Source organism: Chanodichthys erythropterus, chromosome 11 (genome assembly GCF_024489055.1).
Source record: "Chanodichthys erythropterus isolate Z2021 chromosome 11, ASM2448905v1, whole genome shotgun sequence".
NCBI lineage: Eukaryota > Metazoa > Chordata > Actinopteri > Cypriniformes > Xenocyprididae > Chanodichthys > Chanodichthys erythropterus.
The window spans coordinates 27,112,788-27,401,145 of NC_090231.1; the positions used below are offsets into that span (position 1 = coordinate 27,112,788).

The 288,358-nt window shown below is 37.5% G+C and overlaps 16 protein-coding genes across 34 annotated transcripts in view; 9 read left to right on the forward strand and 7 right to left on the reverse strand.

The window, feature by feature from the left end:
* Positions 1-3,548: 3,548 nt before the first annotated feature.
* On the reverse strand, positions 3,549-22,823 carry kiaa0232 (KIAA0232 ortholog). 3 transcript variants are annotated; one of them, XM_067402184.1, is made up of 8 exons: positions 22,538-22,823; positions 15,816-16,362; positions 12,087-12,227; positions 11,511-11,580; positions 11,308-11,395; positions 7,633-10,930; positions 7,246-7,354; positions 3,549-7,093 (listed from the first exon to the last, which is right to left on the reverse strand). In XM_067402184.1, exons 2-8 carry the CDS (start codon positions 16,047-16,049, stop codon positions 7,077-7,079), a joined length of 3,957 nt encoding a protein of 1,318 aa, XP_067258285.1. In that variant the 5' UTR covers positions 16,050-16,362; positions 22,538-22,823; the 3' UTR covers positions 3,549-7,076. The 3 variants fall into 3 exon arrangements, with proteins under 3 accessions (XP_067258285.1, XP_067258286.1, XP_067258287.1); XM_067402185.1 differs by having other exon boundaries at positions 16,301-16,362; positions 22,538-22,822; XM_067402186.1 differs by lacking the exons at positions 15,816-16,362; positions 22,538-22,823 and adding an exon at positions 12,975-13,017.
* An 8,027-nt stretch (positions 22,824-30,850) lies between these two features.
* ptpn5 (protein tyrosine phosphatase non-receptor type 5) lies at positions 30,851-43,112 on the reverse strand. The gene is made up of 13 exons (XM_067401156.1): positions 43,087-43,112; positions 41,202-41,400; positions 38,151-38,261; positions 37,980-38,057; positions 37,563-37,801; positions 36,895-37,081; positions 36,726-36,810; positions 36,540-36,619; positions 35,951-36,088; positions 35,244-35,354; positions 32,914-33,074; positions 31,877-31,990; positions 30,851-31,644 (listed from the first exon to the last, which is right to left on the reverse strand). The coding sequence occupies exons 1-13, from the start codon at positions 43,110-43,112 to the stop codon at positions 31,551-31,553; spliced, it is 1,623 nt and encodes a 540-aa protein (XP_067257257.1). The 3' UTR covers positions 30,851-31,550.
* Positions 43,113-60,877: 17,765 nt separating this feature from the next.
* Positions 60,878-78,424, forward strand: LOC137030720 (receptor-type tyrosine-protein phosphatase eta-like). The gene is made up of 17 exons (XM_067401157.1): positions 60,878-61,220; positions 62,671-62,988; positions 63,290-63,402; positions 63,768-64,017; positions 66,794-66,832; positions 69,636-69,836; positions 70,412-70,660; positions 71,346-71,606; positions 72,126-72,377; positions 72,572-72,829; positions 73,293-73,559; positions 74,873-75,133; positions 75,249-75,515; positions 76,299-76,553; positions 76,822-77,094; positions 77,175-77,318; positions 78,222-78,424. The coding sequence occupies exons 1-17, from the start codon at positions 60,878-60,880 to the stop codon at positions 78,422-78,424; spliced, it is 3,954 nt and encodes a 1,317-aa protein (XP_067257258.1).
* A 4,151-nt stretch (positions 78,425-82,575) lies between these two features.
* On the forward strand, positions 82,576-112,763 carry LOC137031299 (receptor-type tyrosine-protein phosphatase eta-like). Of its 3 annotated transcripts, XM_067402187.1 has the most exons (30): positions 82,576-82,818; positions 90,031-90,052; positions 90,938-91,138; positions 91,722-91,970; positions 97,450-97,707; positions 97,826-98,101; positions 98,219-98,479; positions 98,998-99,249; positions 99,442-99,699; positions 100,685-100,951; positions 101,806-102,072; positions 102,174-102,437; positions 102,563-102,823; positions 102,939-103,205; positions 103,989-104,243; positions 104,513-104,785; positions 104,866-105,009; positions 106,022-106,217; positions 106,429-106,541; positions 106,930-107,011; positions 108,323-108,370; positions 108,481-108,489; positions 108,798-108,885; positions 109,189-109,279; positions 109,362-109,435; positions 109,505-109,639; positions 109,823-109,939; positions 110,247-110,407; positions 110,529-110,664; positions 111,588-112,763. In XM_067402187.1, exons 1-30 carry the CDS (start codon positions 82,750-82,752, stop codon positions 111,741-111,743), a joined length of 5,250 nt encoding a protein of 1,749 aa, XP_067258288.1. In that variant the 5' UTR covers positions 82,576-82,749; the 3' UTR covers positions 111,744-112,763. The 3 variants fall into 3 exon arrangements, with proteins under 3 accessions (XP_067258288.1, XP_067258289.1, XP_067258290.1); XM_067402188.1 differs by lacking the exon at positions 108,481-108,489; XM_067402189.1 differs by lacking the exon at positions 91,722-91,970.
* Positions 112,764-114,449: 1,686 nt separating this feature from the next.
* LOC137031302 (serine/threonine-protein kinase pim-3) lies at positions 114,450-117,434 on the forward strand. Of its 5 annotated transcripts, none has more exons than XR_010896517.1 (6): positions 114,450-114,536; positions 114,723-114,773; positions 114,954-115,332; positions 115,463-115,639; positions 115,742-116,375; positions 116,911-117,434. XR_010896517.1 is itself a non-coding variant. In XM_067402192.1 (6 exons), exons 2-5 carry the CDS (start codon positions 114,756-114,758, stop codon positions 115,843-115,845), a joined length of 678 nt encoding a protein of 225 aa, XP_067258293.1. In that variant the 5' UTR covers positions 114,450-114,536; positions 114,723-114,755; the 3' UTR covers positions 115,846-115,868; positions 116,911-117,434. The 5 variants fall into 5 exon arrangements, 4 of the variants coding, with proteins under 4 accessions (XP_067258293.1, XP_067258294.1, XP_067258296.1 ...); XM_067402192.1 differs by having other exon boundaries at positions 115,742-115,868; XM_067402193.1 differs by having other exon boundaries at positions 115,742-115,830; positions 115,919-117,434.
* A 1,071-nt stretch (positions 117,435-118,505) lies between these two features.
* slc22a18 (solute carrier family 22 member 18) lies at positions 118,506-127,017 on the forward strand. The gene is made up of 11 exons (XM_067402190.1): positions 118,506-119,154; positions 119,353-119,594; positions 120,317-120,414; positions 120,636-120,781; positions 120,869-121,001; positions 121,715-121,824; positions 121,927-122,037; positions 122,349-122,449; positions 122,571-122,672; positions 122,809-122,929; positions 126,344-127,017. Exons 2-11 carry the CDS (start codon positions 119,499-119,501, stop codon positions 126,520-126,522), a joined length of 1,197 nt encoding a protein of 398 aa, XP_067258291.1. The 5' UTR covers positions 118,506-119,154; positions 119,353-119,498; the 3' UTR covers positions 126,523-127,017.
* Positions 127,018-128,567: 1,550 nt separating this feature from the next.
* otog (otogelin) lies at positions 128,568-167,985 on the forward strand. 3 transcript variants are annotated; one of them, XM_067402196.1, is made up of 55 exons: positions 128,568-128,803; positions 129,207-129,264; positions 131,036-131,108; positions 131,604-131,702; positions 131,811-131,968; positions 132,967-133,088; positions 133,236-133,444; positions 134,516-134,646; positions 134,771-134,877; positions 135,033-135,142; positions 135,812-135,937; positions 136,028-136,136; positions 136,259-136,305; positions 137,308-137,453; positions 138,423-138,555; positions 139,223-139,400; positions 139,516-139,640; positions 139,720-139,932; positions 140,884-141,049; positions 142,219-142,293; positions 142,449-142,492; positions 142,632-142,797; positions 149,790-149,897; positions 150,192-150,330; positions 150,448-150,582; positions 150,930-151,073; positions 151,208-151,327; positions 152,129-152,245; positions 152,362-152,518; positions 152,713-152,739; positions 152,865-153,032; positions 153,261-153,539; positions 153,644-153,761; positions 153,896-153,975; positions 154,339-156,731; positions 156,845-157,022; positions 157,118-157,266; positions 157,375-157,464; positions 157,577-157,763; positions 157,854-158,074; positions 158,166-158,304; positions 158,432-158,620; positions 158,712-158,921; positions 159,298-159,402; positions 159,491-159,595; positions 159,806-159,907; positions 160,900-160,998; positions 161,140-161,180; positions 161,313-161,388; positions 161,484-161,662; positions 161,739-161,843; positions 162,823-162,942; positions 163,176-163,221; positions 166,223-166,302; positions 166,388-167,985. In XM_067402196.1, exons 1-55 carry the CDS (start codon positions 128,724-128,726, stop codon positions 166,586-166,588), a joined length of 9,282 nt encoding a protein of 3,093 aa, XP_067258297.1. In that variant the 5' UTR covers positions 128,568-128,723; the 3' UTR covers positions 166,589-167,985. The 3 variants fall into 3 exon arrangements, 2 of the variants coding, with proteins under 2 accessions (XP_067258297.1, XP_067258298.1); XM_067402197.1 differs by having other exon boundaries at positions 159,325-159,402; XR_010896518.1 differs by lacking the exon at positions 166,388-167,985 and having other exon boundaries at positions 163,176-163,676; positions 166,223-166,303.
* A 128-nt stretch (positions 167,986-168,113) lies between these two features.
* Positions 168,114-179,229, reverse strand: tnnt3b (troponin T type 3b (skeletal, fast)). Its single transcript, XM_067401158.1, has 13 exons — positions 179,191-179,229; positions 178,946-178,958; positions 177,474-177,647; positions 175,724-175,741; positions 175,438-175,452; positions 174,738-174,756; positions 174,534-174,579; positions 174,321-174,437; positions 173,120-173,311; positions 172,890-173,002; positions 172,690-172,780; positions 170,292-170,332; positions 168,114-168,453 (listed from the first exon to the last, which is right to left on the reverse strand). Exons 1-13 carry the CDS (start codon positions 179,227-179,229, stop codon positions 168,417-168,419), a joined length of 915 nt encoding a protein of 304 aa, XP_067257259.1. The 3' UTR covers positions 168,114-168,416.
* Positions 179,230-189,087: 9,858 nt separating this feature from the next.
* On the forward strand, positions 189,088-199,297 carry LOC137031304 (mucin-2). The gene is made up of 3 exons (XM_067402198.1): positions 189,088-189,122; positions 189,421-189,451; positions 191,989-199,297. Exon 3 carries the CDS (start codon positions 191,997-191,999, stop codon positions 196,344-196,346), a length of 4,350 nt encoding a protein of 1,449 aa, XP_067258299.1. The 5' UTR covers positions 189,088-189,122; positions 189,421-189,451; positions 191,989-191,996; the 3' UTR covers positions 196,347-199,297.
* Positions 190,229-211,640, reverse strand: lsp1b (lymphocyte specific protein 1 b). 4 transcript variants are annotated; one of them, XM_067402199.1, is made up of 14 exons: positions 211,449-211,640; positions 209,418-209,564; positions 208,623-209,058; positions 208,397-208,506; positions 206,711-206,764; positions 206,328-206,622; positions 205,322-205,360; positions 203,501-203,544; positions 202,926-203,007; positions 202,359-202,493; positions 201,123-201,221; positions 200,464-200,556; positions 199,306-199,393; positions 190,229-190,797 (listed from the first exon to the last, which is right to left on the reverse strand). In XM_067402199.1, the coding sequence occupies exons 1-13, from the start codon at positions 211,505-211,507 to the stop codon at positions 199,313-199,315; spliced, it is 1,674 nt and encodes a 557-aa protein (XP_067258300.1). In that variant the 5' UTR covers positions 211,508-211,640; the 3' UTR covers positions 190,229-190,797; positions 199,306-199,312. The 4 variants fall into 4 exon arrangements, with proteins under 4 accessions (XP_067258300.1, XP_067258302.1, XP_067258301.1 ...); XM_067402201.1 differs by lacking the exon at positions 206,711-206,764; XM_067402200.1 differs by lacking the exon at positions 205,322-205,360 and having other exon boundaries at positions 211,449-211,635.
* A 2,683-nt stretch (positions 211,641-214,323) lies between these two features.
* On the reverse strand, positions 214,324-218,171 carry tnni2b.1 (troponin I type 2b (skeletal, fast), tandem duplicate 1). Of its 2 annotated transcripts, none has more exons than XM_067400656.1 (7): positions 218,088-218,171; positions 216,334-216,420; positions 216,013-216,049; positions 215,784-215,912; positions 215,193-215,282; positions 214,931-215,107; positions 214,324-214,712 (listed from the first exon to the last, which is right to left on the reverse strand). In XM_067400656.1, exons 2-7 carry the CDS (start codon positions 216,339-216,341, stop codon positions 214,623-214,625), a joined length of 531 nt encoding a protein of 176 aa, XP_067256757.1. In that variant the 5' UTR covers positions 216,342-216,420; positions 218,088-218,171; the 3' UTR covers positions 214,324-214,622. The 2 variants fall into 2 exon arrangements, with proteins under 2 accessions (XP_067256757.1, XP_067256758.1); XM_067400657.1 differs by having other exon boundaries at positions 216,334-216,483; positions 218,088-218,119.
* Positions 218,172-243,279: 25,108 nt separating this feature from the next.
* LOC137030376 (troponin I, fast skeletal muscle-like) lies at positions 243,280-246,465 on the reverse strand. 2 transcript variants are annotated; one of them, XM_067400658.1, is made up of 7 exons: positions 246,406-246,465; positions 244,500-244,535; positions 244,342-244,378; positions 244,134-244,262; positions 243,919-244,008; positions 243,663-243,839; positions 243,280-243,564 (listed from the first exon to the last, which is right to left on the reverse strand). In XM_067400658.1, the coding sequence occupies exons 2-7, from the start codon at positions 244,505-244,507 to the stop codon at positions 243,475-243,477; spliced, it is 531 nt and encodes a 176-aa protein (XP_067256759.1). In that variant the 5' UTR covers positions 244,508-244,535; positions 246,406-246,465; the 3' UTR covers positions 243,280-243,474. The 2 variants fall into 2 exon arrangements, with proteins under 2 accessions (XP_067256759.1, XP_067256760.1); XM_067400659.1 differs by having other exon boundaries at positions 244,500-244,530; positions 246,406-246,429.
* A 3,323-nt stretch (positions 246,466-249,788) lies between these two features.
* Positions 249,789-258,019, forward strand: slc8b1 (solute carrier family 8 member B1). The gene is made up of 15 exons (XM_067400660.1): positions 249,789-250,186; positions 250,395-250,547; positions 250,754-250,806; positions 251,523-251,580; positions 252,092-252,197; positions 252,803-252,970; positions 253,149-253,262; positions 253,633-253,692; positions 254,032-254,165; positions 254,660-254,801; positions 255,084-255,205; positions 256,124-256,277; positions 256,429-256,509; positions 256,684-256,748; positions 257,631-258,019. The coding sequence occupies exons 1-15, from the start codon at positions 250,034-250,036 to the stop codon at positions 257,817-257,819; spliced, it is 1,752 nt and encodes a 583-aa protein (XP_067256761.1). The 5' UTR covers positions 249,789-250,033; the 3' UTR covers positions 257,820-258,019.
* Positions 258,020-258,881: 862 nt separating this feature from the next.
* snx1b (sorting nexin 1b) lies at positions 258,882-268,375 on the forward strand. The gene is made up of 15 exons (XM_067402204.1): positions 258,882-259,205; positions 259,419-259,551; positions 260,564-260,706; positions 260,802-260,868; positions 261,667-261,710; positions 261,808-261,949; positions 262,139-262,217; positions 262,966-263,041; positions 263,128-263,241; positions 263,334-263,427; positions 263,511-263,716; positions 263,811-263,954; positions 264,118-264,198; positions 265,268-265,339; positions 265,411-268,375. The coding sequence occupies exons 1-15, from the start codon at positions 259,074-259,076 to the stop codon at positions 265,459-265,461; spliced, it is 1,578 nt and encodes a 525-aa protein (XP_067258305.1). The 5' UTR covers positions 258,882-259,073; the 3' UTR covers positions 265,462-268,375.
* Positions 266,989-279,439, reverse strand: acp2 (acid phosphatase 2, lysosomal). The gene is made up of 11 exons (XM_067402205.1): positions 279,272-279,439; positions 277,353-277,448; positions 275,927-276,013; positions 275,672-275,824; positions 275,370-275,468; positions 274,518-274,607; positions 271,806-271,938; positions 271,422-271,510; positions 271,154-271,260; positions 270,887-271,065; positions 266,989-268,752 (listed from the first exon to the last, which is right to left on the reverse strand). Exons 1-11 carry the CDS (start codon positions 279,353-279,355, stop codon positions 268,622-268,624), a joined length of 1,248 nt encoding a protein of 415 aa, XP_067258306.1. The 5' UTR covers positions 279,356-279,439; the 3' UTR covers positions 266,989-268,621.
* Positions 279,440-279,867: 428 nt separating this feature from the next.
* ambra1a (autophagy/beclin-1 regulator 1a) overlaps positions 279,868-288,358 on the forward strand; it is a 98,168-nt gene continuing 89,677 nt past the window's right edge. For all 4 annotated transcript variants that reach the window (XR_010896519.1, XM_067402206.1, XM_067402207.1 and 1 more), the window contains exons 1-7: positions 279,868-280,177; positions 282,586-282,818; positions 283,354-283,412; positions 283,592-283,775; positions 283,902-284,074; positions 285,027-285,093; positions 285,188-286,611. Coding sequence is in view for 3 of the 4 variants with exons in the window: in XM_067402206.1 (XP_067258307.1) it covers positions 282,687-282,818; positions 283,354-283,412; positions 283,592-283,775; positions 283,902-284,074; positions 285,027-285,093; positions 285,188-286,611 (2,039 nt within the window). In the remaining variant the exon portion in view is untranslated. The remainder of the gene's footprint in view (positions 280,178-282,585; positions 282,819-283,353; positions 283,413-283,591; positions 283,776-283,901; positions 284,075-285,026; positions 285,094-285,187; positions 286,612-288,358) is intronic.

Consider the following 288,358-nt stretch of genomic DNA (forward strand, 5'->3'; position numbering starts at 1 on the left):
TGTCTACATACTGTATCTAAAATACAGTTACCTCAGAAAGAATTAACAGTATATTAGGAGCCCCTAATGTGTGAAAATGCCATATATGTGTAGTGTGTGCTGGGTGTAAATGTTATGTTACTGACAGACCTTACATTTTTTTCATTTCACCACTACCAGGTGACAAAGTATTAATGCATTTGGACACACAAATATTTGTAGCTGGATTTTATTGTGGCTGGTACAGTGTGACACTAAAACCAGGGCTGTACATAATGCGACAGTGGGGAGGCCAGACATTTTAAAGTGAGTGGACCATTACAGACCAAAGACCATTTACAGCCAAAACAGGCGATTTACTAATGAAATATATGTTTTAAAGCTTTTTAACAGTTATCAAGGTTGAGCAAAAAAAACCTAGGACTAGTTCGCAAAAGTTTTTTTTTTTCTTCTTTATTCTAAAAATCCAAAAATACCCGAAAATTCCAAAGATATAAGACACATGAGCCTGTGACTAACAGTTTAGGCATTATGAGTCATTGAGCCAAGTACATGGGGTGGGTACTGCCATCCCTCAAAGTTTCAAGTCTCTATTACGGTTTGGCCTGCATGATCTCTTTTAGGGGAGAATGCTGATCTTTGGAAGTTTTAACAATTACAATAGGGGTTCAGCGCTATACGCTTGAACCCCTGATAAAAAGGCCTAAACTATAGGGTCTCAGGCTCAGCACTTGATGCTTGAGCTACTGATTAGGAAAATAAATGAAGATAAATCATAAGGGAACTTGACACTAGCATCGTGAAATTGTCCCAGTCAAACCACTGCCTGCTGCTGCTTCTGATTGCTTTTAGAATCAATAGCTACAATAGCGGGTTAGTAGGAGTTCAATCTTCAGCTGGCTGGCAGGAGCTGCCACTGACAAGTCATGTGACCTGTCAGTGGCTGGTGGCAGTTGGCAGTCTGATTCTGGCAGGTGACGTGACCGCCAGTCCGCCTTGGCAAGTTTCAGCAAATATTGATTTTTGGCAGATTTTGGGTTTGTTTTTCCTGCCTATGATTATGTTCTTTTACATTTTTTTTTTTGTTTTAGAGAATTTTATCGTAATTAAAACAGTCAGATAGGCATGATCCCGATGCTTACTGATGCTTCGCTAGCTGCTCAATCCAGCCAGCAGCTGTTGAGCTGCGAATGTTCCTGTGGCTCAATTTACCCCAGGTTAGGAGTAAGTTGATCCGAGTCAGTGGGTAAGTTGCACCATCTGGGTGTAAACTGACCATCTAACTCAGGGGTAGGCAAGTTCGGTCCTAGAGAGCTGCTGTCCTGCTGAGTTTACCTCCAACCTTAATCAAACACACCCGAACAAGCTAATCAAGCTCTTCAGGATTACTAAGGCTATAGGCTGCTGAAGGTTTTTTTTCAGGGTTGGAGCTAAACTCTGCAGGACAGCGGCTCTCTAGGACCGAACTTGCCTACTCCTGATCTAACTGAATCTGAATCAAATGTGAAATTGTAAACATAACTTACCTCTTTTAAAAGCTAATTTAATTTAATTTAATAATCAAATTTCATTTTACAAATATATTTCTTTTCTTAAAGATAACAAACAACATAAAAAAAACGAATTAAGTTGAAATTTCAGTATCTCATTTCAGTATTTCAGTAACCTTCCCAAAAACAGACTAAACAGAGAGTTTGTTGAGTAAAATTAAATACAAAACTAAATTAGAATGAATGATTAAATGTCGATGAAACTAATAAACATTTTATTCAAAAGGATCTTGGCATTGTAGTTTTTTTTCTCCAGTGTCGACCATGTTAGGTCGTTACTTGACCGTTGGGCACCACAGGTGGATATGATTAAGAGTCTTCTGGTTTGTATCATAGAAGCATTTGGTGTACACTGTTCCCATCAAATAAACTCAAACAACAACAAAAAAGGTACATTCAACCATTTGTGTAATATTTCATTGAAATTATACCAGTTAAAGAGATTTAACTTGACTTCAGTGGCTTATGGGTGGGTAAGTTAAAATGCTGGCTCACTTTGCCCCATAGCTGCCGTTTTAGGGGGGAAAAAATAGCTAGCTTACCAAATCAGGCTAATATTTAGCTTAAAGATTTGCATGGTTTTATATGTTGCTAAATCACCAATATGCATCATAAATAAATTTAAAAAATTTCATAAATAAATTTGCTTTGATCTAACAGCCATTACATCGGTTATGCTAAAATTTTACTTTGACAAGCCCAAAACAAGTTTTTAAAGTAAATGGGTACCTTCCATTCATCCATCCATCCCATGTGCTTCTTTTCAGTCTGGCAGAAATGATGGGTGGTTACAAAATATATGGTCACATGTAGACATGTGCCGATATTTGGAAATGCGATATATCACGATAATGAATATGCACGATATTGTTATCGTGGGCACTTCAAAATACCATAAATAAAAAAATAATAATAAACATTTCATAATACATTAAGAATACTTTCCCCATCATCCGTAGGCTATAAAATGCACAACACCACTGCATGCTGCGTCAAAGGGACACGCGCACTCACGTAAACAAGCCCAATGCATGAGAAGCACATGCGGAACGAGTGAAGGAGACACGCTGAAATGCACGTTCACAGCAGAGGGCGCTGATGGAACAGCAGAATGCAGCGGTTACTCCTGAAACCCTGTAAACAAAGTAACTGCGCTAGTGAAGTTTCTAAAATGCTTCAAACAGCCATTCATTTTTTTGTAATCTCAAATGTTGTTCATCACAGCACCAAATACTTAATACTTAAAGACTTAATAGGCTATTTATTTTCAAACTTAAAACTTATTCTTATACTTTCAAACTTATTTTTATATTTTAATCTGGACTACAACATGCCCTAATGATTAGAAATGTTCTGATTATTTGTTATTGTTCAGTAAAACTTTGAGACATATGGCTTCATTAGTTAACATACATAATTCATTAATCATTTTTTTTTATAATAAATCTTTAGACCTTTCTAACGATTTATAGGAAAAAGCAATACCTCAACCAAACAGGATGGATTGTTTAGATTGTGTTTAGTGATATTGGGCTATATAAAAACAAAACTGACTTAATGTTAAACAAGAGTATTATGTTCCTGCAGCCTACCAGTCAGTCAATGTTTGCCTGCAGATGTTTAATACTTGTGCTATAATTGTGTGGCCTGTGTTATAAAACTTTCAACCTCTGTAGCACCAGTGCTATGTGAAAGAAAAGTTAATGTATAGCTCTGGCTATAACATTTTATTAGGCCTACTCAAACACAGAGAAAATAGTAAGAAAACAATTGAAAAGGCAAATTACAGTATTTGTAAGGTCATTTTCTGTAAAAAGTTGTTGGAAAGTCTTTAAGGTCAGGGATCCACTAACAGATTAAGCACTTGGCCTGATTTTGTCAAACAGGTTGGCTCAGGGTCAAAGCTTAATGTGTACCTAGAAAACCAGGCCAATTCAACATTTAGCTACCTAGTTACTGAGTTTCAGAATATTTAAGAAAGGCTCTCTCCTGCTGTCACTAAGAAACAAAACAACTACAAACTTTTTTGATGTTTATTAAAGGTTTAGAAACTTCACAATGGAAACAAAATGATGTACTCAGATGTACATGGCATTAGAACAATGCAACCAACTTTGTCTGTGTTAAGGTTTGGTGACTTTCATCAGGTATTCAGAGGAAAAATACAGGGTTGAGCTCCAATTAAGAAGCATCACAAAGATGAAATGGAGAGAGTTTTGCTTTAAGTTATAAAACATTGCAAATAAAACTTAAAACTGTAAGTACGGACTTGAAAGTTATCCTCTCCAAATGTATTGACCAAACCAAAACATAAGAAAAGAAAGCAAATAATGCATTTTCTCCCACAGACATGAGTACTCCAGTCTTTTTCTAGCAACCATACCACCTCACACAGAGCTAGACTTGAAAGATAACAAAAAAAAAAAAGTGTCTTTTTTTTTTTTTCATTTTAAAATGAGTCTGATCAAACTAAAAGAGGAACTGATTCAAATTTCTGTAACTGTAAATAATCTGTCTATGCTGTTCTGTTATATTTGACTGTCACACACATTCACTATAATATTTATGCATTTTCTCAAAATGCTTAAATTTGAAAAATGCTTTTGTCCTCTGTCACCCACTAATGAACATAAGTCCAAATAAAACCAGTAACTTTGGAGGACGGCAACATTTCACTCAAAGTGCTCAACAGAACAAGAATTAGAGAAAGTGATGCCAAAAATGTGTAATTGCATTTTGGAATCTCTGACAGTATTTTAAATTGGAAAAATTAAAGTGAATTGTAACATGTTAACTGTCAACTAAATAATCCAATAAAGGCATCCAGGTGCTGCTCTACCCAGTTATACCACACAGTTTGTGCCATCACACATTTTTTTTTTTTTTTTTTTTACTACTACACATTTCTATGAACTGTATATTTATGATCTTTGTAAAACAATAATCACACTCCCATAACCACAATGAGGAAATAATGTGGGGAAACACAAACACACAAGCTGTTAGAAACTCTGGGTCATACAAAATCATCTTTCCAAGGTTATGTTCTACAGCCATTTCCATACAGTCTAGGATCACACACTTCAAGCCTTAGACCCATTTCTGTTAAAACAAGCACAAATCTTTTAGAAGAACTAAGTGTGCAGACATTTTTCTTATACACATCTGAAGATTACAACTTAGACATGGTGTATGAATGTTAGCACCAATATAGTAAAATCTATAGAGTATTTTATATCAAGACTATTTTTTGCAATTTAACCCAAAGTGCATCTCAGAACAGGTCAAAAAAACAAAAAACAAAAAAACTCACTTGCAAAGGGCTTTTTTTTCTTCTTTTTTTTTTTTTTTTTTTTTTTTTTAAGAAATTTGATGCCAAAGCAAGTTTAAAAACTTAAATCCTTGCGCCAAATTAAGGAATCGTTTTTCAAAGGATTTTTTGGTCAATGCTGAATGGGGCATTATTATTTTCCATTTCACTGTCACATTCAAATTCCCCCTGAAAATATTTAACAGGTAATGCTTTAAAAAGTTTCCCACATAAGTACAGAGAAAAAAAAAAAAAAGAACAACATTTGACACAAAAAAAAAGGGTGCTTTTAAAAATTTCAAAATGTAATTAAATTCACACTTCTTAACACTTTGCTGATGTAGCGTACATGTAGTAATTTCTCACTCATAACATTTGTAACAAAACTGAATGGGGAAAAAAACATCCAGGCTATATTAAAGCTAGTAGATGGCTAGACATGTTCAATCTGTCAAGAAGCAGATGAAAGGGAATGGGTAACACACAGGTGTAAACTATGATATTAGATAATGCAAAAACCAGTCCATCTTAAATTTAATTTATTATGAACATAAAAGGGTAACACCGTACCCCCTACCACCTTTCATTCCACAGCCATGAAAAATTATTTAGGCAAGCGACCTTTCAAACTTTGAAGGAAAAGTAATTTGGGCCTTATTCATAGGAAATGGAGGGGGAATGAGACTAAATTAAAGCAACATATGTCACAAATAAACCCTATGAATGTTCCTCTTAGACTTTACAACCTTATTATATTGATCCATATTTGTGTAGAGTTACTGTGTGCCAAAATACTATATTGCTTTTATAAACCCCTCTTCATTTTATATCTTAATATAGGCACTGCCCATCAGTACACACTGAAGCAGCCACAGATTTCTGAAACAAGTAGGAGGAAAAGTAAATGAAATTAAACAATTTTTAAGCAATCAAATGCTGTTACTTGTTAAAAACAAAATAAATCAAGCCATATTATGAAAAATCAGTAGTCACAATTTTGTTGATTAAAGAAATGGGAAGAAATTTCACTGAAAAACCTCAAACTTTACACTAAGCTTAAAGAAACAATACATAAAGTTATGGCTACAATACCAAACTGCAACTGATATACACTATCAACTTAAGGTGTAATTGTTTTTTAAAGACTTATATGAAATTGTATATATGGGTCAACATATTATGTTAACTATTTTCCCCCAAATGTTTAATTTTTCCTTCATCTGCAGCACTTATATTTGACGTTTTCCAGGTAGCTTACCATACTTGTATTCAGGAAAATGTAAACTATTCTTTGACACCACAACTCTCTCCAAAATTAACTTTTATGAAAGGTAATTTCACAAATCAAACCACCTGACAAATAAGAAAAAAAGAAAAAAGAAAAAAATATTTTTTTTTTTATCAAAATGGCTAAATTAAAAGGGGAAACTCTAGCAAAGAAAGCAACTTTTAATTTCAAGGGCAAAGCTCTGTTTCTTCAATAACCTTGTTTTAATTATCTCAGTTTTTTAGTTTGCTTATTGTATTATTACACTTTCAATATTACCCTGCTTTATTTCTTTAAGATGCTTTCAAAGCAGCATGGTAGGGGACAAAAGCACTTTTTCTTTCAACACACCAAACCTCACACAACTATCTTCTAGAAGTCATTTAGAAGATAAAAAAAAATAAGACAAAAAGCTAAATTATCTGGCAGGGGAAGGGGGTGTTGCAATCGTAGTGCTTTCAACCTGACTTCTGAGTATTCATAGTTCGGTCACAGAAACTTAGACTATTAGAAGGACTGAGACTAGGTTCACAAGCACATGCACAATCAGTAGGACCACAGTTATAGTGTATCCTTGATCAAACGTAAAAGTGAAGCTAAAATCTATAAGGGGTAAATAAAGAACAATCTTAATGCTTAACTATGCCTTTTTATTCTTTTCAAAATTGATCAACCTTGGAATTAACAGACTGAAAACAGATCTATAATAAATGCTGTTGACCAGAATCATCTAATTGTACGTTCAACCTATTGCCATGTTTTCCTCGCTCTCTCTGTTTTCAGCTTGCTGATACGCCATTTTAGATGAACTGAGGAATAACAGGGTTTAGGACAGGGTGGTTAATTAAGAGCCCACTGTGGGCCCAGGGCTCACTGTTCTTGTAAGGGTCCTCCTATCCCTCCTCTGGGTTATGGTTGAAAGTAATAGGAGGAAAATAGCATTGGTATGTCTCCACATTAAGCAGAAGATTCATACATTACTGCTTCCTAGAAGCAAAGAAGAGTAAAACATTTAGCATTATGCAAACTCCATCCAATGTAGTAACTACAATTTGACATTCAAATTCATTACGTTTGTCAAAGCAGTGTACAACTCACTTTCTAGTATCTAAAACTGTTAAATTGTGTACTCTTCTTACCTCCGCACTGAGAACCTGGAAATAAAGGAGAGCATAGAGTACTCTGCCACCAGCACTCTTCTTGCTGCATATTAGTTAAGCACTGTTCTCCAAAATTCAACAGAGGAAACTGTTGAAGTAAGGAGACAAAGAAAGGCATTCAATTGGAGAAAATGAATGTATCAGGGAATGCACAGACTGCTATACTATTTTTTTTTTTAAATCTTTATAATCACTAAAGAATATCAAGTACAGTCATGGCATATGTGAATTCAGTACATTGTGAAGTGCAGGTGACACCGATGTCTATATTAACTGCAAAAGACATGCTAATCTATTGTACAATTGTCCATATGCTTGTATCTGAAATTAACAGTTTGGTCATAGACTGTCTCTGTAGTCACTTACCTCGTGCATATCTTGAGCAACATCAAGCGACTTCCCAGTTTTAGGAATCTGATCAGTTGCATCACATTCGCAAGACTCGGTCTCTCTGCTGCATTCTTCTTGTTGAAGAACAGAGGTCTGCACATGAGAACATGGCGTCGAAACCACTGCCGTCTCACAATGTACGCAAACCTCTTGTTCAGTAATCGGCAGAAGGGTGCTCCCACCCTCCTGTGAATCGAGTGACGTCTGGGCACTCTTCTCCATGCCAGACTTCTTTAATCTGGGTAGGAACTTCCCAGACTCCAACTCAGATTTCCCATAGTAAGGGCCCTCACACTCTGCATCCTCCTCGAGAGGCTTGAGGTCAGCCTGTGGGTCATCAAAGAGGTCTGCTTGACCAACTGGAAGACTCGCTTCCTCTTTCTCAGACTCTACATCTGACTCACTGCACCCCCCTGGAGACAGTTCCGAGGCAGATATTGGCCGGAAATGAGTCCTTGGGGAAATTCGAATGGCCCGATACTGAGTCCGGTTGATGCCATATAACCATGGGCAAAAGGGCTCATTGTCTGAGCATAATATGGATTTTGGCTTGAATCCCGGGCTGAACGAGGCCATATCCTCTGGCTCAAAGGAGCACTCCACATGCAGGACCTGGGAAAAAGGGTTGTTTAAATCAAAGGATGAAAATGGGTAATCAAGTCCCGACTCTTCTCCACGGAAGCCTCCACATGATCCCAGTAAATCTTCATGGAAGACAACAGAAAATCCCTTATTCAAACCATCCCCTGGTCCCTTGGAAGCCTGCTCATTTTGACCAAGGGACACAAGAGGTCTCCACAATGGCTTGTGGCCAGGAGCAAAGCGACTGCTCGTGTTCATGAACACATCCGCTCCTGCAATGGTTACCATGTCAGAAGATGTGGCTGCTGCACACTGCAACAAACTGCCACAAGCATCACCAGGTGGAACCATAGCCCATTCTCTGTCACCACTTAGAGTCTTCAGTTCTCCATAAACCCCACCGAGGATAAATGAGGTGCTATCCTGTGAATTACAATTCCAGGGCTTGGCCGGTGTTGTGTAATCCCCATCATTCATTTTAGAGAGCTTGTTTTTAGGAAGTCCCTCATCCTCTTTCTGTCCGTCCCAAAGATGATATTCCGAACACTGCACAGCTTTCTTTTGAATTTCACCTTTTACATCCTTGTCAAGACAGCTGCATTGGTAGCCAGTAGCCTCCTCTGAAAACAAGTGCTCCCCTGTATTCTTTACCCCAAGTGTTAAGACACAGTCTCTGTCTCCAATAGCCATCCAAATGTCTTTTATTATCCCTGAGGTGTATTCATCACTTTGTTGATTTGAGACATCTGAAAACACAACAGCATTATAGAGTTTACTCTCATCCTGCTCTAATGCTATGCCACAAACAGACTCCAATTTCGATTTCTTATTGAAGGGCTGGTTGGACTCTGCGCATACACTTGTTTCTTCCTGCTGGTGACTTGAGTTCTCTTGAAAGAAATCTAAAAGCTCCTCCTCTAGGCATAAAGGTGGGATAAGGGAGATACAGCTAACCTCTTCATTGCCAAACTGAACAGATTCATCTGCCGGAGCATTGATCTGTTCACTATCTGACCGTGTCTCCTCTGAGTGGGACCATGGACTGCAGGTCCTCGTTGATAAGTTAGAGCAGTGTTCCGTTTCATCAAAGGCACTGTTTTTGGTCCAAATTAGCAAACGGGATTGTTTGTTTCTTTGTGGATCTAAACAGCTACTTGAATCTACATTGTCCTGACCCCCCGTGAGTGAGTCGCAGGGAAAAGAAAAGGAAGGGCTATCGTACTGCAACTCAAAAAGTGAAAAGCAGGAGTTTAGGTCAGAGATGCTACCACTGGCTTCTTGGAGATGATGCCCTACAAAAGCTCCAGATATTTTGCTAAATGGAACACTGTCCAACACTGGGGAGAGTCTGACTGGAGAGTCACCTGGACAACTTTCTCCCTCCAAATCCTCCAAGCTAGATGATGAACAGCACTCCCAGACTTGGGCAATATTTTGAGTGATGGAAACATCTGCTTCTGAGGCTCCCAGAGAATCAACCCTTATTGCACTTTCCCCTTGCAGCTCAAGGCCATCTAAAACTACACATCCTGCTTCAAAGTGTTTTCGCTCAATGCTCTTTTGTCGAATCATGTTCAGGATTCGACTTTCTTGTACCGCATCTGAGGCACTAGGATCCAATATGGATTGATAAAGATCAACTTCATAGAAGTGAGTGAATTCAGACAGATGCTCATCATCTAAATCTTGACCATCTTCAGGAGGATGGCAGCTTGGAATCCCATTCAGTTCAGGAGCCTCTTCATCACCTTCACCAGGCACTTCAATGAAGTGGCCATCCACAAAAGTGCCTGCAGCAAGGTATGCCCTTTGAAAACAAGAATTTGCAATGCAGATTCCTTGAATTCTCTCCGATAGACAGTCCACATCAATGGACATAGCTAAGTCATTGGAAGAGTCTTCTTTACTCCGATACTTTGTCTCCAATTTACTTCTACTGAGAGGGACAAAGTACTCAGAGATGGGCTCTGTGTACCAAAGAGGCTCCTCCATATATTCCTTTTTATTGGCCTCTCCTCCTGACTCCTGTGCCTCAACTAGATTAGCATCTTTGCGGATCTCCCTCAGAGGTCTCTTGCCTTTTTTCATGTAGTGGTGCTGCTTAGGTGGGCCTCCAGTGGTACTGATGTTTCCACGTGCATTTTTCCGCTCCTCTTTGTCAATGACTTTTAGGGCCAGTTTGACCTGTCCGCTGCCACTTCGGCCTCTTTTGTTTCTGCTGCTGACCTCTCGAGACTTGTGTCTTATGCGGGCTGCTTTGCAACTAAGGGTCTGGTCACCCTGATTACCACTAGAGCTTGAGCCAGCTTCACTCGAGCCAGAGGACCACGATCTGGGACGGAACCTTCCCTCAGATCGGTGTCTGGCCTGCCTCTTACTATGAGGAGCAACCTGATCATCAGGCACTCCTGTTGCGCTTCCATGGAATCGGTTTTCCTTCTCCCTCTTAGTGCGTCGCTGCTGGGCCCTCTCGCTGGTTGTGGTGGTGGAACTGGGTGCATCAACTGTTCGGTCTTTAAAGGCTTCACCTTCGCTGGTGCAGTCTTTTGGAGAGGATGTGTCGGTGCTTGTTTGAGGGACAGCAGATGATGATGAGCTGGAATATGTGCAGGCTTTAGCTTTGTTCCACACGGTCATAATTTCTTGGAGACAAACAGGTTTTTCTGACAGAGGTGGAAAGGCTTCATAGTACCTAAGGGGAAAAATAATAATATTATTTATTATTATTATTATTATTATTATTATTATTATTTTACTGTAAATCATAAGAAAATTAAACAAAAGAGGAATAAGATCAAATGCTGCATAAGGTCATCTTAATGTTACTATTTGAGACAACCGTTGTAATCATACAACAAATTTTTTCTCATCTCCGTTTATTATGTTATGCTAGTACACTCACTAGGCTCTCAAAACCCTGCCCATATATTTAATCACAGCCTTTTCTGGTTTAATAAAGGCTATACCGCTATAAAAGTCCTACTGCTAATTATTTACATATAGATCATAACACCAGTTGTGCAACAATCCACATTATTACATTATAGACTGTAAAGTTTAGTTACTTACATCTCAACCTGGTCCTTAGAAGAAAGTGATTCATCTGGTTCAGGAGACTGAGATATATCAGATTTTTTATTTCCTTGCTTATCTTTTTCTGCAAGACAATCATAGCAAAGCAATACAACTGAATCATTGCCATAAACTATTACAACTGTAGGTCAATGCAAATTTTACTTAACCTGTATGAGACAGAAAACATGCAAACCAACCTTTCTGTTTGTTTTGAATATCCTTGAGTTTAGAGCAAAGCTCCTCGACCAAGCTTTCAATTCCAGAATTCTGAGGGAGAACAAAATAATTTAAACTTTTTTGGAGGAAATTATACAATCACAGTTCTGAGTGAAAAACAGAAAAAGGAATAGTTTATCAAAAAACAGGAATTAGATATAAAATGTTTAAAATTTACTCCCTTTGATTTGAAAGCACCAAATATACACAAAATGAAAACATTAAGCAAAAAAATGCCCACTGTGTAATGTAATTTTTTGAACTATCTGGTAAATTTTACAGAAATAAGCAAAAGCGAAGGCAAAGGCAAATCCTTATTACTATAGCCCTAAGTGGCATTTTTTACAGTCTTAATGAGAAGTGCTATTCTTGTTTAACCAATCTTTGCTCCACTAATCCCACAACACAAACTCACAACAGTACTGTGACCAACCCTGGGAAATCAGGTCTGCAGATGATTAAATAATGTACACTAATCACAGTTTAGCTGTGAAAATGGTTGTGGGAATACAAAACAACACATTTGATAAAATTCCTTAAAAGTAAAAAGGTCCTACTTCATCAGATGCTGAACGCAAACATTGCACAGCAGCTTGTTTCTTCATCTCTTCAAGACTAAGGTCAGTCCCTCCCTTCTTCTTGCTCTTCCCCCATTTCTTCCCTGTTCCCTTCTCCCAGCCCAGGAAGATGTCATTTTCCTGTGCACAAGGAAAGTTGAATTGATTGCTTAGTATACAAGTTGTTCTGTGTTTTTTTTTTTTTTTAAATCTGATTAATTGCAGAAATAATTTAACAGATTTAATAACTTGACAGATAACTTAAAAAGTACCAAAATAATTTTCACTAAAGAATGATTTCACTAAGTGGTTTACATAAAAATTTTAATTAAAAAAAAAAAAAAAAAAACTACTGTAACACTTTATAAAACTTACAGCACACCTGTCGTACACTTAACAATTTTGGAGGAACTATTGCTTTAAGATGTTTTATTAGTTTTGTACAGTTACTTAGTCACTTAAAGGTAGATTAGGCCAGGGGTTCCCAAACACATTACTGGAGCCTTCCCAACACTGCACACTGCATGTTTTCTATGTCTCCTTAATCATACACACCTTATCCAGATCATCAGCTCATTGGTTGAGACTCCAAGACCTGAAATGGGTGTGTCAGACAAAGGAGACATGCAAAATGTGCAGTGCTGAGGAGGCTCTAGTAATGTGTTTGGGAACCTCTGGAATAGGAAGTTGCGGAGAGTCTAGTAATAGCAAGTTAGCTTTGAAAGCATGAGATCCCACCCTCCCTTTAGAGCACTCTCCAAAGCCACGCCTCCTTCAAAACACATAAACGCACAGCAGATTCTGCAAAGCGTCACGAGAGACAGCGTTAAATTACCTCATGTCTCAAACCACATAACATTACAATAATAATGAATGTAAACAACTTACAGAGCTCTTACTTGTACCACCTGACTGTTGCAGATTCATTTTGTCGCTGAAATGCAAAAAAAATCTGAGTCGGAGGACATGAACAGCTCTGGAGATAACATCACGAGTTGCCATCTCTTAATTACGGTTATGACATGGTGTGAACGCAGCATAAACTCGTTTTGGCTCAAGAGGAACTGTAATAGGCGGACACTGTTTGTTTTTGGTGCTCGGTGTATGGAAGTAAATTAATGACAAATGTTTTTGAAATAAAAGCTTGTTGAACTGCACTAATTTAAAAAAAATAAATGCATTGCATTAACCGTGCTTGCATTTTAATGGGCTGAAATTTTCAATTTCAATTAAAAACAATTCATGCACATTTTCATTAGTAAAAATTCATGTCTGTTTAAAAATACAACCTATAATATTCAACAGGCAATTTTCAGTCCATTTTGTTTCACTTCACAAATTCCCTTCTACAAATTAAGTTAGTTTAATTCAAAATAAAATTCAACATTGCACATTCCAAGTAGGGCTCGCTGCTGCCTGAGGTGGACACCTACTCCGACCACATCCAAGTGTGACATCAGAAGCCACGCTCATTACGTACGTCGCTTATTACATCCGAGATCAAATGACACATCCAAGATGATATCATCGTGCTAATCATGATCCAGCTAATTGGGTTCTTCAAACACACCTGTTGTGTATGATTAGTATCGCTGGATTAAGTTATCTGAGATAATTGCACGTTCATGTGTTGGCTTAAAAGGGGATATGTATCGATAGTAGAAACATTGATCAGCAATGCAGCGATTGGCTGGAGTCAAGACAGCAACGTAATGACATCATAGAATGAGAAAAGACACCTGACGAAAAACTTGACGAATTTCTAGACATTTATAAGGAAACAGCCAAGCGAATAAATGACAGAAGAATGACCTAAATGTTAGATAAATTAAATGTGCACTATTTTTTTTTTTAACATGATTACCCAATTATTTAGGCTATATTCACAATTTTTATTATTTGTGCATTCAATTTTTTATTTCAATGTTGTAATTAGCAACTAATTTACCTTTGAAGCATATCTGACAGCATTAATTAAAGTTTCTTAAGGGTCAAGATCAAGTTATCTGCATTTCATCAAGCCACTCCCATAATATATGTCGAGGTTCAAATGCACAAATGCATGTATGTTATAGACATCTGTACATCATGTGTGTAAAACTCCAATAAAAAATATTACGTAATTATTCCCTCACGAATGAATCTCTCACAGAGTAAAACTGTCGGTGTCTATATTATGACTACACTACACGGCATTATAGTGTTATTTGCAAATTTATTTTTAAATCATTATTATTGTCCCTGGTTTACATTAGGGTACTCTTGTGGGAAAGTAGCAGAGGCTGGGACAGACTTTAAACATCACCTCTGCTTAAAAATCTAATTGCAACTTGCAATCTAATCCTGTTTACATGAAATAAGCCTGCTCCCGAGCAGGTTTGAGCTTACGGACCTGTTGCTATGACAGCAAGTCTAGGATGAGCTTCGAAGAACCAAACGATCCAAGATCATGCCAAATCGTCAACAATCAAATCCAGCTAACTGAGTTAGCGACGTACGAAGAACGGGCCCCAGGATCAGCTAAACACTGGATTTTCAAAAGTATGTGAAGTTCGCGGCTCCATTGTTGCAGTAAACTTGCAACATTCTTGAATGAATAATTTATTAGATGAATGCCAGTCTGTTATTGCAGGGACTTTACATTTTCACGCCCCAAACATGGTTTTATGACTGGAGTCATTCTCTTCAAATGCTATTTAGAAAGTTAGAAATGTGTATACCAATGTCTTATGTAACTTGTGGGACATAACTTATGGGACTAGAGATGGTCTCTAAATAAGCAAATATGCTTTTTCACATAAAGAAAAAGCTTAACATGGTTTGTTGTGATGATAAAAGACCAAATTCGGTATAAGATACTATGTACAGTTAAGCAGATGAGCCCAGAATATTAACGCAAAGTGCGTTTTTCTCCATAGAAAACACATTATAAAGAAAATGCTTAGCGTGCAGTGAGTTGCATTCGTCTAGTCTAGGCTCATCTGCTTGCATCACCAATATAGCAAGGTCGGTCTTTTTATAGCCAATATGCATTAAGACAAATTAAAAGTTTTTGTTTTAATGGCAAAACACTCTCTGGGCTCATCTGCTCGTCATAAATAGTATAGTTGTGTATATTGTACATCAATAAGGTGTATACCGAGTTTGATCTTAATTACTGAATTAGTCTAATAGCCAAGTTAAGCATTTTCTTTATAACAGGTTTCTATACGAGGTTAACTTGAAACTTTGCACATTTAGTTCATATTCTGTGTTCATCTGGTTGCCTGGATATAGTATGCATCACCAAGACACTGAATTAAATGTAAACACAGCTTTTGTGTCATTTCAATGCAAGCATGGTTAATGCAACATTTTTTTCAATTAGTGCAATTCAGCAAGTTTTTTTATTTCAAATACATTATTTTGTCATTAAATTTCTTCCAAATTTCTTCAGGTGGCTGTCTGTCTACAACTCTGCATAGTCTTACGGAACGTGCTTATGATGTGTGATGCCTGCGCGAGCAGGGTGTGAATGCAATGAATAGACGGATGTTTTTTGGTCCCGAGACTTCCACAGAAGATTTATTATGTACATGTTTTAATATTTAGACCACTTCTGAAAAGAGTTTCAACCAATATAACAAAAATTGTTTATAAAACAAAACCTTTAAAATACAAAACAGAAACAAGCCACTTAAAACATAAAAAAAAAAAGAACAGAACTTTTCTGAAACATTTTCACTATACCTGGTCCTGCAGGTCATAGTCATAGCTGTCGTGCAGTAGCAGACTAAGGACATAGCGGGTGTAGATCATTGCATCTATGCCACATTTCTCCAACTCCTGACCCAGCCAGCTCTGCACTGGCCCTAGTGACTGCAGTGAGGACATCTCTGAGGAGGACACAGGGCCTGACAAAGGGAAGGCCTGTGAGACTCTTTCAGGAGCGGGGCCGTCTGACTCTCCACTCATTGGACGCATGAGACTAGGTTGGAGCTATTCTCAAATGCAGCTGCATGTTCCCAGGTGGACATGAAAGTGCAAGACAGAGTGGTATGAAAAGGACAGCGCTGATATTATAATAGGGGAGGAAGGACTCAATCCAGCAGGACAAACACAGGAAGGTCTACATGAAGAGTCATGTAGATTCTTCTGTATATTTGTTTTGCTGTAAGCAAGAGGAGAATCTAATCTTCAGGCATGGCTTTGACCACTGGAAGCTAACAGCTTACTGAATAGGCTCATGTTCACTCATACGGGTTCATCTTGGAGGACAGCTGGTTCCAGGCTTAACCTTAGAGAAAAAAAAAACAACAGCATTTAGTGTCATATTAAAATGTTTTTTTTTTTTTTTTTCGAGCAATTAATATAGCAAGTGGTTTATAATGCAAAACATTTCAAGGTGCTTTCACTGTATAGATTTTGGGGCAGACCAAAACTGTTTAGTCTGTTTGAAAGTACACTGAGAGCCCTTTCTGAAACCAAGTATCCCAGAGCATTCGAAAATACAAATAATTAAAAAAATAATAATGAATGTGGATATTTTGAGACTTTTAATGCATTTGATTAGGTCGATATTTAAAGTAAAGCCATTTCTCACCAAAAGGCACCAGTATGCCTTTGAAGGCTACATTCAAAACATGAAATCAGGAAAAAAATGGAGAGGTTTGCTTTCAGAATTGTAGTAATTGCAATTGCATTGTATTGTATTGTCAATACAACTCTGCTATGATTTAAAAAGTATAAAAACAGTGTGATTAAATTTACCTAGCAACAAATGTGTCCTTGATGTTCCCAGATGTTCAAATTCATTTGGGATCCAGGTCTGGCACATAATTTAATCTGTAGTATACAGTTCCCAAGATTTGGTTTTGGAAAAGGAAAACAAAAGTACAGTTTGTATCTGCACCTTTAGTCACTATTAAAAGTGCTACAGCAACAATTTTTTGAGATTAGTCAGCATTGTTTTTTTTTTAAGGTGAGACTTAATATAGTTTGGTATGAATAAAATGTGGAATATTGGAATTTAATGCAGTTGGAATCAAAACCGGTTACAATTAAGCAATAAGGTATGAGAGGCTGTTTTATGAATACATTCACTACTAAAGGGTACAAATCACAAGAGAGTAGGGGCTGCACAATACTGGGGAAAAAAAATGGACATATGATTGCAATATTTTTGTTTTTCTGATATTTGTTTTTCTGATATACAGTGATATGAAAACAATTGCAAGAATAGATAAATACAATAGAACAAAGACACAAATTAAATAAACAGTGCTTTATGATTTTCACGCAAATCTAACAGTATTCATGTACAGAAATTGAATAATCAAATGTAAAAACACTGCATAAATTAAATATAATTAATCTTTGTTAAAAGCTATAAAAGTGATTTTTTTTCTTTGTTTATTGTTGCTTGATTAACATAACTGAGAGAGAAGCGGGTATGTTAGGCTGCTTTCCTTTAAAAGCTAATGCACAGATCCAATATAATGATACACATCTGTTTTCTTTCTCAGTTGTACAAGTCAAAAGTGATTGTTTACGAGGATACTCACCGGGATGGACATTTTGACATAACTTTGCGTGCATGTATCTGTTCAAGCACAAATAGACAAGAAAGAACGGAATTTGGTGTTCTAGTACTGTCTGTGCAGCTCTGTGTGCACGAAGAAAACAGGCGTGCGAGTTACAAATTCAGTTCTCTTTCATCCCTTTGTTCGCTCAAATGGTTTAAAAACACTTGAATGTTTAAACTGACCTAAACATGTAAACACTCAAGTTTAAACGTTTTGGTCAATTTAAACATTTAAACAATTTTAAACCACCACCTAAAACATGTACAAATGATAAACTTTCACTCTACGATGGTTAAACTTTGTGATTCGCGATATGTTAAACTTGCCTTATACATGCGATTTGCAAATCAGGCGCCTTTTGAACCTTGTTGCTTGGTCTGTAAGGATTACGTATCAAATACAATCCCTATACTTGACATCACACATCATGCAATGTGTGCATCCGAGATGTCACATCACAATACCGATGCTAAAATTATGTATTGTGCAGCCCTACAAGAGGTCCATAAATAAATGCAATAGTTGTCTTCTGATTCAAAAGCACATTGAACCTGAGCTCACATGTAACTCCAACATTATAAACAATGCCTTTATGTACTGTGTGTGAAGATTCACCAATGACTTTAAATTAGACTAGAAAGGGGAAACTGTCAAACGGAAGTAACAAGCTCTCATGGCAGTACCCATTTATCTGCTTATTTATCATCACTTCAACTTTGAATTTTCATTTAATAAAAAAAAAAATAAATAAAGGAAATATGCGTTTTGTAATTACTAAGATGCGTTTTATGTTTTGTAAAACAAATGAATAGTTTCCTCATTTTACTCAAACTCACAAACAGCTTCCAATAGATTACAATTTAAATTCTAAAAATAAATGTAAAAAAAACATTATGATTAGGGCTGGAACGCTGCGTTGACAATTCCATCAATTATTTAAATTAGTCAATTTGTGACTAATAAAAATGGTGCTCTGCATACACTGTAAGGCTGTACTCACACTAGGCACAGTAGCCTTGTACCATCCCCTGGCGCATGGGCATGGTTCAGATCACCTAGAGCTCCGTGGGTGAAAACAAACAAAACTGGATAGCCGCTTATAGTACAAAATTAAGTTGTGCTTGTAAAAAAAAATGAGGCACTAACACTTTTTCATGTTTGATACTGTAAAGCTGCTTGATTTTAAGCAATGTATTGAATAAAGTGCTATATGAAGACGTGACGTGGAGTGCTAATTTGCAGAGCTCATGCTAACATACATGTTATGATCAGACACTTTTCTTATGCTTTCTATAATAAATGCTTGCCGTTTTGTCATTTTTGTTGTGTTTATTTTGTTACCGAGAAGAAAGTGTCCAGCACGTATTTACATATTCATCTAAACATCGCACTCAGCAGTGTGGGCAACGTCAGATGTTCGTTTACAGTATATCGCTGGTCACGCATTTCGAACTTCGTTTTACCCCTAAACGAAGAACGAAAAAGAACTTTGTTTGAAGTATACTGGGGCCTTAAAACTGAAATTGCATACCTACGCAATTCTCAAAACAGCCACAAGATGGCAGCATTTATCTTAAATCCGATATTTCAAAACCGATATCCAATTATGGTAATATGCTTAAATGTCGGGGAAAATATCGGTAAAAATCGATATATCGGTCAATCTCTACTTGTAAGCAACTGCTGCTGTAAATCCCAAAAAAGTGACAATGAATGCAGCCATAGAACACACTTAATTAGGCCTACTCTGCATAAGCATTTTGACATAAATGGCATCATTAGGTAGAAGTTTAATCATAGATTAGTTATGGTTTTTATTTATTGGTAAATTAACCAAAGGATTAATCAACTATTCAGAAAATAAACAACAGATTAACTGGGAAAAAATTATAAATAGCCTAGATTATTTGATTAATCGAGAGAGAGAGAGAGAGAGAGAGAGAGAGAGAGAGAGAGAGAGAGACAGAAAGAAAAAAAAACGATTAATCAATTGAAAAAAAATAAAATAAAAATAAAAATACCTAGTTCCAGCCCTAATTATATTTCGTCAAGATGCAAGGACAAGCAAAAATCACAATCTTCTGTCATTGTATGAAAAATTACAGCTCTTCAAAATCTCCCTTTTTTGTGTTCAACTAAAGAACTAAAAACATGAGCATGCAAAGATTACAATTTTCATTCCTGAGTGAACCATTTTGACAGTGCCCAAGGTATGAGCAGAAAGATCAGCATGTCTGGAATACCACTTTAATTATGATTTTTATGTTATGCAAGACAATACATGCGTTTCAAAAGACAGTTTCAAAGAAACAGGTCCTACATGTCATGACTCTGTGTGATGAGCATTGAGCAATTATGCCCACAACCTAACTTAAAGGCTTAAAGGCTTTCCTCCATTAATTACTCACCCTCATGTCGTCCCAAACCCGCAAGACCTTTGTTCATCGTCAGAGCACAAATTAAGATATTTTTGATGAAATCCAAGGGTTTCTGAACCACACATAGGCTGCAACGTCATTGCGCCTTTTGACGTCTAGAAAGGTATTAAAGACATAGCTAAAATTGGCAACGTGACTACAGTGGTTCTACCTTTATGTTATTAAGCATTAATACTTTCTGTGCTCAAAAACACAAAAATACGTAGGAACGTTCTTCTACATCAGAGCGCTGACTCATTATCGGTCAGCTCCTGTGTCAGCATCACAAGCATATGTTAACAGCATAGGAGAATGACAGGGGAGAGAAGAAATTGTTGAATAAAGTTGTTATTTCTGTTTTGTTTTTTTGCGCACAAAAAGTATTCTTGTCGCTTCATAACACTAAGGTTGAACCACTGTAGTCACGTTGACTATTTTAATGATGTTTTTAATACCTCTCTGGACCTCAAAAGGTGCAGTGACGTTGCTGCCTAAGTGTGGTTCAAAAACCCTCAGATGTCATTAAAAATATCTTAATTTGTGTTCCAAAGATGAACGAAGGTCTTACAGGTTTGGGACGACATGAGAGCGAGTTCAATTTTTTGGTGAACTAACCCTTTAAAACAAGGTTTATAGCTTCTACACACAGTTAGTACAGATGGACAGACAAGAATACTCTAGCTTTCTATTTAAGGCAAACTCTACATGCCTTGCCTTATACATGTTTTTCTTGCATGCCAAGAAAAATGCAAGCACTGTAATTATCAATGCACTTTCACCCAAGACGTAATCTGTTCCCAAAACATGATCCCAGCATTTAATTCTCACCATAATCAGAAAATCCATGCTTGCATATGCTACAACTGAATGTGGGCATTATAATAAGAAACAACAGGAAGTTTAAAAAAAAAAAAAAAATCTCCCCGTCTGACATAATAACTTTGTTGTGTTGGAGTAGACAAGACATTTGTTTCCTCTCAAAGTTGAAACTAAAAAATTGTTTAAAGGTCCACCACGCCCATTTTCTGTCGTCAGCCCTCGTCATTTACAGCGAGTGTCAGTGTATTGAAGAGCGCTTTCATTGACTGTCACTGACCAGAATTATACTTTAAGCTTAGCTTTCAGCTCTCACTAGTAACAGGGGTTTTGATCTTAACATTCATATTGCGACTATTTTAATAATCTGAAATGGTCACAGATGTCATAAAAATGTCTCTAAAAACCTTTAAAAGTCTGCCAAGATTGCACACCAACATATTCTGTAGAACAATTCAGATCATGCACTTTTTCTTTCTTTGGCATTACCGTAACGGATCAGTGTAAACTTGAGTGGGAAGTTAGCGTGAAATACTATGCCCTTGACGTTTGCCCCTTCATATGGCTTAAGTTAATCACGTTAGAATGCAAGCTTTACGAATAGTTACAGTCATGTATTAAACGACAACCTGAAGGCGACACCGCCCCTGATGTCTTTATAATGTCTGTTTAAAGAATGTTAACGACATCAAAATAATACTAATAGTTTGACAATGACAGGAGAACACAGCGGAATGACAGGACGCCAGCTGACTAGCTACGCGCTAACTATCACCTGACTCCAGCAAGTGACCAGAAAGCTGAATACTTGAGTCCTGAATAAGTCACGTTTATATCGTACTATCATTTCAGTAAGCCGAAAGACAAAATAAATGAATGAATAAGGAAAGTTTATTATTTCAATAAAGATCTCTCTCCACAGGCCACCGTCTATAAGTGCAACAGACGAACCACAAACCACTTTCCCTTACTCAGCATGATTCAGCTAACATTAATGTTGTTCGGCTTGATACGGAGAAAAGTGCCAGGCATAATCTTGCGCAAAGTAGGGCTGCCGCTCTGCTTCTTAACCAGCCCAAGTTATAAAATGATTCCTTACTACGATTTCCCCACAATACGCCTCCTTTTCATGTTGTGAAACGAGTGATTTGGCTTTATGTGGACAAAACTAATGATATTGCCGTCTAAAGTGTCATTCTGAAGCATTCGAGATGTAAACAGATGACCGCTCATATAGTGTCGTCGGCTGGCTAACTCGGACACCATTTTACGCAAGAGTGAAAGCGCTAGTCCCGGTTTATCACTTCCTCTAAACTACAGGCAACGTAAATAATCTTGCTTCACAACAACCGCCATAAACCGGTCCAAATGCGTGCTTCGTGAATTTGATTAAAAAATAATTTTGTCTAAAATGGGAAAATCGACGGCAGTAACCCAAATAATACGAGGTAGCGTCAAGCTAGGCTAGTGCACCGTTGTAGCTAAACCGGGGAGGAGGAGGCGCGGCTGATTTCCCTGACTACAAACGCTTGTAATACTTGACAAGACGGTCTAAAACATCAGCTTTCAATTCAAGTCGTAAATGTGGAGCATTACCAACGTGTGTAACACGTAACTTATCGAAACGCAGTTTAACATGGTGAAATAATCTTACCTGCTGTAACCCTACGCAGTGTGCTAAATAGCAGCAGGAGAAGCGATGACTTCTCTCCCGCTGCCGTTCCGAGCTCGAGCTCTATGGTCCGCCGCAATAGCGTCACAGATATCAGGCGCGGGGTAAAAGTGTGTTACGTCCTTAACTCGGGTTAGGACGCAGCTGACGACATTTTGGATCAAGGTGGACCTGCATTATATGTCTCCAAACATCATATGACAGTTCAAGTCGAGCCAAGATGGCTGACAGGGAAGGACTTTAAAGGCGATTTCCGACTCCATTTTACTTATCTCCAGGCAACAAGACAGATTACAAATGTGTCGCCATGGCTGATATCCCTCCGCGAGAGCTTGCCTTGCATCAGAGCGACAGTCGGTCTTCACAGATAAATAATTTTAACTGAGGTTAGCATGCTTTTAATAAAGTGTACAGCTGTTACATTCCACCGTTAAGTCCGTTTCCTATAAAAAAGCAGATTGCTGTACAATTAAATTAATTAAATTGTTAAAAATTACATACAATTCTATTGTGATCCTTTAGATTATAGTTAGATTGCAAGACCTTAGCTACAATCCTCATTTAGTGCGCTTACACTGAGTATAATTATATGTCGTGTGTAAATACAGTCACTTCTGCTGCACGTCATTGGTAACTGAAAATAGCAACGCATGTGCTATATGCTGGAAATATGGCTTTCCTAGAGCATTCAGAAAAAAATATGACAAATACAGCTAAAAAAAATTTTTTTTATCACTGTACTCCGTAATATTAAGATCCAACAAAAAAGGGTTTTTTTCTCTCGTCAAGCATCTCTTGCTGTACAGTGAGCCTCCGTTCATTGGGCTGCAGCCACCGCACGAGCTCCCTGTCATGACACGGATTCGGACGCTAAGGACGACTGGAGCCCCCTAGCGGCATCGTCAAGTTTATCTGAGAACTAAATGGATGTGCCTTCAACATTGTGCAACAATATATCAAATATTTATAATAATATAAATAATAGCAACTAATACTGTTGTAAGGCTTTCATGATTCTGTATATATAGAGGCACACTACTGTGTTATGATATTGCTATTATATGTTATTGCAATGGGTTAATATTTAGGTAAATAATAATTAGGTAAATATTTTGCTCTATATTTAGATTTTGATATATTTTCAGACCTTGATGTACTATCACTGAACATTTAGTTTTATATTTAACATTCAATATTTAGATATTTACTTGCATAAAATATAAAATATGAAAAGAACATTAGAATATTGTGTCAACATGTTTTCAGACACTTTTTCAACGTCACCCTGGTGAACACAGTCACATGTGCGAACCTAATCATGTTATGTGTGGACCTATGGTGTGGACATGAAGTCGGTGAGAGCTCTTATTGGCTGTGTGTTTTTGTGCAGACACATGGCTTTGTTTTGTTTGTGCCATGTGCTCCACTGTCTTGTCTTGTCTTATGCTACCTTCACAAGTTCTCGGAATTATAGTAAATGCAAGTTTCCTAGGAAAAATTGCACATGAACGCCCTCCCATTTTGAAATTTGAATGCGATGAGCTCGTAATCACGACTTCAGAAGTGGGAATTATCAAATTTCCGATAGCACGTGAAGGCAGCATTAACCAAAGTCCCTTTCAAGAAAAGGGAAATATACAGCTGTCGAAATCCGTTTGCCACTTATCTAGTATGGAAACGGGCAGTTTCACCTGACCCCTGGCTGAACACACTGACCCCGGAATAGTGGGGCTTTGGACACCTCTAGGGGTTCTTTTCAGCTGTCTGACCAGGTCCTGTGGTCGGGGCAGTCGTCAGCAGTGGTCAAGACCGTCAAGTGGTCATTCTGTCACTTTAGTAGGTAAGTGGACAAATAGTAGGTTTATGGGACAGGGGGTGGATTCCGTGTGCGGGGAAGTGGTCAGTTGTGGTCAAGGGGTCAATGTGTAAATTTAGAAGAGAAGTGAACAAATGCCTCGTTTCCACTGAGCGGTACGGTACGGTTCGGTTCGGTACGGTACGCATTTTTTTCCGTTTCCATTGTCAAAAGTTGTGAATGGTACCCTAATTCCGAACCGTACCGTACCACTTTTTGGGACCCTTTCGTTGTGGTACCAAACACAACAGTACCGTACCAAAAGGGTGGAGCTACACTCTGCAGAACGTTGATTGGTTGACAGAGAATTGTCACTTGCGCGTGCTGACAACACAAGAGGCGCCACACACAAATGTGGTTCAGACAATGCATGCATTAATTATCTTCACTTCATGTAGGCTATAACAAAACAAAATATAAAACACAACCCTGCCTCTTTTCTTTTTTATTTAAAAACTATGAAACCTATTAATGTGTGATTCAGGCAATATGTGCACATGTACTCTGATTATCTTCACTGTATGTAGCCTATATAAAATGACATGAAATAAGACAAAACAACCTTCTCTTTTTGTTAAACGTCAGTTTTAATTATCAATAATAACCATTATAAATAAAATATGAGAAGCTATAGGCTACAATAAGAAATAAAGACAAGCAAACAATTCAGTCAAACGTACAGCGCACTACAATGGTAAAGTTAAATAAATATATAAAGTTATAAAACTTCATTTTCCCCTCGGGCAAAACGATTTGCCCGGGAACAAATTATAAATTCATGAGACCAAAGATTGCCCGTTATACACAAGATGAATGATATCTTGTTTTTAACCATTACAGAGACATCAGAGCCAGCGGCGAATGTCAGAAGGACTAGCCGAGGTGCAGCTGCTCTCGGCTGTGTACATGAGCACCGAGCGCCCGGTGATCGCCTGGATCTCACAACTCCGACAATGTCAGATCAAATTTTCAAATAGGCGCTCACTTTATAAATTAACCACATATTTGAGATTTAAACAACTACATTCTCGCCTGAAAAACTTTCAAAACTACATTTCATGACACAGTAAAATAGTTTTTAAATTACGCGGGTTTTCTCCTCCGCTTGCAGGTAGGTGCTGCGGCATGGACGTCTGAACTTTGCAATCTTGGTATTCTGAAACGCCGAATGCAAAACTCGTCTTCTTTTTGTGACAGACAGCCTCAAGCCGAGAAGCAAGAACAACATCTGCTGTAGTAACGTTATGTCCTCCATTGTTGTTTACTATATCGTTTTCTTCTTCGCGCGAGAATGACGTCGATCACTATTTTCTGGCTACACCACGCCTATCAAGTAAGGGTACTGTTTGCGGTGGAAACGCAAGCCTGATCAAGGTGTACCACTCCGAACCGTACCGAACTGTACCGAACCGAACCGTACCGCTCAGTGGAAACGAGGCAAAATAGTAGGTTCAAGGGGCGGGGCCATGGAGTGGTCAGCATGCTGGGAAATGGACAAATGGGAGGTAAGCGGGACGGGGGTCTGCATGCCAGTTTGTATGGGAAATGGACAAATATCAGGTAAGCGGGACAGGGTCCCACTCGAAAAGCGTTCACTTCCAACTTATTTGAATGGGGGGACCCCCCCATGCAATAGGCCTGAAGTGGGATGTGGTGGCGCCCCGCTGTGGAGCATGGCTGAACTGCATTTAGGGGGCTTCCGTTCCATGAAGGAAATGCATATTTACACCTGTACAGTAGAGGGCGCAGCTCAAACAAACCTTTCAGCAGTGCTGCCATTCTGGAATCTGGATTAAAGTAGAATAGGATACAGGAGGAGGAAGTTCAACATTTAAATATTAGTATGGTTGAATTAGATCATTGAAGGTCATTGGTTAATAAACTGAGATTAAATACAAAAATACATATTTGTTTGCATACGATTCTGAGATTGCATTTTACTGTTTTTATTCATTTTGAGGAATGCTGAATGTTTTTGTGCAAGTGAGATGAGTAAATGTATGCTCAAATTTAGTCTAGAACTACAATAACTACTTTTACGTGTTTGTGTTGTCTTATTGTGTTGTGTATACAGTTTTTTTTCTCTTCTTTTCTTTCTTTTTATGTGTAACATCTACCTGCCAGGGGGTCTGCAGATGGAAATTAAATGTTAAATGTTTTTGTGCAAGTGAGATGAGTAAATGTATGCTCACATTTAGTCTAGAACTACAATAACTACTTTTACGTGTTTGTGTTGTCTTGTGTTGTGTATACAGTTTTTTTTTTCTTCTTTCCTTTTTTTGTAACATCTACCTGCCAGGGGGTCTGCAGATGAAAATTAGCATAAGGCTATAATCTGGCATATTTACATTTGTCTTAATGTTGATTAATATGCATTGTTCCCCCCTTTTCTTAAATAAATAAATAACCATCATGTTTACACATCACACACAACACCTGTTACTTTACTAGTTACTTGAAAAAGTAATCTGATTACATAACTCAAGTTAATTGTAAAGCATTACCCCAACACTGCAGATCATACTATCAGAAGCTCAGAGCTGTGATTGCACTAATGTGCTGTGATTATGCACATATGCTTTTATTCATAACCTAATGTCTATGAACTAAATGCAGTGCAGAGTACACTTGTATGCTGTACTTCTATAATTCTGATGAAGTCAACTTGTATTTACACAAGCAATTCCAAGCATACTGTAGTCACCCAAATCACAACTCACTCTTCCTTTCTTTTATGTACAGGTCAATATTAAATATTTGTTTGATCACTGGGAAAAACTTTAAAGTAGACTTTCAAAGATGGCACCTTGTTTCCATGTCAATCAAAGTCCAATCACCCCATAGTCCTGATTAACAGAAGAATATTTTTATTTAAAAATTAAAGCTTATACCAATAATACAAGCCATGATATTGTAAACTTAGTCATGTTACATTCTATTTGGATTTCAACAGCAGAGGAACAATACGAAAGCAATGAGGCAAATTGTATTTTTTTTTAAACAACATCTATTTCACTATAGAACAGGATAAAAATGAAACCAAAACAGTTCTTTTTTTTAGATTGAAGGGTCTGTGCCAAACATTTCAACCAAAAATCACAGGACAATAAATAATCATAAAATTTCAAAACACTGATCAACGCATGGTTTCTTGAAAAAAAAGAAAAAAAAAATCTTGAAAATATTTGAGTGAAATGAAGAAGCAAAAGGTCAAATACTCAGATGGCATTGAAATATTTGAGTAATTAAGACAGCCGAGGCTCAGGCCTCTGCATTCACATTCAAAAATCAGTATTTCAACTTTGTGCTTGTTTTAGCTTTGTACAGTAGTGCATAAAGACATACTATGCTGGTAGTGAATTGTTCATGATGATTAAATTAATATCTGTTTAAACATAAAACAGCACACTCTCTTTTAAATATATTAAAATCACTGTTACGTGGATATAATCCAAGCTAGTTTGGCCCAGGATCTAATTTGTGTGTATGATATAATGATATACTCATTTGCTGGTGCCTGTGTGTCTGTTACTCTTCTCTGGCAACACAGACCGGTCCGACAGATGGAGTGTTCTGTAGGAAGTGGGGTCCGACTGATAGTGAGTGGGCAGTGAGTTGGGGGAGGGGTAGGACTTCACTAAACTGCAATATTGGCCCTTCTCAGTCTGAACTATAACATTGACTGAAAAGATTATTCAGCTAACATGATATCATGTTATTTGACCCTGATCACTTTTGTTGCATGCATCAGAATAATAAATTGGTAAACCCAATGAAAACAAGATTTATTTGTGTGATCACTGATTAAGGCTACTAACGGCCTTCTTTACACTCATCCAACAACTTTTCTTTCCCTTTTTTTGAATAGAATTTCCTCAAAGTGGATAAACTCACTGAATAACAACTGTCCTAAAACAGTACAGTCCTGAAAATGACAAGTTTGATGACTTTGGAAACGCTCAGCAAAGTTGTCCTGCATGGCAAACAATGTACAAAACCAGTAAATGGCCATCAGGGTGACAAACAGCTTGTAACGGACACACAGAGATTTGGTTCAACATTTTATAAATGATTCCTCAAAAGGAATGTTTTTATTTGAATACATTTATGCGCTGTCCACAGCATTTGCACTATTATAGTGATCAACACAGAAAATTATTTTCTAGTTTTGTTTATGCCAAGAATGGAGTTTGCTCCATGCTTACATGTAACATTTGAAAGTCAATGAGTTTACAGGTTGTACCAGTCACTGAAAGATTGTCAGTAAAAGATTTTGTTACACTAGTCTATGATTTACAAAAAACTATGATTTTTCTTCCGTTTTTAGTGATTTTTGATAAATGACAAATGCTGTAGATAGAACCTGTATTTACATTCCATTATATTAATTTATTTATCATTGTGGATAAAAAACCTGTTTTCTCACTCACTTGTACCTTGCAAGATCAGATTTCTATAAAAAAAAATCATAATCTTGCTGTTCTAATCATCAAAGAATTATGTATCATGGTTTACACAAAAATATTAAACAGCACAACTGTTTTCAACATTGATAACAATAAGAAATGTTTTTGAGCACCAAATCATCATACTAGAATGATTTCTGAAGGATCACGTGACACTGAAGACTGGATGCCAAAAATTCAGCTTTGTCATCACATGAATAAATTACATTTTAAAATATATTAAAATAGAAAACTGTTCAATTGTAACATTATTTCACAATATTACTGTTTTTACTGTATTTCTGATAAAATAAATACATCCTCAGTGAGCATAAGAGACTTCTATCAAAAACATTAAATGTATGGTAATGTATAATATAATATAAAAAAACAAAAAACAATGATAAAATCTATAAACTACATCTAAATCTAGATTTAAATTTAAATCTAAAAATAATAAAGATTAAATCTTTTGCAAATCACAGTATTTCCAATTTACTTTAATTATTTTATAATCTTATGAAGATTTAGTGTCAACAGTACTCTGCAAAGGAAACAATGTCACAAAATACTATACCAGCATAAATGAATAATGTAAAAGAAGCTAAAATGTTTAAAGAAAGGCTTGGTAAGTGAGAGAACAGGTTTTACTGTGGAAATTTCGATTCTTCATTTTAAAACCAGTTAAAAATATATAAATATGCTGGTTTCATACATGTACACAATTCCACATGTTGGTGCTAAATCTGGTTAAGGTTTTCAAAGATTGTAAATATAGAATTAGCATTGTTCAGGTTTTGCGGTATGGACCAATCACTACAGTCTTTGGCAGTGTAATAACAGCACAAAAACATAGAGACAAAACTCTTTCAATAAATATGACGAATATGTCAGTTCATTAAAAATAAATAATAAAATTCAGTACCAACTAAAACACGAAAGCAGTTCTCTAATAATAAAAAGACTATAACAGCAGCAATTAAAGCACGTGAATGAAAGTCATTCTCATTTCTTGCAAACTATCGTGAGGCTTTGAACTAACAACACTTACAAAAAACAACAAAAAAGTACAATCTCTTGTGTAAGAAGGAGGTGTTTTCAAGCTTCTGTAAATATCCTAATTTCATCTCAAAGCTGCCTGGAAGGAAACATCATTTTGAGGACATAGGACTAGTTCGAGAACAACTGGAGACAATTAGGGTGGTAGCAGTACTGCCTAAAGAAATTCAGAGCATTGGTACTTCCAGCTGGATCACATGAGATCATTGATTGAAGATGCGTATTCCAACAGCAGAGAGAGACTCTGCCGTATCAGAAGCTTTTGCACATAATCACACACAGATGTCTGCTTGTAATTGAAACATTTCCTTGCTCATAATTAAAAAGAAGTTCAAAATGTACTTGCTCATGCAAACTGCAAGTCTCAGCAAAGCTGTACGAGCTGCCAACTTGGGCAAATACTGATTATACATCTTAACTAATCAGATACGCAGACCCACATATAAACTATGTTAAATGTAACCAGAGTAAAACAAGCTCATAAAATAAATAAATAGAAATTAGCAAAAAACATCACAACTATATATGTCCCATTGTCATGATTTCTTCTATCGATACAGGCTGTGATTTACAAATTTAACATTAGTTGGATACAGTGTTTCGGCATTTTGATACATAAAACCTTGAGGTGCAGCATCAATGCTTTTTAGAGTCCAACTAAACCATTTTGCATGATATAGCGTCCAACAACACGCAAACCGAGAAGGCAAAGGTATGCTGAGGGAAAATGTACATCATTCTGTACGGAGAGCAGCCTCTCTCAGTCTTACTGAATGAGACTATGACAGGCTTAACACCACGCTGCGTTTAGATCTGCCTGACAACATCTACATACAACCATACGGACCCCAGTACAAACAGAAAGACACATATTAAGGCCATTTTGTATTAAATGTAGTAGGCTAACCTCTTCTAGAGACCAACCACACATCCGGAATTAAAGTCTGATAATCAATGTAACACATAGTAAACATTATCTCTCTCTCTCTCTCCTTCTGGTTCTGCGACACTAACTCTCTCTCTCACACACACACACATGCACACATATATACTGACAGTTCAGATTGCCAAGAGGTTGATCTTTCAACATATGAGACCCATTTATGTACACACACACTTCTCATTGATACATCGAGTTATAAATCCTGTAAAAATGTCTTAGCAGTAAAAGGAAAATTGCTGTGTTTGTAGGCTCAGAAATTGAAGAGGTCCCTAAACCTAATGCTAAATATACATCATAAATGGAGGCCTTAAAAGGTGTCTGCTTGTTATTGTGTTCATCCCGCTAGATATGAAGTACACACGCATAGAAATATTGTCGTGTTTGAGCACTGATGGCCTGCTGAACGTTATTACGAGGGCAGAACTTGTGTTATGATATATCTGATCGCTTGAAATCTGTTACTGTTATGGTAAGGAATAAAGAAAAAAGTATATTTAATAACTGATTGGTGTCTTGATGTTGGAATTAGGTATTGGAGATTGGAGTCAACTAAAGGATGGTTCAACCTAAACGTCTGTTGTGTTTGAAGACATGAGACTTGAGGAACTGAGGGTCAGTCCCTGACCCATGTGTTTGGATGAAGGTCAACTCTTCGGTGAGGAGTGATGCGAAGGTTGTGCGCTCATGGAGGCTTTACTCTTCTGAGGTCTTTCGAAGCTGTCTTTCGTACAGGCTGAGTACATGATGAACAAATTGATACTGCTCCGCTGTCTGGATCATCCCACCTCTGAACACACAACAACGTTAACAACAGCATGAGACCAACTCTTAATATACTTCATCCACAGAATAGCATCCAGCAGTCCACCTTTATAGCACTTAACAAGAGATTAATATTACACCATAGGTCTTGCAAGTGTTTTTATCTATGACTTTAGGTTGGCCCGGCTACCACTGAGGCCAAACAGCTAATATTCTGACACTCATGATTAACAGAACATACAGTGAATATATTTTACCTGTCCAAGCGTAGCTGGCTAGTGGTCTTCAGGATGTCAACCACCCCTTCAATGCTTAGCTGCTGGCACAAGATGGAGGTAGCAATGAAACAGCCAGTGCGTCCAATCCCTGCACTAAAAGTCAAGAAAAAAATAAATAAATACATACATACATACATACATACAGTATATATATATATATATATATATATATATATATATATATATATATATATATATATATTTTACTGGCTAAAGCCAAAGTAAGAAAGGAGAAACAGTCCAATAGAAAGTTGCAGGATGATAGAATAGATTAAAAATATTTTTAGTTTTTTAGCTTTACGGGTTATAATATATAAGCTTTTTTCTTTGAGTAACTTTTTTGTCCTTAAAAAGTAATCCTTAATCCTTAAAGTTAGGGTAGGCAATTTTTTATAAACACTTTTTGTTATACATATTGAAATAATCAATCAGTAATAAAAGTGGTCTAAATATTAAAATATGTACATATATCTTTTGTGGAAGTCTCAATCTTTATGTGTCCTACCAGCCTGTCAACATATGTATTTCCATACCTCCACGCACCCTGCTTGCGCAGACATCAAACTTCATCAGTGTGTTCCATAAGGCTATGCAGAGTTGTAGACAGACACTCACTGAACATAGGCCAAAAACAAACAGCAGCTGCTTTTTACAATTCCTCCTGAGCCAAAACAATGCCATGTCGTAACTGTAATTACAAGATGGCAACGTTCTACCCAGGATGTTCCACCTGGAGCTGTTCACCTTCTTGGACTCTGATTTTTGTGTTTCTATGTCATGTCACCACTATCAACACTGAAATGAATCTGCAGCAGTCAGGTTGTACAAGTAAGAGCTCTGTAAGTTGTTTACGTTTATTGTAATGTTATGTGCTTTGAGACATGAGCTATTTTAACACCATCTCTCGTGACACTTTGCAGACTTTGCTCTGGCTGCGCGCATTCATGTGTTTTGGAGGAGGCGTGGCTTTGGAGACGCTCTGAAGGGAGGGTTGAAAGATGAAAAGTGTGTGTTACCTGCAGTGGACAATGACAGGGCCACTGTTGGGTGGGGCCTGTTTCCTCGCTTCCTCCACTTCCTGAACCAACTCCAGGAGAGGCGGGGCCTTGTCTGGAGTTTTTTGATCTGGCCAGGATGTGTACCAGTACTGTCTGAGAGTGCGCTCCTCACCCTCACTCTACACACACAAACATTCACCAACATGTTAATGCACATTTGTATTTTGTTGGCACACATGTATACACAAGAATGTTTCTAGCCATTGTAATTCCGATTCAGCATATTCAGTCAGCAAAAACAAGCTCCGACACACGCCAACAGACTCCGACAGGGGTAACACACTGATCCGACAAAACCAAACAAAGTGCCTGTTGCTGTCTGTTGGTATGTTGTGAATTGAAAAAAATAAAAATAAAATTGTTACTTTTTTAGATATATAGAAATTGCATTTCAGAGTGTGTTGCTCGTTCACAAACTGCACATGCAATAAAGAGCTGCTTCATGTGTTGCCCATACTAACACAAGCATACATTCTTTGATAAAGGGTACAACAGGGCTAAAGGTGCATCGGGGTAAAAGGTGCATTTGACTTTATTTTAACCACTAGATAAGAGGGCACAAAAATTCAGCTCAGCACTTTTATTACAAACCAATTTTGACAATGCACATGGAATTTTGCTGATCACTGACAGCAACATTGATTGACGTTGATTCTGAGCTAATTTGGTCTAATATTTGATGTTTTTTTAAAATGTTGTACATTCATGTAGCAATGAGAATCGATGAAATTATTGACTATATTTTGAGGGCAAAGGTCTTGTTAATGATTTTCAGTTATGTTTAAGGTAATTAAAGCAACAGCTTTTCAATAACGGAAGATTATGTAAAAAAGTATAGTATTAGGGGTAAAAGGCGCCCCTGCTGTTGGGGCTAAACGCACAATAATTAACATGATGATAAATAGCTGGCTGATAAATGATTTGTAAAAAAAAAAAAAAAATTGTTAAAAACATTTCCTTCAATTATGTGAAACACTGCATTGCTAAGAATATTTGTTGCCATGACAGCAATGCCTCTAGAGGAAACAGTAGAAAACACACTTTGAAGCAGAAAAATTGTGTGCACAACCTGGACTTCTCGCCTTTTGTCCGTATCATCTTTCCACGTCACTTTCACACAAACTTTTAGGAGATTAAAAGTTTTTGACACATCAATTAATCTGCATTTCTCAAGTTTTTGGGGAATTCTACTTGAGAAGAGGATGCAAAATATATTTTTGTCTCATTTTTCATGTGTTTCAAAGGTTCCCTAGAAATGTAATATAAGTCTAAGGTGTCCCCTGAATGTGTCTGTGAAGTTTCAGCTCAAAATACCCCAGAGATTTTTTTAATTCATTTTTTTAACTGCCTATTTTGGGGCATCATTAACTATGCACCGATATATAGGTTGCGGCCCCTTTAATTCTCGTGCTCCCCCGTTCCCGGAGCTCGCGCTTGCCTTGAACAGCATAAACACAGTTCACACAGCTAATATAACCCTCAAAATGGATTTTTACAAGATGTTCATCATGCATGCTGCATGCATACATCGGATCATGTGAGTATAGTATTTATTTGGATGCTAACATTACACACTGTTGGAGAGATTTATAAAGAATGAAGTTGTGTTTATGAATTATACAGACTGCAAGTGTTTAAAAATTAAAATAATGACGGCTCTTGTCTCCGTGAATACAGTAGGAAATGATTTTAACTTTTTAGGGCGTACACCCCGACTGTTACGTAACAGTCTGTGTTATGTTGAGATTCGCCTGTTCTTCAGAGGTCTTTTAAACAAATGAGATTTATATAAGAAGGAGGAAACAATGGTGTTTGAGACTCACTGTATGTCATTTCCATGTACTGAACTCTTGTTATTCAACTATGCCAAGGTAAATTCAATATTTAATTCTAGGGCACCTTTAAGCAAATTCAATGTTCAATGAAATGTTGATCAGTAGGTGGTGCTGTCACCAAATTGCTCAGGTACCCTCAGTCCATGGTGACAATGAAGTGCTACATTTTGTTTTTTGTTTTAAGATATACTTGATACTTCCTGTTTTGGATGGTCAATGTTAACTCACAAATTCTATCTCTTCAGTTGGTATCAGTGTGCCAAATGTCTTTAATAATCATAAGAAGAAAAAACTAATACAATAGACACCATGCTGCACAGAAACCAATAAAATATAAACATTTTTAACTGTTAGTCAAGTCAGTTAATACATTAAAAGTCCATCAATCATTAGTGCACTTATAAATTAATATCAATTATTTTATACCAAAACACACTAAAACACAAAACAGACCTTCACAGTGAAAATCCTTAGACTGTAGTCATCGGCCTGGATGACCATTTTGACAGTGATCTCGATACCCTCACAGATGACACTGTCCTCTGGCCAGTATTCTGTGCATTTCTGTGGGTCACACAGACAAATATGTTTTATTTAATTCATACTGAAATCCAGCACAGCTCATTTGAACCCATTCAGAAAAAATCCCCAAAACAATTAACTATTACTGATAACTAACTGAAATTCACCTAATGATGTTTTATTAACAAAGTTTGAGAGGAGCACGTTCAAATGATCTATCCAGTCAGCATAAGAGGAGGCCTGTAAACACGTTGCCGACTCACCTATCTTCCTCGACAGTTTTTTCTGCATCCCTCCACCACCCCGTCTCCTCACACTAGCCTGGTTACTATCCTAACCAAAGATACGGGGGAGTACTCTGGGTTCGGGCAACATTCCGAGCTCGGAGCCCTCCCCTGGACAGCATGCCAAATACACATACTCTTTTACTCTATCTAATCATTTGTAAGTGTGAACTCGTGAAAATATTTCTATAGAGTCAACATCACCTGAGACAGGTGTCTTTAGTGACTTTTTGATTACTGCAAAATGGCTTAAGTTACAAATTTACAAAGTGAACATTTGGGAATGTGGTTTCATCCTGAGTTAGTGCCTAGTATCAAATAGTATCAAAATATCAAACATGAATATAGCCAGACCTCATTTTTTTCTTCAATATTGGTGATCATGACGATAATGGGACAGCGCTCCTGCCAAACCATCCTCCAGAAATCCCCCACTGTGTTTACAGTCGGACCCTGTGTGGCGATGTATGCCTTTTCTTTCCCACCATAGCCCTAAAACAGCATTAGATAAAAACAAAGATGCAAATTTGAACAATTTTTAATGGCTGTTTAGAGATAAAGCCTTTACTCTTTAGCCTATAGCATTTCTATGTGATCTGAAATAGTGCATACACCTGCAAAATCTCATAAAATGGTTATTTTTTTACACACACACAACTTCTGGTAGTTTTTGATATATATATATATATATATATATATATATATATAATTAGGGTTTTATTTAGATATTTAGCTGAGTTAGCTTTTAATGACATCAGTATCGTGATATGTATCGAATCATGACATGAGGGTATTGTTATACCTCTATTAACAACCTTAAAAATTTGATTGTTACATTACAAACTTGTTCATTTTACTTGTTCATCAAATGTTATTAAAACAACTTAAATACTATATCAGCCAACAAAGTTACATTTACCATTTGATGCTAACACAGACTCACCTTCAAATAATTAGCATTGATGTAGGTGCTGAGAAAATCACCTTCCTCTTTTGCTTTTAAGCAAACTCTGCTATGTGTGTCTGCAATTTAGAGATAAGATCTTACAAATACAAAGATATGCCAATATCAAGAACAAACATCATGAGACGTTTCCACATAAAACTTTGTATAGAATGTTATACGCACTTGGTAGTATAGTTTTGTAGCGATTCTTCCTCACCACGCCGGGAATATTATATTCTTTTGGGTCCACGAAGTTCATGGGTGTCTCCTATTTCCACCAGAAATGTCAGTGATGTCATGTTACGATCACTCATTTGTTGTGTATATGCTTGTAACTGTGAACAATACTCACGTAGAACTCCGCCTGCAGTACAGCGTCATCCAGTGCGCGCTTGTGCAGCTGCTCGGGGGTGAGCAGGTTTGATGCGTTCTGCAGGTATTCCTGTGTACCCTGCTCTCTAGGGGACAGCAGAGCTCCGTAGGGCTCTGTAGTACCAGGGGTGCACATGTCCAACGTCAGCGACACGTTAGAACCTCTCCTGAAAAGCACAACAGAGTTTGTGCGATGCGATTATTCAGATCACAACTGATTTCAGATTGAATGAGTTTTTCAAGTGCTAAAGTTATTATTATTTGTAAGATCAGTATGAATGGGTCACAACTATTACTTTTCTTTTTATACAAGTTTCTGTTTTGTGCACATTTAGGATATAAAATTCTGCATGAATATGGGAAGTGGGAATTCATCTAGTGTTAAAATATTTATTTAAAGTTGCCTTTTAAATATTGAACAATTGCTTTTTAATGTTTAATTATGACACAAGTGGATAACCTTTCCATCCTCATCACTTCTGCATTTATTATTCTTTCCTCATTGAAATATTCAGCATACTGTCACATTAAGCACTAAACTAACAAAGCCATCATAGAATATTCTAAAAGCAAACAACAACAAATTATTTATGAGATGTAATATACATCAAACGTGAAGCATCCAGAAAAAATAGCCAGTTTTATTACCTTTCCTGCAAGCCCACAGATTTGACAGTGAGAGTGACAGGGTCAGCTTCGGTTTTCATGTCCATAAAGCAATCGAACACGGGCGTTTCCGGAACAGCATCCAGCTCGTAGAAATCCTCATGTTTAGCGTCTGTCCATTCTGAATATGTAAAGGAGGGCTGCCTGCTCATGGACTGACGACGGTCGTCAGGGAAGCAAGATGGGTTGCCAGGCACCAGGGTTTTAATGCAGAACAGCGTCTGTTGTGACAGCAAAAGGAAAGTTCAAGCTTTACACAATGGAATGAGTGCATGCTAAACAATGCAGGGTTCAAATCAGCTGCTGCAACTCTGTTTACACTGATCACATGCTGTAGTGCAGTTTGACGGGAATCAAACTCTGAGTGGCAAAAGGCAAAAACATACAAAACATACTCACTCCAGTACCAAGGATGACTACACCTAAGAAGAGTGTCGCTATGAGGGGCAACATGCTCTCCACCCTCCATATCTCCATCTGCAGACAAGAGCATTCATGTGTTTTTTTGTGTTATTTTGTCACTTCAAAAAATGAATGATATAGAAGTCATTTCAGTTCAAGCTCCGTCACCTGTTGATCATAGGCATCACTGGTGGAGAGAAGGTACTGAATGAGATCCAAAACTTTATGTGCTGCTGGAAAAGCCCTGTATCCATTCAGCATGTAAAGGACCCACAAACCCTGAACACATCATCAAAACATTTATTTTTACACATGCACACACACACAAACCCTTCAAAAGTTAAAAGTGACCTACATAACTAGAGATGGCAAAGAAAGATATGAGATGTTTTTATATGTATCACAAAATTTGGCTGAAACTGTTGTTTGCGTTTTGGAAAGCTTTATGTCAAATTAATAAATGAATATTGTTTTGTAAATACACCACCCTTCAAAAGTTTGGGGTCTGCAAGATGTTTAAAATGTTTTTGAAAGAAGTCTCTAATGCTCACCAAGGCTAAAGTAATATTGTCAATTATTATTATTCATTTTTTCCCCTATTTTTTTTTTTCATATATTTTAAAATGTAATTTATTCCTGTGATGCAAAGCTGAATTTTCAGCATCATTACTCCAGTCTTCAGTGTCACATGATCCTTCAGAAATCATTTTAATATGCTGATTGGCTGCTCAAGAAACATTTCTTTTTAGTACAGTGCTCAGCATAAATGAGTACACCCCCTTTGAAAAGTAACATTTTAAACAATATCTCAATGAACACAAAAACTATTTCCAAAATGTTGCACTACAAAAAATGCTGTTCTTACTTAGAGTTTTTGTCTTGTTTCTAGTCAAAATATCTTAAAGTTCTTAAATCAAGAAGCATTTTCTTGACAAGTAAAATTAAGTGAGTTTTTCCTTAAAACAAGCTAAAGTTTGGATTAAGATTATTTTGCTTACCCCACTGGCAGATTATTTTGCTTGTTTTAAGGAAAAACTCACTTAATTTTTCCTAAAAACAAGAAAATAATTTTTACTTGTCAAGAAAATGCTTCTTGATCTAAGAATTTTAAGATATTTGTACTGGAAACAAGACAAAAATTCTAAGTAAGAACAGCATTTTTTGCAGTGTGACAAGACTAACCCTGCATCTCAAACAGCTCCCTAGGTCGTGTATCAGTATACCGTGTAAATGAATGTGGCCAACTCCCTGATCAGTGCCCTGACTACTGAACTAGGGAGCTGATTGAGATGCACGCTAAGTTTTATATAACATCTGTTTATAACATGAAAGTAAGGTTAATAATTTTACTTAGAGACCAACATTTTCAGTTTTACTCAAATTAGGGTGATGCCAAAATGAGTACACCCCACTGAAAGTTTCTGGAGCAAAGCTAAATTTGCTTTGGTGAGTCTAATTATTTATTAAACAGGTGTCCAGCAGACAGTTGACTAAAAAAGGGTGTTAAAACCCCTTCCCATTTCATGCTGTCAGCAATGGCACCCCATGGAAGAGAAATGTCACAAGACCTGAGAATGAAAATAATTTCTTTACACCAGAAGGTGAAGGCTACAAGAAGATCAGCAAAGCTTTACTTACCAGTCAGAATACTGTAGCAAAAGTGGTACAAAAACTTAAAAAGGATGGAACTGAAATCATCTCACAGAGATGTCCAGGTCGTCCACGGAAGTTAACACCTCAACAGGAGCGTCTTCTGATGAGAAGGGTTGAAGGAAATCGGCATGCAAGTTCACTGCAGTTAACTAAAGAAGTAGAAAGCCAAACTGGGGTGACTATTTCCTGTGACACAATACGGCGTACACTGCAGAGGAATGCCATGCATGGGTGCCGTCCATGAAAGAAGCCTTTCCTAAAGCCCAGGAGTTTGCCAGGGCCCATGCTGACAAAGATGGAGACTACTGGGACTCTATACTCTGGAGTGATGAGAACAAGATAAATGTTTTTGGAACTGATGGGACACATCTAAGGCCACTGTTGGATTTCTGAAGAACAGGGTGAAAGTGATTCAGTGGCTCCTGATCTGAACCCAATCGAACACCTATGGGGGATTCTGAAGAGACAAGCTGAGCATCACTCTCCATCCAGCATCCAGTCTCTAAAAGAGGTCATTCTTGAAGAATGGAAAAAGATCAATGTTGCAAAATGTCGCCTACTTGTTCATTCCATGCCTAGAAGACTTGATGCTGTCATTAAAAATCATGGAGGCCAGACAAAGTACTAGATGTAGTAGTTTTTGTTGTGGGGGGGACTCATTTTTGCATCATCCTAATTTGAGTAAAACTGAAAAATGTGTAATCGAAGTTATATTATTAACATTGCTTTCATGTTATAAGTTAAACAGATGTTATATTAAACTTAGTCTTGTCAACATTTTGGAAATTGTTTTTGTGTTCATTGAGATATTGTTCAAAATGTTACTTTTCAAAGTGGGTGTACTCATTTACGCTGAGCACTGTATTAATATTGAAAACGCTTAATACGCTGCTTAATATTTTGTGGAAACCATGATACATTTTTTTTCAGGACTCTTTGATGAATAGAAAGTTCAAAAGAACAGCAATCTTTTGTAACATTGTACTATCACTTTTGATTAATTTAATGCATACTTACTGAATAAGTATTCATTTCTTTCAAAAAAAAAAAGAAAAAATAAGTGACCCCAAACTTTAGAATGGAAGTTTATATATATAAGTCTTACACAGCTGTTTGCTGGTTTTTCAGACAGGAAGGCATGTGGTGCAGTTATTGACTACAGGGTCGATCACAGCAGACCCTGGAACAGCCTGTCTTTCTATACTTTTGCACAAACACACTCAAACAGAAGGACATTTGAGCACACAAATATACAGACACACCACAACAACTGTTTTATTGTCTATTTACATGACAAAAGCCTTCATTATAAATTTAAAACACTCCTGGTTTCAAAAAGTCAAACTTATTCAGCTACACAACATCATTACTGACTGTTTAATTTTAGCTAAAAGCCAAATTTGCCATTTTTAGACAAAGCCAGAACATGGGAATAAACAAAATATTCTTATGCATACAGCGATAAAAATCAATAGACAGTCAGTGGTGTGCACACTGCATAAAGTGTGATATGTATGTATTAAGGATTTATTTCTTAATTATTTGAGAGAATGTATATGAACTCACTGTGAGTTGAGACAGTGTGTACAGCAGGAGGAAAGCTCCAGCTGTGACACTAGCTTTCAAAACTCTTTCCCACAGAGCACCACCAACCCCTAACAGGGGATCATGGGTAGGTGGGGTGGCACTCTCCTGCTCTTTGGGTGCGTCCTCTCCAACAGGGGCTTCTGCCATGCTGCTCTCGAAACTTCCTGTCTTTAAACAGCTGAAACAGACACAGAGAAAACCATATTTACTAAAGGCAGAATAAGATGTGTGTAAATATGTACAGCAAAAAACAAAAAGAACAGCTAATTAAGTGCAAAAAGGAGCAAGAATGCAGCTGAATGTAATCAGAGAGTAGTACACTACAGCTTCTGCAGTACAGTCGCATAATTCATGGCATTCCTGTGGGAGGAATGACACATTTAGAGGTGGACTATGCAAATGAGACAGTGCTGCGGACATAACGCTAACATGGGGTGTTATGCCATATACAGTGTGAACAGCACTGTAGGAATCTTGAAACAAGATCCATAATGATTAGCATTAAGAAAAGATTAGATGTTTGAGCAGCAGTGAGTAATTTTGTTTTTTCTAATTACATTAAGCATTTAATTTTGCATGATTACTGTTAGTCTACTGCTTTATTTTTTATTTATTAAATATACAATTGACCATATAAGGAATCCTATTTTCAAGTTTCAAAGCATGTTAATGCATGAGCTGAATTCAGCTCATTTAAACTGAAATATTCCCACATCATGTGAGAGTTAGGGTACTGCTGATCAAATTTTTATCACTTTTTTCAAAGCAGAAATGCTTACGACACACAGTGTTTAATATTTAAACACTTTGCTGTGTACTGATAGTGACTATCACTTTTAAAAAACATTAAAAGGTGTACAATATTGCTGCTTTGTTAAAGTTAAAGCAATATAAGCAAGAGTTAATATTTCGACTTCAACCATATATAAACCAGCCATATCATTTTGTTTAATCCATGATCCATAAATCAATAAAAATGAAGATGGAACCTAGCCATCAATTTATTCCAGTCACCACTCAAACTGCTTTGCAGGAATTTAAAAAATACTTTAATTTTAATTTTATATATAAAACTTTATTCTCTCCATTTTATCAACTTGTTTCAGAGTAACTGGTATCAGTTATAAACAAACCTGTTACTCAATTCAATATTAACTAAATTCTGAAGATTAAATGAATATTTCTTAACTTTCTGAATGTTATAAATTCACATAATTACAAACAATATTGAACATCACACTGGTTTCTTAGCATTTTCTTCACACAAAGCACAATTTCAGTGCATTTCCTGCCCTCTTGATTTACAGGATATATCGGCCCTGACTATCAGCTGTTTTTAAATCATGGGCCGATAGCCGATGGTGTGAAAATTTGCTTTTATCGGCCGATACCAATATATTGGTGCATCTCTAATATATATATATATATATATATATATATATATATATATATATATATATATATACACACACACACACATAAAAAAGTCAGACAGAGAAGGCTGTCTCACCTTTAGTGCAGAGTCAACACTCAGGGCTGGAGTGGATCACTCTGATCAATACTCCAGCTCCACACACACACACACACACACACACACACACACACACACACACACACACACACACACACACACACACACAGAGGCTGCATTTACAAGAAAAACAGTCACTTCAGCAACAAATACACCCACCCCCCTTTCTTTCACTCCTTTATCTCCCTCTGACCCTCATCTCATCCTTTCTCTTCTCTGCATTTCTCCCTTCCTCTCTTCTTTTGTCTATTTTCTATTCTTTTCCTCTTTCATCTTTCTTTAATGTTTACCCCTCTCTCTTCATACCCCTGACACTCGTCTGCGAAGAGTCACCTTCTATCCATTTCACCTTTATCCATCTTTGCCTCCACCCCATTTTTTTTTTTTTTTACCTCTCCTCTGTAATGAATATTATTAATTTATTTATCCCTGTACTCTATTCATGCTGCAGCTGGATGCTCTTGAATTATCAGAATGAGCTATAAAGAGAAGAGATTGCTGTGTTGAAGGATACACACACACACACACACGCATATACACTCAAGTACACACCCTTCTCAGATTGTCTTTCATCAAACCTAAGCATAATCATCTCAAGCCACTTGCTTAATCAGCATTCAATTCCCAGCCACAAAGTGTCTGACAGGGAGAGATGGAGAAAGAACAGCCTCTGCAGGCAGGTATCTGAATGAAACCAAGGATTAAATGGGACATAAACAAATTATTTAGTAAGGGAAGCTATATGTTTTTGTTCTTCAACGATTTGACAACATCTGTGTCTAAATACACAGCATTCATTACCGAACATTCAAAAGGTTGTAGTTGGTACAATTTTTTAAAATGTTGTTGAAAGAAGTCTCTTATGCTCACCAAGACCTTGTTTATTTGAACATTTAAAGGGTTTTTTCCCCCCAAAAATTAAAATACTGTCATTCCAAACTCGTCAGACTTTTGTTCATCTTTGAAATGCAAATGAAGTCCTCCTTTTTGATGAAATCTAAGAGCTTTCTGTCCATCCACTGACTGCCTTTGCAACTGACACATTTGACACTTCAAAAAAATTCATAAAGATATCGGAAAACTAATCCATATGAATCGAGCGGTTTAGTGCAAATATTCTGAAGAGACTTGATCGCTTTTTATTATGAACAGATTTAATTTAGGCTTTTACTCGCATATAAACGTTGATCAGCGAACATAAGCAGAAGCTCAACATAACCTGAATGACGCACAAGAACAAACCTCTTGCGGAAGCTCAAATGTGCGGGAGAGGTTTGTTCCTGTGCGTCATGTCAGAATGTTCGCTGATCAATGGACATCTCTTAGATTTCATCAAAAAGATCTTAATTTGTGTTCCGATGATGATTGTGTTCCGAAAGTCTTACAGGTTTAGAAAGACATGAGGGTGAGTAATTATTAATGACAGAACTTTAGTTTGGGGGTGAACTATCCCTTTCAATTGAATTTTTAAAAATACAATAAAACAGTAATACTGTGAAATATTATTACAATTTTCAATTGCAATATTTAAATTTTTATTATTTACAATTTTCAATTTTATAACAATTTTTACAACTGAATTCTACTTTAATATATATTATAAAATGCGATTTATTATTGTGATGGCAAAGCTGAATTTTCAGCGTCATTACTCCAGTCTTCTGTGGCACATGATCCTTCGGAAATCATTCTAATATGCTGATTTAGTGCTCAAGAAACAGTTGTGCTGCTTAATATTTTTGTGTAAATAGTATAGCTAAATAAAAGTATTAACTTACTGACCATAAACTTTTGACCGGTAATGTGCATACAAATAAATTTAACTTAATATTGAATTAAACTCAGCTTACTTTCTGACTAATAACTTCTGTTAAAACTTTATTTTTATAATTGTAAAACATCAAAATTTAAAATTACAAACTCAATTCATTTCTCACTGAACTACATAGAACTTATCAATAATGAACTTATTTAAGTTATATGTTATTATCATGTTGCCATTTCTATTTTAAAAAATATTATAAATTTATCTTAAATTTAATTTCTAAAAACATTTCTAAAAAATAATTTTTAAAAAAAACTTCTGAGCTAGTGTTGTGTGTATACAAAAAGACTCACAACACACATGGCTTTCATAAATCACAGCATAATCAAAAAAATAATTTACTCTGAGAGAAAGAACAGACATACTTCATAAAGAATCAAAAATAGAGCACTTACTGTATAAAAAAAGCAAAGTTAGGCTCACATGACAGTGACAAATGCCTCTCTCAGGACCTAAAACAAACTAGGAGTAGTGAGAAGGAAAATGAGGAAAATTAGAAATTTTGTACATGCATTGCATTAAGAATCTCAATTTTAATAGCAGTATTTACTGTATATAGCAGTAGATGATCATTCTTACTCATGCAGCTCTGTACAGGGCGCTACAGATGGCGATACAAGCATAAGACACTGCGTGCCAAGTCAACCAACAGTATGGAGTCACTGAGCGGTATCGAATAAATAGCCCTCCATGTGTGTCTATCACAGAAAAATGACAGGTGGTCAAAATATAGCAGGAGATATGATTAATCCAAGCAAGACATCCAGGAATCAAACACATTACAGGCGACAGGCTAGACAAAAGGACTAAAAAAACAATGAAGAACTTAAGGTCTGTGGAGGACGTATCTAAAACCCGAACACACACTCAGTCTTCTCTACGATCAGTAAACAATAGCCGCAGAGGTCTGGTCTGGTGATGACGTGATCTTCATTGGCATGGGGGTAACCATGGAAACAAATACACTCAGCAGCAAATGGTCTATATAGAACCACAATCAACACCCCCCTTCACACACACACACACACAAAGATACACACTCTCTGACACCCACACATACAGACACGCAAAGGGATCATGCAGCAGACACAATCCATAGTGGAATAAAAGGAGAAACACAGTTCCCATCTGGCATAGATGCTTCCTGCCTTTTGTGTTTGAAACAAATATGAAATCCATTTCTCTTCCCACAATTCTAATGAGATGCAAATTCATTATATAGGGCTTTTTAAAGCCAAAATCTATAACCAATCCTAACCTATACATACAGACATGTATTAACAGCATAAACTAAGCATAGACGTATTCACGGACTCCGCACTGTACAATGAGGCAAACTTTACATCCTACACGCTATTCTGAATTATAGTCTGACATTAAAACAAAGTTAATATGCTTTTAACAACAACAGTGGAGGGTAATAACTGTTGGCAATTCAGCATGGCCTTATTTATTTTCATTTTGGATACATTAAAAGTCTATATCCATAAATGAAACATTTTTAATTCTCCTCAGCAAAGAATTAGCTAATGGCTATACTGATTTTTTTTCTATGTTAATAGTTTTAATGAAAGAGAGAAAGAGATTACCTGCTTAATAGCAGCCCTACACTATAGGGCCGGTGTTTTATTGTGCTTGGTTGTATGAGAGGATTACGCTTTATGCTGGATGAGTTAAATCGGTGTGTTTTTGTTCTGCAGACTGGGCCCAATATTGCGCTGCACCTTTGGATTTCCATGAATGAAAGCTGTCATGGTTTCCAAAGAACCCACCTCTCCGTCTCACTCTTCTTTTCTGAAAAGCATAGCTGATGTGATTATCTGGTTGTATACATTTCAGAGACGAACGACAAAGACAGGGCCACAGATCATTTGTGAGAAAGAGCGAGAGAAAACCAAAGAGTGAAATCACGGGCAGGGGATTATTTAGACCACTCTCCCTCCCCATGCATTATAAGTCTCATTGGCTTAATGCATTGACTAAAAGCTAACATCCCTGTCTAAAAATAATTCCTGCACAAACAGTCATTATACTGATTCAAAGTCTGAATTATTCAAACAAATGCTCAAAAAAGCAGAAAATATAATAGTCTGACTGCATATAGCCCCCACATCCCCATGCACACTTCAGGTACACACACAGGATGTCAGCCTATCTGGAGAATATCAGGCACACAGCAGAAGGGATGAGATAGTCTACACTTGTTGAATGCCATTTAAGGATCACAAATGCATCCTCCCCACCTTCCAAAACCCACCCAATGTGCTTTGTAAAACGAACCACTGCATCTATAGCATACTGATAAAGTAAATCTGTTTTTCATCACCATAAGACCATTTACTTCAATTTCCCACCAGTCATTGTGTTCACCAGCCAAAGACAACCGAACGTTTAGCCTACGTATGATAGCATGAATGATACATCCCAACGGTAGCTAGTTTTTTAAGAACGAAACATCCAGTATAAATAGGAGTACAATCACCATACTGAAACGCCTCGCTCATTGACTCGCTTCGCCTCTTCATTGAGAACAGCACTGCGTCGACCGAGCGTCTCAGCATCCTTAAAAACACGACACGCGCTTCCACGGGATGAAATGGACACTGAATAATAATGTAAACCGCACCGTATACGGGAAAAATGCGGATGCGCTCTTACCTCTCAGTTCGGTGAAAGCGATGGAAATGAGCGCGGAGATTCGCGCAGCATCATTAATATTCACATCACAGCGCTCGCGGAGACGCGCGCGGAAGAAGGACAGGCAGCGGGAGAAGCTGCAGTCGCTGCAGAGCCGAAAAGCGGCCCTCCATATGAGCCCGCCTCTCTGTACTGACAATCAAAATGAGGAGGGTCTCTCTCTCTCTCTCTCTCTCTCTCTGTGTGCGCGCGCGAGCGTGCGTGCATGCGTCAGCGCGCGTGTCTCAATATACTCTCGTCTCTCTCTTCCCAGTATATTTTTGTTTCGTGAGATCCCTTTTGTATAGTTTTCAATAGGTGTTGACGTGTTAGGTAGCCTATTGTCTTTCGCGAGGCGGATGGTGCGATGCTTCTCTTTAGGTGGCAGCTGGAGGTGTAACCTAGGCAACGTATCTCTGGGTAGAATGGGGTGGAGGGTGGATGCGCTTTAGTGCCCTCTTCTCTCTCCGGTCTTTTTAAAATTGGTTTCAGATAATTACAATTACAGTCAGGGGCTACATTGAATAAACAAAAATAGTTTTATTTTGTATACAGCATTGACAAACTTAAATTATAGAAATATCCTCATCACTCACATTAGCAACAGCATCATTTGAAATGTGCTATGTGGGAAAAAAAAAAGAGTAATAATAGTCATGATTCGAATAGGTTAAATGGTAATGGAAAAAATAGTCACACTTGTAGGCTTACTGTTCACGGTCAAAAATGACAGCACTGGAAACGACTGGGAAGCGCACTAGTGGAAAAGTTTGGTACTGCACCCAAACAAAATCTAACTGAAAGCTAATTTTTTGAGAAATCAACCTCAAATTTGGAACACAACTTGTTTAGATTTTTGGCTTGGATTTTGTCACAGTTTTAGAGTAAAACATGTTTGGGAAACTATATATTTCATATAGAATTTAAAAATAGTATTTTTATGCATTTTTCATCGGTGCTTGAAGAGGGCCATATGCACCGGTACGGCACTTCTAAATGTTAAGCTGTAGCGTACCCTCACTTTTTCTTGTGTAGAGGTGTTGTGCCAAATTTTGACCCCATGCCATATTATTACCCCCTCGTTGAAATCGCTACCTGATTAATCTTAGCTAGCCTAATCTTAAAGGGATAGTTCACCCAAAAATGAAAATTTGATGTTTATCTGCTTACCCCCAGGGCATCCAAGATGTCGAACGCAAATAATGATTTTTAACTGCAACCGCTGCCGTCTGTCAGTCAAATAATAGCAGTGATTGGGAACTTGAACAATAAGAGTCGAAAAAACTTCCATAGACAAATCCTAATTAAACCCTGCGGCTCGTGACGGCACATTGATGTCCTAAGACACGAAACGATCGGTTTGTGCGAGAAGTTATAGTTGAAGTTCCCATCTACTGCTATTATTTGACTGACAGACGGCAGCGGTTGCAGTTAAAAATCATAATTTGCGTTCGACTGAAGAAAAAAAGTCACCTACATCTTGGATGCACTGGGGGTAAGCAGATAAACATCAAATTTTCATTTTTGGGTGAACTATCCCTTTAATCCTACCCCCCCCAAACGTCTTTTAGTCAGCGCTAAAAAAGCTATTCAGTGTGTTCTTCAGTCCGCATTCAGTCAATGCACTTATTTAAACTGCTTATCAGAGTTAGTAATATTAGTAACTGATGCAATAGGTTTACTTGATTATGCATATATCTTTAAAAAAAAAAAAAAACGTAAAAATGTATAAAACGTTTACTCTAAATTATTATTGTATTGCATTACATTATATGATTTGCCATGCATTTACAATAAAACCTACAGAGAGAGAGAGAAACAGAGAGAACAGACAGAGAGAAACATCATGTAGTTCTTTCATTCTACTAAATAATGACCCAGCAGCTGATCGTGACATAGCCTTAGAGTAAAGGGATTTGTGGTTTTTGATTTGTGGTTTTTGATAAATTTATCGTTCCGCCCTACCCAGTATACAAACAATTGCACTTTAGTAACTAATATTCACTTTAGCAATAATCCGCTAAGTCTTCTGTCTTTAAAAAGAAACCAAACTTAAGTCTGTGCTCCAAAGCATTCAAGATTTACAACAGTTTATATTGGAAATTTCATTTTCAGGTCTATGCTCAAAAAGTGATTAACAGGTAATAAATGGATCATAGCTATTCCATAAATATAATTTAGTACCATAAAATCCCCTAAAAATACAAAATATTAAAAAACATTGGTTAATTTTTGATTGCCATGTGATACTGGATGATTTGCACCTCCAAAATGAGGGTCTGTCTTCACATTTTGTGAATCATCATGAGATATTTTCATTACAATACCGTAATGAGGTATTGTAAACAGGCTTTCTTTCTTTCTTTCTTTCTTTCTTTCTTTCTTTCTTTCTTTCTTTCTTTCTTTCTTTCTTTCTTTCTTTCTTTCTTTCTTTCTTTCTTTCTTTCTTTCTTTCTTTCTTCAAATTTCATAAGTAATTGCTTCCATCTAGTGGTGCTGAATTAAGGCTGCATTGATGACCATGCCAGCAGCGCCACCCGTGGTCATCATACGCAAACGCAGCATGAGTTTTGGAGACTTTGGGTAACTCAATATACTTTTGGCACCTTGGTTATGAGACTCTGAATTCCCATGTGCATATAGCTGTACATAGAGCTAGTTGTCACACTCTATAAATATTTAGGAGGAATTTTAATCAGAGACCAATAATAACTTGTAAACGTTTTATACATTTTTTTAAAAAAAGATATATGCATAATCAAGTAAACCTACTGCTTCAGTTACTAATATTACTAAAAATATAAAAGTTATTCTTACATTTATAAAAATCAACAGAGATTTCACAGCAACAGGAAGAAACACTCAGAGAGATTATAACAAGACACGTGTTAGAATCTCATGATAACAAACACAACACTTAATAGCCTAATAAATCAATGGGAATTATGCAGTGTAATATGCTTAAAAGTGGCTAACCATTTCGCCCCGACCATAACACCCAGAGAAGAGAAAGAGTCAAGATGAGAAAAGTTCATTAGCATCACGCCTCAGGAGCGTTTTGTTTCTTTTAGACAATAAAGACTGAGAAATTAACCAAATTATGATTTGACATAATTTTTTTTTGCCAGTAGGTCAGCATTATTTACTCCAGGCCAGTGTCTTTCGTGCAGCTGTCTTGTTTGCCGTGGTCGTCGGGGTAAGTGCACAAGTGTTTGTGTTGATGTTTTAGATTCTCCTTTTTTTAACCCTTTGATGCACAACATAGGTAAAAAATGACCCGACTGAGATTTTATTTTCTATATCTTTGCAAGAAATTAATTTCATCATTCAGTATTCCAGGTATTCCTCAATTAACTTGTTTTTGATCATCACAAATCCTCATTTTAATTTTTTCTTTCTTACTTTTTGAATAAAAATAGTAATTTTTGTATCACTACCCTTCTACTGCACAACATAGTTAAAACAAGACCTGTATTCATTTCCTGTTATTTCAATCACGGCTGAGTGATTCTTTGCTGAATATTTGAAAGAAATGTATTTTATTATTTATTTTAGATATTCATTAAATATCTTGTTTTTGATTTTCTACAAATCATGTTTATTTTTTCTTTCTTACTTTATAAACAGACACAGTTTTTGTGTTTCTACATCTGTTTTACACACATGGGTCAAAAATGACTCATATAGAAATCTTTAATATTTGCAAATTTTTGCAAGTAGGAACATATTTACTGCAGAAAACTGTTCATCTGCCACACATTTCACATCTCAACATGGCTGCTTTTGTATATTTGATGGGTGTAAGTCTTATTATATTCAATATATTAGGCTATATATTTCATAATTTTTTATTTTTTGTCATAAATCAATGCTATTTGTCACCCTTTATGTCTGTCAGTGTTGCTGAAAAGTAACAGTTTTGGACATATACAACATGGGTCTAAAGTGACCTGAATGAGTTATTGCTTTTTATATCGCATATATATATCAAGTTAATTCAAATTAATTTCATCATTCATTATTCCAGGTATTCCTCAATAAACAAATCCTTATTTTAATTTTTCCTTTCTTTTTGAATGACATAATATATTTATTTTAAAGTTTCAGCAAAGAAACACTAAACCATGTAATATGTAAACCATGCACCAAATAAGCAAATGAATAAGCAAATGAATACGGGTCATTTTTGACCCATGTTGTGCATTAGAAGGGGTTTTCATAGCTTGTGCATCAAAGGGTTAAATGTGATGCTTAAGGGATAAAATGCACAGGACAAACCATATTATTTATATTTAAAAAGAGATCCGTGCTTGAATGTAGCTTTCAGAGCTCCTGCCGTCTATGTTGTCATAGTAACAATCAAACAACAGTAAAGATGAGAAATAAAAATCACTCACAGTTTTTGGAAAACATTCAGATAATCTTAAATACTGAAAGCACTCTTTGTTTATTGCTTGTAATGGGTTTCTTTGCTCCTCCTTATTTGCTACTTGCTTGTATGTTATATAAGTTTAAAATTTTTAACAAACAATTGTTTTATTTTAGTTTTTTTTTTCAACTTATTTTAAAAATTAGGCTACTTATAATTACTTATGTAAGGATATGTAAATGTAAGAATTCGGTAATTAATTAATTAATTAATAAGAAAAAAAAAGTAGAATCATTTTGGAATCGAATTGTGACTCCCAGAATCGGAATCGGATTGGATCGGATCGTGAGGTGACTAAAGATTCCCACTCCTAACAAACACACACACACACACACTTTATTTTTTTTTATTAATTTATTTTCATGTTGGTACTATGGTTACCCTTAACTTCTATTATAATAAATAAATTGAAAAACTGAAACAAATGCAAAATAAAAATTGTTTATTGCATATAGATCCATTTTATTACATACACCTGCATGCACTTAAAAAAAAAGCCTTAATATCAATACACATTCAAAAAATAGTGTAATTCTGTTGTGAGTCACCACTCGACATAGGATCCATTTGCAAGCTTTAATGAAGTATACAGGGTCGTACAGGCGATGGTCAGAAACAGCAAACAAGAGCAACGGAGAACAGACAATATCGTGGTCAGAGACAGGCAGGAAGTCAGGGTATCAGGCAAGTATCACAGTCCAGGTAAACAGGCGGGGGTCAATAGGCAGGCAGCGGAGAATCAGTAAACGATAAACAGACAAGAATGGCAACAGGAAGGCAAACTGGGAAATAACGCTTAGTAATGACAGCCGGAGCAATGATCAAGACTTCGCGTCAGTCTGTGTGAACAGGCAGCTTAAATGGTAGTCCTAACCAGCTGCAGCTGGCGGATGATCAGAGTCCAAGGTATGGGGCTGATGGGAAATGTAGTGCGCGTCAGTGTAAGTGAGTGAGTGGATGCATGAGTGTCAGTATTCCGGAGATGGAGCCCTCTGCTGGCCCGCGGGGGGGATCACGGGGTTCGTCTCCGTGACAGAGCCCCCTCCCTGCAAGCGACTCCTGGCGCGAGGTGGCACACGACGTCGAGGTCTACCACGTGGTCGAGGGGCCGGTCTTTCTGGGTGGTTGCGGTGGAATTCCTCGATGAGGTTGGGATCAAGTATGTCCTCGGCGTTGACCCACGACTGTTCCTCTGGACCGTACCCCTCCCAATCGACCAGATATTGGATGAGGCGACCCCGACGTCTGGAGTTGAGTAGTTCACGTACTTGGTACGTTTCCTCGCCCTCTACCAGGATGCGAGGGGGACTCTGCTCACGGGACCTCCCCTCCCCCTCCTCGCCGGGGTCAGCAGAGTGGGCTTGAGCAGAGAAACATGAAAGGTGGGAGAGATGCGATAAGTGTTAGGTAGGGCAAGACGAAATGAGACAGGTATAATTTGATGTGTAATTTTGAATGGACCCACATACCTTGGACTCAACTTTCTGCAGGGAAGACGGATGCGGAGGTCCCGGGTGGATAGCCAGACCCATTGACCAGGGTGATACTCGGGTCCGGGGCGGCGTCGACGATCCGCGTGCACTTTCTGGTGGCGGACAGCATGTTGCAGGTGGACGTGGGCCTGTTTCCAGGTCTCCTCACTCTTGGTGAGCCAGTCGGTGACAGCTGGGACGTCGGAGGGTTCTCCCGACCAGGGGAACATTGGTGGTTGGTACCCCAGGATGCACTTGAAGGGTGTGATGCCAGTGGCTGGTTTTACCAGGGAATTTTGGGCGTATTCAGCCCATAGAAGGTAGCGGGACCAATCCTCTTGGTTATGGCTGTAGTATGTTCTTAGGAAGCGAGTAAGTTCAACCTCTCAGTTTGTCCATTGGCCTGAGGATGGTAGCCCGAGGTGAGGCTTACGTTGATGTCCAGAGCTTGAAAGAAGGCTTTCCACAATCGGGAAGTGAACTGTGGACCACGATCCGAGACAATGTCCTCGGGTAACCCGTAGAGGCGAAAGACCCAGTGGCACAGTAGTTCAGCGGTCTGCATGGCTGTGGGAAGTTTGGGCAGCAGAATCAGACGACAGGCCTTGGAGAATCGATCTATGACAGTGAGTATGACAGTGTTACCCTGTGATACGGGAAGGTCCGTGATGAAATCGATCGCTATGTGTGACCAGGGACGCTGTGGTATGGGAAGAGGTTGTAGTAACCCAGCAAGGAATTGTCTTGGGCTTTTGTGTATGTTACACGTTTGACAGTTCTGGACGTAGATCGTGGCATCCCTGACTAAGGTCTCCCACCAGAAACGGTTCTGAAGCAGATGAATAGTAGCCGTGATACCAGGGTGACCTGAGGAGGGCAGACAGTGAATGAGACTCAGAACTTGGTCACGGAGATTGGGAGACACATATACCTTATCAGGTGGGCAGGCGGCCGGAATCTCCTGTTGAGCATTCTGCTGTTGTATCAGAGTCATAATGTCCCACTGAATGGGCGCTACCATGACTTGGAATGGGAGGATGGTTTCGAGTCCGTTGGAAGTCTCCTCCTCCTCAAACAGACGAGACAATGCATCGGCCTTCGTGTTCTTGGATCCCGGACGGTAGGTGACTGTGAAGTTGAATCGGGTGAAGAATAGGGACCATCGGGCCTGGCGGGATTGAGCCATTTGGCGCTGTAAAAAAAAGTATTCTCGTGACCTCATAACATTAAGGTTGAACCACTGTAGTCACATAACGTTTTAAATACGTCTTTAGTAACTTTCTGGGCATCTGAAAGTGTTGATTATCTTGCTGTCAATGCAGGTCTCACTGAGCCATCGGATTTCAACAAAAATATCCTAATATGTGTTCTGAAGATGAACGAAGGTCTTATGGGTGTAGAACGACATGAGGGTAATTAATGACAGAAATTAAATTTTTGGGTGAACTAACCCTTTAAGGTGCAGTAAAATTTGCTGCTGTTTGGAGAATGAATTCCAGTAATTTCAATAGAAATCCACACAATCATTAATTTCATGTGTGGTCAAAAATTTCACTATGGGTCCAAGTTGGTTACTCAAATTCGCCAGATTTGACCAACAGAAAGCTGATTGAAAGTGACTCTTATGTGAGCTGCATCATATAATATGTCGCTATATTGCTGATAATGATCAATGGACCTTTTTGCCTGCGTTATTTCAAAGAAATGTCACAAATGTGACTGCACCTTTACTCACGGCAACATAAAATCCAATCAATAATAAAATCTTCACAAGGTACATTTGAGGTAATTAATAAGTCAGAAAAGTAAAAAGATACAGCAGCTTTGTTTTCTGCCAGGCTTCTTTTCTCTGTTTTCTGGTGGATGATCCAGGCACTTCAATGATTTTCAGGTCTACAGAAGGATTTTTTATTCCTGTTTAAACCTGTGTTTCAGCATACTAGGCCAAGATCCCCGCAAAGTACAAAATTTACTGTTAATGATGTTTTATAAACGTAGTTCAGGAGGAACAAGTCAAATAAGATACCCAATCATTACATCATCTTAATCATTACGTCATCTCAACCAGCTGTCAAAAATCTGTAATCAACGTATCTACCCAATTGGAAATCAGGCCTGTATATAATCACAGTCAAACTCACCCAAGGATCCTCGACAGTTTCCAGAATTTGGTCCCGCCCTAAGTTCCTAACATGTCTGAAGTCGCGTCCGATGAAGAATCTTTCATCCTCGAGGAATCTTTGCCACAATCTTCTGGCCTTAAGAACAATTTTTCTCCAATCCAACGGCATTATTTCGGAGGGGCGTCAGCCCAAACAAACGGGTCCCTGCATGCCAAAACGCCGACGTCCGAATCATCTGCGATATCCTTCTGTGTATTTCCCTACTCTGGCCCATTCAATCATTACTGTCATAGAAAAATGACAATAAGGCAGCCGAGCACCAAGCTCGAGTCTCGGGCAATGCCACCTCTTCCTGCGACGGAACGGGCCTTCTTCCAGCGCCAGGCCGCCGCAGCAGGCCTTCAGTAAACCCGGAGCCGCGCCGCAGCGCAGATCCAGTTCCCAGCCGGCTCACACTCTCCACTCCATCGGCTCAATCCCGCAAGAAGCACAGTTTAAATCCTTCTCGTCTTCTTTCCTGAATTTTCAGTCATTCCATCTGGATCAATGTTGATCGGGGGATTGTTTCTGTGACTTGCCGTTATAAATTACTGTGCCGCTTCCTTGCGGTTAAACCTCTATGGGTTAAACACGCAAACAGTGGCTCATATATCACGTTCAGTTCGCACGCTGAATCACTATGAAACTCTGAACTTATTGTCATCGCTGTTCTGCGATTTATCAACAAATCGTTTGGAAACTTAAAGTAATAGTATGCATTTCTGTAACTTCAACCCACAGCTTCACTATTGAGACGAGGCACAGACTGGTAGGACAAATTCTTAAAATCGTTCTTTCGCTGATGCATTTAAATAAATTTTACCGTTCCTATTCATCTGTATGTTCATCTATAGTAACGTATCGAACCATAGACAAATAACCAATGAATAAACTGTTATGTTGTATGTTCCTACGCAATTTGATAAAGCATGGAATTTGATTTGAGTCATTTGAGTACCAGGTCTGGATAAGTATTGGGAAATAGAACTAAAAAGTAAACAAATAAATTTAATTAAATTAAAAAAAAAAAAAAAAAAAATCAAGCAGCGTGTTCATGGTAAATTTAGTGCTTGTTGAACACCATTGAATAAATCCAAGTTGCACATTTTTATTATGCAAAGCTCTCTTTTTACAAGCTAGTCTCTTATGATCTTTACTAAATGAAGGTGCACGTGACTCAAACCAGCAACAGTTAAAAGAACAAACGATCATCTAAATCAGTCTGTAGCCTACTTTGCTGTTTGATGATTGTTCAACATCAATCAATTACAGTACAAACTGTAAACGACAGTATGGTATCAAACAATCGTGCTAGAGGTGAATATATGCAGGTTATAAAGCATTTTAGGCTTATTAATAAAAATTAATTATCAATTTCTCCGTTTGCACAGTTTTGCTGAACTCAAACTGAATTTATGGGCTTTAACTTAAATACAGTTAATTTCTAGGCCTCACCACATAAGGAAAATAGGATATTTTTTTATTTGTTTCCATCTTCATAGATGGTCCAAACTGTTCTAAACAGGAACTGCTATCTTTGCTCAGCTATCTTCATGATGCACATAATCCCGCAGGTCGCTTTTTCATCTCCTCTCTCTTGCTTCGATTCATGCACTAGAAGTCAGGCGTCAGGCCGCAGTGAGCCTGGGCTGGGCCCCAGATTCCCCACTCTCCACCTTCCTCCGCCTAGCCACACACCGCAGTTTCCCAGGTGCCACACCACATACAGCTCTCTTCGCCCTCTTGGCGAATGCCTTCCCTCCTAGCGTGAGGATGCCTCCGCTAGCAGAGTAAGCTCCGCTGTTTCAGCCATTTCATCCCACCGTCTCTTACCCTATCCATTGTCTGTGGCCTGTAGATGTTAGCGTGAGGATGCCTCCGCTAATAGCGCAGGCCCGGTCATTAGTCTCAAATTCTTTTTGTCTTTGGTCTACAGCTCAACCACGGACCTTAGCGTGAGGCTGCCTCCGCTAGCGGCGCAGGCCCAGATGCCATATTTTACTCCCCAGTTTCCCTCTTTTCTACACTTCTTGTTCCTCCCCAGGCTCCAGGGACTGATCCAAGCGTGAGGTTGCCTCCGCTAGCGGCGCAGGCCCAGAGGCCTTCTTGGACTCCCAGCTTCCCTCTTTTCTACACTTCTTGTTCCTCCCTAGGTTCCAGGGGCCAGCCCGAGCATGAGGCTGCCTCTGCAAGCGGCCTCGGTCCCATTCCTCCAGCCTGCCTTTCCTGATTTTCTCTTCTCAGCATTACTTTATTTATATCATGTAAACAGCATTAAGAACCTCCAAGCTCCCAGCAGACCACTTTTCCAGTAATTTGTTCCCCATAGGAGCAACAACCACAGCTGGTCAATAAGGCCTTTCCCAGCATCAGATTCAAACACTTGGTCACTGGTCATAAGAAGCTTTTAAGAACTACATCAAACTGTTTCCACATTAAAGAAGCCTAACAAATGCTAATCAGCTAGGTTTTCAGCTCCAGCTCATATTCTCACACATACCCACAAGCCATATCAAACTCAACTTATACCATCATTCCAATAAAATGGGAATGATCTCATTGCCAGTGCAGCGATGTCGCTTGGGCTTCCGCAGGAGCTCAATTCTTCTGGCCCTTCTCTCCACTACCACAGCAGTGATGTCCCGTCAGCTCCCGCAGATCATTTCTTCTGGCTAATTTCTCCACTGCCGCAGCAGTGATGTCACCTCGGCTCCCACAGGGGCTCAGTTTCTCTGGCTTTTTCTCTCCACTGCCGCAGCAGTGATGTCACTTCGGCTCCCACAGATCAGTTCTTCTGGCTAATTTCTCCACTGCCGCAGCAGTGATGTTGCCTCGGCTCCCGCAGATCAGTTCTTCTGGCTAATTTCTCCACTGCCACAGCAGTGATGTTACCACCATTCCCGCAGGAGCCCAGCTCTGCCCAAACTCGCCCTCATCCAATGTTGCTAGAAATCTCCCAGTCTTCAAACTAACCCTCTAAACAGATGATTCAAACCACCCAGTCAAATCAGTCAAACTTTAATCTGACACCATGAGTATTGAGCTCCCATAAGAACCTCAGAAACAGTATACATTTTCTATTCTCGTTCAACTATGGCTGGGCTTATCCGTCCGATCGCTGCGAGTATTGAACTCCCGTCGGACTGCGTGAAAGCCCTCCCAGTCGAAAATAGCTAAACGTTTTTGCATTCATGCCATCAGGGGCTTACCCGTCCATTTGCAGCGAGTATTGAACTCCCGTCGGACGTCGCTAGAGCGCTTACCAATCTAAAATAATTAAACGTTTACCTCACTGCCAGCAGGGGCTTACCCGTCCGATTGCAGTGAGTATTGAACTCCCGTCGGACACCATGAGAGCCTCCCAATCCAAAATAACTAAACATTCACCCCATGCCAACCGTGGCTTACCCGTCCGATCGCAGTGAGTATTGAACTCCCGTCGGACACCATACGAGCCTCCAATCTAAAATTACTAAACGTCCACCCCACCATCAGCGGGGGGCTTACCCGTCCAATCGCAGCGAGTATTGAACTCCCGTTGGACACTGCTAGAACCCTCCCAATCTAAAATAACTAAACATTCACCCCATGCCAACAGGGGCTTACCCGTCCAATCGCAGTGAGTATTGAACTCCCGTCGGATGCCGCAAGAGCCCCCCAATTACTAAACGTCCTCCCCACAGTCAGCTGGGGCTTACCCGTCCGATCGCAGTGAGTATTGAACTCCAATCGGACACCTAAAGGGGTCCCCTCAGCTGAAGCTACCCTTCTAGTCGCCGCAAGTAACGAACTCCCGTCGGATGCCATTCCTTCCCAATGTTCTGGCTGGTGGGGTTTTACCCATCCGACCGCTGCGAGTATTGAACTCCCGTCAGATGCTGCAGATGCCCCCAGCCAAAACATCTAAACCTTATCTTAGTTTGCTGGTCGATGAGGTTTATATTCAGTGGTTCGCTGTGAGTATTGAACTCCCATCAGATAGAACCCTCCCGATCCGGCAGACAGCTTTCTCCTTGCAAACATCAGCCTTATTTCTATATTTTTGGGGGGTTACAGTTCCCGGCTGCTGTCCGTAGCCAACATTTAGCATTTTTGGGGGGGTACTCTGTGTTCAGGCCGATTACCGAGCTCGGAGCCCTCTCCCCGGACAGCACGCCAAATACGTTAACCAATTAATTTACCTGACTTATTTGTAAGTGTGAACTCGTGAAGTAACATTATTAAAGTGGTAGTTGTAGAATTAAAATACTTTCCTCAGCCTTGACATTCCAAACCTGTTTGACTTTCTGTCTGTGGAACCCACAAGCAGATCTTGGTTAGGGCTTCCCCGCCGAGCACCGCTCCTCGGGCCCCTGCTGCCTCATTAGCACTGCAACCCGTTGTGCTGCCATCTGTTTCCGCTGGGCCCTCTACGGACTGTCCAGCCGTTTCCTTTGGTCCACCTGCTGCGGATCAGATGTCGATCTCAGCATCGGAAGGTGAACAGGAGTCCTCGGGAGATGAGGACTCGGCTCTGCTGCCTCCCTCTGGGACTGTAGCGCCGCCCGAGTCTGATCCCGAGTTGACGGCTGTGCTTTCCCGGGCGGTCGAGAGTGTCGGGCTCGTGTGGAACCCTCCACCCTGTCCCGGCCCTTCTCGGCTTGATGATTGGTACCTCAGAGTGGGTCGCGCTGGTCAAACCAACTCTTCCCAGAGTTGCACGATGAGGTGACCAGATTTTGGTGCCAGGTCTGGACCCTCGTCCGCCTTCACCTCCCTGGAAGGCGGAGAGGCTAGGGGATACGATCGGATTCCCCCAGTCGAGTGGTCTGTTGCGATGCAGCTGTGTCCAACAGCCACCGGCTGGTGCGGTGAACCGCGTCTCCCGTCCCAGGCCTGTAAATTCTCGTCAGGACTGACAGAGAAAGCTTACAGAGCCTGTGGACAAGCTGCCTCCGCCCTGCATGCCATGGACCTTTTGCAGGTTTTCCAGGCAAAAGCGCTATCGGAAATGCCCCAGGGTGGGCTTGACCAACAGTTGCTTGGGGAGCTGCGCACTGCCACCGCCCTCGCCCTCTGTGCGATGAAGGTGACAGCGCGTTCTGTTGGTCATGCGATGTCTACGTTAGTAGTCCAGCAGCGCCACCTCTGGCTGACCTTGGCGGACATGAGGGAAACCTGGACTCCCCTGTGTCCCCGGTCGGCCTTTTCGGTGACGCGGTGGAGAACTTCGCCCAACAGTTCTCCGCCGCACAGAAGCAGGCTGAGGCCATTAAACATGTCATGCTCCGGCAGCCAACACCAGCCAAACAGCAGAGTGCCGGTCGCGGACGTGGTGCCCTGCCCGTCTCAACCAAGCCAGGTGGTAAGCGGTCGAGGAAGTCTCGATCCTGAGACGGGCAACCTGGAGGGGAAGGATCCTGCTCTTCGGGAGAGATGATTGGGTACAAGAGGGCGCGTCTGTCAGCGTGCGAGGCCCCGCCTTGCCGCTCGCAGCCCCCTCTCACTTCTCCAGCAGGTGGCAGTGTCTCCCATACGCACTGCTGCCTCACAGAGTCTGACCACACTCCGGGCCTCTCCCATGCCGTCCAAGTCGGGTCCCCGTACTCTGCCTCGCTGCCCTACCCCCGGGGCGTCTGTGGTGCCTTTGATCCTGCTGGCTTGGTGTCTGGAAGTGTGGACAACGCTTCCCAGCCCGTCCCGCTGGCTCATTCGCACCATCAGACTCGGCTATGCAATTCAGTTCGCCCGGCGTCCCCCGGTTTTCAGGGGTGTCCACTTCACTCAGGTGTCGCTGGACAATGCACCTGTTCTCTGGGCGGAGATTGCTGTCCTCCTGGCGAAGGATGCAATCAAGCCAGTCCCCCCAGCCGATATGAAGTCGGGGTTTTACAGCCCCTACTTCACTGTACCGAAAAAGGGCGGTGGGCTATGGCCGATCCTGGATCTGCGCGTCTTGAACCGGTACCTTCACAAGTTGCCGTTCAAGATGCTCACGCAGAAGCGCATTTTCATATGCATCCGTTCCCAGGATTGGTTTGCAGCGATCGACCTGAAGGATGAGTACTTTCATGTCTCGATTTTGCCTTGCCACAGACCCTTCCTAGGGTTTGCATTCGAGGGTCGAGCATATCAGTACAAAGTCCTACCCTTCGGGCTGGCCCTGTCACCCCGCGTCTTCACGAAGGTTGCGGAGGCGGCCATTGTTCCCCTCAAGGAACAAGGCGTTCGTATTCTCTCGATGACTGGTTGATCCTGGCCAGCTCGCGAGATCAGTTGTGCGAACTAGGGATGGGCATGATTAATCGACGATCGATAATTGATCGTTAAGAATTTCGTCGATCACGTTAATTTGTTATCGATTAATGCATTTTTTGCATTGCGTAGTGTGAGTCTTGAAGCAATTAAATGAATTTCACTGTGTGTCAGCAATTAAACATTTTACCACCAGGGTGCAATATTTGACACCATACTCTGTCATCTGTGATCTTCCGTTTTGATTCTGAGGGAGAATCCCCCACCCCTGAATTGCACACCTACAGACTGGAAAGTGAACGGAATAAGGTTCCCCGGGCTGGCCAAGATAGCGCGCAGGTACCTGTGCATCCCGGCAACGTCAGTCCCCTCAGAGCGGGTGTTTTCCGCGGCTGGATTGACGGTCACCAGGTTGCGGTCGCGTCTGACCCCAGATCATGTCAACATGCTTATATTTCTCAACAAAAATCAGTAGACTGGTGCAGAAGTTGTATGCGAGTTACTAAAGTTAGTTATTTTTCACGAGGTTTTAAGTAGCCTAATTTGTTAAGTTAGCCTAATTGTTAGGAAGGCTAATATCTGGCTCTTTCTTCTGGCTTGGATAGTTTTGAGTGACATTTTGACAAAACCTGTCAGATCTAAGTATTATTATGTTTTTTAAGTTATTTTTTAACATGATTCTTTTTTATTATTATTATTTTGGAACAAATGAGGTCTCCGTTTAGAAACGCCGGCTCGCAGCTGCAGGTTCCACTGCTTTAGAGCACCGCATATGCACGCGCATATATGTTCGGTTTGCCTAACTGAATATAGTTTAACTGTCTGCCACAAGTTGATCTTGTAATAAAGGTCTCAACGAGGAAAAACACGCTGTGTTTTTGTATTCATTGCATTTTTGAATTATAAAAGTTAAATAATTAATTGTATTATAAAAATATTAATGATTAATCGATAGTCGATCATTAATTCTTCCGACGATCGACTAAGAAAATTTAATCGAATGCCCATCCCTAGTGCGAACACAGGGACATGGTTCTAGCTCACCTCAGCTGGTTGGGTCTTCGGCTCAACTGGGACAAGAGCAAACTCACCCCCAGTATCTCTTATCTCGGTCTCGAGCTAGACTTGGTCGCCCGGACTGCGTGCCTCACCGGGGAGCACGTCCAGTCGGTGTTGACCTGCCTGAGTACGCTCAAGCGCAGGACAGCGGCCCCACTGAAACTCTTTCAGAGGCTCCTGGGGCATATGGCATCAGTCACGCTGCTCGGATTGCTCCATATGAGGCCGCTTCAACACTGGCTCCGCGGCCGGGTCCCGAGATGGGCGTGATAGCGCGGTACGCTCCGGGGCCCCGTGACACCGAGCTGCCGTCGTACCCTCATCCGGTGGTCGGACCCCTCATTCCTGAGGGCAGGAGTGCCCGTGGAATAGGAACAGGTGTCCAGGCACGCTGTGGTCTCCACAGATGCCTCTGCCACCGGATGGGGGGCCACATACAACGGGAGCCTCAACTGCATTGGCATATCAATTGCCTGGAGTTGCTAGCAGTACATCTTGCACTGCTTCAAGGAGCTGCTGTCAGACAAGCACGTACTGGTCCGCTCGGACAGCACTGCGGCCGTTGCGTACATCAACCATTAAGGTGGTCTACGCTTCCGTCGCATGTCGCAACTCGCCCGCCATCTCTTGTTATGGAGTCAGAAGCATCTGAGGTCGCTTCATGCCATTCATGTCCCAGGTGTGCTCAACCGTGCAGCCGACAAGCTCTCATGGCAACCTCCACTTGTGGGCGAGTGGTGGCTCCATCCCCAGGTGGTCCAGCTGATCTGGCAGCACTTCGGCGAGTCCCAGGTAGACCTGTTTGCCTCCCCAGAAACTGCCCACTGCCAGTGGTTCTATTCCCTGACCGGCGGCACGCTTGGCACGGATGCCCTGGCACACAGCTGGCCCCGGGGTCTGCGCAAATATGCGTTTCCCCCAGTGAGCCTTCTCGCACAGCTCCTATGCAAGGTCAGGGAGGACGAGGAGCAGGTCTTGTTAGTGGCTCCGTATTGGCCCACTCGGACCTGGTTTTCAGACCTGATGCTCCTCACGACAGCCCCTCCTTGGCCGATTCCTCTGAGGAAGGACCTCCTGACTCAGAGACGGGGCACCCTATGGCACCCGCGTCCCGACCTGTGGAACCTCCACGTGTGGTCCCTGGATGGGATGCGGAGGTTCTGAGTGATCTCCCACAAGCGGTCGTAGACACCATCACTTCTGCTAGAGCTCCTTCCACAAGGAGCCTCTACGCGCTGAAGTGGAACCTATTCGTTGAATGGTGCTCCTCTCGCCCAGAGGACACCCGATCATGCTCGGTCAGATCTGTGCTTTCCTTCCTGCAAGAGGGCTTGGAGCAAAGGCTGTCTCCCTCCACCCTCAAGGTGCATGTTGCCGCTATCGCTGCACAACACCATGCAGTTGAGGGTAAGTCCCTGGGAAACACGATCTGATCGTCAGGTTCCTGAGGGGGCGAGGAGACTGAATCCTTCTCGCCCTTCCTCCATACCCTCTTGGGATCTGACCCTGGTTCTTACATCTCTCCGGGGTCATCCCTTCGAGCCTCTGCAGTCAGTTGAGTTAAAAGTACTGTCTCTCAAGACCGCCCTCCTGGTTGCATTGGCTTCGCTTAAGAGGGGATTAAGTAGGGGATCTGCACGCATTTTCGGTCGACGAATCATGCCTAGAGTTCGGGCCCGGTGACTCTCAAGTCAACCTGAGACCCCGGCCGGATATGTGCCCAAGGTTCCTACCACTCCCTTCAGAGATCAGGTAGTGAACCTGCAAGCGTTTCCCTCGGAGGAGGCAGTCCCGTCCGCGCTCTGCGTGTGTACGTGGACAGAACGCAAAGCTTCAGGACCTCAGACCAGCTCTTCGTCTGTTACGGAGGCCAGCAGAAGGGGAAGGCTGTCTCCAAGCAGAGGATGGCCCACTGGATAGTGGATGCCATCGCCTTGGCGTATGATGCCCAGGGCGTGCCTTGCCCGCTTGGGTTGAGAGTCCACTCCACCAGAGGAGTGGTCTCTTCCTGGGCGTTGGTTCACGGCGCCTCGCTGACAGATATCTGTAGAGCTGCGGGCTGGGCGACACCTAACACGTTCGCTAGATTCTATAGCCTACGTGTAGAGCCGGTATCTTCCCATGTACTCGCTTCCACTAGCCGGCTTGGGCCGGATACGTGCATCTGTTGACTCTAGTCGTGTTCCCCGCTTGGCGATTCACCACGTAAACTCCTCCCCCATTGGGTAGGTAATGGCCTCCGCAGCGTCCCCTACGGGTTCGCTTCCCCAGTGTAGTTTAGTTTACTTAGTGGGTATTCGGTAAAACAGCATTAAACTCTCTCGGCGTAAAGCTCACCCCCTTCACCGTCCCAATTGGTGAGACGGGTGGCTAGAGCTTGCGCTGGGCACTGGAAGGAGTTTCGTAACTGTGGCACTTTATTTGGGATTCCAATTCGTCAGTCAATACTGACGTACGTCGAACGTGACCGACTGAAAGGGAACGTCTCGGTTACGTATGTAACCCTCGTTACGTACGTCAGTAGTGACTGACGAATTGGGATATCGCTAGAGAGCCCTATCAGCTTCGAGTGAACTAAAACAAGCCAATGGAATTGCCGTGCGATATTTGCATAATGCGCACCGCCTCCGACAGTTGTATATAAATAGGAAGCAGATGCAATCGCACTCTGTTTTTCGCTGAGGAGACAACTGGTGTCCGCACAACAGCGAGGATACAGAAACTGTGGCGACGGCACGTACGTCTCTGTTCCCTCCTTCAGGGAACGAGGGTTACATACGTAACCGAGACGTTTTGAATCAGAAGTCCTGTTCCTTCTATTCTGGCAGCCAACAACACAACAAGACGACATTTTAAAGTCAAAACCTCAAAGTTTTAGCGCTCCTGCTATGAGTTCTTATTTATGTTTTGCCTCAAGCTAGAGAGGTGACGTCACAGTGACATAGCCGATTAAATGGCTGTAAATGGCTGTCAGTTTGACACCAGAAAATTTGCTGAAGCATGTTGAACCTAAAAGACTGAATGTTACAGCCTGCTTTCTGTACTTAACTTCCCCATACAGTATTTGCTTTGTTCGCACTTTTGAAAATAGGCTTGCATTTGTTAATTATTTGTGACAATTAAATCTAATTTGACCCAACCAAAATTTAGTACCTTAAGTCTATTTACATCCACTTTAAAAGTTGGACTAAATTATTAATTATTATTATTTTAAAACATATCATGTTTAGTCTGACTGAAACAGGACTAACAGGGCTACATAATATGGTTGTCCAGCAAGTATAGATTTTAATCAGACTACATTTGGTCTCTGCATTGTGCACATTACAAGCTTAGAAAGACACAAACTGTGTATTTGACATGTTGACAAATATTAATATACTTTTAGTGCTTTGGGGGTAGAAGTAGTAGTAGTAGCAGCAGCAGCATATATTATATGTTTTTTTCGGTGTATGTTTGTTAGTATAATTGCTTCTTATTTCCTAGTTTAAGGCAGAATAAAGAAATGTAAGTGCCTGGCATGATCTGCTACTACGTCTATATACTCTACCAGTCAAGATTGTGAATACACCTGCCTGTTCTTTATTATTACAATTCTCTAGATTTTAAGTAATACTAAAGCCATTAACCCTGTGTGGAATATGAAATGAATGTATGGGAAACATGTAGTGACCAAAACGTGTTAATTAAAAGTCTTGTATGTTTTAGAATTTTTCCAAGTAGCCCAATTTGTCTCTTAAGAAAAATATTTTATTTTCATAAATAAATGTATGTTTTTCTACAAAACTAATTTCAAACATATCAGTATACACACTGAGTTTAAAGGGTTTTTAGGTCATGAGAAACAATTGTAATTTTTGCCTATATGTCTGTGTAAATATAGCTTATACATTTTCAGGCCTGCTTGAGCAAACAGCATTTGCTCAGGATATGTATTAATAGTCTTTCTACTTTATAGTTAAATTCAGGTTTAATTTTTATTTATATATTTTGGTAACATTTTAGTACTTTGTGCATATTTCCTCTCTTTTCACATAGATCTCAGCTGACATCACTGTGGTACAAATAATAGATCTATGTCTGAAATAGATATTTCACAATGCACTTATTCAGTAAAGTTGTGCTTTTGTAGTTTGAAACTTTCTTAAGCCTCTTAAAAGCAATATGTCTGACAAGTAACAATGTTGTTTTCTTCCCCAGATCCCTCATGTTTACTCTGACTGTAAGTATTTGTTTATTTGAAAAGGATCCCCATTAGCTGATGCCGAAACAACAGCTAGTCTTCCTGGGGTCCAAACAATACATACAACATCCAATAATTACAATCACAATTACTACAAAAAGTACTACAAAAAAATACACAAACAACATGGCACACAATCCAACCTTACTCAACCAATCCAAACAATATTATGATGTTGAAAACAAATACAATCTTAGTCTTTTTTTAAAACCAGTTTTTCCCTTGATTTCACGAACCTCAACTGGAAGATTATTCCATAACACAGTTGACCTGTACATCACAGTTCTCTTCATACAGTCAGATTTAGGTAGGGGTAAAAAAATCTGTCCACTATTCGCCCCTCTTGTATAATGTAAATGCATATCAGAATAATATATTATTTTGTCATAAAGAAATGTAGGAGTCCGAGTGTTAATGATTCTATGAAAGTATACTAACATATTGACAGATAGTCTCTGTTTAATCATCAGCCAAGCAAGACGTTCATGCATCTCTACTACACTAGTTCTCAAAGAACACCTTAGAACAAGCCTTGCAGCCTTGTTTTGAGCCACTTGTAATTTTTTTAAATGACTACTAGATGCAGCAGACCATACAACAGAACAATAATCCAAATGACACAAAACCAATGTACAAACAACCCTACTAAACAACTGTGAATTTAAAAAATGTGCACATTTACGCGTTACTGCCACAGCTCTACCCATTTTAGCCACAACTTTATTAATGTGATCAGACCATGATAATGTAGAATCAAGCCAAAGACCAAGAAGCTTCACCTTTTTTACTTGCTGTACATTTTGACTATTTACTTGTAAATTAATTTTAGGATTATCAGATAATCTATACTTAGAACCAAATATTATACTCACAGTTTTTGAAATATTTAGAACAAGTTTATTTGTCTTTATCCAATTATACAATTTGCTAATCTCACAAGACAGAACATGATTAAGCTCTGAACATGTAGAGGCTGCATAATAAAGAGTAGAATCATCAGCAAACATAGTCAACTTAGCTTTACTGAGTATATATGGCATATCATTTATGAAAATTGAAAATAATAAAGGTCCAAGGCAACTACCTTGAGGAACACCACACTCCAGGGACTTGCTACCAGATAATGCACCATTAAAATAAACTCTTTGCGACCTCTCCGACAAATAGCTCTTAAACCACTTAATTGCCGAGGAAGCAAAGCCATAACTAATAAGTTTGGAAATCAAAATTTCATGGTCAATCACATCAAAGGCAGCACTGAAGTCTAATAATAGTGTACCCACTAGCCTAGATTTATCAATCGATGCTCTCCACATATCCAACATTTGTGTCATAGCAGTGCAGGTTGAATGACCCTTCCTATATGCATGTTGAAACATCGTAGTCAATTCATTGTTAGAAAAGTAATCTTGCACTTGCTCAAATACAATCTTTTCCAACAATTTACTTAGAACAGGCAAAATGCTAATAGGCCTGCTATTTAGACCACATAAAGTTGCTTTTGTGTCTTTGGGTAAAGGAATTATCTTACTCTCTTTCCAAAGTTTTGGACACTCACCACCTATCAAACATCTGTTAAAAATGTGACAGATTGGTTTAGAAATATGTCTAGCTGATAATTTCAACAGCTTACTATCTAAGTTGTCCAAACCAGCAGACCCGCCCACCTTCAAAGATCTCAGCAGCATTTCCACCTGCACAACATTAACCTGCTGAAATTCAAATGTACACAGTTTATCTTTTATAATACACCTTTCAATTAGCTCATTCGAGTTAAAATCAACAGTATGTTTCATTGTCTCTCTAATGTTAGAAACCTTAGTAACAAAGTAATCATTAAAATAATTCGCAATCTGTATTGGCTCTAAGTCAAATTAACTCCATTCAATTCAACAAAAGAAGTACCCATTGATTTTTTCCCCATAATTTCATTGAATACATTCCACATTCTCTTACTATCTGTACCACAGTCTTCAATTCTCTTCTGAAAATATTTTTTCTTTTTCACTCTGTTCACCTTGGTCACCTGATTCCTTAAAATACAATAAAATTCCTTAAAATACAATAAAAAGTATAATCACCTCTAATGTCCCTTTCTTTTTTTTTAACTTCATTTTTATTGATGAGTTTTCAAGAAAATGTTTTATAGCATCAAAGGTAAACAGGAAAAAGAGGGGGACTAAATGAACCAGCATTTGAATTGGGGCATGAAGCATACATGGCTTGATTTTGGCGTACAAGCTCTGCTACGCTGCTGCTGCTGTTGTTGTTGTTGCTGCTGCTGCTGCTGAGCAAATACAAATTTGTTCAGTTTAGTCAAATAAAACAACAAAAAAAAAGGCTGCTGCAAGATTGGTAGAACCCTGTAGCAGATGGGAGGAGGAGGGATAACAGCGCTTTACATTGCGCAGCTTGTCGATCACAGGCTAGGGTACGATATATATGGTTGCGTGGATTTGGAAATACTTCTGATTGGCTGGTGCCACGGCATAGAAAGTATCAATCAGCGTTCGGTTAGAGTTTCATGCCTGAACTCTGTATTTACATGCTACACTTAATATATTAACAATATGTACATCTCTTCTCAACACTGTGTGTGTAATGTTTCCAAGATACAATGTAGTATAAAGTCCCTTTCTTATTAGGAGGTCTTTTGCTATCATTTTACTGACTGGATAAATTATATTTATAGTTCTTTTGATATTTGTTTTAAGCTATATATCTGTTTTGCAACATCAAATAATGTGGGGCATTTGTACACTTGTTTTGTGTCTTTATTTAGGTTCGCTGTGCCAATATAAGATTAACCCCACAACATCAGACATCACTATATTTGTAGGAGACAACTCCTCATGCAGTGTGCAGAACACCAACATTACAAAAACTCAGAGTAGCATCATAGTGACTGATCTGCAGCCTGGAAACACATATTTCTTCAAAATCAACTGCTCAAATGTGTGCTGCTGTGGAAACTTCTCCACCAGTAAGTCTTTGCTGCTTCTAAATAACAATTAATCAGACTTTCAGTGGGTTGAGTGGTTTTGAGCAACGAGGCCACTGTTGTTCAGAAAGGAAACTCATACGACTTTCCTTCATATGACTCATATGACCAGTCTGTCAAGTCCTAGAAAGGACATAAATGCACCATATTACTCAGGGCTCTGTACCCCCAGTCTTCTAAAATGATACAGTATGATACTCATTGAAAACTTTAGAAATTCTTCCCCTTTGTTGCAGCTCTCACATCTTATTTGTGCATATGCATATACAAATATTGTGCATGAAGACGGTTATGACATAACTGATGCCAAATCTATTGGTTTTTGCATGTGACATCACTGAAATTAAATGCACAAATGAACTGTGAGAGCTTTTCTTTTTTCAAGCTTGACAGCCTTTGGTCTCATCCACTTTCAGTGTATGGCAAAAAGCAGGGAGAATGGTCTGCCAAACATCTTTGTCATGAGAGTAAATAATGACAAAATTGTTATTTTTTAGGTGTCTTTGTTGACTTTCTTGCACTCACACATTTCCATGTCCACTTTCTTGCACTGACAGACCCAGAGCCTGTTAGTAACCTGTCTGTGAACTCCATCACTGTGAGCTCACTGAACCTGAGCTGGATACTTCGAAATGGCATTAGCCCATATTATAGAGTAGCTTGGGATGTAAACCTGCTCACTACTAGCCAAACCTTCATGCAAATCTCACAACTTGCACCTGGCACCAAATACACCTTCAACGTCACCTCAGTGGCCTCTGATAACCGCACTGAGGGGCGCACTGTTGAGATATCCCAAAACACAAGTAAGTACTGCAGGCAGAAGTAGGGCTGGGTAAAAAAATATTGATTTCTTGATTGTTTCTTAAATCCCAAGAATCGATTAGTCTAGTCTGTTTTTTTTAGTTGATGAACAAAACGTAGCGTGCTTCCCATCCAATAAATCACAATAATCTTTGTGCTTTGTTACTTTTGATATGAAGCATAGTCTCAGATTTCAAATGACGTCTATCTTATTATGGAATTCAAAAAATAAATACCGTTTTGGCGCTGTTTAATGTGTTGTGATGGATCGCTTTAGCGCCTCTGTTAAAAAGAAGCGGCAGCACGAGCGCATGTGAACATCCTCTCCTCCACTTTAATACCAGTTACAGCGCAAAATAAACAAAACTAGAATCTGAAGGTATGTTAAAATATACAGTACAACTTATCATATCTTGTGTAGCTCAATCAGTGTTTCAACTGCAGAAAGACATCAATAAAACAGCTTGTAAACAATGTCACGTAACGTCACATTTACCTCAAAAACATATTCAGCAGGGGCGTAATAATCCATATTACATATAAAACAACACAAATATTACCAACTATGACGTTACAAAGAGCGCAAGTCACTCGTATTTCTTAAGGAACACTGCTCAATAGCGACACCCGCAGGTAAAGTTAAAGCAGGAGTATTTTACTGAGTGTGTGGTTGTTTGTATTTTACAGTTTCTAATGCAGTGCAAAATCTGGTGGTTTCTGCTGTCAGCACCAGTTCAGTTAATCTGACGTGGCTTCCCCCTAATGGGACCTCCAACCTGTTCTCCTACAGTGTCAGCATCTCTTCACCCGATCAGACTCTCAGTACCACATCCAACAATTATCAGATTACTCAGTTGCAGCCTGGGACTCTGTATAATTGCAGCGTCAGAACACTCATAATAGTTGCCAACATATCTGGACCCTCACAGTTCATACAGTGTAATACCAGTGAGTCTAAAACTACACATCGCTCTCTAAAATGTTGCTAATTTACTAATGTGTTACTACTTACTAATGTGTAATAAATAATGTTGTCTGTCCTAATGAGGTTTTCAGTCAAGTAATGGGCTTTTTGCATCATGCGTCAATGTTAACATTTGCACATACTTTATCATTTTTGATAAAAATGAAAATGAGGCTGTGATAGAAGTACAGTGTGTTCAAAGGATCGTACTGTTGTTTAACAACCTGTCAGTTGTTCAGCTGACAAAATACCATTTCAAAAGACTTTCAGTAGACCAAAGTTCCCTAACAGTTTTGAAAGTTGTGAGTTGTGACAATTCCATGTGATCTGTGAACTTTATTTAGTGCATGTCATGGTAAAGGCTGTAAGTCCATCTTTCAGAGCCTTGTTTTTTATTCACGTTAAATTCAGTATGGCTTCTAAGGTCTTTAGTCTTTGCTTACTGTAATTCACACACACAATACGTCTAATGCAGAATATACATTTTGTGAATTCTTTTTCAGAGCCACTGCCGGTGACTAATTTAACCGCCTCTCCTGTCGGCACCACTGAGATGCGCCTGTCCTGGTTTTATCAGAGGAACAACAAATCTTCATATCTGTATAATGTGAGTGTAAATGGGGAACGATGGATACAGACTAGCAGTGAGACCACACAGATCTCTGTCCTGAACCCTGGGAACAGCTACACCTTTACTGTGCAAGCTGTAGTAAACGGCATGATCTCTGAACCTGTAGCCATCTCTGCATTTACAGGTATTACAATTCACACATTACTCAAACACATCTCTTTTATACTACACACCACAAGGCATTTTTTTTTTTTTTTTAATCTAGAGATGTATTTTGACATTGTATTTATTCCACACATTTCTACAGGACACTGTCTATACCACTGTGCTGTTCAATAATTACCCTCTTTTTCTTCCTCTTTTATTCTGTGTCATCAGATCTTGGTAAAGCATCGAATATTTCTGCGGTATCCACTACTCAGAGTATACGAGTGGAGTGGAGACCACCTGCTGGTACTGTGAGTCTCTACAACGTCAAAATCCTGCTGAACGGAACCGTTTTAAAGACTGAGAACCGAACGAATAACACTACCGTGGTTTTCTCAGACCTGCTGCCTGGAACTGCTTACTCTGTCATTGTGACAAGCATCAGTGGACCCATAAAGCAGGACAGCGATAGTGTGTCAAATGCCACCTGTAAGACCCCTCACACATTCTGAAATAAACACTGAATAGCTCGCGTACAAGCACTTAGAAGAACTACTCGCATATAACACAATCTGTGCTCTATTGTAATGTCATTTGCATGCACTTTGTGAGAAAAGGAAGTAAGACATTTGCTTTCAGAAACAAAGAGCTGACTAGTCTGTTCTAACCAGGCATATCACACTGGAAGTGCTATTAGAGTATGTCTTTTTCAAGAAAGGATATTACACTGTTCACACCACTATACAGTTTTTAGATAAATTGCGCTAGTTTTGCATGTGATGTGTTTTATGTTTTGTAGTGCTGTATGTGATCAAAGTTGTAAAGTTTGAGTTCATATCTACATATAATCATCATTAGATATTTTGTTACAATTATTGAAAACATTTATAAAAGCATTAACAGGTTTCATAACTTGACTTGGTCACATCTGTGTACATTGTTGTCATTTCAGTGCCTACTCCTCCTGGCGAGTTGAGGACCGAGCGGAGCACAAACTCTCTGTCTATCAGCTGGGCTCGGCCCCTTAACATGAGCACAGTGTCCCACTACTTCCTCTTGCAGTACAGCAACAGCACACTCATTTCAAGCCCAGTGAACTGCAGCCAAAACTACAGCTCTCTGACAGGACTCAGTGCAGGTGTCCCGTATAGCATCACTGTGAGGACTGTTGGTGCACTGGGATATTTGAGTTCTCCTCAGAGTCTCACTGCATATACAAGTAAGCAATGCACATTTGTAATTATCCATGTTTATACACAAGTCTCACGAGTTGAATACATGAATACATACACCCGGCTTGAACTCTTTCTCAGAAAAAAATAGATTTCAACAATACAATATTTTGAAATTGTGTTGAGATTTTATACAAATATATATATATATATTATTATAATTAGACAAGAATCTGAAAAAACTTTCAACATTGCCTTTATCACATATACATTTATTTATATTAAATATAAATACAGGTTTCCCTTCCCTTTTCATACATGTAATCTGGTGATGTTGTTACGTGTTTCTGTATAAGTGTGGTTTAATTTTGTGGTTGAAAATTCAAAAGTTTAATGTTACATTGTTGAAATAGGAAATAATATCAGTGTGCAGACATTTATTGCTCTTTGTATTTGCATTAACGTGATGTTTCCATAGAAGAAAACCTCAGCAGAAACATTTAAATTATTGCCCTGAATAAACTAAGACATTTTCAGAGTTCATTTTTTGTCTGGTCTGTGCACCTGGGCATGGTGGGAGGAAGTGGTGCCCACTTGTATTTATTAACATTTATTAAAATAATTTTTATTGTTTTTTAGCAAATTTAACTTAGTAATGTGCTTGCTTGGCACACAAGAACAAATTTGTTTCTAGCATGTCAAGCTAGTACAGTTGACCTTCAGTTTTCCGTATTTCCATATTTGATGTGAAATATGTGCATTGATCAATGTGAATTAAAGCCTGAATCAATTTGTTAAAGTGACCTTGTCTCTTCAGAAGAGTTGGATTAGACTACTCAATTCATATGGTTTTCTTTAAGATGTTTTTATGAACTTGAAGCATGAAAAGACTTCTAATGGACAGACAAAAATGATGAGAAAATAATTCAAATATCTAAATTTGTGTTCCAAAAAAGTCTTGTGGGTTTGGAATAACATGAAGGTGACTAAGGGATGGTTCACCCAAAATGAAAATTGTCATCATTTAAAGGAACATAAAAATGTGGTTATTGCATGCTTCATTAATGGTTAATGAAGTTAGTTACTGAATAGGACCCACACGGCCCTGTACGGCCCATTTTTTTAACCGAACATTGCAGTACAAGACTTGCAGCCTGGCACCCTCTGTCAGTTCAGTGTATATAGTTTGGCCTGCCGTATTCTGGGAGAACCAGTGAACACCTCTGTCCACACAAGTATGTACTCCCAAACACACTCCAACAAGGAGAATCAAACACAAATACTCCCTTTGATCCAAACAATCTGGGTAATTATTGCTCTTGAAGGGAAATTTCTTCATTCTCTCTCTTTCTCTCTACAGAGCCCTCTACAGCGATTCCCAAACTAGATAATCAAGGCTCTAATCACTCAATCTTGGTGACGTGGGATCATCCTGTTGGTGGGCTGGACGGGTACATTCTGAACATCAGCAGTGAAGGATGGAGCAACTATACAGTTCTCAATAACACTGAACACAATCATACCTTCTCTCAGCTAAAAGCAGCGACTGTCTACACTGTCACACTCACGACTGTCAATGCAGACTTCCAGGAAACATCACTTCCAGTAACCATGGCCACTTGTGAGTATTCAACCCCAAACTACAGTCAGGATTTCATGTGGCAGACTTTTATAAATAATCATGCACCATATTGGATTGTACTAGTGTTTATAGATTATGATTGTGTATGTTGCAGATCCAAACAGACCAGGAGAGATTAAGGATGTGTTAAAGAGCAATCATTCAGTGTGGTTTCAATGGGCTGAAGCTCAGAACATGACAGCTGGCAGCTTCAACTACAGCCTGGCCTACTGGTCCAGCTATAACACCGGCCTATATCTCACTTCTAATAACACTTTCCTTGTGGACGGCTTGCGATCTGGAACATCCTATAATGTTTCTGTGACTACTGTAGGGCCAATGGGTTTCCAGAGTGATTCTGTCACACATCATGTAACCACCAGTAAGTTCAATAAGTTTTTCTTAAAAGTAATTCCACAACATTCAGCAAGGTCACATTAAAATGATCAAAAGTCTGATTAAAGATTAAAGAGTTAAAGATTTCCATTTCAAATAAATGCTGTTCTTTTGCAGCGGGCACAATCGTTTTCAATATTTGTCATAATAATTAAAAATGTGGTAACACTATACAATAAGCTTACATTAGTTAACTAAATTAATTAACTTGAACTAAGAATAACAATATTTCTAAGGCATTTATCAATCTCAGTTACTATTAATTGAAACATTTACTAATACATGATTAAAATCAAATGTTGCATTTGTTAACATTAATTATGCACTGTGAAATAACATGAACAAACGATGAACAACAGTATTTTTATTAAAGATGAATAAATACTATAACAAATGTATTGCACATGGTTAGTTCATATCAGTTAATACAATAACTAATGTTAACAAATGAACCTTATTGTAAAGTGTTACCATCAGTGATTTCTGAAGGGTCATGTGACACTGATGACTGGAGTAATGGCTGCTGAAATTACAGATTTGCCATCACAGCAATAAATTACATATTTAAAAATATTAAATAAATAAATAAAAGTCACCTTCTATGTTCCACATAAGAAAGACATTCAATCAGGCTTGAAATAATTTGAGGGTGAGTAAATATTGACAAATTTGGGGTTAACTGTGCCTTTAAGATTTTCATAAAACTACCATGCATATGTGCATTGAAATCTCCTCAAGTCCTCATCCTTCCGTCTGCATCTGTTTTCAGAGCCTGATCCTGTCCAAAACCTACAAGTTCATTCCACAACAACACATGCCATCTCTTTAGTTTGGACAAGAGTGGAAGGTGTTCCGAAATATATAGTGAGGCTGTACAGTGGCAAGGTAAAGAGCAACATGACCAGCTTAAATAATAGCGTGATGATTGCCGTACTGTTGCCTTCAACGCTCTATAACATCAGTGTGCAGAGCAGCACTTCTGACAACACAGAAGGAGATGCTGTGTGGCTGCAATCATGTACAGGTTAGTACAAACACACTATAAGCTGTTATATTTTGTATATATACTTTTCTTAAGAACTTAGACTCTATGAAATTTGCAGAATTCAGCATTAAGTTCTCTTGTGCTGTATGTGTAATTTTTTTTTTTTTTAGCTTCTACTTTAAAAATGATTTAAAATAAGTAATCAAGAAACTCCTTAGTCTGGTCAAGGTCATTAGAAATGGTTCTGAATGTCTTGATTCATTAAAGGGAAAGTAATATTGTCTTTGGTGTGTTTTGCTGTGTTCAGATGCAGCACCAGTGAACGAGGTGACCTGTACGGGACCTAATTTAACCGTACCAATGCTCAGCCTCTCATGGAGCCGTCCTCCTGGTGACACCCAGACATTTGAAATCAAGCTGTTTCACTCTTCAGAAGAGTTAGAGAAAAATCAAACCACCAATCTAAACTATAACTTCTATGGACTAAAGTACAACACTCTGTACGATGCCAAGCTCTGGACTCAAGGCTGTGGGAAGCAAAGCACAGTGAAGGAGATCTCCTGCAGGACCGGTTTCACAAGTAAGGAGAGTTATATCTGTTTCATATTTTGTTTTTATGTGGGTGCACATCACATATTTCTTGTTTTCCTGTGTTTGTAGAACCTGTTACACCTAATATGACCGCAGTGAGTGTAACTGATATACAGTACAACAAGTTTACTGTGAGTCTTGCTCAAGACATCTTTAAAGACACAAATGGTCCTGTGATCCATTATGGTGTGCTTGTCTCCTCCGGCACAGATGGTATGTCTAATAAACCTGAGACTTTTATGTGTCTTTTTTTGTAATTCTCTAAAATTCATTTATAGCTTATCTTTTGTATGTGTAACATTTTACTGCTATATTAGTGTCTTTAATTATCAGGTAATAAAAAAATACTAATTTACGCAACGGTTCAAAAGTTTGGGCTCAGTAGGATTTTTAAAATGTTTTTGAATGGAGTCTCTTATGCTCGCCAAGGCTGCATTTATTTGATCAAACTAGAGTATACACAGTAATATTGTGAATAATAATAATAAGAATTATAATTACAATTTAAAATAATCATTTACTATTTTAATAGTATTTTTAATAGGATTTTTAAAATGATTTGTTCCTATGATGTCAAAGCTGAATTTTTAGCATTGTCATAATCTTTAGTGTCACATGATCCTTCAGATATCTTTATAATATGATTATTTGCTGCTTAAGAACATTTTTTTTATTATCAAATAAATTTATATTTTTGTATAATTTTTTTTTCTGGATTCTTTGATGACTAGAAAGTTCAAAAGAACAGCGATTATTTAAAATTGATCTTTTGTAACATTATAAATATATTTACTGTCACTTTTGCATCCTTATTGAATAAAAGTTTCAATTTCTTTAAAAACAACTTTTGAACGGTAGTGCATATCAGTTTATTATATTTTATCAAAATGTGTTTGATCTTAATTTTTCTTTTTATTGCTCTATTACTATTCTTTTTTTTTGATGTATGATATGCTTGTCAATATATAATATATCATATAATATCATACAATATGGGGGAGTAAAAAAGGAAATGAAAGTTAAAAACAGCTTTCGCAATACATGTATTTAAAAAGAAGAGTTTGATTGTAATCATAGTGTCTTTGGTGCACTAAATATGAGTTTTGCCTTCTGCAGATTGCAGAGGGACTAAGATGGATCAATGCCTGTTGAACACCTATGAGGACTGGAAAGCAGAGCAGTGCAACACATTCCTGGCTGCTGTCAAAAACACAACAGGGTCTAGAAGTGTGCAGGGCCAAACAATCATAATTGGAGATGAAACTATGTGGAATAGTTACAAAAATGGAGAACTATATGCTAAAGACAGGTACAAGTAAATCAATACACTTCCTATACTTTGCAATAACTTCAGTGCTGCGTACATTAAACCCATCATAACAGTGTTATTGATATTTCCATCGCTAAACTAAACTGAACTACTAATGCTTCATAATGCTGTCTCCATATTCTGGAATACTGTGTTTAATCACACAAAGTTATTATGTCTTCTGCATTATGTTGTCATGTGTTTGATTTTGTTGCAGTTTTGCTGTCGTCACTTTCACTCATCTGGAGATAAATAACCGTTTAGTGGATGTGTTTAATTCATACTACTCCATATCTGACTTTAGTCCCATCACTCTGCCACAGAACCCAGGTAACCACTGGGAGACTTTCTCTCAATATTTAAAGCGATTACTACATTGCACCTTCATTTTTCAGTAACACATCCCTGCTAATGTAAAGGCTGTAAGTCTAACACATCTCTTTTATACTACACCCCACAAGGCAGTTTTTTTTTTTTTGTTAATCTTGAGATGTATCTTGAGATGTATTTATTACTACAGGACACTGTCTATACCACTGTGCTGTTGAATAATAACCCTCTTTCTCCTCCTCTCTTATTCTGTGTTATCAGAGCAAATAAACTATTGTGTGATAATGAAACCGGGCAGAGGATGATGGGAAATGAAGTCCAATACTGAGTGGCAATAGTCTGGGGTGGAGTGCCCTCTAGTGGACAACCAGGGCATTCCAGCTGGTGATCATGACAAGACCAAACTCAGTAAATTTCATACTAATAAAGTATATGTACAGAAAAGCAGTTGAGCCCAGTTTTTCATGTGCTTTATTAGTCTAGCGTTTACTGAGTTTGATCTTTTAATGTCACTGTCTTACATTTAGCTACATTAAGCATTTTCTTTATGGGATTAAATGCATAACATGTAATTTACACATGGCGTTCATATTCTGGGAACATCTGCTTTTCTGTACATAGACTGTAGAGACCAAAAAATGCTTGGGTCAAATATGGACAAACCCAACCGTTGGGTTAAAAAATGCATTTAAAAATTTAACCCAATGGTTGGGTTTGTCCATTTTTGACCCAAACTTGGGTTGAAACAACCTAGCATTTTTTAGAGTGTAAAAAAACTGAGGTGTTTTTTTCCTCCTAAATATTTATACTTATATATAAATATTTAAACATTTATATATATATATATATATATAAAGTATAAATATTTAGGAGAAAAAAAACACCTCAGTTTTAATTAGAGACCGAAACTAAGAAAAAATGCAATTTGGCAATTTTATATATGGCCAAAAATGAGATGAAATTCTTATAATTGTTTGTAATGTAAATCAATGAGATTGTTATTACTGTATAGCACTCTGCTAACACAAAATGCATATAAATATCAGTTATATCTCCCAGTAATGTCAGTAGAAGACATGTACATGCTTAGTTTTTTGATCAAAACTCTGTAGTTCAGTTATGTACTGTTTGCTGATACTTGAACAAGTAATTCTTGAAAAAAGAAAGAAAGAAAGAAAGAAAGACAGAAAGAAAAAGAGAAAGAAAGGAACCCCTACACATACTAATGATCTGGCAACCACCCACAGCACCATTGTGGTGGTAAGTTGTGCACCATTTTTTTTACTTTTTTTTTAAAGAAAATTAACTTCTATTTACACTTAGACTTGCAAAATGCACATACAATCTACCATAGACTATTTATACATATACTAAGTTTTTAGCAAAGGAAATAAAATGACAGCTAACAGAAGTGTTTAGTGTTATGATCAGTGCAGTCTAAAAAAAAAAGCTTCTATTGTGAGTGGGGAGATAAGTTTCACTGTTTCATCCACCAGAGATCTGTATGACCACTTCCTGTTTAGTCACTGCATTTGCCCTGCTCTTGCTTGCTTTCTGTTACCCATGAGACTGCATAGTTCACTGAACAGAACTGAGAGAGCCCAGCCCCCCCAAAAAAGAAAAACTGTTGCAACACAGAGAACAGTGAAACACAAAGGAGAGAAAACTGTGCCCACAAGCATTTACAATGCAACACTGTTATGGGGCTGATGTACCAAATCATCAAGACTTCTGCTAAACTGTTTAGGAACAAAATAAAAATGTACAGTTGTGATTATCTGGATTTCTGCATGAATAGCTCCTATAATGTGATCTGATGTTTGGAAGGGCCTTTGGATTGATATGTGTTACGTCCCAGAACGTATTGTTTAAGCAGAATGTTTGGTGATGTGTTTATGGGCATTTCTGTGTTTTGATGCTTTTGCTATTTCCCTCTCTGTTTTCTTTCTGTGCTGATGCTCTTAAAGTGCTGATTGCAAACACCTGTACCTTTTGCTGATTGTCATTTGGCATTCCATTCATTGGCTCCTGCAAGAACAGGGCCAGCAATAAAAGCAGCCTAAAGACAGCAGCAAGTACAGAGATTTAGAGGTTTTCTTTCCCATGTGGACATCTTCTTGTCTGTCCCAGACATGTTGCAAGTTGTTGTCTTTCTTTAGTTTTACTTTGGTGTTATGTGAGTAGTTTTAAGTGTTAATTGAACTAAAAATGTTGGATTGTTTCTGCCAAATATGTGTTTTGGTATAACTCTTTGCTGAATTCAATCTGTTAATTCTTGTTGTTTGTGTTATTTGGAAACCTGTTGGGAGGTAGGTGCCATTTTCTCTGTAATTCATTGTTTTCTTCTGCTTTTTTCAGGGAGACAGGGAAGTGTTGCTGTCGTTTATTTTTTATTTATTTATTTTTTTTTTTGTTTGTTTGTTTTGTTATAGGTAATTTAGAAGCCTAACATTTATTGAGAAATCTTTTTTTGTTTGTTATTTTGGCCTTGCTCCCTCCTGAAGCTTTTGTTTCCTATTCCTTTTCGGTTTTAATAAATTACGCTTCAGTTTGAGTTTGGGTTGGCAGTGTTTCTTCTTTGAGCTAGGGCTGGAGATGAGTTCCCCATGGTCTCTTCCCTAACCCCTAGACCTAAAAAGTGGAGATTGTAACATGTTACAAATCTTTCTTTTTGAAAGATTTGGCAATAAAACAAACAAAACATTGGCAATAAAAATAAAAAAACCCTGTGTGGGCAGTTCAAAGACCTGCTTATAGATACTACTATATTTGTATGGGAAAAGTAATCTTTAAATCTAGTGTTTAGAGGCTGGAAACATGCCACTCCTAATTGACAAACAGGAAGGCAGAAATGCTGGGCTAAGCACAGACACAAATAATGCAATGAACTAAGCAACAAAATTACAATTACAAAGTTACAATTCACATTACTGCTAATCAGTGTACAAAAACTACAAACAAAACACCCCGACAATGAAGATTATAAAACTAAACCGTGAGATGGTTAGCAAGATTTAAAGATGTGAGATGGTGAGATGATGATTTTTTTTTTTTTTTTTTTTAAACCTGTTTTATACAAATATGGTATTGTCACATACTAAAAGACAAGAAGGAATTGTTTGGGGAAGCTGATAAATGTATGAATATTGATGGAGATGACACACATTTGTAACCAGTTTTTACGTTTGCATTCTCACCTACACACACACAAATGGTTACTCTCTGATATCTAAAAATAGACTTGACGACATGTTATAATCTGATAACAAACACAACACTTGTTAAATCAATGGAAATTATGCAGTGTCACATGCTTAAAAGTTTACACATGAATAGAGAGCCCCATTTACAGTCGTTCAGTCTCACTTGTTTTGAGATCCTTATTCATTTACATTTCACCATCAATATTTTGGCTATGTTGTAAAGTTTATCTTCACCAAGGTCATGGGGCGATTCTCTGCAGTGCACTGATAAAATGTATGCCTTCAGTGCAGTCACTTTGGATAAAAGTGTCTGTAAAATGTATAAATGTAAGTCTGTGCTAAAGCTTTATAAAAGAAGATATGTAATCATTTGAATTCTACACTTTTTGGGGGGTAACTTGATTAAAGCAAAGGTTAACTATATCAGTTTCGTTGTTACGGTCTATCTGAGTGCATTTTTGAGATGCATTTCCCTTGCCTAAACTGACGCCAGTAAAAGGGCTATATTAAGGGTGAACGTCCGCTGGTGCTGTTATAAATGTTGATGTCTAGTCTGTGCTGGATAAAAGACATGGAGGGCGTGGCTAATCATTTCGCCCCGCCCATAACACCCAGAGAAGAGAAAGAGTCAAGATGAGAAAAGTTCAAGAGCACCTGAAGCAGGAATGAGCAGCATCGCGCCTCAGGAGCTTTTTTTTTATCATACACAATACACAGATAGTTTCTTTTAGACAGCAAAGACTGAGAAATTAGCTAAATTATAAAATGACATAAACTCTTTTTTTTTTTTTTTTTTGCCAGTATGGGTCAGCATTATTTACTCCAGGCCAGTGTCTTCCGTGCAGCTGTCTTGTTTGCCGTGGTCGTCTCGGTAAGTGCACAAGTGTTTGTGTTGATGTTCGTCTCACTTTTTAAATGTGATACTTGAGTAGTTATCTAGTCTACTGGTTTCGTGTCTCTGTTAAAGTTAATCATGCTTGTCAGTGTGACATCCTGTGTGACTGAACTTCGTCAGTGTCTAAAGTTCTCTAAAGAGTTTTAGAATAATGTTGAACGCTGTTTTGGAACTTCGATTTACGTTTTGTTGTAGCCTACTTTGAAATATGAAACGGTCTGACGTGATGCGCTAAACTGCGTTTTATGAGATAACAAAAAGCATAGTGTTCAATTCCGCTGAATTCAAGGCAAATTTATGCAAATTGACATTCTGTTTGGAGCTAATTCAAAAGTTGGTTCATGGAAAGTTGTCAATAACTTCTGTTCCTTCTTACAAACTCTTCCCCTTAACTTTTACAAACTCTTCCTCAAAACTCTTGACCACTGCCGCACTGCTAGTCATTAGTGCACAGTTAGTAAGCTGATATTTCCATCTTTCTGTTAAATGAAAATGCTCGTTCCAAGGTGTCCGTTTGTTAATGCTTAATCCTGATTTTAAATATGTGGGAAGATTTTTCCATGATGTTCTGTTTAACCAGAAGTGCAACAATTATCTATGCAAATTCTTAAGTTCATCTCATCTCAGCATGCGTTGGTGTGACAGATAGAGACTGGCAAACTGACAGCAGTCATTTCTGGGATAGTTTTTGTCCTGACAGTGCTTCATGGATTAAGTTGTTTCTCTTATTTTCAATAACCTGACCCAGATACAGGACTCTGACCCCTATTTCTTCCTGTGTAGATGTGACGGTGTGATAATGGTATTGCCTTTTTACATATGAAGTTCACTTCTGTTGTTTCAAAAGAATTTTGTATTGTCATTTTAATACCTGTTGCTTCTGAAACAGAAGCAGTGCCTTGTTAAAGCTACACCAACAATCTTTTTAGCTACTGGTGTAACTTGGGTGGAGACGTCATGGACAGATTGGTCCAAATGTAGATAAGGCCTGTGATTTTAAGGAATGGACTGCACTGATTCATAAGAAACCAAATGGTGATTCCACGGCTTGATATAGGGAATCTCTTTTGCGCAAATGTGCGTGCCGAGTGCCTTTAATCCTTGATGTGCAGCAATTAACACCATCAGGAAAGTACAGTGATTTGCATGAATGTCTTATGAAAATAATATCCAGCCCAATTAGGAAGAATAAACCGCTGAGGGCAATAGAAGATAAAAGGGGAAACTGTGACGTAGAGCTGCGGAACAGGGAAAAGAAAACGGTGTAGATCCCCACCTCTTACCCCCACCGATTTCCCCCTCTTTCTAATCACTGCAGCCATCTATTGTGATAGCCATTATTATGGGTGGTGTTGCTATTTGAAGAAGAATTCTGTTCTGTTAGCAGGATTTTTTTTTTCTTTTTTTTTTTTTCACAAACTACACCATTTTGCCTGTATGGGTGGATAACTTGATGTGCATATTGTACATATGCTGAGTTAAGTATATGGATTACAAATTAATAAATAAAAGTAGACTTATAAGGTGATGTATTCATCTTCCATACTAGAGCCTCTTCATTTTTTTTGGCTGAAAGTATCAAAACATTAACCTCCAGTTTTAAAGACAAGGCTTAAGCTAGTCCCAGACTAAAATGCATATTGTAGCCGTTTTAACTGAAAGCAACTTGCACTGACCTATCTTAAAATATGTCTACTTAATTGCTCTAATTGAACTAAGGCCTAATTCTGACTTGGTCTAAGCCCTGTCTGTGAAATCAGGTCTAAAAGTACCATAAATATGGTAATCATTCTGTACCATGGTATAGATAAAAGTACCATCTGATACCATCGCTGGACTATGACACCACCACAGAATTTTTTGTGAAATTTCAAGTTGTAGCTTCAGTGTCATGTGAATGCCACAGTTACTCAAGTTTGGAACAATATGTTTACAGTTGAAACAAAATTTATTATAAATTATATACATTTTTAGCATGTACTAATATTGTTTATTGTGCATAATGTTTTTCTTCAGAGCCGCTTTGTCTATATATATAAATATATTACATACAAATATGCATATGCATATACATATAGTGGACTTAATATAAGTGGGTGAAAAAAGTCCACTATATGCTGTAAAGACAAAGCGTCTCTAAAATGTATATCAAAGAAAAACATAAAAATAAAACATTATGCACTATAAACACAATTTACCTATTTACACACCAAATTAGAATTTTATTACAGGCCTACAATACTTTATATATAATATATATATATATATATATATATATATATGTATGTAAAATATGAAGTATTGCATTTTTCATTGCTATAGCTACTCTTGATATGTAGCGTGAAGGGTTTTTTTTTTTTTTTTTTTTTTTTTTTGGTACATAGCTTAAGTTACATTTTTGAGTTGCTTTGCCTAACACTGAAAGTCAGTTATTGAATGAAAACGTAAATAAAACAGAAGAACTGGCCACAATTGTGCAATTTACTTGAAAATGTACTTCATTTCTAAAGTTTGGAAATTCAGTACATTTCCCCAAGTTTGGAAATTAAGTCAACTGTCGGATAAAGCCAGGCTCTGTGTATTCGCAAAAATGCTTGTGTCCAGTTAATAATGCCCTCTTGTAGAAGGATTCTGGCCTATCCCGGGGTGGAATAGATTAGACGCATACACTCTTACACAGTTCTGTGTTCAATGTAAATTTTGGTCTATTCATTCACAGTAATCAATGGTTAATTGTAAGTCATGGCTAGTTGAAATGCACACAAACTTGAAATGTCAGGCATCGTAAAATTGTACAACAGTATTGTAACATTTATGCTAATATGCCTTTAAAGCCATTAGGCAAGGCAATAGATAATTAGTTTACAACAATATTGTCAGTATTCTCTGTGACTTATATTGTGTACAATTGCTGGACATTAGAGTAATATTACATGTATTTCAACTGTAAAGACTCTCAGGCAGTTCAGTTTTAGACTATCATTCAAATAGTTGTCTGTGTCTATAAATTCAAATTCAAATTGACCTTAAATAGTACAATATTGCCAAAGCTTGGAATACACATAAAACAATTCATTTGAAAAATAATAATAATTTTAACATAACCAAAACTTAAATTAACAGTGTAACAAATTAGAACATGTCTGAATACCTTCTGAATGTCTATATCTTACTCTTGTTTCCTATCCTGTCTATAGCTGTTTTAAAATATGTAAAAGGTTTTTTTTTTTTAATTTATACAAAAGTTCAGACATGCTCCTCTGTCTCTCAGGCTCACAAACACACACACCGAAATGTAAAACACCCACTCAGAGGTGTTATGTTAGTAGTCTAAGTTAGTAGCAGAAAGATTGTAGGTTTGTCTCTACATTGACCAAATGGAGAAGTAACGCTAATATGCAAATAAAGTGTCTGCCACATTTGCATGTACTTTATAGCCTAAAATTGGAAAAGCTGTTATATGATGTTTATAATGATGCAAATGTGGTGTGGAACATAAGAGCACAAACATTTTATATAGTAAACAATGTTTTTTGTAGATACCCCAGTACATGTGACCACACCCCATTATTGTATTACAGTAATGCTACCCTCTTTTTAAAGACTACTCTAATAACACCCTACAGTGTTTCTACATACATACACGCTACACAGAGAGCTCATCATCATATCTCTCTGTATTTTGAGATCTCTGACCCTCTTTATATGTCTCTTTGTCAGTCATGTAACACAGCACGGTTTGTTGCAGAAACAGCTCTTTCTAAATTTAAAATGAGGAAGTTTGATGCTTTCTTTTTAAAAGTGACGCATGACACATATTGGACATTCTCACAGACAAACTGCTTCAGTTTAACGCCAGAAAATTTGCTGAAGCATGTTGAACCTCAAAGACTGAATGTTACAGCCTGCTTTCTGTACTTAACTTCCCCATACAGTATTTGCTTTGTTTGCACTTTTGAAAATAGGCTTGCATTTGTTAATTATTTGTGACAATTATATCTAATTTGACCCAACCAAAATTTAGTACCTTCAGTCTGTTTACATCGACTTTAAAAGTTGGACCAAATAATATAAAAAATAAAAACATGTCATGTTTAGTCTGACTGAAACAGGACTAACAGGGCTACATAATGTGGTTGTCACATTATAGACAGTATAGACATTAATCAGACTACATTTGGTCTCTGCATTGTGCACATTACAAGCTTAGAAATACACAAACTGTTGACATGACACAAACATATTTGACATGTCAACAAAAATTAATATATATTTAGTGCTTTGGTGGTAGTGATAGTAATAGTAGTAGTAGCAGCAGCAGCAGCATATCATACAAAGACTGTGTATGTTTTTTTCCGTGTATGTTTATTAGTATAATTACTTTTTATTTCCTATATTTACTAATGTAATATCTGGACCAGTGCATTATATGCTAGAATTAGGGGAAGTGAAGTGGCATTCTGGGTAAATCCTCTTTCCTGCAGACAGTGGAAGGGACGATCTGTAGGGCTGCAGATAAGAAGAGTCCATAGAAAACGAGTGTTTGAGTAAGATTTCCAAATGGAACTAAAAGGCCTTTTCCAATTTTTGTTTAGGTCCTTTTCATTAAATAGCTGTAAGCTGCAGGTACTACTGTAGGTGAACATATTGGGTATACGTAAATTTATTTGGTGAACTTAAAAAAAAAAAAATTACAAAAATATTTGTTTATAATTGAGTGGACAGTTTTCACAGACTTTTGCACAGTTATTAATATCAAAAATCTAGCAAAACAATTTTTTTTTACTTTTTTTTTAAAATTTTATATATATAGAATTTTAATTTATAAGAGATTTATTGTTAATTTATAAGTCTATACTTTGTGATAAAGCTGCAGGAGTGATGGCAAATTTGGTATTTTTCTGAATTTAAACTTTTGCTATTGGATCAAATGGGGAGTGCAGAAATTATTTTTGTTATAGTTTCCATACAACACTATAGAAGTTTACCCAGCTACGATGACTTCCAGAACCCAGAAAATGTTAAAATGATTGTAGTATTTGTTTTACAGGCGTGAGGTTATTTAGTTCCAACAGCTAGTTAGATATTTTCACATAAGTTCCCATTTCTTATTATAATTGAAATTTTATACAGTAAGTTCCTGAATTCATATCTTAATTAATTAATTTCATTTTTGCCATATATGTTACTTGTTGATGGCTGTGACATGAAATCAATAATACTATAGCCCAGTTTCACAGACAGGGCTTATAAACCAGGATTAGGCCTTAGTTCAATTATATTTAAGTATATTTCAGTTCAATTATATTTAAGTAACTTTTATAAAACAACACGTATAAAACATTACTGGTGTGTATCTTGAGATAAAACAATGCCACTGACATATTTTAAGGTATGTGAGTACAAGTTGCTTTCAGTTACAACAGCTCAAACATGCATTTTAGTCTAGGACTAGCTTAAGCCTTGTCTGTGAATCCAGGGGTACATGTCTTTTTTTACCAAAAATAGAGATACCGTTCAGTTAATAGTCAGACAATATATACCATTTCCCAGTTGGCACTTCATTTGTACATGTCCATAAAGTCCAGTGTAAGGTGTCCCATTTGTCTTTTTTTATTTTTTATTCTCATATCAATTGATCATGTTCAACAATATTATTGTTGCTCCTTTTCATATAATTTATAATATTATATTGATAATTTGCAGTTAGAGCCTATGTAATAATGTCTTTTTAATGTTACATGACCATAACATACAAAAATGTTTTATTTGATAGAGGTGTTGTATCTGAATGATAAGAAATCTGTAGGTGTGGCATTATACATTCACACCTCAGCATTCAAATGATGCATTGCATAACAAAGGATGATACAGCATTCAAATGAATGAGCATGTAGTTGAAATTGATTGAATTGACAGTGTCTAGACCGGAAGTGTCCAGTGGTGCGAGATGAGTCAGGTGAAAAAACAAAACAAAAAAAAAACCAGGGTTTTGTTGTTTTCATTTGTACACTTTGTTTTCCAGGGGACTTGAAATGCAACTAGAGCTGCATAACTTTTTTAAGTCATCAAAGTGTGAACTCAGATGAGGACTGTTGTGTGTTATCCATGCTGGTTAAAAGGATTCAGTCAACAAATGATTGCATTAGTTTAAAAAAAGTGCAGTGCATATAGATGAAATAAGTTTTATCTGTTGTTTTTATTCATACTTATTGTTTCACATTTTTGTTTGTGTCTGGATTTTTGTTTGTGTCTGGAATAAATCTAACCACAGAGAGTTAAAAGAGTAGAAAAGTATTATTGTTACCATTTGGAAGTTGTGGTCGGTGCAGAAAAAGAGATCATATTTCAATTACAAATTTGACAAAAAAAGATGTCCCTGATTAGCAACCAATCATAACCAGGCAGTGGGTGTCAATTTCATAATGGGCCAATGAAAATATTGCTCAGAAGAACTGAGAAAGGAAAAGAGGCAGAATAAAGAAATGTAAGTGCCTGGCATGATCTGCTACTACGTCTATATACTCTACCAGTCAAGATTGTGAATACACCTGCCTGTTCTTTGTTATTACAATTCTCTAGATTTTAAGTAATACTAAAGCCATTAACCCTGTGTGAAATATGAAATGAATGTATGGGAAACATGTAGTGACCAAAACGTGTTACTTAAATATCTTGTATGTTTTAGAATTTTTCCAAGTAGCCCAATTTGTCTCTTAAGAAAAATATTTTATTTTCATAAATAAATGTTTTTTTTTTTCTACAAAACTAATTTCAAACATATCAGTATACACCTTGAGTTTAAATGGGTTTTAGGTCATGAGAAACAATTGTAATTTTTGCCTATAATGTCTGTGTAAATATAGCTTATACATCCATTTCCAAATTTTCAGGCCTGCTTGAGCAAACAGCATTAGCTCAGGATGTGTATTAATAGTCTTTCTACTTTATAGTTAACTTCAGATTTAATTTTTTATTTTGGTAACATTTTATTACTTTGTGCATATTTCCTCTCTTTTCACATAGATCTCAGCTGACATCACTGTGGTACAAATAATAGATCTATGTCTGAAATAGATATTTCACAATGCACTTATTCAGTAAAGTTGTGCTTTTGTAGTTTGAAACTTTCTTAAGCCTCTTAAAAGCAATATGTCTGACAAGTTACAATGTTGTTTTCTTCCCCAGATCCCTCATGTTTACTCTGACTGTAAGTATAATCACCTCTAATGTCCCTTTCTTTTTTCTTTACTTTATTTTTATTGATGAGTTTTCAAGAAAATGTTTTATAGCATCAAAGGTAAACAGGAAAAGGGGGTGGGGATGTATTCATTTTGATTTGAGGCAAGTATAGATTCACATATAGTCATTGAATATTGTTTACAGTAGTAGTCCTGCTTAGTCCATACCAATGCCTAGTAATATTAATTAGTAATTATTAGTAATATTAATTTAATCATGACAACTCTCAGAATGGACTAAATTCAACCAGCATTTGAATTGGGGCATGAAGCATACATGGCTTGATTTTGGCGTACGAGGTCTGCTACGCTGCTGCTGCTGTTGTTGTTGTTGCTGCTGCTGCTGCTGCTGCTGAGCAAATACAAATTTGTTCAGTTTAGTCAAATAAAACAACAAAAAAAAGGCTGCTGCAAGATTGGTAGAACCCTGTAGCAGATGGGAGGAGGAGGGATAACAGCGCTTTCACATTGCGCAGCTTTTCGATCACAGGCTAGGGTACGATATATATGGTTGTGTGGATTTGGAAATACTTCTGATTGGCTGGTGCCACGGCATAGAAAGAATCAATCAGCGTTCAGTTAGAGTTTCATGCCTGAACTCTGTATTTACATGCTACACTTAATATATTAACAATTTGTACATCTCTTCTCAACACTGTGTGTGTAATGTTTCCAAGATACAATGTAGTATAAAGTCCCTTTCTTATTAGGAGGTCTTTTGCTATCATTTTACTGACTGGATAAATGATATTTATAGTTCTTTTGATATTTGTTTTAAGCTATATATCTGTTTTGCAACATCAAATAATGTGGGGCATTTACTGACTGTACACTTGTTTTGTGTCTTTATTTAGGTTCGCTGTGCCAATATAAGATTAACCCCACAACATCAGACATCACTATATTTGTAGGAGACAACTCCTCATGCAGTGTGCAGAACACCAACATTACAAAAACTCAGAGTAGCATAATAGTGACTGATCTGCAGCCTGGAAACACATATTTCTTCAAAATCAACTGCTCAAATGTGTGCTGCTGTGGAAACTTCTCCACCAGTAAGTCTTTGCTGCTTCTAAATAACAATTAATCAGACATTAACGCTTTCAGTGGGTTGAGTGGTTTTGAGCAACGAGGCCACTGTTGTTCAGAAAGGAAACTCATACGACTTTCCTTCATATGACTCATATGACCAGTCTGTCAAGTCCTAGAAAGGACATAAATGCACCATATTACTCAGGGCTCTGTATCCCCAGTCTTCTAAAATGATACAGTATGATACTCATTGAAAACTTTAGAAATTATTCCCCTTTGTTGCAGCTCTCACATCTTATTTGTGCATATGCATATACAAATATTGTGCATGAAGACGGTTATGACATAACTGATGCCAAATCTATTGGTTTTTGCATGTGACATCACTGAAATTAAATGCACAAATGAACTGTGAGAGCTTTTCTTTTTTCAAGCTTGACAGCCTTTGGTCTCATCCACTTTCAGTGTATGGCAAAAAGCAGGGAGAATGGTCTGCCAAACATCTTTGTCATGAGAGTAAATAATGACAAAATTGTTATTTTTTAGGTGTCTTTGTTGACTTTCTTGCACTCACACATTTCCATGTCCACTTTCTTGCACTGACAGACCCAGAGCCTGTTAGTAACCTGTCTGTGAACTCCATCACTGTGAGCTCACTGAACCTGAGCTGGATACTTCGAAATGGCATTAGCCCATATTATAGAGTAGCTTGGGATGTAAACCTGCTCACTACTAGCCAAACCTTCATGCAAATCTCACAACTTGCACCTGGCACCAAATACACCTTCAACGTCACCTCAGTGGCCTCTGATAACCGCACTGAGGGGCGCACTGTTGAGATATCCCAAAACACAAGTAAGTACTGTAGGCAGAAGTAGTGCTGGGTAAAAAATATAGATTTCTTGATTTTAATCGATTCTCATTTTTACGAACCGATATTGATTATTAAATCCCAAGAATCGATTAGTCTAGTCTGTTTTCAGTTGATGAACAAAACGTAGCGTGCTTCCCATCCAATAAATCACAATAATCTTTGTGCTTTGTTACTTTTGATATGAAGCAAAGTCTCAGATTTCAAATGACGTACATCTTACTATGAGATTCAAAAAATAAATACCGTTTTGGCGCTGTTTAATGTGATGTGACGGATCGCTTTAGCGCCTCTGTTAAAAAGAAGCGGCAGCACGAGCGCATGTGAACTGATCTTCTCCTCTACTTTAATACCAGTTACAGCGCAAAATAAACACAGCTAAAATCTGACGGTATGATAAAATATACAGTACAACTTACCGAAATCCATATAATGTCTTGTGTAGCTCAATCAATGTTTCAACTGCAGAAAGACATCAATAAAACAGCTTGTAAACAATGTCACGTAACGTCACATTTACCTCAAAAACATATTCAGCAGGGGCGTTTCCTCCAAGGAGGCATGGGAGGCAATGCCTCGTCAAAAAAAAATAAAAAAATAAAAAAAAAATAAAAAATAGGATGAGAAAATAATCCATATTACATATAAAACAACACAAATATTACCAATTATGACATCACAAAGAGCGCAAGTCACTCGTGATTCTTAAAGGGTTAGTTCACCCAAAAATGAAAATTATGTCATTAATGACTCACCCTCATGTCATTCCAAACCCGTAAGACCTCTATTCATTTTCGGAACACAGTTTAAGATACTTTAGATTCCAGTGGTGGAAAGAGTACTGAAAATTTGTACTCGAGTACAAGTACTGTTACATTGCTGAAATAATACTCAATATTACAAGTAAAAGTACTGGTGTCAAAAAAAAAACTTGAGTAAAAGTACAAATTACTCTTCTCAAAAACTACTCAAAGTACTAAAATTACTAGTTACTTTTTAGCCGGCGATATTTAATGAATTGCCAAACAATATTCAATTAATCAGTAGAAAATAGCTACTTTCAACAAAGCAATTTCACCTTATTCATGAAGTGCATGAATTAGTGGTCACAATACTGGAATTTCTAACTTCAATACAATACAAATGATCAATATTCAGTATCATTTTAAATACCAATAACATTGATCAATTACCATTACAATAATTAAGTAGCTCACATGCAGCACAAGAAAGCTTGATTTCAAACTGAATTGAATTTACAAAAAAGTCAAGTAAACAGACAGTGATCAAATAAGAACAAAAACAAATGACCTCAATTCAGTTGCGGTATATGAAATATAACAACACTGAATTTTTATATGCCCTGTATTTTAAAAGTTTAGTTTCACCCAAAAATGAAAATTCTGTCATTGATTACTCACTCTCATGTTGTTTCAAACTCATAAGACCTTCGTTCATCTTCAGAACACAAATTCAGATCTTTTTGATGAAATCTGAGTGCTTTCTGACCCTCCATAGACTGCAACGTTATTACCACTTTTTATGGCACAGAAAGGTAGTAAAGACATAGATAAAACAGTCATGTGACAACAGTGGCTCAACCTTAATGTTATGGAATACTTTTGTGCACAAAATAAACAAAAAAACCCACTTTATTCAACAATTTCTTCTCTTCCATGTCAGTCTCTGACACTGTTGACATAGAACCTGGAAGTGCTGCACTGTGTTTACTATGTCAGAACGTCGGCTCATTATTGGCCGGATTCTGCGTCAGCATCACATGCAAGTGTTGTGGTGCTCACATGAACAGCATCAGAGTGACACAGAGAGAGGAAATTGTTTAATAAAGTCGTTATTTTTGTTTTTTGCACACAAAAAGTATTCTGATCGCTTTATACATTAAGATTGAACCACTGTAGTCACATGGGCTATTTTAACAATGTCTTTACTATCTTTCTGGGCCTGCAAAAGTTGCAATTACGTTGCAGTCTGGGGTCAGACTACTTTTAGATTTCATCAAAAAATATCTTAATTTGTGTTCTGATGATAAACGAAGGTTTTACGGGTTTGGAACAACATGAGGATGAGTAATTAATGACAAAAAATGTAAATTTTTTGGTTGAACTAACCCTTTAAGAGCCATATAATATGTTGTTTATTTAGTTAAAAAAGAACATCAGAGGGGTTTGACCTGTAATGTCTGTATGCAGTGATGCAGTTAGACAGACTAGGTTATTTATATGTAAAAATCATACAAATGCCCCATTCTGAAACACACATCTACATTGTAAAGAAATTAAAGATCCACCTTTGTTTGTTGAGACTTTCTGGTGCATTTCACTTATAGCCAATAAGATTTCCTGTAGCATTTTCATCGGACAGACATGGAAGTCTATTCTGATTGATAATTTTTGACAACGTTTAATTTAAGAGCACAGAGAGATTCGCGATCGCACACTACACAGAGCGCGCACTCATCTAAGTGAGAGGAGAGGCAGTTCACTTGTATATTTGAGAGCTCGCGTCGTTTTCTGCCATTACATGAACCTGCTGTCGCGTTACAATAATGCGCTCTCCACACACCTGCGGGTATGATTAAAATTATATGCAATACCTGCAATCCTGCGCTGTAACTGAAACGAGTGACAGGAGGAGGAGGCGGGTGTGTGTCACTCGCTGTCGGGGAGATGAGAGACTGAGAACGGGCCGCAGGGTATTCATTGGTAAAATTACAGAATTACAGAAATAAAAATGTACTCAAAGTACAAAACCCCAAAAAAACTAGCAGTTGTAATTCGTTACTTCCACCTCTGTTAGATCCGAGAGCTTTCGTTGAAAATGTATGTACGGTATACTGTCCATGTCCAGAAAGGTAATAAAAACATCATCAAAGTAGTCCATGTGACTTCAGTGGGTTCTCTTCCGGGTCTGTTGTCAATCCGCGTTCACGATGCCGCAATGGCGCTGCTTGTGACAGCGGTTGCTGCTGTGTCGGAGCTTCTTCCATCGCTCTTAGTTCTTCATCCGTGTATTCGGGTTCAAATAAATATGGCTGAGCATAAAAAATGCTTCCTCTGTGTCGAAATTCTTAGACATGTTTGCGAAGGTTGTTTTGTTTACAGCGTGCGTCTCCCTCAGACTGTAAATGAAGCTTGGGCGCACCGGATAACACGTCAGCAACATCGTCACTGCGGAGTCGTGAACGCGGATTGACAACAGACCCGGAAGAGAAGACAATGCTGAATAAAGTCGTAGTTTTTGTTATTTTTGGACCAGAATGTATTTTCAATGCTTCAAAAACTTCTAACTAACCCACTGATGTCACATGGACTACTTTGATGACGTTTTTATTACCTTTATGGACATGGACAGTCTACCGTACATACATTTTCAATGGAGGGACAGAAAGCTCTCGGACTAAATCTAAAATATCTTAAACTGTGTTCCGAAGATGAACGGAGGTCTTACGGGTTTGGAACGACATGAGGGTGAGTCATTAATGACATAATTTTCATTTTTGGGTGAACTAACCCTTTAAGGAACACTGCCCAACAGCGACACCCACAGGTAAAGTTACAACAGGAGTCATGCCTCCATTTACACTCATAGAAAACCATTAGACCCCTAAAGCGTGCGGTGGGTTTTGTGGGGGGTAATTGAGAATGAATGGGGGAAAGTCACGTGAGAGGAGGCAACGTCTCCATCGCGCTATGATTGGATGTAATTGCTTATGATTGGATATGATTGGTTTGTGCGATAAATCCCGCCTCTTGTTGACATCCGCACGTCAGTTTGAATGAACAATTGACGGCGTCAATGGGAAGAATAATTGAAAAGTAAGTAATCAGATCACCCAGAAAGATATCACTGCTTTGTCACGTCAAAATCAAACTTGAAATGGACTGGAAGCATGATGACTGCTGGGTTTTTTAGTGCAATCAGCTTGGTGAAATTAAAAATACAATTCGTGTCTGTGACAGACAGTGTTTACGGAGCATGACTAATGATCCAAAATGGCCTAAGTTGACAATCAAAAAGAAAAACATCAATACACAAAAAAATTACGTTTAAATTATTATTGCCTTTAGTTATTTTGGAATAAATGTAGAAATGCTTGAAACACTAACTTGATGAGATTAAGATTGTAATGTTCCATTTATCAAAACATTGTTAATGTAAAATTACAAAATAAAATTGTATTTGGTTTCTTTTTTGTTGTAAAGTAATTCATTTAACAAGGAAGATGTCAATGTTAAGAGTAAAGCACGCCACTAATAATCAGTGACCATAAACTCGTTAGGCAGCTAGAAATATGAACTCTAGAGAGCAACATTCTGATAAATATAGCTACACACCGTTACATATTCATTATAATTTTTAATGTTCTTAATGTTCATTATTTAATGCATGTTTGAATAAATCAGTTATGACAGCCATGATTTAAATGTTTATATTTAAAAAAAATGAATTGGAGTAGAAATATGATTATGTAATTTTAAACTTTATTTATAATAAAAACATCATTTAAGTGTTTGTATATAAATAAGTTAATTTAACCTTATTATAGTAGTACCAGCTGGCTTACATGTGTAGTTTACAGCATTAGTTTTTTAGCAAGAGATTTTTTTTCCTCTAGAAAATTTGCCATTTACTGTAACTGATACATCCAAAATAATGGATATTGAATCGAATCGTAATCGGATGAAATCGAAAGCATGTGAATAGTAATTGAATCGAATCATGAAAATCGTGTCAATACCCAGCCCTAGGCAGAAGAGAGAAGGGGGTTTAAAGATGTCTCTATTGTAATGTGGAGTAAATCCATCCAAGGTTTGTGTGTGGATAGCAATGGCTGTGAAATGTACTTCTACATTACCATTCAAAGTTTGAGGTTGATAAACTTGTTTTAGTATTTTTGAAAAAAGTCTCTCAAGTTCTTCCAGGCTGCATTAATTTGATCAAAAATACAGTAAAACGGTAATATTGGGAAACATTTTTATAATTTGAAATAACTGTTTTCTTTTTGAGTGTGTTTTTTAATTTTATTTATTTTATGTTATCAGCCATTACTCATTCACCAGTGTCACATGATCCTTCAGAAATCATGCTGATTTGGTGGCCAAGAAATATTTCTTCTTCTTCTTCTTCTTATTATTATTATTATTATTATTATTATTATTATTATCATCAATGTTGAAAACGGTTGTGCTGCTTAATATTTTTATGAAAACCGTGATACATTTTTTTTCAGGATTCTTCAGGATTCTGATGAATCGAAAGTTCAAAGGAACAACATTTATTTGAAAAAGAAATCTTTTGTAACATCATAAATGTCTTTACTGTCATTTGTTGATCAATTCAATGCATTGTTCTTGAAGAAATATTTTAATTTCTTACTACTGACCCCAAACTTTTGGACGGTTGTGTATGTATGTTAATGAAGGTCTGTTTACCCGTGTTCAGTTCCAGCACAAGTGGAGAATATCACTCTGCTGAATTTCACTAATAGCAGTTTGACCTTGGCCTGGACACCCCCTCTCGGTCATGTGGACTCATATGAGGTGAGCGTGTCCGTTGCTGAGTTGAAGATCATCACCGTCTCAACCAACTCTTCAGTAATCAGCATCAGTACCCTCACGGCAGGACGTGTTTACAACCTCATAGTCACCTCCGTCAGTGGAGCCCTGAAGAACATCTCTAACATTGTGCAGTTTGCCACTAGTGAGTCAGAAAAGCTTCACACACTCCATCTCATCATCAGAACATCAAACAAAACCTTAATGCATTTATTACATCTGCAGGAGCATTTATAGTGTGTGTATGTGATGTTTCCCCTCAGAGCCTAACCCGCCTGAAGCTCTCAGCGTGAGCGGCCAGACTAATGGATCTATTTCTTTGCTGTGGTCAAAACCCTTATCAATGGATGGATTGATCGTGTCCTATGAAGTGTCGTATAGATCCAGTCTGTCAGGGGTCAACCTGATTTTGAATCAAACCTCCTCTTTAAATGCAATGCTCACAAATTTATTATCGGGCAGTCAGTATGACATCGCTGTGGTCACCATAGGAGTAAAAGATCTCAGGAGCTCACTTGTAAATCTCACTGCATATACAGGTACTGTACAGAAAACTGCATTTAACCTAAGCTCTTAATGGTGTTAACTAAAAATTAACTCCACAATTAGGTTTACAGTATATTTTTACTGAGTGTGTGGTTGTTTGTGTTTTACAGTTCCTAATGCAGTGCAAAATCTGGTGGTTTCTGCTGTCAGCACCAGTTCAGTTAATCTGACGTGGCTTCCCCCTAATGGGACCTCCAACCTGTTCTCCTACAGTGTCAGCATCTCTTCACCCGATCAGACTCTCAGTACCACATCCAACAATTATCAGATTACTCAGTTGCAGCCTGGGACTCTGTATAATTGCAGCGTCAGAACACTCATAATAGTTGCCAACATATCTGGACCCTCACAGTTCATACAGTGTAATACCAGTGAGTCTAAAACTACACATCGCTCTCTAAAATGTTACTAATTTACTAATGTGTTACTACTTTCTAATGTGTAATAAATAATGTTGTCTGTCCTAATGAGGTTTTCAGTCAACTAATGGGCTTTTTGCATCATGCGTCAATGTTAACATTTGCACATACTTTATCATTTTTGATAAAAATGAAAATGAGGCTGTGATAGAAGTACAGTGTGTTCAAAGGATCGTACTGTTGTTTAACAACCTGTCAGTTGTTCAGCTGACAAAATACCATTTCAAAAGACTTTCAGTAGACCAAAGTTCCCTAACAGTTTTGAAAGTTGTGAGTTGTGACAATTCCATGTGATCTGTGAACTTTATTTAGTGCATGTCATGGTAAAGGCTGTAAGTCCATCTTTCAGAGCCTTGTTTTTATTCACGTTAAATTCAGTATGGCTTCTAAGGTCTTTAGTCTTTGCTTACTGTAATTCACACACACAATACGTCTAATGCAGAATATACATTTTGTGAATTCTTTTTCAGAGCCATTGCCGGTGACTAATTTAACCGCCTCTCCTGTCGGCACCACTGAGATGCGCCTGTCCTGGTTTTATCAGAGGAACAACAAATCTTCATATCTGTATAATGTGAGTGTAAATGGGGAACGATGGATACAGACTAGCAGTGAGACCACACAGATCTCTGTCCTGAACCCTGGGAACAGCTACACCTTTACTGTGCAAGCTGTAGTAAACGGCATGATCTCTGAACCTGTAGCCATCTCTGCATTTACAGGTATTACAATTCACACATTACTCAAACACATCTCTTTTATACTACACACCACAAGGCAGTTTTTTTTTTTTTAATCTAGAGATGTATTTTGACATTGTATTTATACCACACATTTCTACAGGACACTGTCTATACCACTGTGCTGTTCAATAATTACCCTCTTTTTCTTCCCCTTTTATTCTGTGTCATCAGATCTTGGTAAAGCATCGAATATTTCTGCGGTATCCACTACTCAGAGTATACGAGTGGAGTGGAGACCACCTGCTGGTACTGTGAGTCTCTACAACGTCAAAATCCTGCTGAACGGAACCGTTTTAAAGACTGAGAACCGAACGAATAACACTACCGTGGTTTTCTCAGACCTGCTGCCTGGAACTGCTTACTCTGTCATTGTGACAAGCATCAGTGGACCCATAAAGCAGGACAGCGATAGTGTGTCAAATGCCACCTGTAAGACCCCTCACACATTCTGAAGTAAACACTGAATAGCTCGTGTACAAGCACTTAGAAGAACTACTCGCATATAACACAATCTGTGCTCTATTGTAATGTCATTTGCATGCACTTTGTGAGAAAAGGAAGTAAGACATTTGCTTTCAGAAACAAAGAGCTGACTAGTCTGTTCTAACCAGGCATATCACACTGGAAGTGCTATTTGTAACGAAGCGGGACTGAGGCAGAGATCCATGTGCAGCTTTTATTAAAGTGAGAGTGGTCGTACAGGCAGGGTCAAACAGGAGCAAACAGGAACAGCAAGGGACAGGCAGAATCGTGGTCAAGGAACAAGCAAAGATCAGGACAGGCAGATATCACTCACAGGTCGGTATGCAAAGCAAGGGTCAGGACAGGCAGCAACGGGTCAGTAAACAGGAAACAGGCAGGATCAGAAACAATAAACAGGCAGACAATAAACACAGGGAAACACTCGGAAATGATACACAGGGTAATCAAGACTTCGCGGTGAGGTGGTGTGTGTGAAGGTCCTTTATAGTCCTGGTAATGAGCTGCAGCTGGGTGTGGTGATCAGTGATTAGTGTGAAGTGTGTGCAGGTGAGTGGCAGAGAGGATGATGGGAGATGTAGTCCGGGAACAGTGACAGGAACAGACGTGATCGTGACACTATTAGAGTATGTCTTTTTCAAGAAAGGATATTACACTGTTCACACCACTATACAGTTTTTAGATAAATTGCGCTAGTTTTGTATGTGATGTGTTTTATTTTTTGTAGTGCTGTATGTGATCAAAGTTGTAAAGTTTGAGTTTACATTTACAGATAGTCATCATTAGATATTTTGTTACAATTATTGCAAACATTTATAAAAGCATTAACAGGTTTCATAACTTGACTTGGTTAGGAAAATGTGATATGATGATCTGTAGGTGGTGCTCTAGGCCTGTGTGTTTATCACATCTGTGTACATTGTTGTCATTTCAGTGCCTACTCCTCCTGGCGAGTTGAGGACCGAGCGGAGCACAAACTCTCTGTCTATCAGCTGGGCTCGGCCCCTTAACATGAGCACAGTGTCCCACTACTTCCTCTTGCAGTACAGCAACAGCACACTCATTTCAAGCCCAGTGAACTGCAGCCAAAACTACAGCTCTCTGACAGGACTCAGTGCAGGTGTCCCGTATAGCATCACTGTGAGGACTGTTGGTGCACTGGGATATTTGAGTTCTCCTCAGAGTCTCACTGCATATACAAGTAAGCAATGCACATTTGTAATTATCCATGTTTATACACAAGTCTCACGAGTTGAATACATGAATACATACACCCGGCTTGAACTCTTTCTCAGAAAAAAATAGATTTCAACAATACAATATTTTGAAATTGTGTTGAGATTTTATACTAATATATATATATATATATATATATATATATATATATATTATAATTAGACAAGAATCTGAAAAACTTTCAACATTGCCTTTATCACATATATAAATATATATAAATAAAAAAAATAAAAAAAATAAAAATGTATTAACATTTATTAAAATATGTATATATATATTTTTTAGCAAATTTAACTTAGTAATGTGCTTGCTTGGCACACAAGAACAAATTTGTTTCTAGCATGTCAAGCTAGTACAGTTGACCTTCAGTTTTCCGTATTTCCATATTTGATGTGAAATATGTGCATTGATCAATGTGAATTAAAGCCTGAATAAATTTGTTAAAGTGACATTGTCTCTTCAGAAGAGTTGGATTAGACTACTCAATTCATATGGTTTTCTTTAAGATGTTTTTATGAACTTGAAGCATGAAAAGACTTCTAACGGACAGACAAAAAAGATGAGAAAATAATTCAAATATCTAAATTTGTGTTCCAAAAAAGTCTTGTGGGTTTGGAATAACATGAAGGTGACTAAATGATGACAATTTTCATTTTTGGGTGAACCATCCCTTAAAGGAACATAAAAATGTGGTTATTGCATGCTTCATTAATGGTTAATGAAGTTAGTTACTGAATAGGACCCACACGGCCCTGTACGGCCCATTTTTGAACCGAACATTGCTGAAGGATGTGTATGTTTTTTGTAAATGATTTTCAGATCCTACTGCTGTAAGTGATGTGAGAGTGAATGGATACACCGAGACCAGTTTAACTCTGAGCTGGCAGCAACGTGATGTTCAGCAATCTGGTTACTCCTACCTGCTCGCCTTCAAACACCCCAATGGCACATTTAACCAGAAGACTGTAAATATCACCACAGCGCAGCTACTGTCACTGCAGTCAGCTAGTCCATACAACATCAGCATTTTCACGCAGACGGCAGATTTCACCAAGTCTGATCCCCAGTTTCTAACTGCCTGCACTAGTAAGTAACTACACTGCATGATAACACAGTACTGTGTACGTTCTTGCTACATATCGTGTTATCACATCTGTGCTACAGTCAGTGGTATGTTTGTTTTCCAGAGCCGTTTCCAGTTTTCAATGTGGGAAAGGACGTCCTGAATGTTTCTGCTGTAAGGCTGAACTGGTCCCGTCCTCAGGAGTACCATGATGGGTTTTCCTACCTTGTATTAGTGTCCAACTGCACAGAAAACAGTAGGAACTTGTCTACTTCCTTTGAAAACATCACAGTACAAGACTTGCAGCCTGGCACCCTCTGTCAGTTCAGTGTATATAGTTTGGCCTGCCGTATTCTGGGAGAACCAGTGAACACCTCTGTCCACACAAGTATGTACTCCCAAACACACTCCAACAAGGAGAATCAAACACAAATACTCCCTTTGATCCAAACAATCTGGGTAATTATTGCTCTTGAAGGGAAATTTCTTCATTCTCTCTCTTTCTCTCTACAGAGCCCTCTACAGCGATTCCCAAACTAGATAATCAAGGCTCTAATCACTCAATCTTGGTGATGTGGGATCATCCTGTTGGTGGGCTGGACGGGTACATTCTGAACATCAGCAGTGAAGGATGGAGCAACTATACAGTTCTCAATAACACTGAACACAATCATACCTTCTCTCAGCTAAAAGCAGCGACTGTCTACACTGTCACACTCACGACTGTCAATGCAGACTTCCAGGAAACATCACTTCCAGTAACCATGGCCACTTGTGAGTATTCAACCCCAAACTACAGTCAGGATTTCATGTGGCAGACTTTTATAAATAATCATGCACCATATTGGATTGTACTAGTGTTTATAGATTATGATTGTGTATGTTGCAGATCCAAACAGACCAGGAGAGATTAAGGATGTGTTAAAGAGCAATCATTCAGTGTGGTTTCAATGGGCTGAAGCTCAGAACATGACAGCTGGCAGCTTCAACTACAGCCTGGCCTACTGGTCCAGCTATAACACCGGCCTATATCTCACTTCTAATAACACTTTCCTTGTGGACGGCTTGCGATCTGGAACATCCTATAATGTTTCTGTGACTACTGTAGGGCCAATGGGTTTCCAGAGTGATTCTGTCACACATCATGTAACCACCAGTAAGTTCAATAAGTTTTTCTTAAAAGTAATTCCACAACATTCAGCAAGGTCACATTAAAATGATCAAAAGTGTGATTAAAGATTAAAGAGTTAAAGATTTCCATTTCAAATAAATGCTGTTCTTTTGCAGCAGGCACAATCGTTTTCAATATTTGTCATAATAATTAAAAATGTGGTAACACTAGACAATAAGCTTACATTAGTTAACTAAATTAATTAACTTGAACTAAGAATAACAATATTTCTAAGGCATTTATCAATCTCAGTTACTATTAATTGAAACATTTACTAATACATGATTAAAATCAAATGTTGCATTTGTTAACATTAATTATGCACTGTGAAATAACATGAACAAACGATGAACAACAGTATTTTTATTAAAGATGAATAAATACTATAACAAATGTATTGCACATGGTTAGTTCATATCAGTTAATACAATAACTAATGTTAACAAATGAACCTTATTGTAAAGTGTTACCATCAGTGATTTCTGAAGGGTCATGTGACACTGATGACTGGAGTAATGGCTGCTGAAATTACAGATTTGCCATCACAGCAATAAATTACATATTTAAAAATATTAAATAAATAAATAAAAGTCACCTTCTATGTTCCACATAAGAAAGACATTCAATCAGGCTTGAAATAATTTGAGGGTGAGTAAATATTGACAAATTTGGGGTTAACTGTGCCTTTAAGATTTTCATAAAACTACCATGAATATGTGCATTGAAATCTCCTCAAGTCCTCATCCTTCCGTCTGCATCTGTTTTCAGAGCCTGATCCTGTCCAAAACCTACAAGTTCATTCCACAACAACACATGCCATCTCTTTAGTTTGGACAAGAGTGGAAGGTGTTCCGAAATATATAGTGAGGCTGTACAGTGGCAAGGTAAAGAGCAACATGACCAGCTTAAATAATAGCGTGATGATTGCCGTACTGTTGCCTTCAACGCTCTATAACATCAGTGTGCAGAGCAGCACTTCTGACAACACAGAAGGAGATGCTGTGTGGCTGCAATCATGTACAGGTTAGTACAAACACACTATAAGCTGTTATATTTTGTATATATACTTTTCTTAAGAACTTAGACTCTATGAAATTTGCAGAATTCAGCATTAAGTTCTCTTGTGCTGTATGTGTAATTTTTTTTTTTTTTTAGCTTCTACTTTAAAAATGATTTAAAATAAGTAATCAAGAAACTCCTTAGTCTGGTCAAGGTCATTAGAAATGGTTCTGAATGTCTTGATTCATTAAAGGGAAAGTAATATTGTCTTTGGTGTGTTTTGCTGTGTTCAGATGCAGCACCAGTGAACGAGGTGACCTGTACGGGACCTAATTTAACCGTACCAATGCTCAGCCTCTCATGGAGCCGTCCTCCTGGTGACACCCAGACATTTGAAATCAAGCTGTTTCACTCTTCAGAAGAGTTAGAGAAAAATCAAACCACCAATCTAAACTATAACTTCTATGGACTAAAGTACAACACTCTGTACGATGCCAAGCTCTGGACTCAAGGCTGTGGGAAGCAAAGCACAGTGAAGGAGATCTCCTGCAGGACCGGTTTCACAAGTAAGGAGAGTTATATCTGTTTCATATTTTGTTTTTATGTGGGTGCACATCACATATTTCTTGTTTTCCTGTGTTTGTAGAACCTGTTACACCTAATATGACCGCAGTGAGTGTAACTGATATACAGTACAACAAGTTTACTGTGAGTCTTGCTCAAGACATCTTTAAAGACACAAATGGTCCTGTGATCCATTATGGTGTGCTTGTCTCCTCCGGCACAGATGGTATGTCTAATAAACCTGAGACTTTTATGTGTCTTCTTTTGTAATTCTCTAAAATTCATTTATAGTTTATCTTTTGTATGTGTAACATTTTACTGCTATATTATTGTCTTTAATTGTCTTTAATTATCAGGTAATAAAAAAAATACTAATTTACGCAACGGTTCAAAAGTTTGGGCTCAGTAGGATTTTTAAAATGTTTTTGAATGGAGTCTTTTATGCTCGCCAAGGCTGCATTTATTTGATCAAACTAGAGTATACACAGTAATATTGTGAATAATAATAAGAAGAATTATAATTACAATTTAAAATAATCGTTTACTATTTTAATACGTTTTTAAAATGATTTATTCCTATGATGTCAAAGCTGAATTTTTAGCATTGTCATAATCTTCAGTGTAAAATAAACCAAAAAAGAACTGCACACTGCCATTGCTGCTCTCAGAATTTAATAAAAAGACAACGTTTCGACCAAAGAGGTCTTCGTCAGGTCAGGCAAACAGTAGATAGTGACATGATCCTTCAGATATCTTTATAATATGATTATTTGCTGCTTAAGAAACATTTTTTATTATCAAATAAATTTATATTTTTGTATAATTTTTTTTTCTTCTGGATTCTTTGATGAATAGAAAGTTCAAAAGAACAGCGATTATTTAAAATTGATCTTTTGTAACATTATAAATATATTTACTGTCACTTTTGCATCCTTATTGAATAAAAGTTTCAATTTCTTTAAAAACAACTTTTGAACGGTAGTGCTTATCAGTTTATTATATTTTATCAAAATGTGTTTGATCTTAATTTTTCTTTTTATTGCTCTATTACTATTCTTTTTTTGATGTATGATATGCTTGTCAATATATAATATATCATATAATATCATACAATATGGGGGAGTAAAAAAGGAAATGAAAGTTAAAAACAGCTTTCGCAATACATGTATTTAAAAAGAAGAGTTTGATTGTAATCATAGTGTCTTTGGTGCACTAAATATGAGTTTTGCCTTCTGCAGATTGCAGAGGGACTAAGATGGATCAATGCCTGTTGAACACCTATGAGGACTGGAAAGCAGAGCAGTGCAACACATTCCTGGCTGCTGTCAAAAACACAACAGGGTCTAGAAGTGTGCAGGGCCAAACAATCATAATTGGAGATGAAACTATGTGGAATAGTTACAAAAATGGAGAACTATCCAAAGGCAGTTACAAGTAAATCAATACACTTCCTATACTTTGCAATAACTTCAGTGCTGCGTACATTAAACCCATCATAACAGTGTTATTGATATTTCCATCGCTAAACTAAACTGAACTACTAATGCTTCATAATGCTGTCTCCATATTCTGGAATACTGTGTTTAATCACACAAAGTTATTATGTCTTCTGCATTATGTTGTCATGTGTTTGATTTTGTTGCAGTTTTGCTATCGTCACTTTCACTCATCTGGAGATAAATAACAGTTTAGTGGATGTGTCTAATTCATACTACTCCATATCTGACTTTAGTCCCATCACTCTGCCACAGAACCCAGGTAACCACTGGGAGACTTTCTCTCAATATTTAAAGCACTTAATACATTTTTCAGTAACACATCCCTGCTAATGTCACATGAAATTTTTTTTGATGTGTGTAAATGACAAGCACATTCTCATTCTTATTTCTTTTTTAGTTTTGTTTTTTTAATTGACTTGGTAACACAATAACCATACCAATGAATGTGCTCCCGAATGATTTGTTAATTATCCAGTATAATTAATGGATTTGGTCCATCATTTGGATAGTCTTTCCATCTGAAACTCTAGAGCCACAGTTGAAAAGCTTTGGAATGTATATAAATTATATAAAGTTTGATCAACAATTCCATACTTTTTTATTGTTCTTGACTTGACTGAACTGATAAGTCTTTCTCCATCCTTCAGTGGTAATTCTAGGAGCAGCTGCAGGAAGCTGTGTTGCTGCTGTTTTTGTTGTAATCATCATCTGGGTTGTGGTTTGTAGACGGTAAGACATTTTATACATCTCATTCATAATTTTTGATGTTTAGAGTGTTTTAATGGTTTGATTTGGATTGTGTGTTGGAGATGATAGATTTAGAGAATTTAATATGACTTAAGGCCCGTTCACACTAAGAACGATAACTATATCTATAACGATAAAGATATAATTCTAAAAATTGTTCTAAATACAAAAGAATTTAAATGGGGAAGGAGACAAGAGGCCATGTTTTGAATGGATGTCAATGGATGATAGGCTTCACTATGCTAATTAAACAGCTTTTGTGGGGAAATAGCTAATCATTTAATTAATGGACAGCCTGTTTGCTAATCTTCAGCATGTTTTACACTAAACGATACTTTCGTTGGGAACTATATGTAGATTATATTTTTTTAAGAGAAGGCAGACAAGGGAATGTTGTGACCTGAGAGGTGCCGCATGTGATTAAGTTTCTTTTCTCCAATGGTAAGCGATACAGACCCTCAATCTCTGGTTTCTAGTAATCCTGAAGACCCGATTAGCTGAATCAGTTGTGTTTTATCAGGGTTGGAGCAAAACTGTGCAGAGCTGTGGCCCTCCAGGAATTGAGTTTGAGACCACTGATATAGAGAAACGATATCATCAGGATCACTTTCACAATGATTTTTTTTTTTCCAACTGTTGAACGATAAAACACTGACAGCCAACCAAATCGTTTTTTGATTTAACATTGAAACCAGAAAAACAAGAGAACTGCACTTTTTTTTTCGTTTTTAATTTTTAAAAAGAAAACTAAAAAACTAAAAAATTGGCTTGATTATCAATTTTTTTCGTTTGGATGTTGGAAACGAGTAATCGGCTTGAATATTCGATCTGTACATGTGGTCAACCAGAAATCAAACCATGTCGTCATCAGTTGTTCATCAGTTCCGCTCAACAGAATAAAAGTCCCTCGCTCTACAGCTGTACGATTCTTAACGCGTTTATTCTACATTTCATCTCTTTCTCATCAAATAATCAGACTAGTGAATGGCTTGACACAAATCGTACTGGTGCAGAGTCAGGGCTTAATTCTGTGTAGAAATAAATTAATCTACACGTGAAATATCAGTTTATCTCATAAATATTAATTTACTTTGCAGCTGCGCAAAACTACCCCCTAGCCTACAACGTTGGCACACTGTCTGTTTTATTTAAAAAAGAGCCAGTATGCTCTGTTTAAAATAAAACAGCCCCTAGTTAGTTATCTTTATAGTTAGCGTTCTTGGTGTGAACGGGCCTTTAAACTGGATAAACTTTGGTGTGTAAACTTTGGCATTTATGCTCTCATGATCACAGGAAGCAAAGAAAAGATGATTCTATTATTGTTCCTATCCACTCTTTAAGGTCAGTATACTGCTCTCCTCAAAACAACTTAACAAACACTGGAAACAAACAATAGAAAACAGCCTTTTAATATTTTTTGTTTGTTTGTTTGTTTGTTTGTTTTCTTGCAGAAACAAAGTGTAAGTAATCATACATATTTGTTCACTCTTATTTTATTTGTGCATATATTCAAGATTTCACTGAATAATGTCATGTCATGTCTGTTTTTGTTTTTTTTAATGGGAAAGAATGTAAAAAGTCTCATAATAGCAATGGTGATTTCCCAAACTTGAACATAAACCTTACAGAAAAAAGATCTTATGTTCATGTATTATTGTATTGGCATATCATAATATACTGCATTATGCTGTTTAAATACAGCGTTCTGTGGGGTTTTGTATAGTTTAAATGCACATTTTCTATCACATTTTATTCAATGGTGTCACAGGAGTGATCCAATAAAGGTGGAGGATTATGAGGCTTACTACAGGAGGCAAAGGGCTGATTCCTTCTGTGGATTTGCTGAAGAATTTGAGGTGATTTATTTCTTTGGTTTCTTTGTAGATTTACACCTGATCAACTATAATAATAAATAATGATTGACTGGCATTGCAAGTATTGCAACTACATTTCCATACCACCATTACATCACCATTATGTTTGGTCCAAAAACTGTAGTAGCAATGTCTGATTGGTTTGATTTGACCATGTTGTGTTCCTCTTCATTCAGAATCAAATGCTTTATTACAGATGTTTAGTTATTTGTGTAAATATAGTAAAATCAAATGGCACAGAAAATAAATGTTGGATTAAATAAATGTTTGTGTGTGTGTTTGTAGGATCTAAGGCCGGTTGGGACAAATCAGCCGAAGACTGTTGCTCTGGCCCCTGAAAACAAAGCCAAGAATCGTTATAACAATGTGCTGCCATGTAAGAACCTGTGTTTTACAACACCAAGTTCACATCTAGTTTGTTCTGGACATATTTATAATGGTTCATGTCTTCTCAACAGACGATTCATCTCGTGTCAAGCTCTCTGTGCTCGGCAGCCCATTTGATGACTACATCAATGCCAGCTACATGCCGGTAGGAAAAACGCCAAAAAAATATTTAGCTTTTCACATAATTGTCACACTAACTGTGTGATTTTTCCAGGGTTACGCATCGAAGAAGGAGTTTATCGCAGCCCAAGGGCCACTGCCCTGCACTGTCAATGACTTCTGGAGACTGATCTGGGAGAAAAATGTGCAGACTATTGTCATGCTCACCAAATGCAACGAGCAGGGACGGGTACAGTATACATTCATGCTTCACTTTATCTGTGATCTTCATTCTTCATGTTTCATTCAATTTTATTGTCAGATTAGCATACATGTCTTTACCAGCACCTAAATCGCTTGACCACTACATATTCAAAGTTCAATTCCTCATTCAGATTATCGTCTAAATATGTTGCCATAATGTTCCTCTCAGGTCAAATGTGAGGAATACTGGCCAGCAGATATAAATCATTTTAACAATCTGACAGTGACGACTACTTCTGAGATCCCATTGGAGGACTGGACTTTACGTGACTTTGAAGTGAAAAATGTAAGTCTATATTAATATTAGACATAGACCCATGATTCTGTAACTCTAAATGACCACAAAAACAGTTTTTTCAGTGTTTAAATTTTTTATACTGCTTTGGTGCCTATACTTTGTGTATGTATGCATAACATATTTATGATGAAAAATTATCATACATTTGAACAAAGTACATCACAGATTCTAGGAATCTTAATTGGTACTATGTTTGTAATATATTAATGTTATGTCTTGTAACAATATGCTTTATCATCATTTAGCGTAAAGTACTGTGTTAATGTTTCGGGATAAATGATTCCTGTCATGACAGGTGAAAACAGCAGAGACTCGATCAGTTCGTCACTTCCATTTCACCGCATGGCCAGACCATGGAGTTCCTGAGACCACCGAGCTTCTCATCAACTTCAGACACCTGGTGCGAGAACACATGGACCAGTACTCAAGACATTCACCTACTCTTGTGCACTGCAGGTACTTGAACAGTTCCTGAGCTCTCGAATATACAAACATATCTACTCAACACTGTTTTATTATTATACTCCCACAAAGACAAAGTATAATTTTCTGCACACTTTTTGTTTTCATAATACAGTGCCGGTGTGGGCCGGACGGGAACCTTCATCGCCATCGATCGGTTAATCTTTCAGATCGAGCGGGATGGTTTAGTGGATGTATATGGGATCATCCACAATTTACGCATGCACAGACCACTGATGGTACAAACAGAGGTACATTCATTAATACATCTCTCTGTGCTGATTGTGTGTTCTTTTATCCACCTTATTCTTAACGTAATAGCACGGGTGTAGTCTTTGTAACTTAAAAGGTTAGTTCACCCAAAAATTAAAATAAAAGTTAATCTTCGGAACACAAATGAAGATCTTTTTGATGAAATCTGACAGCATTCTGTCCCTCCATAGACTGCCTTCACAACTTGAACTTTGCTTCAAAAAGTTCATAAAGAGATCGTACAATGAATCCATATGAATTGAGCGGGCTAGTCCAAATTGTCTGAGGAGACATGATCGCTTTTTATGATGAACAGATTTAATATAGGCTTTTATTCACATATAATCATTGATCAGTGAACATACGCAGAAGCTCAAACGAACCTGACGCATGAAATCAAACCTCTTCTGGAAGCTCAAACGTGCTGCGTAACACATGGTTACACAGCACAATAGTTTTACCATCTGTTTTTGAACTTTTTGAAGCGTCAAAGTTCAAGTTGAGAAGGCAGTCTATGGAGGGACAGAATGCTGTCAGATTTCATCAAAAAGATCTTTATTTGTGTTCTGAAGATGAACGAAAGTCTTACGGGTTTGGAATGACATGAGAGTGAGGAATTAATGACAGAATTTTCATTTTTGTGTGATCTATCCTTTTAAGTGTGTCTCGACTTCCGGTCTTTCCCAGTTATTTTGGCTGTACACTGTAAACTGTCCATTATGCTGATTGATATTGCAAACTGTTACTTGTTATCATATTATTTTAATTTATTATTATCACAGAAAATAGCGTACCTCTGCACTGAAAAATAGAGTGGATATATTTTCAAAATTATTAGAATTTCAATAACTATGTTTTGTTAAACCATAATCGGGATCTTATGTTCTAACAGTGCAGGCCTTTTCTTTCTCTACTTCTGCAGGATCAGTATGTGTTTCTTAACCAGTGCGCCATGGACATCATCAAGTCTCGGACTGGAAACAATGTAGATTTGATCTACCAGAACACAGCTGCACTCTCTATTTATGAGAACTTTGAGCCCTTGAAAAAACCCAAAAATGGCTACCATAAGGCCTGACCGTCTACCTTGAACAGTTCGCTGCACTGCTGTGAATGAAACTTTTTTTCTCTTTAGTTTCATTTTTAAATTGAGTTTTATTTAAAGAGGAGATATATATATATATATTTATTAAGAAGTTTGTTTATAAAGGTATATATTAAGTATGCTGAAATATTTTTAAAAATTTTATCAAATACAGAAATGTAGCTGCAGGGATTTTTTTGTAAGAGTCTTCATAGAATAAAGTTGATAATGTTTCAGTGATGTAATATGGCATCATAAATATGGCATTTCCTCTGACAAGGCGACAGGTGAAATGAAGATGAACATGAATAGAAATATAGAATGTAAATGTGAAAACGTCACAGAACTTCATCATAATGTAATGCAGTAACATTACATTTCTACTTCACTGCAGCAGTAGTGAAGACAAGATGGCTTTTCAAAACACCTCTTCTATGATTTAACATAGCAATATGAGTGAGTAGGCTGGTAAATGATTGACAGTGTGCAGTGACTTCATCCATTGAGGGATGCTGTAGGTTGTATCTGTATGATGTTGTGCCAGGATGCAGTTCATAGGTCTGTGGCTTCAATATATCTATGATTTCTGGATTTCACAGGTCTAAAGTTGAGCTTAAATGGACCATAAGGATAACAAGTTAGCAATAAGTAGTAGCGATGTCTTTGATACATGCTGACCTGTCTGTTTATTTTTTTTTTTTTTTTTTTTTTTTTTTAGAATCAGGTCAGTTTTGTATGTGCCTACTAACAATTTATTATGAAAAGGTTTTAACAGAGTGTGACTCTGTACCATGTTAATGCACTTAAATTGTTATATTTGTAAATAATATATTGTGTTCAAACTGAACTTTCAAACTATTTTTTCACAAAGTGTTGTTGTTCCAGGGACTTTTTTTCTTGTGTGGTTTTAATATTCTGCAATATATTTTTTAAATTATTGTTTATTGATACTCTGCTGGTCACGGCAAAGAACCATACAGATGAACTCTGTATTATATATAGGATTAAAAAAAGCTGCACTTTATTTCACACTTTTGTGGTGATTTGTGTGTGTATGTGTATATGTGTGTGTGTGTGTGTGTGAGAGAGAGAGAGAGTGTGTTTTTCATCAAATAATTCAGTCTTGTTATGTTTTAAATCAATATAAGTTGTATGCAGTGCAAGTATATGAACATTTTATTTATAGCTACACATTCACAAGTAGTATGCATGATATTCTATTTTATTAAATGAAGAAGATTATTATACATAACATTAAATACACTAATAATATTAATGTATAATGTAAATATTTAGTATTTATTTTCTTATTTATCCATACATTTCTTTTTCTAACTATTGAGGATGGTCTTTTTGTGTAATTATCTTATTTTCAAGTAATTGTAACATTAGATAAGAATGAAATGATAAATAACATTAGACATTAGATTTGATGTTGCTCCGCTCGAGCGCCTATGACATCACAATGAGTTCGAAGAGTTCAGTGACTGTTTTTCATATAAAGGAGTGAAAGTTCTGATATGACTTTTGTAGGTAGTTTGGAGAGAATTAGCGAACATTGTATTTTTGTTATCATGGGTCAGCGAGTTTCTCGTGCGAAGAAAGCGACAGGTAGCGAGTGTGTGTACAATTCACATCCACGTGCACCACTGCAAACCACCGCCAACGCGCCAAATCCTCCTCAGCTTGAGGAGAGGCGCGCTAGTATTGCTGAGGTAGATGGAGGAGGAAGGGAGGAGAGAGAGGAGAAGAGGGTGAGGAAGAAAAGGAGGTTTTGGAGGAGACTGTTCTGCTTTCATTTCTCTCGGCCCAGAGCTGGAAAGCGTGGGAAAGCTCGGGGTGAAAACGTGGAGCAGAGCGAGAATCAGGAGCAAGAGGCTGAGGCGGGACCTTCTAAGAGCTCAACTGATGGTAAATCACATCACCTTTTAGTATATTGGAGCTCTGTACACCAAAGAATCACTTCATCAATACACCTTAGGAGAACTTTAGAACAATTAATAATCATTTAAATAAATGAATAAATAATATTAGCATAGTTTATGCTTTAATCTTCTTATTGTCTCTGTAATGTTTTGATACAGTATTGAAGTCTTTCTGTTTTGGGTTCGTTTACAATACTAATTTTGTATTTTGTTGAACTTTTTCCAATTTATTCACACTTTAATCTTAATTAAATTCCTCTATTCAGATCATATTTCTCTAGAGCACATCACATGTACTATAGAGGACTGTGATCATCAGGAGCCTCCTAGCAGCAGTCTTGACACCCTCAAATCTTCTGAGGAGCAGAAGATGCAGGAGCTCCTTCAACCTCGTGTCCAAGACAGTCCAGTTATTCTGTCTGAAGGTGAGATTGAGTCCCCTCAAACAGATCAGCAGGACGATGACGTGAGCATGAGCATCGAGGGTGAGTTTGTTATAACCCAAAACATACACACATTTTTATGGCTACTTGATACAGATTAATTTTTTTAGAGCTACGTTAAGTTACATAGATTTTTTTGAAGTACAAATATTCCATAGAGTCACCATTGAGACTACTTGTATAATATTATTTATATATTTATTTATATATTATTGTTATTATTTAATTATATTGTTTAGACTGAAAATAGTATGTAACACTGCAGAAACTTCTGCAACTGCTTTAAATTGGATCTCAACTACAGTTAGCCTATATCTCTTTTAATAGAGATCTGCTCAAAGTACAACATTGGCAATAAACTAGGGGAAGGAGGATTTGGTGCCGTTTATGCCGGAGTTCGGTTCACGGACAACCTTCCGGTATGTTTATATATGTGTGTATATATATATATATATATATGTGTGTGTGATAAATGTAATGTGTGTGTGTGTGTGTGTGTAAATTAAAATTATTTGGAGAAACCCATAATAGTATAAGATGTCTGTTGAGTATTAATGACTTGAGTGATATCATATGACATGTAATTTCTTTGTTTTGTTGATCAGGTTGCTCTGAAACTTGCCCGAAAACCAGAAGCCATGGAATATATTAACATTGTAAGTACACTGCGTTTTCTATGTTGATGTTTATATTCAATTGTATATCAATGTTAATTATAGACTTCAACTTATTTTTCACTAGAAAAAAATTGACAACCATTTGTCCAAGACTGGCTTAAAACCTGATTTAGGAAACCACCTCCATCTAACCATCATGAATAATTGTCTTTCTTCTAGCCTGATCATCCCAAACCCCTTCCCCTGGAAATCAGACTGACAGTCCTTGCTAACAAGGGCCCCAGTACACCCCACATCATTAAATTGCTGGAGTGGCAGGACCTCCCCAACCATTATATCATGGTCCTGCAGCGGCCCTCGCCCTGCGTCAATCTCTTTGACTTTTTGCAAAGCTGTGGGGGCATCTTCAATGAAGCGATTGCACGCCATGTGATGCGGCAGGTGGTTGAAGCTGCAAACAGCTGCTGCAGCCGAGGTGTTTTCCACAGAGACATAAAAGAGGAGAACATATTAGTGAACACTGATACACTGGACGTGACGCTAATTGATTTCGGCTGCGCTGACCTGCTGTATGAAACGGCTTACCACACCTTTAGTGGTATGTATTATAGCAGTTGTTTGGGACTTAAACTGTAGTGACGAGTTACGTCATGTCATATCCTAAACAGGCTGATGATTGAACATGACACAGTGGTAGTAATTCAGACTTACAAATCTATTTCCTCCAGGCACATTGCAGTACTGCCCCCCCGAATATTTCAAGACGGGCAAGTACTACGGGCGACAAGCAACCGTGTTTTCACTGGGGGTACTTTTATACTCAATGGTGTGTGGATATTTCCTAGACCAGAGCGACCAGGACAAGCTCAAGGACTGGCTGTGGTATCTGCCGAGCTTGACAAAAGGTGAGTTGTACTGCTTCAAATATATGATTTAAAAGAGCAGGTGTAAAAGAAGTTTAAGGTAATCAAGTTTAAGTCAAACATCTCTCCTGTCTTTCCACATAGAATGCAGCCATTTGATTAATGCTTGTCTGCATCCTGAGCCTGAGGAGAGGATTCATCTTGACAGGCTCCTTCTCCATGACTGGTTTATGGTTCCTAACCTTTAAAAAAGATTTTGTAAAAAGTATATGTAAGTATGATGTTAGACAATAACCCTGATTTTGTTTGTTTTTTGTTTAGATCATCCCATAGGTCATGAAGGCAAGAGCACCCAGGAAGTGCTCTTCTGTAGTCGGCTTAGCGTCTGGCGGGCCGACACGAGTGGCCTCTCCATCTTTCAAGTCATTTGCGTCTTGCGAGGCTGGCAAGCCTTGGTAGCGTCTGGCGCCAGGGCTTGTGGCAGCAGTATTTGCGTCTTGCGGTATTGCTGCCTAGGGATGTGAAAATAGCTAGTTTGTTTGCCACTTTGTTTTTCTTTGATTATTTTGCTCTGTATCATGCACACCCCAGTGCCCAAGACCTCCGCACTGCATTTCCATCTTGCTCCTGCTCCAGTCCCAGTGCTCCCCAGAGTGTCCTGTCACGGTCCACCAGGTCCTAGAGCTCACAGACACCCCAGATGGTCCCAGAGCTTCTTGTCTTGGCAACTCCAGTCGGTCAGTTGACAAGGTCCTAGAGGTCCCTGAATGCTCCAGAGGTACCTGTTGCTGCTCCCTCCACAGAAATACACAGATGTTCCACAGACCTCACGCTCACTGCTGCCACAGAGGCTTCATGGATGACAGGGAGCTTGGGTTTCTGTCGTGACCCAGAGCTGCTCAGTTCCAGAGCAGTAGTTTGTCGTAGATGCCCCAGAGTTTCCTGTTTCTGCCCCAGAATGACTATAAGAACTCCAGAAGGAAACATCACCACACATTCAAAAATAAACTGTGGCATTAAATGTTTTGTTTGTTTCATATTTCAGTGAAATTCAGTGAAAAACAATGATGCAAAATATTATTAATAATTATTAATTTGTTCTTAATATGTAGTATGACACAAAAGAAAAGACAAAAGTTTGAGTTGTTTTTTATTTTTATATCAAATTTTTTTACTACTCACTTTCATTACTGGTATTAAATGAAAATATCATTCTGGTACTGGTATTGCAGACCAATATCATATCACTTAAAATGTTTTACCGGAGGTCTGGAATAACCCAATATATGTAACGATGGTTCTTGTTTTCACAGGAGAAGAAAGCTTTCATGCCCGAAGAATGAGAAAGAGTCAGGTAAAGTACAACTTCCTAATAAATCACATACAATATACATATACATTACACACACGATGCAGCAAAAACTGAAAACGCTACACATTTGCTGTAAGAAAAACATACATTAGTTTAAAAAAACGTTTCAATACCAGATTTTCAGATTTGATTTCAGATATGACATTTAATATGAAGTAAAGCATTATCATATATCATTTGACATTAGAGAGAGCTGCTCATTGTAATTGTTTTTATAATGAACTTTAACTGCTATAAATGTTGAAAAATAAAAAAGTTGATACATATGGTTTACAGTTAATATATGTGGATTCTTTTTTAATTCAACAAAACTAGTTTTAACAGATAACAAGGTTGACATTACACACTTTTTAGAGCCTGGGAAATGTCCAAATATTGAACTATATTGACATTGATCAAACTTAACATTGAATTCTAACTAATGAATCAAAGTTAGTAAATACATTCCAAATAAATGCAAAGACATATTTTGGTGGACAACGTGGTGCAGTAACTTGGATGGGCTAAATGCAGAAGACTAATTCTGAGTATAGGTTACCATATTTGGCCTTCACATTTCACTTTCACTTTTCACTTAAAATGCAATTTAATCCTGTGATGCAACGCTGGATTTTCAGCATCATTACTCAGTCTTCAGGGTCACATGATCCTTCAGAAATCATTCTAATATACTGATTTGATGCTCAAGAAATATTTATTATTATTATCAAGGTTGAAAGTTCAAAAGAATTTATTTTTTATTAAAGTATTTATTTGAAATAGAATATTTTGCAACATTATAAATGTCTTTACTGTCACTTTTGATCAATTTAATGCATTCATGCTGAATAAAAGTACTAATTTCGTTAATTTCTTTCCAAAAAAAATAAAATAAAATAAAAATCTTACTCACCCCAAACTTTTGAACGGTAGTGTATAATGTAAAAGCTTTCAATTTCATTTTCACAAAATTTTCACTTTTTTTCAATTTTAATTTTACAAAAGCTTTCAATTTCAGATAAATGCTGTTCTTTTGAACTTTCTATTCATCAAATAATCCTGAAAACTGTTTTCAACACTGATAATAATCTTTTTTTCTTTTTTCAAATAAATGCAGCCTTGGTGAGCAGAAGAGACTTCTTTTTAAAACATTAAAAATATTACTGATGCCAAACATTTGAACGCCAGAGTGGATGTATTTAAAGTATATTTAATAAAAAGAAGCTCAAGGAGGAACAGGTTTTAAGATGGACTGCATCATTTACATTTATGCATTTGGTAGAATTTCTACTAAATCTCACTTTCCTCGATCAAAGGGCACTAAACATGTCCTGGTGAGATTAATTTGGGTTTATGGTATGAAATTAAAATAACCCTATTTTATTTTGCCTTTGAGGAATCAGTGTTACTTTCTAAAAGGTTTTGTATAGTTGGTGGACCTCAGACCCTGGGGTCTGGGAACATGGGCACGTGCTCCACCGGAAGAAAATATTGCACATTTTAAAGTTGAATGCATAAATCTGGTGAACTTCAAGAGCAAAATTAAGAGCTCTGACCCCCTTTCATTGACCATATGAATCATATGAATGAACTGTTTTAGTTGTGATAGTGTCTCATTTCATTCACACTGGTGTAAACCAAACTGACTAGGCTATAATAATAATGATCTCTAAAAGACAGAAATATATTAATAGTGTGCTGCAACGTAAATTAGAAAAATTATATGTGTGCCTATTGAGCTTTTATTGTGGCAGATTTTACTTTTCTGTGACAACAAGAGAAAAGGTTACATTTTGCATTTTGAACAATTCGGGTTGTTCAACAATTCTCGGTCTGACTCTCTGATGTCAGTTTATCTGTAATTCCCGTCTGGTGACGGCATGGTCACAAATGTTGTAGGTTTGTTGACGGCTTATCTAGTCACGCCTCCAGTGTTCACGACACAGAGAGGAGGAGGAATTTCCTCGACGTTATCCACAACAAAATGGCGAGGACTTTGTATTAATGATGTTTTTTTGGCACTTCATACATCTCTATACATTTTACTCTTTTATTTTTCATAACTAGCCTAAATCCGGTTACTTGTTAATTGTTACAGCCTTTGTAGTCGGTCACTTTAAACACAGGCTCCTGAGGTAGCCAAAATAAATAGGCATATGTTGGTCTTGTGCGGAGATGAAAAGCCTGCAGATTTGTATAAATTATTGTAAGTATTTATATGTATTGTTTATTATGTTTATATAAATAACATTTTTTAACCCGCATGAACTCCCCTTTTGGTACCGTAGTGAGCGAAACTAAAATTGCCTTTAACCTGTTGAGAATCCGAAGACTGGTCGAAGTTCAGCTCCCAGGGTTTAACCTTTCCCTCACATTCAGTTATGCTTTGTCACTTGTTCTGCAGTGGGATTTGTAACGTTACAAAGTAAAGTCGTCAGAGACTCAGATACGCTGGAGCAGATGCTCTTATTTGACCAGTTTGAGGAGGAGATCGAGTGGAAGGAGAACTGTCGGGGTATACAAACCTAGAGCTGAGATCTGATTTGGACGATGGATCCTGCAGCGAAACAGAAAGTGATTTATGCCACCTACCTCATTGCAGCTCTGGACATCACCTGGCTCTTCCTCCAGTTCTCCATAACACCGGTTCGTCTTCATTCAGAATCATGTTAAACGAAACCACTTTGAGTCAATCTTTAGCTGAACTCTGGAATGTATATCTGCAATCTGTGTTCTTTCATTTAACGTTAGTGATGTTTATATGACATTCCAGTTAACTCAAATTTAAGACTTGTGTTAAATCATGTGAACTAATTGTTTTTACACTTACATATTAAATGCCTATATATATATATATATATATATATATATATATATATAGGCATTTAATATGTAAGTAATATTATTATTATTATTATTATTTATTATTAATTTATATTAATTGAGATTTATTAAAATGGAGTTTGTATTGATACCTTTTTGAATTGAATACATTATTTTTTTTAAGTACTACAACAATGTTAAATTATAAATACATTTTTTTATATTGGCTGTGCATATTTGTACATATAGCATAATATATATGATTATTTTTTAATATAATTTATATAATATGTATTATATATTTTTTTCTTATTTATTATTCACCTGCATTACGTCCTTATGATATTCTTAATTTCTTTAGGTGCTTTGGATAAAAGCTGCTGCTAAATTACTGAATGTAAATGCTGTATAGCGGATTAAAGCTGGCCATGATGTTTGGCCTATTCTAGTCTAATCCAGGCTCTTTCAGCTATTCAGACAGAAAGAAAGGAGTTATAACAGATGAGTTGCATTGCATGTTTAGTTTTGTCTTCTGTGTGAAACAGTATTTGGCGAAAAGGCTTGGGTTCGACACTATTTGGTTCGGGTATCTTCAGACCACTGTTGGAGTTATTCAGCTGCTTGGAGGCCCTATTTATGGAAGGTAAGACAAAATCAGATCTGTGTGTGTTGTATATATGGTAGTATATGGTGTTGATAAATATATGTTTGTAATTATGTGTGCTTAATGAAAATATCTCATTATTTAACGTCTATCTTTAGTTATAGGAATATAGTTACTATAGTTTATTGTATACAGTAGTGATTTCTTTTATTTGCATACTTGGATGTGATGTGTGTCATGTCTGTTGTGTCTGTTCTCAGGTTTGCAGATGTGTTTGGAGCACGCACAGCTCTCTCTGTGTCTTGCTTGGCGTCAGTGGTTTATTTCCTACTGTTGACCGTGGCAGACAGCACTTTTATGCTTTTCGTGCACAAACTACCTGCTGTTTTCATGCATGGATTGCCAGGTAACATGCTCATGCACTCTTACACACACATGTAACTCAAACACACACTGTAAACAGGTACATGATTACATTTGTATCTGTGTGTAGGCGCTCAAATGGTGGTAGCAGATCTGTCAGAGAATGAGAAGCGAGCAGATGCTCTTGGGAAACTTGGCCTCTGCTTTGGCATTGGCATGATCGCAGGATCAACACTGGGTGGGACACTCAGCACACGCTTTGGGTAAGACACACTACACCACCTACACTACCATTATAAAGTTTGGGGTCGGTCAAATTTTTTTAAAGGGATTGAAAGAAGTCTCCTATGCTTTCCATTGCTGCATTTTTTTTAATCAAAAATACAATGAGAATTTTGAAGAACTGTATTTTAATATATTTTAAAATGTAATTTATTCCTGTGTTCAGCAGCCATTACACATGTCTTCGGTGTCACATGATGCTTTAGATATCATTCTCATGTGCTGATTTGATAAAGAAACTCAAAAGACCTTTATAATCATTATCAATGCTGGAAACAGTTGTGCTTCTTTTTTATGAAACTGTGATACATTTTCTTAGGATTCTTTGATGTATGGAAAGTTTATTTTATTTATTTGAAAAAATATATGTGCTGTCACTTTTGACCAATTTTATGCATTGTTGCTGAATAAACATTAATTTATTTTTTAAAAATCAAGTAGTATATCAAATATATATATGCTAGCCAACATCTCTTAAAATTCAGCATACCTTCTCAAATGACGTTTTTTGTTAATATGTAAGCTCTCCCTGATACTCGGTGTGCTTTTTGTCCTAGTACAAAACATTACCATTTGTACTTTGGAAAATTCTAAGAAAATCTAATTATGTTTTCTATTACATAAAGATAAGATAAAGGCATCAGTACAACACAATTTAAATACCAACGATTATGTTTTTTTGTGTGTTTTGCAGGGAAAAGTTTGCAGCATCTTTTGCGGCTATCGGGAGTTTTGTTTCTTTGCTGTTGGTGTTGAACTTCATCCCTAAACAGACCAAAATACACACCGTGCCAGAGAGTGACAGTATGATATAAACAGACAAACACACAAGACTCACTTATACACAGAAGAAATACTCTTTACTGTATGCTTTTGCAACTGTAAAAATCTTTTGTCTGTGTTTAGAGAAGGGATCATCAAAGTCTGTGTTTAATCTGGGGGAGATCACACGACTGATGAAGTTTCCAGGAGTTGCAAAGACATTTACTGTGAAGATTATGTCTGGATTGCCATCAGGTGAACACATATAGTAACTGTTCCTGTTTGTGACTTTAAACTTATTGAAACACAGTGGAAACTTGCATGAAATGAAAATTCATCATCTTCTCCAATCATTTAGTCCACTTATGCCCTGTGTTCTTTCTTGCAATCTACTGCAAGCTTGCATTCAGATCTTCTTCCATCCAAGCAACCACCGATGGATAGAACGAAGTCCCTATAGTTTTTTCTTTTCTTTTTTGATAATCTGTTTTGATCAATGTATGTCACAATGCAGAGATCCATCATTTTCTTGTGTTTTATATATTTCTATTTCTTTTGTGCTTCAGGTATATTTCAAGTAATGTTCTCCATCATTGCCATGAACTTCTTCCAACTGAAGGCAGAGCAGAATGGCTATCTGATGGCTTACTTTGGCATAGTTCAAATGGTATAAGCACATGCACGCTTCAACTCAATCATATGCCATATAAATAATTTTGGATTAAAGCACTGCTGTGCTGAGGTGGTTTTCTTTGATAATAAGTGACACTGGTCTCTTACTGTTAAAGGTGATCCAAGGTGCTGTAATTGGGCGTCTTACATCTAGATTTACAGAGTACTCTTTACTACTGCTGTCTGTTGGGATAAGCAGTGTAGTGGGCCTTGCACAGGTAAACTGATTTTGCAAAATCATCCATCCAGTTCCCTTTTTTATTTTTTATTTTTAGTAACTATGGAACAATTTGTGATATGTCGATCTCCTTTTAAGTGTTTATGTTTAATATATGTGTTTTGTGTGTTTTTCAGGCTATGATGACCAATGTGTTTCAGTTTTGTTTAATCGTGATACCGATGATGTTTTCTCTAAGTGTCTTCAATGTCATCACAGATAGCATGTTGACCAAGAGCGTGTCTCCCTCTGACACAGGTAATCTACGCACTCAACTAGATGCCCTTGTGCAAAAGTACACATAAATACACTCAACGTTTTCATAATTGCAATACATTTGAAAATGACAGAATAGTTTTTTTTGTAATTTTTTTAATAAGAATAATAATTATTTTAGTAAAGGTTTAGTAAGAAATTTCTGAGAAACACTGTTGAACACCCCTCCCTTCATTGCTCTGCTCTCAAAATGCATAGACATGCAATGCAAAAGTGGATGTCTCTTTACCATAGCTGAAGCAAAGCAATAAAAAAAGCTTTGTGAAAATGGTGTACAAATGACAAGAAAGAAGAAAAAAATAAACATACTATACACAAGAGTATATACAAGCAAGAGTTTTTTTTTTGTTAGTTGCCAGCAGCACACCAGCTCCAGACAAACGGTGACACTCAAAACTATCCTGTTAGCTAACATTACAACAACAGCATATCTTGTTTCTGTGAAACTGCAAAACCAATGTTACTCACGTATGGAGCAAAAACAACACAACCTCGGTGTATATTTTCATGCCTTCCCGCTTGGGTCTCTCCAATACAGTGGCGCATTGCTGGCACAAATATATTATTTTTTCCACTCAATTATGTTGTAATAATTAGATGTTATGTCGTTAAAATTATATCTTTTCTCGTAATAACAAGATGCTATGTTGTTAAAATGACATTTTTCTTGTTAAAACGACATATTTTGTATGTGACGTGTACAAAATATTTCTTTATCTGATCTATAATAAAGAATTTATATAGCCTAGATCAGTGACTTTATCACACTTCCGCATTTGAAAAGGACCCCTTATAATTATTAGCCTATAACAGTGATTAAACCCAAAGTCAGTGTGAGTGGGAGTAATGAACATAATATAGGCTAATTGTTTTATTGGCATATATCCCCATATGTAAATATGCACTTTTTAATAATAAAGCATAATTTTATAATTTATTTTCTGGAAAAAAAGTCACACCTGATTATGTCACATGCACCGGGCCAGACTTAGCTCTCTACAGTGCGTTCTTGAGCTAATCTGAAGGCCACATGAAGTTTGGAGCTACTGACTCTGCAGAAAGTTGGCGACTTGGCATGCGCTGAGCCCGCTCTGTGATTTTACGTGAATCCTGTTGTTCCCAATTGCTTCCACTTTGTTATGATACCACTAACAGTTGACCGTAGTAGTGAGGAAATTTCACGAATGGACTTATTGCACAGGTGGCAGCCTATCACGGTGCCACGCTTGAATTCACTGAGCTCCTGAGAGTGACCATTCTTTCACAAATGTTTGTAGAAGCAGTCTGCATGCCTAGGTGCTTGATTTTATACACCTGTGGCCATGGAAGTGATTGGAACACCTGAATTCAATGATTTTGAGGGGTGTCCCAATACTTTTGGCAATATAGTGTATAGTAATAAATACCCTGACACATCCAAGCTTTATAATGGCAGTGAATGGGACCCACGAGTATGAGCTGAAGAAAGTGCTTCCATCCACAAATATCCATCATAAACGTGTACTCCACATGGCTCCGGGGGGTTAATAAAGACCTTTATCTAGCTTCCACTAGATCGCCTTCTGTATTCAACTTAGGAAGAAAGCGCAATGCCTGTCGCAGTTTAAAACGCTTACACTATGTCCTACGCCTTCCTTATTCAACTTATTGAAAAAGCTTAACTGATGTGACGCCAGGTCCATTTTTTTCGTAACTTGAATACAGAAGGCAGTGGTGGAAGCTAGATATTTTACTTGATAACTTGTTAAATATGGATTTTTTTACACAAATGCATCAATTCGCTTCAGAAGGCCTTTATTAACCCCCCAGAGCCATGTGGAATATGTTTATGATGGATGGATGTCGATGGATGCAGTTTCTTTAGCTTCATACTCGTTGGTATCGCTCACTGCCATTATAAACCTTGGATGCGTCAGGATATTTATTAATATATCGCCGACTGTGTTCATCAGAAAGAACAAAGGCATATACACCTAGGATGGCTTGAGGGTGAGTAAATCTTTGTGTAATTTTCATTTGAAAGTGAACTAATCCTTTAACACACCTCACACCACAGGAAAATCTGATAAGATAATCTCTAGAACCATCAAGAGAATCCGTGCTTTAACTAGGATTGTCGGAAGGGGGGGAGAAAACGGTCCAAAACCGCCCTGAATATCTTGTAGTGTGTGCCTAGCTTTAGGTGACTTGCTTAAGGGCACCTTAGTCATTTATTGCCGGTATTGAGAATCAAACCCACAAAAGGCCACAACTGCCCAATTTTTATTATTACGACTGCCCATTTTCTAATATTATTGTGGGTCCTAAAACTTTTCAACTGAAAAAAAAAAAACACTTCCCTGCTGAAGCTCTCTCAAGAGCCCACAGCTAGGTGTTTTCAGCAAAGGCTAAAAACTCTTTGGTGGACACACGGCCTAAGAAATATTTATGTGACAGATGTCAGATTTAGATGCTGATTTGAAATATGTTATTTAAAGGTGCCCTAGAACGTTTTTTCACAAGATGTAATATAAGTCTAAGGTGTCCCCTCAATGTGTCTCTGAGGTTTCAGCTCAAAATACCCCATAGATTTTTTTTAAATTATTTTTTTTAACTGCCTATTTTGGGGCATCATTAAATATGCGCCGATTAAGCATGCTTCCCCTTTAAATCCTCGTGCTCCCCGCCCCCGAGCTCTCGACTATAATACATTGCATAAACAAAGTTCACACAGCTAATATAATCCTCAAAATGTATATTTACGAAATTAATGCATCGATTCCTGTTAATATTGTATTTATTTGGATGTTTACATTTGATTCTGAATGAGTTTGAGGCTATATGCTCCGTGGCTAACAGGCTAAAGTTAACATTACACACTGCTGGAGAGATTTATAAAGAATGCAGTTGTTTATGAATTATACAGACTGCAAGTGTTAAAAAATGAAAATAATGATGGCTCTTGTCTCCGTGAATACAGTAAGAAACGATGGTAACTTTAACCACATTTAACAGTACATTAGCAACATGCTAACGAAACATTTAGAAAGACAATTTACAAATGTTATTATTGCTCCATCTGCCATTTTTCGCTATTGTCCTTGCTTGCCTACCTAGTCTGATGATTCAGCTGTGCACATCCAGACGTTAATACCGGAGGTGTTGCAAATAGTGAACAGTGAACAGACTTTCTTTGAAAGAGAATTTTGTGTGCGGTACTCGGTCCAATCCACTTTTAACAGCGTTTCTCAGAAATCCCTTACTGCACCTTTAATATTAACACATTTACACATTTATATTAACAATATATTTTATAAAAAACAGGATATTACTGTTATAATTAATCACCAACTAGTTAATCGTTCAAAAGGAAACAAAATTCAAGCACTTTGTGTGGTGTTTGTGTGTTGTATTTAGGAACCATGCTGGGTCTGTGTGCTTCGGTGCAGTCTCTTTTGCGAACTGTGGGCCCAACTATCGGAGGATTCCTCTATGAGACATACGGTGTGCCATCCTTCGGATACATCCAGTGTGTCATCAATGCTGCTGTCTTTAGCCTTCTGCTAGCCACTGGAGGGCGCTCACATAGACCATAAACTTAACTTAAACTAAAAATTATGAAAAGGGTTGTTTATGAGTATGGTGTTTGTGGCCACACTGTGTGAGAGAGGGCAGTTTACAACACACCCATGGGCATTTAACTTACCTCCTCACACACTGGGGAAGAATTTACTCCCAATAAATAATCCAGTTGATCTTAGTTTTGTGAATGCCACAGACATTCAAAATAGCTTGTTACTGTCAAATCACACCTCTTTAGCTCAGGATTGTTTTTATGAAGTTTTGTATGTTGAAAAGAAGCTGGTTTGTAAATGTTTACTGTAGGCCAGCACAAAGCAATGCAGTTTAGTTTTATCTATGTTGTATAAGACTTGATACAGTAATTATTCATTATAATGATGTTAAAGTCAGAAGAGCTCATGTAAAAGGACAAATTTCAAAAATCCATAATCACCTTCAATGTCACTGTATCTGAAACTACTCAAATAGTAAAACTCTGTTCTATTCACTTTGATTGGTCTTTCAGCTCTGTTTCTGAGAAAGTTTTCTGTCTGTCCACTCTTTTCCATGTGTAGCTTCACAACAATCCAGCTGCAGATTATGTGCACATCACAGCTGGCATACAGATTCTGAAATTACTACAGGGTTCAAGTTTCCAAAAATAATATTCCAAAATTGTTCTATAATAGGCAGATGTTAAAAGATTAGTTCACCCCAAAATAACAATTCAGTCATGATTTACTCACCCTCATGTCATTTCAAGCCCGTGAGACCTTCGTTCACGTGAACAGCAGGACGCATTCGTGTGATGCTGACGCAGGAACCGGCCAATAACGAGTCACGTTCTGACGTAGAACCTGGAAGCGCTGGATGTAAACAAAGTATGAGAATAACACAGAAGAGAAGATATTGTTGAATAAAGTCGTTATTTTGTTTTGTTTTTGCTCTCAAAAAGTATTCTAGTCACTTCATAAAATTAAGTTTAAGCCACTGCAGTCACGTGGACTATTTTAACAATGTATTTAGTAGTTTCTGGACAGTTAAATTGCTGTCTATGAAGGGACATATATCTCTCAGATTTCGTTAAAAATATGTTCATTTGTGTTCAGAAGATGAACAAAGTCTTAAGGGTTTGGAACGACATGAGGGTGAGTAATTCATGACATAATTGTCATTTTTGCATGAACATACCCTTTAAGCAGAATGCACTGACAGTCTGAGTTACCTTGCACTTAATTTCGTCGCATCTTTTTATTTTCAGTATAATGAAAGTGAATGAAGACCTCTCGTTCTGCTTCTTACCATCTTCTTTTGAGAAGCAAGGAATTTATACAGATGTGAAACAACACGGGGACGAGTAAATGATGACAGAACTGTCTGAACTATCCTTTTCCCACCTTCTGTGGACCTGTCACTTGATCAAAATGTTTTTTATTGTCGGTGTATAATGGAAAAAAGGAATATCAACAGTTAAGCCAAAACTTTGTCATTTTCTTGCAGCAACAGTAAACAGGCCTCCCTTTTCTCCCTTAAGTTGCGGTTATGAATTAATGAGGTTCATTAGCATATATTATGCTAATGATAGAGAGCGCGCAACGGGTGTTATCTTCAGCACCTGAGATGAGCGCGGACACACAGGAGAGAGAGAGAGAGAGAGAGCGCGAGGAGCTGCTGCACTCAGACGGGAATATGCGTCGGTAGTGCCCATCGGTGTAAGACTGTGAGGGGAGAATCTCATTCCATTTCAAGTGATTCGCATGAGTCACGAATGGATCCTATTTTAACTCCCGGAAAGAAACTTTTTTTACTCTATTTATTATTCTTTATCCTAATATATCAAGGTAAGTAGCATGACGATGGACTGGTGTGTTCACTTATGAACGAATATACTGATTATCATTTTAAATTAAATTTAGGTAATTTAACTGTGTAAAATATTTAGTAAAACGTTTATATTATTGTTGTAAAAGGAAGGAAAAACGCTTCCTCTGGCAGTGAAGGGAGAACTGTAATATAATATTAATGTCTTAATGCCTAAATTCCTTATCTTAATATATCAAAGTGAGTTACATAATGGTTTAAAACATTTTTATAAAAATATAATATATATTTTTAATATATAATGCGTAGTTTCCAAACGTTTGATTAAATTGTTTGATACAGAAAAATGTTACACTGACTGTGGAAAAAAAAAAAAAAAAATCTAATCATAAACGTTTAAAAGTGCCGCATTAATATGATAATTTGTTTCTTTTTAGCACATATCACGTGGGGCACTGAAAGTCTGAATTTAACGCAACAGCATGATTTTGAAAAGTAAGTATTACTACATTACATTATTTACATTTATGCGCCGATTTGCGTGCTGTACTATGTTTTATTTTCATTTATTTATTTATTGAAACCGAAAAAAAAATAAAATAAAAATAATACAGCTTTTGTATTACAATTTACATCTATTTACATGATAATGGTAAACATTCTGCACATTTTGAGCATCTTAAAACTGAGGCATCCGGACTCGTCACTTAACTCGCGCTAATTTTACGCATGTTTGATGAAATCACCTGAAAGGTCTTCAGGTCTGTAATAGTTGTGAAACAGGCCGTCAAAGCTCAGTCGAAACGCCTGTGAGTCTCTGGCTTTTCTGTCGAACACAAGTGCTGATTAGCTGTGTGTGAGGAACAAACCGCTCCTTGTTCTCTGTGTGTCCCAGCAGCAGCGAAAGCAGCAGGATAATGCTGGAGAAATGGGATCCCGCTTTCCAAACGGAGCAGGTAGGAGAGCTGAAGCGATGCATTGAGAGAGCGCACAGGAAACCTGCGCTAAATGCAGCGCCATGAGGTTAAATGCATAACATTACAGAAAACAAGGTGTTTGCAAAATATCCGTTTTCTTGATCTATGATAAAGGCGGGTTTGTAAGTCGAGGTTGTTAAACAAGCTTATGGTGGGTATCTGATTTAATTAGGATCTCAATTAAAGTGAAATATTGCACATTTCAATGCGGTTTAAATGACAAAATAGTAAGGGATTTTAAACGTTTATAGCTTAATACATATTTCTACACAGTTCCAGCAAAACTGGAACTCATTGTATTTTTTTTTTTCCATTACTGTTTTTCATTAGCATACTTTTCACCAATGCCATGTGTTTAATAACTGAAGAAGACTTATGCACGAATGATATCAGGGTTGATGTACGACAGTTTGTTCGACTGAAGAGTTAAGCATCACGAGTCTGACCAAACATTAACACTGCGTCATTATATTTGAATTATAAATCTACATGAAGTCTGACTTAAAACTAGTGATTTTTGTTTGTTCATTTATTTTAAATGTATTTATTTGGCGTTTGGTTAATCTGGTGCGCCCAAAAATCAGTTGCACAATTATGAAAGAGACAGATTGCGCACCGAAAAATTCCTTGCGAATTTTCTTTTAAAAGAAGTTGACCCCCCTGAAATTCATTGTTTAATTCGCACACTGAAAACACATCCCCCAGTGCTGGCTTTGTTGAGCTCTTTGGGACAAAAGTCGTCATTTCGGAGGCAGTAAAGCGGTTTCAGGTGTCCGCTGTGCGCTCAGGATTGGTAAAGCTGGAGCGGCTGTTCCCCAGAGCCGCTATTCACTGAGACACACTGGCCCCGTTCATTATGTCAGAATACATCTCCGTTACAGCCTCGTAAGCTACATAAAATTATTGAACTCTCAGATATCAGGTGTGATGGGGAGAAGCGGGCAGAATAGAGCCGGTTTCGGTCAGATAAGAAAATGATTTAGTTCTGAAGTGAAGTGAATCGCTAATCGCTCTCATGTACCCCCTCCTGCGGTAATAATAATCTCCTATCCATGTTATGCGCAGCACATTTTGTACAAGGGTACAGTGATTTATTAGATTAGGACTTTGATTGGAATTTCAGATTTGTCCTGCGGGTCTTGTTTCTATTCTCCTGATAAATTTCATCTTGGGGGTCTTCATTAATCCGATATATATGAAAACAAATGAATGTAGCAGCAGGACTTAGGTTTAATTAGTCAACTAATTAGAACTGCTAGAGTTACATAAGCTCAATATTTATGTACTTGTAGCCTAACAAAAATGCCTTTGTATTAATAACCTCAAATTTGAAGAGTTCTGTGTCTTTTCTGCCAATTGAATTCATTTTTTCAGTCTAATACCGGATTCTTTCCAAGCCAAGGACCTCTTGGTGGATTGAGAGGCAGAGTAGGGTCCCCCATGCTACATATTTAAAATAATTAACCTGAGTGTTTCATTTTAAGCATGACATGCATATGCTACAATATGTACTTACATATTTTATGCACATTACAATGATCAGTTTTAATGTGCAGAGTCATGCACATTACATTTTAATTTTACTCAGTACACTTGAATGTGGGATGAACTAAACTTCTTAACTTCAGCTGGTTGACATCAACTAAATATTGAATTTTTGTAGTAGTTTAAAATCAAACTCCCCGCTAGCGGTCTTAGAACCACTGTTACACAAACTATGTGTTAACTTCAATCATTTTATTCTCTAAAGAGATCCTTAGAGAGCAACACATCGTCAGCAGAGCAAACAGAAGCACAGAAGCCATCACCCCGCAGAGCCACCGGTAAGACCTGAGCTGAATGTTACCATACTTTAGGAGGAGGCCCAGTGCTCTCTTTGTGTGTGTGTTTTCCCCCTATTGAGCTTTGCCTTGTGTGTTTAATTTCAGCTTCCATGCCTTTTTGTTTATACCTGCACATATCTGTATCTGTTAAGGAACTGTTCGTTAATGCGTCAATGTTGTGGACGTAGCTGTTTGTGTTACTAACTATTATAACATGTTAATAATTACAGTGTGTGCAAGTTTGTGATGCATAAAACTTATTTTTGCTGTGAGAAACTGAAAACAATAAGAGTTATGCTCATTTGAAATGTGAGAAAGGGACTGCCTCCTCTTTCAGTGGACATCTGTTCAATAGGCTGATGAGTGTCATCATTACACACAAGAGCTGGATTCATCTTAATGCTTCAATGAGCACTTCAGTTACCAGATATCAAACACACGCTTAAACGCACTGAAACACACACTATTTTAATGTGCTTTATTTCTATTGTGCAGGTGAGTGTACATCTTCTTGTCTGAATGGGGGTTGGTGTGTCCATCCAGACTCCTGTAACTGCACTTTATACCAGGCCACTGGAACACACTGTCAGACAGGTACTGTTCTGTGCAACACTTAATATACAATAATTATAATTATATATTATATAATTTACTTAACTTTTGGTAGTTTTGGCATGACATATAATAGAAAAAATGTTTCAGTCCCCAACATAGGCTTTGAGCGAGAGATGACGTGTCGCTCGTGGGGACAATATAACTATGAAACCTTTGATGGACTTTATTACTACTTCCCTGGAAAATGCAGCTACACGTTACTGAAAGACTGTGAAGACAGCACCCGGTCAAGTGTACATATACAGGTGATCACTTATAATGTTTATAAATGCTAATTTACTACAGAATACATTTGTAGTTTCACTGATGTTCTAGTGGTAGAAAATATGTCCTTTACCAGATGGTGATTTGTTGCCTTTTTTGCCATTTGACTGCTATTAGCTTCAGATGTGTCTCGTTTGAGCAGGCTACTGTTCTCTGCTTTGCATCAGAGATGCCATGTACAGTATGTGTGTGTGTGTGTGTGTGTGTGTGTGTACTGCACAACTGTTGCCTGAGGAAGATATTTATTGGCATTCATAGAGAAAGTGATCTCATTATTATGGTCATTTATGCCCATTACAGTTTAATACAGTAATTACAGCCAGGGCCAAAACAGAATTGGCTTTGTTCTCCCAGACTCACTGATGGGAATCCAGAGGAGGTGAGCTAACTCAGCCAGGAGTTTTTTAGGCCATTAGCTTAAGTGCCAATATCATTTATCAATGAATTGAAAGGATGGCTGACAGTAATGCAGAACTTAAGCAGGATTGGCCCGGCTGCTCTGGATAAGTAGACTCCGCTCTTTGATGATGTAGTGGAAGCTTTTTAAGAGCTGTGTTTGCAGACTCTTTATACTAGCGTTAATGTGGTTTACTTCCGCTTTATTTTAGAGTTGGAATTCTTTTTAACCTAAAATTTAGGTTTTTTAAAGTTGGCATGAAATGGAAGTTGCGATAGTCTTCTCTTCCCTATTGTGACATATATCCAAGTGAAACAGCTTCTCGGATAAGAAGAAATGTAGGGCGAAACTTGATTTTGTCCATTTGGAATTGAATGAATCGTTGGATCATTGTGGTTTGCTATTCCTGAGATCTCAAGTGAGTGACAGGATGTCCCGCCCTCACACCAGTAAACCCGGGGGAGTATAATAAACACTGCAATATATTCCATAAAAAATAAGAATAGTCTCTTTTGATTTCATGGAAACTTTAATATGGCGAGATTCTTATATCATGCTTCATTATTAATTATTGATCTGCAGGTGCATAATGACCCAGAATGCAGTTCTTTCCCATACTCCTGCACACGTTCAATCAGCCTCTTCCTGCCGTGGGAGGGGGAGATTAGGTTACAGAACTTCAGTGTTACTTTCAAGGGTCAAAGGTAATGAACATTCACATTCAACCACACGCTAGTCACTTAACCTCAACCTGACCCACACGATATCTCAGAGATTCTTTTAAAGAAGCTGTATAGTGATGGTTTAAGTGTGTGTTGTATTGACTGTAGTTGAATATCCTCTCTCTGTAGTGTGCAGCTGCCCCATCACATCCACGATGTTGAGCTGGAGCGAATCTCTGACTACATCGTAGTGTCACAGCCACAGGGATTCACTCTGGCCTGGCAGGGGTTCACTGGCTCTGTGTACATCAAGATGAGTCCTGAGTTTGTTGGACACACCTGTGGACTTTGTGGCAATTTCAATGCTGACACTCAGGATGACCTAAAGACCAGCTATGGCAAGTTTCACTCAATATATTGTGTCATTTGAATTAAAACTTAAAAATTAAAACTTTTTCACATTATGCCTGTTAATACCAGTGATACACAATATTATATATAGTAATTAAAATTAAATCCTAAACATTTTTCTCAACTTCTTTGCTTTTGACAGTCAGACAAGTAATATTTGATGAAGCTAAGGGTAGTTGACATGAAATACTTATATGAAGTTAAAATTTTCTGTAGTGTGACATGCTGTACTCCATATAAAACTATTTTAAATAGTTAAAAATCAGTGTTAGGGAAAGTTACTTTTAAAAGTAATGCATTACAATATTGTGTTACTCCCTAAAAAAGTAACTAATTGGGTTACTTAGTTACTTTTTATGGAAAGTAATGTGTTACGGTACTTTTGCGTTACTTTTTCTCATCTGGGCTGGGCTGTTTGTTTGATTGTTTTTGTAACAACAAAAAAGTTCTATTTTTGGCAAATATAAAGGCCCTTTCACACCAAAAATGAAATGAATAAGCCTCGGGCTGAAGAAAATACAAATTCATGCCTGTACAGTAGAGGGTGCAGTTCAAACAAACAAGCCTTTCAGCTGTGCTGCCATTCTGGAATACAGAAGAACAGAACGCAGGAGTAGAAGTAAATGAGTAAATGTTCGCTCACATTTATTCTAGAACTAGTCTAGAATAACCATCATGGTCACACAGCACACACAACGCCTCTACACTTACTCCCAATTTCTCTCAATATTGGAACAGCACAGAGTTCAGTCAATAATTGGGAATTTGCGTTACTTATTTGAAAAGAAAGAAACTCCGATATTTTGTTGTAAATTTAAAAGCAATGTGTTACTTTACTAGTTACTTGAAAAAGTAATCTTTCTAAAAGTAATTATGTAACTTGTGTTACTTGTAATGCGTTATCCCCAACACTGATAATAATACATTCTTTCATAATTATTATGCATGTAGTTTTAGAGAATATTTGCCTTTAAAAAAAAGTCTTGTTGTTGATTTATAAAAAAGTGCATGAACACAATGCATCACCTACTCATATGCATTATCATTGTCGGCTTCAGGTGTTTTCACACAGGATTTGTCCATGTTTGGAAACAGCTGGGCAGAGGAGGAGCCTCAGCTGGCTAGATGTCCTGTCGTTCCCTCTCTCTACCCCTCACCATGTGCCACGAAGGATCCTCATGTCTTATTGGTACTGCATACACACACACACACACACACACATACAGACACACACACTCTCTCTCTCTCTCTCTTTCTCTTACACACACACAAAAATATAGCTGGTTAAAAAAAACTCTGGTTCTTCACTGCAGAAAGTGGAAGAAGTTTGTGCCACCCTACTGAAGGAACCGTTCCAGTCTTGCCATGAGTTTGTCAGTCCGTATTCATACATGGCCAGTTGCTCCAATGACCTCTGTCTGTAAGTACTGACATAAAACTGAACTACTGACAAGTTATATGCATTGCAAAGCTACTGACATTACTTTCCAAAGTGTTATCCTAAACATACTCATGTTATTGCTGCTATTGCACTTTCTAACTGTTGTGTGTGTATAATTGTTTCACCTGGTGCAGGTCTGGTCCCAATGGTGATGTGGTGTGCCACGTGTTCACAGAGTATGCTAGAGCATGTGCCCATGCTGGACACCCGCTGCATAACTGGAGAGCACACTTTCCTGTTTGCAGTAAGTTACTTGCAGATACACAAATGTTGCTAAGATATTTGAGTTTATTTCATAAAGGTGTTAAATGTACTGTAAATATTAAAAAACATATTTCAGACTGACTGAGTATTCAGATGTAAAATAGCAAATATATACACACCTTTAAAATGTATATCACATGATCCTTCAGAAATCTTTCTAATATGCTGATTTGGTGCTCAAGTAACATTTCTTATTATTATCAGTGTTGAATGGATTTTGAATGAATGGAAAATTCAAAAGAACAGCATTTATTTGGTATCTTTTGTGACAAAGTAAATGTCTTTACTGTCACTTTTGATCAATTTATTGCATCTTTGTGCATTAAAAGTATTAATTTCTTTGAAGAAAATTATTCTTGACACCAAACGTTTGAATGGTAGTGTGAAAAAATAATTTTAGCAATTTATTTATATTTTGCTGTTGTCTGTGTTTTATAAAAGCAAAAGTCATGTTGTGTTACAGTCATTTTACCACAGTTGTTAGGCATGACATTTAGTTGTAAAATCACTCTAATGCTATTCTAATAGTTTATTTCATCTGCAGACGTCAAATATTTCAGTGCTTTTAGACATTTGATCATTTAAGTATTAGAATATATTTTTGCCATGAGATACATATTGTGAGAGTGTCTGTTGTTCTTGGTTGTAGATGTTCATTGCCCTGGCGAGCTCCTTTTCAGAGAGTGCATTACCTGCTGTCCAGTGCACTGCAAGATTGAACATATGTGTATAGACAGCAAGCTACAGTGTTTGGATGGCTGCTACTGCCCTGATGGTAGTAACACTAAATAAACTAAACACAAGCTTTATATATGTTTTCATTTATTAATGTTTGAAGACAATAAAATCATTTTACTGTCTCTAGATTTGATCTACGAGGATGGAGTGTGTGTTAAGGCATCAGACTGTCCTTGTGAGCACCATGGGATGCTGTACCCCTCCGGACATGTCATGCAGGAAGACTGCAACAACTGGTCAGATGCTATATTATCTTATGCACTGCATGCTTGAATGCATGAAAAAATATTAATGCTTGTTTGTGTGGTACTGAATGTACAGCATGGATCCATTTTTGTTCTTGCATTTTTATTTTCAGCTCATGTGTTGGGGGCATATGGAACTGCACAGAGCACAACTGCCCAGGTGTTTATCTGTTTTTCTTTTAATTCACTTTTTTCATATTTACTGTACTATCATTGTATATAAATTTTTTACATTGAATTAATTTACCACATTTTCTCAATTCACTGGTTCTGAATGTATCTTATTAACAATTAATTACCTTGCGATTCCATAGATTTTATTCATTTAGCCAAATATAACAAGTCTGATTCACCTTCACTTTTTTGATGAATACACCTTATTCTAGTGGAATTGCTTCTCTTTACTAACTCATTACAAAATTTCACTTGGTAAGCTGAACATAATATTAATTAAAAGGCTTCCGTCATAGCATAAACCCTAAACAGTAAGTAAGAATTAATTATTAATTAGAAAATGAAATCTTTTATTCTACAAGGATGCATTAAATTGATTAAAAGTGACAGTAAAGGCTTTTAAAACAGTAGTTTTAAAGATTTTTATTTAAAATAAATGCTGTTCTTTTAAACGTTCTATTCATTAATGAATCCTAAAAAAATTTATCCTGGTTTCCACAAAAATATTAAACGCACAACTGTTTTCACAATTGATAATAATAATAAATGTTCCCTTTCAGTCGGTCACGTTCAACGTACGTCAGTAGTGACTGACGAATTGGGCTCTCTAGCGATATCCCAATTCGTCGGTCACTACTGACGTACGTCTCCGTTCCCTCCTTCAGGGAACGAGGGTTACATACGTAACCGAGACGTTTCTTGAACACCAAATCAGCATATTAAAATGATTTCTGAAGGATCATGTGACACTGAATACCAAAGTAATGACTGATTCCATAGCAGGAATAAATTACATTTTAAAATATATTAAAAAAGAAAACATTTTAACAGTATTCCAGTTTCTTACTGTATTTTTGATCAAATACATCCAGCCTTGGTGAGCATAAGAGACTTTTTAAAATTATAAAAAAATCATATCCAACTCCAAACTTTTAAATGGTAGTGTACCCTATTTATTAAAAAAAAATATATATATTTTTTTTAACAGGGGAGTGCTCTGTGACAGGAGATATGTTCTTCCAGTCCTTTGATGGCCGTGTTTACACATTTCCTGCTACGTGCCAGTACGTTTTAGCCAAGAGCAGAAACTCGGGCAGGTTCACTGTGACCATTCAGAATGCACCCTGTGGAGCCGTAAGTCCCTCTGCACTTTCATGCTATCCGCACCAACACAAACCTCAAGTATTAGCACACAAAAGAGAAAAGACTTAAGGCATGCCAGATGTAGCATGCCAAACCTTTATTCATCATGTTCCAGAACTGCTCTAGTGTGGTGATCTAAAGAGAAATCTGGTGGCTGGAACACGGCTTCAGTAGACAGACTTAAGATTACAGCTTCTAGATTTGTGTGATTAGCCAAGCTATTGGCATTTTAGCAGTTTAGAGTAGCTGTACTTGTTAGTGTGTTAGTTAAATTAGTGCTAGATTAGGCACAAATAATTGCACAGCCATTATTTTGGCTAAAGTTTCGGGTTTTTTTGGGTTGAGATAAAGCAAAGTCTTAGATGAGCTTGTGCCGTGATTAGACCCTGCTTAGCTTCGACACATAAAACATGAAACGATACAAAACATGAAGAGATTCTCCTCCTCAAAGCCTTCCTTTCCTGAAGCCCAGACCTGCTGATGCTAAAACTCAACACACAGAGAGTAGCCTGGTGTATGGTGTCACTGTCTGGACTCTGAACAAGCTATTCTGCTTATCTGAGCCTCTGAATGACAGAGCCAGAGACTTTGTAGTTGCTGATAGAGAGAGAAGAGAGAGAGCGAGAGATGTATTTCAGTAAAGCGACTGCTGAAAGATCCCCACATAGGCACCTGTTGGTAGCATCCATCATTTCCTTGAATGGAGCGATTCAGAGTCTGAGTGGTTTATCTCCTGTGAACAGCTCTCAGTAACTCATTCACAAGCATAAATGCTTAATTCCTAAACAACATGATTACTGAATTAGTCAAAATTGAAACAGATGATCCGATAGGTTTGTTTCCCTCTGCTGACATTCATCCATTGTGTTTGATGCAGTAGTTCTATAGCTGCTGATATTATGTGTGCTGGAATGGGACATTCTGACTTTCTGATTTTGTTTTGCTTTGTTATGTCTGCAGAATCTGGATGGTGCTTGTATTCAGTCAGTCAACCTGGTGCTGGATGAGGATCCACATACTGAGATCACAATGAGCCACAGTGGAGAGGTTTTTCTGGCCGGCCAGTTCAGGATCTCACTGCCGTATTCAAACGGTAATGAACTACAGCTGCTCTGATGGATATGTGTTGGCATGCTATAACACTTCCAAAAATGTATCAATAAGTATAACCATAGGTTTTTCAAGGACAAAAGTACTTTGGGATACCATGTAAATACCAATGCTTTTGTCCTAATATTACTATGTTATACCATGACTGTAACATGATTCAGCCTCATGCTTATTTTTTCTGGACGGGAACTCTTCTATTAGTAGATGAATCCATTTCTGTGTTTTAAACTTTATTTACTTTAAATGCATTTCAGATTACAGATTACATACAGACACATATCCGCCACACTGATGTCCATCCATAATGTCTGGTTTTATGTTTTACTTTTAAAGTAATTTTTTAATCCTCATGTCATTCCAAGACTTTCTTTCTTCAGTGGAACACAACAGAACATACTTTGAGATATGTCTCAATGTTTTTTGTACATACAATGGAAGTCATTTGTAACCAAAAGTGTTTGGTTCCCAACATTCTTCAAAATATCATCATTTATGTTCCGCAGAAGAAAGAAAGTAATAGTAAATAAAGACAGAATTTTCATTTTTGGGTGAACTATATACATAAAAAATATATATATTCCATAATAAAAAAGTATGTGTGTCTGTTATTCATAGACCGTCATGTGTTTAATAAACTGCTGTCTTTTCAGATGTCTTTCAGATCCAAGAGCTGTCGTCCATGTTTGTTCAGGTGAAGTCATCGCAGGGTCTGCGGCTGCAGTATAACTGGAGGGAGTTCAGACTGTACCTGCAGTTGGAAGAGCAGTGGAGAGACGATACTGTGGGGCTCTGCGGGACCTTTAACGGCAACATTCAGGATGACTTCCTGTGGGTTTCACTATACTTACTGCTTTCTTTCCCTAACTTGCATTCTGCTCATTTTCAATTTATTCTCCTTCTCTCCTTCAAATTGTGAGTGAATTTTGTTGATGCGTTACTCTAGTGCACCCTCTGGCATGATTGAAAGCACGCCATACTTGTTTGGAAATGCATGGCGCGTGTCTTCAGCATGTGTGCCACGGCCCAGCTTACCCCAGCTTGATCCTTGTGACACACACCAGCAAGCAGGTTACACATTCATCTTGTTATGCATAACCTTGTGCCTTTTTAGGCTGCTTGGCTTAAATGTCTTTCTGTGTGATTTCAGCCTCTTATGCAGTGGAGAAGTGTGACGTGCTGACGCAAGAGGTGTTTTCTGCCTGTCATGAGTATGTGAGTCCTGTGAGTTTTCAGCTACAGTGTCGTGCAGACGTCTGTAAATGTGGAGCACCGTGCCTGTGCTCCATCCTCGCTCACTACGCTCGCACCTGCAGGAGACACGGTGTCATCATTGAGTTCCGCTCACACCTGCCTGAGTGTGGTGAGTCTAACACATACACGTACTGTATATACACTACCATTTTTTTGATAAAAAAAACCTGTAATGCTGTGAAATATTATTACTTTTATTAAATATTATTTAAAACATCGGTTTTATTTTTGAATATATTTTAAAATGTAATTTACTCCTGTGACCAAAGCTGAATTTTCAGCATCATCACTCCATTCTTCAGTATCATATGATCCTTCAGAAATCATTCTAATATGCTGATTTGGTGCTCAAGAAATGTTATTTTTATTAATATCTTATCAATATTATATTAATATCAACAGTTGTGCTGCATTCAGAAGTTTAAAAATTCAAAACTTATATTTATTTGAATGTCACGGCCGGCTCAGTGCCGTGACAAATGAGGGAGGCAACGAGAACGAAAGTGAATCAAAAATGTTTATTAACAAAAATTTAATTTTCAAATCATAATAATTAACATTGCTAAGGAAAAGTAAATAACAACTAAGTAAGTAACGAAAAATAATAACCTTCCAACATACCAAACGGACCTGCAAAACCTATAACCCCAAACTAAACTAATACATAAAGCAAAGGAATCATCACAACAAAGCAACCCAAAACTAACGAAAAACCAGAGGGTAACAGAAAGGGGGCAAATCAGAGAACCAAAAACTCTTATATCCTACTCTGCAGGTGTTTTTTACATGATGAATACCTCATAAGTCCCGCCCCACAAGCAAAACGGGCCCAGAGGACCGTCACATGACAGATTTTTTTGTAACAATGTAACATTTTGATCAATCAATCTGTTATTTTTATAAATTTAACACATCCTTGCAGAAAAAATATCCCTCCACACTTTTAAATGGTAGAGTACATGAGCTTCAGTACCGTGCTAATCACTAGTGCATTCACATTTCCATTGTGCATGAGAATAAGATGTATATGTGTCTGGTCTGTGTGTAAATGTTTTTGCAGCCATCCTGTGTCCGTCTACTATGGAGTATGGAGTCTGCGTGTCTTCATGTCAGCGCCGCTGCCTGTTTCTATCTCTCCCCCAGCCGTGTGGAGATGATTGTGAGGAGGGTTGTGTGTGTCCAGAAGGAACATACTTCAACATGCATACACACACCTGTGTGCCACGGTAAAAGTCCAATGAGCTACTTTATTGTACTTTTATAGTGCTTTCTTTGGAGCTTAACAGATATTCTGACTATGAACTGCATCATAATTCTTCTTTGGGTTTGGAACAACATGAGTAATTATGGCAGAAGTTTCTTTTTTAATGAACTATCCCTTTACAGCTGTTAAAACAGTGTTGATCCATTACATTTGAATACAGTATTTAGAATTGGAGCTCCAAATGAAACTTCATGAGAATAATGATCATCTGATTCTGCCAATCTTAACACAATGGTATATAAACAGCTCGGGTAACCCAAAGCACTACTGCGCTATACTGTGTGTCCACAGTGCTATAGCTCTGACAAGCTTGTTTACCTGTAACTCATTAAATTACCTCATGTATTTAAAGGTTTAGTTCACCCAAAACTGAAAATTCTGTCATTAATTTCTCACCCTCATGTCGTTCCAAACACATAAGACTTTTGTTCATCTTCAAAACACAAATGAAGATCTTTTTAATGAATGTGTCTTCTGAAGATGAACAAAAGTCTTTGGAACGACATGAGGCATTAATGACAGAATTTTAAAAAATAATAAATAAGCAAAAATTTTTAAACATTAGCTTTATGACATTGACCTAGATTGAGTGATTTAGTGTGTGTGAGAGTAAAGTTATTTGCAGTCCTTGTTCAAACAGGCTGTAAAATGTTATGGACCTGACAACCTCAGGTGTTGTATAACGCTTTTAGCCTCCTCACATGGGTTCACTTCCCTTAAATGTCCCGTGTCCCACTGCCACACACTCAGTGTGTACTAGAGTTACAGCACTCACGCTGGCAGAGGCTAAGAGAAAGTCAGGGATGTGATAGAGAAGGCCTCTTTCTCTACTACAGACTCAACTGCTGCACTATGGCCTTTAGTAGGCCTGTAGTCTCTCACCTCTAACCCAACTACTATACTAGTTCAACTCTTTTAAACAGCTCAGAGAGATTGCATTGGCTGAAGTCACACAAGATGAATCATCACTATGTTCATCCTCACTCATTAAGCATCCAATGTCTTGTGATTGGCTCATGCAGCATTGTCACTTTTGACTGTGTGTTATTTAACTAAATTGTCTAGAATTATATATGTTATTGCATATATATTGGTTCTGCGTTGAATACTTTTTTATATATTGTGGTTCAGGAGTGAGTGTCCATGCAGTTTTCTCGGTGCTGACTACTCTCCTGGAGATGTGATCATGACATCATCAGGTGTACAGTAAGATTGCCTTATTCATTCATATTAAACACCACCACACTGCCAAACTCCCCATAAAAAGTAGTGTTTTGTCAGGGCATAATGTTATATCTGTATATCACAGCATATACACTCACTGCCTCACATCAGTTAACATTTTTTTTTAACATCAACAGAATTTGCCAAGATGGAAAACTCGTTTCCCAGAGCTCAATTATTGGTGAGTGTTGTATTTCAGCATCTTGATGTCGTTTACCCGTGTAAAACTCTTTGAATGTCTGCAGTGTTTGCGGCTTGTTTGAATTTGCATATCTACAGTGCTGGAGTTCAGTATGTGTTCTCTTTCGTTCTTCTCTCAGATACCCTGTGTCCACCAGGGCAGTTTTATGAGGACTGCGGGAACCGAGTAGACGGCCCTTCGGCCAGTAAAGGTTTAGCCTGTGAACAGACCTGCGAGTCGTATTTGCTGAACCTCACCTGTTCCGCTCATGAGCCGTGTGTGCCTGGCTGTGCTTGTCCCGCAGGGTGAGTGGAGTCTTTGCTGTCTGCAGTCTTGGTGTCTGTTATTACTTACAAAAACATACTGTGGTGAACCATATTCATATACCAGTGGCAACTGGAGCTTTGCGATATTTAGTAATGGCAGAAGGCAAGAAACAAGATTATAAACGCTAAACTAAATGTGTTATGACAGACTTATGCATCTGTTTCCAAAATGTAAATGTCAAATGCTGTCATTCACATACAATGTTCATTCACACTATGACATTCAAAACTTTGGAATCAGTTTATATTCATCACAGTTTCCACAAAAATATTACTGTTTTCAGGTATTTGCAGTGGACTCCTTATTTCAATGGGACGCTTCAGTGTCCATTAAATCTCATGTACATATTTATATTGATAAAAGTGTACCATGTTTTTTGATACAATTTGATTCATACTATATGTGCTTTTGATTTTATTTGAAAGCACACAAGTTTAACATGATATTATGGTACCATGTCAAAAAACATGGGACTATCATGGTACTTTTTGTGATGCTGCTATTGTACCATTCACTACTCAGCTATTTTAGGGCCTGTTTACACCTGGTCATGTCATGTGTTTTCTCTGATGGGATAGCTATCCGATCATGAAAAGACCATTTGTACATGCCTTCCAAAACGCTTTCAAAACAGATTTAAAGCTGGTTGCTCAAACCACTTCAGGTGGTGACTTCAAAGTGTAAATGCATCCGGTTGTTGCCACTCTCTCTCCTATTGCGTCTTTGTTCTTGAAATTAGATGATGATAAATGAAATGCCGTGCATATCTGTTGCTTTCGTTGATGTGAACTCCATTAAAATTTACATACAGTATAACGTGAGAATTGAAGATCGGATTTATATTTGTTTTTGTGGAGACACATTTATGTGGCCAAGTGTAAATGGAACCGTTTTAACAAATCCAATAGCTATCCAATAGCTAGATAGTTAGTCTCTTCTTGAACTACATGTTTCTGGCAGAATTTGAGTTCTAATGTGATTGCTTTTGGTGTCATCTATTCAATGTCTGCCAATTGCATTTTAGCCAATTTAAACACTTTTGCAGACACTGTGTGTGTTTATTCCTCATTTGTTTTGGCAGGATATATTTTTTATATATTTAAAGGTTAGATGTTTCCGTGTTTCTGTGTGATGTGGAGGATTTAGTAGGTGAATGGCTGAATGTGTATTTACGTGTGTGATGAGGCAGTGATCCATAGCTAAGCTTAGTGGGTGGAATCGCCTGAGTAGCGTCAGGAACTACTCATTTCCATTACACATGCATACACTGAGATTTTTAGCTAATCTGGGTCAAATAGTGTTCTTATTGCATTCAAATATTGAATCAAACATCCTTTCACTGGCAGATACATACCAAGAAAAGTAAATTTGCAGGCGCACATTCATGGCCAGATGACATTTTGCTCTACATGTTGAGGTCTCACTCAGATGGTGTCTGCCGGAGCAGGTGATGATGTCGATACAGATCAGTTAAAGGGTCTCCACTGACTCAGTGGGAACCTTTGCTGCTGTCTACAGCAGGTGAAAAGAGTTCTTTGTAGCTCAACTTCACTTCCCCTTCTTTTCTCCCCCTCACGTCACGTTCCCACTAAAGGGGCCTCAGAGAGCACGACTCTTGCTCTATAGATGGATTTTTGTCATCTGATACATTTAATGCCAGTGTCTACACAAGCAAACTGAGGTTAAGTGCCATATCACAAGCTTAACTTCCTAAAGCCATCCTCAGCCATAACAGCATGATAAGACCTTGTCTAAGTTATCCTCTTACCAACACCACAACCAGCAACAGAGAGTCTGGGAATATGCCATGTTCTGGTTTTTTAGTTTATTTGCGATCTGTGAGATCTTAAGCAGCTCAAATTTTGTTCACGACACACATTTGATTTGGTTTTTGCAGATAGGAGTGTCTGCTGAACACTTTCTTCTAAATATTTGTGTTGAATGGATTCCACTATTAATCAGTTTGACAGTTGTTTTTCCTGTTACAGTTTTGATTAAGATTATTATTTTTTTATTTTATTATTTTTTATTATTATTTTTTTTTTTTTTTTTTTAAGTTTTTTGTTATAGATTTTTAGATTTGTTTATGAAGTTGGGATGAGTATAACACTTTATTTGTTAATGCTCGGACCTCACCAATTCTGAATTACAAAGGCAATCTAATACTCTCAGTACAACAGGAAAAACTCTCATGAACATTCATCAGTCACGTAGTGAAAGGGCTGTGAGGTCACGGATGTATCTGGAGAGCAACTAGAGTTTCCACTGCACACAGAGGGGATGTGATATTTTAGATGGCTGAGTGTGTGTGAGTGAGTGTGATTCACATTCTTCTGACTTAATGACCTTTTAAACAGAAAACTATTACACAGAGCATCATGGGAAGGAAATATCATGGCTGAGATTCTGTCATGAGTGTTTAATAAATTCCCGCAACTCGATAGTTTGGCATCTGGGCTGGTGTAAATATGGTACAAAGGCCCCTTATGCCACAATGAGAAGAAGTGATGAGATTATTGATAAGTCTGGAAATGACTAAATGCGCCATACTTGTGGTCTAACATCATTTTCGTGGAGCAGTACAGTAGCAGCAGTATGTTATATACAGGATGTAAATTAGCAAAGGAATGTCCACAACAGGTGTGTCAAAATCATATTACACTGCAAAAAAAGATTTGTTCCTCAATATTTTTGTATTGTTTTCCAGTTCTAATATCAGAACATTCTTAAATAAGGATTTACTCAGATAAATCTTGAGAAACAAAATGATAAAGAATCTAGCAAAATTATTATCTGTCATTGGGATAGAAAAAATAATCTTGTCTTTTTGAGTTAAAGGGATAGCTCACACAAAAATGAAATTTTTTTGTTAATTTACTATTAAAAATCTGCATGCATAAGGTGACGTTCAGTCCAACCCAGTCTTCCATCTACACTGCAAAAATTATTTTCTTCCACAGTACTTTTGCTTTGTTTTCCAGTACAGATATCTAAATATTTATAGATCAAGATACATTTACTTGAGATAATATATGACTTAAGATATAAAGTTTTGTTATCTGAAAAATGTATCAAAATTAAAGAGTTTAAATATCTGCCAAATGTCACCTTATGCATTCAGATGTTTTGTTTGTTAAACCTTGGTGTAAGTTACCAATTGATCCCCACAGTGAAATAATAATACATACTTATTGTTCTGCGTCTCAAGTAAATGTGAACCATTGTATATTTTTACCTTTTTAGCAAAGATTAGCTTAAAAAGAGATAAAGAGATGTAGAAAGAATTTATTGCTGATTGTCAATCTGCTTTAATACATTAAAAAGCATCTAAAGTGACTGTAAAAGGCTGAATGTAAAGTATTTGATTGTTTGCCCGCTGGAACATTGTCATGAGCACTCCAGACCTTTTCCAGGGACTTTCCAAAAGCCATACTCTTCCACACACCGACACATACATGCACAGTCACAGTCACAGTCTTCCTCGGAGAGCAGGAGGTGGGGGTGTCCCTACAAAGATGGCAATATCTGAAATCATTGTCCTTTTTGGTCCCCATGAGGAAAACAACTTATAAATAATACTAAGTGGTGTTTTTTGAAAATGAAATAACAGAGAAAGTTTTCTGTGATGGGTAGGTTTAGGGTTAGAAGATAGAATACACCGTTTGTACAGTATAAAAAAATCATTATGTCCCCATAACACATGAAAACCAAATGTGTGCACGCATATGTGTGTGTACATTCTTTTCTATCACGGTGGGGACTTCAGTCTGAATTCACACAGACTCATGGGGACCTAAATTGAGGTTCCCATGAGTATACAAGCTTATAAATCAAACAGAATGAGTTTTTTTTTTTTTTTTTTTGAAAATGTAAAAGTGCAGAAAGTGATGTTTCTGTGATGAGTATGTTTAGGGGTAGGGTTAGTGTAGGGAGATAGAAAAACCATTATGAAAAACCGTTATGTCTATGGACAAGGATAGTAAACCAGATGTGTGTGTGTGTGTGTGTTGTATGTTTGATATGTGAGCTAGACCCTACATGCAGGCTGAATTTCTCAGTGCACCTGTTCATGCCCAGAAAATGAGTTAATGCTAATTACTGAAGACAGGAGTATTTGTCTTTCTGTCTGTTATACAGCAGCTTTCTCCATAAAGTAATTTCTATGAGGTGCTGCTGTAACAAACATGGCATCTGAGGACTATTTTACTGTTTTTTTTTTTTTTTTGGATTCATTGTTGCATCCCTCTTACACCATGCTCTAGGGTCCCTTACACATTTTTATACATACGCATATTTCAAAAACCCGCTGACTGTTGACATGCTAAAATATAGACTGAAATGTATATATATTTTAATGGAATGAAAGATATAGAATATAATGGATGTTAGCTTGCTTATTTCACTTAAGAACATGAACTATTTAAGTCCACATGTCATTCTAATAAGAAACTATGCTTCTAAATGCAGCTCAAGAGCTGTAGTTCCAACCAAATAAGTTTGAGATGCTGTTTGCCAATGGAACTATGATTTCAGGAAACGGCAAATTATTGAACTATGTTGGTAACAACAAAACTTGTGACCTTATTTGGCTAATGATGCTTTGAGGAAACTCACACCAGATTGGTTACTGGCCACTGAGTGCAACTTTTTTCTGTAATTTTAAAGATTGTTAAAGATGTTTCAGCATAGTCTGACTTCTTCTCACTCTTTTTCTCTCTGTCCATTAAGCTAAGGGTGATGCTGATATTCCTGTCTCTCATGGGAGCAGCAGGTATAGGACTGTTTTTGTGAGCAGGGGAATTCCTGCACTAATGAGAAGGAATAATTACCCCCTCCTCCACCCCTCAAGCAAAGTGGTTAATGGCAGCGATGCTTATTTACGTAGTAAACAGGTGCACAGCTGGATCAAATAACTGATAAGCCGCTTAAAGACATTCCTGTAGTCCATACTTCAAAATCAACACATTTTCATTTGTCAAGACAAAAAGAGAGAAAGGAAACAAGAAAAGAAAGCCATCTTTATGTTTCTGCGCTCTTTCTGTGCTCTGCTGCAGACCTTTAGCTTGTGTGAATACGGATGTTTTCTGAACAATTGTTTTCTCTCTTAGGGTTAGGGTCAGGTTTAGGGTTAAGGGTTAAGGTCAGGGATCAACGCAGATGACCTTCTACGTCTTCTTAAGTGTAATGCATCTCAATGGGTCTGAGATTAGAGCTCTCACAGTGAAAATGATGCCACAGTTAAGTCTCTAAAGTGTGTTTAACTCCCTGAAGCCTTTTGATGGTCATGGTGCTCATTGTATGTTCACCCAGAGATTTTGCTTTCATTTCTATTCATGCACTTCAAGTTGCTTAAACTGAATTATCTGCTTTAATATTGTTAGTTTTTGTTTTCATTTCATAGACAGATTTTGTGATCTGATTTAACCAATTAATGTAGTTTTTCATGCAAGTTGAACTAAATGATATTTAACAGTATCTGAGTGTGACGAGCCTTCATTCAGTGTTAGTGTTCATTTTAGTGATATTATCCTTGTTGAATTTTGTGAGGTTTGGTTGGAGGAAATCTGTGAAGTTTGTTATAATGAGTATCAGCATACAGTAGTTTGCGTTGCATAAGAGGTTGGGGTTTATGTAAAAATGTACAGTACGTACTACGGGTATTTGTGAAACCGTGCACATACAGTATAGACCAAGGTTCCTCAAATCCGGTTCTGGAAGTCCGCTGTCCTGCAGAGTTAAGTTCCAACCATAATTAAACACACCTGAACAGGCTAAACAAAGGAAACTGGGAATATCGTCTTGGCTGTAATCCATGATCCACACATGATAGACAGATTCTTAATGTGGCAAAATGCGTTCAGAATACTCAGGCCTGGTTTCAGAGACAGGGCTTAGATTAAGCCATGATTAGGCTTTAGTTCAATTATGACATTTAAGTAGCTTTTATAAACATGCCTTAGAAAAAAACATTACTGGTGTGCATCTTGAGACAAAACAATGCCACTGACATATTTTAAGAAATGTCCGTGCATGTTACTTTCAGTTAAGACAGCTCAAACATGCATTTTAGTCTGGGACCAGGCATAAGCCTTGTCTGTGATACCGGGGGTATATGTTTTAAGAAAATAATCAGCTAATTAGCTTTTCTTTTTTCTAATTTTTATTCTAGTAGAAGCGTTGACAATAATTAATGTCAGCCACCCGTATTAATGAAATATGAATTTCTGCCCCATCAGTTGTGCTCAATCCAACATAAGGCATTTGAGTTTACTCATCTCGCAATGGCTTTTTTAAAATGGAAAATTAATTTGTAAACAATTATTATAATTTTGCATACAAAATCTTCTTTTCAGTATTTCTGTAATTTCAGCCCTTTGAGTTTTTGATTGAGCCATGGTTTTATTTTCTCGAGTCTGCTTTGTACAGAGAGAGAACAGCATCACTGGTGCATGAAGATAATTGTTGAGCAATGGAGTGCGTGATTGTTTAGTTATGGATCCATCTCTCTGACTCTTAATTAATGCATGCAGAACAGGAGCAGGTGATCATGCATTCTTTGATGGCCGTAAGCGATCCAGCATGCTGGCTGTGGGATAAAGAGAGCTGTTAACGCCTGTCTATCTGGGGTGTAAGTTTACTCAGTTCTAACAGACAGTGTGCTGGGAACTCTCAGAGACCCTCAGGCCAATGGAAATGATTCACTGCAATATTACAAGATCTTTATCAGAGAGAGAGAGAGAAAGAGAGAAGCTCTTTGGATCTGTGAGAATGAGAATCGGCTGCTTTTCTCATGTGACCAGTGCAATTTTTCTTTCATCCCTCCATCCATCCAAATATTCTTGTCTCAGGCAGAATCTTCAGAGATCCAGGATCATACTTGCATGATTTCTGGACTCACATACAGTACTTGTAGATGCATTCACACATGCATCCTGTGCGCTGTTTCAGCATGTGCATGTGTGTATTTCAGGCTCCTCAAGCATGGTGATGAGTGTTTTGAGCCACAGGCATGTCCGTGTTTGTGGAAAGGGAAGGAATATTTTCCAGGAGACAGAGTATCGTCCCCATGCCATCAGTGGTGAGATTACATTCTGTGCATTTCATTCATGTCTTTACATCAGTCAGTTTGCTATACTACATTTTCATATACTATAAGAAAAATTTGATTAGTTATATCAAAGATCATGCGGCCACTTGAATTTTGGTAACGTCAATGATTTGGATTATGGATTTGAGGTAAACTATTATACTTAACAGTGTAATTTTCCAAATTTGTCACAGAAACATTCACTTACCGTCTCCTGAGGGAGAAGTTAAGAGACGAAATGTGTAGTGAAGCTGTTTCTAGGATCTGAATGTGAGTGTTTTGCAGTGTGTGTCAGCATGGCACGTTCCAGTGTGAGTTTCGCCCATGTCCGTCAATGTGCACTACATATGGAGATCGACACTACCGAACGTTTGATGGGTTCCTGTTTGATTATATTGGTGCATGCAAGGTGTACTTAGTCAAGGTGAGCTTTTAGCAACAGATCCATATATCTCATAACCCATTCTTATAAAAAAAGACATAACGTGTTGGCATATGTATTGTTGTTGACTACTAATGTGTGCTCCTGTGTATGTGTTAGAGCTCGTTAGATGCAATGATGACTGTCACAGCAGAAAATGTTGACTGCTTTGATAGTGGCGTCATCTGCAGAAAATCTCTCCTCATCTCTGCGGGTCGCTCCTTCATTGTGTTTGATGATGACACCGGCAAACCTGTGAGTGAACTTTTCTTTCTCATTCACTCTCTCCATAAAACCTTACAATTGTAAAACATAAACATTCTAATTATGCTAGAATTAAAAAGCAGTGCCTACAGTTGTCGCCTAATAAATATTCATAAGCCAGGCTGAGGTTTATAATATGCCCCAACCACTTTCAGGTCGTTCCAATGCCCCTGTGCATTGGTGAATATAATTTTAATGCAAGGAATGATAGTGCTTTTGCATCGTAGTGGTGATATAGTGTTGCATCTGTAACTTATGTTTCCTGAAACATTGGTTTGTGTGAAATGATATGAGGTAACATTGGTTGATAATAATCTGTGGATATGGTTCATGTGCAGAATCCATCTAGTGTGGTTGACAGGCAGAAAGTATATATCTGGCAAGCAGGATACTACACCATTGTGCATCTGCTTGGGGAAGACCTCACAGTGCTGTGGGACAGAAAAACCACCGTACATATACAAGCTGGACCACGCTGGCAGGTAAAGACGCACACAAAGAGGTGAAATGTGTTGCTGGCTGCTGTACCACAAGTGTAAATTTGTAATTTTGAGTAGCAAATCATTCATTTGCAGAATTTTGATTACCTAACACTGCTTACGTATGATATTTTTAGGGCAAGCTTACTGGTCTCTGTGGGAATTTTGATCAGAAGACAGCGAATGAAATGAGAACACCAGAGAACATCGATTCGTCAACACCACAAGAGTTTGGCAACAGCTGGACAGCAGCAGAGGCATGACAAACAGATAAACACACATATAACACCGGTCAAAAATTTGGAATAATTACGTTTTTTTTTGTTTGTTTGTTATGTTTTTGAACAATGTCTCTTATGCTCACCAAGGCTGCATTTATTGTATCAAAAAGGACAGTAAAAACAGTAATATTGTGAAATATTATAACAATTTTAAGTAACTATTCTATTTGAATATATTTTAAAATGTAATTTATTCCTGATGGCAAAGCTGAATTTTCAGTAGCTATTACTTTAGATCCTTCAGAAATAATTCTAATATACATCCTTGTTGAACAAAAAGTATTCATTTCAGTGATAATGTAAAACTGTTTTCACAAAAATATTAAGCAGTAATATTAAGCATAATTGTTTTTAACATTGATAAGAAATGTAAGTGTAAACGTAATAAGAAATGTTTCTTTAGCTTTAGAAAGGTTTCTGAAGAACCATGTGACACTGAAGACTGGAGTAATCGCTGCTGAAAATTCAAGCCTTTTCATCAAAGGAATAAATAACATTTTAAAATATATTAAAATAGAAAACATTTATTTTAAATTGTAATAATATTTCAATATGATCAAATACTTAATGAGTGTAAGAGAAGTCTTTCAAAAACATAAAAAAAAAAAAAAATCACAAGTATTTCAAACTTTTAATTTGTAGTGTATGCTTTTTTCATTCACATTGTAGATGACTAAACATTTGATTTTGCCCTACTGAATGTCTCAGATCTGGCGGTAGCTTTAAATAAAACATTGTAGTATGACTGTGTCTGTTTGTGTGTGCATGTCCCATCAGTGCGTGAACAGTCCTGATATAAGGCACCCCTGCAATCTGAATCCTCTTCGAGAACCCTTTGCAAAAAGACAGTGTGGGATTTTGCTCAGTGAAGTGTTCCAAGTCTGCCACCCTGTGGTAAGTTAATCACATTTTAACAGTTACAAACATTAATGCTCACATTCACATTGAGTCGAAATGTACATGCGAGTGAGAGAGGGTCTCTGTGTTTAAAGGCTTTTCATGCTCTATAGGTAGATGTCACATGGTTCTATATGAACTGCCTGGTGGACACCTGTGGCTGCAACCGTGGAGGAGATTGTGAGTGTTTCTGCACAAGTGTTGCTGCATATGCTCACCGCTGCTGCCAAAAGGGCGTCACCATTGATTGGCGCTCCCCTACTGTCTGCCGTAAGTGATATTCCTAGCATCAGTCATTGTAATAATAACTAATAACCAAATAAACTGCAGAGTGAACACACATTCTTCTAAAAGACAAAGATGGTCTAGAGGAATACGGAACTGAGCGAGATATATATTACAGTTTTTCATCATATGGTTTATTTTATGCTATAATGAGTAATACTACCTTCTTCCTCTTACAGCTTATGACTGTGAATACTACAACAAAGGTACATCTGTAATATTTTGATTATTATAACATTCGTACATGTCTGATATATATTATGTTATATGAATTATATATTATTATAATTCTTACAATTGTGCATGTGTGTGGGAATGCACGTGTGCATAGCTTTAGGGAAAGGGCCACTGAAGCTTTTGACCTACAGAGAGAGAGGAACAATGTTAGCAGCCAATAAGACAACTGGAATGGTGTTCCCAAAAAGAGAAATAACCAGTACTGATGGGATCCTGACGCTGTTCATGATGACGCCCGGCATCAGCAAAGCCAGACCACATGGTCAGTCAGACAGTCAAAAGCACACAATCAGCATATAAAAATTCTCAAGTGACAATATATTATAAATACATTGCACATTTTAGACCAAATCTAAAAAAGTTATAACACAAACTTCTTACTTATTCTCTTAAACAAATGATTTATAAATGTTTTATACATCATCTATGAAAATACTGCACTGTATATGTTTATTTTCTAAAATTTGGTATAATGTTGTTAATGCTGCAGACTCATCCCTGGTGTCATTTGAGGCGGCAGACAGACCCAACTACTTCTTAAAAGTAGAGCGCAGTGGCCAGCTGAGACTGCAGAAGTGGGAAGAGACTGAGGCATTCTGGGATGCAGCTACATTTGTTCTTCATAGAGACACCTGGATCTCCGGCTTTGATTCGCTGGAGTCCCTGGCAAAGCCTGGGTTTTTTCTGCATTTCATGCTGTCCAGACTCCAGCTCATGAAATACAGTCATTCAGATCGGTACCGCCGAGCGACTCTATTCAAACTGACAGGTCAGCATGTGGCAACATATCTGCAAACTTGCTCAAAATCACACAAAATTTTATTACCTGCTTACCCCATTTTTTCCTCCAAATCATAATTTTTTTTACTATAGGCAGCATACCATACTATCCAATGGGTCCTCGATGCCAGTGGCGGTATGAATCATGTGTGAGTCCGTGCTTCAGGACATGCAGTGACCTGTCAGGTCTGAGCTGTGCCAGCATCCTGAAGTAAGAGCACACTCATTCATATATGCAAACACACACACACACACACACACATTTGATTTCTACTAATATCTACAAGTATCTAAATTGTTTAAGTGTAAGGATAAGTGATGTGGCTGACATGCACCTTTCTATAGGGTTGAGGGATGCCTGCCTCAGTGTCCAAGTCACATGGTTCTTGATGAGGTCACTTACAGATGTGTCTATGTGGAGGACTGTAAGCTACTATTTATGCTACTTCTGTTCCCAAATCTGGTGTAAAATAAAAGCACTGTCAATACTATTTTTAGTTTAATGAAATTAATGCTATAGCTATGTTCAGGATTTACTTCTACAATCATTGTCATATGACATAGTGACAGCTTTGCAAATCCTATTTCAACTAGCACTAATGCTAACAATCTTTGAGTAAAACAGACCACTAGTTATCAGTGGAGCAATTTAATTATAATTTTGTAATAATTTTGTTTTTATTGCCAGTAAATCCAAGCTCCAGTTTAGCTACCTTAACATAACACAGTTAACCATTTTAAATTAGCTTTTTTGTGCAGTGTCTAATTATTTTTGTGTTTATGCTTAGGCATTAGGCCTGCTGTTGCTCCTCCATTCACGCCACCCAGCACTGCCATACCATCAACATCCTCTGAATTTTCCACCTTGAGTGGCCCAGCGGTTTCTTTATCACTCACATCTACAGCAGTGTCAGAGAGTAGCACCACTGCAATTATGCCTACAGCACACATGCCAAGCACTGCAATGCTTACATCTTCCCCTATCAGACCTGAGGTGGTGGAAACCATTACCACATTAACAACATCCTCTTCCTCCTCAAGCCCACTGGCTTCCACTGAGAGAACCACTAAAGCATCAAGCGTCACTGATACTTCCTCATCCACATTGCACACTAGCCCAGTGTATATCTCAGCATCTCTCTCAGGCACCTCTACAACAAGCAGGCCAACAGAGTCTTCAACACTACTCACACGTACGACAACTATCCCCTTACCACCTACTTCTAGTCCTGCTCTGTCGTCTACCTCAAGTAAAGAGCTGACCAGAGTAAGCACTCTACCTGTGCTTCCAGTCACGACCAGCATGAGCTCCACAGAAGCCACTTCCCCAACTGTCAAAGTGTCATTTCCCCTCACCTCTAGTACAGAGACTCCTAGAGTCTCAGAGATCCTCACACCTACTGAAAAGACCACAACTCCCACTATGACTTCTAGTGGTGGCACATACTTTCCTGCTGAAACTATCAGCACGACAAAGTTCACCTCCACAATGCCTATACTAGGATCGAGTACCTCTGTCACCACAGCAAAATTGACCTTTCCAACATCTTCAGACACTCTGAAAACCCCTGAGAGCCCATCTGAAAGCCAGAAGCCTTTGGGCATCACTACCATTTCCACTTCCCCTACAGATATTGAAGCGTCAACGAGTCACATTTCAGTGAAATCAACAATTTCCGCTTTTGAAACACCAACTTCAACTCAGACAACAACTTTTATTTCTTCAACATCAACCTCAGAGCAACCCGAAACTTCAAAAACAACACCGTCTTTCTCCACGGCTGCTCCAGCAACCCTTATCACCGCAGAGTCCTCTCAAGCTCCTACATTTGTGCCAACAGAAACCACAGCAAAAACAACCTATCAGTCAACATCTGTTATGTATACTTATCCTGATGTTCTAACTACTGATAGGACATTACAGACAGATTGGAGAATAATCCAAACCACGTCAACTCCATCAGTATTACCAGAAACATCCCAAACCAGTGTCAGCACAGCAGAGACCCCACTTACCACCTACACCACCATGCCATTCACCTCAGCACCTACAGAAGAAACATCAACACTGCTCACATCATATGTGTCACCCACTGACAAGACAACTTCTAGAGTTGTCTCCGCTTCTACTACATTGGGCCCTACGGTGTCTCACTGGAGTTTAGTTTCCACCTCTGCTCTCCTTACAGACAAAGTCAGCACATCACCAATTCGTTCTCCTTATTCTACGACAACTATGACCACCACACCGGCGCTGCCTGAGATTTCTCCAGCTTCGCCATCCATACTTACATCGGCAACATCCGCATCTCAACAAATACCAACAAAAACCACAGAAACAACTGTCACTTCTGGGATACCTCTGCTGACATCTACTGCAGCTGAGAGGGAGATTGTTTCCACCACTCAAACATCCACAACTAAACCTTTGAGTATACATTATGTCTCAGAGACAACTAGGGTCTTTCCTGACACAGACAGAGCTGTGCTGTCAACTACTGAGACAACCCAGATGTCAACATTGGTGCATGAGACATCCAGCACATTTCCTTCCACAATGACTCCAAAATTCACAACCCGTGTCACACCAGTCCTGACTACACGGGTGGCTGTTGCTACCACGCGTCGAGAAACACCACGAGTTGTGGCCACAACCAGCATTTCACCTACCACTAGGAATGAGACGACATCGACAACACTCTCTACCATTTATACAGATAAAGTGTCTACTGTTTCCACATATACAACTACCTCTAGTATCCCTGTTTCTTCTTCTAGCACGCTTACAACACACAGTCCTGACACCACTGAATACACTTCTGGATTTACAGTGTACACAACTGAATCTGGTCCGACCACAGCACTGCCATCATCAACTGGAACAACTCCAATGCCAAGTGTGGCATCAGTTGTTACTCAGACTACCATTTCAAAACAGCCACCTACTTCCTCTTCTGTCACAGAGAGTAGTCCTGTAACCAGTGCAAGTCCCTCTACTGAGCGCCCTCTGGTGGATGAACGTACCACAGCCATGCCACCTACCTCAGACACGGCCTGGGCCACACTGAGTTCCTCTGCGGTTACCAGTCTTCCCTACAGCATAGAAACAGAGCACTGGATGACAAGCCAGACACATGTAGTCCCAAAAACTACTGCTGTCGAGCCAAGCAGAGTATGCACTGTAAGTCAACTACAAAATGCTTTTATATTTATATATATTTTTAATGTTCACTTTGCATTTTTAATGTAATCTGCAATTACATGTTAAATGAAATGATTTTTTTGTGTCTGTAGTCTCCATATTCTGAGGTAGTGGATGAATGTACAAAGCTAATTTGTGTCAGTGGCCAGTTGCTCCTCTTCAATAAGTCTCAGAGCTGCCCTTACGATCCTACACCCCCAAACTGTGGTCTGCTTGGCTTTGCTGTACTGGTCAATGGTGATAAGTGTTGTCCACGATGGGACTGCCCATGTGAGGAACACACATATTATACACATTACTATAATCATTTCAGTTCTGCCATTTGTTGATGTTTTATCAAAATATATTTTAACTTTGGCATGTAGGTCGTTGTTCAGTGTTTCCCGATCTTAATCTGATCACATTTGATGGGAAAAGTGTTGCGATTTATAAAGCTGCTTTATATGTGGTGACTCAACTTCCCAATGAGACTGTCAGCATCCTGGTACAAGAGTGTTCTGGACCAGATGACACTGTAAGATATGCACAACTTTACGATTCTTTTGATATAAAGTGAATGATATAAATGATATAATAATTAAAAAAAATATCAAAGTCATGATATCATTCCGTTTGATTCCAGCTTGTGTGGAACTTTACCAATTTGTGTCTGGCAGCTTTAAACATCACTCACAAATCCAATGAAGTACTCATCAATCGTCTGCAGAGACGCGTGAGTATTCATCTGCTTGCAATTCTTGGAAAACTTGCAACTTTTTTTCAGTGGTGAAGAATTGTGGTGCCAGTCTGACATATTTACATGAACAATGGGTTGTTTTTTCCAGCTATATGTGAACTCCAGGTATGCAAAGCCACGCTTTAAGAAGTTTGGTTTTGAGATTCTGGACACAGGAAACATGTATCTAATCCGAAGTCCAGCTGGTTTGAAGATCCAGTGGTTCCACACTACAGGCATGATGGTGATTGAGATGGACAGCTATATCAACAGACTCCCCACAATGGGCTTGTGTGGTACGAATCCATTAACCACAGATTACATGGACTGTAAAAAATGGTCATGTCATATTTTAATGACATGTTTCTCTTTGTCATCCTGTCCAGGTAGTTGTGATGGTAATCCTCTGAATGATCTGACTCTGTCTAACGGTACAGTTGTGCCTGAGCAAGAGGATCCGGCTGTGTTCATCGATAGCTGGCAGATTCCCAACACCACCAGCTATGTCAGCCACAGCAGACGGAGGGAGGTCAACTGCACCACGAGTGACTGCTCTCAGTGCATTAACATGCTGAACAACCTTACCTTCGCCATCTGCCATCCTTATGTACGGCACACAACATGAACATCCCACCAATACCAAACATTCACCCACATGTGATTATGCACTACATTTCCTAACTGGTCTCTGTGCTCAGGTCCCTCCAGCAGTGTTCTGTGAGATTTGGGTGAGAGATGTGGAGTATGTGAATAATCCATGTGTTGCTTTGGCCGCTTATGTTGCTTCCTGCCACAAATTCAACATCTGCATGGAATGGAGGAGCTCTGATTTTTGCCGTATGTAGTTACCAAGGCATATCAACATAGCTTTCAGTAGAAATTGTTTTCACAGCTGGTGTTAAAAAGCTATTTATTGTTATTATGTCTGTATTCTACAGTAATGTTAGCCTGTTTTTCTGTGTAGCATTCATGTGCCCAGAAAATCTGCGGTACCAAGCATGTCTGCCCACCTGCACTGCCCCATCCTGCCCAAACCAAGAGTTTGAGTTTGTCCCAGAGCAATGCACGGGCCTTTCAGAAGGCTGTGTATGTCCAGAGGGAACTCTGTTACATCGGCCCTATTCTGCCTTATGCATTCCACCCAGCAAGTGTGGTATGCCCCTTGTCTTTCTCTTCTACTCTATCTATTTAAGGGCATTTAGTTGTTATTATTAAGTCATTTGTGGAATGATATGTGTTTGCAGCGTGTACTGATAGTTTTGGGACCCCACGTGCACTTGGGGAGGTGTGGAAAGCCTCGCTGGATGGCTGCTGCATGTATAAGTGTGAGAATGACAGCATAGTGCCGGTGGAGTATAACTGCAGTAACATCCCTCAGCCAGTGTGTACGCGTACAGGAGAGATTACAGTCAACCTTGCAGATGACAGCAGCTGCTGCCCTCACAAAGCCTGTGGTCTGTTACAGTTATTTCACACATTTCTACAGAAGGGCTGGGCAGAATTATGGTATATACTATATATATATGTACTGTGTTTACATCAATTATGTTTAAATAAGATAAAGCCTCTTTCATTTTTTGGATTAAAGTCACTAGATTTTCAACAAAACAAAAACAAACAAAAAAAGAGGGAGAAAAAGATTTTCTCGATATTACATGATAATGGAATTTCATAACACAAAATTTGTCATACTGCCCAACCCAATAATACATTTACATTATATACATGCATTGTACACGTATATAATGTATATGTATTCTTTTACCATTACTTAATAGGTTCAAATGCTTTATGAAGTTGTTTAATTTGTGCTTAATTGTTTTGTGACAGTTTGTAATCAGAGTATGTGTGAAGCAGCTCCTGCGCACTGTCAATATGGGGAGAAGCTGGTGTCATATCATAGGCAGGACTCCTGCTGTCCAGAATACTTATGTGGTGAGTTTGGACATATTTTGTTTTGTGTTTGAGTCTGTGTACTTGTGCATGCATATGAGTACATATTTGTTTATTGTCTTTTTTTCAGAGTGTGATCCTGATCAGTGTGTCTTAGACATTCCTGTTTGTCGTGAGGATCAGACATTGATCGCCACTCGTGCTGAAGGCAGCTGCTGTTTGGCACACATCTGCAGTAAGTCATTACCAATAATGTTAAAATCATCTCAGTCCAGTTTCATTCTTCTATGGAACAAAACATGAATTTGTACAATAGTGGTTCTTTTGGCATTCCACATCTTCAGAAGTTTTCCAGCCTACCTAACATTTGACAGGCATGTAATGTAATATATATATATATATATATATATATATATATATTTAATTGTGTTTATTATTGTGTTAGTGTGTGACAAATGTTCTGAGGCAGCTCCAGTGTGTAAAGATGGAGAAGTGCTGATTGTGGACACAAACAGCACAGAGCGCTGCTGTCCAGTTTATCACTGCTGTGAGTACAAACACATGATTAAACATACAGACATCTACTGTTTTCATTCTCAGTAGTAAATTCAGCCAATAAATGCAGTTAGCTGTGGTAAACCAGTTACAGTCAGATAATACCAATATCAAAAACCATTATACAGTATATCTTCAGGAGAACAAGAAGCCTAAACAGCCCTCAAGCTCCACAAAACAAAATAACTAACACCAGTCTCGGCCAAATGGCCTATCCTAACAAACCATACATCAATGGAAAGCTTATATATATATATTCACCTTTCAGATGATGTATAAATCTCAATTTCAAAGAATTGACCCTTATGAATGGTTTTGTAGTCCAAGGTCACATATAACAAACAAACAAACAAAAAATAAATTAATTAAAAAATAAATGAATTAACAAATAACGATACATAATATATAACAATATAAAATATTATGAAAGCAAAAAGCACTAAACAAGACCAATAACCTTGATTTATTAACCCATTAAACACAGTATACCCCATTTCCCCATGATATATGTACTTACAAGTCATTTGCCCACCGGCAACTATAGTTGCCGCTTGGACTTTTGACTAAGTATACAAAAAACTATAGATCTCATGTAAGATTTGTTTTGTTTGGATGATTCTAGAGATTCTATCTCATGATTACGTAGATATACATATGTCAACAAAAAATTTCTAATGTTAACATGAAAATTACTTTTCTTTGGGAGGGTTTGCCTTCACTGTGCTTCCTGGAAGTAGGGGTAGGAAGTTGACAGCCTCATGTCACAGGAAGGAAGTGAATACCTTTTTTTTGTTCTTGAAATCCTTTATTTGGATGTTTTCTTGGATGTCATTGTGAAATAAAACATGGAAAACATCTAGAAAAAAACGTACAAAAGGAAAATGACAACCATACACTGCGGCAACTATAGTTGCCGGTGGGCTAAAATGGGTTAACTGAAACAGTGAAGGTTTATTGTAACTATGTTTGTGTATATGCGTGCAGTGTGTGAGACCTCTCAATGCTTAGACGTCACATGTCCAGTTGGCATGGCAGTAGTTTCCACAAGGATTCAAGAACAGTGTTGTCCATCACAGACATGTGGTAAGCCCACCAACTCAATAACAATGTAGTTGAGCACTATTTGCATTAGAGTCTTTTTTGCTTGTCTGTGTCTGTGAAACTCTGCTAAAGAAACACAATGTGTGTGTTTGTGAAAAAGTCTAAAGCTCCTCTCTCTCTTAGAATGTGCATGTGAGACAATCCTTCGTCCTAAATGTTCTCTGGTGAGTCTCCAGAAATGAGTATGTCCAAATGACCATATATTGCCTTATATTTATTATTCTGTTATGTGTGTGTGATCAGGCTTTTGTTTGACTGGTTGGTTCATATCTGATATCATGTGTATTGTGTTGTAGGGGGAGAGTATGCAGTTAGACAGAGCGTTTCTGTCCGATCCGGAAAACCGATGTGCCTGCAAAAGATTTGTGTGTGGTGAGAACACACCTCTGTCTAAAATGCTCTGAAAATAAAATAAAAGTACATAATAAAATATATTTGCATGTGTGCTTTTCTCTGCGTATTTATAGTGAGAGAGGCAGTGTGTGTGGTTGGGGAACGTGGAGTGATGCGGCCAGGGCAGACACTGGTGGAGCACCGTGATCAGGGTGTGTGTTACACCACACAGTGCACACACACACTGGACCCTGCCACAGGTTTCTATGTCCTCAAAGCCACTGACACTAACTGCACTGCACGATGCCAGCCTGTGAGTATTTGAAATGCATAGACACACACACTAGCCAAACTCAAAATACCTCTAAACTGTGTTATGTGTTCAACAGAACCAGCTATACATCCCTCCTAAAGACCCCAGCAGCTGCTGTGGCGTGTGTAAGAACATTTCTTGTCAGCTCCAGAGTGAAAATGGATCTCTAACTATGTACAAGGTGATGTTCAGCAAATGTTTTCCCTGAATGACGAAGCAAAAAAATGGCTGCCCATTGATTAGGCTATGTAGACATTAAACTGGTTCATTATTATGATTTATATGGTTTATTAATAAACGTGCATTTAGTTGACTAATTGACCCTTCGCCGGGAGTTTGATTGACAAGCAATCTAACCAATCAGAATGCCCATTTTCTCCGACAAAGCAGTCAGGAGTTAGAAGATTAACCTCGGTGGAGTTAAACTTGAAAAATTGTGTATACTGACATCTTTCCGCGTTTGAAACTACATTGATTCTCATGTTCTTTCATGTTTATTTGATGCTATAAATGGACTCGTAGAGATCTCTGGAGCTGAGGCGCTACAGCAATCTGTCACGACCATGGTCACGACACATTAAAGAGCAACAAAACGGTTTTTATTGTTTGAATTTTTTTAAAAAAAAACTACACAGTTTTAAAGCTGGGACTTTGTTTAATATCATAAGTAACCTGCTTTGTCTTTTCTTTTCGACGTGTTGTCTGTATCCTCTTTGCTCTGCGAAGTATTTTTCACTGTGTGTGGCGTGAGAGCGCCACGGCTTGTCGGACAAAGCAACAGTAACTGAGGGAGTCGGGTCTTTGCAAAGGGTCAATTGCTTAAAATGACGACTACTAGTCGACCAGAAAAATCTTTAGTCGAGGGCAGCCCTAGTCAAAAGTTTAGATTTTTTTGAAAGAAGTCTCTTAAGACAGTAATACTGTGAAATACTTTTACACTTTAAAAGAACTTTTTTATTTTTTAATATATTTTAAAATGTAATTTATTCCTGTGATGGCATTTCCAGCAGCCATTACCCCAAGTAATTATTAACAATTGAACATCAATAACAACTGAGCAGCAAATCAGCATATTAGAAAGATTTCTGAAGGATCATGTGACACTGAAGACTGGAGTAATGGCTGTGATGTGAATGTATTCTCTGTGTTCTCCTCTCCAGCCAGGGCGCAGCTGGGTATCTGACTGCATGCGCTATGACTGTACAGACACTCTGGCAGGACCTGTGCTCGTCTCCCACCCCTACAGCTGCCCCCCCTTCAACGAAACTGAGTGCATGAAGGTAAATTCTCTCTCCTTAATAAAAATAAACTCTAATAATACACTAAGTACAGGTAGGACACACACAAACACTTGTAAGTGACAGAGATGTACTACATGGATGTAGTACATTTCTGAGACATAACCATGAGGTCCTGATCACACAGTGGTTCCATACCGTTGTGCCAAAAGATATAAAACATGTCATTATGCAAATTGTTTCTAGCAAATAATGGTCCGTTCTTCTTGTCTAAGATCGGGGGCACCGTTGTGAGTTACATGGATGGGTGCTGCAAGACATGTGAGTACAGAGGTTACATTCTTTTGTTCATCTCTACTCTTAATATAACAAGAAACATGGATAACATTACCATTTAAAAGCTCCTTCTGTTTCTTTCACAAGACATTTACACTCAGTCTGTACCGAATGAAAACAAGAGTGCCACAGCTACGTATCCTCATTCATGTTCTCTATTGATATGACACTTTCATAGTACTTTTGTTCAATACCTGCAAGGTAAAGAGCAAAATTAATAAACCTAAACATATCAGTATAGAAAGGTGTCACTTGCGAGAGTTCACTTGAACAGACAAGAAAAGCATTGTGTAAAAGCACTGACATGCATACAGCAGCAAAAAGTTCATTTCCTGCATCAGTGTAACATTCTGTAACAATCTCTCCAGGCGCTGCGAACTCCCTGTTCCCCTTCTCTGTTAGCCCTTTGAAACCCACAGTTAGCACAAACTGTGAACAAGGTACCTGATACTAACATCAGACCTCAAGGCTCGCCATCACCATTGTTGATTTCCAACAATGTACTCCCCCTATTCAAACAATACAGGACTCAACAGCTTTGAAGATAACGGCTCATTGAAGTCTTCGAGTTATTTTTCTCCCAGATGTTTCTTGGAAGCAGCTAAATCTTTCCCCATTTTGCTCTGTCGGGCAGTGCATTGTTGATTGCCAACAATGTACTGTTGGTAGTGGCCAGGTAGAGAGTTTCTGTAGCTCTGCATGATTCAGTGCTTAGGCTGTAGCCTCTAATCACATAGTATGTGTAGTTTGTGGTAATGGGGTGTTTAGTGATGTTTTGAGTGATATGGCAACATACTTTCTACATCCTTTATCTCCTTCCAGTTTTGCTGCCTTTTTTTGCCACATTACTCAAACCATTACAGCTTCTGCTCACTACTGATCTATACTTTTTTATTGGAAAATCAAGTATTGGGGCTCATTTGGGTCTTTTTGTTCTTTTTGCTTTTGAGGTGGTGGAAAAACATTGATCTTGAGTATAAGCAAATTCATTTGTTTCAATATTTTCAGTAGATGAGTAGTTTTATAGTGATTATTTATCAGCTAAGTGGGGAAAGAATTGTATTTCCACTGTCAGTTATACAAGTAACAGTAATTAAAATCTTGCAAAGTTAACTCCTTTAATCTGAAAGAAGGATGTAAATTGTTAATTATTGTAAAATCTACCAAAAAGTTGGTTTACCATCCATAGTAGACATTTTTATTGAACTGGAAAATTCTCCTGCTGTAAGCTGCGGTCTTGAACCAGATTAAAATAATAGCTTTATATGTACTGTGATGCTATCTAGCTCATTAGAATTCATCTCAGTGCACATTAAAGAACATATTATTCAGCTTCATCCTTTTCAAACAGAAAACTTGCTGAATGCAAAGATTACTCTATATCCAGTGATGTCGCTTGAAGTGGCATTCCAGCAATTTTCTTGAGAAATACACAGTTTTCAAAAACTTTTCGTCACCTGATCTGATGGTAAGCAATTAAAGGGTTAATTCAGCCAAAAATGAAAATAATGTCATTTATTACTCACCCTCATGTTGTTCTACACCCATAAGACCTTCATTCATCTTCATTTCACAAATTAAGATATTTTTGATGAAATCCGATGGCTCAATGAGGCCTCTACTGCCAGCAATGTCACTGAACCTCTCAAGATCCAGAAAGGTACTAAAGACCTATTTAAAACAATTCATGTGAGTACAGTGGTTCTAACTTAATGTTATGAAGCGACGAGAATACTTTTTGTGCACCAAAAAAAAAAAAAAAAAAAAAAAGACTTTTCAACAATATCTAGTGATGAGCATTTTCAAACTTTGAAGCTTTACGAATCTTTTGTTTCAAATCAGTGGTTCGGAGCACCAAAGTCATGTGATTTCAGTAAATGAGGATCTGAACCACTGATTTGAACCAAAAGATTCGTAAAGCTTCGAAGCAGTGTTTTGAAATCACACATCACTGGACATTATTGAAAAGTTGTTATTTTGTTTTTTTTTTGCTGCACAAAAAGTATTTAATCAAAAATATCTTAATTAGTCTTTATGCACAGTAAAATCCACAGAGTTAAATCAACTCTGCTCAGATAACATTTGGTCCCTCTCTGAATTGTGTTAAAATAACACTGAAGCAGAGTTAAAGTTAATGAGATAATTAAGCTATTAATTAAGGGATGATTGAACATTAATGATGAACACCTGCTGTTAACAAGCAGAAGAAAAGAGAAACACAAGAACTACATGTGACTTCAGCCAAAACCATTTAATTGAAATCAACTGAATGTAAAAGACATTAAATCTCTCAAGATATGATTTACTTATTACTAACCATATTGACTTTATTTCGGTCACATGTCTAAATAATTTCTTATTGAGAATTAACAAAGGTTTAAATGTTGGTGTTTTATTGGTCAATAAATTATGCCACCATTGTGGTGGTCAGGGTTTGTATGGGCTCTTGACCTTTTTATGTTTTTAAAATAATTTGAGCAATTGCAATAGTGTTTCGCAGCAATCACTTGTGCATTGCCGAATCAAAAGACTAAAGGAACAGTTATTCTGCTTGTTAACAGCAGGTGTTCATCATTAATGTTCAATCATTCCTGAATTAATAGCTTAATTATCTCATTCACTTTAACTCTGCTTCAGTGTTATTTTAACACTATTCAGAGAGGGACCAAATGTTATCTGAGCAGAGTTGATTTAACTCTGTGGATTTTACTGCGTGGGAGTAGAACAACATGAGGGTGAGTAATAAATGACATTATTTAAATTTTTTGGGTGAACTAACCCTTTAAATCGTTTAAGCATAATCTTAACAACAGGAAATCAAGCATATAACAAACAATTAAATTAAAATCTACTAGAGAAGGGTTTTTTCCCACTGAAGGTTTTCTTAACAAACTTGCATAGGGAAAGCAGAAGTTATTTTTCATTGAATGAACTAGAAATTCTACACAGGATGAAAAAGATCATTCATTGACTCCTCGTGCTGTAGGTAAAGAGGACGGGAAGTCATGTCAGAAAGTGACAGTGAGGATGACAATTAGAAAGAATGATTGCCGTAGCAACAGACCGGTGAGTTCATTTCAGAATGTACTTATTTTAATCTGGCTCTAATTTGGCTGTAAAATGGCTCACATTATGTCTGTCACGTTCACAGGTCAACATAGTGTCATGTGATGGGAAGTGTCCGTCTGCTAGTATTTATAACTACAACATCAACACATATGCCCGATTTTGTAAGTGCTGCAGAGAGATGGGACTGCAGCGGCGTTCAGTCCAACTCTACTGCAGTGGAAACTCCACATGGGTCAGTTACACCATACAGGAACCTACGGACTGTTCCTGCCAGTGGTCATAAACCCGAAACCATAATAACAGAAAGTGTTACTTATCATTCAACTTGAACATTAAGATCTGAAGTTTAAATATAGTGTTGTAAAGTTTCTTTTCTCTTTGTTCTATCAAAAAAATCTCCAATATTTCAGAAAATGGTATAAACTGCATGGCTGCATGTTTGAAATATAAGTAATGTGGAAGCACGTGAATCCAACAGTAATAATTCTAGCTTCGTGCTCCTGTTCTGTATATATGGACTTCTACCACAAAGAACGTTGAAATAAAGATTTTCTCATTGTATTTAGCTGCTTTTCTACAGGTTATGTTACTTCTTAATGATCTGAATATATGTGATTTGGCAAGTTCTATAACAATCACATGTTTATTGAATAATTGACCTTATGCTGTATTTTGAGCACTTTATTTATTTATTACCATATAAGAACAAATGCTTCACTCAAAATACAAGATTTTATACACATGAATTATGCGTGGCTTTGATTTATGAAGCACTTCAGCTGATGCAAAATAAAATTTTATCTTCGTGATCTGATATAAATTATTTGCGAAGTCAACATAAATTAGCTTTATACACTATGGCACATTTTAAGAACAGCTGTAGATGTTTTTGTGTGAAATACTTAGTACTGACATAAAACTGAATATGTGAAGTTCCTGTTTTTATATCTGTTTCCACAGTATTGCAATGTTGCATCTATAAAATGCAAATGGACGGTCATAATGAATACCTCTGTATAGACTCAATGAATTGTTTTATGGAGTGGAGCCCTCTTTAGGTTCTTGGTTTAACATTGTACCTGCTGAAGAATTGCAACATTCATAATATGCTTAGTTTTTTGTACCATACTATATGTATATTTTCATTTTCAATAAAAATCTTTAGAAAACGTTAAGACTTCATGTATTCTTGTGTAGGAACTGCAGTTTCAGTCGTTGTGCTAGTAGGCATGGCCTGTGTCAGCTCTTCTGGTTCACATTTGCAACCAAGATCAACTAGTTTTTCTTATTATTAAAGTAGATTTTTTCCATTGCCGATTTATTTTTATTTTTTTTGGAAGGTTATTTTTTGGGCGGTTGTGGTGCCATCAGCCAATCAGTTTTGTCATGAAATCATTTTCCAAGCTCCAGCATAATACATGGTGTATACATGACTCATTTAACTGTGTATTAGGATACTTAGATCCGTTTATAGATTCATTATTACTTATTACCTTACCATCTCATACTGTGAAGCATATTTGCACAATTGTCATAAAATTGGGGGAAATGGAGATTTTTTTTTTTTTTTTTTTTAAGATTTCTCATTAAATCTCCTTTTTTGGTTTGACATATCCAGATTATCATTGTATAGACCATCTTTCTGCAAATATGATGAAGTATGCCATAGAAATGGCTTGTATTTGTCTACTCAGATTCATCATGAACATGTCAACTAAGAAGGCTTAGACGGTTCATTTAAGTTTAATTCAATGTTTCGGCATCAGAGTTTCTCAGTATAATCAGGAAACACGATCAATTCTAGCATATCAGTCTTGAAGAATAACTTTATTGAACTGCCAGATGCAACAGATGAAGCTGGCGAGCCAAACATTATTTACAAAAACGGAAGGTGAGAACCTAAAGACAGCAAAGGAGGGAGTTCCTAATGCAACTACTGCTAAGACCGGACAGTGTTAATGTCACACAGGTGGTTGTAGACCGCCTCTGACAGCCTCTGGTGAAATGCAAATTGTGGGTGGGATCAGAGATGCCTGGTGAATGAAGGCAGAGCTCGGAGACGCAGGCAACAGGCATGTCTTGACCACAAGTGTTGATTTCTCCATGAACGCTTACTTTCTGCGGCGAGCAGCAGCACCCTTCTTGGAGCTGAATATCAGACAAAGAAAGAGCGAGTTAGTGGTGCTGATCTTTACTGACCTGCTGGTGGAAGACATACAGAAAAACACCATACAGGACAGGGCTACATATATATCATTTTATGTACAACAGCCTAAGTGATGATTCTGCTGTTTTTACTAACATAAAGCCGGTCCTGCAGGATGTTCCTCTCTGCTTCTCATGTCCACACAAAGTTTGACATGCACATGGAACTGAAATCAAGTTCAAACCATGCAGGACTTACCGCTCTTTCTCTGAGCTCTGTCAGTTTGTTAAACAGGCCTGTCTTAGTCTTAAATGTTTATCACATTTAAATCACTCATAACCTCATGTATACCAAACACCAAGCACCAATGAAAAATAAGCCAGATCTGGAATAAATCTGTGCTTCATAGTACCACTTAGGCTATGTTATGTAGTGCGTGTTGAGTGATAAAAGAGTGAGCTTTATTTTTCATTGTAAATAATTTCAGAAACCAAGTACCTTTACATGCAAAATTATAATTGAGCTATATCTGTCTTTATCTGTCTGTCCGAGTATACATGACACACTTCATCACACAATATTTTAAGAATTTATGTGCCCTTCAAGTGATGACATATCGTCGAACGGAATTCTAGATGATACGCGACCAATTTGTGACGCTGGAAGGGGCGTGTTGATTTGAAACATGGAGAAAACTATGATATATAATAAAGATATCAGATAGATAGATAGTGCAGTTGAAGGCAGAACTGGACTGACATGATTTCGAAATTTAAAAATTAAACTCGAATGCATGTAAACGTACTCAGAAAAGCTTGTATGAGGAGACTACAGAGAGCGTTCGCTGTCTGACTAGAGGGGACAAAACTCATACAGCTCTAGAGAAACTCACTCTCAAAGGTTTCACACTTCAGTAGGTCTGTCACAATACTACAAAAATGTCCCAAATACTTACCATCTCTAGCACAGCTTCAAGCCTATAGCCCTATATCAAGTTTTAGGACGTTTTGTAAAGTCTTGCTGCCATTGACAGTCATATACGTTTTATCCAATATGACTGGCAGCTGGTGTGTGACAGCTTCTTTGAGAGTTTTCATGGGGTGTGAAAATGATTAGATAATTTAGTCAGTAATATTAGAATTAAGTAGTCAGTCCATCCGTGCGCTGTGTGCGTGGTGACAAGGAGCTACTCACTGCTTCTGCAGTTCATCAATGCGGTTTCTGAGAGAGATGACCTGAAAACAACACATGAGCGATCGATTTTAAACCTGCCAGATCATACCTTAACCACAGGATCCTGGATTGTGACAGCTGTCCTCTACCATCGAGTGCTGACAAACACACACAAATCATTCTGGCTTGATGCTCAGGACTTGCTGAAGTCAAGAGCTGGTATAAAGCAGCATTGTGTGGCCATGTCACAGGCATGTGTGTTTTGTGTTCTTCCTCAGCAAGACGGTATTGAGCTTGAACAATCACACACACTTACCTGTAGGAGAAAACATCTTGGAATGTGTAAGATAAGATGCTTACTGACTCCACAATGTGATATTCATTTAACCACGAAGCACATCTCTACTGTACAATATCTAGGTTGTCGGTATAGTGGATTGATTTAGCTGCTGGTGGTAAAGAGATCAAGTTGTTGTGAAGGCTCTAGCCATAGATATATTCTCTATTTTGAAGTGACAGTACATTTGACCTTTCACCTGTGGTCTGAATCGACCTGTTTCCCAGAAGCCATGGAGACCAGACAGTCTCATGCATGCAGACCATGCTGTCACGTCCCTGTTGCTGACCAAAGCCTGATGCTTAGCTTCCTATATTTCCAGTTACTCACTATTTACTGAGCTCCTCCACTCTCTTACGCTGGGTTGTTACCTGCAGAACACCAGAACACAGCTGAGACCTGATCTACCACACGCATATACTCTGAATCACCTGTACAGACACACTCACACCTGCTCTCACATATCATTATGACTGATATGTTCATGTTCTTTTAATGTCAAGCTGACCAAATTTTGCAAATGAGTGAATGTCATGTTGCTTTTATACAATAGTTCAATAAACAGTATTTTGCCAGATACTTAAGGTACAGGCAAAGGAGAAGAAGAAAGATTCCCCAACACAGATGAGGCTTTGCAAGTTGGTCACTTGAATTCACTGTGTTAATCTAAAGACAGCTGCTTGATTTGAAAGTGGTGCCTTCTTTGAGCTGTGCTGTATACAGTGACATAGACAATGAACTTTTTATGCTCTAGATTTCTTCAAAAAAAATTGCTGAAAAAAACATTATCTATTGTCAACAACAGTGTAGAGAATTTGCGTGACCAACTTCAACATGAGCAAAATCAGCATGGGGAACTTTGAAAGGTCTGGTCACATTTACTGTATGGTTGCTTCGCAAAAGTTTGCTGGCGAAATCCAGTCATTTTAATAGGAATCTACATGATTAGGAGTTTCACTGATATTTCCAGTATTTCAGTCACATTAGCGAAATTTTCTGGGTAAAAAGTCCAATGTCAATTGGCGACAGTGTAGCGATGAATGTAGCGCAGATCACACAGAAGTCATTTTCAAACCGACCAGCTGTCTGTTGGTCAATGCAGCGGCTCTCCGTCACCAAAATGAATGCATTGTGAAATCTGTGTGGAAAATCTTTCACCCTCACACAAAATTTCTATTCGCATGGATTCTTATTGAAATGACTGAATTTCGCAAGCAAAAATTCAACCAACATTTTGCCATGTCTCTAAGCAACTCACAGTAATGGTGTTTTATTTGAATTAATTCTTTTTTATAAGAATCGGTTGAATAAGCGATTTAATGATGCACTCATAAAGACAGACACTTACAGCTGTGTTGATGAAACCTATAGAAAGAATCACTGAAAAAAAAACACCACTAATGTACAGACTGTCTGCATTTAAGGATTGTTTTAACATTATGCTTATTCATTAAATGGATCGTTCACCCAAAAATGAAAGTTCAATCATCATTCACTCATCGTCATGTTGTTCCAAATCTGTATAGACTGACTTTCTTCTGTGTTGGGAAGGATAAGTGTCTCAGTCACCATAAGACTCACAATGACATAAGGTCTGGGGCCTGGGCTCTAGAGCCACTGCAAAGGACCACCCACAAAGTCAGCAAGAAGATGTCTGACTGACATGTAAAGAGACCAATCAACATTTTGTCTCATTCAACATCATGTTTAGGGGTGGGTTGCTACAATAACAGACAGTATTTTCATATTTACCTTTCTCAGTAAAGTACTTTTCCATTATAACTAATAAAATGGGTTGTTTTTTTGTTTTTTTCAGTTTCAGCTGGTAAACATGCGAACACATCTCTTAATTTCAACTAAGTTCCTCAAACAAAATGCTTGATGTATTACATTTTCTATGCCGCAAACTTTAGTTGCACCTCTGAAGCGTTCATTGCTGCAGTAAATGTGGCAAAGTCAGCCAATCAGATTCAGACTTTTGCCTTTGCGAAAGTTGTTTCCTGTTTTGTGTTGCATACTGTATTCATCAGACATGAACAGGGTGGGGGTGGTCCATGGGCATGATGTCTGAGGCTGAGACTTTCAATGCATCCTTTTTACATACAATGAAAATGAATGGTGACTGAGATGGACATTCTGTCTAACATCTCTTTTTGTAGAAATAACGGTTCCAAAAGAGGGTTTTTGCAGGGATGCCATAGAACAGGGATGGACAACTCCGGTCCTGGAGGGCCGGTGTCCTGCAGAGTTTATCTCCATCCCTGATAAAAACTCACTTGCCTATAACTTTCTACTAATCCTAAAGACCTTGATTAGCTGGTTCAGTTGTGCTTGATTAGGGTTGGAGCTAAACTCTGCTGGATACTGGCCCTCCAGGACCGGAGTTGTCCATCCCTGCCATAGAAGAACCATTTTGGGTTCTTAAAAGAACCATTTGTTTTTTCTTCTAAAGGGCTTTTTAATAAACTAAAAGAAAAAAATGTTTTCTGATACAAAGTACCATTTGTGCAATGCAAAGGTTCCATGTTATCATGCAACCACATTTGCCAATAAATGATTTTCATTTTTGGGTCAACTATTCCTTTAAGCTTATAGCGTGTCCAGGATGCAGTTGACAAAGTAGTGATTCTCCCCTAGTAAAACAAATGTAGGTCATAATGAAATATGTCAAGTAAAATAAGTTTATAGAAACTGTATTGTGTAAATGGTCTTTAGACTGCTCCCTCACCTCATACTTCTGCCTCTTGAGCTTCTCCATGTGCTCAAACTTCTCAGCCTCCAGGGAGTACAACCAGTCCCACAGCTCTTTAGCTTTCTCCCTGTAAACACACATATACACCAAAACACATTAATAGACACTAACTATGTTTCATAAGAATAAGTCTCATTGCCTGTACAGGCCTAGCGTTGTTAGGTATTTGTGCTGACCTCAGCTTGTCCTCATTCAGATGGTCAATATTCAGAGGCTTGCGTCTGTCTGCCAGAATCTTCTTCTTCTTCTCCCTTTCAGTTTGCTTCTTACCTCCCCTCTTTGAGTCAGCCTGTTTTTATCAATACACAATCACAAAACTTAGGCTTGTTTACGTTTCTCCGTCATATACTGTGCTCAGAGTGATGATGAACAGAATCAGAGTTGGGGCTAATAGAAAACTCTGCACCTTCTGCAGGTAGCTGCTGTACTGGGAGCCCATGCTGGTCAGGGCAGACTTCTTCTTGGCATCTTCATCTGCCCTCTTCTTAGCATCAGCCTCCTCCTTCCTCAGCCTCTCTTCCTCACGTCTTGCCTGACGCTCCTTGTCCTTCTCAGCGCGGATCCTCTGCTGCTCTGCCCTCTCAGCCCTACGCTTCTCCTGCACACATAGATATCAGATATGTCCATTATAATAGCCTTATACACAGCGCTCTGGATTACTCGGTTCTGATCGGTCAATCACATATCATTCTTCGCTGCATATCATTCCACTTTTCCAGGTCAGTGTTATTTTAGTATTCTTTTTATACTATTATAGTATTTATTGATATTTATTTATCAATATTTTTTATTGATATTGATAATTTTAGCTTAAATTTTAGTCATTTTGTAATGTGTTTTTGTCATTTTTACTAGTTTTTGGGATTTAAAAAAAAAATTCTATTTCATTTTTATTTCACTTTTAGGTTTAGTTATTTTAGTACTTCAACATTTATTGTTGTACAAAACCAACTTTTATGCATCTCATTCATCTGCTGCAGTGAAAATGAACTGAAAAAATGTTGTTGATAGGCTGATTATTACGGAAGAGGATTAGGGCCAAGCAATAAAAAAATAAATAAAACCATCTCGAGATTAAAATTGTTACATTTCGAGAAAAAGGTTGAGATAAAATGTTAAGAATAAAGTCATTAAATTACGAGAAAAAAGTCGTTAGATTATGAGAACAAATTCGTTAAATTATGAGAAAAAAAAGTCGTTAAATTTCGAGAAAAAGGTTGAGATAAAATGTTGAGAAAAAACTCATTAAATTACAAGAAAAAAGTCCTTAAATTATGGAACAAATTCATAATTTAACGAATTTGCTCTTGTAATTTAACGACTTTTTTCTCATAATTTAATGAGTTTATTCTCAACATTTTATCTCGACCTTTTTCTCGAAATTTAACAAGTTTTTTTCTCGAAATTTAACAACTTTAATCTCGAGATGGTTTTATTTTTTTATTATTGCTTGGCCCTAATCCTCTTCCGTAAAGATTGTGTTGTACATTGTAATGGATTATTTTTTCAAGATTCTAAAATAATTTGAACTCAAATCAATAAAGTCCACGTACTTATTGAATTTAATTGTTGAGTAATCAGGGAGCTAACAGACGACTGACACTCACAATTCTGTCTTTCAGAGCGATAAGCTCCTCCTCTTCCTTCTTCCTGCACTCAAAGTGGGCATCAATCAGGGCCTGCAGCTCAACAAGATCCTTGTTTTGACGCTTCTTCTGGATATCCTGTTTGCACACGTAAATATGATCTCAAACATGTATTCATGCAATGTTTAATACATAACACAATATAACTAACAATGACATGCAGTACTTGCTTACATCAAAGTCCACCTTTTCCCCATCAGGGATCTTTGGTGCACTTGGTCTGAAGGGAATGAAAGCAAAATGTGTTTTAGTGGCATTCTGGGTGTCTTGTAGCTTCACCAGCTCCTCAGGAAATCTTAGAGCATGTTGTATTGCATCGCAGCATTAAATTGGGCTGCTCAGCTGTAAAAAAAGTGCTTAGTGGACAATTCTACTTACTTGAACTTGGGCTTCTCCTCTGTTATAAAAAATAAAATAAAAGAGAGAGGGATATGTAACATGGTTAGAGATGTTTTAAACAAGCTCAGTCAACAATCAGTGGGAATTCTGTTAGCCATATCCATGAACATGGAGTCAATTTAAAGTTACTCTTAGTAACAACTCCTGAGATTTAAGAATTATGTGTGTAACTTTTGATAGTATGTTTACAAAGTTAACTACATACATTCATTTCAATCGTTTCAGTAATGTTAATAAACTGGGTTAGTTAGAAAGTTGTGAAACAAATAGTTGATCAAAACAAATATAGAAGAATCGTTGCATTAGAAATCAGATCATATGGTGCTTATAAGTACATGAGTATAAACAGACACAAAACTCCTGACAAGTGGACCATTCTCAATCTTCCAGGAATTAACACAACAACAACAACAACAACAACAAAAAAAAAGCCTTGTAGAAAAGATTCAGCTTTTTATCCTTCATTCATTTTCCCATCTCTTTTGATTAACAGCATCTAAATGTGGGTTTATTATTTCTCTTGTCATCATGGACCTCTGACTAGACTCTGCAAGAGAGCTAGATAAGATGTTTGAGCCAATGCAATCTATTGTAACCATTTGGCTTGACTTTCACACCAAAAACACAAGCAATAAGCCACACCCAGACCAGACAATTTCCAAAAGAAAATAAAAACTACCATCTTGTCCTCCTTCTTCCAATGGTGTGGCACATTCATGCAAAAAGAAGCAAAGCACAGAGCAATTTCAGCATTTCATATTCTTTCACCCTTGTTATTCACTTATTGTAAGCCAGTGTCAGTTTCAATCGACACTATAGGCCAGTTTTCTGTGTCCCCCTATTCAGAATATTATGTTGTAAGGTTTTGGACCTGATTTCACTGTGCACCTTGCAGGCATTAACCCCTCCCCCATGCCTTTTTTTTCTAATCAGAAATGTCAAATACAAGAAAATGACAAACATACCTTCCTCTTCATAGGCCTCTGCATGCATCAAGCGTTGAAAGCAAGAGTAAAATAGAGAACATTAATGTTGCTTTGTGTGCTTTTTGTTGCCCCAAGCAGGGCTGCGTGCTCAGATGCAGAGTTCAGCTGAGCGGACACTCAAATTGAGGTATCAGCTTGTATCAAGTAAACATAAAAATTGATTAAACATAACAAAATCACAATAAATAAAGAATGAATGAATCAGGTTATCACTTTCAGTAGGACACCCCAATATGAGCAAGCTATAAAACAAACTAAATATAACAACATTTATATTGATCAATTTATATTAGCATATAGATTACCATAAAACATTGCTTGGTATTTCAAAGCGGACAAAAAGCATCTTAATAATGGACGGCATCTGGTTTGACACTTAAAGCATTTTGCTTTTTAATTCAATATTTAAACTTAAAGGAGAGTTACAATTTAGGCTGCAATATTTAATTTTAATATTTAATAATCAGTATAGTTAAATGTGCCAAAGAGAGCCTTTCCAGTGTTAAGCAAGTGAAATTTGAGAGAAGTTACTATACAACATATTAACATTAGGCCTTTTTGTCCCTTTGAAAATTTCATCAAAAATACTGGACATTTATTGTGGAACTGAAATTTAAACAATATCAGCATCACATGAATATTTTGGAACACCATTGCAACTGAAACAGTTGCATTTGTTGCAGAATTATTATAACACAAGCAGCAGGATAGTATTACTCCAAGATGCAGCCTATAGCATTATGCTGGCGGCAACTCAGAGACAGTTCTGAATGCGGAAGACTGCAATGAGTTTTTGGTCACAATCTGATATAAGCATCATTGCTGCAGAGTAATTGGCAAGAGCAGGAGCTGGAATGTGATTTAATATCAGCTCAGGCCGCCAGTGTTGGGGAAGCTATTTTAAAACTGTTGTTTGGCGAGCTACTTTTAATGTACAGTAGTTCATCTACAGTCAGGCTACTTTAAATAGCTGGCTACCCTAAAAGGAACTAACTACACTAGAGGACCTATTGTTTTTTTTTTTTTAAACACCCTAAATGAATCAAAAACAGTGATGAACAGCTAAATACTGAATCAGTGAATCTTTTGTTGTCAATCATTTAATGAATCTGTGAATCGTTTATCATGAAAAACGTACATGGTAAATTTACAGGAGGAGTTTGAACGACTGGGACTTCCCAACATGACATGAGAAGGAGGACAGTTTAGGAAGTGTGTTTGCTGACTTTTGACATAAAGAAATATAGTTTAGAAGCATTGCTATTCTTATTTGCTTCCCAACACTGCAGGCCTCCTGCATCCACTCTGAAGAAAGCGCTGCATTTTAGGTGTGATGAGCGCCATGTCTGTCAGAGCTTAATCATTGCAGCTCACTCCCCATCGGTCTGCAAGTGAATTAGAATTGGAAAATATTCCTTGCTTATAAATTGGGAAATTGTCCAATTCTGAAACATAATTCAAATGCACCATAAGGGACTGAAATGGCTTGAATCTAAGCTCTGTCAACATTTGGTGTTACCGCACCAGTTTCATAGTGGGCCTGAACGAAGAGGAGGTACCGCCAGTAGAGGTTAAAGTTTTGTTGGGTTGGAGTGAAGTACTGGGGAACTACAGCTACATTAATATGGCTGTAAACACATTAATTTTTAAGTAGTAAGAGAGGTGCTCTGCCTGTTTTTAGTTGTTTTGGTGAAAATGGGAAGGATGAATGAATATTCATGCCACATACCTTCCTCATGCACCTCTGGCTCTGGCTCTGGCTGTGGTTCTGGTTCTGGTTCTGGCTCTTTTTCTGGCTCTGGCTGTGGTTCTGGCTCTGGCTCTGGTTCTTGCTCAGGCTCAGGCTCAGGCTCCGGTTCAGGAGCTGCCTCTGGAGCTACCTCTACCTCTACTACCTCTTCAGCTAATAATACATGCAGCAAGCAACCAGGAGAAGGAAGGTTGTCAAAAGTTAATGCGTTGCAGAGGAGGGAACATTCAGAAATGGGAGATTAAGTACTGGTTAAAGTGTGTGAGAGAGACAAAGAGAGAGTCATTTGTGAAATGTATAAAAATAGGGATGGCATAGGAGATGGCTAAGAGGATGCACATAGCGGGAGAACCTGTTGTGAAATGACGAGACCTTGAGACACCAGGATTCCACATGCCAAATAAAATACCAACACGAAATGCCTTTGTTTTTCCCTGTTTGCCAAAGCCATTAATTCAAATAATCTAAAGTCAACTCTAACTACTTTGTGTTTGATAGGAAAATAAACTAGAATAAATTTCACACCTTGTGCACTGACAAAATTCACATACTATCATCTGAAAAACACAAAGACAAAGCATCAAAACAACACATTACTTCAATGACCTTTTCAACAGTCACACAGTTTCGAACTTCAGGTTTCCAGATACTGGAATATTCCAATCTTTTTTATGGATTCTGCCTAAAAGGTCATCAAAGGTCATGGCACCCTTCAAGCTGTTGGGGGCAGCACATGCTGGTTAGCTCTCATTAGTTTTCCTAGCATGAACATGATTAATATGCTTATAGTTTTGTTTTTCCTTATGATGAGTTAAATGAAAAGGTTTGAAAAAAATTATTCAAGCAAATCATTTTCATTTTCTGTTTTCGGTTAATTCTTTTCAGGTAACTTAGTTACAGACTTACTGCAGACAGTGTCAGGCAGTTTTTAATGAATAAGGGGAAATTGTGTTGAATTAGTATGTTGAAAGACTAGTTAATTTTCAAATCCATTTGGTTTGTTTTTTTGTTGTTATCCGCTTGTTAAGTCGTGACGTAAGGAACGCCGTTTCTGGGTCCAAGACTCAACTCATTTTACTTGAGAATGCCATCGCAACGGCCGTTTATGAGTGCTATTTATTCATATTAAACGTTGTTAAACATTTTAAAAAGTTAAACATTTAAAATACTTAGTCTGCACAACAATCTCTGTGCTTACAGCGTCACAGACGTTAATATTTCAAATATTTATAAAAGATGAATAACTGTCTGGTCATCTGGGATTTTGGTATGTTATGATTATTATTTTTTGATAGTATTACACCACATTGTGTGTGTATATTATTAGCACAGTTTGTTGTTTTCTTGTGGTACAAGATAGAGCGTTTGGACCCGGAATCGCTGCCGTGTGGCGTCAGACTTACAACCGAATGGTGTTTAATTATTTGTTTGTTTATTGTGGCTTATTTTACCTTCTCCTTCGACCTCTTCATATGCCAGAAAAAAAGCAGTAAAGGAATACACAAATTACAAAATGCCTTTTTTTTTTTTTTTGGTACCATTGTAATTGCATCATACATTAAACACATGCTGAGCCTTTTTTTTAACGGTGTTCTGTAAAGTGAGCGCTCTTCAGTTCAGTATAGAACCACAGTAGCCAATAAGGAATTCCAGTAAATGTATAATTTGGTCTGATCTCTGGCCTTTCTAGCCTCACATGAGCATTCACCTTAGAGAACACCAGTAACATGAGCATCATTAATACTGCCTTCAGCCACTGCATGTGTTTGACATGTCGCCTCCAGAGATGTTCCTAAAAAAAGCTGTCCGTGGCAGTGGCAGAAGGCAGTGTGCTGGCATGAGATTCATAAAACAGCTGCCAAGACAGCAGGTGGCACAATATCAGTCACCACAAGCAAATTCAGGGCACCACTCTAGCATTGGATATATATTTGTATTTGAAAGATGTAATTTTTTTTTTATCAATTAAATTTGAATGCTGGATAGAGCAAAGCCAAACCTGTACAGATTTATCATCAAGGCTCTCTATAAATAAAGTAATTAGAGTAACTGCTGACATACCAAGAAAACATTGATGCTGACTGAAAAAATGAAATACATATTTTTTTTTTTATATATAAGTAACAACAAAAACAGAAATAGATATTGAGTGGGAAAATGTGTACATATACTGAATACACATATAACAGAATTCATGGCTTCGGCATTTTTACAACAACTGCAATAATAATAATAATAAATAGAATAGTTCAAATTTAGTACTTACCACTGCATGAAGAGAGAGAGAGAGAAAGAAAGAGGAGTTATCATTATTTTGTCTTGAGAGAGTGAATAATAGTAATTAACATGCTGAACAATGGAGTTTATGTCTGAATACTTACACGTCCTCTGTGTCGGACATGATGACAGAGCGCTTTAGACCTGTATGAAGCAGACAGGGAGACTGGGTGTACCACTGTGACAGAGTTAACTGCAGACTTGACAGGTGTGAAAGGCACCTCACCATGTAAAATATTTGAGTAAACTTGTAACATTTTATGACATCTTTTCATCTAGTCAACTATAAAAAACAGGTGTATCTTTGAATATGCTGGATATGCTGAACATTTACTGACTTCAGCACTTTAGAGAAATTATTAATGATCAAAGTAGGGCATAAATTTAGGCTTAGATCACATCCTCAAAAGAATATCAAACCTGCTAAATAGTGTCCTCATTCTAAAAATATGATGGTTAAGTTTATGTGTAATGTCTAAAAGCATCAAATTTCATGCATATTAGCTCAGTGTAAAAACAGTTAGAGTAAATGAAAAGTGAGCGTGTGTGTGTGTGTGTGTGTGTGTGTGTGTACACAAGTTTGACTATAATTGTTAGTGGCATATTTGTGAAAATGTCTTCACAAATAAAACATGATAAAAACTAACATAAGTAATGGCTAATAATGTTCATTCGTTTCTGTGATGGTTAGCTTTCAGGTATGATAAAATAAATATTACGATTTTAGTTTAAAAACTAATGCACTAATACCGCTTCAAAATCCCCCCCCCCCCCCCACCCCCCACCCCTGTGACTCATATCTCCAGCACAGCTGCAGAAGTGTTTGGAGATTAACACATGATCATATTTCCCAGCATCAGCTCTCTCTTTTTTGACAGTGAGTCTCTGGTCCTGTCAGCCCTGCCTTATGTGGGCATGACTGTGTGCTTAAATTATGAGCCATTAAAGGAATGCTGGATTATTTATGCTTCTCTTCTGACATGAAACAAAAAATTAATGCAATATCACAACATACTATCATGATATGCAGTGCATTGAATTGTACTGGGGAACTACAGCTACATTAATATGGTTGAAAAAAAAATGAATGGAATATCACAACATACTATCATGATATGCATTGCATTGTATTGTATTAGCATCAAAATGACAACCATCTAGTTAGTGTTTGAGAAATCATTAGAGGTTTGTTCTAATACTTCCACCCTGTTTGTGTTATTATCTGTTGACAGCTGTTCTTTGTTAAGCCTCTATTCTCATAGTAGTGTGATAAGTGGTGATCTACAGGATAGGACAAAGAGGAAGCCAACAATGTGTAAATCCTAAATTGCATTGTGTTGGCCTTAGTGTGTTATATCTAGTGTGGCACACTGAGACAGAACCATCCCATTAGAGGTGCCCACACCCACCCTCAAATGATCAAGTTGTATTCAGCTAAGCCATCAACTGAAGTAAAATCTGTTAGCATGACCAAATCATTCAGCATAGCCAAAGTTCATCATTTACAACAATTTACTATGACACGTGAGACAGGAAATAATGGAATGATTTTAAAATAAAAAAAGCACCATCTACTGTAAGCAGAGGGAAAGAACTTTTTCTGAAGATACCAAATCTTTGAACTCTTACCTCAGAAAAGCCGAAAGAAGAGAGTCTCCTGATGTCGAAGAGGGGCTGTAAGGTTCTGCAAACCTTGAAACTTCTTAAGTCCTTGACTTATACTGATACTTGATCTTCTAAGGAGTCTCATTGGCTGAGGAGCTAATGTTGGGGGGAGGGAATCTGGACCATAAGGAGACCCACAGAATGTGCTGGATGAAAGGACGATCAGATTTGGAAAGCTGAGGCAACCAATCGCTATATCTGTCATAGCACAAGGCAAGCAAAAAGAAGCCCAAGTTAAGAAAGAGAGAACGCCTTAGGCTCTTTTAGAAATCTGGCTGTGGTTAACAGAGGGACACAAAATGTCTTTGTGGGAGCAGGACATGGGGTAGACGTCACAAACTGAAATCTGTCTTAATGGATTGATGATATAATACATGTTAAAAATAAGTTGAATTCTTTCTCCATGTTTAGGCAGATGATTATTTCACTGTAGGGCAAGTTTGATCACAGCAAGAATACACTGTAATACAGTAAAACAAACTGCCTGAAGTGAATAGCTAGATTGTGCACAGCAATCAGTGAACTTCTGAAGCATGTTATTAAGCTTTAATGTTATTTAAAACTTGAAGCATGGTAATAAATACATTTTCTTTATATTAAAAAATACTCATCAATTATTGAACTAATACCTCCGTGTTGAGTATGTTTTTGAAGTACCAACTGAGCAGCTGCTTTTAAAGCAGGTAAGACCAGCAACTATCTTAAGTGTAGATTTGGGTTCAAAGGTGTTGTAATGTTTTGCATGATGCAGCATCACACAAAAACAAAAGTTTGAAGTAAATGATGCCATTGTTAAAAAAAAAAAAAGTGATATTCACAGTGAGGATGATTAATTTATTCCACAAGTGAAAGGGTCCAATTACAGGAGGGACCAAAATAAAGGTAAGATTATTCAGCTGATCATGTGATGTCAACATGTCTGCCCCCTTGAGGTGGCCGGCTCCATGTCAAATAAAACAACTTATATTTGGCCACTGACTAGACTATTCTCATGTTATTATATACATTTTTAAAAAGATCATTAATATTAAATATTTAAAATATTTCATATTAAATATCAATATTTAGTATTTTTTTATGTTTGAAACTTTAATGAGTAAAAAGTTATGGACTTAGTAAGATTTTAATACTAAACTATACAGATTTTTACCTAGATTGTGAATTTGACAGTTGTTCTTGTTTTGAAAGAAAATTTATAAATATAATAAAATGTTCAAACAATACATTGAAAGTTGATGCAATAAAATATTCCAAGGCACTCACGTGGTTAAACTAAAAAGCCTTTAATACACTGGGCTAACTCATTAAAACAATACAAATTGTGATCAATGCGTTTCGGCTACAAAGCCCTCTTCAGGATGCACATCCATTATTCACCCAAATATTCTTAAACTATTACCGGTAACAATTAGTGAATCATCAGAACAGCTGGTTAACCTGGGGGAGTGGCTATATAACTACAACTCCTACACAAGACACAATGGCTGCATCCGAAAACTTAGGCCGCTGCCCATAGGCGATGACTCTGCAGGCAGCGTTTGCGCACAAAGGCACCTCACGAAACTGATTTCGTACAGACTTCTGAAGCAGCGTAACAGTTTAATGATCTACAGCAAAATAGAGCGAGATTTGGTGAGAACTGAACAAATATTTAATTACTTAGTAGTAATTTCTCACTATACTATAAAACATTTTTAGCTGGTTAAACTTAGAAATGAAAGTTCACCTGCTGCCTTAAAAATGTGAGTTAACTCAACTAAACATAAGTTAACTCAACTTGAAGATAACCTTTGTTTCAACTCACAGTCAAGACAATGCATTACTTTAAGTTTAATTTTTAACTTAACGCGTTGTGTTGATATTTTTGAGTTGAAACAAAGGTTATCTTCAAGTTGAGTCAACTCATATTTGTAAGGCAGCAGGTTAACTTTCATTTCTAAGTTTAACCAGCTGAAAATGTTTTTGACATCATAAGTGGAAAACATTGGTCTAAAACGTACATTTAGACACAAAATGACCAGAAACAGCAACTTTCAGACACCATGGCTGTGTCCGAATTCGCCCCATATTTCTTTAAATTGGGCACTATTTGAGTGGACAGTCATTTGTAGTGGTGTCTGAAACCATAGTGGACGATATCAAGTGCACTCATTCAATCCCACAATGCACAATGTGAGAGTCACATGCCAAATGAATTCCTGCATCTCACCAGAAGATGGCGCACGCAGCTGATTCATTCATCCATCCATCCATCCATCCATTTTCCAAACTGCACTGTTCCAATGTGTCTACAGCATAATATCAAACTGGTATAAATTCATTTTTAAGTGATTGCTAAATTAATTATGGTTTATATATGGTCTCCAAGACAGAGTTTAAGATATTTTCATCTTATACTGGAGATGCTAGTTTGCTAAGTTTCTAATGATTATTAAACAGCAAGCACAAACTATGTAAAAGCAGCAGCCCTTCCAGTGCACTCAGTGTCCGAATTCATTCAAGTCTACTATATTAGTAGGTAATATAGGGAATAGTGAATGAGGGTATAGGGGCGAAGGATACATCTATGCTGCCTTCAAAAATCGATCAGATGAAGGTATCACAGAAGACAGGAAGTGAAGAGAACACTGTATTCAGACATGCCTTGATGCCTTCCTACTTTCGAAACAGCTTCATGAAACATTTACAAATCTTTTGTATCGAATCAGTGGTTCAGAGAATGTATTAAACTACCAAAGTCATGTGATTTCAGTAAGCAAGGCTTCATTAAATCTCTTTTACAATGAACAAAATTATAAATGCAACCCTTTTGTTTTTGCCCTCATTTTTCATGAGCTGAACTCAAAGATCTAAGACTTTTTCTATGCACACAAAAGGCCTATTTCCCTCAAACATTGTTCACAAATCTGTCTAAATCTGTGTTAGTGAGCACTTCTCCTTTGCCAAGATAATGCATTTACCTGACAGGTGTGGCATATCAAGATGCTGATTATTGCACAGGTGTGCCTTAGGTTGGCCACAATAAAAGGCCACTCTAAAATGTGCAGTTTTAACACACAGCACAATGCCACGGATGTTGCAAGTTTTGAGGGAGTGTGTAATTGTTATGCTGACTGCAGAAATGTCCACCAGAGCTGTTGCCCGTGAACTGAATGTTCATTTCTCTACCATAAGCCATCTCTAAAGGCGTTTCAGAGAATTTGGCAGTACAATGAACCGGCCTCACAACCGCAGACCACGTGTAACCACACCAGCCCAGGACCTCCACATCCAGCATCTTCACCTCCAAGATCGTCTGAGACCAGCCACCCAGCCAGCTGCTGCAACAATCGGTTTGCGTAACCAAAGAATTTCTGCACAAACTATCAGAAACCGTATCAGGGATGCTCATCTGCATGCTCGTCATCCTCATCGGGGTCTCGACCTGACTGCAATTCGTCATCGTAACCAACTTGATTTGGCAATTGCTCACATTCGACAGCGTCTGGCACTTTGGAGAGGTGTTCTCTTCACGGATATACAGGGCAGATGTCAACGTTGTGGATCGAGTGGCCCATGGTGGCGGTGGGGTTATGGTATGGGCAGGCGTATGTTATGGACAACGAACACAGGTGCATTTTATTGATGGCATTTTGAATGCACAGAGATACCGTGATGAGATCCTGAGGCCCACTGTTGTGCCATTCATCCACGACATCACCTCAAGTTGCAGCATGATAATGTACGGCCCCATGTTGCAAGGATCTGTACACAATTCCTGGAAGCTGAAAACATCCAAGTTCTTGCATGGCCAGCATACTCACCTCACCGGACATGTCACCCATTGATGCATGTGACCCATTTTAGAGTGGCCTTTTATTGTGAATTCAGCTCATAAAAAATGGGGGCAAAAAGTGTTGCGTTTATAATTTTGTTCAGTGTAAGTTTCATACATTTGTAGACATTTGAATGAGGCATTTGTATTCTCTCATTCTCTCCTCCCGTACCTGTAACAACCCTTACGAAAATTAACCATGGTTTTACTATAGTAAAACTGTAGTTAACCATGACTGTAGCCATGTTTTTTGGTGCAGTTTAAAAAAAAATATGGTTCATTTTGTAGTTACTATGGTTTTACTATAAAAATCATGGTTAAACCATGGCTACTACAAAAAAAACATGGTTAATTTTCGAGAGGGAAATCCTTCCCTCGTGGGTCAAAATGAACAGAATCCCTAAAATTATACTTATTCTTTTTTTTTTTATCCAGAAAACTTACATCATTTCATTTTTATAATATTTTTTCTCTATTTTGAATCTCTATTTTTAATATTTTATTTTATTTAACTCTAAATCACTAGATTTTATCAATAATTTAATTTCATAATATAATTAAAGCACATTCTTCACATTCTTTCACTTAAAATACAAAATAACTCTCCATGCAAAAACTTGTTAAAACAACTAGAAATGTCAAAAATAACAACAACAACAACAACAACAACAACAAAAAAACAAACAAAAAAAAAACAGTCTCACATTAGGTGTCTCTGCCGACCTCTTGTGGAGAAAAAAAACCTTATATGACCCTCCATTCATTTTAATAGGAATTCCTAAGTGTGTGTGTGTGTGTGTGTACGTGTGTGTATGCATGTGAGTGTGTTCTGCATTGGGGATGTTCTATAGTCTCATGTGTTCATATGTGTGTTTGTTCTGGATTGTGCTAGATTTTTTTTTTTTTTTTTTTTTTTTGACAAATTAAAAAAAAAAAAATCCTCACATTCTATTCATTCCTATGGGGGTCAAATTGAACAACGAGGGAAGGATTGTTACTATTTTTATTACAACCACATAAACTCCTTAAATCCAGTCAATTTTCTGTGTGTATTCCAAGTTCAAGTGCAGAAAAAGTCCTAAGGTCTTGGACCACTTCGATGAACACTCAATTTAAAAAAATAAAATAAAAAAATAATATTGGTCAAAATGACCTCAGAGGATGAGGAATAATAGTAGTTAATACTCTTATTGGCCTTTTTAGCTGAGCCATCCATAGAACACAAAACTCATGCTGCATTCCAATTTGCATACTATCCATACTATATAGTATCCTAAATGGCCCTATCTTGAAACTTGATAAAAGGAACACGTATTATACAGATGATTAGCATTTGAATTGCAATTAAATAAATTGATTCAAAGCTTAGAAAAGTTTAGTTTCTCCCATCACTAATCTTTTTTTTTTTTGTTTCAAATAGAGATCACGATTCTGAACAGACAAGTAAACAAATAACAAGTAATTTACTAAGTGTTAATTGTATGTACAAAATGTTAATTGTTGCGTCTATTTGAAAATGTTCAAGCTGTCCTTAACCTTTTTCCAAAATTTGAGCAAGTACATAACCAGCCAGTGTTCAGAACTATCTCCATTGACAACGGTAAGCTTGTAGGCCTGTGTGTCTCAATCAGTTCCATAGTTCCCGAGCTCCTGAATCAGTATACTACACATTGGGACACTTATGACTCTATTTCCGGCGACGTGACAATGTCCTCATTGTACAACATCACTACTGGTATTTATGAACAACAGCAGAGCTGATATTTTCTGAAATTACTTGTAATGTTATTTAAAGTATATTATGATTAATTATTTGCTTGTTACATATACGTGCAACATTTCAGCCGGGAATAAATTATAAATGTTAACTAGATTATGTTCATTAACCTGTCTAGCGATGTATGTTTATGCTGAAATATAATAAAATAACGGTTTGTATTTTTAAAAACATCTATCGCGTAGCGTTATGTGTAGTGAGTTGGCTCACGTGATCCAAGTTTCGCGCTTAGAACTTCCGTTAAGGGAGCATAGTGAGTATCGATGCTACCTGGTCTTCACGGTGCATTGTGGGACTTTTCAGGGAGCGAACGAGTGCCCTGAAAGGATTCTGCGATTGAGACAGCCCTTAAAATGGTAGTAGGCCCTTAAACAGCCCTTAAAAGCTAGTAGGCTATATCGCATGTGAGGATGCTGCAATTGTTTCTACACATATTTGTAAATAGCTTTGTTCATTCAAAAATGAAAAATCTGTCATTAATTACTTACCCTCATGTCTTTCCACAACCATAATGGTGCGTTCACACCGGACGCGAATGAAGCGGTAAGCGCGAGTGATTTACATGTTAAGTCAATGCAAAGACGCGAATTGACATCCTGCGGCGCGATTCGCGCGAATGAAGCGGCGCGAATCGCGAATTGAGCGATTCGCGCGAATGACGCGATTCGCGCGAATCGCAAGTTGAAAAATCTGAACTTTGGCGAATTTCCGCGCCGCGTTAACCAATCGGGAGCTTGCTCTAGTAGTGACGTGACGTAGCGAGCTGAGGCAGAAATTCGAAACAACAATGGAGGACAAAATCATCGTCGCTGTACATCTTCATACATTTATAGAAACAGAAATAAAAAGGATCGTGTTTGAAAGAAAGTGAGTGAGGAGGTCGGACAATCTGATAAGTTGTAAAAAACGGTCTTTACTCAATTTGAGCTATATATATACATATATATAAATACATATTAAGACTACAAGCCAACTAAAGACGACCAATTGAGCTTATTCACTGTAATTTACAATTATTTCCCCACTGACAAGTTGTGTTTATTCAGAGGAAGTGTGCAGAAAGCAGTGGGAGAGTCTGGGACACATAAAGGAGCGGGAGAGCCCCTCTCATGACGCGAATTCGCGTCTGTTGTGAAGGGATTTTCACGCGCGAATGAAGCGAGTAAACTCAAAATGTTCAAGCGTCCAACTACGCGCGAATAGCGCGATTTATTCGCGCAAGTCGCGTCTGGTGTGAACACAGCACTTTCATTCATCTTTGGAAAACACAAATTAAGATATTTTTGGTGAAATTTGCGTCATTACGTCACGTCTGTGTACATAAAGAAGTCCCAGCTAGTAGGCTATATCGCATGTGAGGATGCTGCAGGCAGCCAAGTGGATCATTTATAGCCTTTTCTCACAGCTCTGCAATAATTAAATTTATCATTTTGATGGCGGATTGTAGTCCAGAAATGTCCAGCGTTTTTGAACAAATCAAATACATATTTTTGTAGCCACTTAGTCGATGTAATCAAGATACGACTGCTCTATTTGGATCTCTTCCGTAGACATCAATTCATATCCAAATTATAAACTTTTATCACATTAGTTCTGTGATCATTTGAATATTTGTAAGACAGAAATAATAATACTGTGAGGTTGAAAACTGTTTGTGAAGCTGTTCATACCTATTCGTGACATCTGCCCTTTCAGGCAGCGCCAAAGCGGATTAATACGGAATGTTTTCAAAGGTTTAATAAACAGACGAATCGTTGTCATTTAGGAATTAGATCGTGTGGGTGTTTGAAACGAGATCTCTTAACGATTAGTGGTGAAGCTCTTATGCAACGATAGCAAATGAGAAATACTTCTGATAACACATGCACTGGGCCCCGTCATACGTTTCAGGTGAAGTGGAAAGCCCCTGCCTGGTTACTTCTCACTGGCTGTCAGAGCGCAGCTTGAATTCAGGGCGAGGAGTTTTATTTTTGGCATGGAAAAGGGGTAGGTCACCATGTCCTGTTGCTCTGTTCTACTAATCTTACCCCACCGCACTCACACGGAGTTGGACCCTGCAAGACGCACACTTAATTGCACAGCAATACTTGCACAGGTAAAAACAAAAACCGCACAGTTTAGCTTTCATTAACAGTTTGACTGTGATCTGTTAGTGGGTATCTGGTGCATGGCACTGTGAGAGACATTAGGCCTGTGCTTAATGTGCTAACTAGCACTTCAAGAGTCAAAGTGCCTGCTTTAAAACAACTGAAAGCTGCTTTTGTCATTTAACATCTTTGTTTGGCATAAATAATATGAATAGCCAGTCTGTTGCATTTGAGCACCTTGTATTTGTATTTCGCAGTACATATTACCTGATATTAATTTCATATCTGTCTGTTCATCTCTTGCAGATCAGCATCATCTCTCTCTTCTGGCCTCACTGTAAGTCTCACAAATGCTCTTAATACTATCATCATAGCTGGAAGTATTTAATTAAAAATACTGCAATATTGCATGGGTTAAAAAACACAATAACAAACAGTACAATGATTTAGCATGAAGTCTGTAAAAGAAACGTTATGGCGTTATGCTAATAGAGCCTAAATCAAACAGGCATGTCTCTGGTCTTCAGCACTCGGACAGGTCTAAGGAAAGCACACACTCACAACAGACCTCAGAACAGTTCATTAACCAGACAGGGAATTCACTGAGGTCACTGAGTTAAACATGTTTGACAACCAGATACACAGTAATGCAAGATAAGAAAGATAATTATCTATCTTATATATTGTAAGATAATTATTAAATGCTTTCTGATCAAAGTAGTTATTAGTGTCATTTCCACCTCTGTGCTGTTGCTGTTGTGTGAGAATTGAGTCTGGGGTGTTTATCTTATTGTCGTTGCAGGATGTGCAGTCTTTCAGTGAGCAAAAATAAAACATAAGGCAGCTCATGATCACATTTCAGGGACACTACTGCCACACAGGCACAAGAATACACACAGATACTAAAGTAACCCAGATACAGAGGGAGTCACAGACTGTATGTACATGCAAGAATATTACAGTATTAATCAGAATTTAATGATATTCAGTATAATGGTCAATTTGATAAATTCTGTCATAGGTAAAGATCATGAACTTACTATGTATATTCTTATAAATGTAATGAATTGAAGAAGACAGATGTATAAGAGTATGGACAAAGAGACAAAACATTCACCTGAAAATTGACCTGAAAGTTTTATTTGTGACAAATACACCTTACATTTGTTTGGTAGATTGGTTTACATGGGTTGACTGTTTTAAGGCTACTTAACAGCATATTATTCACTTATATGGAGACAATATTCTAGAACAATCTTGAGAGAGGAAAGAAAAATAAATGAGAGCAGGACGGCGAGAGTAAGAATGTTCAAAATGAAAATGCTAATTAAACCAAAAGAAACTTCTTTTTTTTTATCAGAAATCATTCAAAAAGTGTGTGTGTATGTGTGTGTGTTTACACATTCTGTAAATATGTATAATATGAACTTGTTAAAATAACTTTTACCCATTTAAACAAGTTTTTAAAGTTTCAGCTTGATTTTCTTCACCAGTAAAGCCACTCAAATTGATTGCGGCCTTGGCACCATTTTGATTTTAAGTAAAATTAGACAGGCAGCAATTAAAATGAAAAAGTTTTCTATTTTAGTTTTTTGTTGTTGTTGTTGTTTTACAGTGCAATAATTGAAGGACGGTGATCACATCAGCATCCTGTCTTCAGACATCTTTGTTTCTAGCAGCCAGCTAAAGAGAGAGAGAGAATTTTTTTTTGTTTAAAAACATTTAGAGTTGGTAGTTATTTTACATTGACCACAACAATGAAAATATGTACAAACACACAACTCCTTCAGTCATAAATCGTAAACCCTGCAAGTAACCCTCAAGTAAAAATGCAAATATTAAATTAGCTTCTGGGTACAATAGGCTTCAAATTCATCAAATTGTTATTTAAAGGGCTAATCCACCCAAAAATGAAAATTCTGTCATTAATTACTCAGCCTCATGTTGTTCCACACCCATAAGACATTTGTTCATCTTCGGAACACAAATTAAGATATTTTGATGAAATCTGAGAGTTTTTTTTTTTATACCCCATAGACAGCAATTTAACCACCGCTTTCAAGTCCAGAAAGGTACCAAAGACAAAATAACTAAAATACTAAAATAGTCCACGTGAACGCAGTGGTTCAAACTTAATTTTATGAAGCAACGAGAATACTTTTTGTGTGTGAAATCAAAAAATATTGACTTTATTCAAAAATATCTTCTATGTCATCTTCTATGTTTACGTTCAGCACTTCCTTGTTCAACGTCAGAACACCGGCTCGATATTGGCCGGCTCCTATGTCAGCATCACACACATGCATTGTGCTGCTCACATAAGTAGCATCGGCCAATATTGAGCCGATATTGGCTGGACTATTTTAACAATGTCTTTAGTGGTGGTTAAATTGCTGTCTATATCTATAAAAAAAACTCAGATTTCACCAAAAATATCTTAATTTGTGTTCCGAAGATGAATGAAAGTCTTACGGTTGTGGAAAGACATGAGGGTGAGTAATTAATGACAGATTTTTCATTTTTGAATGAACAAAGCTATTTACAAATATGTGTAGAAACAATTTTCACTCAGAAATTGAAATTAAGTAGAAAGATTGAAAATTTTCTTGCTAAACATACTCATACTGTTTTATTTACAACTTATTGTAAAAAAAAAAAACAATTCAGTATATATATCCCAAATGTATGGAATCCCAAAAAATGGAATCCAGATGTTTGAAATTTTTAAGCATGCATTAAGCATGATGATGGAGTGAAATTCACAGTTCATATGGAGAAAGAGAGATCAAGTTTAAAACCAGAGTTAGCATTCAGTCTGAATTGAAGTTTTATTTTTAATACCAGACATGTATTTGTGGCTTGTTTTTAATACAGGTGTTGAAATGCTGATGGCTTTAAGTTATGGTAGTCAGCCTAATCTGCTTCCACAGCAGTACCCTCCCCCTTTACTGCCAAAACCAGGGAGAGACAATGCCCGTCTGCAGAAACTTCTGAAGAAAAGTGGCAAAAAGAAAGTCGGCTCTTCCTCTCAGACACCCATCCCATTCCGATCAAACCTGTCACCAGTAAATGAGGCCAGCCCTGACCTGGAGCACAGTGACCACTCCACACCTCCAAGAACTCCAGAAATCCCTCTCTTTAGCAAGACCCTCGAGTCTCGATATTCCTCCAGCAACCCTTTCTGCGGTCACTCCCCCTCCCCATACCTATACCCTGCCAACAGCACATACTACAGTTCCACACCTACACTGTCTGCGCAGTCATACTCTTACCCTGCCCGATCGCTGGAGCACCAGATAGCACCTCTATACACATGCTCATCTATCCTTTTTGATGATGACTCAGAGCAAGCCACAGACACAAACCCAGATACATCATTTGAGATAACCTTTAGTCAAACGCTTCAGTCCAGTTCCTCAAGAGTAAGGACGGCGCATGGCACATTCGGCGAACAACAGACCTATCAAGACTCAGTGCAAATACAAGCTCCCTCTTTGGCTCCAGTTCGACCTCCTGCTCCAAATTTGACATCAGCCTGTGCACTAGGATCCCAGACACAACCATCAATCTCTCAAGTTCCAGTGAGCCAATCCAATGTGAAAGGATATAAAAACGTTGCACCTGCACTCATTACTCACACACCTCTCACAAATAGTCACGTCATGGAAACAACTGGGTCACAATTCAAGACTTTCACAATGGAAAAAATAGCTGCTTTTCCACAAACAAGGATTTATACTCCAAAAGCTTCATTTTATGAGATATCAAAGCCCCCTATTCAAGACTCCTGGGCTTGTGCTTCAGCTTTTCAAGGAGAAATACCATCAAATGCAAAACTTTCAGTGACAGATGTTAAACAAAATCCAGGGACAAGGTATGATGTTCAAAAACCTTCTAGTCAGATACCTTCTAGTCTAGATACACATGTTTTTGAAGCTTCTGCAGATAATCAGCCCTCGTATGCATTCAACTCTACATTATCCTCCACAATAGAGGCAGCGGTCTCTACAGAAAACCATCAGGGACCCACACCTCAAAATCACTGGCTCCAACCTCCCTCATCATTTAGTGTAAAAGCTCAGAGTGCAGCAGTTGATCATGATGATGGCCTTAAAAAAATCGCTGTGGATAAAATAATGAATTCCATTCCAAATGGTGTTGTGTTCGCCACAGGACTCAAACCATTCATTTCTCATGCCTATTCTGAGGAATGCTTGACACCAAAGATTTCTAAATGTGAAGTTTCCTTATCTAAGACCCTTGCTGAGGCTAGTAAGTCCAGCTCTAGAGCATGTGAGGTGCTGACATCTACAGTTCCAGAGGAGTATCCAATGACTAAAACTGAAACTTCAGAAACCTGTATAATGACACCAGCCAAGTCTGTTCCAACAGATGTAAGTCAGGAAACATCCATGCCTGCCCCCTCCCGAAACTACCAAACACCCAGTACTCCTGCATACTGGTCACCAAGACCACCAGCACGGTTTGTAGGCAACCAGAAGCCATTGCAAAATGAAACTAACGTCTCAAAACGAAAGTCAACATACTATGGTTTGACACCTGCTGAATATGTTGCTTATGGTGGAATTAAGGTGAATTCGCTTGGTGATCTATCTATCTCTAAGCCTGAAGTACCAGAAGATAGAAAAAACATGACACATGAGAATTACATGTCCAAAACTCCAACCAAGACATCTCAACAAATGCTTAGCATTAAATCTGATTTCAATGCAGAGAAATCCTCTGCGGATTCAGAGGCTTTACAAACCTCAGTGGCAGTGCTGCCCTCGCAAATCGCAATGACAAACCAAGCAAAGGTACTAGTAACTGACAAAGCTGAAATAGAAACTATTAATAATCCCACTTCGGAAATAGCAGATCCGAGTTTAAAGGAACAAGAGACAATCCCTGGGGTACAACCAAGGCCTCTAGCTTTAAGTCCTGAAGATGCAATGTACCATGTGCTTCAAAATACACCTTTAAGAATGGCTGTAACCCCCACTGCTGTAGCAGAGGCTCCAAGACAACTAATTTCAGGATCTACAGACACCCCTCCTTTTGCAGCAGAGGGGAAAAAAATGCCTACTTACCCTTTTCCCCCGGTGCAATCAAATATTCCGAACTCAAATATAACCGGATTGTTAACAAAGAATTTTTTGTCGGTTCAAAATATCCCATTGCAAACAGTGCAGTCAGAGAATGCACACAGATCTATATATCCAACAGAAAGTTTTAATCCTGCATCAGTGAAAATGATGCAGTCACACGTTTCTGCAAATCAAGAGCAGAAAACAATGCCATGTTTTTCCAAATGTTCTTTAGAAACTTATTCTGCTATCTGTGATTCTTCTTCTGCCACCATTACAGGCAATCAAATCCACAATATCACAAACACCAACAATGAAGGTTTTACTGTAAATAAAATCGCAACAAAATCAACCAATATCGGAGACTCTAGAATGCCATCTGCAGACACCAGAAGTTACACTAAAGTCCCTCCAGATATTAAAACTTCAGCCCTCTCAAAGCCAGAGGAAACTAAATCTACAGCACACTCAAGGTTAGGTTCATCTATCTTTACAGCCCCATCAAAGACAGAAATAACCAGACATGAAGCCTCATATATGTCTAATGCAGCCAATCCTGTAGTTTTGCCCAAATCAGATATATTTAATCATCAAAGTCCCCCTAAAACAGATATATTTAATACCGCAAGTCCCTCTAAACCAGAGGCGTCTCAACTTGCAAATACATTAAAATCAGATGTAGTTCACGCTAAACCAGGAGCAAATAAAAATGAAGTTTTATTAAACACAAATTCAACACCTCCTTCCTTGAAATCCACTACTAAAATGAACAAAAACACAGAAGAAACCAAAGGTCAGCCGATGCAGAAACATGACAACAACATGGAATCTATTCTAAGCCCTTCCAATAAAAGAAATACATCATCCAAAATCCCCTCAGATGGACAGATATTTTCACCTGCGCCTTACAGTGAGGCTCTAGTCACCCACTTAGCAAAGGATAAATCTTCTAAACAAGACAATGTTATTGAAGATTTAATACCCCTGAGTGGTGTTATAAAAGACCCATCTATAGATTTGGAATCAGCCATGCAGGACTCCAATAAAACCAACGCTGCAGCTAAAGTTAAAGTTGAATCTGAATCAATCAATCCAACAACACTACAAAGCAATTCAAAAGCAGTGATCAAACCATTAAATAATGTACATCAAGACACCAAATCGAATATGGATAGCATGCAGTCCAAATCCTTAAAATCTGACACTCAAAAGGCTTTACCGTGTTCAAATGTCAAGACTTTTCGAAAAGCTCCAAGTTCAGAAAACAGTCTTGCTGCCATGCTTCTCAAGGCCGCCAAATCTCTACCACTCTCTTCATCTGAAGAAAGCTGTGCTAAATCCCAGACAGAAGCCAAAGCATCTAATATGGATTTAAAGGCACAACATATACCTGCTCAGGATTGTATCACAGATGCTGAAGTTAAAGTGTTAAAGTCTGATACCTCAAAACCTCAGAAGTGTTCAAAAGATGCATTAGCCACTGAAAGACAAAATGAGGCTGTAGACACTGACAATGTCAAGTTTAGCAAAGAGCCTTCCTCTGAACCCACACCAGATGATCAGAAGAGACTAAATGAACCTAAGGGTGCTCAGAAACCCAAAGGCCTGAAGGCCAAACTCAGTGGCTGGACAAGGCTGAAAAAGCACATGGTTGTTGAACCTGATGCCCCCAGTTTTCCAGAGCCTGATGAAGAGAAAAATGCCCAGAAAGCAGATATAAAAATAAGTAGTGAAGACAAGTCTGCAAGGGCCAGAGAAGAGTCATTGAGTGGGCAGGATATGGTAAAAAAGAAAGATGAGCCCAAGGTAACAAAAATGTGGGATGCTGTGCTTTTTCATATGTTTGCCACAAAGGAGAACATTATGAAGCAGATACATAGCAACAAATCCGAGGAAGAGCGGAAAAACATAGAGAAGGATGGCCAGTTAGTCCCATCCTTCGTCCACCGTCTGCCCATCCTTCTCTACAGCCCCCGCTTCAATGCCCGGAAGCTGAAGGAGGCAGCTGCAAAACCTCTCAACAAAATAGCTACAGCCTTTGAAAGAGGGCTGCTAAATCGCAAACAGAAAGGTGAAGAGCCGAAAGACTTCAACAGAACAGCCAAAGGATTCAATACATCTACAGGAAAAATGGCAGATGTTTGATGGAATTTCAAATGTACAGTGTAAAGTTGATTTCAACTACAAAATGACCCAATTATGTAGTATTGTAGTGCTGTAAAAGTAACTTCCTTTTTCTTTATGAAATCAATGATGAGACAAACAAACTATGCACTGCACTCCACTCTGAGCAGTGCAGTAGAGGGCTGGTCAGCAGAAATCGAGGCCAAGTGCATTCCTTCATTGAGAGGGCGACTGATGGGTGCAGCTGTTCGGGATGTGGTGAGTGAGGAAGTGAACAAGGGCTGAAAATGTAAAGGTGAGAATGATCAAACAAGGAAAGTGGCTCAGAGAGCGCTGTGGATGGATCCTGGATTTAAGTTTGCTCACATCAGCTGAGCTGGATGGTGTGAGCAGACGTGTTTTGAATAGAGTTTTAGAACGTGACGTCCTAAACGGTGTCAAGAGCTCTGCTCAGAATGATTTATGGCCGTGTTGTTCATTTCAAAAAGGTCAGAGGGAAAGTGGAAAGTGGAAAGGTATAACTAGAACATGAAGGATGGAAACTGAAAAAAAAGAAAAAAAATCTCAATTTGTTGATCATAAAATAAGACCTTAAAAACTAGTTTCAAATGTGTTATTTTTCACTTTTTTTAGGTTTAAAACCATTTGAGTTTTGGATGTTTTCTTACACATTTCTAGTGAAATGTTGCAAGTGATTTCATGCTTATGGTTTCATTTGTTGTTCGGTGTCACAAATATTCATTAGACTGATAGATATAACAACAGGCATGTGACATTTACAGAATACTACCCAGGGCTGCAAGGGGAAAAATTTGTTTATATATATATATAAAATAAGCTGGTAATTATGGAAGCCTTAGTACTTAAGGGAACTCTGTTGCAAAATCCAGCTGACTGCAATGTTGTGCCCTTTACTCATGCCACATGCACATAATAGTTCAGCTTCGACATGATTCTGAGAATTACTTCTGCATAGCAGGAGAGAACGGGTTAGATATATCTTAAACACTTCAAGTGAAACCAGCACAGATTTATGCATGATAACAGTGAGAAACCACAATAAACACTCTTAAACAATTAATCATCATGCGCCTTACCCTGTACACCCATAAGTTATTTTAATATTGCTAAGTGTGTTTGTTTCTGTAGATAACCAGTGGTATACAACCAAGCCAGGGCCGGATTAACATAAGGGCTAGGTGGGGCTGAAGCCCCAGGGCCCGCGGGTAGAGGGGGCCCGTGATTGGCTGGAGGAAATGAGATTGACAAGTCATAGGTGTTTGATTTGTGTCTAATAAAATAACAAGAAAAAATGATTGGAAAATGTGCCTGACTGATAAATCATCGTCCAATCAAAATCACTTTACAATTCGTGCCATGACATCGGGAAACGCCTCTTTGCGTTATGCTATCTCATGTAGACTAGAAATTTGGCCTTTATTGCTTTTTCAGCCTCGCTGGTGTTCAAATGATTAAAAAAGTGGTGCGCAAAAAAGGAAAAATAAGCTTGAAAGGGAGAAAAAGGGATGCTAATCTTACAGCAAAAATACCAAAACTAACTTCTTCGGTTCACATAAAACATCCGAGCCAGTGGAAGACCCCGCGCGCAGCGGCAGCTCACAATTATCTTCACCCACCGACACCGTCGCCGATCTGTGTGCTTTAGACGTTGAAAAAGGTGAGATAGCAGCTGCAGCAAGTTATTATTCTTATAACGAGTTAAGCCCTATTCGGATAGTAATTGTTTCTCATGAAAACGTAAGGTGTTTTCAACATTTACAGTTTACGAGTCGATTGATTTTATTGCCGTTTGAATTCACAATGTCAGTGTTTTTCTCCCATCATCATCATCACCCGTGTAAAAACCCTGAATTAACTTTCCTACTGTTTTTTTGACGAACACCAATGTCGAGTGACTTGTCTCCACTATCTGCCTTTGAAGCACATTCTATCAGTTGCAGTTCTGGTGCCTCCATCCGTACAACTCGACCTCGACACATTCACATTCACATCACACGTTAACACAGCGGTAGAGTTACTCACGGGACACTGCACAAAAGTTCTTTATTTGCATGTGCTTTAAAGCCCTGCCAGTTAAACATGTCATTCGTGTGCTGTTCTATGCGCTTTTTCTGACCCCATACACCCGAAGCGTGCACACAAACTTAAGCCTGTCAAACAGCACCTGACTACTGGACTTCTTTCGCGTCAAGGTTTACATAAACACAGTTGGTTATGTCTGAAGTCAGTTGAGAAAATCGGACGCGTGCAGGTCGTGACAGCATCCTAATAGTTAGCATGCGGACCCTTGTCCCTAAAGGGATAGTTCACCCCAAAAATTAAAATCCTGTCATCATACTCACTTTCAAGTTGTTTTAAACCTGAATGAGTTTCTTTCTTCTGTTGAACACAAAATAAACTATTTTGAAGAATGTGGGTAACCAAACAGTTGCTGGTCCCCATTCATTTCCATAGTAGGAAAAAAAATATATATAATGTGGAAATCACTGGGGACCATCAACTGTTTGGTTACCCACATTCTTCAAAATAGTTTATTTTGTGTTAATAAGAAGAAAGAATTATTGTGTCAGCAATATATGCAATACAATTTCAAAATATGTTAAATATTTTATGTTAAATATATTTTAAAATATGTAAAATAGCATGGAATATTTAGTGTGCTTGTGCTTATATAAAATGATTTGATAAAATGAAATTTGTAAAAATATAAAAATAATAACAATAAAAAACAAATTCTTGTGGTACAAGACACTGTGGCTTGGCAATCATATGAAAGGGGGCCCTTGGTGTTGCTATAGCCCCAGGGCCCAATGTGTTCTTAATCCGGGCCTGAACCAAGCTAATGTACAATAATTTTAATAAAGCATGAATTATGTCTATGTATGTAGTAATGAACATGCTGAATTTATATTTTGTTATTTTGAATAAAAGATTTGAATAAAGAAAATACATTTCTTACTTGATCCTTAGTTTATGTCATCAATGAAGACCTTCTCATACTTCCCGTGCCCATTCTCAACAAATTTGTACCTTTTGCCAGCTGATCCCTGAAAAGGTAAAGATCAAATTACAACCTTTACACCTCCAAAACCAAGTGAAGAGGACTTAAAACTGCGATTTTCCGCGATTTTCCCTCTTTGTCGCCATCTCTTGTTTGAAACATGCATTTGCAGTCATATGCGGAACAGTTATCTGTACGTGCGTTGTGCCTCGGCACAGCTCGTCAGCGCGGATGAATCTAATGCTTGCTGTCAGTCACCGAACCATGTGGATACTGAACTTCAGAATCACAGATTCTACGTCTTGAAAGTATGACAAATATACGAAATTTCACTGGAAAATATCATCTGAACAAGTAAGTAACATGTCTGCCACTTTTGTTCTGACCAACTGAGGAAAAAAGCATTAGGCTTACAATAAATCGTGCTGCCAATGATGATTAAATCTAACGATCGCTCGGATCATGACAAACCAAACCATGCTTCAAACAGTTGTGCAAATTATTATTACTGTTATATTGTTCTCAAATCGTTAATGTTAACAACATCAGCATTATTATGACTGTTTATATTAGCATTACCTGTAGATTTCAATTTCTGTAGCCACTCAACAGTTCCAAAGTCTTTTGCTTTTTGACTACGGGTGAATCTCCAGTTGTCACTGATGATTGTCATTTGGATCTTTCTGGATTACAATCCGCCATCAAAATTATGAGTTTAATTATTTCAGCTGCTGTGAGAAGAACAGGCTATAAATGATCCGCTACCAGCTGCATCCTCACGTGATAAAACCGATTAACCTGGACTCCTTCCTTTCTGTTTACGGACGTGACGTAATGACGCACAGAGGAACTGCTGCATGCTCAAATTTCCCGCAGAAATTATATTACTTATTATAAAACATTACAAGCTTACCATTGTGAATCTAGCTAAGATAATGAGACACTGGCTGGTTATGTACTTGCTCAAAAATTGATTTTGGATAATTTTTAACCAAAAAAAGTTACGGACTGCAGCTTTAAGTAATAATCTAAACACAATTAATGCCTAACAGAAGTTTAGAGGAAGGTTTCTGTAGGATTGGTTATGGTTTAGAGTCATGAGGAGTCTTGATGTACCTTTGTGCATGGTTTATCCTGTGAAGAGGCGTCTCCCAGATTCTCCCACATGGATTTTATGTTGCGCACCTCACCAGGCTTAACATCCTGACACTTACACACAAAGAAAGATAAGAAATAAGATCAGTTGTTTTTTTTGTTTTTTTTAAATTAGTTCGTCTTAACCACTAGATGGCGTCATTGAACAACATGCTTGTTTCAGGGATTTCTCTCATCACATGACCACTGCATGAACTTTATCTTTACAAAATTATATCCAGAAAACACATACACAACAGCAGTCCAAAACAAAAAAGGTCACAAAACAAAGCAGACATCAGATATTTTAAAATTGCTGACATTTTCTAAAGCTCTTCCACAGTAGTTTAATGCCCTTGCAGGACTTTAACCCAGTGGACCCCAGTGACATTTTGAAAGAGTGAGAAACCACCTAAATCCACCCACTCAACTACTGTGTATGGAGAAAAAGAGAGATAGGATTTTTTTTTACCTTATTGAAAAGGATGAGAAGAACAGCAGACACAAGAAAAGTGGAAAGAAGAGAACTAAAGTTGAAGAAAAAGAACATAGAGGATACAAAAGATTCAGAAGGAAATTAACTATTAGCAGGATTCAGTAAAGAATCTATGCAATTAACATTCAGAGACCCATAAACTTACAGCTGCTTTGCAGGAGGGGCTCTTGCTGTTGACATCAGAGTTTCCTTTCACCCACTGGTTAATTAGATCTGCCACGCCCACCTTCATTCCATCTGTATCCTGAATCAAAGTAACTAGTAATCATTTATTCATTCATTTACTCACTCACTCATTTTTTATTAAACCTATGGTGGCCGAGAGAGCTCAGCGTACTGCAACTGAAGACAACACCAGCAAATTAAGAAAACATCTTAATCGGTTTGACAACACGTGCTGCAAATACTCACAACGCAACCTAATACAGAAACATGCTGCTCATAAATACAACACACATATGTTGTAAAAATAAAAATGAGTATATTAAAAAATAAAAATCACTTTTCAGGTCATTGACAACACCACTGATGAGTAGACATTGAACAATCATGTCTCAGCTAAACTGTTAAAAATCAAAAGTTGAGAAAACTTAAAAGTGTATGGCAACAATCTGTTGGAGATTTTTGAGTTTTCTCAACATGTTGTAAATTGAACTTGTTATACAACAAGTTGATCAAACTCAAAAATCTCCAGCTGGTTGCCTTAAACTTTTAAGTTTTCTCAACTTTAATTTTCACAGTGCATGTTCATCACTACTTGGGTCCTTTTGAAACATTTCCGTTGTGGTCTGTGGTATTTACAGCACATTTCTGTTTTTAGTTGTGTTGTGAGCATTTTCAGCAGATATTTTCTTAATTTGCTGGTGTTTTCTTCAGTTGCAGCGCATTGAGCTGTGTGCTATTTGTAGTGTGTTTCTGTATTTGGTTGCATTGTATTTGCAGCACATGTGTTGATGTTTTCTTAATTTGCTGGTGTTTTTTTGTTTTTGCGTGTATTTTCTTCATTTGCAGCACATTGAACTCTCTCTGACAGACTGATGAATGTGCAAAAAATTCAGTGCTCGAAATGTGCCGATACGCACCAGTATGCAGTAGGAACTTTTATATTTTAATCTGTAACTTTTTTTTTTTTTTTGCATACTGGCACTTTTCACATGTTCTCGCAGAAAATGAAAATTCTGTCATTATTTACTCTCACATTGTTCTAAACCTGTATGACTTTCTTTTGAGGAACATAAGAAATAGGGGTCTAAAACAACACTTAACCCTTGTGAATTTTTGTATGGGGGGGGGGGTGACAGAATTTCCATTTTGGGTGAACTATTTAATATACATAATAATATGTTGATAAACTGTAAATGATGATTATGACCATATGAACCTTAGAGGACACAGCCTTCGCTGAATTCTGATTCCAAGCTTCTCCCGCCTCAAACAGGGTCTTCTTAGCAGATACGGGCTCTGGTGGTGTTGGGACATCCATCAGCTTGACTACGTTCCCCTCTTTATTGCACTCCTGTACACACACAAAAACATACTATATGACCGGAAATATTAGGCAATATCTGATTCACAGCAGAGGCTATGTGAAAACACCTGCTTAACTCTCAGCAACAAAAGCAAAGTAACACCTGGATTCACATTACATACATTTGCCATGGGGCTTTTACACACTTCCTGACAGGTAACAGAAAAACAGAGGACCTAAGCTAAGAACATGTTTGAGTGAGTCAGGATGACTAAGAGAAGAGGTGCCTGGGCATGCATGGTGTCCGAAAGCACCCGGCAGTGAGATCAGAGTGGTAAACATCAGAGCAGGTGTACGTAAGCGCTGGCTGTGGTAATAAGAGCTGTATGTATAACTGTGCAGGTGCATTTACAGGAATATATATGCAAAAAGCCTAACTATAAAATTGACATTATACAAGCGCATGTGAAGGTAATTCACCTCAATGGCATGGTTGTACTGCTCCAATCTACCATCTAACTTCGAGATGATCGTGGGAGGCTGGGTCTTCTTTATGCTGTTCCTGTTTTCACAAACAGATGAAACATTACCTAAAGCACCACTACTTTTCCAAGAAACATCATGTCAGAACAAGCCGTGACATGAAGAGGACCATGACTGATAAAGTACTGTGAGATACAAACAAAAGACAAAACAATGTGGAAAAGAATAGCCAGGCTTCTGAGATAAATGTGAAAAACGACAAAACAATCTTTCATCATTGTGTATTTAGTTAAAAGGAGAAGGATACATAGAGAGAAACGTGTCATGTCATGTATGCCTGCCTGCCTGAAAGGTGAACCATGTTGTTCATTCATGAATTAATCATTCATGTCAGATTAAGCAGAAAATCCTGATGAACCCATGATGTCATAGCACAGGACAAAAAAACAACAATCCTGCCCCTGCTTCTTTTCACACTCCATATTATGAGGGGGATTTTTTCTGCAATCCTATAGTAAATGACTTGTATCCATTCATCTCAATGTGTACGTGTGTTTCTGAAGTCTACTTACTTTTTTTTAACGGAGCGATTTAGAGACTCAGTCCTCTCAGTAATCTGTAGATTAAACAGTAAAGCAACATTTATTTGTAAATGGATTCAAAGTATGTGAATCTTTACAGGCCTAAGCATGAAAATGTTTATAATATTTTGTGCAATGTGTCCAGGCAAAAGGGAAAAAGTGAAATGCAGTGCAACTTCATTGGGTAACAGATGATGATTGCAAAAAATAAAGCCATACTCTGTCAAGATGTTGACTCTGTCATACTCTATTGATGTTGTAAGCAGATTTATTTCATAATTTCTTTGCTGGGGGCCTTGTATCTGGCTTTGTTGATCTTGTAAATCCCTGTAGCTGGGATTTTGTTCTTCCACAAGAAGATTCAGTTTTGCCCAACATAATAGGGATACATTCATTCCCAAAATGTCTTCCTGCCACCCATTTCCTGTGTTTTTAAAATACCATCACCATATGTGTTGTGAAATTTCAAATTAAAATTTCCTGATGATTTACTCACCCCCATGTCATCCAAGATGTTCATGTCTTTCTTTCTTCAGTCGAAAAGAAATTGAGGTTTTTTATGAAAACATTTCAGGATTTTTCTCCATATAGTGGACTTCAATGGAGCCCAAACGGTTGAAGGTCAAAATCACAGTTTCATTGCAGCTTCAAAACGTTCTACATGATCCCAGACCAGGAATACGGTCTTATTTAGAGAAACCATTGCTCATTTTCTAAAAAAAAAAAAATAATAAAAATTATATACGTTTTAACCATAAATGCTCATCTTGAACTAGCTCTCTCCTTCTTCTCTATTAGAATTCCAGCAGTGTAGACACTGCTAAGTGTATTACTGCCCTCCACAGGTTAAAGTTTGAACTAACTGTTATATACTTGCACTAGCATATTGTATATGACAATCTAGTTCAAACTTTGACCTGTGGAGGGCAGTAATACACTTAGCAGTGTCTACACTGCTGGAATTCAAATAGAGAAGAAGAAGAAGAGAGTTAGTTCAAGATGAGCATTTATGGTTAAAACTTATATGATTTTCAAATTTTTTCAGAAAATGAGCGATTTTTTTCACTAGATAATACCCTTATTTCTCATCTGGGATCGCTGTAAACTGTAGTTTTGACCTTCAACCGTTTGGGCTCCATTGAAGTCCACTATATGGAGAAAAATCCTGGAATGTTTTCATCAAAAACCTTAATTTCATTTTGACTAAAGAAAGAAAGACATGAACATCTTGGATGACATGGGGGTGAGCAGAAATTTTAATTTGAAAGTGAAATAATCCTTGCATTCATCTTTTAATATTGTGTCATCTTTTCTAAAATCTTTGTTAAAATTATTTTATTGTATTTTATGTATTAATATTAATTTATTATTATTATTATTATTATTTATTTTACTTTATGTATTTTATTATTTTTCTTTTCTACCCTTAAGTCCACCAGGGGGTGGGATGGGTTTTAAATTTGCACAGTTGCTTTTTGTTTTATACTACTGTTCACAGAAGAAAATTCAATAAACAGTTGTTAACAAAAAGAAAGTGAAATAATCCTTTAAGAACTGATCTGCTGCCTTTAAATTAAGCCTTCCACACTGATATATTTGTCATCATAAATGTTCTTCTTACATAAAAAAATGGTTCATTTAATGCTAAACTTTATCAGGATTAGTTTTATCAGAACATTGCAAAAGTAAGATGAAAAGGAATATGAACGTAGACATAAACAGAGCAAATGCAAAGCAATTATAACCACAGCTTTATGAAGCAAGCATAAGGCAACAATTCTGTCATGCACATGCACATAGTAAGCAACTCACCGAAATTGTACCTTCTGATTGCCAATCCTCACCCTCAGCCTGAAACCAGCAAGCAAAGACAACACACACATACAAAGCACCTCAGCAATGTAAAGCACATCACCACTGCAAGGAAAATATCAAAACTACACACAGCACATGAAAGATGTCAGAGTCACGGAAACAGGAAGATACCAGATCCAATTACAGAGTGAAAACACCACTGAGCACAATGCACAAACACATTTTTTGTACACTATGTCATGTTTTATATCAGGCTGAGGACCAACAATTATCTGTTATTCATAAAGGTGATTTGTGCCATTTCTGTGCTGCAAACACCACCAAACTGCATGGCAAAAAAACTCTTTTCCCGGCGCCCATCTTCACATCGTATGTGCATTAAAGCAAAAAATCACCCTACATTAATTATTTAAATATTTATAATAAGCAGATACGAGTTGTGTTACAAGCGAAAGTAAACTGGCGGGACAAGAAAATTGGATATGGTCAAAGGATCAGATCTGTTCATTAAGCCTCGCAGTGTAAATGGAGCCTATACAGGAGCCACAGCCTCTGTGATGTGATGCCAATTGGTTGTTTTATTTAAAAGACGGACTTACTTAGCCAAATACGTATTGCGGTTTCTCCCATTCATAGTAATATGAGTGAACCATCCTGATACATATCAGTGTACTGTACTGAAGACCTTGATTTGCTGGTTCAGGTGTTTAATAAGGATTAGAGCTAAACTCTGAAAGACCCCTAAATCAGACCAACACATGCGAAAAAGCATTTATGTACACGTCATTGACTCTATAAAACTAATCTTTCCAGACGTTGTCATCTGTTTTGCAGCTCAACATTGTGAGTTAAATAATAATAGGTCATTAGAAATCGATTAGTAAAACTGTGTTAATGATAATTTGAATACTGTTTAACAAGCATGAGTGGACATATCTGTAACAAATCTTGAATTATGATGTGATTTTGAAGAGTGAGGTGTCTGATGGTGACGATGTCATACCATGTAGGAGGGGCTCCTGGGGCTGAGAGGACTGAAGGGCTCCTCTGGATCTCCGCTGGATATGCTCAACCTCTTTAACTTCTCCATCACATCCCTCCTCTTCTTCTCTCTCTCCTCCTCTCTCATCATTCTCTGGACCTCCTCATGAGTCTGATCCTCCGTTTCTCTGTGCTGGACCTCCTCATGGATCTGATCCCCCGTTTCTCTGAGCTGAACCTCCTCATGAGTCTGATCCCCCGTTTCTCTGTGCTGATGGTTCTCCTCACTGTTCTTTATAAACACTTCCTCCGACACACTAAATACAACAAGATTGAGAAAGGGAAATGATTCATGAACAAAGTATTCTACTGCAAATGCATTTGTTTTATTTATTTATTTTTTACCTATCTGGACTGCTGAGAGCTGCTGAATCCATGTTACTCTGTATCTTCAGTTCTCTAAGTAAGATTAAATGGTTTGAACTCAGGAAGGATATTTGTTCTGGGGAAGTTGTGAAACTCATGTGATTTTATCATGTCATTTCTCAACACAGACCAAACTCTATTGCTGCCCAATCATTGGCACATTTCAAACTGTTCTTCTGCATTGCTATGTCTCCATAGTGCATGTCAGATGTTTTTTTCATAACTCTCTGATTCATTGTGTTAATTCAGAGAAGGATTCGTCATACTGATTCAAACTCCTGAATTGCTCTTTTTGAGCGATTTGTTCAAAGAATCAGTCAAATGACAAATATTTGTTGGCAGTCGGATTACATCTCAAATGTTTATTTGTATTTTTTTTGCTCTTTTAATATAATCACAATCAATTTAAAATGCAATCTCACATTTATACATCAGGTAAAATATTTTTTCTTTTGTTGTGGGGCTTGAGATTCAACAGAGGAAAAGCAGTGCAGGAAACACTGGCATAATCAACATAGAAACTATGCTGGTTCACACATTTCTACAGATATTTTTGCCCATCTAGAACAGTATGTGAGTTTGGGTGGTAAAATGCTCACGGGAGTGATGAGTGAGGTAAGCAGACACATACTGCTTTAAATTGTGATTGACAGGATTGGATTAATAGGCTCCTCCCAAACTGCCATTTTAGAGCTCAGTTTAAAAATGATTCACGTTATCTTCAAGTTGACACCCTTATGTTAACTAACTTTCTTTGGTAGACTTGTCTGGCCCAAGATATCGGTTTTAATCTTGTTCCTCTGTCCTTCCTAACAGCAGGTGTCTTCACTAAATGTCAATCATCACTTAATTAATCACTTAATTATCTGATTAACTTCAACACTGTTCCAGTGTTACTTTAACACACTGTAGAGTGGACACATATAAGTGTTCAATAAAACTGAACACTTTTGCTGTGGGGTTAAAATGGTTAAAGGTGTAAGATAAAAAAAATTTAAAAAAAAAAAAAACATTGTGTGACATATTTTAACAGTAATACACCGTAAATTAATTTATGGCAAGTAAATTGTAGAAAAGCAGTTAAGTTTAAAACCTAACAGTCAAATTCACTAAACGGAACAAGTTAATTTCACTGAAATATTAGTGAAAGATAACAGGAAAAAGTTATGTGAAGTCAATAACTGATCAGGAGAGTAAATGCTGAAGTGTTATTTTATGTTTTTGCACAAGATAATATAGAAGTTAGTGTTAGTGTTTCTGATGGGATTTAAAGGGGTTTCTGTTGTCTGAGTTTTGGGGGTTACCATTGTGTTGAAGAGTAATAAGCTGTAAATTAACAGTATTTTACTGTTATTTTACAGCACATTTTTTTACAGTGGGCTACAACAGTAGCCTAAATAAATATAAGTATAATGAATAAAGTTTTTAGAGCTTAAACTTAAAAGCCTTTTATAGCAAATTTACACAATAACACAAGCATATTCACTTTCTAAAGTTTGAGTTTTAAAAGCTCAATAAGTACTGCATAACAAGGATGACCTATAATACATTCATGTGTTTGAAGTATTGAAAATAATGGCAGTGTCTTTTACAAACAGTAAATTAATGACATTTTTTTTGTCTTAGCTGTATTCTTGAGAAGTGTGTGCCTGTCTATGCCTGTACCTGTCATTTATTCTCCTCCCCTCTTGTCCATTTATGCTGTGCTGTCTCCCATTCTGTTGGAGGAGGACTGTGGAGGTGTAGGATATCTTCATCTCTACCTTCTTTTCTCTCTGTAAAAACAACAGATTCAGAAGCTTGTATATTCGCTGCATGAAGTAGGCAACTTTGAAAGACTGATTTTGATGCACGACTGGGTTGAGGTTAAATGCCGCCTTAAATATTGTACCTTCTCATCCATATCACAGCTCTGATTTTGTTTTTTCCAGAAAGGTGATTCATGACCTTTCATCCTTCTCAGGTCATCCTCCTCTGCACACCACCGTCTGATCTCTCCCTCCTCCCTCTCTGCTGCCTTAATGTTAGCCCTTCTTTCCTGCTCTCTAGCTCCCCAGTCTTCATCATCACCATCCTCATCCAGGTTTTGCTGATTTGAAAAGGAGGGTTGAGTCTGTATAAATGGGGTGCTGTCCTCAATGTCTATGCTTTGTTGAGCAGAGCTGGAACGGAGCTGAAGTCTTGAGTGACGAGAGCCGTTGAGATGTGTTTCTATATCTTTATCTTCCATTTGTCTCTGTTTGCGCCTGCTCAGATGTGTCCAATCACTGAAGCCTTCATCTTCTTCCAAAGAGGATTGACAGCTTGGAACCAGATCATTCTGACCCCTAACAAACAATGAAACACTTTCAGAATTGCCTCTAACACAGATATCAATATAAGAATAACTATCTACTTACAACAGTTGAGTCTGATAGAATAGAATAGAATAGAATAGAATAGAATAGAATAGAATAGAATAGAATAGAATAGAATAGAATAGAATCAAAAGAACAGGTGTGGTCTTGTCACATATACAAACACAAACTCACAAACAGATTAACACAACACAAAAAGACTGAGAAAGTTGGCTTGAGCCACAATCTGGGGGTTGAGATTCCATGGAAACAAAACAAATACACACAACACAGTTTCTTCCTGGTATTTGATGAAGACTGGAGTATGCGTTTAGGTTTTTGAAACTAACTGGTTGTCCAGAGGCTGTGCAGTGCAAGGGCTGTCCTGTGGTGTCCCAGTAGCTTGAGAAGCCTCAGAAGAGGTACTGGCTCTTGCACGTCGTCGTCGTTCTCTCTCTATTTCTTCTGCATCCTCCAGACTGCGCTGAGCAGTGATCCTGTATACACAAAAACAATTAATGTAATGAATAATGACAAATTAATTATAATATTCATAATTTCTGTTTAAGAAAAAAGGTAACACTTTACAATAAGCATGAACTAATAATGAACTGCACTTATACAGAATTTATTAATCTTTGTTAATGTGAATTTCAATATTTACTAATACATAATTAAAATCTTGTTAACATTAGTTAATGCACTGTGAACTAACATGAACAAACTAGCGTTAAGGAAGATTAGTAAATACAGTAACAAATGTATTGCTCATGGTTAATTCATGTTAGTTAATACATTAAATAATGTTTAACTAATGAACCTTATTTTAAACCAGAAAAAAAAATAAGATCACTAAATCAAGATATATATATATAGATATATCTTCAGAACAATAGCGCATCATCATAACTATGACAGTGATAGGGGGTCATCTGACAGAAGGTAGGGTCAAAGATGGACAGGAAGTAAGTTAAACATGGACAGGAAGTGCAGGGTTTACACTGACAGGAAATGGCTCACTGGCTTCCTTTTATGGGGGCTGACATTACAGGAACTAAACAAAACAACTGAAACAACAACTTTTACTAAATGTTTACAATAATTGTGCAGAGGTGAGTGATTGCCAGGTAGTTTCCACAATCATTCATTAAATCACAAGTTTTACTGAAGTCTCTTTTGCTATACACATTACACACGCCTCTGGGAAGCAATGCGCTGTTTGCTAATATTGTCTTTAACATGTCCTAAATAAACAACTAAGGTGTTGCAACTTTACATATTTTAACTCTACTGCGCTTATCAGACAATCATTCTCAATGTCCTTCTCTAAGTAAACAGTAGTTCAGGAAATCTTAATTCCATGATTGCATTATTTTACACATGGATACATGGAAGAAGAAAAACACATAAATCTCTCTAGACTGTTGTGGTTAAAAACTTAGTACTTAGTAAATTTGTCCAGCCACTCAAATTCTGCTTACACATCTGAATCTCTTACAAATCACATCATATTCAGTCAAGAGTACAGCCTAAATCAATAGCATCAATAATAACTGCACTCTTTCCTTTGTTTAATAAACCCAGTGTGAGTGGCTGGGTGGTGGAACGGCTCAAATTTTCCGGCACAGTTTAGAGGATCTCCAGGTCCTTAGGGCAGAGTTGGAGGGGGGGTGCTCTGTATCACAGAACCGACAGATTTTGAGCAGGGGGTGATCTGATGATGTCACCACCCTCAGGAAAATTCCAGTAATAAAAGAAGCTATTGAAGCCTGTCATTGCCATTCCACATGATGTCATGAATTGACTCACCATGTGCCGTGTGAACAACAGCCAACTGGGACAGGGCTTTGGGACAGATTTTACTTTAACTACAGACACATCCTCAAAGACAGACACACTATCATTTCATGACATCACTCAAAACTATGTAACAACACTATTATAACCTCAAAACACCTGGGAAGCCTTGATGATTTGGATCTCATTTCATCTGCATCTATGAATTCTTTGACCATAGACTTTGTATGAAATACAGAGTGACCGCAAAACAACAGACAAGAACTTTAACCCTTCCTCCTAAACACCCTGATAAACAACAGAAGGAACTCATGCTCTGTTCCCCCTCTTGACCCCTCTGTTCTGCCTGATAAACTGTCTCCATGAAAGTCTGGTGCTACTCAGCATTTCTAGATAAAAACAGATAATCACTATCAGTGCGATAATGGTTTAAAAGTCATGATTTAGGTTATAAAAGTCAGGATTTAATGCATACTCAATTTAAATGCAAAGAAACTGGTGTGACTGTAGATCAAAGGCTACACCTCCGACCAAATGGCCACAAACAAACAAACACACACAGACACAAATGAAGAACATCTCACCTCTGGAGCTTTTCCAATCCCTTTTTGCTGGAATGTCTTCGTAGGATTGAGCTGGACATGTTTATATGTTTCACTGACTGAAGACGATATTTGGCTGAGTGTTTCTCTGATTCTCTCTCCTTTCCTGTCCCCTAAAGGGTGTGAATGTGCTCCCCCTCTTTTACTGAGCAGGATTTAGTCAATCTCTCTCTCTCTCTTTCTGTTCCACTCACTCCCTTCCTCTGTCTCTCTCCATGTGTTTTTCATTCAGAGCTTTGAAACTCTGGCTCCTGTCTTTTCCAGTTCTCTCTTCCAATCAGCAGAAAGCTAACCAGTCATGTGATGGTCCCTTGGGAAAGTAAGATGATACCACACACACACACACACACACACACACACACACACACACACACACACACACACACACACACACACACACACACACACACACACACACACACATATGCACATCCACACCCCTAAACAATAGCATTACGGGACCACTAATAGTCCATGTGTTGTCAGACACTTTTCAGAACAAATATATCCACATGCTCTGTTTACCTGCCTAAATAATATACAGGTAGCCTGGCTAAGTACATAAGTAGAGATAAGCTCATAAGACTCAGTTTTAACTGCAAACTAAACTGCCTAATAATTCAATATCAATATAATGAAAATAATTTTAATTACCACTTCACGTTGAGTCAAAATAATTTATATCTTTTAGAGGGCATGATGTGAAGATGTCATCAGATTATGCCAGTGTTCAGATGTAGTCTGTACATCACACTTCAGCAGTATCATAGATGGACACCTAGTTTATATAACATTGATAGTTTAATAGTTACTTTAAACACCATGGATTAATTATTTTTAATTCTTTAGACATGTACTTTATAGTAGGCCAACACTTTTTTTCTTTTGAAAATATTAAGTAGTGTGATTATTACTGTAACAGTCTGGCTGTTTTCCTTTGTGACCACTAGGGGTCATGGGTTGTTGTACTTCAGCTTCACTGAGTGACTCACTGGCCACTTTATTAGGTACATCTAATCAGCCAATCATATGGATGGCAGCAACTCAGTGTATTTAGACATGTAGATATGGTCAAGATGATTTGCTGAAGTTGAAACTGTGCATCAGAATGGGAAGAAATTTGATTTAAGAAGGGTGACCATATTTTGATTACCAAAAAACAGGACACTCGGCCCGGCAATGAGATAGCCTACTCAGATGATAGGCTAATCGAAGTTTACTCAAAGATGCCTTATAATTTCAATACATTTAAAGTATGCCTGCTCTGTATGTATAGAAAACTGTTATATTAAAAAATACTATCTATAACCAAAGACACAAATTCAGATAGGCTTCTCGGAGGTTAATCAACATGTTTTATTATGACAAGTTTCAAAAATAACGAATGAAATAATGATAGAAATAATGTCTCTTCTGTATTAGAAAAATAAATAAATACCTCTGCTAGCTATATTAGCAATCCAAATTTAAAAATTGGCTCTCACAAACTTACAAAACTAACAAAAAATATCTATCTTTAGTTTTCCTCTTCATCCTGTTTTTCTTCCTCATCCTCCCTTTGTCCATCTGTATTTTGCTGTAGAGCTGATCTTTCCCAGCAGTTTTTTGTTGCTTAACAAATAATGGCTTGGTTGAACATCGGCCTTTAGGTAAATTAAACTGCCCATATCGTGTAAAAGTACACAGCCCACTTTGTCTGAATGGAGGTACTGAAACGCCTCAGAGCTTTTCAGGTTATTAATTGCATTCCCATCCACCGCCATGGAATCAATAAAATAAGAAAAGATCTTGGATGTTGTTATGCTGGGCCATATCGACATGTTGTCCGCCCATGATGTTACCTTACTTGGATGCGGAATGGTCAAAACACCATTTATAACCAGCTTTTCGGTCGAATGTTGTCATTCCAACGCCATTTTTGCACCACTACTCAGCCTGCGCCGGAAATTCTTGGCAGAAAAAGGAAGTAAACCGAAAGTGCCCGGGAAACTTATCTATAAAAAAATGTATATAGGCCTATCAGCTGTTACATCACAAGGCACAAAGGAAGAGCACGAGCTCTTGAAATGAATACACTGTTACCTAAGTAAACAACTGTAGTTTAGCCATAAGTCAGCCGTGACGCTGAGAATATAGTTACCTTTATGGAAAAATCCACTAATGTCTTGAGATACAATGTGAACTAATATTCTCAGATGCACGTGCAATCGCACATGTCTGCGAAACTCATAATGTATGCTCCTCCTTCGGAAACCGAAAATCTCAGAAACCGAAAATCTCGTAACACTGGTCAATTTAATGGCCCAATGAAAAACAACCACAAAACATCACTTTATAAAAAACAACCAGGACGGACAGAACAGGACGTGAGGACAGGACATGTCCTGGGAAAACAGGACGTTTGGTCACCCTAATTTAAGTGACTTTGAACATGGCATAGTGGGGCTGGTCTAAGTGTTTCAAAAACAGCTGATCTACTGGGATTTACATGCACAACCATCTCTAGGGTTTACAGAGAATGGTCCGTGGCGTGATAATGAGTTCACTATACTCAAATGGCCTCCACACCACAGTCACCAGCTCTCAATCCACAAGATCTCCTTGATGCTACCATGTCAATATGGTCCAAAATCTCTGAGGAATGTTTCCAGCACCTTGTTGAATCTATGCCATGAAGAATTAAGGCAATTCGGAAGGCAAAAGAGGGGGTCCATCTTGGTACTTGCAAGGTGTAGATAATAAAGTGTGTGTACATTTGACTGGTGAAGATGAAATAATGTTGGTCTAAAAACAGCAGAACCTAAAACTTTGATTCTTTGATTTGTACTTTATTTTTATTTTTTACAGCAGACTCCTCTCAATACTGTTTTGAGTATTTAAATGTGTTTTACTGACCAAAGTCCATTTATACAGTCTAATTGCAAGGGGCCAAAATCAAATTTATTCATTTTTACCAATTTAAAGCCTCAGCTGCACAACCAACCATCACATACATCAAAACCTCCTTCATACGGTACATCACTTTTACCACCTGTAACATAATGTCATGCAGTAGATAACATTACCACTTTTATCTCTCAAAACCCTGACAACCACAAGAATTAAGACAATCTAACTGAATAAATCACTGAATGGAAATGTTGAAGAAAAATAGATTTAGGCCTCAGACTCAAACATCTTCTTCCTGCCATCCATACCGGCCTTATCCTCGATGTTCTTACGCCAGTCTCCCACTGCGTCCTTCTCCTGTAGCAGCAGAAAAAGTACAATGTTTCAAAACTACAAGCCTTCTTGTAGTAATTAGCTTTTTTCTTAACTTTTAGCATATAGAAAATTGTATTTTTCTACATTGTCATTTATTATCTTATACCACAGACTACCTTTGCTGTCAAATATCTCCAAAAGTGAAAACGTGACTATTGTTATAGCATATTTCTGTTTAAAGGCTAATAATGTGCGCTCACCTCCTCCTTGACCTCTTTCTTGACCTGTTTGAGGTTGGCTCTCAGGTCCAGAGACACTTTGTGTTTGGAGCCCAGCAGGGCCTGCAGCATGGCATCAGCAGACATACGCACTTTCTTCAGAACAGGTTTCTTAAATTTACCTTTCAGGTCCTGAACCTTAATCTTCAGATCATCAATCTCAAGAGAACAAGAAAAAAGTTTAGGTTGTTGAAGTTACAGAAGTTAAATACATTTCTAGAAATAGAACAGAACAATTAAGTACCTCCTTGTTTGACTTGGCCACTTTGCTCTCCATATCGTATCTTTGTTCATCAATGGCATCAATCTGCTGGTGCAACTTCCTACACAGTTCCTTTACACAAAGATACATGCAAATTTTTCCACACATTTTCACACATAGCCTATTCATCTGTACTTTTGCACATTTGCACATCACAAAGCAATACCTGCAATAGAATAAGATGGTGTGATTGTAAGGCCCATTCACACTGCACCGACATTAGCCATCTAATGGCAAATTTGTAGTGACACTTTGACACTTTATTTCTCGGATCAGTGTGTTACTCCTGTCTACATCTGTTGCCGATGGTTGGTGCTTGTATTCACTGATTGAACATGTTCTATCGACAGATTGTGGAAAGTCTGAGAAGTGACGTACTGTAATCTTGTGATTGTTGGTCGACATCTGGTGGTGCAGTGTGGATGGGCTTTTAAGCATGATGTGATTCTATTACAGCTTGAATCTCTCTCTGTGTGTGTGTGTGTGTGTGTGTGTGTGTGTGTGTGTGTGTGTGTGTGTGTGTGTGTGTGTGTGTGTGTGTGTGTGTGTGTGTGTGTGTGTGTGTGTGTGTACCTGTAGTTCCTGCATGCTTCCAGGCAGTGAGAGAGCAGGGCAGTTCTCTTCCATGTATTGCTGTTTTTCTTGCTCTGCCTCTGCTGCCTCTTCCTCCAAAAGCCCATGAGCGATCTGAAGCAACAAGCTCTGAAGCACAAAGACCGAGAAGAAGCATAGACAGTAATCAACAAGAGAGTCACTGACAGCTTATACAGCTCAGATCTCATGAAGAAAGAGATGGCCATACCTTCAAATGGTGCCTACGGCTGGACGTCATCTTTTTCCTATCAGAAAGCAAATGTTTACATTTTCAGAGAGCTCAGAACAGTGTATCATTCAGTGACTGGGATGATTATGGATGAAAGAATGGATCTCCAGAAAAAGCATTGTGCTTTTTATAATTGTATTATTTAGGCATGTATTCTAGTGTGTATCTTAATGAATACAAAATGATCATCTGATTGGAGCTTGACGGCAAATGTATTTGATGAGTTTAGCGGTCGAGGACTGATTGATACAATCGTTTTCACAGCACACAAACATCATGATGTTGTAACTCAATACATACTCAGACATCTTGCTGGTCTCTTTGTGGTGACCCCTGTGGAGGTGAAGATGCCTGTGGGTGGCAGGAGGGGGTGTCGCTGCCTTCAATCTAATGGAAACAATTTGTATTCAGTCACTGGTCCTGCAGCAGGTCTAAATTTGTCTTGGGATACTGTGAAAGAGAGACGGCTGGTGTACATGGGTGTGCGTAAGCGTCAATACCCACAGAAATGTTAGGTGTTTAAGGGTTTGAATTTGAGAAGCAGTTGTCTTGTGCTCTTTTTTTAGTGTTCCTTTGTAGGAAGTGGTCTGCACCCAAAACAGAAGACGAGACAGCTGACAGTCAACTCGCTGCCTCTTGAAGAATCTCTTCAGCTTCAACACCTAACAGCTGAAACCCTCCACAACTGTAAAAATACTTTCTGCTAGTCTAAAGAACTATTCTATACTTTTCCTGCCAAAAAAAGGTTCTGGATTGAATGTGGACTGAGTTAGAACGTGGATGTTCTGTTTTTTAAAATGAGTTGTGGTCTCCATACATGTACACTCTAAAAAATGCTGGGTTAAAAACAACCTAAGCTGGGTAAAATATGGACAAACCCAGCAGGGTGGGTTAAAAGGGACCTATTATGAACCTCTTTCACATGATGTGATATAAGTCGCTGGTCTGGTCAAGTTTCAGCTTAAAATACCCCACAAATTTGCCCCTATTTGGGGGTGAGCAAAAACATGCCTTTTAGGCTACTATATTACTATATTGCTGGCTAAAAAACATTTATCCAAAATTGGTTGAAAAAAAATGGCTGGGTGAAAACAACCCAATCCCTGGTTTTGTCCATATTTAACCCAGCAGTTTTTATAATGTATATATCATCAGATGTATGATGGTAATATATAATATGTGGTGATACACTCTTAAAAATAAAGGTTCCAAAAACATAGAAGAACATTTTTTAGAACTGCAAAGAACCTTTCATTTCTTAAAAGAAATACTGGTAACACTTCAGTATGGGGAACAATTATCACTTTTAACTAGTTGCTTATTTCCCTGTGTATTGGCTGTTTATTAGCACTTATAAAGCTTATAATAGTGCCTCATTCTGTATGACCATGTTCTACATCCCTTAATCCTACCCAATACCGGAACTTAACCACTAAAACAGCCACATTAGTTTAATAAGCAGTAAATACGGAGTTTATTGAGAGAAAAGTCATATTCATAATAGAGAATATGTGTTCAAGTGTTACCGAAAATTTTTGTTTGTTAGCGTGAAGAACATTTTAAAAATCTTATTGTGTAGACTTATTGTGTAATGGAAATGTTCCATGAATGTTAAAGCTTCTTCATTGAACCATAGATGCAAATAAAGAACCTTTATTTTTAAAAGTGTATGCTTTGAAGGTATAAAAAATGCATGTGCTTAATGATATAAAAATCAGATTAGGGGCCTAATAAAAACTTTTTTCAGCATTTGACATTACAATGCTTTAAAAATTTAAAATTGATCAATAATGATCCATAAAGAAGACATCAAAATATATTCATAATCTCTACAATAACAAAAACAGCATTATATCATATTAGGCAAGAGCCACTTAGCCTGTTAGTTTTAACTCTAGGAACTTCCTCCAGTACACAAGCATATTATCTAGCTTCTTGCTCTGATTTCTTGGCTTTGTCTGGCTGCTCAGCATGAGTGAGATCCTCTGAAGATATGGCATGCTCAAATGTTAGAGTGCTAAACCCTAGAGATGGATAGAATAACAGAGACTCACCTTACAGTGCACAGAAGAACGTTCAAATTAAATTAGAGGGAAAGAGTGTCAGTCTATAACATTAGTTGAGTTTATATAGGTTTCCCATACAGCTTCTCTGTTCTCTTTAAGGAAGCAGATATTTCCTTAAGCCAATGAGACTCTCCTCTCCCTCCCCCCCCCACAATAAATACACACCCACAACCACACACACGTTTGTTTTTCTATAATGTAGACATTCTATCGAGTTTTATTATTTTTATATTGAACTAATGATGTTTTCTACACTCTTAAATAACCTAACAACCACAGAAATATTTCTGCATTTTGGGATTTTAATTAAAAATACATTTGTATGTTGACTGGTCCCCACAAAGCAGGTGATTTCAGTTTTATGTCCTGTCCTTGTGGGGACATTTGGTCCCAAAAATGTAGAGTATATGCAAAACCTGACATAAACACACATCTTTCACTAAATCATGTCCCTGAAACAGGCAGAGAAATATAACTCTTTCACTTATAGGCATTTATTGTAAGTGCAAGAACTAACAGAAATTAATTAATTTGATTCCTTACTACCACTTTGTCACTGAAATCTGTGTTTTGTCACCTGTTGTGCTCTCTAGCAGTGTTCAGCAATAAGACAGGTGGTAACTCCAAATGTATTACAGGAATATCACTCAGCACATACTGCAGACATTTAGATCACATACTACATATAAACCTTACAGTTGCTTTGTAATTGTCATAATAATACACTTTTATTCTTGAAAACTTGGCATGTATGTTGGAGAAGATATTATGGTTAAAGTCTTTTTTACTCACTGTGAGACTTTGCAGAAAGTTCATAAATCTATTTATAGCTGTGTTAACTATAGACCACTGAGTTTAAGAAACCTTTATTATCAGGTCAACATCAGAGCAATCAGATGAAAAAAGACAAGCAATGACTCCAATATTTTTGTCCTGCCACATGTATGTGTTTTTTTTTTCTTTTTCAACAGTCATTTGCTGCATTCTTATCTATAAAAACTGTTGGTTCAAGTAAATGTGACAGAACATGTTTTAGGACTAAACACAATTCTTGGTGGCTTTAATTAAAAAAATACTCTGTTTCAAGTAAATTTTACTCGCTCTTTGGAAAAATTCCATAAGTAATGCTTATAATGTAATATGTAAATATATAATACAAATATCTGAACATAAGCCAATAACACTGACAAAAAACGTTTTACAAATATGTTTATCAAAAGTTTGAAATGTAAATTTATTAACAATTCATTAAAAAAACATTAACAGATAAAACAAAGGTGAGGATTAAAAAAAAACTCTCGGAAAAGTGTAATTACAAGTTCTACGAGAACTTGAATGTGTTTTGAAATTCGGAATCCCGTAATTTGGGTAATTCCAACGTGGCTTAAACATTATTCTGGCAAAAATAATATTGATAGGCCATCAGTGTATATGGGGAAAAAGTATGTTTACAGTAGGTTCCTCTGGCACAGTTATTATTATCTTTTGTTTCATTGTTTCTAAATGAATCAGCATTATCAACAAATATAACAATTTCATATTTAAATATTACATTATTTGTGCAATTTCAATTGCTGTGTATGCTACTTCTGAGCTGTATTAAACAGTCCAGGTATTTACATCTAATGCCACTTCAGATGAGAGCTTCTGTACCACTTAAAGTGTCTTAAAATGTCTTTTATATTGAAAAGATTTGTTTGTACTGATTTCATTTAATTGGTAACTATCTGTAGTGTCTTGTTATTTTGATTGGATTTTATTAAATGTTAGAATTTGACATAAAAGATTTGATAGAGCTAGGGAAAAAAATGCATGTATAAAGGTAAAAAATGACCCTGAAAGTGAATTTTTAATGGGGCAAATATTGCCCCTTACTTGATTTCTGACTTTATTGTTCAACATGTAATTTCAGGGATTAGTTTTATTTTGTAAAGGTGCCCTAGAAATTTTTTTAAAAAGATGTAATATAAGTCTACTGAATGTGTCTGTGAAGTTTCAGCTCAAAATACCCCATAGATTTTTTTAATTCATTTTTTAACTGCCTATTTTGGGGCATCATTATAAATGAGCCGATTCAGGGCTACTGGCCCTTTAATTCTCCTGCTCCACGCCCCAAGAGCTCGCGCTTGAACAGTGCATAAACAAAGTTTACACAGCTAATATAACCCTCAAATGGATCTTTACAAAGTGTTCGTCATGCATGCGTCGGATTATGTGAGTATTGTATACTGTTATATTGTTTACATGTATTACATGTATGTTAGACCCAATGCCGACTAAACTACTGAAAGAAATGCTTCCAGAGGTCGTAGGTCCACTTCTTGATATAATTAATTCATCATTAACACTAGGACACGTGCCAAAAACCTTTAAGCAGGCTATTATCAAACCTCTTATTAAAAAACCTCAACTAGATCCGAGAGATTTAGTAAATTACAGGCCAATCTCGAATCTACCTTTTCTGTCAAAGATACTAGAAAAGGCAGTATCAACACAACTGTGTTCCTTTTTAGAAAGAAATGGAATCTGTGAGGATTTCCAGTCAGGATTTAGACCATACCATAGTACTGAGACTGCTCTCGTTAGAGTTACAAACGATCTACTCCTATCATCCGATCGTGGCTGTATTTCTCTATTAGTGTTATTAGATCTCAGTGCTGCTTTTGACACTATCGATCATACCATTCTTTTAAAAAGACTTGAAAACTATATTGGCATTAGTGGAATTGCTTTGGCATGGTTCAAATCATACTTATCTGACCGTTATCAGTCTGTGGTAGTTAATGAAGAGATGTCGTATCGATCACAGGTTAAATATGGGGTACCACAAGGCTCAGTATTAGGACCGTTGCTTTTCACTCTGTACATGCTGCCCTTAGGAGAGATAATTAGGAAGCATGGTGTTAGTTTTCACTGCTACGCTGACGATACTCAGCTCTATATTTCCTCGCGCCCTGACGAAACCTACAAATTCACAAAACTAACAGAATGCATAGCTGACATTAAAAACTGGATGACAAGAAATTTCTTATTATTAAATTCAGAAAAAACTGATTTCCTAATCTTTGGACCAAAAACTTCCTCACGAAAAAACCTTGAATACTCTCTAACACTTGACGGGTGCTCCATTAAACCTTCGTCCTCAGTTAGGAACCTGGGTGTGCTCTTTGATACCAATCTTTCATTTGAAAGTCATGTTTCTAGTATCTAAATAGTTTCTTCCATCTAAAAAATATATCTAAATTACGACATATGCTCTCAATGACAAATGCGGAACAGTTGGTTCATGCATTCATGACCTCAAGACTAGATTATTGTAACGCTCTACTGGGTGGTTGTTCTGCTCGGCTTTTAAACAAACTACAGTTGGTTCAAAATGCGGCAGCTAGAGTTCTTACTAGAACCAGAAAGTATGACCATATTAGCCCAGTTCTGTCAACATTACATTGGCTCCCTATTAAACATCGTATAGATTTTAAAATCTTGCTACTTACTTATAAAGCTCTAAATGGTTTAGCTCCCCAGTACCTAAGTGAGCTCTTAATGCATTATAGTCCTTCATTTTTATTGCGATCTCAGAATTCAGGCCAGTTGATAATACCCAGAATATCAAAATCAACTGAAGGCGGCAGATCCTTTTCCTATTTAGCACCTAAACTCTGGAACAATCTTCCTAGCATTGTTCGGGAAGCAGACACACTCTGTCAGTTTAAATCTAGACTAAAAACACATCTCTTTGCTCTTGCATACACATAACACATTATCAATACATTAACATTTTTCAAATCCGTTAAAGGATTGTTACGCTGCAATAATTAGGTCGGCCGGAACCGAGAACATTTCCTATAACACTAGATATACCTGTACATCAGAACAAGAATGGCATCTACGCTAATATCTGTCTCTCTGCTTATCCTGAGGTTTGCCGGGTGCTGGATCCAGGCCGTATCCAGGTCAGATGGAGAACCTGCGTCTGGACCTGACTACAACGTAGCCCAGGATCCCCGTATCCGCTTACATATATTTATATATAATCGATTTTTAATCTCTATAATAAAAATGTACAATTCAGATTTTGATCTCCATATACATTTACATATATATATCTTCCAAGGGGTTTTTTCCCTCCTAGGACTTTTTTCCCAGTGCTAGCACGCTGGGTTTTTCTCCTAGGGGGGGTTTTCCACCCCTGGAAGTCAGCCGACATTGGCTTAATGTAGCACCATCTTGTATATGTTACATATTACCACGCTTGTTTGTACAGTTTTAACCACTTCCCTTTTTTTCTGTGCTTCTAATATGTAAAGCTGCTTTGAAACAATTACCAATTGTAAAAGCGCTATATAAATAAATTTGACTTGACTTGACATTTGATTCTGAATGAATTTGAGGCTGTGCTAATGCTACATAGTTGGAGAGATTTATAAAGAATAAAGTTGTGTTTATGAATTATACAGACTGCAAGTGTTTAATAATGAAAATAGCGACGGCTCTTGTCTCCGTGAATACAGTAAGAAACGATGGTAACTTTAACCACATTTAACAGTACATTAGCAACATGCTAATGAAACATTTATAAAGACAATTTACAAATATCACTAAAAATATCATGATATCATGGATCATGTCAGTTATTATTGTTCCATCTGCCATTTTTCGCTATTGTTCTTGTTTGCTTACCTAGTCTGTTGATTCACATGTGCAGATCCAGACGTCCTGCCCTTGTCTAATGCCTTTAATGTTGGGAACATGGGCTGGCATATGCAAATATTGGGGGCGTACATATTAATGATCCCAACTGTTACGTAACAGTTGTTGTTATGTTGAGATTCACCTGTTCTTCGGAGGTTTTTCAAACAAATGAGATTTATATAAGAAGGAGGAAACAATGGAGTTTGAGACTCACTGTATGTCATTTCCATGTACTGAACGCTTGTTATTTGACTATGCCAAGATAAATTCAATTTTTCATTCGAGGGCACCTTTAAATAAAAATACCAATTTAATATTACCCCAAACTCTGATTTATGTCGCAACAACATGACACTTCCTGGTGCATCAGATGGCATGATTTCTTTACAGTATCATATAATACTTTACATAATACCAATGTCCCTTGCTAGGCCCTTAATAGTTATGTTTTGGGCGCATATGTTGTTGGCATTGGTTTGCGCAAGAGCTCCAAAAAAACAATTGCACAATGTAAAAAAAATTTTTTATATATATATATATATATATATATATATATATATATATATATATATATATATATATATATATACTAATTTTACAGAAAATAACTGTGATTTTTTTATGGTTGCTTTCTTTTATTTTAAATTATACTCAAAACTCTCTAAAATTATAAACAATATATGTAAATTAACAACTCGGCTGTTATTTTAAGTATTATGACATTATTAAAAAAATTACAGTAATTCACATATTTTATACAGAAAAAATTGCTGGATTTTTATACAGTATTTTGCCTGTTTTCTTAAATTACATACAAATGTATGTAAAATTACAAAATTAATCTGTAATTAAACAGTTAAATGATAAAACAGTCAAATGAATGGCAGCCAAAAAACCCTGTAAAATTATAGTACAATATCCTAATTTAAAAAAAAACAAAAAAAAAACACTGTTATTTTACAGGTATTTCTTGAATTATTACAATCAAATACATTCACTTTAAAAAATATCATAAAAAACAGCCAAGTGACTGGCAGCAACCGCTGCCAAACAAAAACTGTAAAATTAAAGTAAAATATCCAAACTTAAATAAAGTGCCAAAAGTAATTTTCTTTAAATGCTTAAAAAAATGCTGTTATTTTACAGGTATTTCCCAATTTAATTCAAATGACTGGCAACAACAGAACATTAAACACTAACAGATCTCTCAAGATCTCAGCATCTTCACTTAATACAATATGACTTTATTTCTTTCATACAAAACTTCATAATGAGAGTTAACAGAGGTTTAGATGTTGATGTCTTGTTGAAAAAATAAGTTTGAAGTCACCATTATGGTGGTCAGTGCTTGCTTTAGTTGAACTCTTGACCCTTGACTTTTTTCTCAGACTGCTGTGTGTGTTTTTGATAAATGTTTGTTATGGTAACAAATGCAAGAGAAAGTTTTTGGCCTTTGTTGGTGATGATATCATCAGAGTCAGTGATATCACTTGATGTTAAGTCTCTGAGTATATTAACTGTTAATTTATAATCACATGATTTACTGTGATATTGTTGCATCAATATTGTAGCAACCTGCTATTCTGATTTGATTATACAGAAAATGTTTTGAGCTTTTGTTTTTTTAGGTGCACAGAGACATCAATAATCAACATATGAATCTCAGCAATGGTGACAAGAAACAGCTGCTTTTGTGACTTTCAGAGTTTAATTTTTTTTAAATTGTCACCATTGTTGAGATTCATAAGCTGATTCTTGATGTCTGTGTGAGTCTGCATGATTTTGTCAAAACATTTTCTTCAGGATGTTCTGGGAATGTTTAGGGGATTATCACACGATCATAAAATAACCTGAATAGAAGGTTCAGAATTTTTGTCACCTTTAGAGAACTTTTAGGGAATGTTGCGCAAGGTCCTGAGAATGTCACCTTCTACGTGGTTATGGCCTATACCGCTGAGGAGAGACCTTCTCTCTCAGGCATAGTGGACAATTTGGCACCCTCAACCAGAGTTCTGGGACCTGCATGTTTGGCTCCTTGATAAGAGCTGTCAGACTTCCCCCAGGGGGCCATGACCCAGCCAGCACAGCTAGGTGGGGTCCAGATGGGTGTCACCTGGGCTGTCTAACTGGGGCACAGCCAGTTTTGTTCACAGTTTCCATGGAGGCCCCACATGGGTTTCTTGTCATAACAAACAGTTAGAGCAGCCAGAGAAACATCACTAAATCAGTCAAAAGTAAAACTGCCTACCTCAAGTAAGCACTGACCTCAATCACGGTGACATCAAACCAAACTTATTTTCGACAAATCATCAACATCTAAAACTCTGGTAATTATCAATAACAACTTTTGTAGATATATGTCAGAAATAAAGTCAATCTGGTTAGTAATAAGTGAATAAGTGAATAAGTGAATGCTGTTTGTGGAGATGTTTAATCAGATCTTGAGAGATTTAATGTCTTTTATTTTCAGTTGATTTAATCGAAGGCTGTGGCTGAAGTTGTAGTTCTTGTTGTTCCTCTGTCCTTGGTTATTCTGCTCATTATCATCTTATTATCTCATCCAGCATGTTTCTGTGTTAAATTTAACAGCCTGTAATGTGCACACTGAGCAGTGTTCATTTCATCTGGGCTAACCCATGTGGGGCCTCCACGGAAACTGTGGACAAAACTGTCTGGGCCCCAGTTAGACAGCCCAGGTGACACCCATCTGTGCCCCACCAGCTGTGCTGGCTGGGGATAATGATCTCAGAGACAAGAGCCCCTTTCCACAATGTGCCTTTATGCTCAGAAATTGTCTCTCGTATCTCGTAATTGTCTCTTGTATTTTCTCAAGTTAGTGCCTATCTCAGAAATTAGACCCAAATGCAAAATCACGCCAGTTCTCATGTTTCTGCAGGAACTGCTGAATGGCGGGCGTGCCTCCTCCATGCTCAAAGTGTATGTGGCAGCCATTGCATTGAACCATGCCCCGGTGTCTGGCCAATCGATTGGGAAACATGACCTGGTCGTTAGGTTTCTCAGAGGGGCTAGACGGTTGAATCCTCCCTGCCCTTGCTGGGTCCCGTCATGAGACCTCTCCACAGACCTTCGGTCCTTCTCGCTTAAAACTGTCTCTTACTGGCTCTAGCGTCAGTCAAGCGAGTTGTGCCCCTTAGGAGTGAGGGCCCACTCCACTAGAGGTATGGCCTCCTCTTGAGCGTGGTCTAGCAGAGTCTCTATCGCAGATATCTGTGTGGCGGCATCAGATTTTACAACCTGGACACCTCCACTCTTTAAGCACGGGTGTTGTCAGTCTGAAATGCTTATGGACTGTGTAGCAGGATCCAACTGTGGTCTGAGCCTCTCTTTATGCAGCTCGTCTAGGGGCCCTCAATTGAGCAACCCCTAGCTGATGGCTCAAAGAGCGGCTTTCGTTCTGCGCTTGTAGCAACGCGCTATTCGATGAAGTTCCCCATAAGCGTCAGTAAAAACTGACGCAATGCGAGTGAACAGTATCAAAAGGGGAAGTTATGGTTACTCACGTAACACTGGTTCCCTGAGATAACAGGGATGAGCATTGCATAGCTTGCCTTGCTACTACGATGCCTAGCAAGTCATGCTAGCCGCTTCTCAGTCAAAAGATTTGTCTGTGCAAAACACCATTTGTTTCTGCAGCGGCATAGACGTGAACCAATCAGGCTTCAGGATTTGGAGAAAACAGGAGTTTTCCCCATAAGTTTCAGCAAAAACTGATGCAATGCTCGTTACCATTATCTCAGGGATTCAGGGTTACATGAGTAACCATAACGTTTTTATCTAAAAAAAAAAAAAAAAAAAACTTCCCTGAAGATTTGTGTAGAATAGCTTATAAGAACGTAATTCCCAGCAAGAAATTTTACGTTCCCAGAACATTCTCAGAATGTCCCCACTGGTGTTAAGGATTTTGCCTAGTAACGTTCCCAATGTGTTCAGAGACGGTCATGATGTGGAGTTCTTTTAAGGGTTGGGGGACATTATTTGGCGGACCTTCAGGGAACATTCAGAACATTCTCTGAACGTTTAGGGAAATATATTTTATTTTTGATGTTCCCAGAACGTCTGTGCTGACCTTGTAAACATTTTTTATTGAAAATTACAGCCAAATTGACTAACAAAAGTGGCTGTTCAAACAAAAACAAATCTTTCTTAAATGTCTTACAAAAAAGTCTTGAAGTCACTGTTATGAAGGCAGTGACATTTTAACATTAATTTTTCTCCAATTGTTATAATTGTGTGTTTCTAAAGCATTTATTACAAAAAAAATTGTGAGGAAAATAACACATCTGATGAAAGAGTTGTAGCTTTTCTCATTATTGACGACTTCATGGTCATAAAGTGGCCTTAATGAATGATCTATGAATATTGTATTTTAAGTCATGCAGACTCACACAGACATCAAGATTCTGCATATGAACCTTAAAGGATTAATCTACTTTTAAATAAACATTTCCTGATAGTTTACTCACCCCCATGTCATCCAAAATGTCCATGTCTTTCTTTCTTCAGTCGAAAAGAAATTAAGGTTTTTGATACATTCCAGGATTTTTTTTTCCATATAGTACACTTCAAAGGGCACCAAACAGTTGAAGCAGGGGCGTAAATTTCATCAGACAGTAGGGGGGGGACAATAAACATAAAATTTCTCAAGAGCAATTTTTGAAGGGGACACAAATAATACAGCCACAATTTTACTTATAAAGGATATATGCAGGGGTTAAATTGAGCCGGGGCCGTCCGGGGCTGAGCCCCGGCACATAGGCTTATCAGGGCTCGACATTAACGCTTAATTTTTTGAAGGGGCAAGAGAAAGAGAGCTTTACTTGTCCTGATTAAAACATCAATAACAAAAATAGTTAGGGAATACCAAAACGCAAGCATGATTCTATTACATTTAGTGTAAGTGGTGATTGATAATGGATAATATAAATATTTAATAATAAATATTTTATTAATGAATGATTCAGCATTTTGAACAAATCGGTTGAGTCAAAGATTCAGTAATAGCCTATTCCAAAACACCTGCCTCATTCTTGAATGAATCAGCCATTTGAACAAATCGTTTGAATGAATGACTAGGACAGTCACTTGCCGCCACCTACTGCCAGTTCAGTTTCATGTTTAAATTTTCCCAACATTTCTTATTTGTATATTCAAAAATATTTAAAGAATATCATAACATTATTTAATGCAGTTGTAATTTTTCAGTGTAAATTATTTAATTTGATTCATAACAGTCCTGCTTTATTTTTCTTATTGAATTTATTGATCAAATGTAAAAAAAAAAATGAAATAAGATTAGGGGAAAAAATGCCCTTGGGGTAAATATCACAAATATGCAGATATAACTACAAAAGCTGACGGAACACTGTTGAGTATATAGCTTCAGAATAAATTATATTTACACCAAAAAAAATACAACTTTTTTGGTCGGACAAGTGACCAATTTACTTGTCCAAAGGACAATACCCTGTATTTTGTATTGATATGCTCTCCTTTAGGCCTACAGAAAGATTTTGTTATCAGATGTAGCTTTGCACACTGCCAACACCTAGAATGATTTTGATCTGCATTTTAGTGTTCATAGCAGAGGGCTCTGTCGACTTATTTTTAGTTTGTCAATTGATAAGATTTTGTAGGCTTTGCGTACTCATGTGCACTCCTCGAAAGCCTGAAACCACAGAGCCCCCCCACATAAGAAATCCCAATTTAACCACTGGATATATGTAACGTAATGTTACACAGAAGAAAACCTTACTACTATTATTAGTGTAGCATGTAACTAGACTGCCATTATGCTCAATGTTTCTCTTTGGTTCAATAAAAAAAAACTTACTAAATTGACCAAAATATTCAAAATCATTTATTTACTGGAATATTTTTGAAGTTTTTTTTTACAACAAAGTCACCAAAATACGATGAATATACTTTGAGAAAAACCCAACACACAACAGTAAATCTTCTAGCCTTATTACAGTTCACATATTCTTATCACACTGTTAATTACTTGTTGTTGGTGTGGGTGACATAGTATCCAACAAACTATTGTAAACAAGCTACCAAACACGCTAGGTAACATTATAATTGCTAAAATAGCGGACTCACGGGGGAAAAAAATCATGTTATCATCTTGCTTTTTTTGTTATGACTAATTACTCAGCGTCGTCAGCATTAAAGCAAAAATAACCACTTCATCCGATGTTTTTGAATAAAATAGCCTTAACAGCCGACTTACTAGAGCTCCTCTTAACTACCGTCTGTCTTCTCTCCCGCCGGCGCTGCCGGATTTCTACACGCACGAGTGTGACGTGCGCGGTGGACCAAACCACTGTGAGGCAAGGAAGGGATGACTCAAAATGTTTGTAAACTTAAAACGCCTGTTTGCGTTTGTATTGCTTTACTTCTTACACAATTATTTTAAAAATATATCATTTATTTACAATACTTAGAGTGGTATTTAATTATATTTTTTGGGGGGGACAGCACTCAGATAGGGGGGGGGGGGGGGTTCATGTCCCCCCCCATCCACCCCCCCCCCCCCCCGCGATTTACGCCCCTGAGTTAAAGGTCAAAATTAGTTTCAAATTGTTCTACACGATCCCAGATGAGAAATCAGGGTCTTATCTAGTGAAACCATTGCTCATTTTCTGAAAAAAAATGAAAATTATATAAGTTTTAACCATAAATGCTCATCTTGAACTAGCTCTCTTCTTCTTCTCTATTAGAATTCCAGCAGTGTAGACACTGCTCAGTGTATTACTGCCCTCCACAGGTCAAAGTTTTGAACTAATTTTTATATTCAATAACAATTAGTTACAATAAAAGCATTTAAATAATAAATATAGTATAGCCTCCAAATCGTGAATATGGAAACATTTGGATTAGAGCCAAATTAGAGAGGTAGCCTAGGTTATAACGCTGGTTTCTGTTGATTAACTGCTGATTAACATTTCTGAAATAAATATTTCTGTGAAATACGCGTTAGGTTGCATAGAAGAAAGCCAATAAATGACATATATCTACTGATCATAGACTGTAAAAAAAAAACCATGATATAGCAGCAGAGGACTGTTATTTTGTGAACGAACTGAAGATGACGCCACTAGCTCAGTATTGATTGACCAATCGGCTGAAAGGGGCGTGTAATGACCGCCCACATGTGGAAAACGAATTTTGAAGTCCTGTTTCCGTTTTCTATCCGTGACCCGAAAAAACGAAAATCAAGCCAAAATAGTTTTTCCGTTTTTTTTAACAAACGAAAAAACGGGAAACGACCGTTTCTCGTTTTTGCGTATTTAATTTCAAATTGAGAAACAAACTATCAAAACGTACACGGACCGACCACCTTTGTTAATTGTCATACAGAGAATTTTTAAATTTCGTTTACATGATAAGATTTTTGTCTTATCAAGAGGATGCTTTTTGTCATTTTTTTCAACAAGGGGGATGCCAACCCGGTCCGTGTACGTTTTGATAGTTTGTTTTCCAATTTGAAATGAAATACGCAGAAACGAGAAAACGGTCGTTTCCCGTTTTTTCGTTTGTTAAAAAAAAACGGAAAAACGAGATTTTGACTGGATTTTCGTTTTTTTCGGGTCACGGATAGAAAACGGAAACACGACTTCAAAACTCGTTTTCCACATGTGGGCGGTCATTACACGCCCCTTTCAGCCGATTGGTCAATCAAATCTGAGCCAGTGACGTCATCTTCAGTTCGTTCAACAAAATAATAGTCCTCTGCCGCTATATCAGTATGTCATAAATCGGCTTTCTTCTGTGCAACCTAACGCGTATTTCACAGAAATATGTTTGCACAGATAAAAAAAAGTTTTAAAAAACCTACAGTAAATTTAATTAAGTCTGTTTTTAAGCTGTTTTTAAAATGTAAATGCCTCTACATCTGTTACCAAGCGCATGACATCCTTTGGGCTACTACCACCGATCAATAGGCTATACATAATGACAGACTATTATCTATTATAGATCAGTGGCTACTGCACTCATTTTTTTTCTTATTTTAATGTTTTGTTTACATTTTATACATTTAAATTCAATAATTTAGCAGACGCATTCCTTGCAGTAGACTATACAGTCATATTAGAAAATAGGCTATCCACTAGGTGGCAACACCTAATAACGGTATCACCATCGGGGGGCTTTTTAGTTTTCCTTAGCTTATAAATGGCCATACAGATTTTATCTCTTAAATTAAACACTTTTATTAACACAGTGAACATTACTTTTATATGTCACAGTTTACTTGCTATCCTCACTTTTTCTGTCTTTCCTTCGCTTTTGAATGAATTAGCTATAAATGGCCCTGGGCTGCGTTTCCCAAAAGCATCGTAAGCCTAAGTTGATCGTAAAAACGATCGTACGAGTGATCTTAATATTAAGGTCTGTTTCCCAAAAGCATCGTAACTTAAGTTGCACTTGAAAATGATCGTAGATCTACGAGTGCTCAGGAGTAATCGTTAAGCCCTAAGTGCATCGTAAGAAGACAGAGTTATGAGGTCACCTACAGGACAACCGGCAGATTACACCTTTATTCAAGTGCAATGTGTATTACATAGCTAAGGTTTTGACTGTATTCCTCTTAAATCCTCTTTGTTGTTTAATATGAAAAGAAAACGGAAGAAAATAAAAAAATAAAAATACACATGATGTCATAAATAGTGCTGATAAAACATGTCTGCAATAAAAAAATTGTCTGTACACCTGTAGAAATTGGCTAGATGAAGTACATAATTTGTACTACTGTCACCCTATATACCCTTTATATAGGCTTTATATAGGCCTACCACCCATGGCCTAAAGCTCTATGAAATACTATAGGAGTTCTTCCAAATGTTTCTGAAGTGACTGACTTTTTCAACTATAAACTAAATTTTAAAACATAAACAAGTTTAGATATTAACTTCAAAAACACTGAATCACAGTTTGATTGATTTCACACACACACACACACACACACACACTCACACACACACACACACACACACACACACACACACACACACACACACACACACACACACACACACACACACACACACACATATACACATATATATACATATATACACATATATATACATATATACATATATATATATATTATATATATATATATATATATATATATATATATATAAACTATAATTAATTTATGTTAAATATAGACACTATAGTTAATTTATGTAAGTGAGAATGACAAAATAAAGTAAACTGTGACATATTATGCCCAAAAATGATTCAGACACTTTGACCTGACCATGTTTTGCTAAAGTGTTATTTGAGATCTTGTCATATTTTACTACCATTAAAAAAAAAAAAAAAAAAAAACTATAGTGAATCTGTAATAATGAATGAAATGTTCAAGGTGTCTGAATAAATTGTGGTTTGACTGTGTGTGTGTGTGTATATATATGAAGACTTCAGATGCAAAAGTCTCTAAGTGCCATCTGAAATTTTCTTATAAAATGAACAGTTTTATCAAGCTTGTAGGCCTATGTTTATGTTCAGTTATTTCACATTAATGGAAAAGAAAATGACCTATTAATTGCCATTAAAGTGAAATTACTGAACCTAAACATACAAGCTTGATAAAAATGCTAATTTTAGAAGAACATTTCAGACGGCACTTATAGGCTTTTGCATCTGAAGTCTTCACATATATATATATATATATATATATATATATATATATATATATATATATATATATATATATATATATATATATATATATATATAGCTTAAAGAAATCGTCTGAAAATTACATCTTTGTTTAGCTCTCCTCCAGAAGAACATTAATTTAATCTTTTTGAAAGGTATCTTTATTTATTTATTTATTTTAAACCACATCAGGTGACGATTATTAGGTTAAACGTTAAAGGATACGATTTTATAAGGTAATATTCAGCACTTGAGAAACGGACAGCGACTCTTAAGTAGCACGTAGAGCGCGTTCTCGGGCGTTCATGTTAAGGGCATTTTTGGGAAACGCACGTGGAATTGCAGCGAGCGTTCGTAACCTCGCACTTAGAAAGCGCTCTTAAGAGCTAAGATACATCGTTATTGGGAAACCCAGCCCTGAACATTTTACTTTCAATTTCGATTTAACGGCTATTGGCGATTCTGCGTCAATTGCTTCAGTGGACAACAGCAAAACAAAAACTCTCGTATATTAAACATAGAAGTTTTATTATCTTTGTAATTATTTTATTTTGTAAATATTCGTGGCTTAAACAGCGGGAAAATTTACTGTATGCAGTTCTGTGGATGTTTTGAAAAACTTAAACTAAACGAAAATTATTGTTGCCTTGTCAATATAATTTCTGTTTTTTCCCCCTGACTTTCAACTGATGCGATCATCGTTTCATTAACCGATAAAATTATATTAAATTAGAATTAAACGAAATTTGATAAATGTCTGTGAATCATTAAAAAATTCCAGGGGTTTAGTTTTAGCCTACATGAACAAATAGCAGAATAAACAACAGAACATGAGGATTCATTATCATCACGCACCTGCAGCGCTTCTGTGAACGGAGAACAAAGGATTCAAAAAGGAATAGGCTAAATAGCCTATGTCTATGCGCGAAATTTATTTCACTTAAGTAATTAATATTACCAAAATGAAAGGGGAAAAAATGCGACAATATGAGTGTCGGTTTATTTTTGAGAAGTTCACAGAAAGGAAACCAATACGGCAGAAAATTTCTTTGTTTATTTTACGAGCAATGTTTTGTTTGTGAGTGTACAAAAATAATAGGCCTATTTAACCTTTCACAGATTCGAATGGTGTTACATATATTTGACCATAAATGTCTAAGTATTAAGTTGTTTCCGCTTTTATAAGAAAATTCAAGTGAACGCGCCGGCGCCTCACGCACACACAACATCAGTTTTAGGAACTTGACGCCACAGCCTGTTAACTGTCAAAATATGTACATTCAACCAAATATATAAAACGTTATAGGCCTACTGCTCATTTTAAGTAGTCTGTGTAGGCTACAATAAAAGCGTTTAAATAATAAATATAGTTTAGCCTCCAAATCGTGACTATTGAAACATTTGGATTTGTGTCAAATTAGAGAGGTAGTTATAACGCCGGTTTCTGTTTCAGTTCAGCTTTAAATTAATTCGTTTTGGCTTAACATTTATATATTATTTTTGTCATAACTAAAAAGGCTATGTAGCTGTAATTTTGATCTTTAATGTTTGATCTTTACATATTCCCTCAATCTTTTAACCAAAGGGTTATTAACATTTCAGCAGGCAATTAGGCTATATAAAATAAATAAATAGAGATGAGCGATTGTTCGTTTTTCAAAATTGCTATTTATTTATTGTGATTTATTCTATTTATTCAAAATAGAATAAAATAAAACCTGTAGGTTTTTTTTTTTTTTTTTTTTTTTTAATCTCTGCTTTTCATCCGCTCCTCTGTGTGGGTAGTTTCACTATTAAACTACAAACAGCATTACAACAGTCTGTGTGCTGATTAACATTTCTGAAATAAATATTTCTGTGAAATACGCGTTAGTTTGCACAGAAGAAAGCCGATTTATGACATACTGATATAGCGGCAGAGGACTGTTATTTTGTTGAACGAACTGAAGATGGCGTCACTGGCTCAGATTTGATTGACCAATCGGCTGAAAGGGGCGTGTAATGACCGCCCACATGTGGAAAACGAGTTTTGAAGTCGTGTTACCATTTTCTATCCGTGGCCCGAAAAAACGAAAATCGAGTCAAAATCTCGTTTTTCCGTTTTTTTTTAACAAACGAAAAAACGGGAAACGACCATTTTCTCGTTTCTGCGTATTTCATTTCAAATTGGAAAACAAACTATCAAAACGTACACGGACCCAACCCCCCTCAAATCGAGCCCTGCCTACAACTAACCATCGACCTTGTAAAAGAGCTGGGCTGGGTTTCCCAATAACGATGTATCTTAGCTCTTAAGAGCGCTTTCTAAGTGCGAGGTTACGAACGCTCGCTGCAATTCCACGTGCGTTTCCCAAAAATGCCCTTAACATGAACGCGCGAGAACGCGCTCTACGTGCTACTTAAGAGTCGCTGTCCGTTTCTCAAGTGCTGAATATTACCTTATAAAATCGTATCCTTTAACGTTTAACCTAATAATCGTCACCTGATGTGGTTTAAAATAAATAAATAAATAAATAAAGATACCTTTCAAAAAGATTAAATTAATGTTCTTCTGGAGGAGGTAGAGCTAAACAAAGATGTAATTTTCAGACGATTTCTTTAAACTATATATATATATATATATATATATATATATATATATATATATATATATATATATATATATATATATCTAGATATGAAGACTTCAGATGCAAAAGCCTATAAGTGCCGTCTGAAATGTTCTTCTAAAATTAGCATTTTTATCAAGCTTGTATGTTTAGGTTCAGTAATTTCACTTTAATGGCAATTAATAGGTCATTTTCTTTTCCATTAATGTGAAATAACTGAACATAAACATAGGCCTACAAGCTTGATAAAACATTTCATAAGAAAATTTTATAAGAAAATTTCAGATGGCACTTAGAGGCTTTTGCATCTGAAGTCTTCATATATATACACACACACACACAGTCAAACCACAATTTATTCAGACACCTTGAACATTTCATTCATTATTACAGATTATTCACTATAGTTTTTTTTTTTTAATGGTAGTAAAATATGACAAGATCTCAAATAACACTTTAGCAAAACATGGTCAGGTCAAAGTGTCTGAATAATTTTTGGTTCCAAATTTGTATCAATTTTACTGGTAGTCCACTGTATGAAGAATTTTTGGGCATAATATGTCACAGTTTACTTTATTTTGTCATTCTCACTTACATAAATTAACTATAGTGTCTATATTTAACTTAAATTAATTATATATATATATATATATATGTGTGTGTGTGTGTGTGTGTGTGTGTGTGTGTGTGTGTGTGTGTGTGTGTGTGTGTGTGTGTGTGTGTGTGTGTGAAATCAATCAAACTGTGATTCAGTGTTTTTGAAGTTAATATCTAAACTTGTTTATGTTTTAAAATTTAGTTTATAGTTGAAAAAGTCAGTCACTTCAGAAACATTTGGAAGAACTCCTATAGTATTTCATAGAGCTTTAGGCCATGGGTGGTAGGCCTATATAAAGCCTATATAAAGGGTATATAGGGTGACAGTAGTACAAATTATGTACTTCATCTAGCCAATTTCTACAGGTGTACAGACAATTTTTTTATTGCAGACATGTTTTATCAGCACTATTTATGACATCATGTGTATTTTTATTTTTTTTATTTTCTTCCGTTTTCTTTTCATATTAAACAACAAAGAGGATTTAAGAGGAATACAGTCAAAACCTTAGCTATGTAATACACATTGCACTTGAATAAAGGTGTAATCTGCCGGTTGTCCTGTAGGTGACCTCATAACTCTGTCTTCTTACGATGCACTTAGGGCTTAACGATTACTCCTGAGCACTCGTAGATCTACGATCATTTTCAAGTGCAACTTAAGTTACGATGCTTTTGGGAAACAGACCTTAATATTAAGATCACTCGTACGATCGTTTTTACGATCAACTTAGGCTTACGATGCTTTTGGGAAACGCAGCCCAGATCATGTAATCAGAGAAAAAGAGATCTGAGATCTGAACAGGTGCCCATTTTGCCACTACTGCACAACATACCGATTGTGAAAGAATATGTGAATAAAAAACTTGCACTACTGACCAAATATGTATTTGCGTATATTTGGAATGTATTTACTAACTTAGATTCATTAGTAAGAATTCAATGTTAAATTTGATAAATTAAATGTTATTTATGTGGACCAATGTGTATTTTTTAAGCAGTAACAATGTAAATGCACATAATTTCCCAGGTTTTAAAAAGTGTTGTTATGTCCACATTGTTATCTGGCAAAATGTCTATATATATTCAACATATTACATTTATAGCGTCACATACAAGTTCATCATAAAAACAATTACAGTGAACAGCTCCCTCTAGTGTCAAATGATAATGCTCTTTAAATGTCATCTGAAATTGGTATTAAATTGGTATGGTATTGTTTTTTTTTTGTTTTTTTTTTTCAAAAACTGAATGCCCTACAATTTGATTTAATAAGAAGTTGTACTTTATCTACTCTTGTCTCATTCTTCAACCATGTAAACTTTCTTCTCCTGTGAAAACCGTCTTTACATATTGGGTTATTTCAGACATGCAGTAAGAAAACTGAAGTGCTATGGTATTGGTCTGCAGTGTTTACCAGTTGTAGAATGATTTTGTCGTTGATCACCAGTAATGAAAGTCAAGTAATAAAAAGATATATAAAAATAAAAAAAAGAACTGTCTGTGCCTATGCACATCATTTAGAGAGTCATAATATTTTAAATTGTTATTGGCTACTATTATTATTGACATAAGCAGGGCAAATTAATAATGATTAATAATATTTTTATTATTGTGTAACTATCTGTAAATAAAGCTTGCTTTTATACAGATCTATCATGTTCTATCAGAGGTATTTCACTGAAATATGAAACAAACAAAGAATGTAATGCCACAGTTTATTTTTGAATGTGTGATGATGTTTCCTTCTGGAGTTCTTATAGTCATTCTGGGGCAGGAACAGGAAACTCTGGGGCATCAGTGACAAACAGCTCTGCTACTGCTCTGGAACTGAGCAGCTCTGGGTCACAACAGAAACTCAGCAGTGAGCGTGAGGTCTGTGGAACATCTGTGGATTTCTGGGGAGGGAGCAGCAACAGGTACCTCTGGAGCATTCAGGGACCACTATAGGACCTTGTCAACTGACCGACTGGAGTTGCCAAGACAAGAAGCTCTGGGATCATCTGGGGTGTCTGTGAGCTCTAAGACCTGGTGGACCGTGACAGGACACTCTGGGGAGCACTGGGACTGGAGCAGGAGCAAGATGGAAATGCAGTGCGGAGGTCTTGGGCACTGGGGTGTGCATGATACAATACATAATCAAAGAAATAATCAAAGAAAAAAGTGGCAAACAAACGAACTATGTACAAAAACTATTTTCCCATCCCTAGGCACCAATACCACAAGACTCAAATACTGCTGCCTCAAGCCCTGCGCCAGACGCTACCAGAGCTCGCCAGCAGTACTGCAATGTGCCCAGAGGAAATAGATTTGTAAATCTGAATTATCATAGATTTTTGAATGTACTCAGGCTGATGATTGAACATGACACAGTATTGTTTAGGATATGACATGACGTAACTCGTCACTACAGTTTAAGTCCCAAACAACTGCTATAATACATACCACTAAAGGTGTGGTAAGCCGTTTCATACAGCAGGTCAGCGCAGCCGAAATCAATTAGCGTCACGTCCAGTGTATCAGTGTTCACTAATATGTTCTCCTCTTTTATGTCTCTGTGGAAAACACCTCGACTGCAGCAGCTGTTTGCAGCTTCAACCACCTGCCGCATCACATGGCGTGCAATCGCTTCATTGAAGATGCCCCCACAGCTTTGCAAAAAGTCAAAGAGATTGACGCAGGGCGAGGGCCGCTGCAGGACCATGATATAATGGTTGGGGAGGTCCTGCCAGTCCAGCAATTTAATGATGTGGGGTGTACTGGGGCCCTTGTTAGCAAGGACTGTCAGTCCGATTTCCAGGGGAACGGGTTTAGGATGATCAGGCTAGAAGACAGACAATTATTCATGATGGTTAGATGGAGGTGGTTTCCTAAATCAGGTTTTAAGCCAGTCTTGGACAAATGGTTGTCAATGTTTTCCTAGTGAAAAATAAGTTGAAGTCTATAATTAACATTTATATACAATTGAAAAAAGAGAATGAGAGCAGATATCAGAAAGTGCAGCTTACAATGTTGATATATTCCATGGTTTCCAGTTTTCGACCAAGTTTCAGAGCAACCTGATCAAAACAATTACTCAAGTCATTTATATTCAACAGACATAGGCCTACTATAAAGTTCTGTGAATGTAAGATCCAGTCATGAATTTAAAACCATGTAAAGCATTGATCATTCTGATAGTTTAAACACTTCAAGTTTTCTAAATCATGTATATTAGACAAAACATAGGACTATATACTGTATATCTTATACTATTTTGGGTTTCTCCAAATAATTTTAACACACACACACACACACACGTATATTTATAAATCTAAACATACCGGAAGGCTGTCAATGGGACAAACTACTCCTTCCCCCAGTTTATCACAGATGTCGTACTTTGAGCAGATTTTAATTAAAAGAGATATCACTGTAGTTGAGATACAATTAAAAGCGGAACTCAGTAAGATTTGCAAAGCTCCCCCTACAGGTAGCTTCAGTGAATCACACTGTCATAAATACTCCAAGCGCAGCTCTGGACTACAACAACTACAACGCTCACCAGCGCAGTAGTTTTGCAAATACAGTACAAGAAATCTCGATGGAGGTGGGTCGCTATGTGTATATTGAATTACCGTAAAGCATTTTGTCACTCTCGCATGAACGTGAACATGAGGCGAGATTGTGTCGGGTCGGCGCAGCTCAACTAGCAAGTGCTGTTTTCTGGCATAGACGTGCCAGAGGGGGTTAGTGCTCACCTCAAACACACACTACAAGTCAATTAACCATCGTAAGGACTTAGAAAACTATTTATGAAGAAGGTAAAAAAGTTACTTAGTTCTGCTTTAAAACAGTTGCAGAAAAGTCTGCAGTGTTACTATTCTCAGTCTAAACAATGTAATTATTATACAAGTAGTTTCAATGGTGACTCTATGGAATATTTGTACTTCAAAACATTAAAGGGTTAGTACATACAAAAAAGAAATTTCTGTCATTAAATACTCACCCTCATGTCGTTCCACACCCATAAGCCCTTCGTTCATCTTCGGAACACAAACTAAAGTATTTTTGATGAAATCCAAGAGTTTTTTTTTTTATTAATCTCCCATAAAAAGCAACATAATTACCATCATTCAAGATCCAAAAAAGTAGTAAAGACATCATTAAAATAGTCAGCATGACTACAGTGGCTCAATCTTAGTTTTATGATGTGACAAGAATACTTTTTGTGCATAAAAAAAAAAAAAAAAAAAAAAAAAAAAAATTAAAATAATGACATTATTCAACAATATCTTCTCTACCCTGTCATAAGCTGAACCTAAAAAAAAAAAAAAAAACCCTCTGGGATTTCATCAAAAATATCTTAATTTGTGTTCAGAAGATGAAAGACGGTCTTACAGGTTTGGAACGACACAAGGGTGAGTAATGACAAATTTCATTTTTGGGTGAACTAAGCCTTTAATTTGTCACACTGCAGGACTATTCGAGAGAAATGGAAACAAAGGTGATTAAATATTGAAAGAAAAAAAAAAAAAAAAAAAAAAAAAAGCTAAACTTAAATACCTTTAGATCACCTAAAACATACTATTTCCTTTATACATAAATATGTAGATCTAAAAAAAAAAAAAAATCATATTTGTGTGAAGTAGCCATAAAAGCAAAAATATGTGTATGACAAACTCACCCTCGATGCTCATGCTCACGTCATCTTCCTGTTGATCTGTTTGAGGGGACTCAATCTCACCTTCAGACAGAATAACTGGACTGTCTTGGACACGAGGTTGAAGGAGCTCCTGCATCTCCTGCTCTTCAGAAGATTTGAGGGCATCAAGACTGCTGCTAGGAGGCTCCTGATGATCACAGTCCTCTATAGTACATGTGATGTGCTCTAGAGCAGTGGTTCCCAACTACATTCCTGGAGGCCCCCCAACACTGCACATTTTGCATGTCTCCTTTGTCTGACACACCCATTTTAGATCTTTTAAGTCACTACTAATGAGCTGATAACCTTAATCAGGTGTGTTTAATTGAGGAGACATGCAAAATGTGCAGTGTTGGTGGCCCTCCAGGAATGTAGTTGGGAAACACTGCTCTAGAGAAATCTGATCTAAAGAGAGGAATTTGATCAAAAAATTAAATCATAATAAATATTCTCTAATATTGCCTATATAGTGACAGTAGTAAGGAGACAGTGATTTTTTTAAATGGTTGATTGTGCAAATAAACAACTGGGTCATTCTACAGAAACGTCCACTTTTAATATGACAAAATGTCTTAAAATGTATTTCTTTTTTTAACATTTAAACTTAGACAACATTATTATATTACACTTAGACTTTATGAATACACATAAATGACAGATGAAAATATTTGAAAAACAGTTATAAAAAAGTAATGATGCAATCCTATTGGATGTAAAATTATTATGTCACATATGACACATTTTATTTAATGTGACAGACAAAAAACAGTTACACCAGTGACACAATGAATCACCAGTGACGTATACATAGGGCCAATGATCCTTAATTTTTCAACTATAATTAAGTAGATTGGACTAAATTTTTACATTTGGTGTACAATAAAAGATTATCATTGACACTTAGTGAAAGCAGTCAGTAAAAGATCATAAAAAAAAACATTTTAAAACTGTCTGTAAAATATGCTGTCTGTAAAGTCGCTGCACTGAATTTAGCCATATATCCTTAATTTAGCCATTTCTAACCAAAGGAGGATTAACAATGAGAGAGAAAAGTTAGAATCATGTAATCTTGGTGCATTCACACCGGACGCGAATGAAGCGGTAAGCGCGAGTGATTTACATGTTAAGTCAATGCAAAGACGCGAATTGACATCCTGCGGCGCGATTCGCGCGAATGAAGCGGCGCGAATGACGCGATTCGCGCGAATGACGCGATTCGCGCGAATCGCGCAAGTTGAAAAATCTGAACTTTGGCGAATTTCCGCGCCGCGTTAACCAATCAGGAGCTTGCTCTAGTAGTGACGTGACGTAGCGAGCTGAGGCAGAAATTCGAAACAACAATGGAGGACAAAATCATCGTCGCTGTACATCTTCATACATTTATAGAAACAGAAATAAAAAGGATCGTGTTTGAAAGAAAGTGAGTGAGGAGGTCGGACTATCTGATAAGTTGTAAAAAACGGTCTTTACTCAATTTGAGCTATATATATAAATACATATTAAGACTAGCCAACTAAAGACGACCAATTGAGCTTATTCGCTGTAATTTACAATTATTTCCCCACTGACAATTGTGTTTATTCAGAGGAAGTGTGCAGAAAGCAGTGGGAGAGTCTGGGACACATAAAGGAGCGGGAGAGCCCCTCTCATGACGCGAATTCGCGTCTGTTGTGAAGGGATTTTCACGCGCGAATGAAGCGAGTAAACTCAAAATGTTCAAGCGTCCAACTACGCGCGAATAGCGCGATTTATTCGCGCAAGTCGCGTCTGGTGTGAACACAGCAGCCTCTTGCTCCTGATTCTCGCTCTGCTCCACGTTTTCACCCCGAGCTTTCCCACGCTTTCCAGCTCTGGGGCGAGAGAAATGGAAGCAGAACAACCTCCTCCAAAACCCCCTTTTCTTCCTCACCCTCTTCTCCTCTCTCTCCTCCCTTCCTCCTCCATCTACCTCAGCAATACTAGCGCGCCTCTCCTCAAGCTGAGGAGGATTTGGCGCGTTGGCGGTGGTTTGCAGTGGTGCACGTGGATGTGAATTGTACACACACTCGCTACCTGTCGCTTTCTTCGCACGAGAAACTCGCTGACCCATGATAACAAAAATACAATGCTCGCTAATTCTTTCCAAACTACCTAAAAAAGATATGGAATTTTCGCGCATTTACACACAGAGCAAAAATTGACAGATTTCATTTGATAACATCCCAATAGTGTATTAGTATTCTAATTGAATTAATTGCTTTAATTCGAATTTAACAAAACAAACAAAAAAAAAAAAAACAGGACTACATTTAAAAAAATGCATGTAATAATCTTCCTGGAAATCAATTTAAGTGGAAAAAGTTAATTTCTGTTACTGTTGTGAAATAACTACTGCACAGTATATTAGGAATATAAAAATCTTTGGAGGTCAGACAAGCCTAAACCAGCCAAGGTACCAAAGCAAGGTACAATTTCTACATTTAAAAAAACAAAACAAAAACATCACTTATGATTTATAAGTTTATAATATTACGAAGACAACGTAATACTACATATCCACTTACACAGGGCCTCTCAGTCACATCTCAGAGGCTCCACTTCTGTTTTCATCACTGGGAAATAAGAATCCTTTAACCATTTCACATAATATCACTGCTTAGATTCATCATATAAACAGAGAATACACACATGCTTAGTTTCGTCCACAGATCTCCCCTTATTAACAAAAAGATACAGACAAAGAGAGAAGTAGAAAGTTCAGAGCATTTGCTGCTTGTTGCTAAATATAGGAAAAAGAGGAAACCTTGCTCAGCCTGGACTCATTCAGAAATAAGCACCATTATTGATGATATTAATTTATCAGTTATGATGTAAAAATGGCAGCTGAAAAAAAAATCAATGACAGATGACAAAGTTTCTTTTCCCATTTTTATTTGTTAAGGTGAGCTCATGTATCATTCATGTAATACATGACATTCTGAATATTATGATTAGCTTAGTTACTGTTGGCTTGTTGGATGTGTAGTTTGGACGCGAAAGCACTTTTTTGTCAGTGAAATGTGCAACAACGACAGCAGAAAGTCCATCAGAAATCAACTCCAAAAGTAAAATAGCTGCCTGTTTAAGCCTCGGATTCAAACATCTTCTTCCTGCCGCCCATACCAGCCTTGTCCTCAATGTTCTTACGCCAGTCTCCCACTGCATCCTTATCCTAAAATAATTCACATAAGAATTTCAAGATTAAAAATATTATTTGACACAATTACTTTGGCAGGTATGAGTTTCTCGACTGCCGTAATGTGCGCTCACCTCCTCCTTGACCTCTTTCTTGACCTGTTTGAGGTTGGCTCTCAGGTCCATGGACACTTTGTGTTTGGAGCCCAGCAGGGCCTGCAGCATGGCATCAGCAGACATACGCACTTTTTTCAGAGCAGGTTTCTTGAATTTACCTATCAGATCTTGAACTTTTATCTTCAGATCCTCAATCTACAAAAACACACAGTGTCATTTGCTGAAAGTCAAACCCTCAATATAGATTACAGAAAATAATCCATGGATTAAAAACCTCTTTGTCACTTTTTTCCACTTTAACAGACATGTCATATCTCTCCTCATCCGTCACGTCAATCTGCTGATGAAGCTTTTTGCACAGATCCTGACCACATTGGAGAGAACATTTAACAACAGGGTCAAATACTCATTATACACATTATACAGAGTATAATAATCGATAATTATACTCATTATACAGAGAATAATAATCATTTTGTGCATGTGTACCTGTAATTCCTGCACAGAGCCAGGCAGAGACAGAGGAGGACATTTCTCTTCCATATAATGAATTCTGTCTTCTTCTCTCTGCTTTACCTCAGCCTCCATCAGGTCCTTGGCTATTGCCAGTATCAAACTCTAGAACAAACAGTGAACAAATGACACATGCAACTTAACATCTATAAAGTGAACACAAACTCAACAGACTCAAATTTACCTTGAGATGATGCCGGCGGCTTGAGGTCATCTTTTTTCTGTTAGGATTTTAGGGGAGGAAAAAAAAACATATTTCAGCACATTATAGATTTAGAACTGTATATGTATTAGTATATTGACTTGCGAGATTTCCAGTACAAGCTGTGTTTACAGACTTACTCAGACATGGTGGCAGGCTTGTTGTGCTCTTCTGTTCTGAAATATAGAGAACAGGGTGAGATTGTCTTAAAGGCTAATTTTCAAAGCATTGTTTGATGATCACTGAGCAGTTGACAAACCCATTCAGTTTTACATGCCATCCTTTTAGTGAGCTATACTCTCCAGCTAGTGTATGTTACTTGGATTTATGCCTAAATGAAAGGCTGGTTTAAAATCAAATATCCATTTCATCCCAAAGCATTAAATTTTGCAACACTAAACGAAAGCCTTAACAGTGTTGCTCTCTAAGCTCTTCTCTGCTGCGTTCATCACATACATCCCTTATTCAGTTACAGCCATTGAGTATTACTATCAACAGTCATCACTTTTAACAGCTATAAACAAGTCACACTCCTCCACACTCATTTACACTCTCATTCATAACACATAGAACATCCCACCAATCACATTAAAGAATATCAAGTGTCCGTTTTGTCTATTAATGAAGCAATTCATTTATTTATTCACTCATGCATAAATTATTTACTCAAAAAAGCGACAAAAAAGGAATATTAGCTGACCATATTTAATACTGCTATACATATCATATATCACCTATATGTTACCTCAGTCTTTAACTTAGATTAATATATTTAATTAACATAATGCCTATAGTAATGTTAAATGACACATGGATTTTATTATTACAGCTATAAATAGCAACATAACGTACAGATGTTTTAGTGTAATTGGTGTACAAATTTAAAATAAAATAAATGAAAATAAATCTGAGTTGAGTCAATAGGACTGCTGCTGTGTATCACCCATTACTAGCATTTAGCTGCATGCGGCATAAATGACAGTAAAGCAGAAAGCTGATCTCTGTGTGTAAAATTATCCAACGTGTTGTATCAAGAGCAAAGGGCTGAAGATATCCATCAGAAACTGTATCAGCAGCAGTTCAATCATACACAAGCTCTCATCTCTCTCACTGTTGCTCTCTCTTTCAGTAACAGCATTTAACATCCTCAGATTAATATAATGTCTCTTTCTCAAAATTCCTAAAACACATATGTCCAGAATTCCATAAGATCTATAACTGGACTGTAGCTGCAGTGATGAGCCAGGTGATGGATTGACGGAGGCCTCGGATTTCAGGGTTATTGAAATGTTAGCACATAGCGTTCCCTCAGCTCGCCATGTTAACGTATTATGTTATCTTGATTATGTCTAGATATTTTTCTAGATTTCAGAACATTTCCTACATTTAAGTAAGATTTAATGGTTTGAAACATTTTAATAAATGAAATACCAAGGCCTCATCACTGAGCCATTAACATTAAGCTCTGGAGAATGGCACCTAACCCCCAGGTTCCTCCAGGAGGACTATGCCTCACTTTAGATACAAATGTCTAATAAGACTCAACATTCTCTGCTTGAAACAAAACATCCAAGAAGATGCTTAGGCTTAAAAATGAAAATACATTCCATAAAAAATAAAAAAAAATGCTTAAAAATTCACTTAGTAAAAGAAAGGAAGCAAACTTAATTTACAAATGACTGAACATATTCATTTGCTTTGAATCCCATCCTACACTTATAAAAATAAAGGTTCTTTATTGGCATCTATGGTTCTGTGAAGAACGTTGAACATCCATGGCTTTCCATTGCACAAAACGTTCTTTATATTGGAAATATTGGAAAGAGGTTCTTTAAGATCATTGAAATATTTACAGTATCACACTAGTAACACAAATTCCCTTTTGGAACCTTTATTTTTAAGAGTGTAACTCAATTCTCACAAAACACATCTATATAATCTATCTTGTTTTATAATGTCTTGTTTTGTAAATATGTATACAGTTTATGTATAATAAATCACATCTAAAAATTATACAGCATGTGTAACAGGTCAGAATCATCTCACCTTTAAGAAAATCTGGGTTACAGGACAGACGAGGAACTGCGTGCGGCCTCTGTACTGAAAGAGGGTTTTGATAGTATTCTATGTTGGCTCAGCAAAACCCTTTAACTCTTTATGGAATTAGTATCCAGTGCAGGCCAATGAGACTTCAAGCCGTTGAAAGCCAATATTACCCCTCCCAGCCTCACACATAAATAACCCTTGCTTTCAAGACTGTTATTCCTATTTTATTGCATATTTACTTTACTCATATCCTAAATGAGTAACTGCACACTGAAAAGCATAAATCACCACAGGAGATCACATTTGCAATCAAAAAAACACATCTATAAATAATCAACATGAGTAAGTGTGTGTTCTCATGGGTCAGCATCATTTTCAGCATCACATAGTTAAAAAATATAAACCTTTTTTTCAAAGCACACTGACAAAGTTTTGTATTTTGTACCTTAAATGATGATGTGACAAATTTTGAAGAACAAATGTTTTTCAAGATTCAAATATTTAAGGAATCAGTGACAGGTAGTTTCATACAATATGTTTCTTCCATTAAGAAAAATATTATACAACATTTTTAACACCATAAATACATTCCAAACAGTTAATAGCCAATTGTTTATCACAAGAGTTTGGTGTTCGGAGCAGTGAAATGTTTCGATATAACTAGTATTTATAAAATTTGTATGCTGTGGCTCTGTCTTAACTGTACACTGAAGAAAAAATGTAAGATTCATTCAACAATTTTCACTCATACATTGCTAGTAAATTTTACAAATAATTCCAAAGAAGTGGCAAGTAACACATTGAATTAAACTTGACATTATATTTTCTTGTGAAACTTACTCCAGTCGTTTTTTTTTTTTTTTTACAACTAATAATTAAAAAATCTATATTTTTCATAGTGTTCTGTTGTCTTGCGGGTCCACATATTACTATTTTGCTGATTCCATCTATAAGCAGCATATTTTAGACACCACTGCAGTGCAGCAATTGCATAAAATTCACGACATGTGCCAAAAATATACTAGTCATCCTCAGGAGAAACTGTATCCATCCAGCCAGCCCAACCTTTCATTTAGTAGACAGTTTCCGTGGGATAGAATCTTTGTGCCCCTACAGGTGTCTAATTCCAAAAGGGGGGTGGGGGGGGGAGCAGGTGTCAAAGCTGTCGTCAACATGTGTGTACATGTGTGCGAGTGGACATATTTATGAGTGTGAGTGTGGTGTGTTTGATGCTAGCTGTGTCTCTAAGAACGATCCCACTTTGAAAGCGCAAATGGTGCTGCCAATCCAACCCCGGCAGAATCCTGAAATAGTTAAGTCATGATGTCAACCATTTTTACCCATTAACACTTCCACATTAACTCTTTCAGCCCCAGCTATAGCGCACAGAGAAATATACAGTATGCAGAGACACAACTCAGTGAATAGTGCAAAATAGATAATTGCTCAGTAGGTCATTTTTGACAAGCTCATTTTGGCCATTCAGAGACTAGATGAAAGTAAAGTAGTGTCATGACCAGAACAAAAATCTAATTCCTGATTACAGTACATATGATCATGCTGTGCTCATTCCTACAAAAAATAAATAAATAAAAAATACCAGCTGTCATGTTATGAAAATACAACAGTTATTTGATAAAATCTTAAATAATCAAAACCATGTTCTCAAACCATGTTCCTGGCAAACAGCATAAAAAATACATGTGTACCTCATATTTATGGTGATAAAAAAAGCTCTTTTCAACATTTTCTTCATTATAAATCTTTAATAGAAATAATGGTTTAATGATTTTTCAACTACCCTCAGTCTGTATTTTAAAACAGTGGTCAGTTTCATAAACTGCTTAGACTAGTTTTAACAGTTTTACCAAGTAAGTCATCTCATTTTTTCCTCCATAACTTTTAAAGTCAATAACATAAAAATGTAGATCGGTCTGTCTGAATCAGTGATTACCCCTTGACTAACTGTTGGTCAGTCTAGTTCTCGAGACACTCTTAACCTTGTGACTGTGATAATGCCACTGGCCTCAGGTTTGTTTGCTGGTCGATCAGATTGATGACATGGCCCTTCTCATTTTCAATGACTACATGTGCAAGCAACCAGATCCACAAACATGCTAATAGATTCTCATAAAAGAAGATGAGATAATAGATTGTTTGGACACACTCTTTCAGCAGCTACCAGGCAGGTTGACAGATGTTCTGATATGACCACAAATGTTTCTCAGTGCTATAACACAACATGACATTTAAAAAAATGTCAAAATCCTAACCTTCAAAGACCCACTGCAGCAATATTGCAAATTAATTATGCTAAATATGGGTAAAAACTGCACACAACAATATTAGTGTCAGGGTTACATCTGTTTTGGACTCTCGGTTTGTTTTGCCTGTTGTCACATGTCCTCATTTGTTCCATTTTTCCCGCCATTATTTAGTTCCCTTGGTTACAGATTGATTTGAGTTTCAGTTCAGGTGTATCTTATTAATTATCTTGTTAAGCTCCCTTTGTTTGCCTTATATGTATTCCCTGTGTTCCCTCAGTCTTTGTCAGTCCTTGTTAATGGTGTATGTGGTTATCTCCTGTTTCTTTTCCAGTTCCTGTGTACTTCATTATTAAAAGTCTACATTTCTACAAATCTCCTCGTCGTGAGTGTTAATTCCACATGGACTGTTACAATTAGGACGTAATATATTCATTTTTCAACAAAGTATTTGACATGTGAGATTTGGTGTTGATTGATTCCCATCACATTTAATGATCAAAAATTTGGGTTACTTGGGTTATCCCACCAAAATACCTTGTGTAGCTAAAATGCAGCAGTGAGCCTGGTGGTCAACATTGTATATTATTCACACAAAGGAGTCCAGCAGGGTAAATCGTAGGTGCATTTTTGATGTAGCCTAATAAAACTTTTAAAGGATGTCAGATGGCTGCTCTCAGATACACATACTGAGGTCTTCCAGCTTACGGGAAAGGTTTTTTTTTTTTTATAAAGGCCAAATAATTGCATTATAGGACTCTAAATGTTAGTGGAGTGGAGGGTCAGTAGGTTTCTCTCACATGAATGTATATAGGTTATATCCATATAGGCTAAGTTCATTGTTGCGGTTTTACAATGATTTTTTTTTTTTTTTTTTTTTTTTAATAAGTTCCATCTTGCAAAACACTTTCAAGGAGAAAGAACAACTGAATTAAAAATGAAACTAAGGGTTAAAATGCGACCAAACCGTTTTGGTCACAACATAAACTTGTAAGCGATGTTGTAAAGTCACAAAATTTCAAGCGAACTATCCCTTTAAGTCGAAGAATTGTGAAATGTCTCTTTAACCATAGGACAGAGGGAGGGCGGATAAGAAAGCTCGTTGTCACGCTGTTTGTATAGGAAGTACTGGAATGACCTGACACACATCCTCAAATTTCACTTGTGACAGTGTAAATGTGTAATCCTGCGTTATTTTAGGTCAGACAAAACCACAGATTGTGTTTCACAGCGTCTACATACATGGAGTATATCACGGTAAAGGAAATAAACGAGAAAGAACCACGAAAGCTGCTGTCGATTAAACAATTCAACTGTTTGTGCTGAATATTAAAAAGCAATGTTGAAGGAGTATCTGCGTACAAATGCGTTCTATGCTCTTAGTTTTGTTTTGCACCCTTGCGCTGCAATGGGATCGTGTCAGCTGCCAGTCAACACAACAACACCTCGTTCCTGTTGGGAATGTCTGGAGTTCAGGAAGACCAGCAGACGTTACACTGAACCGCAATGGAGACGAGGTGAGCTGGACAAAACCTCTCTGAATTACTGCTAAACCATACCACTACACCCCTTTCATTCAGTATTCGGATCTGCACTCAGTAACATCATAAATAACAGTGTAATTAACCATTCATTTACCATGACTGAACTCTGTGTTATGATAGATTTGTCTAACTCTTGGCAATGAATCCTGCACAGCTGCATTTTTCTTGATCTGTGTTGCAGTGTGATATGGTGATGAACCTGTCTGCCAGTCAGAGATGTGAGTTTGTGAAGAATACCCCAGACTGTACTTCAGATGAAGGGTTCATCAAATACCCTTGGGTCACCTTCTGTCTGTTCCCACCTAATCTGTTGCCCCTAGTCATCACTCTCTATGTAAGGACACAATTAGCTCAGTCACCACACTTAGGGTTTACTTTGAAACTGTTCACACACACACACCAGAGAATCGAATATTGTGTTTATTTGTGGAGCAGGACACATTTGTTTACATATCCAACTAAATCTAATGATAATACATCAGTCTAGATTGTAAATTGATGTTGTATTTGTGGTTCTTTCTTCTCTTTTCTTCCCATCAGGTAATCTGGCTGTTTGTTTTGTTCCTCATTCTTGGGCTGATTGCATCAGACTTGTGAGTTTTGTGTTTGAGAAAATACTTTAAGGGTTGTTTATCAGCCTGCACATGCTGCCCTTGTCTTAAAAGGACTTTCTTTTTTTCTGTGGAATGAAGATATTTTGAAGAATGTTACCATTGACTTCCATTGTATGGACTAAATAAACACTGAGACATTTTATGTTCCACATATTACCAACATGCTTCACAGCTTGGTACATAATCATTGAATTGTAAAAATTGAGCCTGACTGAATTAGGTGTAAGTTAAGTGTTGGGTGTGTGTGTGTGTGTGTAATCTTTACTTTTAGAGTGAATATGTTTTGGCATGTTTGTAGGAATTGTATTCCATTTTGTGTTGTGCTTTTTGATAATTAGGTCTATCAGTCGATTAAAATTAGAAATAGATTAAAACTTACAAATAATAATTGCACTATTTATTTGATCTTTGGCCATGACCTGTTTTACTTCCCTATTTACTCATGTGACAGAGACAACAGCTTTCATTTTTTTGGAGAATTTTGAGTTAAATCTTTATTTTCAGAAAGTTCTGTTTTTTTTTTTTTGTTTTTTTTTGAGGATCATAAAGTCAGTTAATTCATCATTTGGTTGCAAAAATTATTTAGAATGAATTCAATCCATAAAGTACAGAAATTAAATGAGTTTAAATGTATATGGTTTATAATGTGTATTTTGATTATATTACATTGTTTTTTGTTTTTGTTTTTTTTCCAGTTTCTGCCCAAACCTTTCAGCCATTTCCTCCTCACTAAGACTGACTCATAATGTGGCCGTATCCTTTAAATACTTGAAACATGGCAGAACAGTAATTCCCAGATCAGCTGATCCTTGTAATTTGTCCTCATTTTGCAGAGGTTGAAGAAGTTAATTACTCCTCCTGTGGACTTCTGCTGTGTCCTTATCAACCACAGCAGTAATAAACTCCAGAGTCCTGGGGTAAAGAGAATATCACATCATGCTAAACAACTAGACATATTGTTTGTAGGTCTCATGCTGACAGTATTAACCTAGGATGTGTTATTCTAGGTAGTGTTTGTTTAGAGTCTAATCCTGTTTGTTCTTGAAGTTTGCACATGATTGAGAAGAGTCTGGAGTGCTGTTGGTGTCTTTATAGTGTGTGCATGACTGAGAGGGTTGTGTAGTGATGTGTGTGACTAAGTGGAATCCTAAGTGATCTGTTTGCGTTTTGGTTGCTAGAAAGGGCCCAAATGGTGCTGTGGGGTTGTGTGTTGGTGTTGGCATGTTTTTTTTGTTTTATAATTTTCCTTGACCTAATGGAACAGGGAGTAACATTCCTGGCACTTGGAAATGGGGCTCCAGATGTCTTCAGTGCCATGGCTGCTTTCTCTCACCCTCAAACTGCTGGTCTTGCCGTTGGAGCGCTGTTTGGTGAGAAAATAGGCGCTGTTAAACATAAACCAACCATTCTTTATCACATAAACATGTTTGTTTTGCTATATTAGTGAGGAAAATGCATGGACCATTGATTTTATATCATGTTTATATTTTATGTCGCCTAACCCAACCCTTACCCCTAAAGACAACCCTCACAGAAACATGTGCAAAACAATAGATTTAAATAAAAACATGTTTTGGCCAATTTATAAGACTTTTTAACTAGTGAGGACCAGTAAAATGTCACTATACTTTCACTATATAAGTGAGGACATTTAGCCCTCACACGTGTAGTTCTATTGAAGAAATTACACACTTCACTTTTAAGTCTTGTGAACGGATTCATCATTCATAAAAAAAACAAAAAAACAAGAAGTGCTTTGTAGTAATGTTATATTGATTGTGCTTTTTTGTATATTATGTTTATATATATATATAATATATATATATATATATATATATTATATAGGGATATAATATATAATATATAGGGATATAATATATAATATATATATATATATATATTATATAGGGATATTGGTATTTTTTCCTACTTTATTGTGACACACTGTATTTTCCTAATGACATTTTTTTTCTAGGGGCGGGAATCTTTGTTACAACAGTGGTAGCTGGAAGCATTGCTCTGGTTAAACCTTTCACTGTGGCATCCCGTCCATTCCTTCGTGATGTCATTTTCTACATGGTGGCTGTGTTTTGGACCTTCATTATCCTATACAAAGGCCACATTTCCTTGGGAGAAGCCCTGGGTCTGATAACCGTTAATCCTTTACCAAAAATTTACACATTCATTCTGAATGTTTCATATTCATTTAGATATATATGGGAACACTAGTTTAAAGATTAATATTTCAATTTGTTTGTAAGAAATAATGACTTGTCTAACATATTTCTCTCTCCTGCTCCATTTTTTCCTGTTCTCCACAGGTTATCTGGGGCTGTATATTGTATATGTTTTGACTGTGATTGTGAGTGCATATGTTTACAATCGTCAGAAGCATCAGCTAAATGGATCGGCTCAGAGCTCAGGCAGAGAACAGGGTGAGGAGACTGCAGTCTTTGTCAGCACTATTATTCCCAAAACGCACATCACACATTTTTTACTATCTTAAAATCTCATTACAATTTCTAAATGCGGAGTGATAATTTCTTCTTTTAAGTTACAAATTTTAAAATGTGTTTAAAAGTTACATTAAAAAGTTTGAGAACTTTTTTTTTTTTTAAATCAAGCTTATTTGTTTATTTGAATACTTACTCCCTAGCAAATTATGAGCTACTAAAGTGAAATTTTGAATATACATTTTATTTTACACTATTCACACATTCAGATATACTGCTCACAACAATGCATACTCAAAGCGTTATTGCGATCACTGGGCAGTGATTAATGAGTGCTGTTCTTGACTTGTAGGAGAGATTCTCCAGTCTGATTCATATAGAGAAATTCAGAGTGGCAGCATACAAGCACACGGTGGGTCACTTCCTCTCAACGTAGGCTGATTCAATAACTGGAGTTTCAGTGGGTTATGAATGTGTGGTTGATTTGAACTCTACAGACTTTCATAAATATGTGAGTTTTGCAAGTATGTGTTGCCATCTGCTTAGGCAACAGAAAAAACCCAAATTCTCTAAAAGACCATTTAGCATATTTGAGGAAGTCCTGTATGGTGTGAAAGTGTTGCTCTCTGCTCAGTCATTACATTTTAAGTTTGTGTCCTTGATTGGCTTTGAAATGCCACTCTTCATCCAATTTCTTTCATAATTTAGACTATTGGTTTGTGTGTGTGAAATTCTTGCATGTATGTTTCAGATGGAGAAGAGTATGAGCCTTTGCTGCCTTACAATCAATCTACTGCTCAGATCTTCCTTAATGCCATTAACCCAGTGGACAGCCGGACATGGAGGAGACAGCACTGGAGTGCCAAAGTCCTCAAAGTGATCAAGGTGAAAATGTGAACGTTTCATGTTTCATGTCTCAATCACTTCCTGGTTCAAAATGAGTGGATGTTCTTCTAGTAACCTTTTAGTGAATTGGTAGAAACTTTATATGCATGCATATGTTATTTTCACCATGAAATCAAAATGTAATTTTGTTTTTTCATAGAATATCGCAATATTTATTATAAACGATTTATCCATGTGCATCTTTTTTTTTTTTAACCCATGTGCCCTTGTAATCTTTAATCAAAATAACTTCCCCTCCCTCTTGCAACAACATCTCTTCTCTGATGACATTTATAAGAGTAAGGGCGGGATAATGTCACTCACTTGAGATCACAGCAATAGCCAACCACAACTGTCCAATTAATTCCCGATGGACAAAATGGACAAGTCCCACCCTACATTTTTTTTTTTCTTGTTCGAGAAGTCGTTTCACTTCCTTTTCATGCCGACTTTAAGGTGAAGGTCCTTTTTTCCTGTCTGTCTGACTGTGTTAGGTGCCTATAGAAGTGCTTTTATTGTTGACAGTTCCTGTGGTGGACACAGATGAGGAGGATCGCAACTGGAAACGCCCCCTTAACTGTGTGCACATAATCACTGGGCCTCTGGTGTGTGTGCTCACATTCCAGTCTGGAAAGTGTGAGTCGGCTTATTTTGTTGTTGTTGTTGTTGTTGCTGTTTTTTTAATCATAAGACCGAAACTATTTAACAGCAATCTCTTATGTTATGTGCACATGTAAGGTACTGTTATGTCACCAGCATTAGCATTACACATCAGCATTACACGTACTGCAGTCATAAGAACTGCCAGAGGAACTGAAATTCCTCTCGTATGTGAAAAGATAAATGCTGTTGATGCAGATAGTTACGTTCTGTAAAGTGCATGTGATTAAAACAGACATACATTCTTTTTCATTCAAGATGGCTTATACCTCATTGAAGGACAATTTCCAGTGTGGGTGCTTACAGTCTGCATTGGAGTCTTCCTCTCGGCCATTGTCTTCTTCACTACCACAAATAATCATCCTCCGAGATATCACTTTGTATGAATCTTCAGTTCTTTCTGCTTTTTTATTTTGGTTGAAATAGCCTGCCAATATAAAGCCTCATAGCTCATATACATAATATTTGCAGTAATATACACTACTGATAAAAAGTTTGGGGTCAATTATTATTTTAAGTTTTTAAAAACTTCACAATTAGAATTCATTTATTTGATCAAAAATACAGTAAAAGCTGTGAAAAAATTGTTAAATATTATTAAAGTGAACTTTTCTGTTTTAATATATTTTAAAATGTCATATAATGATAATGATAATTTAATAATAACAATTGTAATTTAAAATGTAATTTTCAGCATCATTACTCAGTTTTCAGTTTCACACGATCCTTCCAAAAATCATTCTAATATGCTGATTTGTTGCTAAAGAAACTTCTTATTAATGTTGAAAACAGCTATGCTGCATAATTTTTATTTTATGAGTTTGTTAAATAGAAAGTTTGGGAACACTTTAGTATAGGGAACACATATAAAACTATTAACTATGATTTTTCCCTCAATGAACTCCTAATTTACTGCTTATTAACAGTTAGTAAGGTAGTTGTTAGGTTTAGGTATTGGGTAGGATTAAGATTGTAGAATAAGGTCATGCAGAATAAGGCATTAATATGTGCTTTACAAGTACTGATAAATAGCCAATATCCTAGTAATATACATACTAATAAGCAACTATTTAAAAGTCCCTAAAATAAAGTATTACTGAAAGTTTTTTTTTTTTTTTTTTTTTTTTTGAAATGTACCATTTTTTAAAATTGAAATCTTGTCAAATTATAAATGTCTTGCTGTTTTGATCAGTTGGTTTAATGAACCAGAAGGAAAAAAAAAAAATTTCTGACCCCAAACTTTTGAACTGCTGTTATGTATTTATTCATATTTGTTCTATTGCTGTGTGTGTGTGTAGCTTTATTCACTGCTAGGTTTTGTGGTCAGTGCGCTGTGGATCAGCACTGTGGCGTCTGAGATTGTCAGTGTGCTGCACCTGCTGGGGGTTGTTCTCAGCCTCAGCAACACTGTACTGGGACTCACATTGTTAGCCTGGGGCAACAGCATTGGAGGTATACACCCACTCAACAACATAAAAAATACTCACATTATTTTATTATTTGTGCTTATAGCCTGTTCTAGGACCTGAAGTGAAAGCAAAAGAGATTTGCATCTACTAGATTGTATGGTTTATTTATTTTTTTGTTTGCATTGTTTTCACAGATTGCTTTGCAGACATTACTATAGCCCGTCGGGGATACCCACGGATGGCCATCTCAGCCTGTTTTGGAGGCATTATCTTTAGTATCCTTAAACTTTTAAAAGACCATATGTTATTATTTTTGTGTATGTGCTTTAAAAACTATATCAATAACTTTAATCATACTATTTGTTGACCGTATTGTAAATGTCCTGATATATTTTACCCTAAAACATCACGACAGAAAGCTCTTTGTATGCCTTTAACACCGCATAAAGATATGCTGTTTGGCATAGGTCTGGGCTGCCTGCTGCAAATGTTTCAGAATAATAACGTTGTGACAGTAAGTCTCATTCTCTATACACTACGGTGGCCGAGAGAGCTCAACGCGCTGCAAATGAGAAAACATCTTCATCAGTTTGACAACACATGCGCTGCAAACTCCACAACACTTACAAATAGTGAAACGCGCTGCAAATAAAGAAAACATCTTCATCAGTTTGACAACACATATGCGCTGCAAACTCCACAACACTTACAAATAGTGAAACGCGCTGCAAATAAAGAAAACATCTTCATCAGTTTGACAACACATGCGCTGCAAACTCCACAACACTTACAAATGGTGAAACGCGCTGCAAATAAAGAAAACATCTTCATCAGTTTGACAACACATGCGCTGCAAACTCCACAACACTTACAAATAGTGAAACGCGCTGCAAATAAAGAAAACATGTGGAGTTTGCAGCGCATGTGTTGTCAAACTGATGAAGATGTTTTCTTTATTTGCAGCGCGTTTCACTATTTGTAAGTGTTGTGGAGTTTGCAGCGCATGTGTTGTCAAACTGATGAAGATGTTTTCTTTATTTGCAGCGCGTTTTTCTTTTTGTAAGTGTTGTGGAGTTTGCAGCGCATGTGTCGTCAAACTGATGAAGATGTTTTCTTTATTTGCAGCGCGTTTCACTATTTGTAAGTGTTGTGGAGTTTGCAGCGCGTGTGTTGTCAAACTGATGAAGATGTTTTCTTTATTTGCAGCGCGTTGAGCTCTCTCGGCCACCGTAATACACAATGTCTCAGCTTTCCTAGAAAAGATCATATACATCAAACTGGATGCTATATACTGTACAATCATCTGAGCATATGTTGCAAGCTTTTAGTCAGCTGAATATTAGTTTAGATGAGTGATGGAGTCTGATCTGTGTGCTGTGTTCTGTTGTATGGTCAGCTGGAACCAGAGGGGATGCTGTGCTGGGTTCTCTCAGGAGCGCTGGGTCTGTCTTTGGTCTTCTCCTTCATAGCGGTTCCTCTTCAGTGTTTCCACCTGAACCGAGCCTATGGCATTTTTCTACTGCTCTTCTACATTGTCTTCCTCATCGTCGCCCTCCTCACCGAGTTTAGAATTATCAAATTTTGACATCAGCAGAATCAATAATCGGATGGATGCAAAGATCTTTAGACTTTCATAGAAATGTATAAGAAATATAACTATTTTTGTATATGTACATGTTTGAAGATCATGAGCCAGTAATTACTGTACAGTTAAACTTTTCAATCAACTATAATCTTGAAACATGAGATTAAAATGATTATTTTATTAAACTGAACACTTGCAAATATGATGTGGGGTTGTGTTTTTCTTTAGGACTGTTTTGAGTCAAATGGTTAAAGGATTAGTCCACTTTCAAATAAAATTTTCCTGATAATTTACTCACCCCCATGTCATCCAAGATGTTCATGTCTTTCTTTCGTCAGTCGAAAAGAAATTAAGGCTTTCCGTATTCTTCAAAAAGCTTACGCTGTATGTCCTACGCCTACCCTATTCAACTTATGAAACGAACGCGGCGCCAGTTTCGTTTTTTTTTGTGAGTTGAATAGGGAAGGCGGAGGACATACAGCATAAGCTTTTTGAAGAATACGGAAAGCGGAAGCACGTACAAGGCAATCATTTGTGTTTATAAAGCTTATACAGTTGTATTTTTTTTTTCCAAAATGACCAATCGTTTCGCTAGATAAGACCCTTATTCCTCGTCTGGTATCATTTAAAGCTGCACTGAAACTGTATTGACCTTCAACCGTTTGAAGGCCATTGAAGTCCACTATAAGGAGAATAATCCTGGAATGTTTTCATCAAAAACCTTATTTTCGACTGAAGAAAGAAAGACATGAATATCTTGGATGACATGGGGGGGTGAGTAAATTATCAGGAAAATTTTATTTGAAAGTGAACTAATCCTTTCATTGAACTGGTTCACAAAATCGGTCCGAGCAGTTCTCGAGTCATAATGAGGCAAGTACCGTTGAACGAACTGAGTAAAAGTGTATTTATGTAGCTGTACTCATAAAATATATTCCTTGAATGTCATGTCAACGTGACGTCTCCTGAATTCATCAATCATTGTGCGTTTATGCTTGTTGTGGCTGTAGTTGTTGAAGCAGCTGTAGTATTCGCTCCAGACCATGAGGTGGCAGCGTCGCTCCAGCGCTCTTTCTGAGCCTGAGAGCGCAGAGCCGTCCGTGAATGTTTTTAAGTAGGCTGAGGTTACCTAGCAGTGAAATTCAATCCCTGTTTACCTGTAACATACAGCCAAGAAGAAATTAGGCCAACCTCAAGTCTTGCCCCGTTAAGTCTATTGTTTGTTACATATATTTTATTTGGTCGGCGCAAGCGATGTCAGGCAGTTGCGGGCGGAATCCTCCTCCTTTCCCTGATAATGAAGATCAGGAGGCTGAATTAGACACTCGAGTGCTGGACAGCGACGAGTATGATGATGAAGGCGAGGACATATTCACCGGCGCGAGAGTGAGACACCTGTTTCAGAATGAATAACCATTTTTCATTATCTGATGAATTGATATGTGGGGGGTTATTTAAATGTCATTTGACAGAAGCTAGCTGATAGCTTAGTGTTTGCAGCGGTTGGTCTAATCATGCAGCTCAGCAGCTGCACAAACTGCAATTATGACATGTTTATCAGCTGTTGTGTTGGCATTGTGTGTTCATCTCTTTTGGCAGAGTAAACCGATCACACCGACATCACCTCCTGATGAGGACGATATCTTCAGCGAGGAGGGCTCTTTCATCAGGACCGATGTCCATCACGCCACTAATGGCCTTCACTCTGATGAAGAGCTGGATCTGTTCACTGGTATTTCTCACCACTCCATTGCTGCAACATTACTCAAAATGAGCAATAAATACTTAATGACACTTGATTTCACATGCAGGCCAGATGGCAAATGAACTGCATGTTGAAAAACATAATGTATTCTATTCTATTCTATTCTATTCTATTCTATTCTATTCTATTCTATTCTATTCATTATGAATTCTATATCTTTAAAATAGCATGACAGAGTGAAACACAGATCATGCACAAAAGCTTTATCTGAGGTGCAAAAAGTGCTGAGAAATTGTACTTAAGTTAAAGTACAGTTACTATGTAAAAAAAAAAAAAAAAAAAACATTACTCAATTAAAAGTATTAAGTACCTAGCCTAAAATAGTTAGGAGAAAGTACAAAAGTATAATTGCATACAAGATTTAAAACTAAAACTTAATCACTTTTTAAAGCTTTTTAAATTGGCATTTGAAAATGAGACAGCAGTTTCACATTTTAGTATTTTTGATGCAAAAATACTAAAAAAAGTTTTTTTTTTACACTCAAAAAATAACTATTTTCTTATTGTTCTATGTAAGAAACTAGGACATAGCAGATGTTAAACTAAAAAATAATATCCTGAAACCTGTTATCTGAGTATGTACAGCTAAAATTATCAGATGATTTTACAGACCTTTGAATATTGTTATTTTGTTTTTGTGTGTGATTATAATAAAACAAGAGCTCAAAGTATCTCTGAATAGGATAGTTTATAATATGTGTGTATGATCACATTAGGATAAATATTTTTAAATTACTCAGGAAAGATTTAAGTCACAACGACAAATGTAATTTTAAGTTTACATGAATTGTAATGGAGTAAAAAGTATTATTTTTTCCTTGTAATTGTAATTGAGTAAAAGTACAGCACTTGGTTTTAACAGAACTCAAAGTAAACTACAGATTCCCCAAAATACTACTATACTAAAATATAGTGAAGTACTATTACTCAAATACATTAGACCACTGTGCTTTATCTGTTCTGCCTGTTCAAACTCCAGAGGCCACTGTCGAGTTGACGCTCACCAACACCACTAGTCAAGGCAGGAGAGAGATTATTGGCCCGACCGCATCGGCTTGCAACACCACACATGTCCCTAATTCCATACTCAAACCCAGCATTGTCACCAAGACCATGGAGGAGGTACTGAAACAAGACCCTTCATGTGCCTTCAGTTGAATTGATGTATTATTTATATAGATTCTTAATTCTAACTGAATGCTGATGGATTTTAACAGTTGGAGGAGGAAGAGAGTGGAGACCAGTTTGAGCTGAACATTGCAGTCACAAACCCTGAGAAAATTGGTATGTTATCCACCTTATTTTTTCAGTGCAGAAGTAAGCAATTTCCTGTGAATGTGCAAGACTTCAGATTCATCAGGCGCTATAGGTAAAAAACTAGCACAACAACTTGTGATAAATTGAAATAATATGATAACATCATGCAGCATAATGGACTATAATGTCATATTAGTTAAAATATCACAGTTATAAGAATAATAATAAAACAGCTGACACCAGACACGCATTCAAGTTACAAATGGTAGCCTAGTGCCTACTCTTACATTAAAAATAAAGTGGATATACTTGCATCATTTAGTTTGTCTAGATCAGTGGTTCTCAACCAGTTGCCCAGGAGGGGGCCTCAGCAAACTTCCAAAGGAAGTTTAAAATAAAAAATATTTTTTTACATTTTAGAATTATTTAAAATAGATTTTAAGTTAGAATATTTTAATACAATGCTAAATCTGATAAACATCAGGAAGTACATGAAATACGATTTCAGAATATATTTATCATATTTTCCATGTTGTTGTTGTTATTATTGTAGAACATACAGTTCTTAAAAGTTCTGGAATAAGAACATTAATCATAAATAATAATTAATCTATTGACACTCATAGAAAACAAGCAAGATTACAGTCATTATTACAGCTGTAGTACCAGAGGTAATATCTTAGCCTACATGTGTGGGCCTTCAAATATTTCCTTGGACAATGAGGAGTGAAAAGATTGCGAAATAATGGTCTAGATTGAGCCTCTTGTTCTGGATGTTCATTTGAGCTCTATAGTGACTGTTTTTTCTCCGTTATTGTGTTGCAGGAGATGGGATGAATGCCTACATGTCTTACAAAGTTTCGACTCAGGTACATAAAGCTCTTCCTTATTACTATTTTTTTGGATTGGTCAAGCTTAATTTATCTAAATTATGCCCTTTATCCATGCTTCTCTGTCTCTCTCCAGACTACACTGCCCATGTTCCATAATAAGACTTTCACAGTGCGTCGACGTTTCAGTGATTTCCTGGGACTTTATGAGAAGATGTTGGCCAAACACTCCTTGCTGGGCTGCATCATCCCACCTCCACCTCAGAAGAGCGTAGTGGGTAAAGAAGCTCTCATGCTCACTCTGGCTCTTTGTCTAGTGGAGTTATTCTAGTGAACCCAACTGGACACTCTGCAAAGACCCGGGTTCTTGAGAACATTCACTCTGTTGTCTCTCACTTGCATCATTTTACTTGGAGCACTCCGGTGTGATTTGCTGACTGAGCATGTGGTTTGTTGTTGTGTCACAGGAATGACTAAAGTAAAGGTAGGGAAGGAGGATTCATCCTCAGCGGAGTTTGTGGAAAAGAGACGAGCAGCACTGGAGAGGTGAACACATATCTAATTACACATATACATAAAAAAGAGGTCAACCAATTTATAGTTTTCAGTCACATGACGTGGTGCAGAGACCTGGAGGGTAAAACATCAATAGAACTGCAGCACAGGCCTGTCAGTTTTCCATCTGTTTCAAGCCAAGAATATTTAGATCACCGCAGTATTTCAATCACCAAAAACAACAGGACATTTGAAAATGCTTAACATAAACACTTAAAGAGGAAACTTAAAATTCACTTTTACATGGTGTTTGAACATTAATGTGTGTCCACAGTGTGTGTAAACAACCAGCATGTAATGGTAAAAATCCACCCACTCCTCTTATGATCCCCATAAATCAGAAGCAGTGTCTGAAAATACACTGTTCCAGATTTCCCTCTACTGTGACGTGACAGTAGGGACAAGCCCCGCCCATGACGGGATATGATCTGTTTTGTACAAATCGTATCCAGTCATCGTATCCAGTTGTAAAAAAATCCTATAATAACCAGAAAAACAGTAAGCAGTGGTGAAAACTATGTGACTTTTACACTATAAAGTCAAAGTGGAGTTGATTGTTGTTTTAGCAAATATGAGCTGCAATTTATCATCATTGATCCAGTCAAAAATGTCTGGTAGCCAAGTATTCATTTAATTGATGATAAAGATTAGGAAATATGGTTAAAATGTATTCACATGTTACACAATTGTTTCATTTTTGACTGGTTATATTTACTGATTTTGTATTTATTTTCTGTAGGTATCTACAGAGAGTAGTGGCTCATCCATCTCTGCTGCAGGACCCGGATGTTCGAGAGTTTTTAGAGAGAGATGAGGTCACCACCTTTATCATGTTCCTAGACACATCGTACAGTATTTTTAGTGGCATATTTAAGATCTAAACGTGTGTGTGTATGTTTAGTTGCCCAGGGCAGTAAATACTCAGACTTTGAGTGGACCCGGCCTGCTAAAGATGATAAACAGAGCGTCGGACGCAGTAAATAAGATGACCATAAAAATGAATGAATCAGATAATGTAAGAGGAGCTCAGTTTCTGTGTTTCTAAATTATATATTCTCCCAGGACGTTGTATTTGGCTAGTGATTGACACATCTCTCTGTGTGTCAGTGGTTTGAGAGTAAGCTGCAGGAGGTGGAGAATGAGGAGCAGCTGTTAAGGAGGCTGCATGCTGCTGTTGACTCATTAGTAAACCACAGGAAAGGTGAGAGTAAAAACTACAGTGTGAAGCCAATCTTCCAGATCCATGCTGTTACACAGCATCTCAATATCTTTCTCCTCTCGTAGAGTTGTGTAGTAACACAGCAGTGTTTAGTAAGAGTGTGGCCATGCTGGGCAGTGTGGAGGAGAACACTGCATTGTCTCGGGCACTGTCACAGTTGGCGGAGGTGGAGGATAAGATGGAGCAGCTACATCAGCAACAGGCCTTCAGCGATTTCTTCATCCTCGCCGAGCTCCTGGCCGACTACGTCAGAATGCTGGGGGCTGTGAGGGTTAGAGAGTACAATCACATAACCCAAAATCAGCAATTAGAACCAACTATGTAAGAAATATGATGTTGTTTACTGTGTTATTTGCTGCCCTCAGTGCTGTTTTGAGCAGAGGATGAAAGTGTGGCAGCGTCTGCAGGAAGCTCAGAGCACGCTGCAGAAGAAACGAGAGGCTGAAGCCAAACTGCTCTGGGCGAACAAACCTGAGAAACTGCAGCAGGCCAAAGATGACATAAATGAGGTAATCTTTAACAGTGAATGATTCATGTACAACAGTCTACATGTACTGTTCATAAGACCTGGAACTTTCTTGCAGGAGTGTTTTGTTGAATTCTGTTGATATACAAGATGATTAGTCACTAATTTGCTGTTCATGTTAAGCTGTTTTCTTTGTTTCTGTGCAGTGGGAGTCTAAAGTCAGTCAGTATGAGAGAGATTTAGAAAGAGTCACCTGTACTGTGCGCAAAGAAGTGCTCAGATTCGAGGTAAGACGTGTTGCAAAACAAAACATCACAAGTGCAAAAAATAGGCTTTTTGATGGATGCGTTTTTTATTTACACCTTACCAAGCATATAGTTGGATATTTCCAAGAAAAATAGAAAGAGGACCCCAGAGATTTCAAATGGCACATGCGAATGCTTCCGAGCAGGGTTCGAGACCAACTCGGAGCAGGGTGGTTAGGATTGGAGGGTGGGTTTTGGAGGCGGAGCAATGAAGAGAGGGGTCTTGCTAAAAGGTATAGTTCACCCAAAAATGAAAATTCAGTCATTTATATACCGTCATGTCATTCCAAACCTGTATTAATTACTGTTGAACATATATATATATATATATATATATATATATATATATATATATATATATATATATATATATATATATATATATATATATATATATATATATATATATATATATATATATATATATAAATATATACATATTTATATGTATGTGTGTGTGTATCTCATTGCTGCAGTCTATTTAAAAATATTTAATTCAATGACTCAATCATAAAGACTTCACTTGTTATATTACTGGATGAATCGGTGTTTTTGAATTAATCACTTGAATTGTTCAGTTAAATTTTTTTTTCAAGTCACTTGTAGCCACCTACTGGTGTAACGATGTAGTTGATACAATCTTTATTTCATGTTACTTTCCAGAGGTCATTTACTCTATTTTTACGCTATCGTAGAAATCAGTGTTTATATCCAAACTATAAAATGTTATCCTAGTACTGTGATAATTTGAATTATTGTAGACAGACATAATGATACTGTGTGGTTGAAAAGACACTTTGAAGCCGTTTCATACCTATACATGACAGCTGCTCTCTCTGGTTCAGTGGCAGCGCCAAAGCAGATTTGTTCCACTGTGATTGTACTTGTCAAAGGTTTAATAGACCTAGCCAAATAGTTGTCATCTAGGAATACGATCACGTCGGTGTTTGAATCAAGATAGCAATCTTTTAATGATTAAATGTGCAACTGTGATGAACAGCACAAAACATCACAAAATAGAAAATGAAACCCTTTTCTTTTGCTTTTGCAGAAAGAGAAAGCCAGAGATTTCAAACAGCACATAGTGAAATACCTGGAGTCCCTTCTTCACACACAGCATCGGGTAAGTATATATGTGTGTTTTACATACAGTATCATTGAATAGTCTTTCATGAATTATTTATCTTAAACTAGCTGGTGAAGTGTTGGGAGGCCTTCCTGCCTGAGGCCAAAGCCATCGCCTGATCAGAGCCTTACCTCACATGCTCCTAAACTTTGACCTTGACAACAGACAATCAACATTTCTCTCTTCCTATTTCCTTTGCTCTCTGTGTGTCAAATAACATGTACATCTTAATAGCTGTCCATCAAAAGGTCAGTCCTTAGATTGTTATGGTAAACTCACTGTTGACAATTGAATGTTTAGTTTAAAAGTTAAAGGTCAGAGCGGCATTTAAAAAAGAACAAGCTGTGTGGGGTGCAGCAAGAATTTTTTTTTTTTTTTATGCGTGCACGTATGTATGTGTTTAGTGTTATCCTTAAGGTTTTCAATGGTGCTTAGCCTGTGTAGTGTTCTAGTAGAGACATTAAACCACCTTTAAGATTGTTGAGTCTCATTTTTTCTGTGACATGTGGGGTGCGACTGAACATTGAGTTAATTCATTCCAGATAATACAGAAAAAATGTTTGAGATGTTCCCAGGGTCACTCAACCCAGCCTGATGTTGCACCACAAAGTAAGAGTATGATATAGAAAAGAAAAAACAAAACAATGAATCACAGACCAAGAAGGAAAAATGGTTGGTGTCTTTTGAATGAAGTCCCATAATTTGTGTTGATAGTTTTGACTGACTTTATGTTCTCAAACAATGCACTGATCTGGACTGGTCCAGATAAAGGTCTGCTTATAGGTGGACAAACATTTCTATTAAAAATTGTACTTGAACTTGTCAAAACGTACTTTAATTGCAAAAAGGTTTAATTCATTTTGGGGAGAAAGTGTAAAAACATTTTCACTGTGGATGCTTTTAATCTTTAACATTTGTGCACTGCTGGTGTATTCTTGATATCACACTACCTGCAGAAACCAGGGGGCTCATTTATAAAACACATGATCTGATTTGATCCTAAATTCCATGGATTTCATCCTACGTCCATAGAGATTTATAAAAAGAGAAAATGTTTAACTGGCTTGTGATAATTACGTCACTGAAATTAATTCTATATTAATATATAACTATGAAGGGATATTAGCGGGCATTTTGTAGGTGGAGTTGATGCTTTTGTTCACATGATTGAATTCATGATAAATTGCGAATTATTAAGCGTGATGCATTTAGGAACATTTTTGTGCATGCAGACGTTTTTATAAATCTTTCATTGGAAAATTTTAGAAATGTGTTCACATTTAGGATCATTCCATGCATGTTTTTATAAATGACACCCCAAGAATTTACATAACAAATATTGAGGGGCCACCCCCCATATTCAAAGCAGAGGTATATTCGTGTTTTGTTGGTTTGTTTGTTTGTTTGTTTGTTTTTGTTTTAAAGCCAGATTTACACCAGTTGTCAATTTTGGGCTATATACTTTGTAAAAAGCTCTTTTGCGGACACTAAATACTCTCTGCTGTTACACATATGTATTATAAGCCTTCATTTTGACTAATGACAAGATGTTAATGACCTATTACATGTAAGACATGCATTTAAAACAGTTGCCCTGTCAAACATGATTTGTCTATTAGATGAAAATAAAAAGGGATTTAAACAACTGTTGTCATCTGTTTCATTTAAGTACACCTTATCTCAAAGCATCACAATTTTCATCTAGTCAATACAGCATTGGTTCTATATGGATCATGTACAGAACATTTTCAGTCAAGCTGAATAGATGTGCACTGAAAGACAATAATTAAAAACAAACAAAACAATGATTTAAAAAGTTGAGTTAGAACAATTTTGACAATATTTAGTGGTAATAATTTAAAAACTCACTGGGCACATTTACATTACAACGGTAATTTGTTTTAAAGGTGCAATGTGTAAATTTTAGAGTGGTGAGGTTGTGAACTGCAACTAATGGTGCACACCCCTCCCTTTCGGAGAAGCTACAGTGGCCATCTGGCTGACACAAGACAAAGATGTCTCAAGACAGCAGAGAGTAACTTGTGTGAAGCAATGAAGTTTCTTCTTACTTCTAACAACAAAGAAGTCTCTGCTTCTAACAAACCAGATTAATACCATTGCTTTGTGCGTGTTCAATGTAGTGATGATGCCAGCTGCCTCTAAAAACATGAACGATTTAGATGAAGAACAACATAGTAATGAAACATGCTCTGTAGAGCAGTTTGTCCATTTAGGGCTGCTGTAGAAACATGTCACCGCATAATGGCAACCTGACATGGAGGGGGGACACGCGGTGTATAAGACAGAAATGGCGTATTCTAAGGTAATAAAAACATAATGGTTCATTATGTAAGATCTTTATGCACCACTGAAAACATAGTTATGTACATTATATTGCATTTCTGTCTATATATTCTCCAAAATTTTTCACATTGCACCTTTAAATACGATGCACCTGGAACTGAATTATCACCGTAATTATCATGAAAACATTTTTGATAATGAAATATAAAATTTAATTTGTATTCATAGTGTCAACATGTTGTGATCATTATGTTGAATGACAAAACATTAAAATTAAATAAACCACACCAGATTAAAACAAATTACTCCAATACAGCTCTTTTGAGCTTAACCTGAGAACACTGTTCTTCATCAGTATGTTGCTATTCTGAAATGTACAAATCAAAACTATTGTGGCTAAATCAGGAGATAATCACATAAAAAGCATGACCGTAAAATTCCACAATTGCATTATAAGGCCGCGACGTGTATTCAGTAGTCTTTTACTGCCCAACCTAAATCTTTAGGCTGATGCATCAAGTACACTGGGCTTATAAGTACACTAGAATTAAAGGACCAGAAGCACAAACATGGGGACACCAACAGTCCTTGTCTTTCAGAGAGGACACACACCTCTGGGGGAGCTTTAGTCTAGTCCACATCTCAGATCCTCCCTTTTACACACAATCATAATCTATCATTACAACAAAAGCCCGGAGCCAATGACACCCAGTCGTTATTTCACAGTTACAGAGTCTGTGCGATAAGCATTGTTACGGTAATGCCACTGACGACATCACAACTCTTAGTTTCCTTTTCTCTCTTCAAACACTTGAAGTTACAAGTAATAAAACATTACCAAATGTTCCATCCCCAATATAATAAAATGTGTTGCCAAATGTTTGGCTTAGAGTTTATCAACAAGTTGGCGCTGTGTCCTCATAGGTCCTCTTCACTGTCCCACTGGTCCTCTTTGCGGAGGAGCTGATATGATTGTCAGGAGTCGCTCTCATTTATGACATGACTGTAGCTAGCCATCGGGTCTTTTTGACGGCATAGCACTACAAACAGCAGTAGTACCAACAGGAAGAGCAGACATCCACACACCGCCAGCCCGATGATGACCTCTGCACACATGTATGAAAGTCCAAGTATATAAACTATTGTTATGACAATATGAACATAGATATTTTTTTTTTGTATTATACACATCATTATTCAATAAAGTCCATATATGGCCAAAAAATAAAAATAAATAACATTTCTGGCCAAAATATATTTCAAATATATGCTAAAAATATGCTGTAAACTGCTTTATGGAAATATATATTTTTTTAAATATATTTTGTTTAAACCTAAAAAAGCCATTTACATCTTAAATGCAATTTGGGTAAATGCATGCAATGCAATGCATTTTATTTTTATAGAAACATTAAAAAAAAAAAAAAAAAAGTAAAAATAAAACTTATTGAAAATATATTTATGTAAATTTATTTTAAAATCTATATTAGCAATATAGTGGTTGGCCATTTTATGTATACAGTTGTGGCCAGAATTATTGGCATCCTTCATAAATATGATCACAGATGACTCTAAAAATAAATCTGCATTGTTTATCCTTTTGATCTTTAATTCATAAAATTAGCAAAAATCTAACATTTCATTGAAGAAAAAGAATTGAAAGTGGGGGGAAAATAACATTAAGAAATAAATGTTTTTCTCCAAAACACATTGGCCATAATTATTGGCACCCCTAGAAGTTTTTATGAGTAAAATATCTCTGAAGTATATTCCCATTCATATTTATATTTTTTTAGCTCACCAGGATGATCATGAACATGAAATTTTCCAGCCATGACTATAAACATGAGGAAACACAAAGGCCAAATTCCCTTAATCATTCATCACAATGAGGAAAACCAAAGAATATAGTTCTGATGTGCAGCAAAAGATTGTTGAGCTTCACAAAATAGAAAGTGGCTGTAAGAAAATAGCTAAAGCACTGAAAATCCCCATTTCCACTATCAGGGAAATAATTAAGAAGTTCCAAATCAACTAAAGATGTTACAAATCTGCCTGGAAGAGGACGTGTGTCTAAATCGTCCTAATGCGCGGTGAGGAGGAAAGTTTGAGTGGCCAAAGACTCTCCAAGGATCACAGCTGAAGAATTGCAGAGATTAGTTGAGTCTTGAGTCTCAGAAAGCCTAAAAAAAAAAAATTATCAAAAGCACCTACATCCCCGCAAGTTGTTCAGGAGGGTTTCAAGAAAAATCCTCTGCTCTCATCCAGAAACAATCTCCAGCATATTCAGTTGTCAGACAATACTGGAATTTTAAACAGGACCGGCTTCTATGGTCAGATGAAACTAAAATAAGAGCTTTTTGGCAGCAAACCCACCAGATGGGTTTGGTGCACACATGGATAAAAAGTGCCCCATGCCCACGGTTAAATATACTGCTGGATCTTTAATGTTGTGGGCCTATTTTTGTGCTGGAGGTCCTGGACATCTTGTTCAGATACATGGCATCATGGATTCTATCAAATACTAACAGATAAAAAAAATCAAAACCTGACGCTTCTGCTAGAAATCTTATAATGGGCTGTGGTTGGATCATCCGTCGGGACAATGATCCAAAACAAACATCAAAACCAACACAAAAATGTGTCACTGAGCACAAAATGAAGCTTCTGACATGGCCATCTCAGTCTCCTGACCTGAACCCTAAAGAAAATGAGTGGAGTGAACTGAAGAGAAGAATCTGAAGGATCTGGAGAGATTCTATATGAAGGAATGATCTCTGATCTCTTCTCAGGTGTTCTCCAAACTCATCAGGCATTATAGAAGAAGATTTAGAGCTGTTATCTTGGCAAAAGGAGGTTGCAAAAAGAATTGAATAAAAGGGTGCCAATAATTGTGGTCAATGTGTTTTGGAGAAAAAGATTTATTTCATACTGTTATTTCCCCCCCACTTTTAATTCTTTTCCTTCAATGAAAGGTTAGATTTTTGGTAATTTTATATATTAAAGATCAAAAGGATAAACAATGCAGATTTATTTTTAGATTCATCTTTGATCATATTTATGAAGGGTTCCAATAATTCTGGCCACAACTGTATGTTGGATTAAAAAATATAAAAAAATATATTTTTTGCTATATGGAAAGGATTTAGTAACAGATTGCAGTTAAAATATTTATAATTTACTGTTTTGTGTGCATAAAAAACATGTACGCAATTTTATAAATGTGCATGATTGCTTTACCAGTGTCTGTGGCTTCTTTCTTTATCTGACACTCTTTATTCCTGTCTTGTGGTATGACATCACGTGTGAGGTCCACAAAGTCCTGTAGGGGGCAGCGCTGGGAACAGCCCGGTAAAGACACATTGTATGGCTCAGACACGGCACTGTCATTGCGATAAAACATCTCCACTGAAAACGTCCTAAAAGAGATAAGCAAAGGAATATTTTGGTTGACCGAAGACGTATTTTAAAAACATGAATTTAGGAAAAACACAGACGATATGTTACCCGTTCTCTTCCTGGTGAAGTTCAATTAAATGACACGATGCATAAGGTGGCTGCAGGCCATTAAAGACATTCAGGGCTTCCTGCAGAGCTACAACTGTTGTGTCATGCTAGTAAGGAAAGATTTACATGAGAAAACATTACATGAACAGCTTTCTCTATACAGAATACACTTCTTTTTCTTGTTTTTTAGAAGACTATTAGAAGACTGAAGAGGGAAGTTTAGGAGTTTTGGTCTGCTGATGTTGATTTAGCGTGACACATGACTTACTGCTGAGTATACCATCATCTTCACTTTTTCTTTAGCGTCTGGAGCTGCTGCGATTGAGAGATTCTTGATGATCTGATTTAACAGCAGGCCTGCGAATGAGAGCGTAAGCAAAGTGTCACATGATCACAGTACTGCACATTTCCAGTCTGAATGTAGAACAGTCCATTGTTTCTTTACATAGACGTGCCCCAGCACTATAATTACACACAGTTTCAAGCAGCGGCCTCTCCCCCTATTCCTACAACATTGATTTGCATATGTGTACTTTTTTTAAATGTTATTATTATTGTTTTTTTATTCATTTATTTTTTTATTAAAATGTAATAATAAAAGATACAAAAAAAAAAAAAAAATTAGATGCTCTGTCCAGGGATAAGCTCTCACCTCCCTGAAGTCTGCACTTCTCCTTTCTCTTATAGACTCCAAACATAATCTGAAAACCAAAGTTCTTCAGCACCTTCAGAGTTTCCATCACATCTGGAGTCACCCAGCCAGGTGGCGACTTCCCATGTTTTGCCTGGGGAAGGAGAATAACAGAACTGATCTGACACATTCATGGTGTCACACACACACTAGGGAACAGCTTTAACCACAAGCCATCAGACTTGAATGACTCTCACCCCGTTAGCCTCTCTTCACAGTCTACTGAACTTGACTACTTAACTCTGTGCACATGGCAACAAAGAACTTAACTTGACTAATTATAGAGAGCAATGGTGACCATCCACTTTTTCAGTGGAGTTGGTTCCAGAAGTATTTTACCCCCTTCATTTTTCCCATAAGGATTTTAGAAAAGTCTTTGTTAAAGTGTTATAACCCATGAACAAAGCTAACCACCTATGAGGTCAATCACAGCATTACTAATTTTGATTTGAAGCTGAAGAGTTCTTTTGGCGTAATGGACTATATGCACGGGTTACTTCCTGGTTGTCGTTAAGCCAGCTCGAGCACTTCCGGTGAACTGTTAGCTGTTCATTCTGTAGTCGTTGTACATCGACACAAAACCATCTATCGTTGACTTTTTAATGTTGTATTTATATTTTAATGTAGTTATCACATTTACCTAATTTGCCAATAAACCAGTTTTATTGATTGCAATAAAGACGAAGCTATTGGGACTGTTTAAAAATGCCGTGTCTGTAATTAGACACGCACACACATTTTTTCCCAGCACTTCAAATGTTATTTTTAATGTGATGACCACAAACATTATTTGTTCATCCTTCTGAGATTGTCCCCATTGTAAAACCGAACGTTTAACAATATAGGAAATTTAACATTTGATAGAAAACACTTATCTAAAAATAAAAAAGACAGTAATTAGCATTTTAACCACTAGATGGCGGCAAAGTTGCATTTATTTGCGCACATATCAGCCATTTCCTCTAAACGTTTTTCACTTCGTTTTTGACTAAATATTAAACATTATAAAATAACTAGGTTTAAAATACATTTTGTCAATGTGAAGTATGAAATACTCACAAAATCTTATGAAAAACAATAACTTTTATTGTGAATTACACAGAAAGCGAGCACCGTGCTCTCCCTTTGTAATCACAGCAGATGTCAGTCAGTGCAGTGCAAGATCAATGATTTCAGCACACTTGTGAAAACACACATTTATTCAATTAATCTAACTAAAGTGCACAATAAATATTAAATTTTCCACATAAAAGTGTGAAAACTAATGGTCGAATTGAATTTAGCCGAGGAGGAACATTGAGGTACGTCTTTATTTATTTTTTATGCTGTCTTGCGTTTGAATAACTAAATTAATGCTATGCCACACTATTTAAGTGACTATATTCTGATTATAAACTAAGTATTACACTACCGATGCTCAACACACCAGCAAATGACATCTCACCGGAAGTTTTCGAGCTGGCTTATATTAATGCGGAAGTTCTAAAGAACGCTCCGTGCATATAGTCCATTTGGTTGTCACAATTCTCTGTTTGGTGGAGATTTCTTTTAAGGATCATGGTTAATGTAGTTTCCCACCAGGAATTCCATTGTTAAACTTGATTATTTAGAAAAAAAAAATGGAAATGTGGGCTGATGGCTTCAACAAAAGCTTATGTCATCAATTAACAACCTCATAGCTCACAGCAGGTCTGTCTTTAAAGCTTTATAAAGTTATTGTTAAAAATCAATTTCCTTATGGAGAAAAATCAATCAGATTTTTACTTTCAGAAATGTAATGTTGCACTCTTTAATGAGGTTGATAAACTACATTAGTTGCACACACACTGTCTTTAATAGATCATTCATTCACATTCATATGGACAACACTTAAAAGGTGCTCTAAGCGAAGCCACGCGTTTTTAGACCAAAAAATTTTTTGTCACATACAGCAAACATCTCCTCACTATCCGATAGCTGCCTGTCCCCTGAAAACACTGTAAAAAACGCGGTCTCTGTAGTCGCCACAAGCTCCGAAAACGGCAATAAAAACAAACTGGTGCAGCCTGGACCACTTAACATAATAAACATGCTCCAGGCAATAACCGACAAGCAGCATCAATACGCAAACTACTTACAATTTAAATGCGCGTTCATGACTGTTTCGGGGAGCACGGAGGGGAGGGCGAGGAGGAGGCGGAGGGAGGGTCTAGCTAGCCTCTGTTTTGTTTGACAACACTTCAAACGTCAACAGGAAGTTACTCCACCCAGGATCGCTTAGAGAGCCTTTAACAGGCGATATTGTCTGGCAGAGTCTCTTAAAGATGCAATGTGTAAAGTTTTCAGTGGTGTATAAAGACCTTACATAATGGACCGTTATGTTTTTATTACTTTAGAATTAGCCATTTCTATCTACATACACTGCAGGTCCCCTTACATGTCAAGTCACCATTTTGCATTGGCATGTTTCTACAGCAGCCCTTAAGGGACAAACTGCTCTACAGAGCACGTTTGATTGATTAGATACTCTCTGCTGTCTTAGACGATGACATATTTGTCCTGTTTTGGCCACCGTAGCTTCTCTATATTGCAATTCGCAACCTCATTGCTAGATCCCTTAAAATTTACACACTGCACCTTCAATGCTAGATGAAGTCAAGAATAACGTGCACATGAATGCCAGGTGAAACTCACCTCACAGAACAACGTGTCATAGACACTCCAAATAGACTCAATGGAGGCCGTCTCCAGTCCTGTTTTGTTTCTCACCATTTCTATAAATGCCTGCATAAAAACACAATGACATAACCATGATTGTAGTAACTTGTTTTGTATTGCACATTTACATTGGAAGACAGGGAACATACTAACATTATAAGGCACACTAACTAACATGAAAAAAAAAAAAAAAAAGGAGCAAGTTATAAAAAGGAATGGACACGTGATATTAAAAAAATGTTTTAGGACAGCACTAAAATAGTGAATATTTACCTAGTGTCCCAAATGACACACTATACACTATGCACTTGTACACTATGTACTCAACCATGTAGTGTACCATGTCCTTTATAAGGTTATTTATTATTATTCACAGTCAGTCTGATTTACCCAATGAAATTTTCGAAATTCAACGAAATTCATATTCTTAAAAAACAGTATATCCTCTAAAATTATGGGAAAGATGTTATTAATTTTTATCAAAAGCCATATAAACACATCCAACCAAAATTTTGCTGTAAAAACCACAACAATAAAAAGGTGTTCAAGTATTTCAGGAAAGGAAGAACAGAAGACACAAGGCTCTGTCTCAAACTGAAATCTCTTCTGTAAAAATTCCCCTCATCTACTGTTAGGACTACTGGTTAAACGATGTATGTACTCTAATGAATATTCATGAGCCAAAGCCTCCTCTGGGCATCACTATTTTAAACCAATCGAGAAAACTGCAGGATACTTTTTGTGTTGCACTATATCATAATAAATCACTATAAAGTCCATAGACAGATGACCTGCTAATATAAATGGGTTTTTGCAAGGTGGACTCACCATGTAAGTGTCAGTCATGTTAAGAAAAATGTCTGATTTTTCAGTCTCTTTCATGAGCTGTGTGTAACGTGGACAGTCTTCTAGCGGGAATGAGAGCAGCTGGAAAGAAAAAACAAATGCAAACACACTGTAGGCAGGTTGTGTGGCCATGGAAAAAGATTTCACATATCCAGAGGCATTTACTGATGCTGCTGCTGTGCAAATATGAACTCAACACTGAAGAGAGGCCAGGGCCAAGTTTCAGTGTGCTGCAAAATTGTGGATAGAAAAAGTGGGAACAGAGCTTCAGTGTGATGTCTTACCCTCTCTTTATCCTCTGGGACAGTGTGAACAGGTATCGGCTGCCATTTTAAACCTGGATTAAACTCCTGAGAACTGTTAGGTGGGAACAGGCCAGCCAGGTTAGCTTCTGCACTCATCAGAGTCCGGTCAACATCTGTACTTCTGATGAATATCTGCAACACAATATGCAATATGCTATTTAAACATGCCAGTCTGACAACTTTGTGTATCTGTTTATTGAACATGTTTAAAGAGAAATTTAAAGAGACAGTGACCTCATGCCGGTCATACTCCTCACTCAGGAATCCTCTGTACCGTTTCTTCAGAAACTGACCTAGTTCATAGTGCTGCCTCATTCCCTCCTGGAAAATTGAGAACAGCGAGTTACAGTAATAAAAACAACATCTTACTAAATCTTACAGTGAAAGGATGAAATAACATCCTTAAAGGGTTAGTTCACCCAAAAATGAAATTTCTGTCATTAATTACTCACCCTCATGTCGTTCCAAACATGTAAGACTTTGTTCATCTTTGGAACACAAATGACAGCATCGCGACTACCGCTACTTTGACGCTTAAAAAAGATCATAAAGAGATCGTAAAACTAACCCATATGAATTGAGTGGTTTAGTCCAAATTTTCTGAAGAGACTCGAAAGAAAAAATATTTAACTTAGGCTTTTATTCACAAAAAAACATTGATCAGCGAACTTAAAAGCTCAACCGAACCTGCTTCATGCGCAAGAACAAACCTCTTGCGGAAGCTCAAACGTGCTGCGCAACACACAAGAATGAACCTCATTGGTTCTCGCACACGTCAAGCAAACATTGATTGAACTTCTTTTACCACAACTGATGTGTGTTGATCAATGTTTCTATGTGAATAAAAGGCTAAATTCAATCTGTTCATCATATAAAGCAATCAAGTCTCTTCAGAAAATTTGGACTAAACTGCTCGATTCATATGGATTAGTTTTAAGATCTCTTTATGAACTTTTTGAAGCGTCAAAATGTCAGTCACATAGCTGTCTATGGAGGGACAGAAAGCTCTCAGATTTCATCAAAAATATCTTCATTTGTGTTAAAAAAAAAAAAAAAAAAAAATTAATGACAGATTTTTTTTGGGGGGGGGGGGGGGGGGTGAAAAAACCCTTTAAAGTACATTCAGTAATTTGGTGCCTATTAAAAAATTTACACAGACTGTTGTGCTCATAGTAGTTTTCCATAAAAGAAGTTTTTTAATTATGTAAGGTGCGGGTTACCCCCCATGTTAAAAGAACATGACAATCAATTGTAGATGTGTCCATCCAGGATTTTCAAGCTGCATGTTAATGCTATAACGGCCTCCCCACAATTACGTCATTTGCAGTGGGAGTGGGCGTTCCCTACAAGCTCTTTTGGTATGATTTGCTTATCGCAACTGGGTAATGTATTTTTTCTCACCACAAACTTAGCTGCAAAAAATTATTTAAAAAAAATATATTTAAGCTTTAACAGAAGCATATAGCATTGATTAACAATCTCAGAGCTCACAATAGGGCTGTCTTATGGTTTGAAAGTTACCGTTAAAAAAAAACTTTTATTTTTACTATTCACATAATATAGCACAACCTCTTGCACGTTGCTGCATAATGCTCCTCAAGTAGCATGCAACAGATTAAAAAAAAGAGAATAATGTATGTGTGAGTGCATGTCTGCATACCTGAGAGAGCTGTCCAAAACCCTGGGGCCAGTCACTCTCCTTGTAGGGATCAGTTGGATAGGCCTTGATTGGAGATCTGTCGCCATGACGATAGAGCTGACAGAGAGGAAGTCAAATACTTGACTGAGTACTGGGGATTTATGTGTGTGTGTGTTCAGGAAGACAAACTACACAGTGCAACTGCAGCTAGATCAGCAAATCCAGCTTGTCATGTGCTCACACTGACACCCGGATACGAGCCACACACTAGTCTGTAAACATATTCTAATTAGATAAGCAGATTCAGTTATCTTCTTATCTTTATCTCTGTCTTTCACAGAAATGAGCTGTGGCGTGATCTTCTCTCATTTACACTTAAGTCTATAGTAGGATTTACCTGTATCGCTTTCCAAAGAGAAATTAGGTTTTCTAAGAAAGCTTTCATTTATAGCCATGTTACACAATCACACTTAAAAAGACACAAGGCTCTGGTTTAAACTTACTCATTTGCACTAACTCCAAAGTTGTAATTAACCATAAAACATGTACATGAGCACGAGTCAGACATGAAGAAGGAAAACAATCATCTCAAATATGATAACAACAACACAAGAACAAGGATATGGATACACAAATTGAAGAAAAACAGTATTGAAGTTAAATCACATCTTTAAATAAATTAAAAAAATCTGTTGCTTTTGTCATTGTGTATAAGTTTGAAGGATGAAATTAGAGAGTTGAATTCAATTTGTTTATGAATGGAAATTTTGCATAACCTACGATATAATGAAGTTAGCAAGACAATCAAGGGATAAATGATCACAGTTTTCATAATACTAATATCTTTTAAAAATAAAGGAGTGGCTTACTTCTGCAAGACTAAAAATAAAGGCACTTACAATCAGCACAGAACTTATTGTTTATATTACAATCCAAAAAATAAATCTGTAAAAGCTCTGTCTACTAAACAGGATAGATTTTATGAAAAATCTGAAACTGGACTTCCTTAATCTAACAAAAGCCACTGGCCTTTTCCCCATCTACGTCTGTTACAAAAGAACCCCAGTAGGATTTACCCCTTGGTGTAACTTTTCTTTTTATTTGAAAAATATTACAAATGTTTGTTGTTGCATTTCTTATTTGAGAGACTAGTGACACCTAAAAGAAAAGCAGAATGTATAACATTCGCTTCACTAAACATTGAGGCCTGGTTTCACAGCCAGTTTCACTGACATTTGACACATATCACTGCAAGTTACTTTCAGTTAAAGCAGCTCAAACATACTTTTTAGTCTGGGACTAGACTTAAGCCTCGTCTGTGAAACCAGGATATGTGACTTAATTAGGTGGACTAAACCTACTGGGATAGCTTTTAACCAAGCTTTTTATTTAGCTTTTTAATCAAGGGATTATATTGCTTTGAGAAGCCATGGAGCTTCATAAATTGCTCCTAAGTTAGAATATAACCAAAATCAAAGGTAAAATGAAAGCAACAGACAACATGTCTCGTCATGTGATGAAGCCAAAGATTGAGCAAGCTGACAGACAGTCGAGAACAAGCTGTAGAATTAATATTTATCAATACAAATTTTGTAGCAAACATTTTGTAGCAATCATGTCAGCAGATATTGCGACCGGCATGTCTGTCGTTGTTTCTGGGTACAGTATCAAACTAGACTGATAACAACAGCAAAGACCAGTATCGACCAATACACAGTAGAAACAACATTAAAAAAAGACAAAATCATTTCACATTCACACTCAAGACACATGTTTGTTATGCATAAAAATATGAAACACATAATAGGAAGAATAGCAGAATTTGTGTGTCGTTTTATGAATTTTTTTTTTTAGACGAACAGTTTTGTCAAACCAGGTGCTGCTGCCTACATTTCCTCAACACACACTGGCAGTAATCTGGACAAATACATTATACTCACCACAGTGACAAACTTGAGCGTCCTCTCTCCACTGGAAAGACTGAATGCGAAGACAAACACGACGATCAGAAAACAAGAATCCATACTTGCGGACGAGCAGCTGAGGTAGAGTACAGTAACCTCATTGAACGATCGTTGCCTGGCTGGTCTGGCAAACAGAAAACACAAGCAAGCAGAGCTGCAAGGTTTTCCGGGTAGAGGAGCGCTCCCATTGGTCAACGCACTCTGCAGCTTTAAAAACACGTAACGTGATTGGCTGTCTTGCAACAGAGAAGGACTACTCGGGACTAAATCGCAACATTGTCTTTTGATAAGATAACCATAAACTGCAAACGTGGGTCATGTTTAATCTGACATCCAAGTTTAGTCTTAATTAAGGTGTATTTGAATGTGTGAACCAATTGCTTTCGCACTTAACCTGCTATCTTATATTGAATACCCCTAGTTGGCGTTTTTCATTGTTTTTTAGTTTCCTATATTTGTATTTGCAAATAAATATTTTTAAATATTATGTTCATACCCATAGGTGTAGTAAAAAAGTAAATAACAGGTTCTCATTTAGCTAATGAATTAATCTTTATCCATTTGTCGGCGTTTATTAGTCAAAGTGATTTTATGTTCGAGCTTGAACGATGTTTTCGGTATCAGATCATGATTCATGAATGATCTGTGCTCCATTGGCTTTGTCTGTACGCGGAACACAGCAGCAACTCTAAAGTACATGCGACCCTATTTTCGGAAATAAACAGGAGTATTCCTTATTACATATATATAAATCCGAAAATAAAATTAATGGGGACGATTTAGGAAACGTCGCTGCTGCTTAAGGTCTCCAACGTAACTTACTTGTTTTATTTAATATCTACGATTTCAAGGAGTATAATCGGACAAAAATATGAGGAAAAGGTAGGCCAAAGCTGAAACCCCGAGTGGTTGTCTTAAATATATTTTAGATTAAAAACACTCATAATTTAAACACTGTGTAACTGTGTGGATTAATACATCACCTGTAAAATGTACCCTGCTAACGGCTAACGTTACATGTGAAAGCGGTTAGGTTAATTTCCTCATTCAAAAACAAACAACCATTGTAAATTAATGTTATAACTTTCAATAGTTCCTTTATTCTATGACCGTGAAGTTAATTTAATAAGCGACACTCCGTCTATTGCACTTTTATATCCCCAAATCTATCCTCAATAGCAGAAGATAACAGCTAAAGTCAAACATGTAGCCTGTCAGATGGAAGATAGCTCAAGTTATATTAGTGTAACAAAACCTGCAAAGCTTATCCGCCTGTTTTTCAATCTTTCAATATTTATAAATGACTTTTTATCTGTTGCTCTGTGCAGTATTTTTAACCACATGATAGAGACAATTACATGAAATTGCGTTTAGCATTCTTTGATGATTTATAAAGATTATTTAATGATATCTCTTTACTGCTTTATTGTAATGTTTTGTTCTTGTATCTTTTGGCATTTCTTTTGTTGTTTGCTGAAATATATATGTTAACTAATGCTATTATAGTTATATTTTGAATTAGTTTTTTACTAAAATATGCTGTTTTCTTTTTAATTTTAGTTAGGCATGTTTTTAAACACTTTTATATACAACCACAAATCAAGAAAAGTTGGTACATTTAGTAAAACACAATAAAATCAAGAATCTCTGATTTGTTAACTCTCTTGAACCTTTATTTAACTGACAAAAGTACAAAAATGATTTTCAATGTTGATTTTAATGCTTGCAACACAGTCCAAAAAAGTTGAGACAGGCATGTTTACCTCTGTGTCAAATCACCTTTCCTTTTAATTACACTTTTTAATAATTTAGGGATACTAATTGTTTTCCTAATCTTACCTGATAAAAGACAGCCTAATTCTCCTAAGTGTCTAAGAAACCATACTGATGTAGCATGTGCAGAATGTGGCCTGGCATTTTCTTGCTTCCCAGGAAATATGTCATCTTGATGGCAGTTTATGTCTTTGTACAATTCAAATATATGCCTCCATATCAATGGTACCTTTATACAAATGCAAGTCACCCATGCCGTTTACACTGACACACCCCCTTAACATGACAGATGTTTGCTTTTGCACCTGTCTCTGATGAAAGTCTGGATGGTCCCTTTCGTTTTTGGGACTGAGAAATCAATGTCTGTTTTTTTTCCAAAAACATGCTGAAATGTGGACTCATCTGACCACAGCACACATTTCCACGGTCTTTTGGATCATCTGAGATGAGCTTGGGCCCAGAGAACTGCATAGAATTGATGTATAGATTTCTCCTTGCGTAACAGATTCAAGTTGCATTTCTTGATGCAGCAGCAGACTGTATTAAGTGACTACGGTTTTCCAAAGTACTCCCAATATATTTGAATCATGTGACAATTCTCTCATGAAATTTGGCACAAAGTTCCCAAACATGATACCCGCAACTATTCACCTGCCAATTGTGGACTGCTTCAATACCGTTTAACTAGTATATTCTGCTTTTTTTGCCTCTGTCCCAACTTTTTTGCAGCCATCAAAATCAAAATTAGTTTATATTTACAAAATAGAATTAATTTGGTCAGTGAAAACATTATTTTTTTTTTTCTTTAGATAATTTACAAATCACAGATTATTGTTATTTTATTGCTCAAAATGTCCCAACCTTTCTTGATTTGGGGTTATTGTTTTTAATACATGAAGTTAAACTAAATGAAAATGCAAAGTGTTGCCTTGGCATCTAACTGAAATAAAATATGTTTTAAATTTTCTTTTTTTTTTTTTTTTAAGTTTTTTTTTTAAGTTACGGTTAACATTTGTTTATTTCAAGTAAAAATGTTTTATAACTATAATAACCCTGTTTCCCACCCAGAGTTATAATCTTCTATAGTCTTTTTACTATACAATAAAAGTTTATATTTTTCTGTTTAAGTTATTCAAATGAATCATTCTATAATTGGATGATGTGTATTTGTGACCTAGGTTATGGCTGGCTCTTTATTAGATGATGTCTATTTTATAGATTACTGCTGATTCTTTGGTTGTCTGGAATGAAGTTTTCACACTGCTATTCCATGACCTGCCTATTCATGTGACACAACCAGGATACACCATCGTTTGGCTCTGTAGTGTTGATTCGATACGCTTTAAAATGTTCTGTTACACCTTCCTGTGTGCTGGAAGATGTGACGTTGCATTTAATATTTCCTTCCTCACATTAAATAAATGGAAATTGCCTCATTCTCATTAAATTGATATGGATTGAAATCAAGGTTTGACTCTCTAAGATATACATGAACGTTCTCATTTTTTCTACCCTAGAATGATGGCGTGTTAGTATCAGTCGTGGTCTAGTGTGTGTGGGCCGGTGGACGGCTCTGGGTCCGGTGTGAGAGGGACGGATTGAGGAAGTGTGTGTGGAGATGAAGGTGGGACAGAAGAACTCGGTGTGTATCCTGTCCAGTCGAGAGCGAGGAGCACGTGGTCTTGCCTCACACAGGATCCTACAGCAACTTGTAGAGGAGAAGACACAGCGCATGAAATGGCAAAGCCAGGTAACTGATGCACAGATCTTTGGCACTTCCTCTGTGGACTATAGGCTGTCATCTAGGAAATGCCTGCTCAGTACTCGTGTGTCAGAAGCAATATGCTGCCTGCTGATCTCTAGTAGTGTCAATATCACAATTAAAAAGGAACTATTTATCTTTATTAAGATGGTTGGTTTTGTTTTATTTGTGGTGCCAACTGTAGATCTTTACTGTTTGAGGTTCTAAATAAATAAAATCATTGTCTGCTGCTTTAAATGCTCAAGCTCTTTAAAGTCAGTGGATTCTGATTGGCTGTCTGTTTTCAACTTTCATCAGCTGAAAAAAAATATGGTTATAAAAGTGATTCTGTTGATATTGTTCCTCTGTGTCGTCTCATTATCATTATAGTTGTGATGTGTACTTACCTATTCTCATAGAATTAGAATAATTATTAATAGCTATTGTTATAGTTATCATTTTTGGTGTGAACAGGCCTTAATACTAAGGATGGATGTGACTAAAGTGAAATCACTGCTCTTTTAAATTTCTTCCGGTGTCACAGAAAGTGGAGTTACCAGACAGCCCCCGCTCGACCTTTCTTCTGGCCTTCAGTCCAGATAGGTAATAGCCCACTGACTACTCCTTCATAGTCCTCAGTACTAATCTGATAAATAAATAGGCTACTGACATCAAAACTGACTGACTGATCAGGCCTCTTAGACATCAGAGGCCTTTCCATTCAGGCCCTATCATCAGCAAGATAATTAGAGAGGAATTTTTGGTATTTTTTTTCTTCATAGGTCCTTAATGGCCTCTACCCATGTGAACCACAACATCTACATCACAGAGGTTAAGACAGGAAAGTGTGTTCACTCTCTGGTGGGCCACCGCCGGACACCCTGGTGCTTGACCTTTCACCCTAGCATTCCTGGCCTTATTGCTTCTGGCTGCCTGGACGGAGAGGTCCGAATCTGGGACCTGCATGTAAGTCTTGACTTTATCTGTATTGAATGATTGTTTTTTCAGCTTGCACTCTTTTTTTTTTCAGTACATTTGTCACCACAACTTAATTTTGCACAAATGTTTAAGTATCATGTGGTTTTGTTTCAGGGAGGCAGTGAGAGCTGGCTCACAGAGACTAACTCAGCGATCGCATCCCTTGCTTTCCATCCCACGGCTCAGCTGTTGCTCATTGCCACCAACAACGAGCTGCATCTATGGGACTGGAGTCGGAAGGAGCCCTTCACTGTAGTGAAAACTGCTAGCGAGACAGAGAGAGTCAGGTTTGATGCGCATCGTAAATGTTATTAGGAGAAATTAAAATTCTGTCATCATTAATTCACCCCCATGTATTTCCAAACCCATAAGACTTTCGTTCATCTTCAAAACACTAATGAAGATATTTTTTTAATGAAACATGAGAGATATCTGTCCCTAATTTGAAAGTCCATTTTATTAAACAAAACTTTGATGCTTCAAAAAAATTGTAAGAAGATTGTGAAAGAAATCCATATTAATTGTGCTTTTTAAAGGGATAGTTCACCCAAAAAGGAAATTTCTGTCATTAGTTATTCACCCTCATGTCATTGTAAACCCATAAGACCTTCGTTCATCTTCGGAACACAAATTAAGATATTTTTGATGAAATCCCAGAGCTCTCTGACTCCTCCATAGACAGGAATTTAATTATTGGTTCAACCTTAATTTTATAAAGTGATGAGAATACTTTTTGTGCGCAAAAACTAAACAAAAATAACTTTATTCAACAATTTCTTCCCTTCCCTGTCATTCTCCTATGCTGTTGATGTAGTAAACACAGTGTACAATGTCACAATGCCGGCTCAGTATTGGCCGATGCTGTACACGCGAGCACCAATTAAATCTGTTCGTCATATAAAGTGATCAGGTCTTTTTAGAAGACTTGGAAAAAACACTCGGTTCGTATAGATTACTTTTAACCTCTCTTTATGAAATTTTTTGAAGTGTCAGTGTTTTGATGGAATGGACTTTCATTGGAGAGAAGGAAATCTCAGGTCTCATTAAAAATACTGTCATTTGTTTTTCAAAGTCATTTTAGTTTGAAACAACGAGGATGAGTACATGATGACAATTTATTTTTTAGGCGAATGAGCGAATGAAATTATTGTTCAACATTTAAGATACTGGAAAATCAAAGTTTACATCTGAAGTCACTGCATCTGATGCTTTTGTGAGCATTCTCTGTGTTTTTTGCAGGTTGGTGAGATTTGATCCATTGGGTCACTATCTTCTAACCGCCATTGTGAACCCTTCAAACCAACAGGTGATACTTTTTGTTGGAAATGCTGTAGTTTTCACGCAAGACGCTACATTTCAAAATTTGTGACTGTAAATGTACTTGTATTTGTGTGTTGCAGAATGATGATGATCCTGAGATTCCAATGGACAGTGTGGAGATGCCTCATCTCCGTCAGCGCTCCTTTCTGCAGTCCCAGCCTGTAAGACGCACACCTATCTTGCACAATTTCTTGCACATCCTCACTTCTCGCAACTCAGTCCCTCAGACTGGAGGCGCTCCTGCTGCTTCCCCTGACGTGGCCTCCGATTCGTCTGGGCATTACGCTGTTTTGAGGGATCGTTCCCGGCTGCCATACCATGGTTGCGTTCAGCCACTCGGAGTGGTGTGTTTCTGTAGCCGTTGCTCATCAACGCAGGTTCCGTCTCCACCTGATGAGGACTCTTCAGACTCCGCCTCCCTGGAGGGACAATCAAACGCATCCACCTTTTCTTCTGCACGCACAGAGCCGCGAATACCGCGGTTTCCTGTCGAATCTCGTGCTGTATATCGGCCTTCAGCATTTAGCTGCGTGTACGGTGGCGGGAGCAACGTGCGGAACCTTTCTTCTAGCTCTGGGAGGAGGGGAGTGGCTGGAATGGCGCCCATCCCACCTTTCCGGCAGCACCCGCCAGGCAGGGAAGGTGGAGGCCGTTTCCCTGGGGCAGACTGGACAGGCAGTGTGCTTAATGGACGAGGTAGTAGCATGACTCCACCCAGAACCAGTGCTTCCTCTGTCAGCCTGCTTTCTGTTCTGCAACAGCAAGGGAATTCCAGCCAATCACCTGTTTACACCTCTGCTAGTGATGGATGGGGATTTCCTCATAGCAGTGGCAGCTCATCAGGGACTAGTTCCAGCAGGCACCGCCCATCACAAGAAGAGGGGCACAGCAGCCCTTCTTCCATCCGCAATGTTCTGCAGTGTAACCTTAACCGCTATTTCATGGAGTATGAGCAAATGCAGGACCTAGTGCAGCCACTAGAGGGCAGCAGGCAGGACCAGCAGACTCAGGAAATGCTAAATAACAACATGGACCCAGAGCAACCAGGCCCATCTCATTACCAGCCACTCTACAACAGCGAAAACCATCCCCACAGTCACATGAATCGCTGCAGAGTCTGCCACAACCTCTTCACTTATAATCGGGGTACTCAGCGCTGGGAGAGAACAGGTCAGCCGACATCTGCTGAGAGAAACTCAGCTTGGCAACCTACTAGTCCTGCCTTCCACAGTGTAGCCCCAGTCTCTCATTCTGATCATCACCTACTTGTACGCACACCTATGGAGCCCAGCCCAGACAACCCAGAGCCTCACGTACAGTTTTCCCGCAGCACAGCTAGCAGTCAGCATGAGGATCAGGCTGTCGGGCTGGTCTTCAACCAGGAAACTGGCCAACTAGAGCGTGTTTACAGACAATCTGCAACCTCTCATTCAGCAAACGTATCACAAGAAGCCTTAAACCAGGAAATGCCTGAAGACACACAAGACGATGATTATCTACGCAGGTGAGTAGACTTGTTTGAATGTTTGAAGGGGCCTTGATTTCCTTTCCTTTAATAATGAAAGGTCTCAATGTATCATGAAAACATACTGTTTCCAATTTTTCTTTCCTAGTTAAAAAAGACCATTTATTGAAACTAAGCTGCACTAAAGACTAGTTTTGTCGTTCCACAACTTACTGACATCAGACGACTGTTCATAGCCATCTACGTTTAAATGACAGCAAAGATTTTACAAACTTTGCCTGACCAGTCACAGTTAGGTTAGTTAATTTGAGGCAAAAAGATTGTTTTGCACTACAAAAAATTTTACACATTTTTTATTTATTTATTCATTTATTTTTTCCGGTGGTGGTATGCCCATATACAGTATCTCACAGAAGTGTGTACAGCCCTCACATTTTTGTAAATATTTTATTATATTATCTTTTCATTTTCACTGAAGAAATGACACTTGGTTACAATGTAAAGTAGTGAGTGTACAGCTTGTATAACTTGCTGTCCCCTCAAAATAACTCAACACACAGCCATTAATGTCTAAACTGCTGGCCACAAATGTGAGTACACCCCTAAGTAAAAATGTCCAAATTGGGCCCTTAGTATCAATATTTTGTGTGGTCACCATTATTTTCCACCAGAGTTCACCAGAGCTTCACAGGTTGCCACTGGAGTCCTCTTCCACTCCTCCATGACGACATCACGGAGCTGGTGGATGTTAGAGACCTTGCGCTCCTCCACCTTCCGTTTGAGGATGCCCCACAGATGCTCAATAGGGTTTAGGTCTGGAGACATTCTTTAGCAAGGCAGTGGTGGTCTTGGAGGTGTGTTTGTGGTCGTTATCATGTTGGAATACTGCCCTGCAGCCCAGTCTCCGAAGGGAGGGGATCATGCTCTGCTCATTCATGGTTCCCTCAATGAACTGTAGTTCCCCAGTGCTGGAAGCACTCATGCAGCCCCAGACCATGACATTCCCACCACCATGCTGACAGGAGGCAAGATACACTTGGTTGTCGCCACACACACTTGACACCATCTGAACCAAATAAGTTTATCTTTGTCTCATCAGACCACAGGAAATGGTTCCAGTAATCCATGTCTTTAGTCTGCTTGTCTTCAGCAAACTGTTTGCGGGCTTTCTTGTGCATTATCTTTAGAAGAGGCTTCCTTCTGGGATGACAGCCATGCAGACCAATTTGATACAGTGTGCCGCGTATGGTTTGAGCACTGACAGGCTGACCCCCCACCCCTTCAACCTCTGCAGCAATGCTGGCAGCATTCATACGTCTATTTCCCAAATACAACCTCTGGATATGACGCTGAGCACATGCACTCAACTTCTGTGGTCGACCATGGCATGGCCAGTTGAACCTGTCCTGTTAAACCGCTGTATGGTCTTGGCCACCGTGCTGCAGCTCAGTTTCAGGGTCTTGGCAATCTTCTTATAGCCTACGCCGTTTTTATGTAGAGCAACAATTTTTGTTTTTCAGATCCTCAGAGAGTTCTTTGCCATGTGATGCCATGTTGAACTTCCAATGACCAGTATGGATAACACCAAATTTAACACACCTGCTCCTCATTCACACCTGAGACCTTGTAACACTAATGAGTCACATGATACCGTGGAGAGACCATTGCTAATTGGGCCAAATTTGGACATTTTTACTTTGGGGTGTACTCACTTTTGTGGTCAGTGGTTTAGACATTAATGAATGTGGGTTGAGTTATTTTGAAGGGACAGCAAATTTACACTGTT

Excerpts from the sequence above, each read along its gene's own strand:
- kiaa0232 (XM_067402184.1), bottom strand. The coding sequence starts at position 16,049 with ATGCGTCCAATGAGTGGAGAGTCAGACGGCCCCGCTCCTGAAAGAGTC. Across the intron at positions 12,228-15,815 it reads ACTATGACCTGCAGGACCAG|GAAAATGACATCTTCCTGGG; the intron begins GTATAGTGAAAA and ends CCTTGTGCACAG. Across the intron at positions 10,931-11,307 it reads TCTAAGGACCAGGTTGAGAT|GTACTATGAAGCCTTTCCAC; the intron begins GTAAGTAACTAA and ends TTTTCCCCTTAG.
- ptpn5 (XM_067401156.1), bottom strand. The coding sequence starts at position 43,112 with ATGGATAAAGGTGAAATGGATAGAAG. Across the intron at positions 41,401-43,086 it reads AAAGGTGAAATGGATAGAAG|CTGTTTAAAGACAGGAAGTT; the intron begins GTGACTCTTCGC and ends TGTCTGTTTCAG. Across the intron at positions 38,058-38,150 it reads GTGATGCCTATGATCAACAG|ATGGAGATATGGAGGGTGGA; the intron begins GTGACGGAGCTT and ends TCTTGTCTGCAG.
- LOC137030720 (XM_067401157.1), top strand. The coding sequence starts at position 60,878 with ATGCCGTCCAAGTCGGGTCCCCGTACTCTGCCTCGCTGCCCTACCCCC. Across the intron at positions 61,221-62,670 it reads CACTGTACCGAAAAAGGGCG|CTAGACTTGGTCGCCCGGAC; the intron begins GTGGGCTATGGC and ends CTCGGTCTCGAG. Across the intron at positions 77,095-77,174 it reads CTGCAGGACCGGTTTCACAA|AACCTGTTACACCTAATATG; the intron begins GTAAGGAGAGTT and ends CTGTGTTTGTAG.
- LOC137031299 (XM_067402187.1), top strand. The coding sequence starts at position 82,750 with ATGGGTCAGCATTATTTACTCCAGGCCAGTGTCTTCCGTGCAGCTGTC. Across the intron at positions 102,438-102,562 it reads GAACACCTCTGTCCACACAA|AGCCCTCTACAGCGATTCCC; the intron begins GTATGTACTCCC and ends TTCTCTCTACAG. Across the intron at positions 104,244-104,512 it reads GTGGCTGCAATCATGTACAG|ATGCAGCACCAGTGAACGAG; the intron begins GTTAGTACAAAC and ends TGCTGTGTTCAG.
- LOC137031302 (XM_067402191.1), top strand. Across the intron at positions 115,333-115,462 it reads GGCTTACCACACCTTTAGTG|GCACATTGCAGTACTGCCCC; the intron begins GTATGTATTATA and ends TATTTCCTCCAG. Across the intron at positions 115,640-115,741 it reads TCTGCCGAGCTTGACAAAAG|AATGCAGCCATTTGATTAAT; the intron begins GTGAGTTGTACT and ends CTTTCCACATAG.
- slc22a18 (XM_067402190.1), top strand. The coding sequence starts at position 119,499 with ATGGATCCTGCAGCGAAACAGAAAGTGATTTATGCCACCTACCTCATT. Across the intron at positions 119,595-120,316 it reads TCCAGTTCTCCATAACACCG|TATTTGGCGAAAAGGCTTGG; the intron begins GTTCGTCTTCAT and ends TGTGTGAAACAG. Across the intron at positions 121,002-121,714 it reads ACACTCAGCACACGCTTTGG|GGAAAAGTTTGCAGCATCTT; the intron begins GTAAGACACACT and ends TGTGTTTTGCAG.
- otog (XM_067402196.1), top strand. The coding sequence starts at position 128,724 with ATGATAATTTGTTTCTTTTTAGCACATATCACGTGGGGCACTGAAAGT. Across the intron at positions 158,075-158,165 it reads TCGCCATCTGCCATCCTTAT|GTCCCTCCAGCAGTGTTCTG; the intron begins GTACGGCACACA and ends CTCTGTGCTCAG. Across the intron at positions 159,596-159,805 it reads CTGTTTGGCACACATCTGCA|TGTGTGACAAATGTTCTGAG; the intron begins GTAAGTCATTAC and ends TTATTGTGTTAG.
- tnnt3b (XM_067401158.1), bottom strand. The coding sequence starts at position 179,229 with ATGCTCATGTTACTGGTGTTCTCTAAGGTGAATGCTCAT. Across the intron at positions 173,312-174,320 it reads TCGCTCTGAAAGACAGAATT|GAGAAGCGTAGGGCTGAGAG; the intron begins GTGAGTGTCAGT and ends CTATGTGTGCAG. Across the intron at positions 173,003-173,119 it reads ACAGCAGCTACCTGCAGAAG|GCTGACTCAAAGAGGGGAGG; the intron begins GTGCAGAGTTTT and ends TGATAAAAACAG.
- LOC137031304 (XM_067402198.1), top strand. The coding sequence starts at position 191,997 with ATGCTGATGGCTTTAAGTTATGGTAGTCAGCCTAATCTGCTTCCACAG.
- lsp1b (XM_067402199.1), bottom strand. The coding sequence starts at position 211,507 with ATGTCCAGCTCAATCCTACGAAGACATTCCAGCAAAAAGGGATTGGAA. Across the intron at positions 206,623-206,710 it reads GCTCTCAGCAGTCCAGATAG|TGTGTCGGAGGAAGTGTTTA; the intron begins GTAAAAAATAAA and ends TGTTGTATTTAG. Across the intron at positions 200,557-201,122 it reads GCCCCTCCTGCAAAGCAGCT|TGTCAGGATGTTAAGCCTGG; the intron begins GTAAGTTTATGG and ends TTTGTGTGTAAG.
- tnni2b.1 (XM_067400656.1), bottom strand. Across the intron at positions 215,108-215,192 it reads TGGCCAAGTCAAACAAGGAG|ATTGATGATCTGAAGATTAA; the intron begins GTACTTAATTGT and ends TGTTCTCTTGAG. Across the intron at positions 214,713-214,930 it reads AGAAAGAGGTCAAGGAGGAG|GAGAAGGACGCAGTGGGAGA; the intron begins GTGAGCGCACAT and ends CTGCTGCTACAG.
- LOC137030376 (XM_067400658.1), bottom strand. Across the intron at positions 243,840-243,918 it reads TGGAAAAAAGTGACAAAGAG|ATTGAGGATCTGAAGATAAA; the intron begins GTTTTTAATCCA and ends GTGTTTTTGTAG. Across the intron at positions 243,565-243,662 it reads AGAAAGAGGTCAAGGAGGAG|GATAAGGATGCAGTGGGAGA; the intron begins GTGAGCGCACAT and ends GAATTATTTTAG.
- slc8b1 (XM_067400660.1), top strand. The coding sequence starts at position 250,034 with ATGCGTTCTATGCTCTTAGTTTTGTTTTGCACCCTTGCGCTGCAATGG. Across the intron at positions 253,263-253,632 it reads GAGCTCAGGCAGAGAACAGG|GAGAGATTCTCCAGTCTGAT; the intron begins GTGAGGAGACTG and ends CTTGACTTGTAG. Across the intron at positions 256,278-256,428 it reads CTGGGGCAACAGCATTGGAG|ATTGCTTTGCAGACATTACT; the intron begins GTATACACCCAC and ends TTGTTTTCACAG.
- snx1b (XM_067402204.1), top strand. The coding sequence starts at position 259,074 with ATGTCAGGCAGTTGCGGGCGGAATCCTCCTCCTTTCCCTGATAATGAA. Across the intron at positions 259,206-259,418 it reads ACATATTCACCGGCGCGAGA|AGTAAACCGATCACACCGAC; the intron begins GTGAGACACCTG and ends CTCTTTTGGCAG. Across the intron at positions 263,242-263,333 it reads AAATGAATGAATCAGATAAT|TGGTTTGAGAGTAAGCTGCA; the intron begins GTAAGAGGAGCT and ends TCTGTGTGTCAG.
- acp2 (XM_067402205.1), bottom strand. The coding sequence starts at position 279,355 with ATGGATTCTTGTTTTCTGATCGTCGTGTTTGTCTTCGCATTCAGTCTT. Across the intron at positions 274,608-275,369 it reads ACATGACTGACACTTACATG|GCATTTATAGAAATGGTGAG; the intron begins GTGAGTCCACCT and ends GTTTTTATGCAG. Across the intron at positions 271,261-271,421 it reads AGATGATGGTATACTCAGCA|CATGACACAACAGTTGTAGC; the intron begins GTAAGTCATGTG and ends TTTCCTTACTAG.